Raw genomic sequence first — 288358 nt, 5'->3', positions numbered from 1 at the left:
ACAGTTCAGAAGACCCGTGGGCACCAGTCACTGAATCTGAACATTTTAGGGTAAATCCTTAGAGAGAGAGGGGCTCAAGTATGGTGCAGGAATGATTTTAAAAGATGGTTTTCAGTAACTACACCGCTTTTTAGATGACACAGAATCCAGGGATATCATCAAAAGACGTATGCACAGGAAAAGGCAAGAACTTGATCTGAGGACAGTTTTTACTAGTAATTCAAATCGAGGTGAACTGAAAACTGGAAAAACCTCAACCTTTTATTTGCCCGACACACAGGGAGATGAAAGACAATCCCGACACTTTCTGGAGAGGAATGTGAACTGGATTCTTCTTGAGGTCTGCTTTAACTTCTTGGAGATCACAATATATAGTTGTATTTGGTGGAGTTTTTGTAATGTAAGGACTAAAGCTGGCTTAATAAGATGTTCAGTGATACATGAATGAGGAACGGCTCTAACCACGGACAGACAAGGTTCATAAAATAAAATACTGTGTGTCACTCTTCCCTAGTCTACAGTGATGGCCCAGTGCCTGGAGTTCACTTTGCGTCCCACGTTTCAGAGTGGGCAGTTGTCTTCATATCCAGTTTTACGCCTGCAGTTGATGATAATTTTTTTTTTTTTTTTTTTTTTTTTTTTTTGCTGGGTATTCAAGCCTGTGCATCTATCTTAGGTAGGGGGTAGACGGTGTTAATGAACACAAGATTGCCTTCCACGTCCTCTGTGGCACAGAGCTAGAGACCATGCAGGGACATAACAGGGCGGGGTTCGGCCCCTGAGCAAAGGCACAACACACAGAGTTTTGTGTGTTTGCCCCATCTATGTCCATCCTGGTTCCACTTGTTCTCATATTTATTTGTCTATAATTTGTTTCTTTTTTCTCAAATCAATACAGCTTTAAGATACCACAGAGAATTCTGAAAAATCATCCGGCATCTTGTGGTTTTTGTAGCTGGACAACTTAGATCTTATTCATCAGCGTGCCGGATTAGTCCTTTTCAGAAACACTGACCCCATCCCCAGATTTTCTGTCATGCTTGTTTTTAACTGTGGCGGCTTACTGAATCAAAGCAGCAGAGTGTGACACCAGCTCAGTGTCATTTTCTTCAAGAATTAACTCATCTTTCCTGAGTTACTGAATAAGCAACACCTGGTCTCATCCAAGACCCTGGGGATGTATTTTTCACCCAAGAAATTTTGGATTTTGACAAGAGAACTGTTCTCCTAAATAACAATGTTGGTGGGGAAGTGGGCATTCACAGACCTAATCTTGGAATCGAAACCCAGACTACACCCTTGACCATGTTCTGTGCATGATTACAGATAGTGTGGACAGTAGCCAGTTCTTTGCTGTTTCCTATCACTTGTCAACTCAGAGCCTCTTCTATTTCTTTCCAAGGAGACTGAATTCTACATCGATGTGATTGAAGTCCCTTTTGGGGGTACCTCTGGGACCCTTCACAATAAAGTGTCCCTTCAGAGTGATGTTGACACTTTCTGGAATGTCAACACTCTGTTGAGAATGGTTTTCATTCTCACAGTAGATGTGGCAAAACTGTTTATAATTTGTACTCTACTTGCTTCCAAAATAGTTTGAAGCAGCTTATAATAGAAATGTAAATGCATATGGTCAAAGCATTCAAACGTAGATGAAAGAGGGATTTGAGAACACCTACACAAAGAAGTAAATGTACAAGAAATCAAGGACTGTAATAAATTGTAATTGTAATTAATCACTTACGAAGAGTAAGTGATTGCTCACTTGTGCTTCCTGAAAGTGAAATGTAAAGACACATGAGTTAGGTAACATTTAGGTAAAAGTCAGTCACATCTAAAAAATACCTTCAGGGTTAGACAGAATTTATGACTCTTTTTCAGGGTCAATAACCACCACCACCACCATCACTTTATTTTTTAAATTTTTTTAAAGATTTAATTATTTATTTGGGAGGGGGGTGATTTGAGGGGAAGGGGCAAGGGAAGAGGGAAAGAAAGAAACTCAAGCAGACTCCCCACTGAGCATAGATCTGGACATGGGGGTTGATCTCGTGACCCTGAGATCATAACCTGAGCTCAAATCAAAGGTCAGATGCTTAATCAACAGTCACACAGGCACCTCTACAATTTAATTTAAGTTTTTAACAGTAGATCCTGGAAGGATAATGTTATGTTAACTTTTTATTTAGCAAAGATTAAAAATAATGGACAATTGGTTCTTGGTTATTGGTCAATACATTTTACTTAATATGGAATATAGATCTGAGTGTCGCTACGAGGCATCTAGTACATAGCTGCCCAACTTTTTATTATTTTATCATTTGGATATGATTTGATATAAGTAATTCTAGCTTGTGGATCAGTCAGTGTTCTCCAAAGAAACAGAACCCAAGACCAATAAATAGTCTCTCTTTCTGTCCCTACATATTACATAATACATGTATAATATAAATGTACATAATCCATGTACAATATTTATATATGCAAAGAGAGACAGACAGACAGAAAGGGAGAGAATTATTTTAAGAAATCTATGTGATTGTTCATATGATTGTGAGGACTGGCAAGTCTATCTATAGGACTAAGGCTTGTGGGGTGGAGATTCAGGTGAAGTTTGAGTGAAATTCAGGCAAGCACTGATAGGCAGTCCTGAGAGTGAATTTCACAGGGCAGTAGACTGGAAGTGCAGTATAATTTCTATGTTGTAGTGTTGAGGAGAATCACTTCTTTGGGAAACCTGCATTTTCTCTCTTGCTTTCAACTGATTGGATGAGACCCACCCACATTATGTGTAGAGTGATTTGCTTTGCTTAAAGTGTATGAATGTAAATGTCCGTCACATCTAAAAAATACCTTCACAGTAGCATCTAGACTGATGTTTGACCAAACAACTAGTTACTGCAGCCCAACTAAGTTGACACATCAAGTTAACCATCACCTGTTGTATTTAGTAATAACTAATTAATTCATAGTAATACCTTATGGAGTGTTGAGGCCCATGGATTTGACATACTAAATGCGTTCTCCATAATCACCACTTTAATTCTGTTCCAACTCAGTCTCAAGTGAACACAAGCTCCTGCCTGGAATTGTTGGATTGCTTTTGTCCACATCCACTCTTCCTTTGTTTTAACCTATTGTCCACATGGCATCTTGCTCATCCCTCACTGAAGCCCTCTTATTGTTGCCTGTTGCTTTCAGGGTAAACACCAGCCTACTGTCTTTATTCATCTCAGGTCCACTGCACTTGCTCACTGTGCTCTGGCCACATTGAACTCACTTTTGTTCCTTAGATGCATGGAGCTCTTTCTGGACACTGAACCCTCACAGGTGCTGGGACAGCCACCTTACTGGTCACTGTACTCTCTTCTGAGCTTACATCTCAATTCTCCACTCCCTTGACTAATCAAAGTGAAGTTTCCCTGTCTATCTTATCAAATTCATCATGATGACCACTCACTATTTATTAGTGAGTTTACCTGTGGAAAAAATGTGTTTCTCTCCTTTAAACCATCTGTTGAACACAAAGAGGGAAGAAAGTCTACTTACTTTGCTCGCTAATGAATTTTTAAGGCTTAGCACAGTGATTGGCACAGAGTAAATGTTGACTTGAGATGTCCTTGTTGAGTGAATGCATAAATGAAGAAATGAATGGAAAGTGCTAAGCATAATATCCCAAACATGGCGAGGTTTCTGTATACATGTGTTATTATTACTTCCTGAGTGCTCATGGTGTCTTAAGCTGGACATAGCCACTCTGGCCAGACAATGCAAAGCCATCTAAAGGAGCTGTCATTATTTCTATTTTTAAGATGAAGAAACATACTGAGAAAGATTTAGTAGTTTTTCTTAAGGTCACAGACATCTGGCAAGCATGGAATGGAGATCAGATCCCCATCTTTGGCACTATCTGTTCTCTTTCCCCTCAGGAGTTGCCTTGGTCCTGCTGGCTTTTCCCACTTTTCCCTTTGAGGAAAACATCTAAGGGGAAAGTACCTGGATTGATTCAAATTGTTGAATTTGAGTTTGAAGGGGATGGTCTCTTACCTTCAGTTTCTGTCTTATGTAACCCATTTGACTCTCCAGGTTCCTCTTGGAGCACCACTGAAGGGGTTTCTCAGCAGGTCTGCCTACCAAAAAAAACTAGAACCTCTTGCTCAGATTCCCTTCATAGGACACCCCAGAAGCTGTCTATAATTCATTACTTCATAATGAAAACAAAAATACTAGTTCAGAATGACAGAACCTAAACTATTGAAAAATTCTGTTATGAAAAATTATGAAGTAGTTAACAAACAAGGAAATGGGAGTGGCTGCCCTTTGCTGAATCCCCACTATATGCCAGGCATGAAGCAATGTGCTGTATATGTGTTATCTTCTTAACCCTCACTTCTGTCCCGTTTTTGGGGCCAGGAGATTAAAGCTCAAAGACTCTAAGAAGTTTCCCCAAGATTACGGAGCTGGTAAGTGGTGGAGCTAGGATTTAGATGTAGGTTTGCCTCTTTTTAAGGATGGTGTCTCTGTACTAATCCCATTTACCTTTTGTCTATCTGTTGGCTTTGACATGCAAAATGCATGTTCATTTATTCTTTTCTGTGACTCTCATTGGTCTGTCAAGATTGCATAGTCCTGGGGCACCTGGGTGGCTCAGTGGTTTAAAGCCTCTGCCTTCGGCTCAGGTCGTGATCCCAGTGTCTTGGGATCGAGCCCCGCATCAGGCTCTCTGCTCAGCAGGGAGCCTGCTTCCTCCTCTCTCTGTCTGCCTCTCTGCCTCCTTGTGATCTCTGTCTCTCAAATAAATAAATAAAAAAAAAAAAAAAAAAAAGATTGCATAGTCCTTATAGGGAGGTTTTTATTATGTCTGCAGAAATTTCCCCATCTAGGCATCTGCTATTGTTTTTTGTTAACTTCCAAAGAAGATTCTTTTATGTGCCATAGATCAGTCAAGTTCCAGGCAATGCTTCCCTAAAGTGCAACCTGTAAAATGTCTTCTGGGGATGGTTCCCTTCCTTCCCCCCAGATGTTGGGGTGGTAGGAAGTTTGTGCAGGCCCTTGGCAGGAAAAGAACATTTGTAGGTCAACCAGTCCTTGAGAAAATCATCTGCAGGTTTCTGTGAGCAGAAGCTGACTTCAAAGACCTTTTTATGTTACACTTTCAGACATTCTATCTGGCTCCAGCAGCCTGGGCTTTACTGAATAGTCATCCCAAGTCTGTGAGCACAGGCTACAGTGAACTTCTTTCCAACACTGATGTTCCAAAGATCATAGGGATGGACGGAAAGGGAAGACCTAGAATTTTCAGGAAGTTCTCACTTGGACAGTGAAAACCCTTCAAGGCTCTTCTAGAACACTTGCTGCTGGAGTTTCAGATGTGAATTGCAGAATTAACTACCATCCTCAGAGTTGGCTCACCCACGGAGTCCAAAGTACGAAGTAGGAGAAATATGTTGGCTTTTTTTAAAACTACCTCTGTAAGAGTACAACACAGTTTAGCTAGTTCACTTGCCTCTTAGAGGAAGGGGAGCCATGTTTGATGTATATATGTATATTCTAAGACTGGGGTGGTCATCCAAATTTGCATAATTTATGTTTGGTTCTATCCAGTGGCAGATCTACCTAGAAAGATTCTTTAAACCCTTTTCCAGAACTGTGTTTTTTTTGATCACGTGTTTTTTGTTTATATGTTTGGTTGTTTGGCTGGTTTCCAATTTTTAATGACATAACCTTGTTACTTTAAATTCACAAAAGAACTTAGTAGCATGTATATTTGCTCTTACATTGCAATAACGTATATAAAAGAATTTAAGACCACCTAATGCCACTTAAGTTTGTTGTTTCTTACATGTATGCAGTAAAAAATAGGAGATGCAGAGAGTAGGTAGTGGAAGATACTCATTCATTTTGCATAAATATTCTGTTGTATGATTTGACAAATCATAATGGCTTGTTCTGAAATGATTTTTGTGTAGTGTATGTCATAATCCACTGAATATTAGATCATTTTTTTTGAGAAGAAGTATTCTATTATGAATACATTGCAACTTACATTTGAAAGTCATTTTTCCAGTTATCATTGATTTAGAAAAGGTTTGTTTTTTTTTTTTTAAATTTCAGAGGAAGGCAGCATGTTGAATAGAATTTGTCTATGACCTATAGAATAACTAAAGAGCTACAATCACTAATAATTTATTTTTGTAATTCAATTTGCATATTTATGAATTAACTGATGAGTAAGTCATCATAAATATGTTCTTTCAGCACCTCTACAAGTTGATAATAGAATTCTCTGTGATCGATTAATGAGGCTGTTTGACAAGAGTGAACAAGGAGAAGCCCAAGGTAGGAGACTAATTATTCTCTATCTTTTGTATTAACATTAGTTGTAAATTCATCAAGATGTGTTCTTGCAAATGTTGATCTGTGTTTTCTAAATATAACCACTCACTGAGGACCTACGTGTGTCTTTGATGGTTGCAAATACTTAAATATAGCTAAAGCTGGGGGGAAAGGTAACTATGGCCCAGTTTTCTAGAATTCAATAGAACTTATAACCCTAGATAGTGAAAGTGATTTACCTGCTTTGCAGGATCTTGCAATGGGATATGACATATTTGGATTCTCTAATATGGTGCTATATGCCACTCTTTTTAAAGAGTATGTTTTAGCTCTTAGAGAAATGCTTTGGGTGGTAGAAGACAAGCACTAAATTGTTTTCAATCTTAACATGGGAATTCATACTTGTGAATGTTAATCTTTAAGTAAGTAATTCTCATGTGTATTAATCTAGGAATTTAAAGATAATCCTTTAAAAACTAAAATCTAAATTCTTAGATTAATGCATATAAATTCATGCCAGAACCACACTTGAGATTTTATCAAAGCATTAAGAGTAAATTGTTGTATCCACGTGTATTTAAATTCATTGTTTTTTTTTTTTTTTTTTTCTTCTCAGTGTGTGCTTAGTTCTTCTCAAGGGATCTTTGTCTCTTTCTTATTTAAATAACTCCTTAAAATACTTGTGAGGAGACAGGGGTCATGGTTAAGTCCTCTATATTTTTAGTTATTTTTCCATTGAATTTATGCTTAGTCTTCTCCGTTTGGTAACCGTCACCTTGGACCAATTTCTTAATCTTTCTTTGTCATCATTTCTGCCAAATGGACATACAATCCCTCCCACAATGGAGTAGTTATGGGGATTAAATTATTCGCTAATACATGGGCAGACATCATAAGCACACACACACAGAGAATAATGAAGATAATTGATAATGATAAAAACATTAATACCAGCTAAATAGTTGGTGAGTACTGACCAGGTGTCTGGCATCATCCTAACCACTGTTGAATTCTAAACAGGGTAAGTAATATCTTACTTAAACCTCCTAACAATCCTGAAAGATAGGCCGCCTTTTTTGATCCCCATTTATAGAATGGCATCCCCTAAAATTTTTATTCCTGCCTAGATACAGTTCCCCTTAGCTTTTTTTTTTTTTTTTACTACCAGTTTGTGTAACTTTTTTTTTTTTTTTTTTTTTTTTTTTGTCTTTGTAAACCAAACAGACTCATTTTTCAGGCCAGCTTGATCCCTCATTTTGAGGGATCCTCACTTGAATGAAGAATTAGTCAGGATTCCCCCAGAGAAGCAGAATCCAATAGAACCAATAGAAAGAAAGAGAGAGAGATTTATGGCAGCTGGCAAGTCTGAAACCCTTAGGACACACTGGTAGGGTGGAGATTCAGGTAAGAGTTGATATAAAATTCAGGCAGGAGTTGAAGTCTTGAGTCACAATTCCGCAGGGCAGAAGGCTGGAAGTTCAAGTAAGAGATAATGTCGCAGTCTTGAAGCTCAATTCCTTCTTTTTGGAGGAAACCTTAATCTTTACTCTTAAGGTTTTCAAATGACTTGATGAGGCCCTTTCACTTCATGAAGGGGGATCTGCTTTGTTCAAAGTCTACTGATATAAATGTTAATCACATCTAAAAATTACTTTTGATGGCAACATCTACACTGGTGTTTGAACAAATATCTGGGCGCCGTAGTCTAGCCATGCAGACACATAAAATTAAGCATAAAAAATGGCTATGTTTAAATTAAAGAGATCTCTATATTTTCAGTCTAGCATGTGAGTCAGCAAATACGTATTGAATATCTTTTTGTGTGTGTGTGCGTGCTAGGCATTGGGCAATGCACTTTTATACTTATTATGTCTTTTCCATTCTGACAAGTCTTTGCAGCCTGGATCCTGGAAACCGCCCAGGTACACCTGATAGGCTTTCGAAATCATTTGTGAGCTTTCCAAAGCCTATGGAATTTACAGAATGAATAGTCAGGCACTGTTCGTCGGTACTATACAGTCAGCTATATTGTACAGGAGGATATAATGGAGACTTAGAAAGTTTAAGAATTTATGCAAGGGAATATGGTGAACCAGTGAGCAAAGAAAGCAGTCTTTTGGTAGCAGCAGCCCAGTTCGCCTCTCCAGTAACCTACCTCATGTTCTGTTGGACACTGGGCTCTCTTCCTTTGGTTAAAAAGTATCTAGGTTTTTGTTAAAATCCTAACTTTGGAAGCATGCAAAAATTCCATATTTTATCTTCCAGGATTTTCGCCCAAGCCTGGAAGAGAAAGGATTATTGTATATTTACAGTGTACATCTAGCTAGATGAATAGATGCATTTTGTAGATGATGTTGTTTTCAGAAGATAGAGAGAGAAAGAAAACACACATACCATTTATATAAATGCAGGCATTTCTATGCAAATAAACAAGGCAGCCCAGATGAAGTCCTTCTGTGTTTGCAAAGCTCAGGAACTGTTCTCAGGGATCCTAACTTGAAAAATGAACCCAAGGACTCCAGCTTCTCCTACACCTATTCATCTCCTAAGTTGATTTCAGCAAAGCAGTGAGTAGGGGTGAGAGGGTAAGGTAAACAACATGTGATATTAACACACAGAGAAGCGGCGTATCTACTCTTCAGGAGGTAATTTGGTAAGTGGGAAAAAGGCTTTCATTTAGAGCCTGTACTTGACTCACTTTGGGAACATGACAGGAAGAACAAAAGTTGTTGGCATCGGGCTTGTTTTTTAATCTTAAAACTTGTTCTGGCCTTTAGCAATTTCCCAGGACATTAAACAGAAAATAACTTGCTAAACTGTAGATTATCGAAAACCAGGCTCTATCCCCAATAAGAAAAAACGTGGTTAGATGACTGTGTGGCAAGCCACTGTTAAAGTGACAAAGAGCCAAGTCAAATCTTGTTTGATTATCTTGGGGTAAATAGATGAGAGCTTCAAGGAGATTGTGGATTCTGAAGAGCCAGAGAGTTCCAGAAAAAGACCTGAGCTCCAAGCCACCTCTGCCTATGGTGAGGCCTCTGAGGGACATGTTCAGAAAAGTATAATTCTGCTTGAAAGTTCTTCCTTGGAACAGGTGAGTCTCAAATGTATATCGAGAAATGTAAGATAATGTCTCTTTTTAAAATAGCAAGTTGAAATGTCTGTCCTATATATCGTCCACTGATTTTACTTGCCAACACACCCCTGTGCAGAACACGTGATTCATGATTTGCCTAAATCTTTCCCCTTATTTTTTATACATTTTTTAGCAACCAGAACTCATGCTATTTATCAGTATCAATCCCAGTCCTCACACAACTTAATTTTACTTCAACTAGTTTTATTTCATTTATCTCAAGAAAAAAGATAGGTTAATTCAAGCTAAATAGGAAAAAAAAAAATCACTGGGGAGTGGTACTTACTTCAGACCATTGTTAGGAGGAGGAAGAGGAGCCTTTCATAAAGAATCCAGCACAGAGAAAGTGCTCTTTAAATGGCAGGGGCAGGGGGAGAGAAAAAATGGTCATCCATGTTCTCATCTTCATGGTGTCAGGAAGTTCTGTGAACATTGTGTGTAGGAAAGTACTTCAGACTTGTTTTTAGAGTTCATGGCTTTCAACCTTGGTTCTGATATTTATATGAATTTGAATCTCTGTATGAAGTAGGATGAAATAATTTAAACGTTTCATGGGGGTCGTGGGGATTAATATGTGTCCAAATGCCCAGTGGTTGATGTTTCTCTTTTCTTATGACTTATGTTACGTATTTGTTGAGACTGTGACCTATGCTTACTTTTTTTTTTTTTTAAAGATTTTTATGTATTTATTTTGAGTGAAGGGGAGAGACAGAGATGGTAAGAGTGGAGGGAAGAGCTGAGGGTGAGGGAGAGAGAAAATCTCAAGCAGATTCAGCACTAAGCATGGAATTGGATGTGGGGCCCAATCTCACAACCATGAGATCACCACCTGGGCCAAAATCAAGAATCGGCCACTTAACTAACAGAGCGACCTAGGCATCCTACCTCTAATTTTTATGGCTGTTGTAAGGGTGAACTGATACTTAAAAAAGTCAAGGTGTTTTTTTTTTTTTTTATTTAAAGATTATTTATCAGAGAGAGAGAAGGCACAAACAGGGAGGAGAGGCAGAGGGAGAAGCAGGAGCCCAACATGGGGCTCGATCGCATGACCTTGGGATCATAACCTGAGCTGAAGGCAGACGCTTAACCAACTGAGTCACTCAAGTGTTCCAAAGTCAAGGTGTTTAAATGGGGATAGGAGAAGTTCCAGTAGAGCTGAGAGCTGTTTGGTGAGTCCATTCTCAAACTATTTATCTATACTTATTAATGGATGTGGAAACTGGGTGGATGTCTTATAATCTCAACACTGGATGGCCTCTAGGGGTGGATGTGGGGTGACAAAAGAATCGAGACCATAAAAAAAGAGATGAAAACGACCTTAACTAAAACATCATGGGACTGGGCTCGGAATTGTCTGGTACAGAGATTACGGTGGGAAAACTCAACAGACAGAGATCCTGACAATTAATGTGTTTCCTGGAGAAAAAAAATAATACTGAATACTACAAAACCAAAAGAGCAATGGGTGTCCGTTTGAGAGTCAACTGAGTCTTGGAGTCAATTGAGAGGTCCCATTTCAAGGGTTATGCAAATGATGACCTGTTACTTTAATTGTTAATTGTTAATTGTTTAGTTACCTGAGTATATAAAACTTTTCAGAAATATTTGCACTGACTTTATATATCTTATAAACATTCGAAAGCTTATAAGAAAGACCTGATATGACTTAGGTCTGAGGATTATCCAGTAAGAAATAAATCTCAGCCATTAAGGGCATAATGTTAATAATGTTAATGAATTTATTCACAGAAGAAATCCAGGGAAGCGATAATGCATTGTTTTTTGAATAAGTATTGAATTAAAAATAAAATTATTTTATTTTATTTTTTAGCTACCAGAGGGAAGTGTTTTCCTGGGCATTTTCTCATATTTACTTTATGTGATGTATCTGCTCTTAATCAGTTGCAGATAACTAGGTTTTCCTCTGAATTTTAATAATAATTCATATATTTAGTTTATTTCATTAGGAAGCCATGCTTATGGGAGGTTTTAATATACTACAGTAAGGAAAATTATTTTAAGTTTTTGTCTTGATTTTATTCTTAATTTAAAAAAATATTTACTTATTTGACAGAGAGAGAGAGAGAATGCAGGAGGGGGGGCAGCAGAGGGAGAGGGGAAAGCAAGCTTGCTTCTGAACAAGGAGCCTAATGTGGGTCTTGATCCCAGGACCCTGGAATCCTGACCTGAGCGAAAGACAGATGCTTAACTGACTGAGCCACCCAGGCACCCCAAGTTTTTGTCTTGATTTTAAAAATGAGATACAGCATCTAGGATAGTGTTGAAATATTATATTAGCTTGAACCAAGCGTCTTTCATGGAGACAGTATGAAAAGCTCATCAGTGTGTATTGGCAGCTAGCCCTACTTTTCTAAATTTTTTCATAACTGCCTGACATTTGGCAATGGGCAATTTTGAAACAAATCTAGCATGTGTGAATGAGAGTCAAGTATGATCCCTCACTCTTGAATATGAGAGAAAATGTAGATATGTAAAATCCATAATAAGATCTACACAAATAAAAGATGGATGTCATAAGACACTTTAACAGGTTAATCAGCATATTTTCCATAAGCCAGAGCATATTCTCTGCTGTGGTTAGCATAGAAAACTTTTTGAGATTAGTGGAGTTTTAAAATCACTAAAGACATTTATATGAGCTAAACTTCTATTTTGTTATTTAACCAATACGGTAGCTTATCTATCACTTCTTAAATATTACATTAGACGTAAATATAAATGAAGATATAATGAATAAAATTATAGAGATAAACAGAACAAGAGTGCTAACATTATTTCATAGAGAGAGAAAAAAAAAGCAGTAGTGCTTTTCCACATGTTAATTCAAGGGAAACCATAATGACCCTGTCATGGTCCATAGTTGGCAAGCATCAGCTAATTCAGTGCCTTTTCTGACATAGGCAGGGAAAATGCCACATTATTATAAATGTGAAAGATGGCTCTCCAAAGCAGAAATACAAATTTCCAAATTAAAACCTCATGGAATCCCTTTCAGTTTTAATATGTGGTTAAATCTATATTAAAAAAAAAAAAGTGCTGTCCAATTTATGGCACTCCAATTTTTCCTTACTTAGCTCCCATTTTATGTATTTATTTTCTAATTCCTCATTAATTACCTGGCATACATTCTGAACATCCCAGAATGTTCGGATGGAGGCATTTTTGCCAAAGCAGACTGGCATTGAAGGAGCAGCAGGTTACCATTTAGAATGAGTAAACATATTTCAGTGATGTTATCTTTGCTCTGAAAATCTTTACCTAATGCAGCCACAATCAATTATTTATTTACTTACTGTCAGTTCACATTTTTTCAGCACCTCTAAGAAAAAAAAGATTTGCAAAACAAAAAATATTATGAGTTGTTACTTTTTTCATTGAAATTTATTTTATATCTTATCTTTTTTTTTTGCTGTGATTCACAAGATTTTTTTTATTAATTTATTTTCAGCATAACAGTATTCATTATTTTTTCACTACATCCAGTGCTCCATGCAATCCGTGCCCTCTATAATACCCACCATCTGGTACCCCAACATCCCACCCCCCCGCCATTTCAGAACATAAATTTTTCTCCATCTTTTCTTTCTTCCTTTCCGGTAATAGGCATTATTAAATCTGATAATTAAGCATTGAGGTCACTGAAGAAATTTCTATCATGAAAAAATGTGTGGGAATATAGCATAACAGAATGACTAAGGCAACTAATTTTATAGGCATCTATCTCTGGTGTACAAACATGGTCCAGGGATAACATTTTGTATATCTAGAGACTGGATGAGCTGATCATTCTTTAAAAATCTCCATTGGCATAATTTCTTAGAACTGAAAATTCAGTATCTCTAAACTGTCAGAGAATTTGAGGTTGTATTATTGGATACAAATCTAAAGAACAAAAACTCTTTATTTTTGAACGGTAAATGCCTTTCTTTTAGTAGTCACGTAAGCCATAGAGTATGACTCATGTACTCCCAGGAGCCTACTGGACATGTTCCAGAACATGAAGCCACGTTACTGCTGCTTGGAATTGGGTCAAGGAAGGAGAAAGTGTCATGTTTTGGAGTATAGGTTTATATGTGTTAAACCATGTGTCAGAAAAAACAAAGTAGGGGAGCTGAATAATCTTCAGTAGATTGTCATATTCTATTAAACTTCTAGATCCTGTTCTAAACTTCTGAATTTCAAATTGTAGTAAAGTGGTTCCTGACATGTCTAGCCATTCCCCTTTGTCTTTTATCAGTAGGTAGTCCACCACCAACCAACACTCAGCCTTGCTCATAGTTCAAGGCAAGCTCAAATGGCTGTCAGTTAACATTTTGACCAGATATCCTCTCACTTTCAGGAAGACAGAGGGACATTTCTGAAGCACAGATATTGATGAAAGGGTTTCTTGTTTGCTGTTTGAGGGCAAACCATGCTACTTTTTATGTAACTTTTTTTTTTGCAACTTCATCATGCTGAGAATGCCACACAAAATGTGATTTTATTACATATATTTGTAAAACAAAACAGCGTCAGTTTGACAAATTATTTAATAATTCTTCTCTCCTTTGCCCAGTTCCTCCCACTCTCTTATAAGTTCCTTGTATAACCAAATTTCCTTCAGAAACTCAGCCCTCAGTTATATGTCAGCAGAAGAAAACTTGTGCTAAATAGGACAGAAATGAGAATGCTACATTGTGTTCAAGAGAAGGGAACCCCCACACATGATATTTAACACTTACAGTAGTACCTCAGGAAATAAGTAAAGATACTTATGCTTTATTCCATGAGCTTCTTTACATGAAAATCCTGTTTTTGTTGTTGTTGTTGGGTTTGTTTGTTTATGTTCAACACCAAGTGCAGAGCCTGGCAGAAAACATGAAGTATACCCTCACTTTTAAATGAATGAATAAATAAATGGGTGAATTCTGTGGATAACTGGTAGGGTAAAATTCTCATGGCTATCTTTAGCATATAAATGTTCTCTGATACCAATTTTCTCTACTACAGTCTAATGTCACTATGTGGTGTTTGAATTTGATACTTTCATACATATCTCAATTATAGTTAAAAATATTTGTGTCATAGATTAGAGAAAAAGGCTCTTTTATCTCTTACAGATTTATTGAGGTATAATTGAAAAATAAAACTATAATATATTTAAAGTATATAATGTGATGACTTGGTATTCTTTTTTTGTTTGTTTTGGGAGATTGCCTAAGATCTACTATCTTAGCAAAACTAACAAAAACTAGTACAGTCCAGTATTATTAACTAAAATCCTGATGTTATACCTTAGATTTTTCAAACTTATTCAACCTATAACTGAAAGTTTGTACCTTTGATCAACATCTCTCCATTTCTCATATTCCCCACTGAGACAACTACCATTCTATTCTGTTTCTATGAATTTGACTTTGTGATTTTTTTTTTAAGATACCATATAGTATTTGTCTTTTTCTATCTAGCTTATTTCACTTGTATAAAAATCTCAACAAATTAGGTATAAATAAATGTACATCAACATAATAAAAACCATCTATGACAAGCCCACAGCTAACATCATAGTGGTGAAAAGAATAAAGATTTCCTGAATGATCTGGAATAAGACAGGAATGCCCACTTTTGCCACTTTTATTAAATATAATACTAGAAGTCCTAGCCAGAGCAATTAGATAAGAAAAGGAAATGACATCCAAATCAGAAAAAGTTTCTTAAATAATTTAGTAGTGAACATTCATTGCATGCTTACCGATTCTATTTTACACACTTCACATAAGTTAACCTCACAATGGCCTTAAGAACAAATTATTATTTTCATGTTATAGAAGAGCAACATGAAGCATAGCAAGGCTAATTGAAGGTTTGTAGCTAAGTTGCTGAGCAAGGATTCAAACAGAGGGTCTTAACCATTATAATATATTGTTAGGGGCAGTTCATAGTATTCATAGTATAAGCCAATTAAGTGCTTTTGACATCTTTTAAATTATTTTATAAGAAATATGGACCAATATATCTTATGAAATGAGTGATGACACTATTTCAACTTGTATTTGATAATACAAAACAAAAAACTCAACTGCCCCCAAAAAACCAAAGCTGAAACATTTCTATCATAGCTTAAAGGCTCAGTGACATTCCTTGGAGTTAAGCTGATAAAATAATGTCCAAGAAGAATGAATTACAAAATAATCATTCTGTTATTTTTGAAAATACAGAGCATTAAAAAGAAGTGGCTAGCATTTTACACTACCTACTATTGAATTCATACCTTATATAGCTTGTTTCACCTTAAAAAAGGACTGTCATTCCCCAAATACAAACCATATTAAAAATAAAATTCTTCTCCACAATCTGTAGTTAATCACGTTCTACTCTTTTTTCTTTCTTTCTTTTTTTTTTTTTTTTGGAAGCTTAATCAGCTCTCCTCTTGTCAAATCTAATCTTGCATTCTCTGAGTGACATATCTCTGTCATGTTCCGCTCACCTTGAAGTTAGGAGCTTGTCCTGTTTGTACGTCTTTCTACCCAACACCCATCCTAGAGTTCAATATTTGCTAATTAGCTATTTATTGAACGGGCATTTGATACCTAACATATTGGATAAAGGAATACTGGCAAAACATCTGAACCATTCGCCTCCTAACATATCTTCCTAAGGTCAATGAATCCAGTTAGAATTTTTATATGTTAAGACGAAACAAAGTCATGACAGCCTGTGGCTACTGTTCTTTGTATTCTTTAACTCTAGCTGTCATAACAAAATACCACAGCCTGGGTGGCTTAAACAACGGATATTTGTTTCCCAGTCTTCTGGAGGCTGGAAGTCTGAGATCAGGGTGCCCATGTGGGTGGTTTCTGGAGAGATTCCTCTCCCCGTCTTGTAGGTGGTTGCCTTTCCCCATACCTTCACAGGGTAGGGAAAGAGAGAGACCATAAACTCTCTGGCTCTCCTTATAAGGGTGGTAATCCCATAATGAAGGTTCTACCCTCAACAACCTCATCGACATCTAATTATTTCCAAAAGGCCCCATCTCCACTACAGTCACCTTGGAGATTAAGGTTTAAACATATGAATTCTGCTGGAACACAATTCAGTCTGTAGAACTCTTCCTTAAAAAATACTAGGTTTTCATGAAAACTTCTCTGCATAGATCTTAGCTCATGAAAAATTCATTTGCCCTGAGTCCTGAAGAATGTACTTGTTTCACAAACGTTTCAGCTGAAGTGCTTCTAGTGGCTGAGTGCTTTGTTTATTTTAGGATAGAGCTTTGCATGGCAGAGAGCCCTCGGGCTGAGAAAGAAGGCTGTTCAGAGACAGGTGGACTGCCAAGGCTCTGAGAAGTTGCACTCCTTCTTCCCTATCAGGGACCCAAAGTGCTTCTAAATATTCCTGGAAGAAGATTTTTGACATGCACTTTTAGGAGAGACAAAATAAAATAAAATTGCCTACTTTATGGTTAATGTTTAGAAACTTTTCTTCAATCATATGAAATCTGGTTTGTACCACCACGATTCTGTGCCATCTATCAATTTGGAAAGGATGAAATCTTTTCAAACATGGCTGAATGTGTACCATTTTTGCCAGTTCAGTTGCTCACTCTGAGCATTTAATGCGTTAGAATATAGAATGTATGGTACAGTGGAGCATGGTTTGAGAAAAAGCAGAAAACACATGTATAATCCTGGGGTTGAAAATTTCCAGAAAAACCCAACTATTTGACTCTTAGCTTCTTGAAGTGAAAATTTGAATGACTTCATTTCCAAAAAAAAGTGAGATGCAAAAAAAGTGTGTGTGTGTGTGTGTGTGTGTGTGTGTATGTGTGGAGAGAGAAAAAGATAATTATCAGTGAAATTGCTTAAGGATCATTAAAATGAAAAAAAAAAGGATATATAAGAAAATCATCTCAATGAGAATTTTTGATGTTGAGTCCTATGTACCAAGTCGGTTGAAACATGAGTTCTCTGTAGAATTTGCACACATCCAAGAAAAAGTCCCAGTATGCACAATCCTCTAACCCCACAATGTTGGGTAAGTATATTTACAAAGACTTCCAAACAGGAACTGTTAGACTACAGGAAGCCCATTTTCAATATGTCTGCATAACACCAATTAATATTAACAAGAATTATATCTGAATATGGAGAGAAACAGCCTTTTTAACTTTCACCTCTCTTTCCCCCCTAATAAGTTATTGCTGACCACAATGCTCATTAGTGGCACACTAAAAAGGGGTTACTGGTAAATAATAACAATTCTTTGTAGTTATACGCAGCACCTTTGATCAGAGCAGCTCAAAGCCTTTGTGACTCATTAATTTTTGAAATACCTCAGTGAAGCACGAGGGTGTCAAGAATTACTACTCTCATTTCGTAAACAGAGAAACCAAGTTTTGCAAGAAACTATCCCAAGATCATTCAATGATTTGGTGACAGTATCAGGGATATGATCTATAAGTCAGAGACAATGAGAACAAATAGTGCTCAACCGAAGCCAGCAGCTTCTCAGAGATTGCTAAGAAACTTTCCATAATGCTCAGAAATAATATGGCATATTTTTCATTTTGCTTTTACTTGAATCATTTCTTCTATTAGTAATGAGGAACCCTCCACAGTTTCCCATTTAGATCACTTAATATTGGGGCATTTCCTTGAGTCTTCTCTATGTTTCTATTTCTTCTATATGGAGAAATAGTGTATGTATGTTTTCTATGAAATCACGCAAATTAATTACTGATAGAAAAAAAAAGGAAGAAAACAATTATGTACATAAATCTCCATCTCCATATCTACATATGTTTAGTCCATAGAATATTAATCTATTTCATTCATTGATTTTAAAAAACATGAAAAGATATATGGTATTCTGCTTCATTGCAATACTCATCTGAATGAAGTTCAAGGGTATAGACCTTGCATCATCATCATCATCATCATTATTAACATTATTATTTTTCCAAAGGTGACTTCTCAGTTACAATTGGAAACGACATTCAAAAGATGGCAAATCAGGGGCACCTGGGTGGCTCAGTGGGTTAAGCCTCTGCCTTGGGCTCAGGTCATGATCCCAGGGTCCTGGGATCGAACTCTGCATTGGGCTCTCTGCTCCACAAGAAGCCTGCTTCCCCCTTTCTCTCTGCCTGCCTCTCTGCCTACTTGTGATCTCTGTCAAATAAATAAATAAAATCTTTAAATAAAAAAAAAGATGGCAAATCAGATTTTCTTTAAAATTTGTCTTAAAAATCCCTTCTCTGTGTGGTTTATGGGGAGAAAGAACATTTCTCTTCTCCATGATTATTTTTACATTGCCCCTTTGCTCTGTTGCAGTTACGTGAATTTTCAAAAGCTTGTGTCTTGGAACACTTGTGGGGTGAGTGGTAGAGTCTCTAAGAACAGACATTGCTTTATTTGCACGCGTGCGCGCGCACACACACACACACACACACGAGTTTGTATTTTATGTCTTTGTCCCCATGCCCCATTTTCTATTACAGTTTTATACATAGTAGACCTTGTAGATTGTCCGTTGATTTTCTTGTTATTTTGCTGAGTCTTTCCTTTTCTCATGCTATTCACTTTATTTTTATGACATACCAATTCTCTCTCATCCTTATGTCTTGTGTTTTTCAGCTAAAACTCAATAATACTGTTTTTAAAATGCAGTCTATTGCCCTCTCTCAGGATATCTGAGGTACTAATTAGAATGCACGTTCCTGGGAATGAACATGTAATTATCGTCTCAAAATCTCTGTGATACTAGAGTATATTATAACACAGACCTTCTAGAAGATTCATATACACTTTAAGCTAAAGATTTTATTCTATCATATAATCATTGATAATACTTTTGTGGCACTTACTATGTGACAGGCATTGGTCATAATGTATATGAACTCATTTCATTCCTGCAGAAACCCTTGAAATGTTATTATTTGAAAAAAAGCATGTTGCTAAGAACATAAATTCCTACTCTACATATGAATTTGTAATGTACTAGTCATAAAGAAATGAGCTTTAAGCTATGAGGTAGAGTTTCAGATTTAATTCATGATAAGTTGCAAAATTAGTAGAGAAAAATCTTGGCTACCCTTCATTCAGATTGAATTGCTTTTCGAAATAATTATCTCTGGAGTGGCAATTATCTCTTTATGTCTCAGTTATAGAAAAGGATGTATTTTCCAGAAAGTTTTGGACTTTACGGACATTCTTCCATTGTCTGTTTTTGTTCTTAGATTCCTAAAATTTTCTCACAAAAGAACTATCGCCAAAAAAGCATTGTGTCCCCCCCCCCCCCGGGATGTTTCTGGGATAATCAAGGAAATTGGGATATAGACAGGATGTTAGAAGATATGAAAAAAGTTAACTGTTGGAGTAATCAAGAGAGTGTGGAATTGGTATAAGAAAGATCAATGTAACATAATAAGGAAACCAGAAATAGACTAACACAGATAATAGTCAACTGAGTTTTGATAGAAGAGTAAAAAATGCAATGGAGAAAAGAAAGTCTTTTCTAAAAATGGTGCTGGAACAACTGGACATCTATATGCCAAAAACAAACAAAATCCCAAAACAAAAGAGAACCTGGACACAAACTTCACACTTTTCACAAAAGTTGACTCAAAATTGATCATAGACATAAATGTAAAATACAAAACCACAAAATTTCTAGAAGATAATATTAGCGGCATTTTAGATGATGTTAGGAATGGTGATAACTTTTTAGATACAACACCAAAGGCATGATCCAGGAAAGAAATAATTTAAAAGCTGAACTTGATTAAAAACTTCTAGTCTGTGAAAGACAGTGTTAAGAAACTGAAGAGACAAGCCACAGAATGGGAGAAAATATTTCCAAAGATATATCTGGGAAAGGACTGTTATTTGATAAATGTAAAGAACTCTTAAAACTCAACAATAAGAAAGTGAATGACATGATAGGCATATTAAAAGATGCTAAATGTCCATGTGTCAATAGGGGCATGAAAATTTAAAAAAAAACGAGATACCATTAGCTGCCTATTTGAATGGCCAAAATTCAAAACAGTGACGACATGAAACACTGGTGAGGATATGGAGGAACGGGAACTCTTCATTCATTGCTAGTGGGAGTGCAAAAATGGTATAACCAATTTGGAAGACAGTTTAGCAGTTTCTTAAAAAACTAAGCATACTCTCACTGCATGATCTAATAATAGCTCTTTTCAATATTTACCCAAATGAGTTGAAAATGTGTATTTTCACAAAAACTTATATACAGATATTTGTAGCAGCTTTATTCATAATTACCTAAACTTGGAAACAACCAAGATGTCCTTTAATAGGTAAATGGATAATTAAACCATGGTACATCCTGACAACAAGATATTATTTAGTACTGGAAAGAAATGAGCTTCATACCCTGAAAAAACATGAAGAAAACTTAAATACATGTTACTAAGTGAAAGAAGCCAGTCTGAAGAGGCTGCTTAATGATTCAACTGTATGATATTCTGGAAAAGGTAAAATTGGGAGGCAATAATAAGATCAGATATTAGGTGGGAGGGAAGGACAAATAGGCAGAGCACAGAGAATTTTTAGAGAGTGAAACCATTCTGTAATGGTAAATACATATGACTTCACAGTTTGTCAAAATCCACAGAATGTGTAACACCAAGGATCTTAATGTAAACTATAGACATTGTGTGATAATGGTATGGCAATGTAGATTCGTTGCTTTTATTTATTTATTTATTTATTTTTAATTTAATTTTTTTCAGTGTTCCAAAATTCATTGTTTATGCACCACACCCAATGCTCTGTGCAATACTAGCCCTCCACAATACCCATCACCAGCCTCACCCAATCCCCCACCCCCTCCCTCCAAAACCCTCTGTTTCTTTCTCAGAGTCCACAGTCTCTCATGGTTTGTCTCCCCCTCTGATTTCCCCCAAATCACTTCTCTCCATCTTCCAATGTCCTCCGTGTTATTCCTTAAGCTCCACAAGTATGTGAAACCATATGATAATTGACTCTATCTGTTTGACTTATGGACAGAAGACACGAACAGACACTTCTCCAAAGAAGACATACAAGTGGCTAGCATACACATGAAAAAATGTTCATTATCATTAGCCATCAGGGAGATTCAAATCAAAACCACATTGAGATACCACCTTATACCAGTTAGAATGATCAAAAGTAACAAGACAGTAAACAACAAGTGTTGGAGAGGATGTAGAGAAAGGGGAACCCTCTTACACTATTGGTGGGAATGCAAGTTGGTGTAGCAACTTTGGAAAACAGTGTGGAGATTTCTTAAGACATTAAAAATAGCACTACCTTATGACCCTGCAACTGCACTATTGGGTATTTACCCCCCAAATACAGATGTAGTCAAAAGAAGGGCCATCCGTACCCCAATGTTCATAGCAGCAATGGCCACAGTTATTTAATTGTGTAAAGAACCCAGATGCCCTTCGACAGAAGAATGGATAAAGACGTTATGGTCGTAATATATGCAATGGAGTATTATGCCTTCATCAGAAAGGATGAATACGCAACTTTTGTATCAACATGGACAGGACTAGAAGAGATTATGCTGAGTGAAGTAAGTCAAGCCCATTTGTTGATTTTAACAAATACAGCCCTCTGGTGTGAGATGTTGGTGGGGAAGGCTGTGAATATGTGGGACCAGGCAATGTGGGAACTTTCCCTATTTTTGGCTCATTTGTACTGGAAACCTAAAACTGCTCTTAAAAAAAGTTTATTATAAAAAAAAATCAGTGCTAGTTTTATAATGTGTCATAATGGCAGGGTTATGAAGAAAATGCACACTTTTTAGGAGATGGATGCTGAAATATTTAATGAAGAAATGTTTAAATGTTTTTCATTTACTCTAAAAAATTTTCAGTGTTCTTGTGTGTGTGTGTATAAATATGTGTGTGTGTGTGTGTAAGAATGTAACAAATATGGCAAAAATTAATCATTGGTAAATCTAGGTAATAGGGATATGATGAATTCACTATATAATTAATTCTACAAAATACTTATTTTGATATTGTTCATAATTAAAAGTAAAAATAAACTTTATCCAGTTACCATATGTTAATTATTTTTTTTAAAAGATTTTATTTATTTATTTGACAGAGAGAAATCACAAGTAGATGGAGAGGCAGGCAGAGAGAGAGAGAGGGAAGCAGGCTCCCTGCTGAGCAGAGGGCCTGATGCGGGACTCGATCCCAGGACCCCGAGATCATGACCTGAGCCGAAGGCAGCGGCTTAACCCACTGAGCCACCCAGGCGCCCACCATATGTTAATTTTTAAACAAAATTTATTTATTTGAAAGAGAGAGAGAGAGCACACATAAGAATGGGGAGGGGCATATGGAGAGGAAAAGACAGACTCCCAAGCAGATTCCATGCCTCCAGTGCGGGGCTCATCTCACAAACCCAAGATCATGAACTGAGCTGAAACCAGGAGTCAGACACTTAACAGACTGAGGCACCCAGGTGCCTCCATATGTAAATTTTAAAAAATGTTAGATTGGCTCATGTTGATTTATTAGCTTAAGGTGCCATGCTTTGGGGCAGGAATTTTCGTGCCCTAATTTGTTTTTTATTTTGTTTTCTTTTGTTTCATTTTGTACAAAACCATGGGAAGCAGGTGTGATGATCTCGATGTTTCAGGTGAAGAAACTGAAGTTGAGATCTTGCTATTCTCTCCTCATTCTTTTTTACCTAAAATTTCCAGATATCCCTTTACTCTTGACTTCTCAGAATTTCTTTCATTTTATTCTTTGAGGTGGATACTGTAGCACTTCGGTATAGGAAGGTGCTCATGAATATTCTTTCCAATCTTTGTATCTGTGCATTCTTTCATTCCTCATGGCTTTCCCTTAGAGTTGTTAACATCAAGCCTCAAGTTTGATAGATTGGCTAAAATATATTTGAGCAGAATGCCCTTCAAATTATTTTTAAGAAACAATTTTCTACTATTGATTTAGAGACTAAGAGATCCATTGTAGCCAGCATAATTTCTGCTTAACTAATTTAACTTGTACAAAATCACATAAGCAAACCTGAAACAAGCCTTCATCATTTTTTTTTTTTTGCCTTTGGATGTAACAATATTGTAAAAAATGAATCAAATAGAGTAAATAGCCCCCAGGTAGAGCAAATGACTCTAATGGTAATGTCCTATACATTCCTTTGGTAGAAAGACTGAAGATGAAGATAAAAATATGGTGAGCAGCCCAAGGGTTAAAGTCCTCCATGTGCTCTATTAGGTAACAGTTGGAATGTGAATACATAGAAGTTCATGCCTTTTCAGAAGGCATGAACTTTAAGCTTTAAACTTTAAGCTGTCCAAATATCTCTTCTGATGGACCATGTGATTTCCAGCAGTGCTTGATGGTCTATAATTGCATGAAGAGACTATTTTTCAGTCCTTTCATTCATTAAGTTTCCATTTGGTTTCAAGTCCATTATTTGTGGCAGCCCAAGATTACAAATAAAATATTATAATTGTAGTTGATGGGAATTAACCTTCTGTGGGTAGGAGATGTGAGTTCTGGGTCTTGAAGCTCAGCCTAGCTTTGTATTACTTGGATAAAGCAGTCAAACCATCTGGGTCTTGGTTTTCGTGTTTATACAATTCCAGGAAATATGATTGTAAGTTTCTCTTTGGTTCTAAAATGCTAGTGATACTACCTTACATTTAAGTACAGTCATCATAGAAAAGATAGCAGGTAACCCCAAATTCATGTAAGGTTGGGATTTTCTTCTTTCTGGTTTAATTATACTCGACATTGATATTTCTAAAATTTTTGTGAGTGGGAAGGCAACCTGGGCCACATGTTGAGGTGTGGGCTCTTTGTTGGGTTTTGGGTCTGACCAGGAATCCACATTTTAAGCAGATCCTCAGGATGAATCTGCTGCACATGGTCCTCAGGTGGTGCTCTGAGGAGCTCAGCCCTGTAATTCCTGCTAGGAAACGGTGCTCAAACTTTTCCGTGGAACAATCATAAAGCAACTGATTTTCTGGCGCTGCTGACAGACACTTACCCTTTGCACTAATACTTACCCAGGGAGAGGGCCTCGTCAATGTAGGACGTGGCAGAGTAACAAATAAAAATTAGTAGGAAAGCACAGTTTGAAAAGCCTTCCAGGCAATTCTCAAAGGTTGCGTTGACAGTGGTTGGCGGTGATGGCAGGGAGCTCAACTCCCTCCACGCCTTCCATAGTTAAAAACATTGATTAAAATAACAGGATTAGGTATACAAAGCACTGTGTGACTTGCTTAAAATTATTTTGACTCAATGTGTATATTATATTGTAAGGCATTCATAGAGAAAATGGCAAGTCAGAGAAGCTTCCTCAGTGAAAGAAGCATCCCTGATCATAAGACCACTTCATTTTTCTTTGCTCTGGGTCAAAGCTCTCCACTACTTTTCAGATTCTCCATTTTCCTCATATACCATTCTTTTTTTTTTTTTTAATTAAGATATTATTTATTTATTTGACAGAGAGATCACAAGTAGGCAGAGAGGCAGGCAGAGAGAAAGAGGGGGGGGAAGCAGGCTCCCTGCTGAGCAGAGAGCCCGGTGCGGGACTCAATCTCAGGACCCTGAGATCATGACCTGAGCCGAAGGCAGCAGCTTAACCCACTGAGCCACCCAGGTGCCCCTCCTCATATACCATTCTAACCCAGTAGTTGTTCTATTTCATAATCTTCATAATCTATTTCTCATCTTCATAATCTTCTCAAGAACTAATTCATAATCTATTATGAATTAATTCATAATAATTATGAATGTAATTCTATTTCATAATCTTCATAATCTATTTCTCATCTTCATAATCTTCTCAAGAACTAATTTTGTAGGGTGCCTGGGTGGCTCAGTGGGTTAAGTGTCTGTCTTCAGCTCGGGTCATGATCCTGGGGGTCTTGGGATCAAGCCCTGCATTGGGCTCCATGCTCAGTGGGGAGCCTGCTTCTCCCTCTCCTCCCCACTCCTGTTCTCTTTCACTATCTGGCTCTTTCTCTCTTTCTCTCAAATAAAGTCTTAAAAAAAAATAAAAGAACTAATTTTGTTTATCTTTTGGGTCTTGGCTATTAGTTTGTCTTCTATTTCATTGATTTCTTCCTTTGTCTCCATTATTCCCTATTGTATTACCCCACAGGTGTGCAATGGACCCCCCTCACTCCCCCCCAGATTTACATCAGATGTTGAGATTGATAGTTTCACATATACACACTGAGAGGGTATGAAAAGGTTTATTACTCATATAATGAGGTTTTCTGGGAAGAAAAAGACAGGGTCACAAGTGGACTTAAGAATGGCTTGAGGGGGCAGGGAGAGGAGATCCTGGCTTTTACTGTGGTTAGGTGTGGGGGGGCAGGGTGAACATGACCCTGGACGCAATATGAAGTAACATGGTGTGAACTTGCCACCAACACCAAGGGAGAGAATACCTAGGCTTTATTAATAATTTGTCTTCCAGTGCGGTAGGGTAGGAGTAGAGAGACTGGAAAGTGCAACAGTCAAACATCAAAAAAAAAGAATGAGACACTTTATTACACCACCATTTGCTTTCTTTGGGGTTAATTCAATTTTAAACTTTTTTAAAAGGCTTAAGATGAAAGCATACATCATTGATTTTATACTTCAGACCTCTCTCTCACAATGTAGAATGTAAAAGCTATAAATTTTCTTTGATGTACTTTTTTGCTACTTTCCACTGATTTGGGCATATTATACGTATATATATTTTGAAATTTATTTTATTCTACAATTTTAACATATTTTGCAGCTTCCCATTTAACCTTTGGGTACTTTAGAAGCATGCTATTTAATTTCCAAGTATTTGAGAAATTTTTCTAGGTATTGTGGTTGATTGCTAATTTAATATAGTTGTGATCAGAGAAAAAATTCTGTATTATGTTCATCCTTTGAAATTTATTGCAACTTATTTTGAGGCCCATCATCCAGTCTATCTTACTGAATGCTCCACCTGCACTTGGGAAGACTATACGTTACGCTGTTCTGTGTACTGTTCTATAAATGTCAATTAGGTAACTTGTTCAGTAGCACTTAAAATTTTCTGCATTTTTACTGGTTTGTGTGTGTGTGTCTTCTTCCATAAGTTATTGAAAAGTATTAAATTCTCCAAGTAAGATTATGGATTTGTCTATCTCTCTCTTTAGTTATATATTTAGAAGCTTTATGATCACATACCTGCATCTTTAAGATTATTATTTTTTCCTTTTAATCATTGAAAAATACCCCTCTTTGGCTCTGGTCATACTCTTCATCTGGAGGTGCTTTGCCTGATGGTAATATAGCCACATCTGCTTGTATTATATATTATACCTTGGACTCTTTTTTATAATATATTATATATCTGATTCTTTCCATAGCATTTGCAGGGTTAATTTTTTCATTCCTTAAAAAATTTTCAGATGTTGGGACGCCTGGGTGGCTCAGTTGGTTAAGCAGCTGCCTTCGGCTCAGGTCATGATCCCAGCGTCCTGGGATCGAGTCCCACATCGGGCTCCTTGCTCCGCAGGGAGCCTGCTTCTCCCTCTGACTCTGCCTGCCTCTTTGCCTGTGCTCGCTCTTGCTCTCTCTCTCTCTCTCTCTCTCTCTGACAAATAAATAAAATCTTTAAAAAAAAAAAAAACAAAACAGCATCCATTTTAAAAAAAAAAAAAAAAAAAATTTTCAGATGTATGTTTCATGTTAACAACATATACTTTGGTCTTGGTATTTTATTTAGTATAACCAGCTCTACCTTTGTATAAGGATATTTAGACTACTTACATTTAATGAAATCACTAATATATATGAGTTTAAACACATTATCTTGTTATTTGATTTCTTCTTATCTTGTTTGCTCTTTGTTTTTCTGTTTCTCTTTGTTCTTCTGTTCTTGCCTTTTTGGAGGTTTGTTTGTTTGTTTGTGATGGATCTGTTTTATCTATTCTGTTGTTTTACACAAGCCTTCTTAGTTGTTTTTTTTTTTCCTCTAATGATGTTCTAGAGATTACAGAATGCATCTCTAACTTATCACAGTCTGTCTTTAAAAATATTTCACTGTTTCACAGAACATTTAGGAATTTCAATAGTATATCTCCAATTGTGAACCTCCCACGCTTTATGCTCCTGGTCTTACATATTTTATTTCTATAAAGGCTATAACCTCCAAAGCATTGTTATAATTATAATTTTGTTTCAAAAAGTTAATAGGCTCCTTAAGAAATGGAAAGACACATATATCTTTAAAACTATAAATGGTAATATAAAGATCTTTTATATTTACCACCATATTATTATTTCTGGTGTCTTTGTATTCTCTCCTGCAAAACTGGATTTCCATCTGGTATTTCTAGCCATATAAGGAACTTCTTTTAATAACTTTCATGGTGCAGGGCTGCTGTAAGTGATTTTTTTTAATTTTCATCTGGTTGAAAATATCTCTATTTTGCTTTCACTTTGAAGGATATTTTCATTGAAGATAGACTTCTAGACTGATGGCTTTTCTTATAACACTTCAAATATGCTATTCTTCCATTGTCTCATTTGTGAAATTGGCCTTCTTTCTTACTGCTGTTTCCATATATGAAATCCAGGTAATTGTCATTATTCACAGATTCCTGATTTGCAAATTCACTTACTTGGTAAAATTTATTTGTAACTTACAAATCAATCATTTTGACACTTTTGTTGTAACTCATGAACATGGGCAGAGTGATGAAAAATTTGAGTTGCCTGCTGTGCAAGTTTTTAGCTATGGTTGGACAAGGTGACACCCTACTTTCTTCTTTCAGCTCTCACATTTAAACAAGGGTACTTTCTATGGACAATTTAAGGCCACATTTTTTGTATTTCTTTCCCCTTTTTTTTGTGATTTCAAATGGTCCCCACCTGTAGTTAAATCTCTAGTCTTCTTAAGCACAAGAAGGCTGTGATGTGCCTTATGGAGAAATTTTATGTTTTTGATAAGTTTCATTCACAAGTGAGTTGTAGTGCTATTGACTGTAAGTTGAATATGAAAGAGTCCAAAATACAGTACATTCAGAAAAAGGAAGAGGAAATTCACCTACTCTGCCTGAGGCTGCTCCAGGGAGTGCTAAAGTGACTTCTATACTGGGTAATGAAGCTATGGAAAAGATGGAAAAGTGACTAAATTTGTGGATTCATGAGATGACAAAGAACGTTAAAGCATAATGGGCAGTACTTTTCCAAGATGAGAAAACCAGATAAATTTGCTGTCATGTTTCCTAGGTTCAAGGAATGTGTAAAACCTACCTCAGTTAGTGCTGACCTACTTTGATGTCTTGAACAGTGATGCAATGTGAAAAATGTTCAACTTGCCATGAAGTCAGGTTCTGGAGATCAGGCGGCTGTGGAAGAATTCTAGAAATACTAGCTAAGTTTTATATGAGGAAAGGTTATGTGGTAAAGGAAGTTTGTGTAATGAGACAGGCTTGTTTTACGTGGGTGTCGGCAATGACTCTATGTAATAGGTAGTGTTTCTTCGATGAAATGTGACCAGAGGCTCACAGACACCTAACCCCATATATTCCCTGGAAACAATGGTTCAGTATTCGCTAATTCAGTGTGTGCAGTGACTTTGCTGAGCATAACTACTACAAATGATAAGAATCAACCATATGTCATTTCATCTGGGGACTTCCAAGATTTTTCTCTTCATTTGGTTTTCACTGTTTTGATTCTGATGATCCTTAGGCTTGATTTTCTTTGTATGTTTACTGGGTAAAGTTTGCTGGGTTTCTTGGGTCTGTGGTTTTGGTTATTCATTAATTATTAAAAGCTTTAGCCATTACCTCTTCAAATATTTCTTCAGTGCCCTGTTCTTTCTCCCTTGTTTTTCTGGGATTCTTTGTATGTTAGATTACAAGATAACATTTCATAGAACTTGGATGTTGACTTTATGTATGTGAAAATTTTTTTTCTCCTTGAATTTACATTTATATTAACCTGTCTTTAGTCTTACTCATTTTTCCCCTCAGCACCATTCAGTCTGCTGAGTTCACTGAAAGAGTTTTTGATCCTTGATATCTCATTTATTTATTTTTAGAGAGGAGGGAAGGGCTAAAGGGAGAGACAGAGAGAGAATTTTTTTTTTTAAGATTTTATTTATTTATTTGACAGAGATCACAAGTAGGCAGAGAGGGAGGCAGAGAGAGAGGAAAGGAAGCAGGTTTCCTGCTGAGCAGAGAGCCCGACGCAGGGCTCAATCCCAGGACCCTGAGATCATGAACTGAGCCGAAGGCAGAGGTTTTAACCCACTGAGCCACCCAGGCACGGCCAAGAGAGAGAGAATCTTAAGCAGGTTTCATGCCCAGCACAGAGCCCCACACGGGGCTTGATCTCATGACCCTGAGATTATGATCTGAGCCAAAATCAAGAGTTGGAAGCTTAATTGACTGAGCTACCCAGGAGCCCCTTTTACTTATTTTTTAAATGTCCTCTTGACTTTTTGTAGTCTTCATCACCTGCTCATAAAACTTTTCATCTTTTTTAACAGGACTCTTTAACCTATTTTTTAACTTTCTCATACAGGTTCCCACCTAATAATTTCAGCATCTCATCCATCTCTGGTATGGTTCCACTGATTGCTTCTTGTCTTGGTAATAGATCATGTTCTCCTGCTTCTTTATGTCTTTTTTTTTTTTTTTTTAATTGAATGCTGGAATTCTGTTAAAAAAAAAAAGAGAGAGAGATACTAAAATAAATAATATTTCTGCCAAGATAAAGCATGTTCCTTCTGTCATGTTATGAGTGTTGGAGCTGATTCAGTCTGCAAGCACTCAGTCAGGAGGTCTGGGTTGTGTACTTGTATTGGGTAGATTAGCTCACTACAGTGCTCAAATTATATGATGATAAAATCGAGCCTTCCTTTAAGTGGGACTTTTGATCTGAGTGCTAGAGTTTTTGTCTTGATTTCCCTGTCCCCAACTACCTGTCAACAATCTCTGTGTACTTGCAATGTGGGGGAAGTAGTCTTTTAGCATTTCTGTCCCTCCTCTGATGACTCCATGAAGGGGCTGGAATAGTTGTTGACTTCTCTCAGTCCCGTGCTCTGCCTTCAGTGTTCTGTAGCTTTTGTGTCTTGTGTTTTGGGCACAGGGAGTTTCTGTCTGTTCTCTTGTCCTGCTGCTAATCTTTCTTAGTGCTCAGAGAGGAACCATGGAAAAGAATCGGTGGGAGGAAGTACAATTTGTTTGTTTTTTTGAAACTCCAAGGGCTTCTAAAACTTCATGCTGCCCCCCGTCCTGGCTTGATAAAATTAGGAAAATAGTTGTGTTCCCTCCCCCCCGCCATGTCTGTGGCAACTTCTACCTCATACCACTGCTCTGTGAGGATAAAGCAGCTCCGGGATTCTTCATCTTGGAGAGAATAATAATTTTCTAGGTTTCATTTGAGCATGTTTCTTTGTGACCTCACCTCCAAATAAGCTTTAAAAAAAAAACAACAAACTATTGTTTTGTAGATTATGCTACTTTTTTCTTCAGGAAGAGACATTCTCTTAAGACTTTTTATGTCTTAAAGTGGAAGCAAAAGTCTCTCTTGTACCTTTAAACACTTCCTTTGATTTTTCTCTTTATCAAATTATTATTTAAAATCATCCTCAGTTTAAAAACAAACAAGAAAGCCCCAGTAGGCTAATGGATAAGGCTTTGGCCTCTTAAAAACAAATAAACAGAATGACAACTCTTCCTTGAGCATTCATCCTTTTTTCCTCTGTGGCCCTCAATATTTATTCTCCTCACCCCCAAACTAGAAAGAAAAACTTCCCCTTGTCTTTTCTGCTTCTTTTCCTTCTTCGTGTTCTCTCAACTTGCTGATATTTGGTTTCTACCGATGGACACTCTTCCTGTTTCTGTGACTTCCAATTCAACCACTGTTTCATTTGTGTTTTATTTTGACTTATTGCATTCAAAATGTTAGAAACATTTCACCTTTTTGAAACTCTGTTGTTGCTTGATTTTTACACCTCTGAAAAGTCCTCCTTTTTTTTCAGTGTATTTTTTTTAAAAGATTCATTTATTTATTTGACAGAGAGAGAGATCACAGGTAGGCAGAGAGGCAAGCAGAGAGAGAGGGGGAAGTAGGTTCCCCGCTGAGCAGAGAGCCTGACTCGGGGCCCAATCACAGGATCCCAGGATCACGACCAGAGCCGAAGGCAGAGGCTTTAACCCGCTGAGCCACCCAGATGCCCCTTCAGTGTATTTTTAACATGTTGTTTTTCTAGAACTCTAGAACTCTTCTAACCAATTCTTCGCATGCTCTGCACATTTCTTGTGGGTCATCCTACCCATGCCCATCATCTTTAACTTTTCACTGAGGACTCAATTTATATCTCCAACCCACTTCTCCACCCTGCTTTCCAGAACTGTATTTTAAACTTCAAGGCCAATCACCAGGGGTGCCTAGGTGATTCAGTCCCTGAAGCAACTGACTCTTGATTTCACCTCGGGTCATGATCTCAAGTCATGAGATCAAGTCCCGCCTCTGGCTTCTTGCTCAGCATAGTGTCTGCTTGAGATTCTCTCTCTCTCTTTCTCTCCCTTTGCCCCTCCCTCTTCCTTTTTTTTTTTTTTTTTAAGATTTTATTTATTTATTTGACAAAGAGATCAAAAGTAGGCAGAGAGGCAGGCAGAGAGAGAGGGGGAAGCAAGCTCCTTGCTGAGCAGAGAGACCGATATGGGGCTTGATCCCAGGACCCCGAGATCATGACCTGAAACAAAAGCAGAGGCTTTCACCCACTGAGCCACCCAGGCACCCTGCCCCTCCGTCTTCTTACGTGTACATACGCTCTCTCTCAAAAACCAAAACCCCAAAACCAAAATGATCATTGAATGCCCCACTTCTATTTCCCTTCCCACCTCAAACCTCCTCTTCTTGAATTCTCTATATTATTGAAAATTAAAGCATCGTCTATGTGGTTTTCCCAACTAGGAATCTGGGAGTCATACTCCTCCTTTTTAATCGAATCAACCTCTGGAATCATTCATTCACCTCCCGTACATTTCTCTAATCTTGTTCCTCCTTTCCCGCCGTGTTGCCACATCTCGAAAGCTACCGACCTTGGCCCTCCCTGTGGCTATACCTTCTTTACCCGTCTCTGTGTTGGGATCAGCCCTCCACACCGCTGCCAGAGAGTCTTTCTAAAATGACAAGCTGATTTGATTTTCCCTCGTTTGAAACCAGCAATTATTTCCCTTCCATCTAGAATGCCTAGCACATCAGAGACACTCAATAGTTTTGAAAGAATGAAAGGTAAAACGCAAAATTACATTGAAATGTACTCAACATCTTTTGTTCTCAGATCCTTGTCAAATCTTCCAGCTTGACCTTCTACTTGTCTGTCCTTAGTCTTTCATACTCTGGCAATGATCGAATCTTTTATAGTTTCGCAAGTACACTTCTTTGTCACTGACATGTTGTTCCTTTTTTTTTTTTTTTCTGAGATATTTACCTTGCTGACTTTTCACAAGAAACTAGGTGGTTCTAATGAGCTTTGGTGAAATCTCCATCCTAGCAACTCATTATTGGTTTACTTATAGATTAGATTCCTATGAATGGTACACTTCTAAAAGGGGAACTTTGCCTTTTCTACTTAATAGCTCAGCATCTGGTAAATTTTCTGGTAGACCATAAAAGCTCAAAAAAGTAGAAAGAAAAGGGTTTTAATTCAACCCCAGGTTATGACATACTAACCCAGAAACCGGTTATGACATACTGAAGCCTCGGGGTTGGCTTATTCATTATTTATTAAAGCTGTTTTTCTTTGATTGGAAGGAAATCATTTAAGATGGGAAGAACATTTAGAAGAGCAGTGATGAGGGGCAGAAGATGATAGAACATAATAATTTTTCCATCTTTGTTTTCCGTTCCCTTTGCAGAAGAGGTAGTGAATAAAGAAAGTATTGGAGAAAAATAGTTTTGAGACTTTTTTCTTTAAGAACAGTTATATGGTGAGGGTTGAGCACAGACAGGAGGAAATCTCATAAGAACATCATTAATGTAGTTCAGGCAGCAGGAGAAGGTTTTGCTGATTTTAGAACTTGCCAGAAGGGTTTGGACCGTCCAGGTCAGATCAACACCTGGAGGCAATGTATGTAAGGAAAGTGAAGGGAATTATAAGAGTAGAGAGAAAAGTCAAGGCTATGTCAGCAATAACACAGTAGCAGCTGACTTGATTTGTATGGCTCTTTAAATTTTGCAATTTGATGTATTTGTGAAACAGAGTAATCAGAACACATTTGTGATTGGCCTTGTGATTTTTGTAATGAGTTTTGTTTTTTGTTTTTTGTTTTTGTTTTTGTTTTTTTGTGAGACACACATACAGGTGAATTGTGAGCCTTAGTTCTTATGTGGTCTCTTTTCTTGGGTGATATTGTTGCTCCATCTTTATCCATCTGCAGTGTTCTACCTGAGGCCATGGTAGTGAAGTAATCATGGGCTTGGTTCCTGGGAGGGGAGGGTTCATCTCTGGGAGGCTGCCCTAGTATTTTTAGATTAAAGAAAAATGTGGATTAATCAGGAAAATAAAAAAGTATGTAGGAATCAGTCATAATATCTTTAGGTAAAATGATTGAAGACATTTAGCCTATTGTTTTCAAGCTAGAAGCCAGCCAAATGGGTTCTCTGTGATATGATAAAAACATGAGAAAAAAAATGATCATGTTACATAATAACATACTTGCCTGGGAATCCTGCTACACTGTGTTCCACTTACGTGATCTTAAGCAAGTCGTCTGACCTCTTCATAGCTCAGCGTTCTTATCTGCAGAACAATAGGAATGACACTTGTCCTTCTTATTTCATTATGTTGTAAAAGACCAATTTGACACAGTATCTAAAATGTTTTTTGAACAATTTAAAGTGCTATATAATGGTAAATTATTATTATTGTGCTATTTATTACTATTATTGTTATTATTATTATTATTTTATGGTCTAGATTCTGGACTCACCGGACTTTCCCTTGGGTGGAGCTCTTTGGTTGTACGACATGGAATGGGAAACTGGAGACATGGCATGTGGATGAGATTACAGGCACAGGGGCTCGGGGGAGAGGGGAATAGAATGGATTCAGATTCCAGCTATTCAACTTGACCTTGGGCAAGTTGACCTCTCTTTGCTTCATTTTTTTGGTTTTGTTCCGTAAAATAGAAATAATAATAGTATCCCCTTCATAATTTGGTGTGAAGCTTATATTAGAACATCAAATAATGAATGAGATAATTTAGATAAACAATTAGTAGAGTGCCTGGGCCATTATAGGCATGGGATAAAGATTAGCTTTGGGAAGGAAGCTATACTAATTACTCTGGATAAATGGCTGGGACCTTGGCAGTGAGCTCTGGGAAGAATTGTTGCTTGGTGAATATTAATTTCATAAATTTTATAGAGCCGGGCAAATGCTCCATCAAAAGTCTTCATTAAAATCTGTGCCCCCAACATTTTGTTATTTTCTGATTTGAAGACCAGCCAAACTCTGAACAGAATTGTTCCTTAGTCAGAACTAGCATAGAAAGCAGAAGTGGACCAGTGTGATGACATGTTCACTGGGCATTGTGATTAGTGATTATTGATATTATATGACATTTTATATTATATAGATATTATATATAGATATTATATGACATGTTCAGTGGGCATTGTGATTAGATAATTTATAGCTTTCTGCTCATCTTACTACATGAGAACAAGGAAAATAAATAGCAGAGTAACAAAAACAAAAAAGCCCGCATATATAGCTTATACATATACATAGTATTTTTATATGTGTAAATATATGTTTTCAGAGAACTCAATATTACCCAGTGTTACGGCTGATAAAATAGTAATGATGTATAATTAAATTAGAAATATATTCCTACTCACAGTTTACAGATGAGGAAACAAAGACTCAGAGATATTTAGTTATTTGTCTGAAGTCACAAAACTAGCAACAACCAACTGGAATTTGAACCAAATTGGACTAGGTATGGTGCCCATACTATGAAGCAATAGAACCGATCTCTGCCAGTTGCTGGAGAAAAATAAGTGATGAAACAAACTCATATTGAGACACAGCAGAATAGTAGAACATCTGCTCAGCCCAAATCTCTATCAAGTGACATTTCCGGCAGTTTGACAAACCAAGATTCATGGGGTGAGGGAATGTGAATAATTGTTTTAAATGTTAATGTACTCAGTGTCCTCAATGGATGATGAATAAAATTGAATTAACTATTCCTGGGGAAAAAAAAAAAAAAACAAATATAGACATTCCAGTTATTATTATTCTATGGTTCTAGATCAAGTGGGATTATCACATAGAGAACTAGAATCAAAGGAAAGCACTGCAGTGCATTTTGCATGTTCATTTTGTTTTAATGCCTCAGTTTAGATTATTTAAATACACATGCCCATGTATGCACAGTTTAAAGAAATGTGGGGATTGACAAGAAAACAGAAAACTCTACGAACACTTTATGGGATGGGGGGCACCCGCAGTTTCACCAACTAGAGGGAGGCCTCATTCAATGGCCTGGAGAGATATATTAATTAAGGATTGGAAACTAAAGGTAGTTTGTCAAATTTGTTTTGGAATCCAAAAAGTGTAGCAAATTTTACAAGATATTTTCTTATTATGAAATGAATGGTGAAAGCTGAAAGTAGATATATGGAAACTACGGTGAAATAAAAAAGAAAGGAGATTTGAGATATGGCTGGAGCTGTTGAATTGGGACATATAATTGTGCAGAATTTGAGTTTATTTCCTTATTGGGTGGATGCCTTCTCTAATAATTGCCTCACTGTAGTTAAGTCAGGAGAGAAATCAGAATATTAGAGCCATTTAATGGTTCTAATTATAATTATAAAAATTATAATTATATATTATCTATAATATCTATAATCATAAAAGACAATTCTTATAATGTTTAATAATTTTTATAATTAATTTTTATGTTTTTTATAATTTTATAATTTTTTATAGTTATAAAAGACATTTTATAATTCTCAGGGCCTGTTTTAATATGTTTATTTTGCCTCAAGGTCATATGCCAACCTTGTTTAGCACTTATTGTCAAACAACAGACAGACACCGTCATTGTTAATTGAATGAATAAATAAATTGAATGAATAAATAAAATAATGAATTTGATAAAATTCATATGGGAGGTTTTTTTCTCTCTCAGTGTTTCATCTGATTGGACTTCACAGGCCATGTACTAGATTCCTGAATCCTCCTCATTGGGCTCCAATCTGATATCATGTTGGCGCAGCTTGGATCACGTGTCACAGACTTGTGATGGGCAGGGCTAGCCTCAGCCTACTGGGCATGAGGGCTCTTGTGGGTGCCCGGCAAATACTCATATTCTAGGAATATTAATACACATCCTGTCATTTTTTTGTAAAGGTGAAAGATGTGTATTTCCAGTCTGTAATTAAAAACAAAAATCGGGGTGCCTGGGTGGCTCAGTGGGTTAAGCTGCTGCCTTCCGCTCGGGTCATGATCTCAGGGTCCTGGGATCGAGTCCCGCATCGGTCTCTCTGCTCAGCAGGGAACCTGCTTCCCTTTATCTCTCTCTCTGCCTGCCTCTCTGTCTACTGTGATCTCTCTCTGTCAAATAAATAAATAAAATCTAAAAAAAAAAAAAAGCTATCATTTTCCAGCTCTCCTTGCGGGTCGGGGGGGGGGGGGGAGGGTTATTCCTTACCTTCTTTTTCGCCCTTCTCTTTGAAAAGGTCATTTTCTTCTTTTAGCATGTATAGTGATCATAGGTACTTGTAAAACCTTGGAATGATTCGCAATGTCATAATTTTTGCATGAATATATAACTTTTTAGGACCGATTTGTGAATGAAGGGAATTAGAAATGCAGAAGCAGGAATGTTAGGAATGAGAAAGGGTGGGGCAGGCTGTGGAGGAAGAAAGAGTGTGAATTCTCTTCTAGAACTTGTTTTGTGCCATTTGGAATCGCCTGAGAAATTACTTCAGAAGATACTATTTTTCTAAAAATCTTAACAAAAATAGAAATAAATAATTTTTTTCAGTCCACCCTCCCCAAGTGACTAAAGGAAAAAATCACAATGTGGCTTAAATACATTCTTTTAAATATAAAAATTCCTTCCCTTGATGAACAGCTGTGCAATTAACAAAATGCTTCTTATTAAGGTAGTTCACCGCCTATGAGGTAACAAGTGTCAAGCATATGGCACTTTAACAAAATCTTAGCTGTTTTCCTGGTTTCCTTCTCCCTTCGTTCTAATCCATTCTCGGATTAATGCTTAAGGTATAACTGATTATTTTACTTCCTTGGTCAAAAGTGTTAAATAACTTCTAAAGCTAGGTGTTACCTGCCTTGTTAGTTACTTTTGAAGAACATATCATGTGATGGCGGACGGACTTGGATTTCGGAGTGAGAGAGTAACGGGTTTAAATAACCTCGAAATCTTAGGCATATGTGGTCTTAGACAACTCAATTAAACTCTCAGGATATTAGCTTCAATAAGATAGAGATACTAATTCATATTATACAATGTTGTCACAATGTTGTGTATAATTAAAGAGCTGATCCAATAAGTGCTATTAAAATAATAAAAATATTAACTACCTAATCATATATTACTAATCCAATATCTTTACTAATCAGGAATTTCCCATCTTACCTGTTTTTGAGCCTATAGTACATTGCATTATTATTCAAATATATTTTGTTGCAAACAATCATAATTTTCTTATAGATAAGGACTTTTTCTTATATATTGTAAATAACAGGAGCCTAGAAATATATGTAAACTTAATGTTCAAAAAGAATACTCATTGGGCCCCTTGGTAGCTCAGTTGGTTAAGTGTCTGCCTTCAGCTCAGGTGATTTGATTCCAGGGTTCTGGGATCAAGCCCCGCATCGGGCTCCCTGCACAGCAGGGAGCCTGCTTCTCCCTCTGCCTGCCGCTTTCCTTGCTTGTGCGCGCGCGCGCTCTCTCTCTCTCTCTCTCTCTCTCTCTCTCGTGTTAAATAAATAAATAAAATCTTAAAAAAAAGAATGCTTGTTAAGCTCCTAAAATGCAAAAGTCATTTTATGTGGAATGAAGACATTGAAAGACCAGAACATACATATGTGATTGTGTGTGTGTGTGTATGTGTGTGTTCATGTAAAATTTCTCACCATTATTTAAAGCGGTTCTTGTTTAAGGTCCTGTTAAGATTTTACCTGGTTCTATAAAATAATGTATAAATTATCTCTGTCTATGATTTTGAGGAATCTGTTTTTATTCCTCTGTTCATCTTGCTCCATGTTTTAGTTCTATTACTCCACTAAAAAGCTCTCCATACTTGAAACTTCTCAATGAAGCTTCTCCTTGTTCTGTGACAAAACCCTCCACAGAGGGGTGCCTGGGTGGCTCAGTTGGTTGAGGAGCCCACTCTTGGTTTTGGCTCAGGCTGTGATCTCAGGGTCCTGGGTTCGAGCCCTGAGACCAGCTTGATGCTTGAGAGTGGAGCCTGCTTAAGATTCTCTCTCCCTCTCTCTCTATCTCAAGTGGGCAAATAAATATTAAAAAAAAAATAAAATAAAAGAACCAAAAAACCCTCAACAGGCATGCCACCCAAGTTGGACTGTCAGCCTGCTCATTCCCTATGAATATCAAGCTCCTTTTTAAAATAACTGTTAATGAAAGTAATATAAAATATTAAGGAAACCTTAAGATGAATGACATCAGTATAAAAGGGGAAACAGATATAATGCCAAAAAAATAATCCATATGTTTGGAAAGCCCCCGCATACATTTAATACTAGAGGCAAAACTTTATAAGTATTAAAGAAAGTTCCTCAAAACACTTTATTTTTTGTCATTTGTATTGAGTAGCTTCCTTTCAGAAAATATAATTTTTTATAGAGGATTTTTTTTGGTAATTTTTCCCCTATTGCTGTTACTCTGCAACGCCCAGGTAATTAGTGTGTGCTGGAATTTACGTCATCAGCTTTGAAATTTTGTGAATATGAAGGAATAGGGCTGTGTGGTGACAGATAGAAGCTACACTTGTGCTGAGCACAGCATAATGGAGAAACTTCTTGTATCACTATTTATGAGCTCCTGAAACTACTGTAACCTGGTGTGCCAAGTATATGCAAATAAAAACAGATGATTTTAATGATTAAAGATGTGGTTCTTTTATGACAAGTTTTTACTGGATCCCAGTTCTTGTCACAGTCCCACAATTTCCACAAAATTTTGGAGATTTATGCAGATCATGGATTATCCTTGGAATGATGCTTTAGAATGAGGTGCTTAGTAGGAAAGGACATGGGGGTTTTGTAACCTCTTCTCCCTGGGGCAGGCACCCTGAATAGGATCTTGATGGTCCTTACCTTCTGAGATTTGGGCCCTGCATCACCTCTCCTGAAGTATTGGTTGGAATCATGTACAAGTTCTAATGAATACTGGAGAAGCGATGCATGCCTTTGCTGACAGGGGTTTCTGTGTGGGTCCTCTCTTGGATCACTTACTTTAGGGGAAGTCAGCTGCTGTGTGAGCAAGCAGTCATGCAGGGGCATGTGTGAGGTCAAGAGAGCTTCCTCACAGCTGCCTGAGCTGACTCAGTCCCTGCTAACTCACTCACTGTAGTCTGTGAGTAGCCCTGAGACAGAACCATCCTGCTAGGCCAATCCCAGCTTTCTGATCCTCACAAAGCAGGATGATCAAAGTTTGCCCTTTCCAGATGCTAAGGATTTTGTTACAAAGCAAGAGAGAACAGGGGTGCCTAGGTCGCCTGGTCGGTTAAGCATCTGACTCTTGGTTTTGGTTAGGGTTATGGTCTCAGGGTGCTGAGATCAAGTCCTACCTGGGTTTCCACACACAGCCTGGAGTCTGTTTAGGACTGTCTCTCCCTCTGCCCCTCCCCACTTATTTCTCTATCTGTCTATCTGTCTCTCTCTCTCTCTTGCTTTTAATTTTGCTCTCAAATAATTAAATAAATAAATCTTTGAAAAGACCCCAAAGCAATAGATAACTGATAGCATACCTCAAGTTTTTAATGCATTTATTATAATAAAGGGTAAAATTATTAGCAAGATTCCAGGAGCAGAGAGCACAGCTATCTTCGTGTGCCAGAGGAAATGAAGTTGACGGCAGAGCATACAGGAAAGAAATCCCACTCCTCACGAAGTTTCCCCTAGGTCATTTTGCAATGTTTTTACAGGAGTTGTTAAGTTGGTATAAAATTTCATTTATACAAAAGGAATTAGTTCTAGAAAACTGATATATACCATAGTACGTACAGTCAATAAGATTGAATGTTTACTTAAAATTTGTCAAGAATGTGCATCTTGTACTAAACATTTTTACAACACATTAAAAAAGATGCAGGGAAACTTTTGGAAATGATGGCTGTGTCTATCATTCTGATTATAGTGATAGTTTCCATACTCATCCAATTGTACTCATGAAATGTGCAGGCTTTTAAATATTACTTACATCACAATAAACTTGTTTTAAAATGTTGTTGAAAAAAAGAAAAATATTTTCACACGGCAGTGAATAAATCACATTTTAAAACCATTTCCAAATTAAAAAAAATATATATATATATAGTGTAAAAGATGTTTTACAGGTTCATAGAAATTTTCCAAAAAGAACCTGAAATATTAAAGTTTTTATTTTTTTTAAATTTTTTTGGTTTAGGAAAAAATTATTAGCTATGATTATCAATCATAAATTATTAGCTATTTTTTAAAAGGTTTTATTTATTTGACAGAGAGAGAGATCACAAGTAGGCAGAGAGGCAGGCAGAGAGAGAGAGGGGGAAGCAGGCTCCCTGCTGAGCAGAGAGCCCGACAAGGGGCTCAATCTCAGGACCTTGAGATCATGACCTGAGCCAACGGCAGAGGTTTAACCCACTGAGCCACTAGGTGCCCTAGCTCTTCTTATTCACTCTATTTTACTGCCCAATAAAGCTTCACAGAGACAACTTTGCTCAGGTAATGAAAAGCTTTCAAAATATTACTTTGACCACTATAACAATGAATTTACATCTGCTAAATTTTCCACCTCTCTCACAAGAAAATAACATCTATGAAGAAATGTCAATTGGAAACCAAATATACATCGCATGTATAGGAAACTTTGGTGTCTAATCCTTTTATCTTAAAATTCACATTAAAAAAATATTCTCAAGTGCACTAATTGGTTCTCTAGTGAAATTACTCCTCTCTTGGGTCAACTTAATAAAGAGAACTACTGTTGCAGAGTATAACTTCAGAGAAATATGAAAAAGAGGAATTAAGCCTTTAAGGGATTAGGGTAAAAGTAAAGATACTGATTTTTAGGGTAATCATCATGAAGTGATTTGTTTGGGACTCTTTGACCCAATATTCCACTCTGGTGACCTAAAACTCATTGTTTAATATTTTAAAAGGTTAAGTCAGAAATATGTAACCTTTCTCTCATGGGTCCAGTTCTCCTGGCTAATTTTAGCAGTGACCACTGAGGGTGGTCATTCTGGTGGCCAGTCCCTTACTAAAGGCCATTATCCGATGGCAGTTTTATGATAAGAAACCATTGGACATCTCCATTGACAGGTCTTAGAAGAAGGGTCAGCCGTATAATGAATAATTATGTTCATTTTGTAAGAGGCATGTGGAGCCAGCACCCCCCCCCAAACAAAGTAACTTCCTTATGCCATCAAAAAATAAGATCAATTCCAAGCTATCAGCATAGTTAATCAAATTCAAAATAATTTCTTAATTTTATTTAATATCCAATGTATACTCAAATACAACAACTATCCCCAAAATACCCTTTACTTTATTTTTGTCCAAACCAGGAACTAATAAGGACCATGCAGTACATCTTGTCTTGTGTCTTGTAAGTCAAGCCTGACAGGTTGATTGGCTCAGATATACTGTAAACATTCTGTAGACAGATGTGTGACATTGCTTCCATCTGATGATGTTAGCCTGTTGTCTTATTCCTTGTACTTCTAATAATATGGAAGTTGATGTAAAGCTGCTGACTGAATTCAAGATGAATATCTTTGATTGGAAGACATTAGAAACAATATTGGGAAGTCCATATTTTGACACATCTAGAGATGAGTAATATCTGGTTATTGTATCATTTATGTGCTAAAATTAGTCATGGATAGCTTGACTCATCTATTATTTTCCCTTTGAAACAAAAAAAATCTGTGTGATACTACTTTGTAGCAAACAATATCCACTTCCTTATCTACCACTCACTTTTGAGTGTTTTTATAGCATATCAATTGGTAATTCTTGCTTGAAATAATAATTTCATAAAGAATTGCAAAATTATGGATTTATATATTACCACTTTGTGTAAATTTATTAGCTGTAATTCTTCCATAAAGTAGAAGTTTCTCTGTCCAACTGCCATTATTTTGTCACCCTAGAAGTCTTCTTCTAAAAAGACAAGGTGGCTCAGGTGGCTAAGCATCTGAGTCTTGGTTTCTGCTCAGGTCATGATCTCAGGGTCCTGAGATCAAGCCCTGTGTCAGGCTCTCTGCTGGACATAGAGCCTGCTTAAGATTCTCTCCTTCTCTCCCTACCTCTCTTCCCTGCTTGTGCTCTCTATTTCTCTAAAAATAAATAAATAAAAACAGTACATGAAGAAAGAGTTTTCATGGTATTAGGTCTTGGTAGACACTTTATTTGAAAGGCAAAAGATATGATTTATTTTATTTTATTATTTTATTTTCATTTAAAGGCATGATTTTATATTTAATGTAAGAAACATTTCTTTACTTCATGACTCAGTAAAGCAGTTATTAAAAAGATAAACTCAAAGTTCATGAAAGACCTAAATGTGAGACAGGAATCCATCAAAATCCTAGAGGAGAACACAGACAGTAACCTCTTCAACTTTGACCACAGGGACCTCTTTCAATACATGTTTATAAAGACAAGGGAAAAAAGAGTAAAAATGAACTTTTGGGACTTCATCAAGATAAAAACCTTTTGCACAGCAAAGGGAACAGTCAACAAAGCTAGGAAGTAACCCACAGAATGGGAGACGATATCTGTAAATGACATTACGGATGAAGGGTTAGTATCCAAAATGTATAAAGAACTTCTCAAACTTAACATCCAAAAAACCAAATAATCTAGTCAAGAAATGGACAGAAGGCATGAACAGACACTTCTCCAAAGAAGACATGCAACTGGCTAAAAGACATATGAAAAAATGTTCAGTGCCACTAGCCATCAGGGAAATACAAATCAAAACCACAAATAAGATATCAACTTACACCGTTAGAATGGCAAAAATTAACAAGACAGGAAACAATAAGTGTTGGCAAGGATGTGGAGAAAGGGGGACCTTCTTACAATGTTGGTTGGAATGCAAGTTGATATAGCCACTCTGGAAAACAGTATGGAGGTTTCTCGAGACGTTCAAAATAGAGCTAACCTGTAACCCCGTATTTGCACTATTTACTCCAAAGATACAGACTTAGTGAAAGAAAAGGACACATGCACCCTAATGTTCATAGCAGCAATGTCCACAATAACCAAACTATGGAAGGAACAGAGATGTCCTTCAACAGATGAATGGATAAAGAAGATGTGGTTCATTGATACTATGGAATATTACTCAGCCCGTCAGAAAAGCCATCCATGCACCCCTCAAAAACCCATTCTTATATGGATCTGGGATCTGGCTCCCCTGAGATCCATATAAAAGATGGTGTAGAATGGAAAAACAACTTTCATTGTTTTTTGGCATATATTTGAAGAAATACTTTTGGAAGTTTTTTTGTTTTGTTTTGCTTTTGTTGTTGTTGTTGTTTTGTTTTGTTTTGTTTTAACCATGGTGTATCCTCACTTCTCACTCTGATATTTAAAAAAACATTAATCCAGAGTTTAAAGTGCCTAGACATTTTTTTGGGTTTCATCCATAAATTTAAACTATTTAAGTTTTCCAAGGCAGTTTTGCCTATTATTTTTTAGCTTGATGCCTATTGGGTTAATCGTTCAGTTTAAGTAATTTTACAAATGGCTCTATTTAAAGTGAATTATTTTAATAAGGTTGTGCCCTTAAAAGGATAATTTCACTCTCACCTATGATTTGACTTAGCATTTTTATTTTTATGACATATTTACATTTTCAATCATCATAGAAGTATTCATTATATCATATATACAGATCCTATGTATACATTTAGTGATATATACATATTTAAGATTGACATATCTTAAAGTTGCTTGTACCTATGTACTTAAATGTGAATTTTTTTGAAAACTGAGAGAAAATTAAAATAGTTAAAACACCAGGGATGGCATTTCTACATAGATGTGTAGATCATGCATTTCCATGCAAGATTTCACTATATATATTGCATGCATTGCTTGGCATGCTCATCAAATTTTAAGTTTTTAGAAAAAAAAATTGAAGGACTGACATTGAGTTCAAAGGCAGTTTTAATACTACTGTTTTATAAATTTGATATATGGAATTCCAGTATAGAGATGATTTTCCATATAAATTTAGGTTTTTGTTATTTCTAAATACGTAATTGTAGTGTGGCAATACTTTCTCATATGGTGTGTTTGCCTACCAAGCATTGCTTTTGAATAAAGAGAGTTGGTTCGAATCACCTAATATATGGTTAAACAATATTAAACTCATGGGTGCCTGTGTGGCTCAGTCGATTAAGTGTCTGTCTTCAGCTTAGGTCATTATCCCAGAGTCCTCGGATTGAGTTCCACATTGGGTTCCCTGCTTCGTGGGGAGCCTGCTTCTCCCTCTCCCTCTGCCTGACTCTCCCTTTTGTGCTCTCTTGCTCTCTCTTAAATAAATAAATAAATATTTAAAAACAACAACAAAAAAATCAAACTCAGAACTCCATAATATAAGGATTAGGAACATGTGTTCTAGAGGCCAACACTCCAGGCTTGATCTAATCTTGCTTTACTCAGTTTCCTCACTTCAAAAGCAAGCATAATAATAGTGTTTATCTGAAAGAGTTAATGTGAGGACTCAGAAGCTGTTATATAAAATCCCCATAGTTCAGTGCCTATTATATTTCAGGTACTCAACAAATATTAGCTAAAATTGAATTATGTCCTTCATTTCTTTCTTTTTCCCTGTGCTAGCCATTATCACAGGCAAAAAGAGTCTGAATAATAACATCCAAGTAAAGAATTCACTGTTAGATAAAATGAAAAATAGACATCAACTGGTTCTTTGGTGACTTAACATTACTTGTAAAAAAAAAGAGAGAGAGAGAGACAAGGAAATAGAAATAGTTTTTGAGGGTCTTTGGATATTTATGAAAAAACTAGCAACTTTTAGAGTCATTATCTTATGTTGGTTTTTTTTTTTTTTTTGAATATAGAAGCATCTAGAACAATCTTGTCGTCCTTGTAATTTTTTCTTACTTTTGTTAGAAAACGTGGTTCAGACCAGGAAAATATGAAGACATATTTTTGGGAAGTCAATATTTAAATTTTTAGTGATATCTAATTAGATGTTGGATGAATATGCAGAACATAGCTATCTTAATTTCTGGTTTAGCAACAGTATTTACTGATAATTTTTGCCAAACTGTTCTCTGGGTAATCCCCAATTATAACAAACTATCACTTGTTCAGATGAAGAGGATATGGTAGAAAGTCTGTGTTGCAAAATATTTTGGAATAAACTCTATACAAAAAAGAGTTATTTTATATGGAAGAAGAAATACGACCAAAGCTGCATGAAATAATTGTTACATCATAAAGTTTGTGATAAAATCTTCCTTAATGAGGTGATAAATTTTAATTAGTTCACTGTTAATAAATAATCGATGTTTCTCATGTACTTGAGAGGATTTGAAAATAGTTAGCTCGATGAGGGCATTCATTCTCTTTGCAAACCATGCTGGCTCTGTTTGATCTCTTTTGGAAAATGGTTGGTGCAAAGGAAAATTTCCTGTTTTAATAAAGTTTTACTATTTGGCCCTTTTTATTCATTTCCAAAGGATTATATACAGCCATTGATCCTAATCTTAATTGTTTTTACAAGGATGTGGGTGAAGGGCTAATAATAGAAACTATATGAGGTCAAGTGAGTGAAGAAAACGGTCACCCTATGCATGTAGCCTCTAAAAAGCAAGGCGACTACGAGAAAGGCCAATTCCATGGATTAAGAACTGAGCTCTGGAACCCCAGAGAGCTGGCTCCAGACTTCACCATGTGCTACAACCTTGGGCAAGAGCCTGAAGTTTACCCATCTGCAGAATCAGTCTGTCGCTCAGAGCATAGCCATCCTAGGGCTGTTGTAAGAATCAAATGATAGACTCCAGAGGTGCTTAGAAGTGTCTCAAGGTGGCTTCTCTCATTCCCATCACCTAAATTCCATTATCTTGCTGGGGACAGCCAGAAGCTCTGATTTCTCCTCTTACTGTCAGACTCCCTATCTCACTCCTGCTTACCACTGCCATGTGGGTATCACAAAAACACTGCAGATTTAACATGTCCCACCTGGAAGCTGATATTTTTTTCCTCAAAACCTTGTTTGCAGGCACCTGGGTGGCTATGTTGGTTAAGCATCTGCCTTTGGCTCAGGTCACGATCCCAGAGTGCAGGGATCCACATTGGTCCACGGGGAGTCTGCTTCTTCCTCTGTCCCTCCTCCTGCTCATGCTCTCTCTCAGTCTCTCAAATAAATAAAATAAAATAAAATAAAATCAATAACAATAACTGTTGTTTGCATTATCTATCCCATATCTCCTATCCCAGTAAATGGCACTAGAGAACATTGACTTAGGCCAGAAATTTGAAATTCATTTTTGGTTTTTTATTTCCCCTCATCTTCCTCACTCAATTCATCGGCAAAACTTCCTAGTTTAGTGAAGTGGTTTACCCTACAGCTTATTCTAGGTACACCATTAGCTCCTTGGTAAAGTTGCCAGGCTTAATCTATAGTGTTTTCTGTCGTACAAGACTAAACTGTGAGGGCACATCCATAGGGTTACTGTTCCCTGTGGCTTCTGGTTGCTTCCCATTAATAGGGAATGTTGTTAAGGGTTAGGAAGGAGAGAAGAGAGGTCATGTGATAGTTCTGCCCTCCCTGCATTGAGCTGCCTCAATCCCTCCTCCCAGGGTCATTGTTCTAATCAAGACAGATGACTTTATATGACTCTCCTTCCAGGGTCTGGTGACTACTCCGTCTCCTCAACCCTCCAAGCCTAACAGTGAAAAAAGCCTGATCCTAAATCCACAGCTTTGCAATGACACATTTATAAATAAATCTTCCTCCTCCAGTCATCTAATTTTGAGAATGCATATGTTTCTGCTGGGACCCTCACCAATATAGATCCTAAACTTGGCCCTTCTTGGTGATAAACCACAACAAAGCTCCATTTTGCTCTAATGCGGTTAACTAATGTCACACCCACCGTGTTGGTAGATGGGGTTACCATGGGATGTGTCTCTTCTCAGAATTTGAATTGAAAGCCTGGCATGACCCTTCTATTCTTTGATTTCTCCTCAAACTGTCTCACACTTCTTCTGTAATTCCGAAGGATTTCTGCCTTGGAGAGGAAGGGTTGGGGTGAGAAAAAGCCACTCCTCATGCACATTTAGCTGCTTGGTTCCCTTATTTTTACCTCCTTCTCCGGTTCATAATCCACTAGGAGCAAAAGTGGAAAGGTTTCCCTCTGCCTTATGCATTTTAGTTGTGATTTTTTTTTTTTAGATTTATTTATTTATTTGGGGGGTGCAGAGAGAGAGGGAGAGTCTTTAGCAGACTCTGCACTGAGCACAGAGCCTGACTGGGGGACTTGATCTCATGACCCTGAGATGATGACCTGAGCTGAAATCAAGAGGCAGAGTCTCACCTGACTGTGCCACCTAGGCTTCCCAGTTGTGATTCCTTTTTAGTGTCCTCCATATTGGGAAGACATTTCCCCTCTCCAATTATCTGGAGCTATAGTAGCTGAGTTTTGCTGAGAAACATAATTTATAGGAAAGAAGAATAAATAAACATGCATTTAATATTTTTAAGTTTTCATCACTGGTGATATATAGGACAGATAATTACTACTCATTTACTTAAAACTTTTACTGGCTTCCCAGTTGCACATAATATGTAGGTCAGTTAACATCAACATCACCTGCAAGTCATGCAAGAACCTATTTATGTTTCTAGCCCAGTTTTCCTATTTTCTCCTTCGGGGCTGTACTTAGGCCACACTGATTTTCTTTTTAAAATATATAAAACTATGTCCTACCTCAGGACTTTTGTACATGCTGTTCTTTCTGCCCGGAGCACTAATTTCTTTTGCTTTTTGCATGGATAAACTATTCTTCAACTCAGGTCTCATTTTAAAAAAGTCATTCTTTTCTAACCTTTCTCCCACAACCTTGTCCCTTAAAAGTCTTCTCCAGACTCTTCTTTGGATTGTTCCTACCATCCTTGTCATTGTTTTGTTTATTTTTCTAATTAATTTTATTTATTATGTCCATTAGAAAGATGAATTTATAATTTCAGATATAATATAGATCTTTATATACCACTGTATTCCTGGCTTCTAGCACTGTGTCTGGCATAAAATGAAACCGTAATAGATATCTACAGAATAAGAAACTGAATGAAGTACAGTGCCCAGTAGGGTATCAGTGGTCAGTAAACATAGATGAACATTGTCATTATGAAATCTCACTGCTAATTAATATGCCATTAAACTTAAGAATATTTGTTTAGTCGAATCTGATGTTTTATTAGATCTCACATACGTATTCTAGAGCTTCTTTTGGCAGAGCTGTATCAAGAAACTTATTTATCAAAACCAAGCACAATACATCACATGGCATCCTTTCAGTGGAAGCCTGTGGTAGGGAAGGCCTTCTCTTCAAGAGATTTCTAGATTTGGTTTTTGTCTTATGAAGTGAACTCTTCTAAGATTCACAGAAGATTCACAGAGTTGTAAATGGAATTAGATAAGCAGAAAAGCCAACTGCTTGAACTAAAAGAGACAGAGAGAAACCAAAATAAGGGTGACCTTGGACTCCCAAATCTACTGGCTGGAAACCAGCTGAGGAAATGACTTTACTGCCAACATGGGCTAGCAAAGAAGATCTATGAAGTGGACCCGACCCAGGTGTCCAGAGGACAGAGCTAGGAGCCATGGAACATCATTCCAACCTTGAGACTTATTAAGGAACTGCCAACATTTGCTTGTCTGGCCTTCATGATTGCTGTGGAGTCAGGGTCCTGGCCTCCTATTAGCACATTTTGTAGTTCCCTCTTACACTCTACCAGGGTTGATCTGTGTGACCCATAGCATAAGGCAGAAGTACTGCTTGTAAAGGATTGAAGATTTCATCTTGAGTTCTCTCTCTCTTCTCCTCCTTTTTTGATGTTCTTTGTTATTCTCTCCACCTTCCTGGCCAAAAGTAACTAAGCAGAGTGAGGAAAGTCATATTCTACAAAAGGGGGCTGTTAAAGGTATAACCCCCATGTTTTTATTTGTCTTCTGGAACCTTAACCTTTAGGGCAAGCATATCCAGGTCTTAGAAAAACCCACTTTGCATGGAGTGTTTCAAGTGAATTTTTAATCAATTTTATTTTATTTCTGCTTTCTTTTGATACAGGATTTGAAATTTGAAGGGGAAGGCCTCCATCAGTACATCCCTATGTCCCATTTAAAGACCGACAAAACCTGCAAGAAGTATGTTCCTTCCTGGTGGACTCAATGCATTTTCTTTTCTTTTGTATGCTTCACTCTAGATTAAATGTGGATCAATTGTAGGTAACAGGCACCCCAGTTTGATTGACCTTGAGGATCAGGCTTGTGGAAACTGTAACCTCCTTTCCTCCTGAAATTTATCTGTGCCCTATCATTCATATTCAGCTGTTGGCAATGGGGCATTCTGGTGATGGCGCAGAGCTGGGAGCCATGTCTTGTTTCCCACTACCTCCTTGAGCCAGTGTAGGAACTTCCAAGATCTGGGGATGCCACTTGCTGCTTCTCCATGCCAGGAGAGGAGAGACAGAAGTAGTGGGTGTAGGTTCAGAGGGGGCTTCAAGTTAGATGTTCCCACTTTGAATCTTGGGCTTTACCTCTTAGGGCTATGCAACCTCAGATAAGATATTCAACATTTTCTGGCATCGGTTCATCAGTGTAGCAGAAATAAGAATACCTTGTTGGACTATAGTCAGGTTTAAACAAAATAATAGATACAACTTATTTAAAAGAGTGTCTTGAACACGCTAAGCAGTCAGCAATAACTATTCATGCTACATATCAGTGATGTTCAACAGGGATCAATTTTGCCTGCAGGGGACGTTTGGCAATGTCTGGAGACATTTTCTGTTGTCACTACTGGGACTAGGAGAGGGTCTCTTAATGGCATCTAGTGTGCAGGGGCCAGGGATCTTGCCGAACATTCTACAGTGTGGGCCAGCCTAAACAAAGGGTTATGTGGTTCAAAATGTCAATAGGGCAGAGGTTGAGAAATCTTGTTGTAGACACCAATGTTGTTTATTCATTGTCATTTTGCTTAATTTATGATCCAAATAGCAGGGAAAATAAGGTATCAATAGGAGTGGGACCTATCTCTCTGTGAAGGGTCTTCAGCGCCCCCAAGAACAGGCCGCGGGGACAGGAGGTGTCAGTCAACACTCAGGGCGGTAGCCGTGATCTCTGCCAGGGAGGTAAACAAGATGTTATATGCAAGAGACTTAATTATGGATGAAAATAGTGAGAATTGGAACTAAAGTATCCAACAATAAGATTATGTTGTAGGAAAAAACCTTGATCTCATAGAAAATGCCTTTAATGTACGAAGTGGTAAATATGGGTGACAAAATACTATTTACATCTTTGGCCTTATTTTGTAAAGAAAAAAAGAAAGGTGTGTTTAGTTACCTAGCTATGATGAATAGACCTCAGTATTTTATCAGGGTTTATCTCTGAGTGGTGGACTAATGGACGACTTTTTGGGGGGCTTTTTATATAATCAGATTTTATATAATGTGCAAATGTAAACATATATTTATATAATCACAAAATTAATAAGAGCTGTACATGAGGTTAAAAAAAAAAAAAAAGAGTAATAATATGCCACAGGACCTAATTCAAAATGAGCTCATGTCTGGTCTGGCTCCTGGACCAGGGTGTGACTGCTCCAAGGGGACACAAATCTGTAGACTTAAATCAAGGTACCTGATATAATATTAAAACTGTGTATTAACCTTTTGATGTGCATGTTCCTGTTTAACTAAGGAAGGTATTTTTAGAATACCTTTAATTATAAAGAACTGGGATTGCAACTAAGGATCTTTTTTTTTCCCCCTTTAGGATTATAATCATGAATTCAGCATCTAATTATTTAGATTAAGTTTTTAAGATATTTCATGAGTGCCATGCTATGCTTGCCAAGAGAACAAAGAAAGAAACTGAGGAAACCATTTCACTCCGGTTAACATAACATGTTTGATGTTTACTAATGAAATCTGTTTACCTTCATAACTGTATAATAGGGCCATTAAAGACAATAGATACAGTAGTTTAAAAGTAATAAAATTTACAACAAAGTGTATTTAATTTGAAATTGAATTGCCAGCAAATGGGTGTCCTAATGAACCCTTGTGTCAGTGTAGCTCTAACCAAATTAAGGGAAATAATTTCTATCACAAGAAACTAAATCAGCTGTGAGATCCAGAAAGGCCATTCCTCTGGTGGGGGTACAGTCATTGTCACAGATGGCCCTGCTGATGGAATTAAGCTTAAGTCAGGAGAAGTGAAATACAAGATCCTTCTTAATTCAAATGAATATGGGAAAGCAGGCGCATGTTGTTAGGATGCGTGAAGCTTTAAATAAATAAATAAATAAATAGTAACAAAGAAGCTCAAATAAAGACAATAAATGTTAATTGGAGAAAAAATAAAAAAGCCTACGGAACATTTTGAAGGTAGAAATAGATCTTCATCTCTGATCATTGCGTCAAAAAAATAAAAGAAAAAGTTTGTATCATATTAGCTATTCATCTATTTAAATGCTTTTCCCATTCCAGCGATTCTTTACCAATTTATAGGCTAGAAGGGGTGGGGGTAGAAAATAAGGTGGCTAAACATCTTACCAAATATGTAACCTTCTGGTAATTTCTGAAACAAGCCGCATTTTAATTGCTGATAGATCAGTACGGAATATAGTGAGTCTTGTATTTTGTTGGATCCCATTTCAAAAGCTACTCATCTCCCCAACTTTAATCAATGGTGGTAATGTAGTGTTTATCTAGTTCTCAGTTAATCTGACACGATGTTTAAGGAAAACATCAAATTGTGTTGTGTTTCCAAGGGCAAACCTTTTCATTATGCCCACTGTCGATTTCTGTTCCTTTTATCTCCCTTCTTCTTGTAACTGCTAGCAGAGCACCAAGTCAACCATTAATTGCAGAGCTAAATGTCTGTAAAGAAGACAGCTCAGCCAAGCTCTGCACCCTCCCAGAAGTCACTCGCGAATCAAAGGGAGCAGCAGGACCTTGCTGGAAGGTGAGGCTCTCACCAGGAACTTTTCCTCTGCCACAAAATGTTAAAGTGATGAGATCAGTTGTTATCGACTTCTTTTCCTGTGGTGCTTTTCCTCTTGGGGGACCCTTTAGAGAAACAGAGTTTCAGCAGGGCTTGGTAAATATTTTTGATGAGAATTCTTTGCTAAGATAGAACAGCTAAAATTCTCAGTTGTAAAGGCATTGGAATTCCTCAAAAAAGGTGTCCCTGGCACCGCGCTGGGTTGTCACTAGACAATGAGGCAGAGCTGCCACCATGCAAATGAGACAAGGTTTGAGATTTGATGAATCTTCTGTCTTCTTTCCCTACTCATCTGACATACGCTTTGAGGAAGGTTGTAAATGCAAGAGAGATTGTGGTATAATTCCTCAGACTGGCATTTCTGCCCCCTAGTCACCATTCGATTATCTTCCAAATTGCTGTGTTTCAGAGAGATAAAGATTTTTTATGGCTTGCTGACTTGAAACAACCACAAGAACCAGCGAAGAGATGCCTAAGCAACCATGCATAGTAATTCCATTGGTAAATGACAAAATCTTTGTTTGTATGACATTTCCAAAATTACTACAGAAGATGAATCTAAAATGTGACAAAATGTCACATTTGGCATGCAAAACTATCACAATATATTTCAGTATAAAACTCATAGAGGCGTTTAATTTAGAATGTGTTTAATAACTCAGTCTGCCTGCATTGGTAATCCTGCCTTGAGGTTTAAAGAGATTGTCTTATTTATTCACATGGTGTTAATTTTTTAAATATTTTTGGAAACCAAAATATGAAGGTTAAGTCCTTATTGTTAATTAAGATTTTCTAATTAAACCAAAAATAATTGTTATTCTGATAGGCTTTTAAGTATGACTCATATGAAAAAAACCCAAAAAACAAAAACAGAAGTTTAGCAACTTTCATTGTTTATTTAACTGTGATTTGATTCCAGAAGCATACTATCTATATGGAAATATATATTATCACTAACAAATATAGTCAAGGCGGGATTCCTAAGTACTTACTGTTGGTTGCAGATTAATGGGTATGCTACTAACTCCAGTAGCCAAGAGAGTAACCTGTTTCCAAAAACGACATTATTTTTTTGCTTAAAGCACAATGTAATAGAGAATTCTTTGAGGTCAAATTATTCTGAAGACTATTTGGGACTTATTAGTATAGAAAACATGACTTAATGACATTGGAGTTATTAATAATCCCAGTTTAATTTTTGTTTAATCTGAAACAAGTCCATTAAAAATCTTATCAATTCGTATAAACTTTCTGGCACTTACTAAAAATGAAAATGGCCTATTTCTGTCAGCTGAAGGTAAGCAATGAAATTCCAATGTCCCATAAAATATGCCCGAATCGTGTTCTTTAGTTACCTACAATTTATGCTGACTTGTAGGTTAAAGCGTATACAAATGCTACCCTTCCTTTATTCATTTATTCGCATGTGAAACTGATGGGGCTAGTTGACCTCATGTTGAAATTGTATTAAACTATCTATCGGTGTTTGTCTGACCTACTTTGGACTTCCCTCTTCAGTGTGGTCTAGGGGCCAATGGTAGGTTTCCAGAATGTACCAGAGTGGCACAGGGATTATTTTGAAGTGAAGTTGCTTGAGAAGCAACCAGTGCAAGACCCCTCAGACCCTCCTCTGTCCCCCTGAACTCAGGAATACTATCTCCCATACGGAAGGTACCCTTCCTGTATTGAGAAGTGAAAAAATATCCTTATCGCCAGTGATTGGAACTCTTAAAAGGAGAAAGCTGTAGAAACTTTGCTATTTATTTTTACCAATCTACTACTTCAGGCCAAACTTAGCTTAGAATTCCTTCCTCACTAAAACCCTCTAACACCTGTTTTCTTTATTCTGTCAGCCTCTCGCCAGTGTACTGTCTGTCCTCCTAAAATGCCTCTCTACCTCCTGCCACAGCAAAGGAAAGTTTACTCTCTAACAGCCTGACAAAATGTCACAGAATTACATGCATCCCTTGGTGTCACCTAACAAAATCCTGGATCCCCAAAGAAATGTGCTATTGTCTCTCTTCCTATAAATGCCTCTCTTGGTCATTTCTGTAGGTCTCCATGTCATTCCTGGGCCTTGCTGTGCAATAATAAAACTTCGGCTTCTTTCTCTTGTTAACCCTTTTCATGTAAATTTAAGTTGGAGTCCAGCGAAGATCGTGAAGGGTCGGCAAAAATGGTTTCCTCTCCTACAGTGTCATATGGTCTGTGATTAGTGTCAGAGGGAAGGACTGTCGCCTTTCGAACTCTGAGTTGGAGCTCACGGCCCATGTTCTCCCATCCCAGATAACCTTGAAGAGGCATGATGTGTGGTTTTTAGAAGTGTTGGTTTCCTGTTAATTCTATCTTATTATAATAGATGAATGGTTTCTGATGTCACAGATCATTAACATACCATGCTTAAAAATTGGCTAAACTTTCCCTGGCATAATTGGCAGGTTTGGCTTTTGACCTCCTAATTATATATCTTGTGTCCTCCCCTGTTATCATTACTAATACCTAACAATTACAGGTTGAGCGAAAATAATTGTCTATTTCCCCCCACCCCCGAGAATCGCATTGTGGCTAATTGCGTGGTTTTACCCAGTTCCTGCATATTTCAAAGACCTGTCTTGTCTTTAGGTTGTGCAGGGTCAGGAGCCTCAGCATCTTCAAATGCAGATGAAATGCCTAAGGGGCCTCAAGAACAAGGCTCCCCGAGGCTCTTACCTCCTCAGAGTGTCCTTGCTCCCTCGACCAGGTGGCTGTCCCATGCAGTGGAGGCATACAGAGCAGCTGAAGACCAGAACACACCCAGTGAGGCATGATGGAAACTTTTATGATGTGGGGCTCTATTTCCATGAAAGCCTTCATGTGGTAAGCAGGTCTTTTTGCCCACATAGCGCTTTTTCTGTAGTTTCTCCATGCTTCCTACCCGTCCATCTTTTTATCCCAATTGATGTAGATTTAGATATTCAACTCTGTGTAGTGAACAGGAAGGATTTCATTCATTCTTGCATGCATCCATTCAGCAAATACCTAGTGGGCACCCACTACGCACCAAACATGGGTTGTGCACCATAAAGGGACCTCCCTCCCCCCACCATGTCCAGTGTAAAATGGAAATGCTATCTTCATTTATCAAGAACATATAACGTGGATACTTGGTCTAGTTCTTCATCCTTTTTGGATTTATGTGCTGGGAGATTAATGATGAGTGTTTTTGGATGTCTTGTACATGTATACATGTGTAAATAGCCAGAGATGCTGAATTTAGGTGAGAACCAAGCTTTGGACCGGAAGAGAAGTTGGAGGGATTGTTCAGAAAATATATTATGGATATAAGGGGATGTGTTTACCATGCAAAGAGATTACAGAGGAGATGGTGCTGAGTAAGGCAGGAAGAGATAAGTGAGATTAAAGAGGGACTGACCCTGGTGGCAGGGATGAGAAGTAGAGCCTGGAGATCATCAAGTTACCTTTGGAAACAGAGAGGGGAGTCTCAGCTTCCTCTGGCCCTAAGAAAAAGAAGGGAGGTTGGGTTAGTCCTGGTACATTGGATGTTGGGCATGAGCACAGACTGTTCACAAATACAGAATTGCCTTTTACACTATTAATTTGAATGCATAAAACAAACATCTTGAGAGTCAATATAGGTATTGCAGAGTGATATTAAAAAAAAAACTAATTTCTCTCTAAAATAGAAGTGTGCTCTCTTTCCCCATTTCCCTTTAGGTTTTGTGCTAAAAGGTATCCTTTTAATTAATTTTAGCATGTGGTATTTCATTAAGGGTTGCAATGTATTATTCACATGAATATACTCTGCAGATAATATATTGCATTTATTCTGACCAACTGACAAAATTAAAACGGAATGTGAAGCCGTAAAAACAAATGAGCCTTTCTGTACAGTAGATCTATAAACTACAAACCCAGGAGGCCATCATTTACTTATAGGGTCCAAGAAGAAAATTACCAACCTCCATGTTTTTGCCGCCTTTACTTGTTAGATATCTACACCCCTTGAGGACAGACAGTATTTTTCTTATTGCTGTTGCTTGTTTGGTTGGTTTTTCTTTTTGATTTTTTAATGAGCAACAACTCTGTAGTGGGTTTTAAGAAATAGAAAAGATCTGGCATTCATAAAAACCACACCATTGAATAATAAGTATAGAGTATCAGATGACCTCTCTGTTTGGAAGTTGACAGTTGTTAAAACCAAAAAAACAAAGTCTGCCTACTGTTGGGAGCCATGTACTAATCAGACATTCAGCGAAGTTTCACAGCGTAATCCTAAGATGTAGCCGTGGTTGACTTCTGTGAGGGTTTGGAGAGTTGGTAGTGTTGATGGGGATGGTAACACCAGGAGTCTCTTTAAGACAGAGACCTCAATTTTTCCCTGGATAGCATCCTCCCTAAGCAGAAAGGAATCCTGGCTGAAAATGTTCACTGGGGAACCAAACCTCAGTTGGCTCATCTGTGAAATGGGCATAATATCTGCCTATCAGATACATCATGAGAAATGACTAAGAGAATAGCTGTGGAAATCCACAGTGCCGGTGTGTAGTAAGAGTCCAGAGGCTTCTTTTTTTTTTTTTTTTTTAAATATTTATTTATTAATTTATTTGACAGAGAGAGAGATCACAAGGAGGCAGAGAGGCAGGCAGAGAGAGAAGGGGAAGCAGGCTCCCTGCCGAGCAGAGAGCCCGACGCGGGGCTCGATCCCAGGACCCCGGGATCATGACCTGAGCCAAAGGCAGAGGCTCCAACCCACTGAGCCACCCAGGTGCCCCCCAGAGGCTTCTTTTAATCATTGTTATAATTGTTCTGTTTCTTTGATAAAGAAACTGTCCATAAATTTTTACCCAGTGGACTTTCATTTTATTATATATAACAGATGAGTAACTTTATATGGTGAGTAACTTTCAAACTGACCTTTGCTTGAGAGCAATGTCAGTTAACGTTTTCTTTCTTTCTTTCTTTCTTTTTACTAATTCTTTTCTTTTTTTCCTTCATTTTTTTTTTTTTTAATTCCTTTTAGTGATGGATCCCAAAGGCCTTCTTAAGGGGGGTATGCCAGTGAGAGGAGTTAGTTTCAGGTTGGAAGGAGAGGACATTTTCCCTGGGGGAACCCACTGCCTCTATGGGACCAGAATTTGAGGACATGTTCTAAGAAGACAGCGGGCATAATTCAGCTCCTGTGCTGAGGTCTTGGTTCTCACCCTTTACCTCAGAAATGTGGTGTGACCTAAAATCTTAGTTATTTAAAAAAAAAAAAATTGTACCTAATGGGCTGTTACATTTATTTGCTACATTTTAATTAAGTACCAGAAATTTTAACACATAGAGTTAGGCTATAGAGTATGTAGTTTCAAAAGCTTGAGTTCTAGAGCCATCTGCATCAATACCTGTTTGATGCTAAAAGGTGGTAAAAAGTGTTGTTATTATTATTTTTTATTTTATTTTTATTTTTTATAAACATATATTTTTATCCCCAGGGGTACAGGTCTGTGAATCACCAGGTTTACACACTTCACAGCACTCACCAAAGCACATACCCTCCCCAATGTCCATAATCCCACCCCCTTCTCCCAAACCCCCTCCCCCCAGCAACCCTCAGTTTGTTTTGTGAGATTAAGAGTCACTTATGGTTTGTCTCCCTCCCAATCCCATCTTGTTTCATTTATTCTTCTCCTACCCACTTAAGCCCCCATGTTATTATTATTTTTATGGGTTTAGAGGCCCATCCCTGGATCCCACTATCAGAATGTGAACTCTGAGGGCAGATGCCACATATATTGCTATGTTTGTTTTGAGAATATTCCACACCTGTTTTGGGAGAACTAACAGAGTGTGCTAAAGATCTAATGCCAAGAGGACTGAAGAAGGGTACTAGGAACGGCTTCAGGGAGAGGTCCAGAGCCACTACGTGACTGAGGTTGCGAAAACGTTAGTGTTAAAAAGTGCATCTTGTCTGTAGGGGAAAGCAGAGGCGGCCCTTCTTTCAATAGTAAAATGCATTTTTCCCTTCCTGCCAAAAAGAACAAAAAGTGTCTTGGAATAGTTGAAATAACAACCCCAAATTTTCTTCCCCTGTGTCAGAAGCAAACAAACAAAAATAATTACCTCCTGCCACAGCCAAGGAAAATTTACTCTTTAACAGCCTGACAAAATGTCACCGAATTACATGCGTCCCTTGGTGTCACCTAACAAAATCCCGGATCCCCAAAGAAATGCGCTAGGCTATTTCACATTCAGTGTATATAAGAAAAGTACAAAATTCAGGACAAAAACAAAAACAAGAAAAGCACCCAAACCTCCAGAACTTGACAGGAAAGAGAAGTCATCTGAGGCTGTTTCATTTCAGAATAAAAATGCTGTTGCTCAAAGTCCTGTTCATTCCATTGGGTTCTACCCAATAACAGCAAATATTTCACTAACCACACAATTCTGCCTGCCAGTCACTCTGCCGGCAGTTTGTGGGAGACTGACAGTTCAAACAGCAAGTTTTCCAGAAATACAACTTTTTAACAATAGGAATACACATGCACAAACACCTAAATGTGCATTGGGTATGTAATTGATATAGGGACATATAAGATATTTGTGTCATTATTTTTAAAATGTGAGTCTAAGAGGGGATCTTCTCTATTGTAACTCCACAAACAGGAGAAATTGGCTTCATAGGGTCTTTAGAGAGCACAAGGCATCTTACAAGTGCTAATGGGGTGGGGGAGATGGTCATCTACTCTCATGCAGAAAGGACAGACTGAGAAAACATTTCCCTCCAAAGAAGGGCAAATCCTAATTACAGAAGCACCCAGAATGCTGCAGAAAGTCTTGCTTTATCCACATGTAAGTCTACCTTTTAATGGATATTGGAATGAGGATACAATGATACAACATTAAAGGTGGCTTCGCTTTGGCATCAGGCTATGCCAGGAGGTAAATACTTGAAGGTTAAGGTGAAAAGGGTTTGGGAAGTCTCCAAAGGAGGCGGCAGATATATGGGTAAGCCCAACGTAATATCACCCCAAACACCCACAAGACTACTTCCAGATACTGTCACTTGGATTTTGTCTAAATAGTTCCACATCTTAGCATTGGTTTTCCTGTATTGCGAGATGGAGGTGATCAAAAACAATGAGTTGACTGAAAAGTCTGAGCTTCGGTCTTCTCATGTAAAATGGGTAATAACAGCTCCATCCCTCTTATGAATACTGTAAGAATTGTATTAAATTGAATTATAGATTTGAGATTTGGGCTTGTTTTGCCTGAAGATTTTGAAGTTTCTTGGTAGAGACACTTGGAACCTACTTGTCTTTTGACATTTATCCTGGAGATCTTTCAACTAGAAAACATTGCCTTCTTTGTTGATCATGTTCATTAACAAGACATAGGCTAGGATCTTTGAGAGGATGTCTGTCCCCCACCCTGCCAACTATGCCTTTTGTCTTTCAATTTTGGCAAGCTGTTAAACTAAGTTAAATATTCAGATTGTCTTAGTCTACCATTCTGCCAAAGCAGGAGCCAAAGGCATATTTTATTTTCAGATTAGGTTCTATAAACACCTGGAAATTCTAGATGAGATATGAGCCAGTGGGTTTTAGATGCATTGGTAAACACTCAAGAGAGGAAAGGATATCCTTGATTATCAGAAATGAAGAGGAAATTGAAAACCAGACAGGGCAGTGAGTTAACTGGGGAGATGATCGATCTTGGGTATCTAAAGTTTTGGATTTCAATGACCATTCGGGAAGTGAGGCCTTGGACCCATTTGGTATGGAGTTTTGAAGGAAAGTCTCCTGCATCAAATGAGGATATTCAAGACTAGCCCCAAAAGAATAGACTGGACAAAAAAAATCTACCCACTAATAGACGGAAATAATAGGAAATTTCTCTTTTTTTTAGGCTTTGTTTAAAATTTTATCTCTCCTATTAACCTAGCAATGTAAATCTTATAATGGAAAATATAAAGTAGTTGAAATTAAAAACTCAAAAGATACATTATATAGATTAAACCTTCTAAGTAGAGAGCTAATGGGCTGGAACCAGATTTGAAGACCTTGCCTGGACTGCACGAAAAGATAAAGAGATGAAAAAAGTGAATTGATTTGGAAAGAATTAGAAGAAAAGGTCTAACATGCAGCTTATAATTGTTCCAGAAACAGAGAATAGAGAAAAAGAGAGAATACATATACAAAGACATAATAGCTATCAATTTCCCAGACTTGCTGGAAAACCCAAACTCTCAGATTAAGGGAGCAAAATTTGTGAGCAGGACAAAGTAAAATCAATCCGTAGGTGGACACGTAGTGATGAAGCAGCAGATTGAAGTAGTGAGGACTGAAGAAAACTGAACAATACATTCAGGAGCCTGAGAGAAAATTTAAGAAGATAGTTACTTAACTCTATCATTCAAGAGTTGGCATAGTTTTGACTAAGAATATTAAATTAACTTCCTAAAGCTGCTATAAGGACCATAAACTTAGTGGCTCAAAACAAAGAATTTTATTGTCTTACAATTCTGGAGGCCAGAAGTTTGAAGCCAAGATGTCAGTAGGACCTTTGCTCTCTCTGACGGTGCTGGGGAAGAACTGTCCTGTGCCTCTCTCCTAGCTTCAGCTGTTCCATGGCAGTGGATACATCCCTCTGATCATTTGTCTTCATGTGGCCCTCTCCCTGTGTGTCTTTTTTTCTTTTCTTTTTCTCTTTTCTTTCTTTTTTTTTTTTTTTTCAAGATTTATTTATTTATTTGACAGAGAGAGACACAGTGAGGGAGGGAACACAGGCAGGGGGAGTGGGAGAGGGAGAAGCAGGCTTCCCACCCAGCAGGGAGCCCGATGCACAGGCCCCCATCCCAGGGTCCTGGGATCATGACCTGAGCTGAAGGCAGACGCTTAATGACTGAGTCACATAGGATCCCACTCTCCCTGTGTGTCTTCGCATCCTTTTCCCTCTGTGTGTATTTGTCTTTGTGTCTAGATTTCCCCTTTTTGTAAGGACACTGGTCATAATAGGTTAGGACCCAACCTAATGACCTCATCTTGGTTAAATCAACAAAGATCTTATTTCCAAATCCTGTCACATTCTGAGATTCTGGGAGTTAGGATTTTAATATCTCTTCTTTCAGGGGACACAATTCAACCCATAGCATTATAGCCTTCTTAAGAACTTGCTAAAAGAACTAAAAAGAAATATCTTCTAAGAGCAAGGAAGAATGAAAGGACTAATGCCATCTTGAATTATTCTTTTGAATCTTCTATATTTGAAATATTTTATAATTTTCCAAGGGAATATTAAATAAACACTATGGCTTTTCTATTCAATTTAATAAAATATTAGGCAATGAAGAGCTTTTGAATAGCAGAAGAAAGAACAAATGATTGTATAATTTGTACAATTAAATGATTATTTCTCCAACTAATGAACTCAAAATTAAATCAAGGGTTGGGACTAAGACATCTCTATTTTCACAAGATATGTACACCGCAGTTGGAAAACACTGATTGAAACCAGTCATATATGTGTGGCTTTTTGTTTATAATTACAAAGATGAAAACTACAGAAAACCATGACATAAGGAAAATCTTATTATAAGAAAATTGGAATGATCCTTTGAAAATTTGATGAAAATTACACTTTCTTCAGTTGTACTTGGTTTCTAATATTCTAATTTTCTAATCTATGCAGATAAGTAGATATGGAATCTTTAGTGCTGTATAGAAAATTGAAATAGAAAATATACTAAACTACTTTTTAAAAGTTAAAGTCACATATTAAGAATTATGATGGTTATGATAACTGTTTTCACATTATCATTTAAATATGTCATTATTTAAAGATGATATTTAAATATGAAAATTAAAAATATTATCGTACTTTGGCAATAGTACTTGAGCCGAAAGAACAGTTTGTTAATTATTACATAAAAGTGCTATGCTTATAATTCTTTTTCATTGGGTACAGGGATTGACCAACTTAAAAAAAGAGGATACAAATAATAGGTTCAAGAAGCAAAACCAGCAAAATTCAGGCAAAGAACATTGATTAATGAATTAAACAAAGAGTTCTAAAAGGTCATGTGCTGAAGTTGGGCTAGGTCTCAGGCAGCTCTAACAAACATGACCAGGCAGTCTGTGTGCAGCAGGTAACCCATGCTGACTCTGAATCTGCTGACATTATAGGGTTATTATTTCTGGAAGGATGTAGCATTCTGGAACAATTTCTCTAATGATTCCATTAAGACCATGGTTTCCTTCAATTTGTACTTACATATTTCATTGTTCACATTCCCCTACACCACAAAGCAAAGAAAACCATGTCTTGGATTGAGGGACTGTGTCACCAAGGGGGGGGGGAAATCACTCAGTTTTGATGGCCCTTAACCCCATTTGATTCGATAAGCACATCTGTTTTTTGAATCACATGCCAGTGTGAATGATGAAATTCTGTAAGTACTTGTTTAACGGCAAAAAATAAATATAGGGGACCAAGACCTGGTAGAATGGTGGTTAAGTGTGTGCTCTTTCTTGAACTGAATTTTGGTTCCAAAACCTACTTAGCAAAGTGACTTAGAGCAGTCACCCAATCTCCCTGTGCCTCTGTGATCTCCACATACAGTAATCATCACAAGAAGCCCAAACTTGTTGATTTTACATTGTTATTTACCACCAATAGGGTCGTGGTCTAGGGTGAATGTTATGTAGTGCAGCTCAAGGCCAACATACTTCAAGGACTAAAGTATTTTAAAGTTAGGAGCAAATCAGCTCTAAAAAGAACAAAAACAAACAAACACCAAATATATGCCTAAAACAAAGTTTTGGTTGATTAAAATATATCAGTATTTCTCTTCCTAACATGTCTATGACTCTATTGTTTGAAAGGATAAATGAGCGATTGTGAACAACATTTATACATTAAGTCCACCTTTTCTAAAACCAGTGAAGTGTTTTAGACCAAAGTAGAGTTTACGGTTTTCAATAATATTATGGCATTTAACCTCAAAAGCAATAAGTGAGATAGACATTAATATTTCTATTTCACAGATGAGAGACTGCAATATGGAGAAATAATTCTAGTTACCTAAGATCTTAGCAGGGCAATGTTGGCAATGAAACCCTTGCTCTGTAACTCTGGATACCCAACTCTTTTCCACCTCCAAAAAGGGCTTTCCACTCACCCCAGGGGCATCACCAATGTTCTCTTGGTCATCATTAGTGAAAATGGTCTTTTCATCACATCACTCTAAGACTTCCCTTTTGAAACATTTGTTGACTTTCCATTGCTCTTAAGATAAATCACAAACTCCTTGCCATGGATTCAAAGACCTAGCAATGTGGTTTCAGCCCCTGTCCACAGTCTTTACCCCTATTAAATAGAGCAAACTTCCCATTATGTACCCAAGCACATTCTTAGCTCAAGCTATACCTGAATTCCAGATACCCTACAAGTTTTGTGAGCCATCAGCCATTTGTTCCCAAAGTCAACTCCTACTTATTCTTCAAATCTCAACCTCAATCACTTTTGCTATTGTTTATACACATGGATACACATGGATGAGCTCCAACAAGATTTCATGTGTTTGAGGACAGAGGCCATACGATATTTATTGAGTGTCTTTCAGAGCATATAGTACTTGTACATAGGAGGCATTCAATAGACATTTCTAAAAAAGAAGGAAATGAAATGTGAAACTTTAGGTATAAAGATGCAATAAGTTTAAAGTAAATCTAGTTTTTCAAAACTGAGTACACGGAAATGTCAAGATAATCTTAAGAGTCAAATCTTGGTAACAGTAGCTTCTAAAATGGAAATAGATCTGTTGGAGAAGAAACAAATTAATTTGGAGGAAGAGAGATGATTTTCACATTACTTATAAATGGGGGGCCCATCACTGGTAATGACTAAGAACATAAATATCAATGTTTTAAGGTTTTACAATTTCATGTTTATTTTTTGTTGTCTCCCTTCCTTAGTATATACAAGCCATATTTTAGGTAGACATTTTCTAGAGAGAGAAGTGAGCTCATAAAGTCACATCCTTGAAGCATGATCATATTCAACAAAGCTCCTTTTCCAGTGGAATGCCTTCTGAGAATTTCCAGAGTACTTAGACATGCATGAGGACCTCCCTGAATGCACCTGTTCAATGTTATATTAACTTTGAACTTGATTATTTTAAAGACCAACCAGACATTTCTCCAGATTATATTTTGATATTTCTAAGTGAAAATAGTTCTATTGGCCTTTCTAATTATAGAATGCAATTACAAGCTCTTTGTTAAGAAAATCATAGAATTTAAAAGGTATATGTACAAATCTAGCTTTCAGCAAGCATGCACTCCTGTTATGGAGCTATATTAACTGCATACACAGTTACCTTCCTTTTATTAGTCATTGTCTAACCAAAGTATTCTTTCACTGTGCAAATGAAAAGTAGGTTTAGTAAGTAAATAAATAAGCACTTCAACCTTAGGAAGAATTACAAGTAATAAAAGAGTTTTAAAAAAATATGAAAACCAGGTAAGTAGTTTCCTGAATTCACATTAGCTTGCTTGAATTATTGGAAATCTTTCATGTTTGGTGTTAATTCAGATGGAAGTTGCAAAGGTCACTGCAATGTACATGGCCAAATAGATTAATTTTATTGTATTGTACAACATATTTTGCATATTGTTGTTCATCCATTCAGTTACCAATAACATGTTGGGGTAGATTAAAGATGGCCATAACTTCTTTGCTATTCCTTCTACTGAAAAACAAAATCTATGTTTCCTCCCCTTCACTCTGAGGGGGGGAACAGTTTGTGACTGCTTAAACAATGGAATACAATAAAAGTGATGCTGTCAGTTTCTAGGTGTCAGTTCTGGGTTTGAAAGTCTTTAAAAGATTGGCAGCTTCACTTCCTGTCTTATTGGAAGCCATAGTCTTAGGTGCTTGAGATGCTATGTAAAATAATTCATAAAAATGTACTTTGCTAGACCAGAAGTTGAGGCCCTGTGACTATAAGAGAGAGAGCTCCTGGGCAAGGCCTAGCTTTCTTTCTGTCTTTGCCAGTGTGCTTGGCATGTGAGAGAAGTCATCTTGGACACTCCAGTTCAGTCTAGCCACCAGTTAAACAGCATCAGGTGACTCCACCTGATGCTGTGATGCTGTATGGAGTAGGTGAGTCACTGTGCTCAATCATGCCTCTTTTTTTGACCCATAGAATTGGCACTAATTTTTGCAACAAAAAGTAACTGAAGAGTTTATTTATGTAATTCCTCATATGACCAAATACTATTTCAAGGGCTGGAGGAGTAAAGTCAGCACCCTCTCCTTAAATTGCATGGGTAGCTGTTACAAACTGAACCTTGTGTGCTTAAAGGGGGGGGGGGTCATTTTATTTCCAAATTCAGCTTAGAATTACCAAGAAGGCATTTGGACCTTGTACAAAACGGGTCATCCTTTAGTTATGCCATGTACATCTAGGAAGGTAGAAATGGTAGGTGAGGGTAAATAGAGAGGGCCCTGTTATGGACTGAAGTTTGCAGACTGCCCCCCCGCCATTCATATGCTGAGGTCATAAATCCCAGTACCTCATAAGGTGACTGTATTTGCAGATAAGGTCTTTAAAGAGGTTAATTATGTTGAAGTGAGGTCATGAGGGAGAGTCTTGATCCAATATGGGGCTGTCTTTATAAAAAGGGGAGATTAAGAAACAGACATACACCAATGGAAGACTGATATGAGGGAGACAAGCCAAGGAGAGAAGCCTCAGAAAAACTAACCTTGCCAGCACCTTGACCTTGGACTTCCAGCCTCCAGAGCTGTGAAAAAATCAATTTCTGGTTTTTAAGCCCACCCCATGGTGCTTTGCTTTGGCCATCCTAGAATATGAATCCAGGGGCCCATGAATAAGTGGTGACAGTGAATAGCCCCCCCCCCCTTTTTTTTCTTTTTTTCTAGTGGGAAAGAAGAAACAATGATAGATTTGAACCTTTTAGAATTCAGTATGTCAATCTGGCATCATTGAAACAAGTTCTGGCTCTCCTATTCCTCTGATGTAGCCACACTGTGTGTAGGAGGGTTTGGGCTAATTGTGGGGCACACATAAGTACCTCAGAAGCTTCAGGGAAAACCTGACTTAGACTCCCCGTACTATCAGGCTCTTTCATGTATCTATAGAATTTTAAGGTCTATCAACCAGTTAATATTTATACATCAGTGGGGCAAGGTATCATTATTATAGTAGTAGATGGGCACCATTTTTGTTTTACTGGAGGGAAATCCAATATGAATAAAATAGCAACTTTTCAAACATGACATTTAATCCATGCATGTAAATCAAACCGAGAATCTATTATTCATTATTAAAAGGGGTGGCATATTTTTATTACACTGAGAATGAAACACAAATACTGTGAAAAATTTAGTGCCTCTTCTTGAAATTTTAAGACACTTATCATGCAGTCAGCTGGCTGGTACTGGCACTCATTTTAAAATATAGCCATGAAATTAATAAGTTTGAAGTTTTATGCCTGAAAAGAGGATGCTCAATTTCAGTGAAATAGGCAAATTTATTTTTTATTTAAGGCTTCCTAAATACTTAAGATGGTAAAGTACTCCAGTAATGTTCTGATTCCAATATGTATATGAAGAATATAGTTCATATTCTTGTCATTATTAGTCATGGCCACAGTGTTCTTCCCTGAAGTGCTTTCTGAAAACTGCATATATCAGAAACTGATTAAAATGACCTAAAGTATTAATTCTTAAAATATGATGAACCCAACATTTTGCAAGAGGTTATTTTCTATGTGACATTTAATATCAAAAAATTGAAAAGATTTTAATAACTCATAGGAAGGAGCAGTTTTAGGAAAACTAGAACCTGAACATGATTACTTTTATTGGTTATTGATTATTACCATTAATAACAAATAATCTGGGAGTATATTATATTATACAGTTTTAGAAAGCTTTTCTTTATATTAGTTGGAGGAAGGTTTTTGTTTGTTTGTTTTTTGTCAGTGCTGGGAACGGTCAACTTCTGTTGGTCAAGAGGTCCCCCAGAGAACCTAGATTGCAAACAGCTTTACCTGAATGGCATTGATGGCCACTGACCATGCATCTTACTCTCAGCAGTGATTGGTTCTGCTGAAGTCCAACACTTCAGGAAAACACAGTCTCACTGGCCTCAGTGTTCTCATCTGTACAATGGGAATATGATCCCTAATTCATAGGGATTTTGTGAGGATTAATTAATACGGTGTATAAATTACTGAGCATAGTGGTTTGCATGTAGGAAATAATTCTTTGCTATAACTCTTTTTATCACTATAGTAATAATCTACTATATAGAATCTTCTCTGTTTTCCTCTGCGTTAGATTTCTCCAGCTCTTCAAAACATTCCTTCAAGAAATATTAGCTAATCCAGCCTTGATTTATTTCCCTGAAGATAGCTCAGTTTCCATTAAATTTATTTGATACTGTTTTGCCTGTACTCATTGCTATTGAATGATGTGAGGGGTTTTAAGGCCTTCAGTGTGGAAATTCACTTGTATTACTGTACACCATAGTCTCTGGAAGAATGGAAGAGTAAAATACAATTAACTGCCAGCAGTGTGTCAAGTTCTTCACTATATTCTTAATACTCACAATCAATGCAAACTTCTCACAACCCAATGTATTATTAAACCCATTTTACAGATAAGAGAAACGGAGGTTTTAGAGATGAGGACTTACCCAGATGTCAGAAGCTGAAATTGCATGAATGTCATTGTGTGAATGACCCCACAGTCCAAACACTGAAGTTCACAATCCAGACTAAAGGAAGCAGCAAGAACTGATATATATATATATATATTTTTCATATCTCTAAAATATTCATCAATTCATATTCTATTTCTTTGTATTTTTACCAAACTTATTTCTATTTCTGAAGCCATGTTCCTCTCTCTTTTAGGGTTCCTCTTTGTCCTTTTGGAGGAAAGATTTTTTATCATATAGTAAACTAACATTTGGGAATGAGGCTCTTACATTACATGACTTCGACAGTTGGTTATTTAATCTTAAGACTGTTTGGTAGCGCTAGAATATGAATTTCTTGGGAGTAGGAACATGGGACTATTTTGTTCACTGTTGTATCTCTAGCACCTAGAAGTGTGGCTGTCTCAAATATCTCTAACATGAACAAATCTAAAAAATTCAGTCTCATTGCAGGCTTTAAATGGTCAACTATTGCCTGCCTCCTAGTTGAATTTTTTTTTTTTTAACTTTAAAAACATTCTGGTGTTTTATGCAGATTGACATTCTTTATTTTATTGCAAATGCTTTTGTAATGCCACAAATCTATCCTTGCCCTCTGTGTCTGCTCTCTACATCTGTTCACATCTGATGTATTCAGAGTTAAGAATGCCCTAGTTACCAAATAGTAGTTCTTGTTCACTTTGCATGCAATTCAACAATCAAATCATTTTGAATTCTCTAAAGAGGAGAAACTTGCTTCTATATTTGAACTCGCTCACATTCAGAGGAAATATGTTTTAGTATTTCAACATCTATACAAAATGCTTCACAATTACTTCTAAGACCCTAATTCTCGAATGAACACTGAGTGAAGTCACAAAGGGCTGAGTAGGGTCACAAGGTCACATGGCCTGTTCATTGCCAAGAAGAGAGCCAGTTATCTTTTCACATTTATCGGCCTCATACATATACCAGGCTGTAGTCAGTGACTTTTCAACCGATGGAGCTCTCAAAGCTCATGGTGAAGGCAGGGAAATGATTTCTGTTCAAACAAAAGCATCATGAGCTCAAGGACCATTGAAAGTCAGTCTAGTAAACTGCAAATCGGATCACAGCAAGCCTCTGCTTATGATTTTCCAGTGGCTCTCCATGGCATTGAAAATAAAATCTAAATTCCTTACCTGGGCCTTCAGACTGCATGTGATCTCATCTCTATCCCCTTCTCTCATTTTATTTAATACTCCTTCCCTGCTCATGTGTTTCACTCCACTCCTTTCCAGTCTCTGAATACAACCAGCTCATTCTTGTTGCAGGGCCGTGGGATTGCTTGTGGCTTCCTGCCTAGGAGGGCTCCTCCCTTCACTGTGATGTGGCTGGTCTCAGGTTAACTCTCCCTTTCTTCAACTAGATGTTCTTAACAGAATAGCTCCTCTGGTCCTTTTCCAGTACACCACTATTTTATCTTGATTATTTCCAACATCAGTTGTGATAAGTCAGAGCGTTTGTTACTATCAAAATTGTCTTATTTGGCTATTCACCATCCCTTCCTGCTCTAGAGAGTAGCTCAAAGAGAAAAGGAAGTTTCTTTGTCTTCATTCCATTTTTTTATCCTTAGTGCCAAAAATGGTACAATATGGGCATTTAATAAAATGTCTGTGAATGAATGATTGAATGAATCGAAGGAAGTGGTAAAGTGGGATATCATTTTTGATATAGTCAAATCAACAATTTAGTAGTTGGGAAAATGTGAGTGAACCATTACTTTCCTAATTGTTTTTCCATCACCTGTAAAATGGGCTAATATTGATGCTGTAATAGGACTGACATGTAGATCAAATGTGATCATGTGTACGTAAGAGTTTTGTAAAATAGGAAATGCTGCCCAGGTATTACTGTTATGAGTAGATATCTTTGGTGTGAAGTGGGTGGCCCAAAGGAAAAACGTTGATTAGCAATCATTGCCAAAAGTTTCTCCTTTCCAAATGATATATTTGCCTGTTCCTTGTAAAACCATTTGTGGTTAATTTGTTGGTCTTTGATCTAATCATGCTGCAGATGTTCAGGAATGCCATCTTTTTGTGCATTGAGGCTCAGTCACAGGGGCTTGGAAAAGTAATGGGCTGTGCCCAATTTTTCCCCAATGTGTTCAACTCTCAGGGACAATGAAGGGAAAATTTATCTTTTGCCTAACAAGGAGAAACTGAAAAGAAAATTCAACTTTTTGTTTTCACAGTAAAAAAAAAAGGGGGGGGTATAGAAATCCCAGAACTGAATTTTCTAAATTAAAATATTCAATTAGATTTTGCCATCTCCCTAGAGTGAAATATTCTTAGTTGAACATTTGAGGAGCATGTGAAGAGATGAGTTATGACATATTGAGGTTGAGGTCAGGTAATGGAATTTCAATATAATGAGATGACATGCCATATATTTCCTCTTGATTTCAGTCATGTTTGATAGAAAAGGGGGGAAAGGTCATATTTTTTAGCCCGTAATTATTCAGGTATGAATCAGTTTGATTTTAGACAGAAATGTGGTTGCCCTAAGCTGTGTAAGTCATATGATTAAGGACACACAAACCTGTCTTATCTTTGTGTCCATATTGGATGGTGATACTCGAAGTATGGCCTGATGAACCACTTGAATTACCTTTACCTTGGCATACTTGTTAAAATTCATATTCTCAAGCCTCACCCCATGTTACTGATTCAAGGATGAGAATGAGCCTGGAAATCTGCATTTTTGATAAGCACCCTTGGATAACTCTTACACAAATTAATCTTGGGGGACTAGGAGTCTAGATCCTTGAGGATGCCATTGTATGTTTATCGATGTTCCTCAAATAGTTATGTTAGTTGTTGAGAAATCCAAAAATTAGATTCAGGGTCTGTAGGTTTTGAGAGATCATGGAATTGAACACCCTTTTCAGGAAGATTGCTCTGAATGACTAATCTGCAAGCTATCTGGTGAATCTAGCCCTTCAGGAAGACCCGCTCATTAAGGATTCTGGAGAATGGAGTTTTATTGTAGTAAAACTGTTTTTTCTTGGTAAGCCCATGTCTACTTTCAATGGCTGAACTCAGAGTAAGCAATTTAAGAGAGAACAGGCTGAAGTACATGGAGGAAGAGCCATAGATTCTCAGTGTGTAGGGATCAAGAAGAGAAGTAAATAGGGTAGAGAAGAAAGACCATGGGCTTCTTCTCCATGAAGCCAAGGTAGGCTTTCTGATGCTGCACCTCCTTCATTCAGGAAGCATAAGAGCATGAATGGTGCTTCAGTAGATTGCCAGGTCAGAAACCAGCTCCACTCTCTGCATCTCTTTTCAGTGTGACTTGATGCTCGGTCTTTTTGTCTGATTTGTGTCATTCATAAAAATGGAGTTAATAACAAAATCTACTTCATAGAATTACGGTGGTGATTGAGTTGACAAGGATAAAGTGATTTAAAAGGTACCTTGTTTTTTGTAAACTTTCAACAAATGTTCACTTTTGATAGACTACTTTCTAGGATTAAGGAAAACAAACAAAAAACCAATTTTCTTTAGAAAAAACAGGGACCTGGAATGACTACATTTGCACAGGAGAGAGGACGGTATTCCAATGGTGTAGAAAGTAAGATTTTTCTCTCAGAAGCTATGACAGTAATAGCTGTCACCACCCTCTGTCCTTGATCCTTAGTCCAAGATAAGTTTCCAAGAATAATTACTTTCTTTTATCCCACAACAGAAAGACTGGGGATTAGAGCTCATTTGTCTATTTATTTATCTTGGCTGAGGGAATGGAGAGGCAAATAATGGTACTATAAAACTCTCACTGGATAACCTAGATTACTCTGTGCTGTGGCATCAATTCCCACTCATCTGTCCAGAGCTGTCTGTCTCAGAAAGAACATTTTGTGATTTCTACTGCAAATTAAGTGTATTTATTTACTTCCTGGACTCCCCTTATTCCTTAGAATGATAGTCCTGGAAGACACCGTTTAGTTTATCACCCTTCTGTATACCTGCCACCTTCCCTTTGTCACCGCTGTCATCCCCTTTCCTCCAAACCCCAAGTACTACCAGCAGCATTTAATAAATGGTGAAATGAAATCCGGAGATGATAGGATTCCTACTTAAGTGAGAAACTGGGATTTGACCTCATGTTTGTTTAATGTCAAAGCCCATGCTTTTTTTTTTTTTTTTTTTAATATTTTTTATTTATTTGACAGAGATCACAAGTAGGCGGAGAGGCAGGCAGAGAGAGAAGGGGAAGCAGGGTCTCCACTGAGCAGAGAGCCCAATGTGGGGCTCGATCTCAGGACCCTGAGACCATGACCTGAGCCGAAGGCAGACACTGAGCCACCCAGGCACCCCAAAGCTCTTGCTTTTAACCACTAAGATATATAGTTTCTCTTTTAAAGCAGGGTAGTAATTAAAGAAAATGGGAATGAACAATTAGGATTCAAGTAATCTATACATAAAGTCAAGAGAACCATTTAAGATGCATTTAGAAAAATCAGAATTGAAGCCATGTGTGAGCAGCACCATGGTAGACTTACCGGCAACAATTTAAGCATTATGGAATATTCTGCTTTATCTATGGAAGGACTGACTATATGAGTATTTGCATGTTCCTCTAATATTGGCTTTGTCATGAACCTGACAAAAACCTCTATACCCTTGACTTAATCTCCAATGACTTAGACCTGTGGCTCTGAGCTCTTTTGGCACAATAATCATCTTTATATAACAGTTAAGACTAGATTTGAGTAAATACAAGGAAGGGCCAGCAAAGGAGTCTACACTAGCTTGGTTATTCTATAGTAACAAAAAATCCTCATGGCATCTCAGAGGCTTAATACAGTAGAAGCTTATTTTTCACTTAAGCTCTATGTCCACTCCAGGAAAGCAGAGGTTCCGTTGAACCCATTCTCACTCTGAGTCAAAGACTGTTTGAAAGAGCACCATCTGGAATGTCATTTGTCACTGTGGCAAAAGAGAACTCTCAAAGGTCTAGAACCAAGAATAAATGCTCCAGCCCGGAAGTGATACTTATTATGTTCACTTAAGGATCATTGGACAGAACCAGTCAAAGGTCTCACCCAACCACCATGGAGCTTGGAAGTACAATCCTGCCATACGCTTAGAAGGTAAAGAGCTAGAAATATTTAACCAACAGCATTAATGATATCATGACTTCTTAGGAGTGACTGGGAGCTTCCTAAAATTAGAACTGTTCTCACATGGTTTAACTTACCATATAAACTGGCAAACCTTCCTATCAATGCAGGGTTCAGGTAGAGAATGAACAACTGTCTTTCATATTCTAGAACCAATTTCTAACTGAGCAAGGGATTGAATATAACACCTTTTCTCCATGTTTGTGTTGTATATATTATCAGAAATTTTGTTAGATGATCTGTATTTCTCAACAAATTTCTAAAGATGCCCTTTTCTGATGTCATTGTGTATTTATAACTCTTTTCTTCCTATAATAATTATTTACTTTATGTTTAAGTGCTTTAAAATTCTTAGAAAAACTAAGTAATTGTTATGAAAACACATTAAGTCTCCTAGCCCATATCTGGGCCCCACCTGCCTGTACTTCTGCTTGAGGACCTGTAGATTAGAAATTATTATCTCAAAGTATTGTTTAAACTGAACAATATTCAAATATCAAACAATATTCAAATATCAAAATTCCTTGGTTATAATGAGCAGAATTTGGGAAGAAGGATTTCCTGATAAAGAGGTTCTTATGAGCCTCTGTGTGTGTGTGTGATGGGCAGATGTTCAAGACAATAATTTTGACAGTACTTAATATGTATGTATATGCATTATATATTTTAATCTGTGCAAGTTTAATAGGAAATAATACAAGAAACTTAGATTGTGGTGAAGCTGCATTAGGGTTTTAAAGTGATGCTAAGGAATTACAAATTATATGGTAAATATAAAATGATAAGATATCAGTTATGCAAGAAACAGCCTACCAAGAAGCAAAAAGTGGAGGGTTTTCTTAACCAAAGTTTCTGGAAACCTTTTGTTCAGTGCCAGAGAGAAGAGCAACTATATGACCAGAATAATACAGTACAAAAAGAAAGAAAGGAAGAAAGAAAAAAAGAAAGAAGAAAGAAAAAGTTTTCCATATGATATAAATATTTTTATATAATACTCAGGACTTCACAATAAAAAAATATGGATACTTGACCAAGTATGACCCTTTCTTTGACAGCCAATAATAAACTTTCATGTTACATATTATAGATGGTGCTGTATTTTTAAGATTTTTTATCTTTGATATTTAACAGACTATGATAAGCCTGGGTGTTATTTGCATATTATTTTGTTTTGTTAGGATTTTCTTAGCTTCCTTGGTTTTGTGGGTTGATGTCTTTGATCAATATTGGTAAATTCTCAGTGATCATCTTTTCAGAATTTTTTCTCTGTAACCATTGCCTCTCCCTTTTTCCTTCAAGACTCCAATTACGTGTATTCATTATTGTCCCAAAGGTTCTTACATGCTTGGATCTTGTTTTTTCTTTTTTCTGTTTTTATTTATTTTATCTTTGTGTATATTTTTATTGATTTCTCATTGAGTTCATCTATTCTTTTCCTGGTATGTCCATTTCTACTGTCCACTCAATAAACTTTTCATTTCAAGTATTTTATGACTTTTTTTTGTTGTTCTAAACTTTTTACAAGTTCTCTCCTGGAGTTTCCTCCTTTCAATTATTTATTTCTATCTTTTCCTCTATTTTTTAAAATCCTAATTATGATTGTTTAATCTCTTTGTTAATTCTAACATCTGAGTCAGTTGTGGGTCAGTTTTCATTGGTTGCTATCTTTTGTCTAGACATCATATATTCCTGCTTCTGTGGGGGCAGACACAGTATATAAAGGACTTTTAAAGACTGAAGTAGAAAATATTTATCCCCCACTAAAAATCTGTCTCTGTCAGGCAGCTGGGGTGAGGGAATGATCTCTCTGATTAGAATTAAGCTAAGTGGGGGTTAAGTTATAGCTTTAGTTAGTTTTAATTCATCACTGTTTTTCAAAAGTCTTGAGAGATAAAATATTTCTCCTTCCAGTCTGGCTTGGTGTTCAAACACCATGTAACTAGGACTCTGCTGTGCTCCCCAGCCCTGCCTCAGGACTTTTGTGACACTGGAGATCTTTCTTGGACTCTCACCCTGGATCTAATTACTCATATGCTGCTGAGTTCTGGATACAAGTCCTAAGGTTGAGAGTTGGTATATAGTGAGGACTCACTGTGCATCTGGGGGCTCCTATGTATTCAATATTCCACATTAGTCCAAGATTGCTCTATTTTTAACCAGTTTCTCCTTCTATCTGTAAAGGCTCTCACCCAATGATAGGTCTGCTCCCTCACCTGTTTCCTAAGATTAAAGCCCCCATTGAGTCTTAGTTCATATATGAAAGACTTATTCCTCTCTGAGATTTAGTTTCCCCTAAGTTTCTTTGTGTCCTCAGTTCCCCTGAGGGTTCAATAATATACATAAATGTGTAACTTAACTGGTGTTTTTCTTTATTATAATGGGAATTATGATAATTTATGATCATCTCCCTCACTAGCAGAAGCAGAAAGTCTTCTGGTTTTTAAAGTTAAATTTAATTTTTTTAAGATTATATTTATTCACTTGAAAAAGAATGAGAGAGGGAAAGAGCACAAGTAGGGAAAGCATCAGAGGGAGGAGAAAAAGCAGGCTCTCAACTGAACAGGGAGCCTGATGATGTGGGACTCAATCCCAGGAGCCTATGATCATGACTTGAGTCTAAGGCAGATGTTTAACTGATTGAACCATGCAGATGCCCCATGGGCCTTCTGTTTTTGAAATCACTTTGTTAATTTTTTTCTGATTATAAAAATAATAATCCTTTTCAAAATTCCAGAAAGTCAAGAAGATTGAAGAATACTTTATCAATATGCATTTTTGTCATTTTGAAAGACTATCCTAATCGTCTCTGTTTTGCTTCACTTTCATACTATTTGGTACCCAAGTGGAAAGAACTTTACTTTCTTTTCCAATTTTCCATGCAACCTTCAGCCTTCAGAATTATTGTTTGCTTCCTGGATTTTGCTTGTTCATTACTCTCCTTTCCCGTGCACATTCTCTTTCATCCTATGTCACCCACTGAACTTAAGCTCTATAGTGTCTCTGCCTTCAAAAAGTAGGCTCTTCTTGATACTAAGAAAATTAGGGACATTGTGACCCCCCAGCCACCAAGACTCTCATGATGAGATGGCAGTGGTGGTTGGCAGAGACCAGTACATTTATTTCCCTCATTATATAGCATTCAATTACATTATATAGCATTCAATCCCTCATTATATAGCATTCAATTCAATTATGCTCATGGAAATATTACATCATAAGACAGCTGTGGAAGTATTCAGGTTTATGGAAAGGATCCTCTGAGAGACACAATGAAACTTAGTGATCCTTTGTTGCCAAAGAGGAAAAGAATGAGTCCCCAGCTACACATTACAGAGCAACCGATCTTTCCTATGATACACGGTGAGGGAAAAACACTGAAAGATTAAATAAGATAAGACAACTATTGTCACATAAAGTAAATTCTTTTATTTGATAACATATAGCTCTTATCTTGCTTTTCAATCAATACCACTGACTATATTTTGTCATGTTCATATACTATGTTTTTTTTTTTTTTTTTTTTTTTTTTTTTTCCCAGCAGTCAGGGTAGTTGCATGTGACTCTTCTATATTGTGAAATAGGTTGCAGTGGAGCTTCCTTTTGTGCATGAGAATTGGCTTCTTATTTACATGGTTACAGCAGTCATGAGCTAAGCTGGTGGTTATAGGTTATGTCTGGTAGCCTTGAACAGTTGTTCCTCATATGCAAAACAATACTGGTATTTTACATTTTTACAGATGAATTTTTACTTTGATATGTTCTTTTCTTCTTTATTAAATAAACTGTAATCTAACTCATCTTGGAAATAATTTGGATAGAGTCTTCAGATAATAATAATAATGATATTAATAATTATGTGCATTTCATGTTTTTATGAACATTTTTATACTTATTGTCCAGCCTGATATTTGTATCAATTTTGTGAAGAATTGCTTATCCCCTGGTCTTTTATTTGTTTTATTTTGTAAACTTCATTTACTTATTCTAGACAGCACAGATGGGAGGGTGATGGGGAGAGGGAGAGAGAATTTCAAGCAGACTCCGAGCTGAGTGGGGAACCCAATGTGTGGTATGATCTCACCACCCTGAGATTATGATTTGAGCTGAAAACGAGAGTCTGACACTTAACCGTCTGTGCCACCCAGGTGTCCCTCCTGGTCATTTATCAGTGAAGAGACTTGAGTACATCAAAACCTTGATACAAAAACCAGAAGTCATAGCCTGTGACCACAGAAACTTAATAGAATTGGGTCAGTATGGCTCAAATTCTTATTTTATCTACTTTGAACATATCACTGAGTCAGATCAGGTTAGTACAAGGTGGGTGCTTCTAAAGTCAGGGATGAGAATAGATAAAATTATTGTAATGACCTCAGTTCAGCTTTATTTTTAAATGATGATCCAAACCAGGTTTCTGACTCAATTTTTCCTCTTCCTCTTTCTCATTTAGGTTTTATTTTCCTATCACAAAGGTTACTCACAGCCAAATAGCCAAATGAAAAGTATGGCTTGATTAAGAATCTCTTTTGTCAGTAATTTGTGTCTAATGTTTTTAGCTTTCCCATGGGCTGTTGTAGAAAATGGTAAATCTGGTTTAAATGAAACCTGATCCTGTTAATGGTTTAATAGCAGCTGCCACAGGGTTATGGTATTTTTCAACAGATGCTTCTGTTTCATTTTAAACATAAACTAAGTCTTAAAATATTTACATAAATCATATAAAATATGCCTATGGACTTTTGGATAAATTTATAAAATAATATTAAGCAAGTATTTATCTTTGCCCATTTATAATTAGTCACATAGAATTTTAAAATGAAACTCAAGCTTATACTCTATTAAAAAAAAAGGAGTTTTCATGTCTTGCACTTCCTTAAATTTTTTTTTTTTTTAAGATTTTATTTATTCATTTTGAGAGCAAGAGAGTGAGAGCAAGGGGAGGGGTAGAAGGAGAGGGAGAAGAAGATTCTCCTCTGAGCAGGGAGCCTGATGCAGGTCTTGATTCCAGGACTCTGGGCTCATGACCTGAGTAGAAGGCAGATGCTTAAATGACTGAATCACTCAGGTGTCCCCTAAATTTCTTTTTTAAAAGGCCAAAGCACAGGCTCCATCTCTACAACAGGGGACCTGAAAAGATGGTTTGGTCAATCTGATCATTTCATTCATCCTTATGCCTAAAACTGTTTATTGAACATTGACAGGTTACTTATACAGTGACGTGCATTATAATGTCAACTGAAATAAACAGGATAGTCACAGAATTAAATGGGACACTATTTTTCTTTCAAGAGGTAGACCTTTCAATAGTAATGCAAGCTATCAATATGACTAGGAATAGTTTCTCTGGAGTGCAGTAGTTTGTTTAACCACCTTTTGAAAAAGCATCTCTTTGATGTCAAGCACTTGTGCTGGGTACATGAGCACTACAAAGATGAGTGACAGGCAAGTAGAACCATGATGGTGACAATTGATAGAAACTGTTATACAATAGAAGGGCCAGCTCAAGTAAAAAGGACTCAAATACAGTCTCTGGTGTTAGGTAACAGATTACAAGTTTGATTCCCAAAGACCATAGTGCCGAATCTGGAACGGGCAGGGTCAAATTTGTCTTGTTGCTTGGGTCCCATTTTCATAGCAGTGTGTTTGCTCAATTACTTTGAACTGGAAAGGTTATTCATATAAATGCATCCAAGAGTGAATTTTTCTTTAATTTTTTTTTTTTGTGTGTGTGTAGTTGACACACATGTTCCATCAGTTTCAGGTGTATATAACAGTGAACTAAGTGTAAACATTGTGCTGTGCTCACTATAGGTATAGCTACTATCTGCCACAATACAACACTATTACAATATCATTGTTTTTATTCCTTATGCTGTACCTTTTCTTCCTGTGACTTACTCAGTCCGTGACTGGAAGCCTGTATCTCCCACTCCCCTTCACCCATCTTATCCAGCCTCCCATCCCTTCCCCTCTGACAACCATCACTTTCTTCTCTGTGCTTATTGGTTTGATTCTGCTTTTTGTTTATTCATTTGGTTTTTGTTTGTTTGTTTTTATTCTTGTTGTTTGTTTTAGGTTCCACATATGTGAACTCATATAGTCTTTGTCTTTCTCAGTCTGACTTACTCTCTAGATCCTTTCATGTTGTTGCAAATGGCATGATCTCATCCTTTTTAATGGTTGTGTAATATTCCATTATATATAGATATTCTACACACACCACATCCTCCTTCTCTATTTGTCTCTCAGGAGGGAGCTTTTAGGTTGCTTCCATATCTTGACTATTATAAATAATACTTCTGTAGAAAGCAGTATGACGTTTCCTCAAAGAAAACATAGAAATACCATGTGATCTAATAATTCCATTATTGGGTGTTTACCCAAAGAAGATGAAAACACTAATTTGGAAGGGTATATGTACGCCTAAGGTTTATTGCATCATTATTGACAATGGTTAATTTTTAAGGGAAAAAATAGAAGTAAGACTCACTCTTTACTTAATTATAAATTGGACATAGGCTTCAGTGAATATAGTGTGTTTCCATGTACAAGTATCCTAATCTTCCCTTGTCTTGGTATCTTTTCCTAGGTACTCCCTCCTAAGAAAGATGTGAAACCTGGCATGGCTTTCTTGTTTGAACTCTGTCTCCTTCGTGGGAAATACACTTGTTTTGACTGGGTGGTGGGCTGGGCAGCCTTTCCTTTGTGTGATAACAACTTTGATGTAGTAGAGGGAAAATTCAAGTGTCCCCTTCTCCGAGGACATTATGATCAGAGACTCGACAACTTCAGGAAAACGGAAGATTTGATTTGTTTGGACTTGGACCACTGGCTGTGCAATCTCTACTTTCAGGTTTGTAATATGATTTTGGAGTGGAAAAAAGAATTTAAAATTTTTCTAAAGCTGCTTATTTTTAGCCTTTACCTTACATTTTGTGCTTTGAAAATTTCAACAAGGATCATAAACCTATTAAAGCTATCACATTCTGGGCACCTGGGTGGCTCGGTTGGTTAAGCCACTGCCTTTGGCTCAGGTCATGATCCCAGAGTCCCAGGATCAAGTCCCACATCCAGCTCCTAGCTCTGCAGGGAATCTGCTTCTCCCTCTGACCTTCTTCCCTCTCATGCTCTCTCTCTCTCTCTCACTTTCTCTCTCTCTAAAATAAATAAATAAAATCTTTAAAAATAAAAAAAAATAAAATAAAAGTAATCACATCCTAATGCTTTCTTGATGCCAATTAAATTGATTTCTACAAAGAAAGAATACCATCCTAGAATTGGCAGAAATCTTAAAGAAAATTTAACCCAAACTTGTAAGTCATGAGTGGCCCAGGGAAGTCACCCAAATCTTTCAATTTTCATTTTATAATTTGTTGCTGCTGGAGATGATCTGTCCCAGCAACTTGGGTGTAAGGCTATGATGTTTCCTTATCAGAAGTACTAACTGAGCTACTATTATGTATTGGGCACTGCTTACTCTCTCTATATATATGAGATCAGATAGAGTCTGTGCCTTCTGGATGGTTGCCATTTATTTTGTGAGATAGGCATGTATTCATATAAAAAAAAAACAATTAATGACCCACATTTCCACAGGATAAAAATGACCATTACAAAGCTCCTTTTACCACTCATAAATACTACTTAAAAACATGCTATATGATTTACCTCAGAAATTAAAAAAAAAAAAAATCACTCCAAAAAACCTGTGAGGATATATCATTTACTTGTATATGTTTGGAAATGTATTTTCTAACCAAGCCTTTTAGCAGAATTGTCATTGCATAAATTCATTCTAAGCAAATACCATGGGGGATTCAAAAATAAATAAATAAAATGGCAGCATACAGAAAGTATAAAGCATTCCAACACAACTTTAGTCAACTTCTATCCTGTATGTCCAAATTTGTTCCTCCTGATTATGATGTCTTGCCACAGTGCCTGTATCATAAAATGTCTTTTTTTTTTTTTCCCTTACCTACATGTTTGACTTTTCCCAATCTGTTTGTTTATCGAGCTAACTGGCTAGGTAGCTCTCAGTCAATTTAATCTAATCTATTTATGTATGTATCTATCTGTCTGTTTATGTATGTATCTATCTGCCTACCTATTACCATCATCTATCTACCAAAGTAATGGGGCTATTAAATATAAACACTTCCAGGAAACACACGCAGTGTTGGGTTAAAAATCAGCAGCTCTAGGAGCGCCTGGGTGGCTCAGTCAGTTAAAGCCTCTGCCTTTGGCTCAGGTCATGATCCCAGAGTCCTGGGATCGAGCCCCGCATCAGGCTCTCTGCTCAGCTGGGAGCCTGCTTCCTCCTTTTTCTTTGTCTGCCTCTCTGCCTACTTGTGATCTCTCTCTGTCAAATAAATAAATAAAATCTTAAAAAAAAAAATAAGCAGCTCTATATCCTTCTTCTGTGATGGTCTTCCTATTTCTTACTTATTTGAAGTTGAATCAGCTGGCTTTTTTTTTTCCCCTTTTAGCTAAATCCATTAAAATGTTTTGTTGAAATATCATTTTGAGATATTATAGTTGCTGTTAAGAAAATAAATCTGAATCTAAATCCAAATATTTGCCTTTCTACTTATTCTGAAAATAGTGCCATTCTGAGTCAAATCTGACTGTACACTGAAATCATGTAGGAAGCATTTATAATACCATGGTTAGGTCTTGTTCCCAGAGATTTTGATTCAGTTGTTTGGAGGTGGGTGTCAGGATCAGAAGTTTATAAAAGTTTCTAACATGTAGAAACATAACGTAAATGCATTTGAAAATGAATTCAAAGGAGTTATTGAAAAATCATCCAAATTTTGAAGAAAACGGTAGATAACCCATAACAAAATGTTTAATTAATTGGTGACTTGAATATTGTACCAAAAAATCAAAATGGAATAAAAATAAAAATAGAGTTGTAATAAAAAATAAATATGGATATAAGTTTGCTAGCTAATGTGAAAGGCATCTATAATTTTTACCAACTGTTACCTAAAATTCAGAGGTTTCAATTACAGCAAGGAAAGTCAGCAACAATTTTATTTCATGAAAGGTCATCTGGGTAGTACCAGTATTGATTGTAAAGATATAAGCATTTTATATTTGAGATAAATCAGGAAGGGATGTTTAAAATTTACAAGATCAAGAGAAGTAGTTATTCGGTAAACAGCTTAGAAAGCTTGATTTCACTAAAATCTACTTGATTTGGACACATTACTAAACTTTTCTTCCTTTTTTTTTTCCTGATTCCTTTTTTTAAAAATTGGTGAAAAATAATATTATGATTTATTTGTAGAGCCCTCTGGCCATTAGTCATCACAGATGCTTGTAATTGTCTACTAGCTTTCTTATTTGGTAGCAGATCTTCTCTCTATAGTTCATGGAACGGGAGCTGCAAGGTGAGTCTTATTGATGAGCATAATGCCATTAGTCAAGAGAGGATTTTCTGAGCATAAGGCAGAATAAATAGGAATGCATTTGCTTCTCTTTCATGAGGATAAAAATGAAATTTTCTTATCTTAAAAACTGATTTTCCTCTTATGTGAAATTCTAAAATATTAGGATTTTTCCAACGTGAGTTTTCTTAAATGCAATTTTTGAACAAGTCAATGTAATTTTTGAGTACTCTTTCTGGAGTCGCTCAGGAAAAAAAAAATAATAACTTGGAACAGAGAAGAGAAAAGATGGGTGAACCACTAGAACAGAAAAGTGGTTTCTGTAATGCAGCTTTAGAAGAGAGGAAAGGAAATAATTCAGATAAATTATGATCATTTCCCTCCCATGTCTGTTAGTGGAAAGAAAGCGGCAGGGCATGTGGCTTAGCTGTGACCTCACATGTTCTACCACGTTGTGATTAGGGATAGAACTCAGGCTAACACCGGGAGCGTGGAGACAGGAGAACAGATCTGATTGGGCCTCCATAGGGTATGTGAAAGAATCCAAGAGGTGCAGCTCTGCAAGCAGGATAGCCTTTAATTATTTCCCAAACTCCCGCACTTTTCTAAATATTTCATTTCCTGTGTCATTGATTCTTTCCACCAAGCACTTTATTATTCAAATTGTAAACATAGAAAAGTGCTTGGGTGACTCAGTCATTAGTGTCTGCCTTTGGATCAGGTCATGATCCCAGGGTCCTGGGATGGAGCCCCACATCAGGCTCCCTGCTCAGTGGGAAGTCTGCTTTCCCTCTCCCACTCCCGCTACTTGTATTCCTGCTCTCATTGTCTCTCTGTCAAATAAATAAATAAAATCTTTAAAAACTAAAAATAAAATAAAAATTAATTAACTAATTAATTAAATGAAAATAAATAAAATAAATAAAATAAAAATAAAATTATAAACATAGAGAAAAGTTGAAAAAAAAATGGCACAATGAACACCCATAGTTTCGCCACTAGATTCTACAATCTTATCTTTTTTATTTGAATTAGAATTATTGTTTCTTGGAGACAGTGAATACTGAGTGAATATTTGCTAACTTGATCCCAGTATCAGACAGTGTTATTTGTGAGAAGAAATTAAAGAAAATTATAAGGCAAGACAAAGAAAAAACTCAGGACTATATAAAACAGTGGTAATATCTGAAACAATTATGTAAATCTGCTTATACAAAAAAATGCATTTTTTGTAAGGCAGCCAAACACAAACAAATATAAGGTTTGGAAAATAAAATTCATCGTGGACATTTTTGAGTCTGCATATTGTATCATTGTTCTAGGGTGAAATTAACTGTGTGTGCACTATTTTCAACAGTTTAGATAAGACATTTCTCTCTGAATAGGTTATTAAACTTCCTCTGTGTTTGGATGATCAACAAACCTATGAAAGGCAAACTCCGCTTCCCCGTGAATTTCCAATTTCTTTAACGGCTGAAGTACAGGAAGCAGAATCAGGCGTGGAGAATCCCCTGGGCCTTTCAGAGAAACAAACGGAGGAAAACATTCGTGAATCACTGAATGGTAAGGCTAAACCCTCCCTACACTCTTCTCAGGGTTCGTAGAACGTTTTGAGCTTTCTTTTCCTAATATGTCTAGTTGTGTTATATTGCAGAAAACTGAGAAAGACATTAATTAGTGTATTTCTTACTATGCCATGCTGCTTAAAGAGAATGTATTCATAGACAAGAATATCAGTTTCCCTATAGCATAATTATTAATTAATTACAATCAAATATAAAATTACTTCATTGAAACACAAGTCTTTCTCCATGGCGTTATGGCTGTTTTTGGGGGGACAAGTTGACTTTTTTTTGGTCCTTAGTTCTAGACCCAAGCCTTCTTGGTTGCTTACAAGAGTGTTAACCAACAGAAGGCTATGAAAGAGAAAATATTCTCAGAAAGAAGTTCTCAAATAATATAGTTATTTTATAAACCTCAGTTTTCAATGACTGACTTAATCAAGCGCTAAATAAGCAAATAACATTCTTTGTTCGATTTAATGTATAGAAGTTTCAGCCTACAGAAGGGATATACTAGAGATGACTATTATTTTTTGCAAGATAATTATTTCCTTTACTAAAACATTCAGAACAGGTTGGATCTCCTAACGGTAATAATAATGGTAGAAGCAAGAGTAAGGGATGGATGGTTGTAGTAATTATATTATTACTTGTAGTAAAGATAGTAACTCTTACAGTATTACCAGAGAAATACTAATGTTAGAAGGATTACCACTAATAATAATTACATGTGATGTAGGTTTTTCACGTGCCAGTACTGTAGTAGGGACTATATTTTTCAGTTTGGAGGTTGTCAAATATTTTAAACATACTGTACAGAAAATAACATAACATAAACCAGAAATCAGTACCCAGCTGTATCCATTCTTGCTATTTTGATATATCTTGAATCTTTTCTCCACAACTTTTGTTTTAAAAAGTAATATTTTACATGTGATTAAAGCCTTCTGTGAACTGCTTGCTCATTCTGTTCCCAAACCTCTGAGACTTATTGATCATTCCCATGTATGTTTCATTCACATTTCCTACATATGTATGTAATTATAAACAATGTATCTTCTCTATGTTTCTAAGATTTATGTTGAGTAACCATGTTTTCTATTTATTTCTGCAAATTCATTTTCTCTCAGTATTATCCTTGACATTTGCACAAGTCCTACACACACACCAACATGGATTTTTGGTTTATTGATTTTACTGCATATAATTGTATACGTGGTGATATGCATGATTGTAACAAACTTTATTTTTATTTTATTCGTTGTTTCAAGTTTTACTCAGTTGCAAACAAAATTACAGTGATTACTCTTGGACATGTCATTCTTGTGCACGTAGGTGCAAGTTTCAATAGAGTAAAAGATACTTCCTATCCTGGAGAGGAACCACTGAATGACAGGGCACACACTTCTAAAATTTCTAGCATAGTGACATGACACTTTGCTATCAAAGTGGTTGTATTGATTTACCCTTCTAACAGCTGGATAGGAGTTGGTTTGGTTCACATCCTATCAATCTTCGTTATAATTAGTTTTGCCAATTCAGTTGCAATGCAGTATCTCTTTGTTTTCATGAAAATATCCCTGAATATGACTAAGTTGGAGCCTTTTTTTTTTTTTTCATACCTTTCTGTTAATCAAGTGTGTTTTATTTTCTGTGAATTGCCTATACCTAAATTTTACTCACTTTTCCTTTGGGTCATTTAAAAAACTTTCTCTTATTGAACTGTAAGAGTTCTGGACCCTTTTTTTTTTTTTAATGTGGGATGACTCATGGGAAGCATTTGATTTCTAATTCAATCTTTGATTTCTATTGATTATTCAATCATTCTATTTAATTCATTTGAAAAACTACTCGAATTAAATTAGTCATAGTATTACATATTATTTACATATTATATATAGATGTATATAATGCAATTATACTGTTATATATACACATATATTAAATATATAATGTAATATATTATGTATTATTCACATAATATATGTATATATATGTTGGTATACATAGTATATTATCTTTAAAGTTTATTTCCTTTTGTTACAGTTTTATTGAACAGAGAATACACTCAGATTGTTCAAAACAAAATCTGCCTTCCACTGCAGACTAGTTCTTCTCCTTGGAAGAAACTAATGTTTTTTATGTAGTGTTCAATAGATGTTTTATGTCTCTAAAAGAAAATATGTAAAAATGCTATTATAATTTTGAAATACCACTAAATTTATAATTATGTTCTTTTCATTATTAACATTGGTTAATATATGCCTACTTTGTTTTTCTTTACCATCTTGGTTGAATTTTATCTTTTTATTCATTTTTTTAAAAGTATACAACTGCTCTTCTACCTCCATTAAGACTTACTCTCCATTGATCTTTTGTTTTTTGTGTTTATACTTGGCTTTATTATTTCTTTGCTCTTATTTTCTTCTGTTTTTTTTTTGGGGGGGGGGGAGTTACCTTTTAATCTTCTCGATTGGAAAGCTTAAGTCTTTATCTTCAGTTTTTATTTACCTGTGTGTGAAATCATCACTTCTGACTAGATCTGTCCATTTATCACTGTAGTTCTGTCAAATATTGCTTTGTATATTTTAAATGTGTTGTTAAATGCCTGTAATTTTATGATTATTAACTTTTGTGTTATTATTTCTTTATATAGATGTAGTCTCCCCCTATGTTTATGAATGCTTCAATTTATTTTATTTATTTAATTTTTTAAAAATTTAATTTCTTCTCAGTGTAACAGAGTTGATTGTTTATGCACCACACCCAGTGCTCCACGCAATACATGCCCTTCATAATACCCACCACCAGGGTCCCCCAACTCCCACCCCACCACCCCTTCAAAACCCTCATATTGTTTTTCAGAGTCCATAGTTTTTCATGGTTCATCTCTCCCTCCAATTTCCCTCAACTCCCTTCTCCTCTCCATCTCCCCATAATGCTTCAATTTATAATCTATTCCTTCTGATATTAATACTACCACCTGATTTTTTAAATAAGTATTGTTATGGCATATACTATTTTTCTAATATTTATTTTAAGAATTTAAAACTCATCTGTGGTGTTCTTTTGAGTATGGCTTAACAACATAAATCTAGATTTTATTTTTGCACTCAAGACAAGTAGTTAATATGTCTTTTAACAGGTGAGTTTAATTTTTTGTAAATACTATTATTACTGTTATATTGGTACTTGCTGACAACATTAACATTTTTTGCAATTTATTTTTGCCATCCTATTTCTTTGCTTTTTAAAAATACTTACTGAATTTTTCTTTAACCAAAAATAATTTTCTTTATTTTGTTTATCCTCTGCTGTTTATAATCTATAGATTTTATTGTTAATTATTTAAGATGTTATCCTGAATTTTCTCATCTACATATTTAATTAAAAATTGTTTTAAAAAGTCTAATTTCATCTGATTTTTCTCTTCTCTTCCTGAGCATGATAAGGACTTTTATTATGTTTGACCTCCCCATCAAACATCTCCATGTACTCTCAAGTTATTGCTGGCCATGTTTCCAGGTCACTCTTTTATTAAACAGAAAACTTAGTGGTTTTTTTTTTTTTTTGTCTCAATAGAAAATTAATTTACTGACATATCTGGTAAATACTTCTGCTTCATAGTATTTTTATGTAGCTTGTCTCCACTTTCATTTTTCTTCTTGTTGAAAAAAATTGTTAGTAATTCATTTAGAATTCGAGTCTGTAATATGGTAAACTGTCTTAGCCCTTTTATGCCTGAAAAGTCTTTATTCTTTTCCCACTTTACTTACTTTTCCTCATTGCCATCATTTATTTATCCATGTATACATTCTAGGGTAGTAATAACTCCCTCACTATTTTCTTGTGTGTCTATTGCGGCTGATGAGAAGTTGATATAAAGTGGGTAGCCATCAAATGATCTTAAGAAGGAGAGTGACTTGGGGTGCCTGTGTGGCTCGGTTGGTTAAGTAGTTGACTTTTGATTTTGGGTAAGGTCATGATCTCAGAGTCCTGGGTCCAAGCTTGAGTGAGGCTCCTCACTCAGTGGGGAGTCTGCTTGAAATTCTCTTCCCCTTTCCCACTCTCCTCCCCCTGCTCATATGCTCTCTCTGTCTCGCTCTAAAATTAAAAAAAAAAAAAAAAAGTACATCTTAAAAAAAAGAAGGGGGGGATGTATTTTAATTTCTATTTTAAGGGGCGCCTGGGTGGCTCAGTGGGTTAAGCCGCTGCCTTCGGCTCAGGTCATGATCTCAGGGTCCTGGGATCGAGTCCCGCATCGGGCTCTCTGCTCCGCAGGGAGCCTGCTTCCCTCTCTCTCTCTCTGCCTGCCTCTCCATCTACTTGTAATTTCTCTGTCAAATAAATAAAAAATAAAAAAAATAATTTCTATTTTAAGTGGTTCCCTCTGGTAATTTTTAGGAAGGTTTATTTGAGGAGGAAAAGTCTAAAACCAGATCAGTTTGGAAAATATTAGAGCAGTGTTGGCCACAGAAGAGGGCCTGAATTAGGGCAGTGACAGTAAAGTTGGAGAAGAGAGTTTAAATATATAGAGTATTAAAGATGTGTAAAAGAATGACTATAGGACAAAGAATAAAAATGTCCCTGTTGCTTGGTTGGATACTGATGGTAAGGGATCATTAAGGAAGATTCCTAATTTTTTAGCATGGCTAGACATAGGTATTAACCAGCAGATAATATGAAATAAAGGAAGAGGGACAAGATTAGAGGGAAAAAAACAAACGAACAAACATGAGCTTGATTTTGGACCTATTGAGTTTGAGATCCTTAAGTTGTATCCAAGTTAAAATGTTTAGGAGACCGTTGGGAAAGTGGGAGAGATATGGAAAGTAGGGAGGAAGAATGTGTCCCTTACAGAAACATAAACACATAGACTACAGAAATTGCTAAGTGGTTGAGCTCCACTATGAAGAGTATGTAGAGTGAGGGAACTTTTGGGTCGAGAGTATAGGTCAGGGAAAAAGCAGAGATTTTTGGGAAGAGATATGGGATCCCTGCCATAATGGCCAGACCTAAAGCTTGCTGTATTTGATTTCCTAATGAAATCTGCCTTCTTGTCTTATTCTGCCTATCAGCTGGGCAACACAGAGCTTCATAGTCAACTTCTTGTGGTAAATGTTTCTTGTGCCTAGAGTTGCCCAAGTGCATTGGAGATTATGCCTTGCTGAGCTGAGTAAAGCTCCACTGAAGGCCATACTCCATTTTTAGAAACCCTGCTTCCTTCCCTAAGAGCTGGGCCCAATATAAGCCCTGAGCTTCCTTAGTTACACTTGACCTGTTTCCTTATGAGCAAACTATTATCATCAGCTAATGATAACTAAGATACCATCACTTCCAGACAATTAAATGTCACTTTATAATTATATACACCTGGGAACATTATATTGAAATTTTATATACAAAATTCATAAATATTGAATTATGTCATCTGGTTTTAAACAAATATTTGGTAAAATAAATTGGATATAAGATATAGTAGTTAAATGAAACCTAATTGTAGAGCAATAAAAAAAAAAAAAAAAAAAAAAAAAAAAAAAGATATAGTAGTCCTCCCTTATCTGGTGGCGAGGATGCATCCCAAGACCTCTAGTGGATGCCTAAAACCCCAGATAGTATTGAACTCTGTTATATTACGTTTTAGTTACCAATTAGGTACAGGGAGAGATTAACAATAACTAATAATAAACTAGGACAATTATAACAAAGTATTTTAACTAAAGTTCTATGAATGTGCTGTCTCTTTTTCTCTCTGAAAATATCTTATTGTATTGTGCTTACCCTTCCTGAGAAGATTTGAGATCATAAAATGTTTATGTGATGAGGTGAAATGAGATGAATGACTTCAGCTCGGTGACGTTGCCTTTGGCTACTACAGACCTTCTGACGAAATGTGCATCTGTACCATGGAGCCCCTTTCTTCCTCCCTCTTTCCCTTCCTCTCTCTCTCTTTCTACTTCCTTCCTTCCCTCTTTCTTTCCTTTTTTCCTTCCTTCCTCCCTCCCTGCCTCCTTCTTTCTCTTTCTTTCTTTCTTTCTTTTTTTCTTTCTTTCTTTCTTTCTTTCTTTTCTCTTCCTTGTTATTTTTTATTTTTTATTTTTTTTTCCTCCCAATGCTTTAGTCTTAAGCATGGAACTCAAAATCTTATTTTAGAATTTCTAACTTTTGAGAAAGTAGCTTCTGACTTAACAGTAATAATATTTCAGTGATACTGACATTTTAACCTAGTTTTAGGATACTGAGCTGAAGACTAGAAGCAATTACTCTTAGACCATTTTTCATCCGACCATTTTTGCTTTCTAGTTTTTCCTCAGGGTACTGTGGCTTTATTTTCCACACCTACTGCACTGTGCTCTGAACTTGGCTTTTCAAATGCTGTCTGCCCTCAGTTCCCCTAACAGGAGGACAGGTGACACTCCAAGCAACATGAATACTGACACAATCAGTATGAGAATGCTATGTACTGGGAGAGAAGGAATCTTTCTGCTTTAAGACAAGTCTTGGAAAAGGCTGATTTGCATTTGCTCTGCTCTGAGCTCAGAAACTGATTCCAGCTTCACATTCAAAGACTGCACAGGGACATTTTGCTCCTATTCAGAATAGATTTATACAAAAAGAAAACATACAAATCTCTTCAAATACATGTCTCTGCTACATTGCTTATATTTATTTATTTTTCTTAGCGGCTTCCTAAACATATTATTAACAGTTAATATCCCCCATGGGTTTGTTTTCTAATATATCAGGGCTGTGCTACAGTACGCTGTTTCTGCCACTGATATGTTGCTAAGAGATTTAATAATGGGTAAACAAACACAACATGTGGTAATTCATTTCAAATTAAAAGTTTATTAAACTCTGGCTTGATGGCTTTCTGGCTATTTACAATTAAAGGAACAAACCTTAGGGAAGGGGTGACCACGTGATGTGTTCAGGGCTGCAACGTTCCTCTCTGAAAAATATGTTTATGATCTTCCACAAGCTGTCCCACATTGATAGGCTCCATACGTAATCTGCCAAATCTACCCTAGCCCCCAAATCATGAAAAAGTGACTAATGTTCCCTGCAAGTGCACACATGCTTACACACACACACACACACACACACACACACACACTTGAGAGGATTCTGAATTTAATCCCAAGGTTGATATTTTAAGTGATGATGAGCCTTGCAAATAGGTAGATGCCTGAGGCCAGAAAGTTATTTCTGAAAGGCTGGAAGAAGAGAGCCACCATATAACTTTTGGGCTATTACCATCTTTTAAGACTGTTTTACTTTTTTAGGGGGCAGTCTAGGGAAATATTTGTTATGCTTGATAATTTTGTTTTGTATGTGCCTACATGGCATAAACAATGGTCTCTGGCAACATCTATATATGTTTCGTGATGCAGAATTCAATTCGGGAGAGTTTTATTGTGTAGCCACTATCAACAAAGCACGCTGCTAAATGCTCTGAGAATACAAACCAAAATAACATGCAATCCTTGACCTGTGGGGGCTTACTTGAGCCTAAGCTTACTCTTCCACTGAGAAATACACACACACACACACACACACACACACACACACACAAATACACATACACGTTGAATAAGTGGTGGGGAGGTCTACCAACACTCTATTTACATACAGGACCAACAAACCTTCTGGGACAAACTTCAGGCTTGGAGAAATGAAGCAGATGCAATTAGCTAGTTAGCTAAGAAAGAATAAAAAGAAAGATAGGTGAAAGTGGAAATGTATGCTGTCTGTCAATCAGACTTGTTCTCTAGCTCGGTTATCTTACAGTGGAATTCCCAGGGAGAGGGGGACTGTGTGGAAACACTCACAAGCCTGCTGAAAGAGAGAAACTTCTCTATGAAATTATGTAAGACATGGAAGTATACAATATAGTATAGTACATACTATCCTGTGACACATTGAGTTATGTTATCTAAATATGCTATGTTCTCTATACTATAATTCAGTAATTCAAGTTGTTCCAGAGCCCACCGTGGGACAAGCTAAGAGGGCAGATAGTGAGCTCATGCAAAGTGATCTGACAAACTCTCAGAAACAAATGAGTGAGCTTTTGGAGGCGGGTGAATTGCATGAACACTTATTATTTTTTTTTAATGCAGTATATTTTAAATTCTATATTGTGGTGATCTGGAAAATATGTGTTAATTTCACTATTTTGACCTGGGGTGAGAAAGGTAGTTTGGAGTTCAAAAGTCAAGCATTGATGGAAATGCTTTTGGATAAAAGAATAGCCATAAAAAAAGTTAAGAAGTCAGAATGGTATAAAGTATATTTGAAGAATGATAAGGAACGATAGGATTCCAGCATACATATGGCGGTACACTTGGGCAAAACGTAACTGAAGGCAAGAAATCCAGTAAAAAGGCCATTGTATCAGCCCGAAGAAGAGGTGGTAAGAGCTAGAGGTAGGTAGTGGTCATGGAATGTAATCAAGAGGGTTCATTTAAGAGAAGTGTTAAACCTGAGCCAAAAGGATTTGGTAGACAAATAGCTGCACCATAAAAACAAACAAACAAACAAACAAAAAACATTAAAATTATAGTCAGGAGATTTCTATCTCAGGTATCTCGGAAAATAGTGTTTTCTTTATCAGAGATAAAGATAAGAGGTGCCCAGAGCAGCAGGTTTCAGATAAAAGTTGGCCAGTTGGTTTTGATCAAATTAAGTTTAAAGTGTTGGGGAAATTACGAAGACCGTGCCTAGTTTGGGGTTGAAAAAAGTGGATTTAAACTCAGGAGGAACCTAGGGGTGCCATCCTAATAGGGATGGGGCCCAAACCACAGAACAAAGAGTGGAAAAGCTACAGGAAAACCTTAATTTAAGGGATGGATGAGAGAATAGGGTGAAGCAAATTTCAAAGGAGCACTCTGAAGAAGTAGAAGGACCAGGAGGTGTGGGATCATGGGCGCTATGGAATTTTAAGAATCTCACGAAGGGGAGAGGGTGGTCACATCAGTAAAATACTCTGTTAGCATTACTCAAACTTTAAATGCACACACATCACCCAAAGATCTAGTTAAAATGCGAGTTCTGATTCAGTAGGTCTAAGATGGCCATTAGACTCCTCAGCTCCCATATGATCCATATGCTGTTGGTACAGCCAAGAACCTCACTTCGCCGTAGGAAGGCTCTGGGAAGACTGACTCAGGCAAAGATGAAAAGACAGCTTGCTTTGAAAACAAAGTTCATTTTGATGCCTTTTGAGGGAACACATAAGAAACGTGGGCACAAACCAAACTGCAATGACCAGAGGAGGGAACAAGAAGGAATTAAGGCAGTGCATATAGAAGATACTCTTAAAAATGAGAAAGAAAGAGTTTCAACAGCAGCTTAATGGAGTCAAGGGTTGAGGGAAGATTGTATTTTTTTTCTGATATTTTCTACGTAAGAAAAAATTTAAAAATACATAAGCAATAATAGCATGCTTTAAAGAAAAAAAATTCTTTGTGAAATTTAGGAAATGTAATAAATCACTGAGAAACAATTATGTTATTTGAAATTCTAAATTCAAGTATCTTAATCTTGTTAAACACTTTCCCTTCTGGGCCCTTTCAAGATAAGCTGTAGTTTTCAAAGTTGCTGGAGGTTTTGGCCTCAGGACAAAATAAGGATAAAAATGGCTCTGATACCTTCTGGAAGGGCTGAGCCACCCGAGTGTAGAGAGCACCTACTTTGAGAGAATACGGGTTAACTGTGGCACTCATTTTTTATACAGTGTTATTAAGAAATAATGGGACCATGTTTTACTGCTTCCAGATGGGTCAGTGATATAGGGGTCAGATAGATGTTCTCTGGGACCCTCATTAGAATGGTACCATGCATCCAGAAAGACCAATCCAAAGAAACTTTGAAATAATAGATTTCCACTCTGATATCTAATTATTTTTTGCTTCAACCTGTGATCCTGTAAGAGTACTCCATACTCCTTGTCAATGGGCCACTCATCCATCTTGGGAAGTGTATTTCTTTGGGAGTATAGATAATTGGATGAGTCCATTGTCTCTTGCTTCCTAAAGCTTCCTTATCAATGATTATAACATAAGTATTATCATATGTAAGAGGAAACAAAGAACCACTAATTATTCTTGCATCATGTGCCATATGTATTGAAATCAATTAATACTGTCGTGAGCCTTTTCATTATAAAACCAGATCACTCGAAACTGACTTTAAAAAAAAAAAAAAGTTAAGTCCCACTTGAAATTAACCAAAATGTTGATAAATCCTGAAGGAAGTCTATTCATACTAAAATATTAATTTGCCTGTATCTGTGGTTCAAGAAACCTAATAAGAACAAGGCTTCTTACATCTGCCTGTACCTAGACTCTTCTATGGAGCTTTAAACAAATTCTCTTGTCTAGGCTCTGCCCTGGAACAAATGGATCAAATTCTCGGGGGAGGGGCAGGACCCAGACATTGTTATTCTTATAAAAACTCTGTCTGGTAATTCTAATGTGCAGCCAGAGTTGAGAAGGTATAGCTATTGATTGTTCTGGTTTTCTTCAGTTCCTACAAATGGAGCAAGGTGATTTACACCTTAGGGCACACATTGGCGCTATTTCCTCCAACCCGAAGAGTCTTTTCCTGCCTAGTTTTTCTTCCTTGATAATCTAGCTTTCCAAAGAAGGAAGGCCCTGTGCAGGGCCTCCACTGAATTCCCCAGAGTTCTTTCCCTTCGTAGCAATTATGACAGACTCTTGTCTAGTCCACGCATTCTGCCACTGTCCCTGGCAGACAATAATTGGTCAGCCAAGATTTGTTAAATGAATGGGTGAATCAGTAACAATTGATTTAAGGGGAGAGGGAGTAGAGGGATGGGTAAGCCTGGTGGTGGCTATTAAGGAGGGCACATATTACATGGAACGCTGGGTGTGCTGCATAAACAATGAATCTTGGAACACTGAAAAAATAAAATTAAATTTAAAAAAAATGACAATTGTGGATTTGCAAAGCCAAGAAATGCAAAGGAATGGTTTTCACTTGGCTATCACACTGTGTTACAGGGAAATATAATATGGACTCAAGGTCTGAAAACCAGTTTGAATCACAAGTTTACTATTCAGTAAACGAGTATTTGTGAAAATTCGTGAGGTAGTTTCCTTATGTATATGAAATAAGACTAGTAATGGTTGAATTTTCTACTTGCAAGTTTGTGGGGAGAGTCAAATAACGTACTAAATGTTCTAGTAATTCATTAATCTTTTAATTTGAAACTGTTCTCTGTTACGCAACAGAAATTTTAGAGTCCTCTCCAGCTTTGGTTCCTAAAGATGAGAATGAGGGCAGGAGGTGGCCTAACTATGGTGTGCACTGCAGCCTTACTTTGAATGAGACACCCTGAGAGGGACTTTGAAACAGACGTGCTCTTAGATATATATAGGGCCTCCCTTCATCGCTAGAGACGAAGCTTTGAGCTTCTTCTCAAAGCATGACTTCTGTGTCACCTTCATGCCCCTATTGACTTGACTAAGTCTTAGAAAATGCATTGGTGGGTGTTAAGGAGGGCACGTATTGCATGGAGCACTGGGTATAGTGCATAAACAATGAATCTTGGAACACTGAAAAAATAAAATAAAATAAAATAAAACAAAATAGAATAAAATTTTAAAAAGAGGATTCATTGTAAAGAGGTGTAGCCAGACTCCAAACTCCAAGAGGATAGGAATCTTTGTTTTGCTTCTTTGTGTACCAATGACTGACAGCAATATTGCTAAATATCATTGATACTTAAACATCATAGATTCTCAGTGACTATTTGTTAAATGAGTAAGTGAATATGGTCAAGGGCCATCTGGGCTTCTAACTCCTGTCTATGGAAATAAGTCAAGCGAACAGTTTATTTTATTTTATTTTTTTTGTGTGGTTTTAAATTTTTTATTTTTTATAAACATATATTTTTATCCCCAGGGGTATAGGTCTGTGAATCACCAGGTTTACACACTTCACAGCACTCATCAAAGCACATACCCTCCCCAATGTCCATAATCCCACCCCCTTCTCCCAAACCCCCTCCCCCCAGCAACCCTCAGTTTGTTTTGTGAGATTAAGAGTCACTCACTTATGGTTTGTCTCCCTCCCAATCCCATCTTGTTTCATTGATTCTTCTCCTACCCACTTAAGCCCTCATGTTGCATCAGTTTATTTTTTTAAACTAAAACAGTAAAACTGACTTTCTTAGAGTACCAATGTAATTTAGATTTGTGTGATTTGCACCACAATAGGGACAAAGAACCATTCTATTACCTGAACACCTTCCTTGTCCTTTCTACTATATGCCCGGAGCCAGGTCCTTACTCCCCTCAATCCACCCCACCCCTAATCCCTGCTCCTCCCTGATCTCTTTACAATCCCTAAAGTTTTGTATTTTCCAAAATTTTCCTAGGGTATGTATTTTTTTTTTTTTTATCTCCCACATTTCCTTCCTTCCTTCCTTCCTTCCTTCCTTCCTTCCTTCCTTCCTTCCTTCCTTCTTTCTTTCTTTTCTTCCTTCCTTCCCTTTTCAAATTCAGTTAGCCAACTGATAGTACATCATTAGTTTCTGGTGTAGTATTCAATAAATTATCAGTTGCGTATAACACCCAGTGTCCTCCTTAATGCCCATCACCCAGTTACCCCATCCCCGACCCTCCTCTGCTCCAGCAGTAGGCTATGTCATCTTTTGTTGACACGGCTGTTTTTTTTTTTTTAGTCAGCATAGTGCCTTTGAGACTCATCTGATTTGTATGCATCAATTCCTACTCATGGCTGTATGACATGCCACTAAATGGATGGACAAAAGTTTTATCTTTTTGCTTATGAAAGGTCATAGCAATTATTTCCATTTTTGGCAATTATGGATAGAGTTGCTATAAATATTCATATACGAGTTTTCATGTGAACATAGTGTTTACTTCTCTAAGAGATATACAAGTAGGTATACAAGTAGAATTGCTGGGTTGGATGATATATGTATTTTCTTTTCTTTCTTTCTCTTTTTTTTTTGAGAGAGAGAGACAGTGAGCAAGGACAGGAGAATCTCAAGCAGGCTCCATGCTCAGCGTAGAGTCTGTGGCAGGGCATGATCTCATGACCCTGAGATCATAACCTGAGCCAAAACCAAGAGTCAGACACTTAACTGACTGAGCACGTAGGGGCTCCACTGGTATTCTATTTTTAACTTTATAAGAAGCTGACTCTTTTACAGAGTGGCTAAATAATTTTGCATTTCCATGAGGACCATATGAGAGTTTCAATCGCTCTGCACCCTCATCCAAACTTAGTATTGTTCTTTTCTTTTTTTTTTTAAAGATTTTATTTATTTTATTTGACAGAGCTCACAAGTAGGCAGAGAGGTAGGCAGAGAGAGAGGGGGAAGCAGGCTCCCTGCTGAGCAGAGAGCCCAATGCGGGGCTCCATCCCAGGACCCTGGGATCATGACCTGAGCTGAAGGCATTTCCCCACTGAGCCACCCAGGCACCCCTTGTCATTCTTTTTTTAAAAAGTCATTCTAATATGCATTCAAATTAAATTTGAAGTCATAATTTCAATTTGTATTCTTTTAGTGGCTAATTTTATTAACCATCTTTATATGTGCTTAGCGGTCATCCACATTAATCTTTGGTCAAGTCTTTTGCCTATTCTGAATTGGATTGTTTGGAGTTTTTGTTGTTGTTGAATTTTGAGAGTTCTTTCTACATTCTGGATATAAATCGTTTGTGGGAAAGGTGGTTTGCAAAGGAAAGGGGGTTTGTCTGTAGCGTATCTTTTTATTTATATAAATCTTTATATAAATTATTATATATAATATAATAATAACATACAAATATATAATATATAAATAAATATAATTTATATAAATTTTTTTAAAAGATTTTATTTATTATTTGTTTAAGAGCGAGATAGACCAAGATAGTGAGAAAGAGCATGAGCAGGGAGAAGGAGAGGCAGACCCCCCCACTGAGCGCGGAGCCTGATGCAGGGCTCAGTTCCATCCTAGGATCATGACCTGAGCCAAAGGCAGACAGTTAACCAACTGAGCCACGCAGGTGCTCCCGTCTTTTTATTTTCTTAACAGTGTCATTCTCAGAACAAAGGTTTTGAATTTTGATTAAGTCCAATTTTACCAATTTTTTCAACGGATTGTATTTTTGAAATCATATCTGAACTCTTTAGCTAATCCAAGTCACAATATATTCTTTTATGTTTTTCTTCTGAAACTTTTATTGTTTACATTTTATGCTTAGATCCATGATCTAATTTGGAGTTAGCTTTTGAATAAAGTGTGAGGTTAAGGTTGAAGTTGTTTTTTTTCCCCCTTTTTACATATGAGTATCCAGTTGCTTCAACACCACTGCTGAAAAGACTGTCCTTTCATCACTGAGTCACCTTTACCCCATTATCAAAAATCAGTTGGGGGGCGTCTGGGTGGCTCACTGGGTTAAGCCTCTGCCTTCAGCTCAGGTCATGATCTCAGGGTCCTGGGATCAAGCCCCACATTGGGATCTCTCCTCAGCAGGGAGCCTGCTTCCTCCTCTCTCTCTGCCTGCCTCTCTGCCTACTTGTGATCTCTGTCTGTTCAAATAAATAAATAAAATCTTTAAAAAAAAATGCTATAAAATATTTTAAAATAATATAATTTTTTTAAGTGGCAGATGGTCAAGATAAATCAATCCTTCCTTCCATTTCTCCTTCCTTCCTCCCTTCTTTCTTTCCTACCAATGTAGCCATCATTTTGTAGCCTTATTTACAAATTAAATAAGATTTCCAATAGCTGCAACACTAAATCCCCCCAATTGGGGGTCAGCTGGGAAAATTCCACAGATATGCTAATTGTTAATTGGAGGTGTAGTATATATATACACACACATATATATGAATATATAATAATATATGCAATATATAATTTATAATATAATACATTAATATATAATATTAGAAATAAAATAAATATATACTACATTAATATATAAATATATAGTAACATATAATATAAATATACAATATTATAAATGTTATATATTATTTATTTATATTATATAAATATAACATAAATATATTTATATAAATACATTTATTTGTATATATGTATTTATGTACTTATGCAAATATATGCATTTATAGAAATATATTTATATTATATAAATATAATATTTATAAACAAATTTTGTGTTTATAATATATTATATTATATATATTATATATATATTGTTTTCAGCTTTGTCTTATTTTGTTGAGCCTCTTTCCCTTCCACTGCAGTTAATTATAACAACAGTTTCTGGTCTGATCCACTTCAATCTCAAAGTCATTTCAGAAAACTGCTGGAATTGAAAAAGCTTTAAACAGTCATGCAGGTCTTTAATTGTAAATTAGTTTTGACAGAACTACGACGCGCAGTCCTGCCTGATTCCAGAGTGATGCTAGCTGACAAGCCCTCACCGCTCCAGGAGCAAAGGAACATGTGGAAGGAATTGTTGTTTTACGTTTCACAGCTTGTCATTTCCTCTGCAGGGCAGCCCCTGCCCCCTCCGAGAGATCCTGACACCCATAAGGGAAGTGTTCCCACTGTTGTAAAGGAAGTAGGGAAGCAGTTTAACGCCAAGGAAGGAGGGAGGAGGGTGTGTCAAAAGGATCTGGGGGACGCAGAGATGAGATGGGCCTAAAACGTTTCCAGCAGGTTACAATCTTTGCTGTGTTGCCTCCTTTTGTGAGAAAATAAAAATGAAAAATTATTTGGAAGCATCCGAAAAATTCTAGGGGACGGTTGGAAGCGAACTTTTAAAAATTCTTTTTTTTTTTTTTTTTAAAGGAAGCAGCAATAAAAATGAACGCGTCACATGTGAATGATCAAAATAAAGGTTTGAGGGAAAAGTACAAATACGTGCCTGCTGCCCTAATGCCAATATGTTTCTAATTATAGAGTGTGTGTGGATTAGATTGACAACAGCAGATTACAACTTGTGTTTTCAGGACATTTTACACCCTGGCCGTTTTATTTGGTCTCATATAGTCATCACACTCCTTTTTCCCTCTGTACCTGTGCTATTAAGTAGCACAGTGAGGAAACGTAAAAGGGCAACTGGGCTGCATTATCTTTGGAACTGGCTTGTTGTTCTTCCCACTCCATCGACGTATGCCATTTCATAAAGTTATAGATATTTGAGGAGTTGCTAATAAAGTTATTTTTGAAAATAGTTTTTATACTTCTTGAAATAATTAAAAGCATTTTTCAGGGTACATATTTTTCTGACTGTGGTCTTTAATACTTACTCCTCTCTCTACACACACACACACACACACACACCCTCTGTGTGTGTGTGTAGAGAGAGGAGTAAGTATGTGTGTGTGTGTGTGTGTGTGTGTGTGTGTGTGAGTGTGTGTTCCTTTGTCTGTTATGGGAAGCTGGTTGACCAATGCAGGCATACCCTATATATTCAACCATCACTCAAACAAACGTACAATCCACAAAAATAATCTAGGTTTTCCTTGACCAATCTCTTATTTAATCTGTGGGTACTCTGTGCCTCAGGATTAGATGAATATCCTTACAAAGTGATATTGCGGAGGTAGATATCGATGATGAATAATATCGTAGTTCTCCACTTAATACGAGACGATACAACTGACCAGGCTGGGAGTATTTGACCCTTCCTAGAAAGCCTTGGGAGTGGTGGTTTAGGAAGTTCAGAACAGGTCACTGTAGACATGCTCACCTTTGGCCGCACTCTTTGATAAGAGCATTCCCAGAAGTACCCAAAGCTAAATGTATACTCTAGACAACTGGGAACTAAGGAACTGTGGGGATAATATGTACTAAATGGATTGTGATGAGAGAAACCATGGCTGAGAAGAATTTGCTCCCTAGACATGACAAAGCAGCAGCCTCTCCAACATGGCTTTACAGTTGTTCTACTTTTTAGTACTGATTTTAACTACCAGCTCTTGCATGCCTTAAATATTATTTTGTTGTGGCAAAAACATGAGATCTATCCTCTTAACAAATGTTTAAGTGTATAATATAGTGTTGTTAATCATATGGCTGATCATGTACAGCAAATCTCTAGAATATTCTCCTCTTGTGAAATGGAGATTATGCCCATTGATAAAAACCACCTATTTCCCCTTCACTCCATGATGCTATTCTCTAATTCCCTGAGGTTTACCACTGTAGATGCTGCCTGTAAGTGGCACTGCGAATAGACATTGCTCCTTAGAAGACACACTATGGGCTCTTTGTGCAAGTCCTTAGCAGAGAGCATTTCCTTTGGTCCAGTACTGTCCTTGTCAACCTGGTGAAAATAAAAGTTGAAATGAAAAGTAAAAGGTATTGTGAGTCATCACATGAATAAATGGGTTCATTAACTCTCTCTAAACATGAGTCTGGCTTTGAACACTTTAATGGTCTGACTCATTTAGTTCACCTTCTTCCAGGGTCTAACTTCCTATGAACAGATGATTGACTTTGTTCAAAGTGGAAATAATTAGAATCAAAAGGGATAGTAATTTTATTCAGAATGATCCGCTCAGTTTAATTAGATGGTCCACGTGGAATAAGGAATAGGAAATGTAAATAGAAAATAGGATTTTGAGTCAAACAATATTTCTTTTAGCATGAAGTAGGAGAAAGTCAATCTCTTTGAATTATACTCATTTCTCAGAAAAATCAGTCAGGTCTTGAATGCTGACACCTTGGCAATGAATGATGTAACAACTTGGTATTACATAACAGATGGTCTTTGACGAGGGCCACTGAATTCAAACCACCTTTATTTGCAAAACCACAACTATTTTTTGGTTAAGATTATTTACTGTAACTTGTCAAATGAACACTGAACCTTAACTATTTCACTAGGATCTCAAGCATTTAGAAATCTGTAGGTTGTAAGTTTTAGTGAAAAAAATCCTTCAATGGTTTTGACATGTGTAGTGTAAACATATAGAAGGCATAATGTTAGTTTTAAAGGCACTGATGGGTCCTGTAGGGTAGTGAAGAGACATAGATTGTGAAAACATTATTTGGTGAAAAACAGTCATACAAAACTCTAAACTGCAAATATTTCTCCTTTCATTCTACCTATCTTCTGTTTTCAAATAAATTCTCATTAGTTAGTTTCTCTATGGTTAGTCTGGTGTCTTGCTTTTATTAGTGTTAAGATGATGTCAATTACACATGCACACCCATATTCATGCATAAATGCACATAGAACTTCCTGAGGCCAAGTATGAAAAATTACCATGAAAGAAAGTTTTAACTGAGTGTAGTGAACTCATTGTTGAAGACACCACCAGAAGTTCATCATTTTGATATTTTCCCCATAACACATGTCCTGCTGAATAAAACCAATAGTTGTTGAATACGTGGTTGGCAAACAATTTCTCTCAGTCTGCAGCTTGCTTTTTCGTCCTCTCAATGGGGTCTTTCATAGAGTAGAGACGTTGAATTTTAATGAAGTTCAATTTATCAATCTCCTTTAAGGGTTTAGGTTTTTAGTGTCAAGTCTAAAAACTCTGTGTCTAGCCCTAGATCCTGAATATTTTCTCCTTTCTTTTCCCCCCAAAAGATTATACATTTCAAGTTATTTTTAATATAAGGGATGAGGTTTAGGTCAATTTTTATTTTATTTTATTATTATTATTGTTCTTGGTCAAGAGATGTTTAATTTCTCCATACTATTTGTTGAAAAGGATATCTTTTCTCTGTTGACTTGCTTTTGCACCTTTCTGAAAAATCAGCCATTGGGCAGATTTCTTGAACTTTTTTTCCTGCCTTCTCTGTTCTATTCCATTGATTTATGTGTCTGTCCCAACGCTACACAGTATTAATTACCGTAACTATATAGTGAGGCTGTGTAATTCTTTTCACACACTGTTGGATTCAATTTGCTAATATTTTGTTGAGGGCTTTTTATGGTGGAGAGGGGCAGAAAGAGAGGGAGAGAATCTTAAGCAGACTCTATGCCCAGAAAGAAGCCCAAAGCAGGGCTCAATTTCACAACCCTGAGATCATGACCTCAGCTGGAGCCATGAGTCAGACGCTTAACCGACTGAGCCGGCCAGGCTCCCCTTGTTGAGGATTTTTTTATGTTTCTGAGATAATGGTCTGTACTATTGTTGTTGATGTACTTTGCCTTGTGTTGAGGGTGTCAGGGTTATAAAGGCCTCATTAAATTATTAGAAAGTGTTCATTTCTTTATTTTATAGAAGTGATTAAGTAAAATTTGTGTTAATGCTCCTGTATATTTTGGTAGGATTGTCTACGGAAACCATCTGGGCCTGGGAGTTCAAAATGTCAGTTTAATTTATTTAACAGATGCAGGACTATTCATGTGATCTATTTCATCTTGGATGAGTTTCTGTTATTCTTAGTATTTGAGGAATTGGTCCATAAAGTTATTTAAGATAATTTAAGATATTCCTTTATTTTTCTTTTTAATGGCTTCAATATCTGTAATAATATTCCACTTAATTCCTGGTATTGATGAGTTGTGTCTCTTCTCTTTTTGTCTTTGTCAGTCTTGCTAGAGGTTTACTAATTTAGTCAATTGTTTGGAAATTCAATTCAATTTCACTGGCTTCTATTCTAATCACTATTATTTTCTTCCATTTACTTGATTTGGTTTTATTTTGCTCTTTTTCTAGTTCCTTTAAGATAAGATCTTAGATTATTGATTTTTTTCTTTTTCTGATGTAAGCATTTAGTGCTATAGATTTCCTCTCAGCATTACTGTGTCTGAATCTCACAAATGTTGATCTTTATTTTTATTCGGTTCTATTTTTTATTGCCTCTGAGATTTCTTCTTTGACCCATGGATAATTCAGAAGTGTGTTTAATTTCCAAGGGCTTAAAGTTTCCCCTTGACATTCTGTTATTGATTGCTGGTCAGATTTCATTTTGATCAGAGAAAATATTTTATTCAATTATTTTCAGTTTGATGAAGTTTCTTTTATGGCCCAGGATACATTTGAATGATCCACAGGCACTTGGAAAAAAAATCTGTATTGAGCTGTTGTTGAATAGAGTGTGTGTGTTTGTTTAAATTGGTATTGTTTGTTGATTATGTTGTTCAAATTTTCTATGTCCTTGATGACTTTCTGTCTAGTAGTGCTATCATTTGATGAGAGGGGAGTGTTGAAGTCCTACATTATAACTGGGAATTTTTCCATTTCTTTTTTGAGCCCTATCAGTTTTTACGTCATGTATTTTGAATCTCTGCTTTAGATGCATATGTATTTAAGACAGTTATGTTTTACAAGAGGATTTATAATGTAATTATTATGAAATATTTCTCTCTGTCTATAATTGTTTTTGCCTTGAACTCTATTTTATCTGGTGTTTTATCTGATGTTAATTACCTATTTTATTTGGAACTAATATAGTCAGTCTTGCTTTTTAAAGATTAACGTCTGCCTGATACATCTTTTTTCATTTTTCTTTTTCCTCTTAATCTGTGTCATTGAGTTTGAAGTATGCTTTTTAATAAATAGTATATAATGGGTCATGTCTTTAAATTCAATATCTGTCTTTTTATTGATAAAGTTAGACCATTTACATTTAAGTAATTATTGATAGGGCTTAAGTTTGCCATTTTAAAATTTGTTTTCTCATTATGTCTTTTTAAAAAAATTTTTCTGCTCCTCTTTACTTCCTTCCTGGGTATTGCTTGAACACTTTTCGGGATTCCATCTTGATTTATTTTTGGTTTTTTTACATATCTCTTTGCATGGTTTTCATAGTAGTTGCTCTGTGTCGTATACACTATGTAACGTTTCAGTTTCCTGGTGTCAGTATTTTACCTACTTGAGTCAAGTGCAGACAGCTTACCTCCATTTAAGTCTTTTTACTTTCACCATTTTAAAATATAATTGTCTTGAATAACATGGTGTTATAATTATTGTTTCAATTATCAAACATGATTTATAACACCCATAAGGAAAACAAGAGTACATATGCACATTTGATGATTTCTCCATTTTTCTCTTTCCAGATGCTTCAAGATTCTTTCTTTTGTCATTTCCTTTATCATTTCATGTTTGAAGAGCTTTCTTTAGCCATTCTTTAAGGATAGGTCTTCTAGTGATACATTCTTTTAGTTTTCCTGCATCTGAGACTATTCTGCTTTTATTCCTGAAGGGTAGTCAGTGGATATAAGATTTGTGGGTGGTGATATTTGTCTTTCAACATTTGAAAAATGTGCTATTTTGGTCTGCAGTATTCAGCTTGTGCATCTGGGACTCCCACCAGGCCCTGCTGGAAACCCCTGAGAGGAAAGGAGCTTCTCCAGGACTGACGACCCTGTGCTCTAGGATGTTAAGAGGCATCCTAGTGTAGTCACTAGTATCAGCAGGATACACCCACTAGTGCCACTCAACCACCTGTTGTGTCATGGTGGGGGAGGGCTGTCTCAAGCAGGAGGGAAGGAGAACATATCTCTGGCTTCCGGGTTATCCTCCTCTCCAGTGCTACTGGAATCACTTGGTGGTATTGGTGGGACTTCTTTTTGAAAAGTAGGTGAATGAACCTGGAGCACTATCTGGTAATAAGATGGGTTTGAAGACGTTAGGCCTGGGTCTTCTGTTGGGTAGTTGCAGGGTGGGATTAAGTTGCCTTACCCTATATTGTTGCTCCAGTCCTGGGCTCTATAATCACATCTCCTTCCTCATTATACCTTTCAGAGTTCTCCCTTTGGTGTCCTTTATATTATTTCTGGATTTTTATAGTTATACTTAGAAGGGAGAAATGAGTCTAAGCCATCTGGTCCTAACCAGAAGCCCTTTGTTGTCATATAGGGTCTCACAGCGTTTTAAATACTTCTTAACATTTCATTTAGGGCTTGAAAAATGTGAAAGTAGAAAAATGTTTTTAATTGTGGTAAAATATAGACAACATGAAATTTATCATTTTAACCACTTAGAAGGTATATACCTCAGTGACATTCAGTACCGTCACACTGTTCTGCAATCACCACAATCCTACTTCATCTCCAGAACTTTGTCATCTTCCAAAACTAAAACTGTGTATCCATTAAACACTAACTTCCCATTTCCCCCTTCTCCCAGCCTTGGGAAACCACCAGACTGCTTTCTATCCCTATGAATTTGACTACTGTAGGTCCCACATATAAGTAGAATTATACAGTATCTGTTCTTTTGTGACTGGTTAAATTCATCTAGCATGATGTCTTCATGGAAAGGGGTAAAATTTGAATTGGCAAAATTTATTACACATTGAAATGTTTTAAAACATTGGGGGGAAGGGTTTTAAATTAGTAGCTAACTTGGGACTTTGAAACTGTAAAGCCTGATATATAGTATGAACTCAACAATGTAGCTATCAAAATTATTTTCTTCATATTTTGTTATTCCTTTCCTCCCTGGCATGAGCAACTGTAAGTCATAGAGGCTTGAGTCAGAGTTCTGCTTTTGTTTCTTTTTGTGACAACTAGCCATAATCTCTGTTTACTACTAGAAATGCACTATAAAGAATCAATAGAGGTAATCCAATCAATGCAACTTCAGTGGGGGAAATAGAGCCTCAATATGAGAGTCGGAGAGGCTTAAATTCAGACATTAATTCTTATCATTTAATGTCTTTTGACAAGTTCCTTAAACTCTGAATCCTGTTACTTCATCTATAAAGGGGAGGTAAACAGGCCTATTTGAGGGTTAGTGATAATTTAACCCTTTATATATATAAGGATATAGATATAGATATAGATATAGATATAGGTATAGATATAAGCATGCCTGGGTAGCTCAGTGGTTAAACGTCTGACTCTGATTTCAGCTCAGGTCATTATCTCAGGGTCCTGAGATGGAGCGCCTTGTGTGACTCTGCATTGGCCATACAGCCTACTTAAGAGTTTCTCTCTCTTCCTCTCCTTCTTCACTTCTCACTCTGTGTGCACTTGAGCTTCTCTCTCTCTCTCAAAAAAAAAGATACATATACTAGGTGCTCACTAAATCACTCCTGTGTTATTGATTACCATATTAGATACATCCTTGTGTATGTTTATATCATGCTTAATTGTGATATTGGGCAATGACTCTCTATCCTTACTATAATTTTCTTTTAACACTACGGACTTATTAGTGGGCAAAATAATTTATTATTCTAAATAGCTTTGGATGTTCTAAGTTCAGTGGAAGTGTTAATGGATGATAACTAAGGAAAGCTCATGAGAAACATATTAAAATTTCTGAATTCTTTTATTGTGGTGAAGATAGAGAGTTTAATATATTTAAGAATAAGGAAAATAGATGTTTTCATGAAAAAGACTTTCATAAAAAGGTAAAGTCTTCTTAAGAATGGCAGAAATGGGTGATGCTTAAAAATTATTTTTAGAATAACCAAATAAATTCCTGTTCTTACATTACAGTAATATTTTATTAGGCAAGCATGCATGCATGAATTTATTTTTATCCTGCAAATGCAAAAATCCAGAGATTCCTGCTGGGTTTGGTATCATGACAGAAATATTTGCCATTCTGTGCCAGCAATAAGGTTAATCAAATAGTTTGAATTAAATAAATAGCATATGCAAATGTTTTTATAAATGGAAAAATACTGTATGCAGCGTAATGTATTATTACCAGCTCACTAACTGCTGAGATTCATGAGTAGTACTTAAGTGTGACATGGGTTGAACTTCCATGTGGACAGATTGTGGTTTAATGGTTTGAATAGAAGTGAAAGTAAGGATGGTTTTGCTGCATTTCTGCTGCCAATAATATTAAAACATCTCCAAATATGAAAACATTAAACTTCTTAACATTTCCAAGAAACTGATTCATAAAATATGCCTTTTACCTATTACCCAGTACTTTGGACTTTGGAGGAAATAATCCTGGCCAAACCTAAGCTCCAATTTTATGATACTTGCCCTTTGTCAACAGTTAAATTTAAAGATCAGTTGGTGCATTTGTTCTTCCTGTGAAGGAAAGATAAGAGAATTTCTTGTTTCTTGAGGTTATGGCAAACCTTTATCTGTTTATGTTTGCAGCATCTGAGAAGTTAGTGTTTATAGGTTGAAACCACGCTGCTAGCAAGAACGTTGTCAACTTATTACCTGAATTTATGTAATTTCTAGTTTGTTCATTGTATCCTCAAATAGAGACTGGGCCATCTCTTTAAAAGTGGTTAAAGCAGTTTTTTTCTTAACTAGAAACTAGATACTAAAAAAATCACGTTCCAAAAATTTGAAGCTTCTATTCCTAACCTAGACAAGCAATGCTAAGATTTTGGTCTGTGACTGCAACCAGGGTCACTGCAATATGTCACTGAGAATTCATACTTTGGTGCTTATTTTGGCCTTTAAACTGTTCATTTGTACTGTGAACTAGATTATGTACTTTTAACTGTCAGTTAGCTGAATGCGTTTCAAGTCAATTTACTAAAATAGTCACTGTTAAGCGGTGTATTTGGACAGAGTTGACACCTTTGACATTTTCTAAAATGGCAAAAATAACTGTATTTAAGGGTATGATTTATGAATGTCGCATGCCTACAGAACTTCCATATGATTACGGTTTTCACGGAAACTGCTGGGACTCTCTACAAACTGTTGAAAGAGCAACTAATTAGTGCCATGTGATCATCTGTTTAACACAGACAGACACACGTACAGAAACATGTAGAAACACCATATCAACCCAAAACCTATGATCTTGTTACTTCTTAGAATCGCCTTTTGTCTAACAAGAGAATGGGTGAGGCCACAGCAGAGGCAGCGGAAGTGAGGGAGAAAGGGTAAGATTGATAGTACAGAATTGCCTTTATGAAACACATATGCTTTGGTATAAATAAGGCAAGCAACTTGCCATGATTAAAAAGTATTTTGAACCCTTAGTTGTCTTCTAGATTGCTGGCCTCTATTAAAAACTTCTTAAAATAATAGATAGCTTTAATTCTTCAAGCTAAAGAAAAATTATATCATCTTAAAGATTTTCTATATTTATTGCATAGATGTGACTTGAGTACGGGGAAAAAAGAGCAAAATCTCTTGTATTGCAAGTTTTAAATGTACCAGGCCAAGGTTTACTTAATTAGAACCTCGAGGCAATAAAGGAGCCCTTTTTAAAATTCTGTGATTCTTAATATGCTAAATAATGCAAAGCTTCGACTCTTCAAGCATGAGACACACATCTGGCAGCTTAACATTTAAATTACTGGGGGAAAAAAATTCCTCACTTCAGTAGTAATTTTCTCAAAGAAAAGAATAGAAAATGTATTACAACTAAATTTAATTTCTTTTTAGATTTCCAGCCTAATTGCAGACATTTTTCTAGGTTTTTTGTATTTATATTTTTTTACACATATTTTCTGTACATTTTATTAATGTTTAATTTGGGATGCCTCTCACTGTTAGAGTTCTTGAAAAATTGTGGTGTATTTTCTTAGTAAATTGTTTTGAGAAATCTATCTGATCTCAAGTAATAAAGACAATGGTCTAGAAAATAAAGGGAAAATGGAATTTCAGAGACACCTAAAAATATTGCTGACAAAAAGACAGCATTTTTCAGTTAGTTCCACTTTAATTTTATTTCTCTGTTTTGTCATTTTCTGGCTCTTTTCTTGCAAATGTTATTATAAACTGCATTCTTTCTTGTATTTCTCCAAAGGATAGTGTCAAATCCTTAATTAATTTTACAAAGGTCATTTGGAAAAACCATTAAAAATATGCCAAGTAAAAAAGATTAGCACAACACAGGGAGAACACACTTTTATAAACATACACATTTATATATAGATAGGGTACTGTAACATATAGTTTTGACAAGTGTTTTCCTTGTGCACCTCATACATTATTAAAAATATGACTGTTTCATTTGTTTTTTCTAGGTGATCCCAGCTGACACATTCTAAAGACATCAGCAGGTTACTCTTATTTGTAAACATTTTGTCCTTTTCTCAATATAAGAAGATCTGAGAATTAATTGAGTAATAGTTCCATAAAATAAAGTGAACTTTTGAAATAATTAACCTATATTTGTATTACTAACACATAAACATGGGTGTTAATTAGCCCATGATAAATGAATGTATCCATTTATACTTTTTAATTAAAAACTTAAACAGAAATGCAATATCCAGTTTTAGCTATAACAGAGTAACTCTTCTGTATAATCAACTATTATACTGGAGAGAACGTATGAAGCAGTGTTCTGGGGATTGGCCCTCAGGAAGCACCAGACTTCCTGATCCTTGAGAGAAGAGAAGTTTTGAGGCAAGCCTTGGCTTTCTAACCTGGATGCAATATTCTGTCTGTAGAGCAGGGATGTGGAATCCTAGCAGGGAATCTCACTGACTGAGCTTGACATTCAGGGGAGCAGAAGCAGCTGGGGTCTGCAGAGTAGAACACAGAACAGAGATATGCAGAAGGAAAACCAGAAGTCTGTATTGCTAGGTGAGCCTGAAAATAGAACAGAGATACTAGAACTGAAACTGAGATGACATTCAAACCAGGAAAGGCATTTAATACCTCGTTATCAAATTGACAGCAAATTAAGATGCCCAAAGTCTATATATTAAGCATAAAGAACATTTACAACTGCTCCCAAAAGAGTAAAATAACCAGAAATAAACTTAACCAAAGAGGAGAAAGATCTATACTCTGAAAACTAGAAAACATTGGGGACGCCTGGGTGGCTCAGTTGGTTAAGCGGCTGCCTTCGGCTCAGGTCATGATCCCAGCGTCCTGGGATCGAGTCCCACATCAGGCTCCTTGCTTGGCAGGGAGCCTGCTTCTCCCTCTCCCTCTGCCTGCCACTCTGTCTGCCTGTGCTTGCTCTCGCTTCTCTCTCTATGACAAATAAATAAAATAAAAAATCTTAAAAAAAAAAACTAGAAAACATTGATGACAGAAATTGAAGATAACACAAACAAATGAAAAGATATTCCATGCTCATGGATTGGAAGAATTAATATTGCTGAAATGTCCACATTACCCAAAGCAATCTACAGATTCAATGCAATCAATTTCAAAATACCAGCAACATTTTTTGCAAAACTAATTTTTTTTTCATTTTAAAATTTATAAAATTTATATGGAACCACAGAAGATCCTGAATAGCCGAAGCATTCCTAAGAAAAACAAGTCTGTAGGTATCATAGTCCAGCAAGATACACCACAAAGCTGTAATGATCAAAACAATATGGTATTGGTGCAAAGATAGATACATAGATAATGGAACAGGATAGAGTCCCCCAAAATAAACTCACATAAGGTCAATTAATCTATGACAGAAGAGGGAAGAATCTACAAAGACAAACATTATATGCAATGGAACAATGATATGAGAAATGGCCAACATTGTCATCAGAAACAATGGAGACTAGAAGTCAATGTAATGACATGGTTAAATAGCTGAGGAAAGAAATGTCAATCAAGAATTCTGTACCTAACAAAAGTATCCTTCAAAAATTAAGGTTGCAGGGGAGGAGTCAAGATGGCGGAGAAGTAGCAGGCTGAGACTACTTCAGCTAGGCGGAGATCAGCTAGATAGCTTATCTAAAGATTGCAAACACGTGAAAATCCATCGGCAGATCGAAGAGAAGAAGAACAGCAATTCTGGAAACAGAAAAACAACCACTTTCTGAAAGGTAGGACAGGTGGAGACGTGAATCCAAAGTGACGGGAAGATAGAGCCCGGGGGGAGGGGCCGGCTCCCAGCAAGCAGCGGAGCAACTGCGCACAAAATCAGGACTTTTAAAAGTCTGTTCCGCTGAGGGATATCGCTCCAGAGGCTAAACCGGGGCGAAGCCCACGCGGGGTCAGCGTGGCCTCAGGTCCCGCAGGGTCACAGAAGGATCGGGGGTGTCTGAGTGTCGCAGAGCTTGCGGGTATTGGAACGGGAAAGCCGGCTACAGAGACAGAGGCGACAGTAAGCTCACAGCTCGGTGTTACCTTGAACCGGTCGCAGGCTCAGTGAGCTCGGAGAGCGGCCGGAGGTCAGGCAGACGGGAGTAACTGGGCGCTGTTCTCTGAGGGCGCACTGAGGAGTGGGACCCTGGGCTCTCGGCTCCTCCGGGCCGGAGACCAGGAGGCCGCCATTAGTATTCCCCATTCTCCGGAACTCTACACAAAGCGCTCAGGGAACAAAAGCTCCTGAAAGCAAACCCGAGCGGATTACTCACCCAGGCTCCTGATAAGGGCGGTGCAATTCCACTTGAGAATCACTACAACAGGCCACTCCCCTAGAAGATCAACAAGAAATCCAGCGGAGACCAAGTTCACCTACCAAGGAGTGCGGTTTCAATACCAAGGAGAGCAGCAGAATTCCAGAGGAGGACAAAGCAAAGCACGGAACTCATTGGCTTTTTCCCTGTGATTTTTTTTTAGTCTTGCAGTTAATTTAATTTTTTTTCTTTTTCATTTTTTGTTTTTTTTTTCTCGCCTTCTGGTTAAATTTTTTTTTAACTTTTACCTTTTTCTTTTTTAACGTTTTTTAACTAGTTTATCTAATATATATATTTTTTCTTTTTTATATTTTTCTTATTTGTTTTCTTTTTTTAATTCTTTTCTTTTTTTTTCCTTTCTTCCTTTTTGAACCTCTTTTTATCCCCTTTCTCCCCCCTCACGATTTTGGATCTCTTCTAATTTGGTTAAAGCATATTTTCCTGGGGTTGTTGCCACCCTTTTAGTATTTTACTTGCTCCTTCATATACTCTTATCTGGACAAAATGACAAGACGGAAAAATTCAACACACAAAAAAGAGCAAGAGGCAGTACCGAAGGCTAGGGACCTAATCAATACAGACATTGGTAATATGTCAGATCTAGAGTTCAGAATGACAATTCTCAAGGTTCTAGCCGGGCTCGAAAAAGGCATGGAAGATATTAGAGAAACCCTCTCGAGAGATATAAAAGCCCTTTCTGGAGAAATAAAAGAACTAAAATCTAACCAAGTTGAAATCAAAAAAGCTATTAATGAGGTGCAATCAAAAATAGAGGCTCTCACTGCTAGGATAAATGAGGCAGAAGAAAGAATTAGTGATATAGAAGACAAATGACAGAGAATAAAGAAGCTGAGCAAAAGAGGGACAAACAGCTACTGGACCACGAGGGGAGAATTCGAGAGATAAGTGACACCATAAGACGAAACAACATTAGAATAATTGGGATTCCAGAAGAAGAAGAAAGAGAGAGGGGAGCAGAAGGTATACTGGAGAGAATTATTGGGGAGAATTTCCCCAATATGGCAAAGGGAATGAGCATCAAAATTCAGGAGGTTCAGAGAATGCCCCTCAAAATCAATAAGAATAGGCCCACACCCTGTCACCTCATAGTAAAATTTACAAGTCTCAGTGACAAAGAGAAAATCCTGAAAGCAGCCCGGGAAAAGGAAAAGAAGTCTGTAACATACAATGGTAAAACTATTAGATTGGCAGCTGACTTATCCACAGAGACCTGGCAGGCCAGAAAGAGCTGGCATGATATTTTCAGAGCACTAAACGAGAAAAACATGCAGCCAAGAATACTATATCCAGCTAGGCTATCATTGAAAATAGAAGGAGAGATTAAAAGCTTCCAGGACAAACAAAAACTGAAAGAATTTGCAAACACCAAACCAGCGCTACAGGAAATCTTGAAAGGGGTCCTCTAAGCAAAGAGAGAGCCTACAAGTGGTAGATCAGAAAGGAACAGAGATCATATACAGTAATAGTCACCTTACAGGCAATACAATGGCACTAAATTCATATCTCTCAATAGTTACCCTGAATGTTAATGGGCTAAATGCCCCTGTCAAAAGACACAGGGTAACAGAATGGATAAAAAAACAAGACCCATCTATATGTTGCCTCCAAGAAACTCATTTTAAGCCCGAAGACACCTCCAGATTTAAAGTGAGGGGGTGGAAAAGAATTTACCATGCTAATGGACATCAGAAGAAAGCAGGAGTGGCAATCCTTATATCAGATCAATTAGATTTTAAGCCAAAGACTATAATAAGAGATGAGGAAGGACACTATATCATACTCAAAGGGTCTGCCCAACAAGAAGATTTAACAATTTTAAATATCTATGCCCCCAACGTGGGAGCAGCCAACTATATAAACCAATGAATAACAAAATCAAAGAAACACATCAACAATAATACAATAATAGTAGGTGACTTTAACACTCCCCTCACTGAAATGGACAGGTCATCCAAGCAAAAGATCAGCAAGGAAATAAAGGCCTTAAACGACACACTGGACCAGATGGACATCACAGATATATTCAGAACATTTCATCCCAAAGCAACAGAATACACATTCTTCTCTAGTGCACATGGAACATTCTCCAGAATAGATCACATCCTCGGTCCTAAATCAGGACTCAACCGGTATCAAAAGATTGGGATCATTCCCTGCATATTTTCAGACCACAATGCTCTAAAGCTAGAACTCAACCACAAAAGGAAGTTTGGAAAGAACCCAAATACATGGAGACTAAACAGCATCCTTCTAAAGAATGAATGGGTCAACCGGGAAATTAAAGAAGAATTGAAAAAAATCATGGAAACAAATGATAATGAAAATACAACGGTTCAAAATCTGTGGGATACAACAAAGGCAGTCCTGGGAGGAAAATATATAGCGGTACAAGCCTTTCTCAAGAAACAAGAAAGGTCTCAGGTACACAACCTAACCGTACACCTAAAGGAGCTGGAGAAAGAACAAGAAAGAAATCCTAAGCCCAGCAGGAGAAGAGAAATCATAAAGATCAGAGCAGAAATCAATGAAATAGAAACCAAAAAAACAATAGAACAAATCAACAAAACTAGGAGCTGGTTCTTTGAAAGAATTAATAAAATTGATAAACCCCTGGCCCGACTTATCAAAAAGAAAAGAGAAAGGACCCAAATAAATAAAATCATGAATGAAAGAGGAGAGATCACAACTAACACCAAAGAAATACAAACTATTATAAGAACATACTATGAGCAAATCTACGGCAATAAATTTGACAATCTGGAAGAAATGGATGCATTCCTAGAAACATATAAACTACCACAACTGAACCAGGAAGAAATAGAAAGCCTGAACAGACCCATAACCAGTAAGGAGATTGAAACAGTCATTAAAAATCTCCAAACAAACAAAAGCCCAGGGTCAGACGGCTTCCCGGGGGAATTCTACCAAACATTTAAAGAAGAACTAATTCCTATTCTCCTGAAACTGTTCCAAAAAATAGAAATGGAAGGAAAACTTCCAAACTCATTTTATGAGGCCAGCATCACCTTGATCCCAAAACCAGACAAGGATCCCACCAAAAAAGAGAGCTATAGACCAATATCCTTGATGAACACAGATGCGAAAATACTCAACAAAATACTAGCCAATAGGATTCAACAGTACATCAAAAGGATTATTCACCACGACCAAGTGGGATTTATTCCAGGGCTGCAAGGTTGGTTCAACATCCGCAAATCAGTCAATGTGATACAACACATCAATAAAAGAAAGAAGAAGAACCATATGATACTCTCAATAGATGCTGAAAAAGCATTTGACAAAGTACAGCATCCCTTCCTGATCAAAACTCTTCAAAGTGTAGGGATAGACGGCACATACCTCAATATCATCAAATCCATCTATGAAAAACCCACTGCAAATATCATTCTCAATGGAGAAAAACTGAAAGCTTTTCCGCTAAGGTCAGGAACACGGCAGGGATGTCCATGATCACCACTGCTATTCAACATAGTGCTAGAGGTCCTAGCCTCAGCAATCAGACAACAAAGGGAAATTAAAGGCATCCAAATCGGCAAAGAAGAAGTCAAATTATCACTCTTCGCAGATGATATGATACTATATGTGGAAAACCCAAAAGACTCCACTCCAAAACTGCTAGAACTTATACAGGAATTCAGTAAAGTGTCAGGATATAAAATCAATGCACAGAAATCAGTTGCATTTCTCTACACCAACAGCAAGACAGAAGAGAGAGAAATTAAGGAGTCAGTCCCATTTACAATTGCACCCCAAACCATAAGATACCTAGGAATAAACCTAACCAAAGAGGCACAGAATCTATACTCAGAAAACTATAAAGTACTCATGAAAGAAATTGAGGAAGACACAAAGAAATGGAAAAATGTTCCATGCTTCTGGATTGGAAGAATAAATATTGTGAAAATGTCTATGCTACCTAAAGCAATCTACACATTTAATGCAATTCTTATCAAAGTACCATCCATCTTTTTCAAAGAAATGGAACAAATAATTCTAAAATTTATATGGAACCAGAAAAGACCTCGAATAGCCAAAGGGATATTGAAAAAGAAAGCCAATGTTGGTGGCATCACAATTCCAGACTTCAAGCTCTATTACAAAGCTGTCATCATCAAGACAGCATGGTACTGGCACAAAAACAGACACATAGATCAATGGAACAGAATAGAGAGCCTAGAAATAGACCCTCAACTCTACAGTCAACTAATCTTCGACAAAGCAGGAAAGAATGTCCAATGGAAAAAGGACAGCCTCTTCAATAAATGGTGCTGGGAAAATTGGACAGCCACATGCAGAAAAATGAAATTGGACCATTTCCTTACACCACACAAAAATAGACTCAAAACGGATGAAGGACCTCAATGTGAGAAAGGAATCCATCAAAATCCTTGAGGAGAACACAGGCAGCAACCTCTTTGACCTCAGCCACAGCATCATCTTCCTAGGAACAATGCCAAAGGCAAGGGAAGTAAGGGCAAAAATGAACTATTGGGATTTCATCAAGATCAAATGCTTTTGCACAGCAAAGGAAACAGTTAACAAAATCAAAAGACAACTGACAGAATGGGAGAAGATATTTGCAAACGACATATCAGATAAAGGACTAGTGTCCAGAATCTATAAAGAACATAGCAAACTCAACACCCAAAGAACAAATAATCCAATCAAGAAATGGGCAGAGGACATGAACAGACATTTCTGCAAAGAAGACATCCAGATGGCCAACAGACACATGAAAAAGTGCTCCATATCACTCAGCATCAGGGAAATACAAATCAAAACCACAATGAGATATCACCTCACACCAGTCAGATTGGCTAAAATAAACAAGTCAGGAAATGACAGATGCTGGCGAGGATGCGGAGAAAGGGGAACCCTCCTCCACTGTTGGTGGGAATGCAAGCTGGTGCAGCCACTCTGGAAAACAGCATGGAGGTTCCTCAAAATGTTGAAAATAGAACTGCCCTATGACCCAGCAATTGCACTACTGGGTATTTACCCTAAAGATACAAACGTATTGATCCAAAGGGGCACGTGCACCCGAATGTTTATAGCAGCACTATCCACAATAGCCAAACTATGGATAGAACCTAGATGTCCATCAACAGATGAATGGATCAAGAAGATGTGGTATATATACACAATGGAATACTATGCAGCCATCAAAAGAAATGAAATCTTGCCATTTGCGACAACATGGATGGAACTAGAGCGTATCATGCTTAGCGAAATAAGTCAAGCAGAGAAAGACAACTATCATATGATCTCCCTGATATGAGGAAGTGGTGATGCAACATGGGGGCTTAAGTGGGTAGGAGAAGAATAAATGAAACAAGATGGGATTGGGAGGGAGACAAACCATAAGTGACTCTTAATCTCACATAACAAACTGAGGGTTGCTGGGGGGAGGGGGTTTGGGAGAAGGGGGTGGGATTATGGACATTGGGGAGGGTATGTGCTTTGGTGAGTGCTGTGAAGTGTGTAAACCTGGTGATTCACAGACCTGTACCCCTGGGGATAAAAATATATGTATATAAAAAATAAAAAATTCAAAAAAAATTAAGGTTGGTATGAAGACATTTTCAGATGAAGCAAAGCTGAAAAAATATTTCTCCAGCACACCAGCACTATAAACAAACAAAGCTAAAGAATATTCTTCAGGATGGAGGAAAATGTTGTAAGATGACTTACACAGGAGAATGGTGATATTCCAGAAATTGCAAATATAGAGTTAAATACTAAAGACACATCCATCTAACAATATTCTTAAAATGTAACTATTTAAACAAAATAAAATGACATTGTGAGGGGAGGTTGTAAACCATGTACTGATAAAAGACATGATAACAATAGCTCAAAGGATGAGGGGTGGGAGCTAGAATCATACTGTTATGACTTTATTATTTATGAAGTGAGGTGTGAAGTGGATAATGGGAATGTCAGGTTTGAAGTATGGAATTCTATAATATTGACTATAAATAGACATGGATAATTTAAAAATCCATGCTATTAGTCCTAGATTAACTAATAAAACAACCTCAAAGATGCAGAAATAATAGAATGTGATGGAGAAAAGAAGGGGGAACATGGAGAAAAGAAGATATAGTGTTAAAAACATATGTATGTAACACAAAAGTAGGCAAGGGAGGCTCAACAGGAGAACAAAGAAGCAAAAGGCACAAAGCAAAAAGTGAATAACAAGATGGTAGACAAACTCAACCATATAAATAATTGCATAAAATGTTCAAGACTAAATAACTAAATTAAAAAGCAGGGATTGTCAACCTAAATCAAAATGCAAGACTCCACTGTATGCTGTCCACAAGAGATGCATGGTAAATCTGAATATGAAAGGACAGAAAAATATGTACCATGGAAATGCTATACATAAGGGAACTAGTGTGATCACATTAATATCTCATATTAGAAATCTGAGAGTAAACTTTGAGACAACAATGAAAGGGGCAATTTATTAGGAAGCTACAACAACCTTAAATATGCTCTTAATGACAGAGATTAAATATTCATGAAATGTCCTGAAACCATAAAACTAAAGATATACAGATGATGAGTTCTTTGACGTTGATCTTGATGATGCCTTTTGGATTTGGTACCAAAAGCCAAGGAAATAAAACCAAAGCAAACAAACAAAGAAAACAAAAACACACAAGTGGAATTACATTACATTAAAAACTTCTGCACAGCAAAGTAAACCACTAATGAAATGAAATGAAGACAATCTACCAAATGGGAAAAAATATTTACAAATGGTATATTTGATAGGAGATTATATCAAAAATATATAAATAACTTACAAAACTCAATATCTTCAAAAAAATCTGATTAAGAAATGGGCAGTGAATCTGAATAGACATCTCCCAAGGTAGATATATAGATGGCCAGCAGGTACATAAAAAGATGCGAAGATATTCAATATCACTAATCATCAAGAAAATGCAAAGAGATAAATCAAGAAGGATATATAAGGTCTGAATGACACTATGAACCAGCTTGATCCAATTGACATTTACAAAACTCTTCACTTAAAAACAGCAACATACACTTTCCTTTCAAGGAAACACAGACTATTTGCAAGATAGATCATATGATGGGTAATAAATTAGAATTTAGTCTATTTTAAAAGATTTAAATAATATAGCAGTGTTTCTCTGATTTAATGGAGAAAGATTAAAAGTTTCAAGGGTTTCTCATCTCATCATTTCATATCCTGGAGTTCCTAGCCAATGCAACAAAACTTCTAGAAGAAAACATAGGAGAAATCTTTATAATTTTGTCCTTATACAGGACACAGAAATTACCTACTTTAAGAAAAAAAACCAAACAAATACATTGGATTTCAACAAAATTAAGCTTTTCTTGTCATGTTGCCATTAGGAAAAAATAAAAGACAAGTTATAGAAAGAAGCCAACTGTAGTATCTATATCTGAAAAAGGGTGTGCATCCAGACTATATAGAGAACTTTTACAACTCACTAGTGAGAAGAAAACAGACTTAAAAAAAATTACAATACTTAGAAGTTTCATAAAAGGATATAGAATTGCCCAAGGAGTTCATAGAGAATCTTTAGTCGTCAAGAATTTCAAATTAAAACTACATGTTACCTTGGGAAGAGTATGTGCTGTGGTGAGAGCTATGAATTGTGTAAGATTGATGAATCACAGACCTGTACCCCTGAAACAAATAATATATTATATGTTAATTAAAAAAAAAAAGAAAAAAAAAAACTACATGTTACCACTTCATGATCATTAATATGCCAAAATTAAAAACAAAACGAAAACAAAAATACCACCAAGTGTTGATGATGACTTAGAGGAAACTTTCATACATTGCTAGTAGGAGTATAAAATGGCACAACTGCTTTGAAAAACTAGCAGTTTTTTGTTAAATGAAATAGACACTTATCAAAGACCCAGTGATTCTACTCCTATTATATAAAAATGAAAACATGTCCACAAAGAGACTACCACATGAGTGTTCATAGCAGCTCACTCACAACAGCCAAAAATTTGCATGCAAATATCCATCATTAGATGAAGTAATAAATAATTGCAGTATGGTCACACAATGGCTTATTACTCAGTAACAGAAAAAGTGATGAATATCAAAATACTGTTCTGGGTGGAAGAAGCCAGGCACAAAAGAATAAATACTGTATTATGCCATATGTATGAAATTTTATAACTGGATTCCAATCTGTAGCGGTAGAAGTCAGATTAGTGGTTGCCAGGAGTGAGTGAGTGAGTGTGTGTGTGTGTGTGTGTGCTGGGGACAGGGGATCAACTGCAAAGGATATGGGAGAATTTAAGGGGGTCATGCTAAGGGCTTTATATTTTACTTGTGGTGAGGCTTTATATTTTACATGGGTGCATATGTTTGTCAAAACTTATTAAATTAGAATATATACATTTTATCATATATAAATTATCCCTCAGCACTTTGATTTTTAAAAGTAATAATATTGGACTCAGATATTCTGGATTTAGCCAGGGAGAATACAGAGTGTGTGGCATTAAAGTGGCCAGTGACATCATTATCTGATTCAGGCATTAAAGTCTGCAAGGAGTATGGTGGTGTTTGCTCTTGCCTTTTATTTTTTTATTTTTTATTTTTTTCTTAAAAGCTTTTTTTTAAATTTTTATTTTAAAATTTTTTATTTAAATTCAATTTAGTTAACATATGATTAGTTTCAGGTGTAGAATTTAGTGATGCATCAGTCGCATAAAACACCCAGTACTCATTACATCATGTGTCCAGTTACCCCACCCCACCACCCACTACTCCCGCAACCCTCAGTTTGTTTCCTAGAGCTAAGAGTGTCTTCTGGTTTGCCTTCCTCTCTCTTTTTATCTTATTTTATACGTCTTTTATCTTAAACACAGCATGTGGAGTTAGAGCGATGAGATGAGTACTTCTATGAAGGGAGTCTGTGGTGAGACATCATTCCTCCCTTACTAGCACCCTTACGTCCAGTCTGAAATCCCTGGTTCATATCCTTATCTGGGCTAGTAATTTAAAAAAAAAAGAAATGGTTTTCAACCTCTCTTAAAGGCTTCATCCTGCTTGCTGCTTCCTTCATGCTGGTCCTAAATATTGAGAAGGGAAGGCAGAACTCGGCTATCTTCTTTTCTGAGTATTATGCTTCTACCCCTTCTCTCCATCTTCTGAATCATGGCTATTGACTCCTTCAGGATCTAATCAGGGGAAGGCCAAGGCTGGACAGCAGAGAAGAGCTTATTTCTCTGGTGTTGTCAAACAGTAGATGTTGTTAGGTTTTTAAAAGCTGATCTCCTCTTTCATGGGACACTTGTATGCTTTCTGTGGACATACACTTTCATATCCTTCCCTTTGCCATGGTTCTCTCACTCTGCTGGTCTTTTACCAGTCCTTCATTAGAACCAGACACTATGTGGTACCCTAATTTTGTATTAATAAATATAATATAATATAACATAACATAACATAATATAATATAATACAATATATGCCTGTATTACAGAGAAAGAAAGTAAGCATAATTGAATGGAGAACATACATTAAGGAAAGAAAGGCCAAAAGAAATGATCATTATCCCAAGAGAATCAGCAACACAAAGAAAAGGAAAGAGGGAAGTAGAAAAGTAAAGTAATATTTCTAAAAATATGACAATTCTCCCAGTAAAAGATACTGTCAAACTGAGTTAGAAAGAAAACCTACAGCTTACAATAAGCATGCTGGAAGAAATATTGAACAGCAATGAATGAACTGATTCCAGAAAACAAAACAAAAATAAAACTGTCTCAAGAAGCAATGTCCACATCAAGCAAGTTAACACTGAATTTTTAAACAGATCTAAAGAGTAAGGGAAGAACATTTTAAAATGAGAAAAAGGTATAATTTATGAAAAAGATGTAATATGACACAAAATGTATACATTTATACAATGTATAGTAGATGTTACATAAGGCATATAATTATAGGAAGTGTACATTAATAATTACCTCATGTGTATGTATTCACTATATACATTTTTATAAGTTAGAAAATAGGTTTTGGAGCAGAAGACATTTTATGTAAGAACAAAGAAAATGTTAAATACTTTGAGAAGACTATCTCTTTGGTCGGGACTTTATTACCTGGACACGCACAGCACTACCACATTTTAATATAAACCAATATAAATTCCATTACATCAGCGACTGTTCCTGTCGGCAGGATTTCTAACTTGGTTTCTCAAAGATGTGTAAGCACTCATCCCCAGAAGCTGTACACACCACGAGAGAGAGGATCTGGGTGCACGTAATCTAATCACATGAACCTTTAATGGATGGGATTTTCTCAGGCTGGTAAGCAGAAGAGAAGGCAGGAAGAAAAACTGGAAAGATTCAGAGCGTCAGGATGCATCCCATGGTTGTTGGCTTAAAGGAGAGTGCAAGGAAAGCATGAGAAGGAAATGAATTCTGCCAATAACCAGCAAGCTTGGAAGAGGATCCCAAGACCCAGATGAGACCCGCAGCCTTGACTGATATGTTGACTTTGGCCGGATAAGACCTGGAAGAAGTGGAACCAGCTGGGCCATGCTTGCCTAGACTTCTGACCTGCAAAATATTTAAATGAATATTAAGTCATTAAGTTGGTGGAAATGTGTTCCAGCAGCAATAAAAAAAGTGAATATATTGTTCAACATTTAAAAAATATGTATAAGTAGAAATGGGGTATGGTTCTCACCTAAGATGCAAAGGAAGGGTTAAATGTATGGACGTGGGGTCAAATAAAACTGGGCTTAAATTTCAGATTTTTAGCTATCTGATTTGTGTAGTTCTCTGATCTCTCCGAATCTCAATTTCCAAGTCTGTCGTATGAGGTAATGCTGGCTCTTCTAACTGTTTTGTATGAGTGTATGTGTAGTAAACAATATAATACATATGAAGCTGAGCAAAAACACTAAAAATTCATTCTATTATTATTTCATATTTGTTATTCCACCTACCAGCTATGTGCTGTAAATTTAAATTTTCACTCTTTTAAAAGAATGGTATATTTAAAATGTAACTTCACTTACTTCCCTTCTCCTCTCTTTCTTATCTTGATTTTGGCCATATCAACCTCACTATGAATGAATTCTGTTTTAGACCCAAGGAAGCTCTTTTAATAATTTATAGCACTCTCAACTCAATAGACTAAAGTGCCAGACTTCTCACACAAGGAGCACCTGACCCGTCAGACTCTACCTGAAGAAGGACATTTGTGGGTATTTGCCTTCAGTTTGGCACCATCAACCAGGAACAGAGTCAGAAAATACAATGAAACCATCAAAATGCATGAGCCACATAGACCTCGACTGGAGAGAAGAGGCTGGCTGGGTCATCTTTAGGGAGAAAAAGTTTTCTAAAGCATGTAGACATGGAGACCAGGTCCTAAAACTTTTACACTATGGTAATCTCATTTTAAAAATGTCCCCAAGTGCAATTCCTAAGGGCCAGGGGATGATAATGTTTCATCCTTGCAGGGGGAGAAGAGGACAAGCAGCAAGACTTTGGCTGCTTATGGTTAAAAAAAAAAAAAAAAAGATGTTGGGTCAACTTTATGAGATGGATTAATTGGCTGATTTATAATTTAAGAAACAGTATTGGGGCATCTGAGTGGCTCAGTCATTTAAGTGTCTGCCTTTGGCTCAGGTCATGTCCTGGGTCCGAGTTCAGCGTCACGTTCTTTGCTCAGAAGGGCATCTGCTTCTCCTTCTCCCTCTGTCTCTCCCCCTGCTTGTGCTCTCTAGCTCTCTCTCACTCTCTCTGTCTCTCAAATAATAATAGTAGTAATAATAATAATAATAATAATAATAAAACAGTATTGTAAGTACAGTATTTCAGGCCCTGTTAGACACTGCAGAAGAAGAAACAAAGATGAACAAGACACATTGCCTGAAATGAGGGGTTTTGGTTATTGTTGTTTTTCATTTTTTTAATTTTGTTTTATTTTGAAGAGAGTTTTTGATCTAGACAGTGGTTTTCAACTGGAGATGTCTTGTCCTCCAGGGGACATTTGGTAATGCCTGGAGACATTTTTGGTTGTGAAACATGTGGAGGGGCTGGAGAGGTGGAAGCTACTGCTGGCATCTAGTGGGTAGAGGCCAGAAATGCTGCTAAACATTTTACAAAACAGGGCAGCCCCCATAACAAAGAATTATCCAGTCCCAAATATCAATAGTGCTGGGACTGTGAAACTGTGGTATAAAATAAATCACGCACGATATGGGAAAGATAGCTCAGGCAGGAAATACTGGCTACTGAGACAGAGAACAGAATTTTTTATACCTTGAGACTAAAAAAGGTACAGAGGAGTCTCTTCGAAAACTTGGAAAAATAGCTGATAATGGAGAATGCCACCTGGATGTAGGTAGGAAAGCAGATCAGATACAATTGCTGCTTGTAAATTATAAACCCGTGGCATGGCCGTTGGTGGAGTTCTACTTGAAGTTCATACATTGAGTGAATTAAAATTGTGGACTATAGAACATCTTAGAGCTTTCTTCTTACAATTCTTTATTTTAGCCTCATTTGTCAGGCTTTATATAAACTCTTAGATTACAGTAGTATAAACTTACATATCCTCTGAAGTGAAAATATGTAATATATTTTTTTCCACCTTTTGTTTTTAACCCTAGGAAGCATTTCTAATAAAACTGGTCCCTGCCCTATGGACTGTGATCTCAATCTCTTAAAAGAAGACCATGAATTACACAAGAAGGTAAGATGAAAGCTGTAAATGTTGGCTTTGGAAAGACCATGAAAACAGCAGCCCCTGATTATTAACTATGATTTCTTAAAATATATTTACAGGTAGAAAGTAATTTGGTCTTCAAAGCAGGTTTTGAAGTGTGGGGCACGCTAAAGCAGCTGACGTTTGTGAAATCAGTAATGCCAATAAATTTTTATTACATCCGAATCAGACTTCTTTCAGCCATTGAAGACTTTAGTTAATTTAATCAGTGTACAAGACTCTTTCCAGCTTGGGGAGGGTGATTAGAAAATGTGCTGATCGTACTGTGCTTCATTTGGCGTGATCACGGCTGTCATGAAGTCTGTCCAGAAACTGTCTTGATAAACTTATATAAATGACATAGCCTGGCTTTTCAAATCTCGGTTAAATTAATTTTACCAGCATTACTGGACCCAGTTTTTAGATATTCAGCCTTTTGCAAAATCCATATCTATGTAGAGCAAGTGGCTTTGTGTTTTAAGTATTCAAAAATATTGGTCTGGCTGGAAGATCGAAGTGAAAGGATTGTCCTCCAATCCCTGCTTTTTCTCATACAAATTACTTGAATCATTAATTTTCCACTTTCCTGGCTAAATAGATATAGATTTATAGAACTAACTTTTTGAAAAGATTTTTTAAAGTTTATTTGAGAGAAAGAAGGAGAGACAGAGAGAGCCATAGCACGAGAAGAGGGGGTGGGCAGAGAGAGAAGCGGACTCCCTGATGAGCAGGGAGCCTATCATGGGGCTCAATCTCAGGACCCAGGGGCCAGGACCTGAGCCAAAGGCAGACACTTAACCAACTGAGCTACCCAGGCACCCCTAGAACCAATATTTTGCCTTACACTCAAGACAGACTTTCAAGTCAGTCTTGCTCTCGTCTCTAAATAGCGGACCACCATCTACTCAAATAAATGACTAAATGTTTAATGTCTTCATGGCCACTACAGCATTCACAATTACTATGTTCCTATCACAGTTCATATTAAAAAAGGAAACTTAGGAATCAAAAGTTTAGTGAAATTTATATTGAGGAAATTTGAGTTCAGTATTTACTGAGTGCTTGGATATGACTAGGTTCCGGGAAATGTTCTCCATCCTCTGCATTAAATAACTCATCTTGTTCTCACAGCCAGCTAATGGGACAGACACTACCATTATCATCATTTTCCCTATTTTATAGGTGAGGCAAATAAGGCATGGGAGACGGAGTGAGTTAGCCAAGATAACGTCACTAATAAGTGCATAGCTGGGCTTTGAATCCAGACTGTTTCTAGACTCCATATTTGTATTCATCATGAATTAATACTTCAAAATGTTTGGGAGTTATTTTCTCCTTTAAGCTAGGTATACATGGTGTTCTACTTTTTGGATCGTATACTTGAATTTAAGGGCTAGGATAAGGAAATGAACAACTTGCTAGGAAGGGGGAAAGCTCATGACCTTTTTATACATATTACATATTAAATACTATTATGTATTATGTACTTTTTTAAAGGTTTATTTATTTATATCAGAGAGAGGGAGAAGGCCTGAGCAGGAGGAGAGGCTGAGAGAGAGGGAGAAAATCCTCAAGCAGACTCCCACTGAGCACGAGTTCCTCGTGTGGCCCTCGATCTCACAACCCTGATATCATGACTTGAGCCAAAATTAAGGGTCAGAAGTTTAACTGACTGAGCCAGCCACCCCATGTATTACGTACTTTTATGTACACTCTTTGGAACACTGAAAAAAGGGTATGCACACAAGACTCCTGGGGTATTGTGGATCTAATATTAGTCTTCTAAGTCCTTTTCTGACTTTTCATACTAATTGTTGAATTTAAATTTGGGGATTAGAAGAAAAGCTTAAATAGATAATGGGAGAAAGAGTACAATTATCCAGAAAAGCTAATATTCTTCCCTATATTTTCTGGTTTTACATGTTCAATATAGGAATTCCTTTTCACTTTATTTTTAATATTATATTTAATTAGGACCAGGGCCAGGGATTAGAAGAAAAGCTTAAATAGATAATGGGAGAAAGAGTACAATTATCCAGAAAAGTTAATATTCTTCCCTATATTTTCTGGTTTTACATGTTCAATGAAGGAATTCCTTTTCGCTTTATTTTTAATATTATATTTCAAAAATTGTGAGTCAGTTGCTTGGGATATTATGCTCTTCCCTGCGGGTCAGCCTCTTTGGGACGGTGTCTTAACTGAATTGCTTCAGGAAGAAGTTTGTTCTTGTTGGGATTATGCCTTAGTGAAGCCATCCTGTGACAGGAGAGGCAGACGCACACCCATCACCCAGAATCAAGTGACTGAGTGATGTGGACAAGGGCAGTTATACCACCAACCAAACCTCAATCTAAGACCCCCGACTCCAACTTAAGTGTTTTCCCTTTTCCCTCATCTTGGCAAGCTTACTGGAGACTAATCTGGGTTTTCCATTGATAAGAAAGAGCTAACCTAGGCAATTTCTAGGGTGGCTGTGGGCAAATGAGGTTAACATTCAACTTCACAAGGGATGCATCAGCTTTCCAAATAATACAGGACCAGAGAACAATCGAAATTTGTGGTTCCAAAAGGCCAGCAATGCTAGTTCTCCTCCAGAGCGCAGAAACAGAAGCCTGGGTGGGGAGTTGGTTCCTCAATGTAGGTGAATTCTCTTTAGGTAAATTCTAGGCAACCAGGGATATCTTGTTTCTCCGTGGGCATTGCTAATGGAAAGCTTATCTTGAAAAATTCTCTGGTACACGTATCATATACGAATTCAAGAAAGAGGAGGAAGGATTCTTGCTGGATGGCCTCAGGATTAGACTGGTTAAATTTGGAGCTATGATTTTTTTTTTTTTTTTTTTTTTTTTGATGCTAATAACAGCATGGGTGGGATTGAACATGATGTCATGTTTGTTTGCTTTGATAATTCAGATGCACCTGGTGTTTGTTATTATCTCTGGCTTGTAGTTCTGTGATCTTATGAACGCAAGCCTCTTAGAGTGCATCCACCCCAAACCCTCCTTCTCTGCCTTCTTACAAAAAAAAAAAAAAAAAAAACCGGTGCACCTCGTGGGGCAGGCATTAAAGCGTCCACCACTGCTCCCTTCTGATCTTCCCAGGGCAGTTCAAACGCATTTGTAATCCTTGGGATTCAGCCTTTTATTCACCATTTCCTTTCTCTAAGCCTCTCTCTTTTGATGAAACAATCCCCTGGGTCTTCGTCTGGCCAGATGGGCAGATGAACAGTGCTTCTTGGAGCTGCGCACAAAGACCCTGTAAGGAGTTTGGGGAAAAAACACTGCTGCCAAGTGGAGACTCGTTGTTCTAATGCTTTTCCAATGCACCGGTGCCACTGGCCTGTGAACTTCAAACTCCCTTTCTCTGCACAAAGACTTACCTTCTCATTGGTCCCATCATAGACGCCCTTCCGCGCTATTTGATTGGGCCATCAAAGGAATTCAAGGTAAAGGGCAAAACCTCTGAACAAGGAGATAGGGACCCTGGGTTTTGTTTCCTATCCTATAATGCAATTTAATGAGCTTATCATGTCATGAGTTGGACAACTTTGAGATTTGATATATATCTTCCTATAATATTTTCTACTTAACTGCTTCATTCTAATGCTGTAATAAAAGCCAAAAAAAGGATGTGAAGTGTTCCGTTGATCACCTGGGCTACATAGTACACTGTGCCAGATACTAGTTATATCCTTAATATTCTAAAGCATTTTAAATGTTCTTCACCTCATGCCCAGAAGAATTTTATAGTTATTATCTCCATAGAGTCTTGTCTCCACAAGAATTTCCACAAGATCTATGTAGGACAAATACTATCTCCATTTTTCAGGTTAAAAAGCTTAAACTCATGAACTTTAAATAGTCTAAGTTTCCAAAGAAGTGGGAAGACTTGAATGTGTGTCTTCTGACCATCACTTGTCAACCCTTTTCACTACAACACTATGCATTTTAATTTTTCAAAATTCTTTAGAACACTCCTAGCTGTCATTTTGTGTTGTGTTTGAAAGAATGCTTACTCATTGTTTTCTAAACAGTGTTGCATTTTTTAAAGATTTATTTACTTGAGAAAGAGAGAGAAAGAAAACATAAGCTGGGGAGAGGGAAGAGGGAGAAGCAGATTTCACACTGAGCAGGAAACCAGTCTTGGGGTTTGATCCTAGAACCCTAAGATCATGAGCTGAGCCAAAGGCAGACAGTTAGCCTCCTGAGTGGCCCAGGTGCCTCATAAACACTGCTACATTTGAATGACAATTCCCACAAACCAAATTTTTAGTCCTTGAACTTGAAAATCATATTCTGAATTTTAGCAATTTATATTTCAACACTTGCTGTTGATTTCTGTGAGAGATTAGGGTATGAGTAGCCGTACATAAAATATATAAAATGTGATGTTCCAGAACAAATTTTGCACCACCAATTCTTAAAGTATAGATATTCATCTTTCTAAATACATTGCTTTTGGAATAATTTCTTTTTAGTGATGATGTTCTTTAGCTTCAGGGTACAGACAGGATCTATTTTCTGTCTTTCTAATCTTGATGATATCCCAGTTAAAGCATTATTTCTCAGGTAGAGATTCAGGATATAAATCTGTGGTTGGCAGATTGTTTCTATTCCTCTCTGTGAGGAGACACACACCTGGTGCTCACTTGGGAACGTCCCTGCACATACTTACCTTCTTTTTGGATTAAAACCTCTTATTTTTGTTCCTTTTGGGGGGGGGTGTCATTTCTTTAGACATAAACTAATTTTCACGACTTACTGTCTTCTAAAACATTGATTTGAAAAAAATTTTTTTAGCATATTAACATAGATATTCTTTAAAGGAAATCCAAAGGTTCAAAAAATACTTGTCATTTTTAGAATTCATGGGTGTTTTTCTTTGTGATTTAACAACCAGAGGTAAAGCTCACTGTTGTTATTGCAATAGAAGTACTTAATGAAATGACCTCTACTAGGTATTTCTTGGAATTTCAACTGTGTGGTTATCACCATGTTGGCTAGATACAGAAAAATATATCATCATCCACTTCTACCAAATTAGGTTGAACAACCAGGATACATATTCACAGATTAACCAAATAGAAAGCAATTTAATGGATTCTATCATGAAAAACCTATACTTCACCAAACAGGAACTTTGGTGGGTACACCAAATCTATGGTATGGTTTTTAGTGGTGCTTTCAGCTTTCTATCAAGAGAAAGTGAATAAAATGTCTAAGCAATTCATAATGACATTCCTTTAAATCTAAAATGTAAATAGTTACAAAACATCTTTTAAACAGTCTAGTAAGGTTTGCAAATCAAATATATTTAATTAGGACACTTCAAAACACTCATATTTTTTAAAGTCTGTTGTCATTCTTTAACTTACTCAAGGAATGGAGTAATAAAAAATACTAATACTAAATAATCTTATTAAAAATACCATTATTGGGCACCTGGGTGGCTCATTTGGTTAAGTGACTGCCTTTGGCTCATGATCTTGGAGTCCCGGGATTGAATCCCACATCAGGCTCCTTGCTTGGCAGAGAGTCAGCTTCTCCCACTGACCTCTCTCCTCTCATGCTCTTTCTCTCTCATTCTCTCTCTCTCTCAATTAAATAAATAAAATCTTAAAAACAAATATCATTTTGACACAGAAGTTATAGAGGCTAAGAAAGATAAAGAAGACCACAAGTATTTATTTTTTGTTTGTTTATTTGTTTGTTTATTTATTTATTTTAGAGGGATTGGTTTCTCCTTTTAAAAAAAATATTGAAGTATAATTGACATCGCATATTATAATTAAGTTCCAGTGACAACATAGTGATTTGACATTTGCTATGGTCACCATAGCAAGTCTAGTCACCACGCACCATATGAAGTTGATAAAACATTAGTAACTATATTCTGCATGCTCTACATTAATCCCTACGATTTAGTTATTTTATATCTGAAAGTTTATACTTTTTAATCCCTTCGTCTGTTTCACTCACCACCACCCCCACACTGGCTACCTACCATCTGTTCTCTGTATCTATGAGTCTGGGTTTTGTTTTGTTTTGTTGTTTGTTTTTTCTTTTTCTTTTTCTTTCTTTCTTTTTTTTTTTTTCAAATCAATGCAGTGTTTGTTTTTCTCTGTTTGATTTATTTCACTAAGCATAATACCATGAAGGTATTGTTGTTGCAAGTGGCAATGATTTCATTCATTTTAGTGGCTGAGTAATATTCTGTTATATTTATATATGTCATATATAACCTCTTTATTCATTCATCTTCTTTATTCATTGATCCATCAACAGATACTTAAGTTGTTTCCATATCTTTGCTATTGTAAATGGTGCTACAGTGAACATAGGGATGCAGATATCTTTTCAAATTTAATGTTTTTGTTTTCTTCAGATACATATACAGTAGATGAATTGCTAGATTATATGATATTTATTTATTTATTTATTTATAGTGAGGTAGAGAGAGTGAGCAAGAGGTGGGGGCAGGGGCAGAAGGAGAGGGAGAGAGAGAGAGAGACTCTTAAGCAGTTTTCGCACTCAGTGTGGAGCCAGACACAGGTTTTGTCTCATAACCCTGAGATCATGACTTGAGCCATATACAAGAGTCAGATACTTAACTGACCAAGCCACCCAGATTCCCCAAATAACTCTATTTTTAATTTTTTGAAGAAGCTTTATTTTATTTTATTTTATTTTATTTTATTTGTATAGTGACTGCAGCAGTTTACATTCCCAATAGTGCATGAGGATTTACCTTTCTTCACATACTGCCAATGCTTGTTTCTTGTTTTGTTTTGTTGTTTTGAAAATTATCATTCTGACAGGTATACGGCAAATCTCCTCGTGATGCATTTCCCTGTTGATGAATGATTTTGAGCATGTCTTCATGTCTGTCACCCATCTCTGTATATCTTCTTTGGAAAAATCTCTATTCAGATCTGCTGCCCATCTTTTCATTGAATTTGTGCTGTTGTTATTGATTTATATAGATTCTTTTTATATTTTGGATTTAATCCTTTATCAGATATATAATTTACAAATATCTTCTTCCATTTAGTAGGTTGATTTTTCATTTTGTTGATTGTTTCCTTCTCTGTGCAGAAACATTTTTAGGTTAAGGTCGTGTCATTTATTTATTTTTTCTCTGTTTCCCTTGTTTTTGGAGTCAGATCAAAAAAAGAAAAAAAATTGCTAAGAACACTGTCAAGACACTTATCGTCTATGTTTTTTCCAGGAGTTTTATGGTTTCAGATCTCCCTTTCAAGTCTTAAATCTACTTTGAGTTAATTTTTGCATGATGTAGGAAAGTGGTCATGTTTCCATCTTCTGCATGTAGTTATTCAATAATTTCATTATTAAAGAGATCATTCTGTCCTCATCATATATTCTTGTCTCCTTTGTTGTAATTTAACTGACTACATATGTGTGCATTTGCATCTGGGTTGTTTTGTTCTATTGATCCAAATGTCTGTTGTTATAGCAATACCATACTGTTTTACTTACTAAAGTTTTTAGTATACTTACTACAAGTATACTTACTACTTCACTTACTCAAGTTTGTAGTATACTTTAAAATCAGGGAGCATGATAACTTTGGCTTTGTTCTTTCTTCTCAAAATTGCTATAGATGTCTGGGGTCCTTTGTGGTTATATGCAAATTTTAGAATTATTTGTTCTAGTTGTGTGAAAATGTCATTAGAATTTTAATAAGGATTGCACTGAATCTATAAACTTTGGGTAGTATGGACATTTTAACAATATTTGTTCTTCCAATGTAGGACCATGAAATATCTTTCCATTTATTTGTGTCATTTTTAATTTCTTTCATCAGTGTGTTATAGTTCATACTGTATAGTCAGTATATAGAAGTGTCTCTCTCTCTCTCTTTTGATGTGTTCAGACATTCTGTTTTTTGATTGGAGAAGTTAGTCCATTTACATTCAAAGTAATTATTGATAGGTATGTATTTGGTCCCATTTTGTTCATTATTTTCTGGCTGTACTTGTAGTTCTTCTCTAGTCCTTTCTTCTCTTTCTCACTTCCTTTGTCATTTGATAACTTTCTGTAGTGTTAAGTTTAAATTCCTTTCTCATTTTCTTTTCTGTATTTATTGTAAGTTTTCACTTTGCTGTTATCAGGAAATTTACATATTTCACACTAAGTATATAATCCTCTATTTTGTTGATAGCAACCTAAATTTAAACATACTCCTGAACTCTACATTTTTATTGCTTCCCCCAACATTTTATGTTTTTCTTGTCACTTTTAATATAGTTTATGCAATTTCTTAATCAATTATTGTAATTTTAGTTCACTTTACTACTTCTGTCTTTTAATCTTCTTAGTTTTAGGAGTGATTAATCTCCTATCTTTACCATATATTTACCTTTTCTAGTGATATTTTTACTTCCACATATTTTCTTGTTGTTAATTAGTGCCATTTCTTTTCAGCTTAAAGGAGTCCCTTTGACATTCCCGACAAGGCCAATTTAGTAGTGATAAAGTACTTTAGCTTTTGCTTATCTGAAAAACTCTTCATCACTTCTTCAAAACTGAATGATAATCTTTCTAGGTAGAGTATTCTTGGTTGGAAGTTTTTTCCATTGAGCACTTTGAATAGTCATGCCCTCCCTTCTAGTTTTCAAGTTTTTACTGAAAAAATATCCTGATAGTTTTATGGAGTTCCCCTTGTAAATATCAATTTTGTTTTCTCTTGCCGCTTTTATGATTCTTTCTTTATCTTTAACTTTGGTATTTTAATTATAATGCGTCTTTGTGTGGTTCTCTTTGGGTCCATTTTATTTGGAAATTTTAGGATCCCTGGATCTGGGTGTTTGTTTCCATCCCTTGCTGAGGGAAGTTTTCAGTCATTATTTCTTTACATAAGTTTTCTTCCCCTTTCTTTCTCTCTTCCACTTCTGGGACTGCTATGTTGTGAATGTTATTGTGCTTGATGTTGTCCAAGAGGTTCCTTAATTATACCAATTGTTAAAAATTATGTCTTTCTTTTTGCTACACCATCTGTGTGAGTTCCATTGTTTCTTTTCCAGCTCCCTAACTCATTCTTCTAGTTCATCCAGTTTGCTATTCAGTCCCTCTAGTGTATTTTTCACTTCAGTTCAGCATTCTTTTTCTCTGTGAGTTTTGCTTGGTACTTTCCTGTTTCCTCTCATTGTTGAAGTTCTCACTGTGTTCATCCATTTTTCAGAGTTCAGTGAGCATCTTTAAGACTATTACTCTGAATTCTTTGTCAGATGGGTTACTTACATCTGCACCATTAAGGTCTTTCACTGTGGTTTTTGTCTTGTTCTTTTGTTTAGAACACATTTCTCTGTTTCATTTTTTTGCTTGACTCTCTTTTTGTCCCTATGTATTGGGTGAACAGCTACCCCTCTCAGTCTTGAAGGAATGGCCTTGTGTAGGTGATGATCCTTCTCACTCAACCTTGCCTAAGCTCTTGGTTATTTCCAGGATATGGTTACCTCCAATAAATTGCCTGATTTATTTTGATATGTCCCTACTGTTGAGGGTATGCCAGGACCTGTACGTGAGATAATCTCATTTAGTACTTCTTCTTGGGCTAATTGGAAGCCAGACCCTCAGGCAACAGCTTTAAAAATATGTAAGTATATATAGTACTGTGGGGCTTCAGTCATAATCTCTGCTGGCCTCCAGACCAGGAGATATGGAGGTGTTCCTTGGATAGCAGTTGCATAACATCAGGGCCCCAGACAACTGTAGAACTCTGTTTTGGAATTCTTATCAAGCTGTAGTGAGGCTAAGCTGGTGGGCAAGGGTGGTGTCTCCATGTTTGTTTTACCTGAAGGTGCCTCCTTATCCTCTATGTGTGGGAAAACTAAAGCTTATCCTCCAAGCTGAAACTCCAGGCTAACCAAATAGGCTTTTTCACAGGAAGACCTGGGTGGTGGTTCAGTCTGCTGTCTGTACAATGCCCTGGTGATGGTGGCCAGGCAAGAATAAATAGTAGTTTAAATTAATGGCTGTCATAATTGGATTTTGTTCTTAAGGTAATCAAATCAGTCAATTTTATATTAAAAGAAATAGCCTTGGGGAACCTGCTTGTCTCAGTCAGTCAAGTGTAGCATTCTTGGTTTTGGTTTAAGCCATGATCTTGGGACTGTGGGATTTGAGCCCTGCATCAGGCTCTGTACTTAGTGCAGAGTCTGCTTGTCCTTGTCCTTTTCTCTCTGCTCCTTCCCTGCTCTCTCTATTTTTCTCTCAATTAAGTAAGTAAGTAAGTAAATAAATAAGTAAGTAAGTAAAAAGGGGGAGGAAAAAAAAGAAGTCGCCTTGTTGACTTTACTAGAGATTTGATGACAGATCTTTTTCACTTAAGTTTCATTCTGTTTCTCCTGGTTACTGCAACCTCTGAATTCAAAGCAACATTTTGCAATTGCAAAATGGTAGACCCTGAAGTTGTGCTAAAACTTGTATGAGCTAGTATCAAAGAATGTCAGGTAACTCTCCTCTTACAAATGATAATTAAATACATTTTGAGAAGAGTATAAAGAAAAACAAAACAGGAAAAGTTTAAATGAAAGTGTTAGTTATTACTAATAAATGAAGCATATTTATGTTAGTTATGCCTACTTTCCTTTTTTCCATAAGCTACTGATTTTCAAACGAATTTTTACTGGCAACATTTTGCAATAAAATCTTACAAAAGACCCTAATATATAAATCAATGGAAGTTGAACTGCTTTGGTGAATAAGGAAGGAAGAGCCCAAATAGGTTAACTGCTCCTATTCCCTACTCATCATCATAATGGGGCTCCTAAGAATCCTTGGTTAAATGATAGGACTCAGTTTCTCCAATGAGACAATGTGTTTGCTAGATCCATCATCATGGGTCACATGATTCACTGAAGTTTACTAAATTAGCTCCCACAGACATTGTATGGTCCTGAGTTTAAATATGTTGTTGAAAGTCACAAGCTATGGAACTAAGAAACTGTTCATGGCAAGGCTAGAATGAAGTTGCCTGCTGAAGCAGAGAGCAGAGAAGGAGAAAGACTGAGTCCTAGTGGCCTTTGATTCCTCAGCTACTTCCCTCCTTCTCCATAGGCTGATTGTTCAAACTTTCTTTCAAATTCCTTTCTGCTGAAAGCATTTTCTTTACTTGCAACCAGTAGTTCTGTCAATACAAATACCATGACCTTGTTTTTCTTTTCTTTTTTTTTTTTAAATTCCAACATTTATAGAGGCTATTCCATGTGAAATAATGCAAAATTGGACATGACGGTCTGCCAGTAGAGACATGTTGATTCAATGAGAGAACGTGCAATGTAAAACGATCATTTCAATACAAAAACCATGGCTAGCTATGCTTTTAGATGATCAATGATTCTACAAGTCATTCTGGAGAAAATGTCACTGAAACCAGGTAAACCTTTTATCTGATATCTGCTAAAATACTTTATTTTTTTGTTTCCTTAATTTCTTGGATAAGGGAGAAAGTCTGATCGATCACTCAGTGAAGGGAAAATCAGCTGCTTGGAGAACTACAGAAATTGAGGATTATGCGGAGGATTTATCTTACTTGGAGGAACTGGAGAAGCACAGATTTTCAGTTTGGTAAGTAACTTAGCCTGTCTTTCTATCTTCACATTTAAATTCATGGGATTAAACAAATCCTTATTCATCATATTCTTTTATTATTCATTTACTCATCAACTATTGATTGCATGTCTATTACAGGCTTTATGATATGTACCCTGACTTGGGAAAGCTCATAGTCCAATAAAGTATATGGATGCTTAAAAACATCATTGTGATATGATAGTGATATTTTAAAAAATGCACAAAGTGCTACACACACAGATAAGTTGATGGCCAAGTTTCCTTGAGAATGGAGAAATGTTCTCATAAAAAGTTTGAGCCAAATCTTGGGGAGAGGAATGCTGTGGAAAAGTGGTGACAGTTTATTGTGGGCAGCATCTGGAGTTGGAATTGGGAGGGTGGCTGGGGTGGAAATGTGCTGTAAACCTTGGTTCTCTTAAGATTCAAGCAGATGATAGTTATTGCTCTCTTTACCTGCTGGTATATATATAGGTGTATCTGTCTCTGCAATTATATACATATAATAAATATTTTAAAAATGCATCAAAGAGTGAGAAATGGAGCCTCTTAGAAGTAATGATTATAAGATTGTGCCATGGTGGAATTCATCAAGGATGGGGAAATGAACACCAGTAAGTGACAGTGTGACACATGGAGTAGCCCAGGAAAGAAGAGACCAAGGGGCTATATTCAAAGTCATCCATTCCACACCTCTGCCTCCCTGCCTACTTTAAGATCCTTGCCCCGAATGGTTTCCCCAATGAGCAATTACCTACCTTGTAACTTCATCCCAAACATGTTCTCTTATTTATTCTTCCATACCGGAACCACCACTGGGAAGAGATAGTATCAGCTTAAATTTCATTTATCCAGTTACAGTTTTAATAAGTTCTACTGGCTTTAGTTAAATTTCAAAGTTTAAATATTTTTCACCAATGCTTTCCTGAAGCAACTGAAATGGGGCTCCAGGCTAACTAATGAGTTAGGCTCTGAATCAAGAGATGGAAGCCTGTGCTTCAGATACATCATGTAGGAATGGGAGCCAAGAAGCCCAGAAGATGAAAAATATGCATACTTCTTCTAGAAAGAAAAATAATATACAAAAAATGCTCTAAGTCTAGACTAGGGATTGGGAAGTACAGGTCTCAAGAAAATTCTGTTCTCCATCTGTTTTTTGTAAAAAAACAAACAAATAAACAAACAAAAACTGGAACTGAAGCTTAGCAGTTTGGTTACGTATTGTCTTTGACTGTTTTTCTGTACAATAACAGAATTGAGCAGTTGAACCATAAAGTCTAGAATATTTACTATCTAGCTCTTTACCAAAAAAGTTTTTCATTCTTGCTCTACACTGACATAGATATTTCTCTGTTGTTCACTCATGACATACACACAATTTTTAAGACATTTTTATGGTTGGGATGCCTGGGTGGCTCAGTTGGTTAAGCTCCTGATTCTGGCTTGAGTCATGATCTTGGGGTCTGGGGATCGAGCCCTGCATTGGGCTCAGCAGGAAGTTTACTTTCCCTCTCCCCTTATCCCTGGTCATACTCTCTTTCTCTGTCTCAAATGGGTAAATAAAATCTTTCTATAAAAAAAAAAAGGTATTTTGGGGTGCCTCGGTGGCTCAGTGGGTTAAGCCTCTGCCTTCGGCTCAGGTCATGATCTCAGGGTCCTGGGATCAAGCCCCACATCAGACTCTCTGCTTAGGAGGGAGCCTGCTTCCCCCTCTCTCTCTCTCTGACTGCCTCTCTGCCTACTTGTGATCTCTGTCTGTCAAATAAACAAACAAAATCTTTTTTAAAAAAAGGTATTTTTATGCTTACTGCTTTTATCAGGTTGGGGCTCCTTATGTGTTTTGTTTATCTATTACTGCATAATGAATCTCTGAAGACTGAATGTCTTGAAATACCAATCATTTGATTTGTTCACAGTTCTGTGGGTTGAGAACTCAGGCAAGGACACATCATGGAAGGTTGTCTCTGCTCCACCATGTTCTGGGGTTTTAGCAAGGTGGCTCCGGTGGTTAGGGTCTGGTTTGAATACTTCTGTTGGGACCATGTGTCTGGGATCTTGGTTCCTGCTCTCACTGCAGTCCTCATTTTCCACATGGGTCTCTCTCTGCTGATATTTGGGCTTCTTATCGGCACGGTGCCTGGGGTCCAAGTAGCATCTTTCCAAGCACAGAAGGTAGAAAGTACGGATATCTCAAGGTCAAGCCTTCAAAGTTATATGGCGACTCCCACTGTATTCTATTGGTCAAAGCAAGCCACAGGGTCAGGCAAAGGAGGAATAGATTCTGCTTCTTGATGTGAGAGCAGAAAGGCAGCATTACAAAACAGCATGTTGGGTTGGAAGATATCGTGTGGCCATCTTTGGAAGCATAACCTACCATGTTTTGCTTTATTCATTTCTGTGTACCAGCTCCTAGCATAGGGCTTAGCAAATATTTGTTGAACAAAACAAACAAATTAATAGAAATGAAAGGACGTAGGTGTTACAGATAAACCTGAGGATGGGTTCCAGTTTTGCCACTGCTTGTAACTATAAGCAATTTACTTACCCTTTTGGGAGCTATTTTATCCTGTATGAAACTGGGATAATAATACCTGTTCTTGGATACCGTGGTTCTTGTGGAAGTTGAAAGATTATATATAACAATCTAACATGTAGATTTTTCATAAAGACAATTAATATTATTAACATTAATAATAATAAAATGTGAAGAAAATGTCTTTTCCAAAGGTTAAGATTGAGGCCAAAGGTCACACTGGCAAGATTTCTCATTTCTCACATCTGTCTTTCTTTCTGGTCTTCATACACACCGAGCTTTTTATCACATCAGGGACCTCACAGTTGATGTTTCCTGTGTCTGGAATGTTCTCTTCATTCGTAGTAGTATAGTTAGTGGTGAACACTGCAAGCCTCAGCATCAACTTTTCCTCCTCAGAGAGGGCTTTCCTGACTACCCTACGGAAAGAGGTACCCACCCCTCCTCTAATGATTTACTTCCTTATCACTTTGTTTTCTTCTTTAAAGTACTCATACCAGGGGACCTGGGTGACCCAGTGGGTTAAGCCTCTGCCTTCAGCTCAGGTCATGATCTCAGGGTCCCGGAATCCAGTCCCTCGTCGGGCTCCCTGCTCAGCAGGAAGTCTGCTCCCCAATCCCCCCACCTGCCTTTCTGCCTACTTGTGATCTCTCTCTGTCAAATAAATAAATAGGATCTTTTAAAAAAATTTCAAAAGGACTCATCCCAGCTTAAATTAATCTTTTAGAGTTATTTCATTTATTTATGATTTATGATTAATGTCTTTTTCACTAAATGGAAGCTGTAGTCAGGGAAGAACCTCTCTTACCTGGTCACTCCTGGGTCTCTAGGCCCTGGTTCTAGAATGCCTGGCTTATAACAGGCAATCAGTAAATATTTACTGAATGAGGGAAGAAAAGGATAAATGAGTGATCTGTCAGCTTCTCCCTCTCTCCCACCACCCTTCGTTGTCATACCTATTTATTTACTTTCAGTCTCTCCCTTCTTTGAAATCACTACCATTAAAAAAGGAAGAAGTAATATGGGATAATTAACCAGTATGACCATTTCTTTTTAAACCAGGATTGAGGATATGGGGGCTGCCGAGACTTCTATAAACTTGTGTTTTAACCGGTCTGAGATACAATCTGAACAATTTCCTTGATGTTTTATTAGAGCTGGTAAATCATTTATTGGGGCAGCCTTTACCTAAATCCTCTCCAAATCCCCATAAAATGCATTTAACACAGAATACTGTATGACCCAGCTTCAAAGATATATGTGACATTGTGGGAGAAGTATTTGCTACAGTGTAGCAAGTTTGAATGTGTGCATTTTCTTTCTCTATTTCCTATATGACCTACCTAACTCACTGCATTTCTCTTTCCCCTGTGCCTCATTGTAACATGCCGATTTGGGTAAATTTGGTAGATTGCTAAGGCTTCAGTCAATCACAGCTTCCAATGTTTTAAAAAAATGTATAGGACCTTTAGCTAGTCAAATGTAAGTTTATTTTGTTTGAAACTGTCAATATATTTTTTTAAAGTTTCCAAAATGTTAAACTGTTAAATTTTCTTAACCAGATACATGCTGGTGTGATGGGATGACTGTCGTTTGCTTATATTTTGAGATAACATGATCTATCCAATGTATCCCTCCACACTTTTGTAATACAAGATTTATTTCCAGCATCAATCATTTGGATGCACAGTGGTTGGTTCTGTTCTATGCTCCCATAACACCTTGCACATTTTCTTTGTGCCCCTTGGCTCACGGTGAGGTCTTCCATAGTCCCTTTCTTTCATTAAACTGGACACTTAATAAATTTCACAGGGGTAGAAATTAAGTCTCATGTTCTTTCCGGTTTGACCACAATGATTGATAAATTATAAATACTTTAATAAAATTTATTGAATTAACACATGAAAAATAAGAGGAAATAAGAATATTGGCATCCCTGGGGCACCTGGGTGGCACAGCTGGTTAAGTGTCAGAATCTTGGTTTTGGCTCAGGCCATGATCTCAGGGTGGTGAGACTGAGTTGCAAGTCTGGCTCTATGCTCAGTTCAGGGAGTCTGCTTGAGATTCTCTCCTTCTCTCTCTGCCCCTACCCCTCTCCCTTGAGCATAAGAGCTCTCAAGTGTGCACTTTCTGTCTCTCTCCCTCTCTCTAAAATAAATAAATCAGTCTTTAAAAAAAGAAAGAAAGAAATGATGTTAGAAATTACAAGTACAATTGAGGCTGTGTTGGGATACAATTATATGCACCCATGAGAACATGCATTCCTGTTCAGTTCAAAAAATATATTGTCCACTAGGAGCTTTATTTTTCACTTCATTTCAATTAATTAATTTTTTAATTTATTGATTTATTTTGAGAGAGAGGGAGAGAGAGATAGCATGAATGGGGAAAAGAGGCAGAGGGAGAGAAAGAAACTTAAGCAGGTTCCACACCCAGTGCAGAGCCCAAGATGGGGCTCAATCTCAGGGCCCGGAGATCATGACCTGAGCCAACATCAAGAATCTCAAGGGGGCTTAAGTGACTGAGCGCCACAGGGACCCCTGGGAACTTTTTTTTGAAATTTATTTTCCTATGAGGGTAAAGATTTCAATGAGAAAGCTTACAATGTCCATTCAGTTAATTACATAAATGACCACTCATTTGCCTGTGTAGACAGAGCAGTGGAATCTCATTGCCTATGAGATTTGCCGAGTGAACCAGATTTCCCTGGGTCCTAATGTAGTACCTTAATCTCGGCATAGTGACTTCTTCACAGAAGTAAACCAGATTATGTGTTAAATTCCCCTGGAAGTTAGTGCTATCGACTGCTTCAAGGCAGTGGTTGAAAGAAGTTAACATAGTTTTCAGAGGTACCTGACTCCCAACTGGGGAGAAGGTTCTGTAACAAGACAATCTAAAAATGTTTCCATTACTATTCAAATACAACTAGGTGGGTAAGCGACCAGAGAATCACATACTTTTAGAGCAGGAAGGGGGCTTGGGGATTATTTAGTTCAGCCCTGTCTGTTTATACAAGTATAAAGCTGAGACCTAGAGACGTTAAGTGACTTGCCTTAGGTCATGCAGCTTGTAAGTAATGGAAATGGGACTAGAACCCACTTCCTTTCCACCTTAATCCAGTCCCAATTGTAAAAAGTAAATTCTCCCTAGGACTCTGCCAGTCGTTTTATAGTTTCCTGTTTTTATCAATGGCAAGGTGCTGTGATATTCATCAGTACTTTGAATAGAAAGTGCTAATTCCTGGGAAAATACATATAATGGATTAATGTCAGTTTTCTTCTGCCATGGGGGGTTGGGGAGAGGGCGGATACCTCCGTGTGTGTAAAAAGCACACGGGGCTCTGGCCACACAGGGTGTTCTCAGCCAGTTGTTTATGTGGCTGACCTGAGTTTGTGGCTTAGGGAAGGTATGAGTTAACGGTAAACATCACAACAGGAAAGTTATTCTTTAATAAAAGTGATACACTTCCCTTTTTTATAACACACATGTGATTTGACGTTGAAATAAAATGCAGATGCTACTTTGATTGGCGTATTCCCTATTGTGCTTTTCCAAAACACCTTCACATATGGTCTGCCTCATTCCTGAGAAATGACTTGTTGTTTATGTCATACAAACAGAACAGATTGATTTTACAGTGAGTAAGGAGGATGATGAATTGTACGTTGGAGAGAAATCCTTGTCTCGGCAATCTAAACACTTGAAAATAAATGTTGCCTTTTGGAAAAGGCTCTTATGATACACCCATGGTCCCTGCCTTTCCTGCCCCCTTTCTGGGGTTAAATGGATACACACATGTAGTGTCAGTAGATAGAAAAGGTAGTTACAATAACCTCAAGATATAATTGTTCTTTTCACCATTTAAACATACCTGGGAGACCTAACAAGTCAAGAAATGGCAGCGTTGTCCCAAAGAACCAGCTCCAAACATCTATTTTCAGTGTTGTATCTGTCCTATGACCAGAATAAAACATTTTGCATCTTGGTAAGAGAGTAGTTTATTTCTTTATCAGACAAGTCCATTGTAAATATGACATTTTTACCAGAAGCTTCCTTAGAGGTCTCCAACTTTTATCCCATCAGGATTATCCTGCACAAGACACTGAAAGTGATGCTATGTGCTCACTCCTCTGACAAGAGGTTAGCCACATCCATTTTTGCAGAATTTTACAGTTTATTAAGCCCTTAATCTTATTCCTGTATTTTTTAAAAATATAGTGCTCAAAACAGCCTTGTGAGATAATATTATGCACCCCACTCTACGAATTATATAAGGGCGAGTCCAAGAAGCTCAGGAGGTTTCCTTACTAACAATCGACCAGCTAGCTGGTCTGGATGCTTTCCTATCCTGTTCTCTTTCCACTATGGCCTCTTCTCTGGCATGTTTCTACTATAGTACTTCCTGACTAGCCTCCACGTCACATGCGGATTTTGCTCTGTGTATTTTGTAGCTTTTACTGTTTTAAGTTATACCTTACTGGTGTGTCCCCCGGAGGTGGGTAAATGGGAGGTGAAGATAAAATGCTGTGGAGAAGGGGGTTACTAAGTAAGTCAGTTCTAGAATGACCCAGCATAGCCAATCCCTGTGGAGGTACATTCCTGATAGTAATTTATCAACAATCCACATACAATTAGGTACTTTTTGACTGATGTCTTCATCTTACGAGGTATGGCTAAAGCATGACCATCTATTCCTACCCAGAAGGAACAAATCTTACTGGCTAAGAATAAAACAAACAAACAAACAAAAAAAGAATATAGATTCTGGAGCCATAACACCTAAACTCAAGGAAATCAGTCTTATAAATTAGGCTGAGCAAGATTGAGCAAACCTTGACATGTTTCTCAAACTTTTTGTACCTCGGTTTCTGTGAAAATAGTCACATTTTCCCTGCTATCTCAAAGTAGCTCTTTCTATGAAAGCTTTTGTAAGTTGAAATGGAGCAAATTGAAAATGCAAATGCCATTAGTTTATATGAACACATCTTTAAGCATTCCCAAAAGCCAAAAGTTACCTCTTTTAGGCTTGTCTGATACCTTCAGACACATCTTGCTAACGGATGCACAAAATAAGTTGAGATGAAGCACAGATGCTCACCGCCCCAGTTCAAAGCTATGGTGGCTTGAGGATGAGATGCTGAGTGTAGTTCCTGGGGAAAGAGCTTGGTGGTACCATCCTTGCTGCTCTGGGAAGGCCTTGCCTCCACTAATGGCTCCCTGCAAAACAAATGCTGAATGCTATTTTCAATTTTCCCTTTTTTCATGAAAGTAAAAATGCTCTTAGGATTTCTTTTGGTTTGCAAAAACAGGACCTAACGTAGGTCTTTAGTAAATGCAAAGTAGCATAACTTGAACTTTCAAATAGCAGGTGATACCTGAGTCTGTAAGATAGAGGATTTGCTTTATTTTAGTGACTTCAAATACATATGTAAAACAAACAAATGACCAAAAAAAAAAAAATGGGACAGTGTAAATGCTCGGAGAACATAGTAAATGCTCAATAAATGTTAGCTGCTATTACTGAGGTTCCCTTCTCTCTTCTACCCTTATGCTTTCCAACCTGTATTTAAACTATTCAAATAATGACCTGTGTAGGGAAATGAAATATTTGCTAGCAACTATAAGACCTGCAATGGGAAAACAAAATGTTCAGGGTAGAAAAAAGATACCAGAGGAGTAAACATAATGTTTGTTTTCCATTGCTGCATCACAAATGACTCAAACTGCTATTAGCAGCTTAAAATAATACTTTTCTTTCTTTCTTCTTCTTTTTCTTCTTCTTTTTTTTAACCCCACAGATTCTGTGAATCAGGAATTTAGGCATAGCTTTGTCCTCAACCAAATATCTTATGAAGCCATACTGAAGATGTTAGCTGGGCTGCATTTTCATCTGGAGGCTTAAGAGGGGAAGAATTCCCTTCATGTTCATTCAGATTGTTGCAGAACTTATTTCTATGTGGCTGTATGAGGACAGCCTTGACTTTTTATGGACCACAGTTCCTAGAGGAGGCCTGTAGGCCCATGCAGTGGGGACTTCTAAACCCACAAGGGTAATCTTTCATTTCAAGAAAACTCTTAAGGCTTTTACCTGATTAAATCAAGACCTCCCAGGATAAATACGTTTGATTAACTCAAATCACCTACTTGAGATCTAATTACTTCTGCAAAATCCTCCACCTTTGTCATTTTCTATTGGCCAGAAGCAAGGATTTGGTGACTTCTGCACTTTAGGAGAGGACTGTACAGAGCATGAACACCAACAGGCCAGAATTGTGGTGGCCTGCTCATGATGTTCTCATCTGTCTGTGCATATTGGAAGATGATAGGATGGGCTGTGGCTCTTTGTAGTACTGGGCAACTGTTTCTCTACTAGCATTCCAATGAAGAACCACATATGGAAGATTCCAGTCCTGTTTGACTTTTAGCTGATAGCTGTGTCTACTTCTTTCCTAAGTATGGTCCTGATGCTGAGAAGACCCACACTCAGGTCCACGGGTGGTTCCCAGCAGCCCACTAGGCTGAATATGCTCCTTTCTTCCTTTAAGAAGACTTTTTGTTTCTTTATGCCTTGATACTGGGCACTGTCCCCCTCGGGCCCATCTTCTGCCTGTACCCATAATTTCATCTATAGATTGGTTTTAGTTGTATTTTTATGAATAGTGTTTTCTTTTGATTTTATGTTTCATGTCTACTTTTTATAGTGCTGTTGGTGCTCAATTAACTCATTGTAAAGGATAAAGACTGCTCACTAACAGAATTTCTCCTTGTTTCTTTAAAAATATATATACATAAGAAACTTCCATAAATTGTCTTATTTCCTGGACTCCATAGTTCACTAGATTCCTAGACTGATAAAAAATACCATATCACCTTTTTCTTTATCTACATCTACCTAAGTAGAATCACAAAACAAAATTTACTTACCATCAACATCTTCTAGAATACTTTAAGGCTTTGTCCTTTCTAACTTCCCTTCATATAAAAGCAGAGTTATGTGTTGTGGGGGGCACTGTTGGTTGCCACCAGCAGCCAGTCCTCTTGCCTGTCTTTCTAACTGGTAATCCTGCCTCCAAAGATTGAAATGGTGGACATTTACCCAATCTGTCATGCATTCTGGGTGGTGATGGACCCACTTCTAGCCACTGAGAGGTAAGAAGCTTGCAGTTTGGGCTTCCTTCCATTGGAGAGAGAAGCAAGTAAGAAAGGGAACCCCTCTTTACCACACTCTCATTTCTTCCCACTGGGGCTGTTGCTGTGTGGCTGTGATGCTAGAAGTCTCTGGAGACATTTCACAGCAGGAAGAAGAAAATGGGAAAGAAACCAACCTCGCACCCTGTTATTTTGAGCCATTGCTTATGACCTTCTTTTACCTGTCGCAAGGTTTTTTTTTGCATGAGGCAATTAAAGGCAGTTAATGCTCAATACTCTTGGATGAACATTCTGTTGTTCATAGCTGAAAGCAATCTTACTGAGACAATGACTCTGAATGTGGTTCTGATACACTGAGGAGCAGGTGTTCTTTCCTTCACTTACTATTTATCAGGTTTACATGGTGCCCTAAATTGTGGACACATAGTATTAGAATCCTTTCCTATTGCCTGAGATCCACCAAAGCATAGTGTGTAACTAGTTGCTTTTTAGCTTAGTACAATTTGGAAAATGGGCACAGCATGGTGCAGGAGAGTCTTCTCCATGGTTACCACATCGATTCAGTTGGGAAAGTGGAGAATGAGGTGAGTAGAATTAATTTACCCAACTATCTGGAAATCTAACATGACATCAGTGATAATATTTAAATATCTAGGAGTTCTGGATTATAAGTCAGTCCAAATTCAAGCTGCTTGATTTAAATGATGGAAGGACAAAGCTGGGCATGAAGCAATGCAGGCATTTATTTGATGCAAAAACTCAAATGACCAGTAAAATAGATAATGTTCTGTTGTAATCATTTGCAAGCAGCACCAAGAAAGCAATTGAGTAGGTGTATTTTGAGTTCAGGCATTGTAAATTCTCTCACTCTCATATACTTTATGTCTTCTTTAATAAACTGGAGAATTACGGGCCAGCTTCATTGGTGACGGTAGGTGGTCATTCATTTCACAATCCACTAATTTTCATGATTATTCAGTATTTTATGTTACCTAAACTGCTTTGGACTTTGTCTCACTCAAATTGTAATATGGCAATAGCTTATATGATTTCAGAATCATTAATTCAATTGGTGTTCTTAGTATACAGGAGTTATAACTCTTACCTCTCCCAAAATGAACAAGATCTCAAAGGTCCTAAATATGCTGATGGCATATAAAATGTTTGAAATATGTATCAGTAGTCTGTTGACCTAGTGTGTCTTGTTGAAAATATGCAGAGTCCAGGGAAAATTCCTAGGAAGGAAAAAATTGATACTGATTATGTCTAATTTTACCTTAAAGACAGAAATGTGTATCTACCTGAAACTTATTTCTACCTTAACAACTGAATTCTAACATAACATGGAACAAATAATAATAAACAGGTTATTTAATATTTTTAAGGTTTTTGTTTGTTTCTCTTTGTATGATGTTTTACAGGGATTTTGCAGGAATGTATTATAAGGACTCCTAATTCTATATTCTGTCTCTTTGCTTCATCTTTCTGTTGTAGCCCTCCCTACCTAAAATTTGATGCTTGTTGATAGCTTTCTGCTGAATTGTCGTAAAATATATGCTAATACTTACAGGGATGGATCACTTACTGTATTATAAGGCTATTCAATTAATTTTGGACATTTTGACATGTCCAAAATTACTAATATTGAGTAAATTCCATGTCCCTATATTTTAAATTATTAGTACCAGATTGATTCATTAAGACCCCAAGTGAAAACCCAATCTACTTATTGCTCTGTTTATTTATCTTCTATCATCTATCTATCATCCATCCATCTATTTATCTATCATCATCTATCTATTTCTCTTTGCATCTCTCTATCTCAGGATTTAAAGATTTGTTAGATATAATTTAGATCAATTATTTTTCAGGTTATCACATTTTGGTTCAATATCTCTCCCCATCTTCTTAGCTAGTCACTCCTGATAGTGATGAGAAACTTAACCACTAAGTGAATAAAGCTCTGCATAAGTGCTTTGGAACAGCTCAAGGATGGGTATAGATGTAGTTTATATCTCTTAGGAGTGCAAAGAACAAGCAGAGTATACACTTTTCATTCATGGACTAAACAATTATAATGGCTTAGTCTACTTGTGGATTTGGTAGACACTAGTCTGCTCTCTGATACTTAGCTCTCTTTTTCTAGGTACATGGAAGACTACATTCTCTGGTTTTCCTGTAGTTGATCAAGTTCCTTTGAATTATTCTGGCAAACAAGTTAGGAGCAGAAAGGGTGTAGATCCTTCTTGTGCAAAGCACTGAATTGTTAGTGTGCGTTCCGATCCCTCCTCTGTCCTGCATGGTGGTGGTAGAGGGGCCCTTGTGTGGAGATGACAGGATGAACAGATCAAAACAGCTTGGATCACAGAGTTTTCATATGGAAGAAAACCAGACTGAAGCATCCTCCTGTAGCAAAACTTTCATGAATGAGAAATAAACTTGGCTGTGTTAAGACATGGAGATATGGAAGCTGCTACCATAGTCTGAGGTAGTCTACGTGAATAATACAGTGGGCAACTCTAAAGGTCTGCATCCACTAGAAACATAAATATATATTTTTTTAATTAATTAAATTTAATTTTTTTCAGTGTTCCAAAATTCATTGTTTATGTGTCATATCCAGTGCTCCATGCAATATGTACCCTCCACAATACTCACTACCAGGCTCACCTCAACCCCCACCTCCCTCCCCTCTAAAACCCTCAATTTGTCTCTCAGAATCCACAGTCTCTCATTGTTTGTCTCCCCCTCCAATTTCCCCCAACTCCCTTCTCCTCTCCATCTCCCCATGTCCTCCCTGTTATTCCTTATGCTCCACAAGTAAGTGAAACCATATGATACTTGACTCTCTCTGCTTGACTTATTTCATCAGTGTAATCTCTTCCAGTCTCATCCATGTTGATATAAAAGATGGGTATTCATCATTTCTGATGGAGGCACAATACTCCATTGTATAAATGGACCATATCTTCTTTATCCATCTTCTTTATCCATATCTTCTTTACCCCAAGAGGGCATCTTGGTTCTTTCCACAGTTTGGTGGCTGTGGCCATTGCTGTTATGAACATAGGGGTAAAGGTGGCCCTTCGTTTCACTACATCCATATCTTTGGGGTAAATACCAAGTAGTGCAATTACAGGGTCATAGGATAGCTCTATTTTTAGTTTCTTAAGGAATCTCCACACTGTTTTCCAAAGTGGCTGCACCAACTTGCAATCCCACCAACAGTGTAAGAGGGTTCCCCTTTCTCCACATCCTCTCCAACACATGTTGTTTACTGTCTTGTTGATTTTGGCCATTCTAACTGGTGTAAAGTGGTGTGTCTCAATGTGGTTTTGATTTGAGCCTCCCTGATGGCTAATGATGATGAACATTTTTTTATGTGACTGTTAGCCATTTGTATGTCTTCTTCGGAGAAGTGTCTGTTCATGCCTTCTGCCCATTTTTTGATGTGATTATCTGTTTTGTGTGTGTTGAGTTTGAGGAGTTATTTATAGATCTTGGATATCAGCCCTTTGTCTGTACTGTCATTTGCAAATATCTTCTCCCATTGGGTGGGTTACCTTTTTGTTTTGTTGACTGTTTCCTTTGCTGTGAAGAAGCTTTTGGTCTTGATAAATCCCAAAAGTTCATTTTCGCCTTTGTTTCCTTTGCCTTTGGAGACATGTTTTGAAAGAAGTTGCTGTGGCCAATGTTGAAGAGGTTATGTTCTTCTCTAGGATTTTGATAGATTTCTGCCTCACATTGAGGCCTTTTATCCATTTTGAGTTTATCTTTGTGTTGGTATAAAAAAGTGGTCAAGTTTCATTTTTCCACACATAGCTGTCCAATTTTCCCAGCACCATTTATTGAAGAGACCATCTTTTCTTGAGAAATTGTTTGAATATTGCTTGTGATGGGACTGAAGTATAGAGGTCAGTCTCAGCTAGCGATGAGTGAGCCTATTCAAATTTTATTCAGGTCTTTACCTAAGATGGGATCTTATTTAATCCTCAAAATATCAGGATGAAGTTGCTAATATAATATTCACATTACCAGATGTGCCTGTCCAAATGTATGTTGCAGTAAGAAGGAAATACTGGAGATATATATATATATATATATATATATATATATATATATATATGTCATATTCTTACATTGATAAAGCATTAGTCTATTTTCTACCTATTATACTCAAAAGCCATTTTCCTCTGGTATATTTTGGAAAAACAGCAGTCATTTTACTTCTATCCCAGAGTTATCATCTATGGCAATACCTTTCCAAGAAAGTCATGCTCCTCTTAGAGCTTCCTAGTTTCCCATGGATCTCATTCATTCTGCTCAAGGTGATCATTACCTGGACCTTTGGGATCACTATCTTCCTGAGTTGAACTACTTCTGTGCTGGCTTCTGTGGATGAGTGATGTAGTTCAGGCCACATTTTTCTTCTCTTGATTGGTTTTTCATAAACTGCCCATAATGCAATCACAGCAGCTTATGAATTTAATTGAGTCACCATAAGGTTGGTCTAACTAAAGAGACTACAATATAGGAGAAGTAATTTTCTTACTTAATGTAATGCTTAATGTTAAATATAACTAGTCTCAGAGTTCAAGGTAAAAGAATCAACCTTTAAGTTAAACCATTTCCACAATATTCCTTAATGGATATTCCTTACTTTCTAATCTTGACCTTAGTCATAAGGGCTGCACTTCCTTCTTATTTCTGAGACAGTCTCCACTATCAACTTTTACTGTGTCTGTTTCCAGCCTCCTTTATGAAACTCTACTCTCTATATACAGCTCTTTTTTTTCAATTTAAGTTCAGGAGTTCTCAGTGGTCAAGAAATGTGGCCCATTAGAGGGCCAACCTCCCACCGATGTCTACTTTTTAGCCATATCAAAACCCAGATGGAACATTACAGCTTCTGTTTACCTTATACTCAAGAATACTCTCAGAGAGGCCATTTTTCTCACTTCTCTGCACAAACTTGGGTTAGGATTTGGAGAAGTTGGTCTTTCAAGGCCATTATAAATCTGACCTTATTTTAAAGCAATTATTGGCATACTTCTCTTGTGTCAATAGAAAATGATATGTGTGATTCTCCATATTTTCACATTATATGATGTTAGTCCATACAATTCTATAAATGCAGCAATGCACATGAATTTGGGGGGATTCACTTTTCTGTTTGTCTGACTACCATGAGAAGACATCCTGCCATCAACCCATTCACTAAATGAAAATAAAGTTCTTTTCCTTGTCCTCCTGACCACCATAATTCTGTCATTAAATTATCATTCTCCCTAGCAAAACGTTTTGAATTTGAATGCTAGAGATAGCAATGGACACCCCCAGCACACACTTCAAATCCGTTCCTAAATAGTCTATGTCCTTTCCTTAAACATCTGTAGCAAACATCCCTTCTTCATTTTCTTTTTTAAGGCTAAATTATTATGCTATTCTCTCTTCTAATCTTTTGACTTCCAGAAGCTCCATTTAATCCTGTATTCTAGGAACTATCTAAATGAAGGATTTTTTTTTTTTTAACATGAATTTCTTCATGCTTTCCCTTTGATGTCAGTAATAACTCTTAGTCAATGTTCCTTCTATGTGGGCACTATTCTAACTGCTTTGTATCATTTATTAGGATCTCAACAACCCTATGTGGTAGGTAATATTATCCCCATTTTACAGAGAAGGAAACTGAGGCACAGAAAGATTGGTCAATATTGTCACAGTTATATAGGTGGTAAGTGGTTGAGCTGGGATTCACACCCAGACAATATGAACTCCAAACTTGAATTTCCAGGCTGTGCTGTCTTCAACTAAAATGAAAATTTAAAAAAACAAACAAACAACTGCTTTAACAAAATCCTTCAATATAGCAGATAATATTTTAAAACTATTTAGCAGGCAGGGATTCCAAATGTCAGATAGGCACAGTTCTTTGACATGGCCAATGAGTCATGTGGCATAAACAAGCCTAGGAGAAAAGCCATGAATCACAATGAGGTTTTTAGAAAACCTCTACAAGAGCACAGGTGGAAGAGTTGCTTTTTTTCTTGTTCTTTTTTTTTTCCCCTTCTTTTTGCCACTTTGGGAGAAACATTTGTTGCACCCTGTGGATCTAGAGCAGGAGAATTGGGTTCAATAATAGTAAATCTTAAATTTATTCTTATCTTGGGTACCTTTTTGATTCTGGCTGATAGCAGATTAGAATCAAGGGAATAACTTAAGAACAGCAGTTCTCAGGATATCTTAAATTAAAGTTGTTTGGGGATTTATCAGTCCTCAGCAGTCTTCTCTAGATAATTTAGTTTATGGATTTGGGAATAGAGATTTTTATTCTTATTTTTAATTTGATTTCTGACCTTTATGCTCTCCTCTCCTTGCTCTCTCTTTCTCTCTTCCCCCAAATACATCCATTTTAGAGCAGTTCCTCAATAATTAATGCAATAATAGTACAAATGGTTTGAAATAAATAGCTTGGCTTATTTGGGGGTTTTGACCCAAATTGAGATTTAATGTAACCTCCCCAACCTCCAATACCTCACTTACTACCATATCCTTCTCATACCATCTCACTTCTCCCCTCCCTCCAGAGATACAGTTAAATAAGTCTTCCCTTTCTATTGATCCTTTCTCATTTCCTATCATCCACATTTCACCCTCCCCCATCTTGTACTGTTTTCATAATATGTCTGTGCTACTTGAATCCATTGCTCCTCTACCTTCTACTTTATTTCTCTTTTACTTGCAAAACTATCATCTACTAACCAGCGAGACCCAAATCTAAACACCTCCGAGATCTATATCTCCTATTACCTCATGAGCAGTACTTCAAAAGCCTAAAGTCACTATCTTGAAGTCACTGACCTTCTCCATCAACCAGGTCTGTTTCCTCATCTGAAAGCCAGATCATTTTTTTCAAATGATCTCTATTGGGTATACCCACTCAAGGGTATACCCAATATATATTCATATAATATATTCATTGGGTATACCCATTGGGTATACCTAATGAAGTGTCTCCTACTTCATTCTCTGCATTGAATTATTGATTTACTCAGAAAACATTTAATGGGCACCAAGTGTGGTGCTTAATTCTATAGATACAAAGATGACTAAGATGGTTATTTTATGATAGTTTAACCATCAGAACGTGTTTGATGTGTGTTTTGAATGTTGTGTATCATTATAAAGCATGTTATTCCATGTGGGTTACTTAAAAGATACTGGGTTATAGATATTCTATTACTCTTTTCTATTACTCAGCTCTATGTCTTTCATATATCTTCATGTTGATGTGTATAATATACAAATAGTTAAGATAATGCGTATATTATTCTAACAGAGTCTATTGTGCTCCATTTCATATGATGCATTCTTTTTTTTTTTTTATTTTGAGACCACTCTCTAATCCCACTTATCAGCAATGATTATTTTTTTTTAAAGATTTTGTTTATTTATTTGACAGAGAGAGATCACAAATAGGCAGAGAGAGAGAGAGAGGGAAGCAGGCTTCCTGTTGAACAGAGAGCCCGCCAATGCGGAACTCAATCCCAGGACCTTGAGATCATGACCTGAGCCGAAGGCAGCGGCCTAACCCACTGAGCCACCCCGGTGCCTCTCAGCAATGATATTCAAGTAAATGTGTGCCATTCTGTTCCCATGTGGCATTTTTTCTGAGAAATGTGCCTAGGGCCATATTTCTGGTTCATAGTGTACCCACTTGTACCCACAAGTTCTATATCCACTAAGAGAGTAAGAAGAGCCTGTTTATCTGTCATATCCTTTGGCATATGACATTATCCAATCTTCTCATTTTTGCCATTATAATTAATTTCAAGTTGTATGTCATTGTTTCAATTTTCTTTTTTTCTAATTACAAATGAGTTTGAATGTTTCTTTCATATACTTACTACTGTCTTGATTTCTACTTTAGTGAGTACCTTGATCACATACTTTGTCCATTTTCTACTGAGTTCTCTATATTTTTCTTATTAATTTGTGGAACATTCTAGGAAATTCTAGATATGTGTGCCTTCCTGGTGTTATGTTTTGTCAATACCTTTTCTCAATCAGTTTATCTGTCTGCTAGTTTTTTCCTGCCGCTCCTTGCTAAATTGAAATCCTTCATCATAATATCCTAACCCGTCATGTTTTTGCTTTATGGCTGTGGTTTTTTTTTTGCTGTTGTTGTTGTTTGTTTATTTGTCTTAGGTTATGCTTTAAAGAATGTTCTTCTTCACCCTAGATCATAAAGATATTTTACTTTCTTTTTCTAGCATTATAATTTACTATTTGCATTAATGTATCCATTCATTTAGAGTTCACTAAACCCCATTTATTTTAAATTCACATAGCAAAACGGTTTTCCCTTTTCTATCTACTGAAAAGTATGACTCTCGTTTATTACATAGATCAGGAAACTGAAGCTTGGCCATTTAAATAATTTGCCTTATGAAATAAACAATTAGGAGTCAGGCTGTGATTCTCACATAGGTTTCTTAACCTCAGAGATTGTAAATGCCCTTTCCTCTGTCCTTTCTATGGAAGTTCCCTTCTACACTGCAGTTTCCTCGAAGGCAGAGGCTATGAATTTTCATGTGTTTGTGCCCAGCATTGTGGAGAAAAACTGGCACATGCAATGGCTCAGTAAGTATTTGCTGGAGTTGAGGAATTTCATTCTAACACTCTCTGTCCTTTTACCCTCTGTAGATTATCATAAAAAGTTGTGGAATTGGCTCTTCATCCATTCTACGGACAAACTCTTTCCCCATAGTGCTGTCTTTTGATTAGATTGGCCTCAGTCTGTGAAGGCTGGACACACTCCAGGGCTTGCTGGTGGAGATTTGACACCACCATGTGACTTGAAGAGTGACACTTTGGTGGCATTAGTGGACTAAGTCCAGCAACTAATGGGGACATCAAAGATGGCTTTAAATCTGGGCCGCATTAAGGTAATTGTGCAGATCCCACAGCTCTGGAGACATGAATTTTCATCTTTATCTTGATGTTACATCGTTGCCACATCCTGAATGATGAGCTTCCCAATGACGCACTTGCAAGCTAAATGAGAACTGTTGTCTCCTTATCCAACTGTTCATTGCTGGAGAGGGCAGTATGGAGAAAATTCAGTTCCAGTCTTTGATTTTCTGCTGTGGATGACAGTATTTGGATGCCTGTGTGATTTTTCCAGGTGTTGGCCATGTCTGACCTAACTTTCTGCCAACTCATAATGATGTGGCTCTGCTAAGGAAAATCTCAGCCCATCTCTGAACCTGTTTGCTTGGGTAGTTCAGCACAACCATCAGTGCTTGTGTGGAGGATTGCCTTAGAGGTTTTAGTGGTGGTTGACTATCTAGTGGGGAAAAGAAGAAGTGTCCAGGAGAACAGAATTTAATTTTTATGTTGATATTTTTGAGCTTTGGTTGTAGTATTAGTTTGGGGTAGTGCAGGAAAACAAACAAGTAAGCAAACAGAAAATACCAGATTAAGTCTTCAGTATGCCATGCTAACCTTTAAGAGATGGAAGCCGAGCCTGCACTGATACTAATTTAGATTTCGAAGGCAGAGGCTAATTGGGAACTAGGGTCTAATGGGAGATGACAGCCTGGGGGAGACTGGAACCTTGTTTTAGAAGGGGCCAAAGAATCAAGAGAAGATCACTTATTCATTTTCTCAAGTATGGAAACCGTGCACACTTACTTACGAAAACTGAGCATGGACTGGGTGCTAGGGATACAGAAATGTATCAGACTCAGCCTATACCAGCAAGGCACATGAACAGCTTACTCAGGTAAGGACATCTTGTTAATGTAGTAACTAAAAGTTAGAGGAGTTAAGTAACTCATGAAAATACACTCAGCTAGTAACTATCCAATCTAGACATTAGATCCTGGTGTTCTTTTAAGTCAGGTGCTATTTGCACAATGATGCAGATACCCGTCATCAGGTAAAGAACTTCATGCACTGGGAGTGGAGCTTCAAGGGAGGATCCTGAGTCACTGAGGAACCAGAAGACAGAGAATTTTGTTTTATTGGAAACAGAGAAGTAGATACCATGGGCAGATGGAGCCTATAGCCACAATTCTGTACATCAAGCTAGGGGACATCTTTCATTAATCTTTTAATATAACTTCCTTCCTGGGGCCAGGGTAGATTTTGGAGTTGGGATTGAGGCTGGTGATGAGTCAGGCTATACAAGACTTAAGGATGCTTGGCTATAAATTTTGGAAGTCTAGGTTTAGAAAGCATGGAACAAACTAGATCATTTTATCTTTTATCTAATTTTTTTTCAATAAATACATTTTTAATGGCTTCTTCAAAGTATTTGGATGCAGATTTCACAAAATAAGTACTGTTATTAAAACAGCATGCCCTATTTCTCTTGAAGAACTAAAAGCATCATCAAACCTTAGAGTTGAAAAGGATACTTTACTAACTAAACATTTGCAACCACAAGTTGCACAAAACCTATTATGCTTCACATAGACTAACTGCAATTATGCAAAATAAAAGTTTAGCACACAACTGCCATTGGTTTGAAGTGGTTTTATTCTTCTGTACTTTTGTGGGATGTCTTTTGGAGATTCTTAATCTGGAAATATAGCTGAGTTAAGTGGTTAAGAGCACAAGTTATGCAATTTACTACTTGGCTTTATCAATTAATAATGTCCTAGTGTAATTTTAACCTCTCTGTGACTCAGTTTCTTGAGGCATAATGACAGTATCTATCTCACGGGGATATGGTAATGATTAAATGTGTTCCTACCAACAAAACACTTAGAATAGTGCCTGGCCTACAGTGAGTCTGTCATCATTAACATTGATTCTTACTGCTATAGGCTGATCCAAATTCTTTGTGATGCTTTATCCAGTTGTGAAAATAATGGCAAATTTAAGATGTAAAATTTTCTAACATTCTAATTATTTAGTTACCTATTGCCTTGTGCCAGAAGACAAGGAACATTTCCTTTTCCATACCCCAGTGAGCTCAGTAATACAAGGGAGCGTATCATTATCTCTTTTCTACAGTAAAGCTTAAAAATCTTGCCATCTATGGTGGGGTTATGTTTTTTATCTTTGCCAACTAATTCCACATCAAACACGGACACCCAGCATCTGAGGAGCTGGCTTGGAGTCAAGCGTCCAACTCCTGCTGAATTCTGCCCTGATGATTGCTGGTCCGGATTATCAGAGGTGAGAGAGGAAGTATCTCCCCATCTCTTGTGCCCTAATGCCAGTGCTGGAATCAGTCCTTCTGAAAGCTACATCAAAGAGAGCACATTGAAGAGGAGCATTCATTTCCGGGTGTCTGGGGCTCTCTCTGGTCAGTAATATAGGCAAAAACGTAAGCTGCACTGATGGATGTTAGGCTGGTCTTCATGGGATAAGGTTGCTGGGCTGTATGGGACAAGATGAAGTGACTTGCAGCTCTGCTGTGCATGATGTAACTAGTCTTCTCTACATCCTGAAAGATGAAAGGACGGATCCTGCATGTACATTACATACATCAATATAAATGAAATACTGTAAGAGGCATCAATGAATCACTTTGTTCCTTTGACCTATGCTAAGTAAAATACTCATGTGTCTATCAATTTTGCTCTCTGTAGACATGCATAATTTCTAGTTTCTCAGCTTATTTTCCAGTTGAGCCCAAGAACACATAGCAAAGGGCTATATAATTCCATTAACTTGTAGAAACCCCAGTGAATAGAGTAATTCAGGTATGGGGACACCATGGATAATACTAGGTGTTGCTCTTCAGATTTTGAGAAAGATCTATTCTCTCTTGCCTTTTTAAGTATCATAAAACCATATTACTACTTTATTCTTCCTGAGTAACCATTTTTGAAGTTTCTCCATATAACAGCTTTTGTGAATCTTCTTTGATACCTCATAATAATACTGTTCTCTGTGTTTTACTTTGCTCAATGTCTACATATTATTGAGAAATAATTACTTAACCCATTCATTTAACAAATATCTGCTAAATGGATACTATGAGTCAGGCATCATTGTTGGGAAACCAGGGGTAGAGAAGTAAAATATTTTTGAGTGCTGAAAACATTTGGGTGTTAATAGACTATTAATAACACCTTGTTGGTTGAATTACTCTGTGTAAAAGAAAAATCCATCTTTCTTCTCCATATGCTATTGTTGTGGTTGTCTTTTTTTTTCCTTTAGTAAGATGAACAGATTAATAGTAGTTTTAATCTGAGAAGTAACATAAGTGAGAAGTCATAGCTAATTCTATCACGTGTCCATCCTTGGTTTCCACTCTTCCTGCACTCACTCCAGCTGCAACCACCTAACATACATTTCTACATATCTAGCTACAAGTTATATTCCTAATGAGTTGGTGGAATCACATTGGTTCTTGTGTATCGAGTTACTAGCTGATGTTGTCTTCTCTTGACCAATAAGTAAATAAAAACAAATAAAGGGAATCAAGGAATTAATAATACTACTCTCCAGATGCTCAAGGATTTGGTCTTAAAGTACTTGGCATTGTTCGGTCCACTATACAATTTGCCCAGTGTATTCCCACACTAGTCAAGTTTCTCTTGTTCTTCCACTGTAAAATCTTACTTAATGTAAAAAGTAGCCGAAGCAAAAATTTACCAAATCTTTCAGTTTAACTTTCTCTTGAAAGACCAAGGATTTAACAATCTGTGCTTGATTTTTTTTTCCCTGAGACTAGGAACATGAAATTATTTGGGAAGGAATTCTTAAGTCAAACATTGTGAGCTTATTGTGGTCTTGAAGCTGTAACTTTCATTTGAGCTTATCCTGTCATATTTTTAACCTTTGAATCTAAACAAGAAGTTAATTTGGGCATGGGGGTACAGACAAGTTTATTTGGTTCTTTAAAAATTCTTTTCAAATTCATTTTGTGAATCAGCATTTTAATGTCTCAGAGATTCCTCACCAATCCTATCATTTAAAGATACAGCATAAATTATTTTTACAGGGCTTTTAACTAGCTACTGATGTAATTTGTTATGCATTGTTTACCAGTTAATCCCTATGTTATTCTTATCTTTGAAGTTTTGTTTCAATAAATGAAGACACTTCAACTTTACAATGTTAACATGCTTTTTTTTTTTTTTAAAGAAAGGAATGCCAAATCTGACTGACTATATTATTTCTCTGCTTAGCCTCATAGGTTCAATTCATATTTATCATAGTTTTACAAGAATTGAAAGCAAAATCTATAGGGCTCTCTGAAATAGATTCTTATTCTTGATAGCTTCTTCACTCCTACAAAGACATTTACATGTATTTATAAATGAGTTTAAAATTTCACTACACTCTGGGTGATGTACGGAATTGTTGAATCTCTATTATACACCTGAAACTAATAAAACACCGAATGTTTAAGAAATGAAAAACATAAATTAAGGTGTTTGAGGAAAAAAGATAAAAATAAAATTTTACTACAATTAAAAAAAAATTAAAGTCAAAATCCTGAGGCTCTGTGAAATAGATCCCTGTTTTTAGAAATCTCTCCATTTCCAAAAGGTCTTTTTCTTATTCTTGCAACTGAGTTTAGGATTAAACTAAATAGGAGTACCTGGGTGTCTCAGTGGATTAAGAGTCTTTAGCTCAGGTCATGATCCCGGGGTCCTGGGATTGAGCCCCTCACCAGGCCCCAATAGGGATCCTGCTTCTCCCTCACATGCTCCCCCTGCCTGTGCATGCTCTAGCTCTCTCTCTCTGTCAAATCAATCAATCAATCTTCAAAAAAAAAAAAAGATTATACTAAACAAATAAACTAAATAAATGAGGTTGAGGATGGTAATGGATGGTGCTAAGAAAGAGGAAGCTTTATGTCTTATCTCCACAATCACATATGAATGACTACTAACTACATCTTTCACTTTGCCTCCAGTGCTGCCAGACTACACAGCAAAGGAGACAAGCTTTTTTTCTTTTTTCAACTCACATAACCTGATGAGCAAGTAGGTGTCAATCCAAGGCTTGGAGGGAGTATTTTGAGTATGAGTCATTCTCAAGGAGACTTATTCTTTTTTTCTTATGGTCACCATTTTGGAAAGTTGTAATTCTGGTGAGAACATTCATTTTCTGCATTGACCAGCTTACAGACAATTGTGTCACTCCCCTTGTACTCCTTAAGAATCTCCCCAACGCACTGTTAAATTTCGGTACCAAAAAAAATTCTAAAATAAGAGAAGTTATATGGGAATGTGCCTTGATGACTAATGATTAGGTGTCTGAAGTAACACCATTAAAAGCCAGCTTTCAATAACCTTAGAAACAGGTGATTTTAAAACAATTTCCCAAGAAATATCAAGGGTAGTTGATTCTATGTAATCACTGTGTACTAGTACATTTAATAAAGATGAAGATGAGAGTGAGAATATCGACGTTTCTATTAATGGTGTGTAGTGTTTGTAGAGTGTTATACTATTAGGCTACTACATTCATATATACTGTCCAATCTTCTAAACAACTCATGGGGGAATGCATTTTAATTTTTCTTTAGCAAGTAAGAACATGTAGCTCAGAGATTATTGGTTATGTGCCTTGGTCAGACAGGACATTTTTGGTTTCCTTAGAGCTTCTATGTAGGGTTTATTACTCATGGGGTGCTTTACTCTTGGTTGTAGAAGACTATGGTAATTTAACCATATAAGTGCCTCCTGGACACTTGTTCTTCTTCATCCTTTAGCATGAGAGGTCCTAAATTACTTTGAAAAACTTGCTTAGTCTGGATTCTGTGACATTAGCTCCCTTTCATAAGATCCGTAAGGTGACTTAACAAATCACCTTCTGTTTTATCCAACCAACTCTCCTATTAATTTTAAGTATTGAATGAGCTTATTCATTCATAAGAGGCCCATGACACCCCTTATATCATCAGGCAGAGGCTATTTCTTGGAGGTGTCATCTGGCCCATTCATAGTAGAGTTCCCTAAATCTTCCAGTTATCATTAAAATAATGATGGGGGGTCACCTGGGTGGCTCAGTGGATTAAGCCTTTGCCTTCAGCTCAGGTCATGATCTCAGGGTCCTGGGATCAAGCCCCACGTCCAGCTCTCTGCTCAGCAGCAAGCTTGCTTCCTTCTCTCTCTCTCTGCCTGCCTCTTTGCCTACTTGTGATCTCTCTCTCTCTCTCAAATAAATAAATTAAAAATCTTAAAAAAATAATCATGAAACACCACATGATAATTACTTTTGCCAATAGATAAAATATCTGGGTCAGTTTCCAGTTTCTACTTGTTGAGGTTGAGTAGTTTAATTTTTTGAAATGGTATTATTAATACTCAATACATGTAGGCATTTTTCCTTGTGCATTTCAAAAATCGTGTATCTTCTTGGTTTTATAATCATGATCACTTGAATCCAATATGATATACACTATGGCAACAATTCCAGTGGTTCCAAGGGTCATATTTTGTCAAGGTGGTCCTTCCTTGTGTATAATCTCAACTTTCAGTCATTGAATTTAAGTCCTGCAATTTGGTATAAGTCTTTGCCTTCTGGGGGATTTTGATGACCTCGGACACAACCTGTGGATATTCTTCTTCATAGTTGGTAAGAGTTTCTTTCTCATCTTAATACACAGAACGCTGATTTCTGTACCATATTTCCATTTATTCTCATTGAGGAATAGTTTCTTGTGGGTTATTATAAACATATTTTAATCTCATCAGCAGTCAACAAGGGTCTTTTTACATGGACATCAATTTTTAAAATATATGCAATTTGTCCAAAATTCACAAACTAAAATATTAAAACAAATAATGCAGTTCTTCCTTATAAAAACAATTGAATGTTTATGAAATGTATTCCTCCGAATAATAATTAGAAGATATATCTTTCCAACTTATAAAATATCCTTTTTAGGGCACCTGGGTGGCTCAGTGGGTTAAGCCTCTGCCTTCAGCTCAGGTCATGATCTCAGGGTCCTGGCATCGTGTCCCGCATTGGGCTCTCTGCTTGGCAGGGGGTATTTCTTTCTTTTTTTTTTAATAATTTTAATTTTAATTAATCAATTAATAATTTATTTATTTAATTTCTTTTCAGCATAATAGTATTCATTGTTTTTGCACCACACCCAGTGCTCTATGCAATCCGTGCCCTTTCTAGTACCCACCACCTGGTTCCCCCAACCTCTTCTGAAAAACAATATGAGGGTATTTCTTAATTAGAGTTCAGTTACATTCCCTGCAAATAGTTCTCTATGCCATTGTTCTCATCTGCTCTTAGCTACTCCTCCAGGTTCTGGGCTACATACTCTGAAATATCTTGCGTTTTTGGTAAGATATTACTATGTTTGCAATTGAATAGCCTTCTGTCCCTGCTTCCTGCCCACTCAAGGTTGCCCACATTTATTTTGAAGTCTTTCTTTCCTGTTTTTACTGTGCTATTGAAAGTCTACTCCATTAGACTTTTATATGAAAACCACACCTATCATTCTTTTTTGAAATTATCCTGTTCTACTCTGGATGATACGTCAGGATGCTGTGGTACCACATTCTTAAGATTTTTAGAGACCTTTTGTCCTAAGGAAGGGGTATGGGCACTGCCTTTCATTAATTTCGGGTCTTGACAAGTTGTCTTACAGCTGTACCCTTGATTTATTCTTTAATCTGGAACCATTTCATACTGTTAGCTAAAGAAACAAAAGATGAGAAAGAGTTTTATTTATCAACCCAGAAAGTCTTGGCCCTCTCCATTTCCATATGAAAAAGTCCTTTTGTCAGCTCCTATCTCTCCTGAAGGACTTTGTTACACACAGGTAGAAGCACCAAACTGGTATCTTCAACATTCTAAGGTTTTCCTTAGTGAGAACTGTAACTTCTCAATACATATTTTCTACCATAGCTACTACGAGTGTTGGTTTTGCAAATTGTTCAACCTCCATATACTATGAGGGACCAGCATCCTTTGGCAGGTTTCTCATTGCTTTTCTCTTCTACTAACAGTTTTCTTGGTGTTTTTCCAGTCTTCACCTATTAGCCCACATCCTATCAAGGCCAGTGTCACAAGTTTTCAACTTTTGTTATAGGAGCACATTTTTGGTACCATCTTAAAACCAGTTATCTCTTTCTGAATTAAAAACAAAACAAAACAAAACACCACCATTTTATTTGCCCACAGTTCCTTGGGGCACCAATTTGAGCTAGGTTTATTGGGCAGTTCTGTTATTCTTGCCTGGGATCACTCATATGGTACCATTTGTCTGGTAGCTCACATGGGAATGGGAATGGATGGTCTACAATCTCTCTGCCAGGTCGTACTTGTCTCTTTCTCTGCATGTGCTATCTCATCCTCAAGGAGGCTAACAGAAAGTTCTTTATAGAATGGTCTTAGTGTTCATAAAAGGGAAAGAGCAGAATATGCAAAGCCTCTTTGGACCTCCACTCAGAAGTAATACAGTGTCCTTTCTGCCATAGTCTGTTTTCCAAAGCAAGCCACAGACCACTCCAGATTCAAGGGAGGGGAAACTGACACTGCGTCTTGTTGAGAAGAGCAAGAAATTCACATTGCAAAGGGATATGTGCACAGGGATGACAAGGACCCTTACAACTATCTAGGGTTTAGGATTCAGGGAAGCCAGGCACTGAGGATGCCATGGGATATGAAACTGATGACAGGAAGTGGGCTATGCAAAAATGTCTAAGAGCTGGGGAAGTAATGGTTTGAAACAGAAAGCCAGGGTGTCAGAGAAGTCATAAACAAGTAACCCTGGGCTTGGCTCAGTGGACAAGTCAGAACTTTAAGGAGAAATCTACTAAGCCAAGCATATCTAACTACTGAAGTGTGTAACTGCAAAGGGGAACTCATGGAAGCATCTGTGGGAAAGGTGGTCTCATGAGTTCCTCACTAAATATATGATGAACTTGGGGCCACTGTACATGGATAGTGTCAACTGTATAGAAGAAGAGCTATACTTAGTGCAAAGGAGTGTAAGGACTAATTGGATTCTGCTGAGCACGTTTGTGACTCACTATCACTGCCTCCAACCATGAGAAGACCTTTAAAAGGTAATGACTGTTGCTCTGATCAGCCTCTCTATCCTCACTGACCAGGGACAACTTCTGTCCTCCACCCCAGTGGTGGCTTGGGCACAGGGGCCAGGGTAACATCTTTGGGTGGATAAACTTCCCAGCCACCAGTCAGGCTTGAGTGTATCGGTCCAGCAGTTGGCAGGAAGGAGAATCTGGCAGTCAATGGACCTGTGTATGTGCACACTGAATCATGGGGCAGAGTCCCTGGGAGCCTGAATGAGTCTGCACTGGGCTAGAGAGTGTCTACATCCATAGAAGTTAGACATTAAACAACAAAGCAAAAAATTGCAAGTTGAGAGAGAAAGATGGCAAAAGAAAGGGAAACGTTATATTTTAGTGTCTGTAACAGCACTTTTTTCCTGCTACTTGTACAAGGGATCTTTTAGAGGTTGAGCTGTGTTCCCCAACATCCACAGATTGAAGCCTTAACCTCCATACGTCAGACTATGACTATATTTGGAGATGAAGTCTTTAAAAAGTGACTAACGGGACTCACGGGTGACTAAGTCCATTAAGTGTCCAACTGAGCCACCCACTCTTGATTTTAGCTCAGGTTATGATCTTAAGATTGGGAGATCCATCCCCACATTGAGCTCCACACTGAGTGTGGAACCTGCTTAAGGTTCTCTTTCCTTCATCCTTTGTCCCTTCCCTGCTCCCCAAACTTAGTTGTTCTCTCTCTCTCAAAGAAAATTTAGGTAAATTATTTTAAAAAAGTGATTAAGTTAAAATGAGATTTTTTAGGATGGGCACTAATTATGTGTTACTGGAGTCCTGATAAGAAGAGGACACTGGACACGCAAAGGCATCAGGGACGCACACACAGAAGAAAGAACATGAGAGGACGTAGAGCGAAGGCAGTCATTCGCAAACCATGGAGAGACAGGCTTCAGAAGAAACCAGCCCTGCCGACACCTCCATCCTGTACTTCCAATCTCCAGGACGTTGAGAATGTAAATTTCTGTTGTTTTAGACACTCAATCTGTAGCATTTTCTTATGGAAACCCTGGCAAACTCCTAGAGGCCCTCACATTTTCATTTTGCACTGGTCTCTGCAAATTATGTAACTGGTTCTGACTTTTTAAAGGATACATTGACCCTGCTTTTGGGTGATTCTAACCCAAGAGTACAAAGGGAAAGAGACTTTAGGAAACGTAGCTTCCAGCTTCTCTAAGTTAGCAACCCCATACAGGAAAGCTGAAGATTCCTTGAAAAGCAAATTTATGCTTTCCCATCCCACAGCAACAGAATGTGTGCATACTGATTGCATATTTAATACTTACCTGGACACAGAGGCATGGAGACCTAGGTAGACCTGGGTATTGTTGAAATGAATTTCTGTTTACTGGTACCTGTTCAGGGTATAAAATCTGACAAAGAACCCGAATATCATTATAAGCATCTTTAATTGAAATTGCATGTTGACATTTCCAGTTTGAGTTTTGCAGTAAAAAAAGGAAGACCATTTCCTTGTTCTAAAACCATGAACCTTCTGAAATTACATAGGATTTGATACATACTTTTTTAATTTTTTTGCAGTGTTCCAAGATTCATTGTTTATGCACCACGCCCAGTGCTCCATGCCCTTCTTAATATCCACCACCAGACACATATGGTTCTTGATGTCAGTGTGTATATAGGACACAACCGTGATATCCCAGCTACAAACCCATATTCATTCTTTTCTTTTATTGTTAACCTTTGCTTCAATGCACTCACAATGAGATTGTGTGTTCTATGGCTGTGTTTTAACAGCTTTTAAATTTCAGTTGTTGCTGGAAGCACTGTATCGGAAATTAGACGTTTTTAGCGATACATTTATTGTTGATTTATTCATCCCTCTAGTATAGAGATACGGTGTCACTGCAGTATGGTTTCCTAGTTTTGGATGCAAGTGCCAACGTTCAGAGCATGCTTCTTGGCAACTTACCGGCCTAGAACTGGCTACGCAAGCATGAGTGCCTGGTGGCATTTGGCTTCCTGCTTTTCATAAAATGGGAAAAGACAGAAGAGGACTGTAATATTCTGACTTCTTGACTAAAATGGTTTCTGAATATTTCAGAAAAAAAAATTAAATAGACTCAGGCCTCAACTTCCCATGGGAACAGCATTGTTTTGATATATATTTGTGACACTCTTGTCATCTTCCAGTAAATGCTAGAGCCTTGCTCTAAGTTGTGCAATTTCTAGGGAAAAAAAAAAATGCAGTTTGTTTCCTAAAATAGTTAAATATCCTCAAAACAACCAGAAAGGCATTATTTAAAACACCCTGGTTTTAAAAATGAACTTGTCATGGATCTTTTCCTAATGTCTAAGACAGTGCGAACCGCATAAATGTTTTTATGACATATATATTGAGTATGGAGCAGAAAAGAAGTATGATCCCAGGGTATCCTGATTTTCCAATCAATTCCACAGGCTTTACTTTACCATTACACAACAGCGTTTGAAAAGGCATTGGGTCTTAGTCTAAATAAATGCATTCGTAATTCTTTCAATATTAATATTTACAGAAGTTATAATAAAGCAATCTTGGTCGATGTTAAAATGTCCCTATTTTCTCTACTTAATAATTAAAATAGCATACTTATTTGTACGTGGCTCTGGAAAAGAAGTCTAAAGAATGTTTTATACTTAACTGGATTCTTAATACTGGTGCAACCACATTTAATGTTTTCCCCCTTTTCCTCGTTAATTGGGTAACGTTCTCCATGAACGTTTTCCCCTATCAGAAATTGGTTGAAAAATAGTGTAAAGGGGGCCATGAGAGGCACCTGGTAGGGAGGTCAGCCCCCTCACTTTTCCCACGGGCAGCGGCTCACAAGAGACTTGTCAGGGTCTCGCTTTGCCATTTGCAGAATCCCGTGCGCTTCCTTCTTTGCATTCTTCAGACACAGTGGATGCTCAGTCGCTGTTTATTAAATGGGTGACTAATAAGTGATTCTATTATTTTACTGTTATGGTAGCTTCGAGTCAGCATGTTTGTCTTCCAGGTTTTTCCTTACCAAAAACTCTTTCAAGTATGCATGTTGTTCCCATTTTCAAAGGGGAGGCAGTTGGGGTGGCTGGGGTGGGGGTTCAGTCCATGGGCCCCTCCAGCTCTTGATTTCCAATGAGGTCATGACCTCAGGGTCTCAAGATTGAACTCCCATATTGGGTTCTCCCTCCCACCCCATCTCAAATAAATAAATAAAATCTTAAAAATAAATAAATAAATAGATAGATAGATAAATAAATAAAGGAGGCAGTTGCTCCTCAGGTGAAGTGATCTGCTCACTACTGCTAAATGGTGAGCTGCTTTGACCTGGGTCCTGATGGGAGCTAAAAATCTGTGGTCTTTACAGTAGAGAAGCAGAAAAAAATGGAAAGCCTCTGAAAAGACAGCCCTATCATGTGCCTTTTCTTACTGCTTTCAAATCCAGCCCAGGGCGATTGTGGACACATGAAGTGACACCCATGCCACTAAGGGTGTGACGTTTATTTACACTGAACCACAATTTGGGGATCACTATTTCCAATTAGCTCCCTGGTAAGCATTGCTGTGGGAAGTGGTTTTGCACTTGGTTTCTTCATGGCCCGAGTGATGATTAAATGCAGATACTGCCCTCTGGGTCCAGCATTTAGTATAATCGAACCGCTGAACTTGTTTATGTGTTCATTTACTAAATCAAACTTTGTGAAGAAAATCTTATCTTTAAAGGAGGATAGATTTTTCGTTCAAGGTCCTTTCCATATTTTGCTTCAAGCAAATATGGAAGCTCCGGACAATTAGTTCTTCTGGGCATATAAATTCTGAAAGAAAAATCATAATAATGTGGCATACTGTAAAACCACAATTTTTTTTTAAGCATAAAGAATAGATTGGCTTGTCCCTCTTTATTTTCTTTTGAAGAAATATGTGAATCAGGATACTAACAACACAGAGCAAACTTTCTTTGTAAAAAAAAAATTTACTTAATACTCAAGACATTTAGGGGGATAGATATTTCCTCCCTCTATGACGAAAAATGAGAGGCAACTAGGTTTGTCTTGTCCATTTTGGCACTGCCCCTTTCTCAGATTCTGTTTTTATATTGTTAAAATTCTCAATCTCTTACCCGTTGGTAAATGCAAATTCTGCCACTCCTTCAAAGTCCTTCTCAAGAACCATTTTCTCTAGCGATGGCTGCCGAACTTTCCAGTGACATTGGCTTCTTAACCTCTCCAGACTTAGTGAGCTTTCCAATCAGAAAAGCAACAATTAGTATGTGGCACATCTTCTCTCCCCAGGGAAAGGAGAGGAAGAAACAGAGACCATGATATTTCTGCCCGTTGCTCTCAGAGCCTAAACGAGTGTTGATTGAACTATAGGTGATGAACAGAAGGATAGCCAACATATCCAAGTAGACTTCCAATGGCAAGGGAAGAACTATCCCTTCCCATAGTTTGAAGGTTCGACATAACTTCCTGCTTCCTGCTTTGATTCATAGCTGAATCACCGAGGGCTTTATGCTTGCTTGGGGGCCTAGTGGCTTCAAAAGGAAGTGAGAACCTCTGCAGGAGACAAGGGGAGACATTACTGACAGTGGCAGTGTGAGTAAATGGCAGTTGTTGTATGTTAATCCTGTACAATTAACAGTGACATGGGGAAAATCTGGTTTGCAGGGCTGCAATGTAATCACAACATATCCCAGGAAATCATGTAGGATTTAACCGGGCAGGTGTGAAATTAACCAATGCTATTTTCATAAATGCTATAATTAACCCAGATTTCCAGGAAGAGGTCTTTAAGATTCTGTAGAATTCTCTGTAGTCTCCTCTCCTTGTGCCTTTGCTTCTGAAATGGTAGGTTAACCCCTAAACAAGTTTTCTTCATGAGTTTTTGACCTGCTCCTAATTCTAAGCAAAGTGGTAAATGTCACAACGGTGCTTATCTACAGCTATTCCCCTTTCCTTCCCGATGTTTTAAAATGTGTGTTGCAGGTCTTGGTTAATGTTTAATTTTGCTTCCAGTAAAAACAATCTCTATATTCAGCTTTGTTGTATTTGCCACTTAAGAATGCAGAATTTATTATTATGTGCTTAAAGCAATCATTTAACACTGACATTTTAAGTATGACAATAATCCAAGTAATTGTCACCCATTCACTTAACTGAAAATATCTCTACTTCCTGAGACAACTAATTATCATGCAGTATTACTATCTTTTAATTGTAGGCATGTTTGTTTTTGTGTTTATTTTGGTTTGGGCTGTCTTCAAGGACATCCTTAGTCTCAAACTTGGCAATCTGCCCTTAATCTCTTTTTTGCTGCTTTCTGAAAATAAACAAAAACACTATAGCAACAATCTTGAAGGAAAACAAGAGGATTTTTCTGTTTCACAAACTCTCCTCATGACTTCAGGATGTGGGATTATGAGTTGTTTTTAAAACAATCTGATCAACAGCTCCATAAATGGGGATTACTTTCCAAACAGACTCAAAGATTCTAGACTCGGAGTTAAGAGAGCTCCTCACCATTGGAGAAAAGTGGAGTTGCCCTTTTGGCTTCCTAAGATTTGGGTTCAGGTTTCCCGTCTGGCTTTTACCTTGCATGGGAGTTCTATTATGATTTATCTTACACACGGATTATTGCCTTGTCCCCTCATTTTGAAAATCCCCTAAATTCAGGAATTTATAATTTCCCAAGTTAGTACTAGATGTTTCCATTCCAAGCAGTTAAGCAGTTCATTGACTTTTATCACATTAGGCGATACCCTTCTTTTTTTTTTTAAGTTTTATTTATTTATTTGACAGAGATCACAAGTAGGAAGAGAGGTAGGCAGAGAGAGAGAAGAGGAAGCATGACTCCCCTGGGGTTATGACCTGGGCCAAAGGCAGGAGGCTTAACCCACTGAGCCATCCAGGTGCCCCGATATCCTTCTTTTTATTTAATACATTGTACTTCTGAATTACCTATTGAAAGTTTTTTTTCCCCCTACCAAGTTGGACCTAATAATGTCAAAGTTGTGAGGAATAATACAGGAAATGTAACATTTCACATAATATATTTTCACCAGGTTTCTATTTCTAAACTTATTCTGTGCACATGTAGATGCAATCTCAGGGCTGTGAATTACTTCTGAACACACACACACACACACACACACACACACACACGATGCTCAGCTTGGAAAATGTTCTGTGAGGAAATATCACAAAAACCTCTCTAAATGATACTTAGTGCTCATGATAGGACAGTGGGGACATTTGATAATCATCCTGCCCCCCTACAAAGTATACATGCATGTAGAAGCAATCACAGCTCCAACCACAACAACTAAATCAATACGTTTTTCAATTTTTTTTTTTTTTTACCACTATCATGCATTTGATGTATTTATGGAAGATTTAAAACAAACCAGCAAAGGCTCAGGTTCTTTGGTTTTCAGGCTTTTATTGACTTAAGTGACATCATCAAGGCAAACATAATGACGTGTTCTACCTTGTTAGTTTTTTTTTTTTTTTAATTCCCTTTCATTTTGTTTGCTTGGTCCATGTTTATTTCATGCCAATGCCTATTCTAGGTCTTGCAAGATTTTAGAAATTACGTGAACTGTGTGGTCAGTATGGGTAAAGAATGATTTAAAATTGGAAATAAAGGAAACACCAGATAACAAAGGCTCATACAATGAGTTTATTTATTTATTTATTTTTTGCATAATGAGAAGGAGGTAAGAAGAAACTTGCTGGTATTGTTTCCACAGCTTATCTAAGGAAGGATTCTGGCTCAACTTCTTGGTCATTTTTTTTTTCCACCCCCCACAATTTCAAGTTCTCTAAATATCAAGGTCACATTCAAAGGCAGAAAGAAGGGCCAGTGGAGAGTGACGTTTCTCCCCCATTCTTTCTCTCCTATGAGAGAGATTATGAGCAACGCTTCCCTTGCATCTCATTGCCCAGAACTGGGTCAGATAGCCATTCGGTTGCAAAGGGGAGTTAAGAGAAGGGAACATGTAAATTTTTCTTACCTTTACAGTTGGAGGTGGAAAAGGGACATTTTTGGATTGGGAAGCACTTCTGGGTAGCCAACTAATCATTGCTATATGATCCACCAAAACCTTACAATTACTTTAACTAACTGTTTTTTATTGATTCACAGAAAAGTGGTTTCCCCTCACCTCTCCACTCCACCTCCAGCTCCTGAACACTGTATTTGAAAGAAAACTAGGTGTGATTAGAAGTAGAAGATAAAGAGTAGATCTGGCCTACTGGCCTCAGGGATGGCTTGACCCAAGGACACAATTGCTCTATCTAGAATACTTTTCCCCCATGGTCATCATCTGATAGGGAAACAGTTGGTTCACTCTCAGTCAGATCTCATCAGTGCCACCTCCACAGATAGTCACGTTCTATCTCATTATCCTCATTTGTCCTTTTGTAGCACTTCCCAGTTTCTGATATGATCTTAATTTTTCAAGTAAGCTCCATCACCAGATGACTTAGAGCTTTGCGATTCTTACCGTTGGTGCATTCCAGGCCCTGGTTTCCAAAAGGTGGACATTTCCATCTGGGAACACAGACCTTCTAGCTGTAGGCACCACCAGGTCACATCAGGCTTCTCGTGCCAGGGGACCAGGAAACAAAGAAAGGAGTCATCATACCTACAACGTTAATCATCCCCTATCAGTACTGGAAGGAAGAGCGACTAGTGTACAACAGGAGTAGGAAAGAATAGGTTTGTTTTTCGGGTGATTCGTTTGAGGCCCCTCCTAATCTTCTCATGCCCAGCCTTAACTGAGAACAGCTAACACCTAAAAGGAGCATACTGCTAAAAGGTTGGAAACTTTAGTAATCTCCATTCACACTATACCACCAGGCAAGCCATCCAGACCTACAGAGTGCTGGTCAGGAAGAGGGGAACCTGGGATGATGGTGGAGGAGGGTGTTGAAATGTTTCATTAACACCTTGAGCTTTGTCGCACAGCTTACCCCCAGGTTGTCCCCACCAACCTTCTCCACTAAGTTTCTCAGGAAACAAGACTGGCCACAGCCTAGTGGAACTGTTCTAGATGGTGTGAGTTTACTGTAGAAGCAAAGGGGTGTGAGTAGCAGAAGGGATGGACTGTGATGGATACTCTCATGTTTCACCCATGTCTCTTCAGACTAAACTCACACCCCTCAGTTGCTGGGAATATTGCCTGCATATGGCTCAGACCAGAGTCCCTCTTTGGGAAGTTTCCTTGGCCAGAGAAAACATCTTCATCCAGGTTGTGCCCCTCCCATAGGACAATTTGTAGTCACTATCTGACTGATGTGGAAACACAGAGGCCTTCTCCCTATCCCTCATTTTGGAACAGCTCTCAAGGACCAACTCCAGATCATCAGCTAAATCCTCAGTTACAACCCGTGTGTGGGTCAGGATTTTCTGGTGGTCAGTTATACTTCCTTCACTTCAACATAGGGATAGCTGTCAAAATGTCTTCTCAGTGGGGCTTCTGCATACACTTCTGCATCAGAAGGAAAGGCAACTACTCAGTAGTAGATAACATTTCTGTGACTTACATTGACCTTGCTATATTCTAATCAGCCTTATGTTTGCAGATGTCCACATTGAAAAAGTGTGCTTGATGAGTGTGAAGATTAAGAAACTATCGTTTTTATATGCCAGAGCTCTAACTGAAAAAACTTGTGCATTCCTGGAAATACAGGAGTATATAGACAGCATTCAATCAGCAAAGTATTTTGGGAATTGTGTTCATATTTTTGTTTCAGGATGACATCCTGGAATGATGACACCAGACGTGGCATTCTAGTAGGGCTTTTATAAATATGTTTAAAAGCTATTTTTTTAAAAATAGTCAGGAAAACTATTTATGAAAGTGTCTTTGAAATATAAGTTTGAGAATGCGAAACCATCTATAAAAGTGAGGCTATTATTGAGAAGTTTTAAGGTTACTTATTATTTTTTGACTGAGGTTAATAAAAACTTCCTCATGATCCTCCACAAATAGTAAGTTCACAACAAGTAGGTCAGTTTCTCATTACTTCTCGTCCCTTTCTTGATCATAATTTCTGACATTCTAGTTTTGCCCTACCAGGTGCATAATCTATGATTCCTTTGGAAATACTGCTTAAAGGTTAGATGTGTTTGCCCAGAGGAAATGGTTAGTCAAAATAGATATCATGGAAGGTCAATTTCCAGAAACATTTAGCAGTATTTGTCCATTCATAGATGTTTAAACATCATCAAGACAGTATGGTACTGGCACAAAAACAGACAGATAGATCAATGGAACACACACACACACACACACACACACACGTGCACACAGTTAAATATATATATTGATACAGAGACTCAGAAATTACTCAGAAAAAATTTAGTTAGCTCTTTAATTTCTAAATTTCCTCAGAACTATCAACACAAATTACTTTTTATAATAGGTGGCTAAATAAAACAACTCAGAATTAAACTGGAAAGAAAAGCTACTATATTATATTATGTATTTTCTTGTACTAAATTATGAGATATACATCTTTCCATTTTTAGGTATTTATTTAGAAGTTTTGAAAGAAGTTATAGCTCTCAATAGATGCTGAAAAAGCATTTGACACCAGCATCTTTTTCTTCATCAAAACTCTTCAAAGCGTAGGGATAGAGAGTACATACCTCAGTATCATCAAAGCCATCTATGAAAAACCCACAGTGAATATCATTCTCAATGGGGAAAAACTGAGAGCTTTTCTCCTAAGGTCAGGAACACGCAGGGATGTCCAATATCACCACTGCTATTCAACATAGTACTAGAAGTCCCAGCCTCAGCAATCAGACAACAAAAAGAAACTAAAGGCAGATGATATGATACTTTATGTGGAAAACCCAAAAGACTCCACTCCAAAACTACTAGAACTCATGCAGGGATTCAGTAAAGTGTCAGGATATAAAAATCAATGCACAGAAATCAGTTGGATTTCTATACACTAACAGCAAGACAGAAGAAAGAAAAATTAAGAAGTCGATTCCATTTACAATTGCACCCAAAACCATAAGATACCTAGGAATAAACCTAACCAAAGAGGCAAAGAATCTGTACTCAGAAAACTATAAAGTACTCATAAAAGAAATTGAGGAAGACACAAAGAAATGGAAAACGTTCCATTCTCATGGATTGGAAGAACAAATATTATGAAAATGTCTATGATACCTAAAGCAATCTAAGCATTTAATGCAATCCCTATCAAAATACCATCGTTTTTTTTTTTTTTTTCAAAGAAATGGAACAAACAATCCTAAAATTTATATGGAACCAGAAAAGACCCCGAATAGCTGGAGGAATGTTGAAAAGGAAAGCCAAAGTTGGTGGCATCACAATTCCAGACGTTAAACTCTATTACAAAGCTGTAATCATCAAGACAGTATGGTACTGGCACAAAAACAGACAGATAGATCAATGGAACAGAATAGAGAGCCCAGAAATAGACCCTCAACTTTATGGTCAGTTAATCTTTGACAAAGCAGGAAAGAAGTCCAATGGAAAAAAGACAGTCTCTTCAACAAATGGTGCTGGGAAAATTGGACGGCCACATGTAGGAGAATGAAACTGGACCATTTCTTTATACCACACATAAAAACAGACTCAAGATGGATGAAAGACCTCAATGTGAGACAGGAATCCATCAAAATCCTTGAGGAGAACACAGGCAGCAACCTTTTCAAACTCAGCCACAGCAACTTCTTTTCAGAAACATCACCAAAGGCAAGGGAAGCAAGGGCAAAAATGAACTACTGGGACTTTGTCAAGATCAAAAGCTTTGCATAACAAAGAAAACAGTCAACAAAATCAAAAGAGAACCAACAGAATGGGAGAAGATATTTGCAAATGATATATCAGATAACAGGCTAGTATCCAAAATCTATAAAGAATTTATCAAACTCAACATCCAAAGAACAAATAATCCAATCAGGAAATGGGCAGAGGACATGAACAGACATTTCTGCAAAGAAGACAGCCAGATGGCCAACAGACACATGAAAAAGTGCTCCACATCACTTGGCATCAGGAAAACACAAATCAAAACCACAATAAGATACCATCTCACACCAGTTAGAATGGCTAAAATTAATAAGTCAGGAAACAACAGATGTTGGTGAGGATGCAGAGAAAGAGAACCCCTCCTATGCTGTTGGTGGGAATGCAAGCCACTCTGGAAAACATCATGAAGGTTCCTCAAAAAGTTGAAAACAGAGCTACCCTATGACCCAGCAATTGCACTACTAAATATTTACCCTAAAGATACAAATATAGTGATTCAAAGAGGCATGAACACCCGAATGTTTATAGCAGCCATATCCACAATAGCCAAACTATGGAAAGGACCTAGATGTCCATCAACAGATGAATGAATAAAGAAGATGTGGTATATATATACAATGGAATACTATGCAGCCATCAAAAGAAACAAAATCTTGCTATTTGCAATGATGTGGATGGAATTAGAGGGTATTATGCTGAACAAAATAAGTCATTCAGAGAAAAACAATTATCGTATGGTCTCTCTGATATGAGGATTTTGAGAGGCAGGGTGGGGGATTGTAGGAGGTAGGGAAGAAAATGAAACAAAAAGGGATCAGGAGGGAGAAAAACCTTAAGAGACTCTTAATCTCAGGAAACAAACTGAGGGTTGCTGGGGGGGTAGGGAAGGATAGGGTGGCTGGGTGGTGGATATTGGATAGGGCATGTGCTGTGAAATGTATAAGCCTGATGATTCATGGACCTGTACCCCTGAGGCAAATAAAACATTATATGTTAACTTAAAAAAATAAATAAATAAAAGAAGGTATGGCTTAATAATTGCTAAAACTTCTCTTGACATAATTGGAAGGATTACAATTTTATTTCTACAACAAGAATACTTCCTTGTAGGCAATCAAGGAGAAGAGAGTGAAATTCAGGTTATTTTCATTATTATTTATTTAGAAAATACTATTATTTATGATGATAAAATAAATAATTGTGTTGATTAATATTAATTGGGCACTATGATGAAACAAATATTACATACTCTCTTTAGATTTCTTTACTAACCTTTGGAATAAGTATTATAAATATGGGTATCTTATAGGCATTATTTTAGAGAGATTGAGTACTTAGGTTCACACAGATATGTTGTGAAAGAGTGGATTCTCACTCCCTGTTCCATCTGATTATAAAAATTCATAGTTTTAAAACTATGCCATAAATTTCCTTTTGACATTATATATCAAATATCTATGTTATGATATACTGTTAAATAAAGCTCATTTAATATGCTATGTGCTTTTTTCAATTCAATTCAATTCAATTCAATTCAATTCAATTCAACACAATCTTGAACACTTGTAAGAGCTACCAATTGCTCCAGACATCAGACAAAAGGGTAGTGATGCACCCTCAGACTTCTTGTCAACATCTGGTCATTACTTTTTCCTAATTTGTCTTCATCTTTGTCTTCATTCAACTACTTGATTTTTATCTGAATTAGACCATCATGTTGGGGTGAGATGATATGAGACTCACAGTGTATTTGCCGTGTGCTCACATTTTGCTAAAAATGGCAAAATTAAACTCAATCCCACAACAAAATCTGAGTGTGTTTTAGTGCTCTTACACGTGATAGTAATTTATCAAGGTTTTGTTTAACCTCTTCTATACACTGAGAGAATATTCTTTCTTTCCTATTTTCAGTCTACCTAGTATTGTCAATAAGTTAGTTTGCATTTCTATTTATGGACTTCTTACTGCAAAACAAAACAAAACAAAACAAAACAAAAAACAACCAAACAACAACAAAAAAACACCAAACCCCTATTTATCTAGCACACACTCTCCAAACTACGGTTTTAGGAAAGACGTAAAGAAGAGGATCCAAAGCTGTATCTTTTGCTTTTCAATTTAAGTGTCTGAGTCACCTACACATGCCGTTGGTAGAATCATAGTGGAATTCCTTCCTTTGGAATATGTTTTTCCATAGCCTCCTATAGTGGAGTTGAAATTAGAAGCCAATTTTGTGATTTAAAATGTCTTTCTTGGTCTTGAGTGATTTTCTGTCTTTGTATCATATAACAATCCTTTAAAAGTGGCAAGCATCAGTGGTGGGGTGCATAGGTGGCTCAGTCAGTTAAGTGTCTGTCTTTGGCTCAGGTCAGGATCTCAGCATCCTGGGCTCTAGTCCCCAGGAGGTTTCCCAGCTCAGCGTGAGTCTGCTTCTCCCATTCCTCCCTGACCTGCTCTCTCTCTCACTCTCTCTCAAATAAATAAGTAAAATCTTTAAGAGATTTTATTTAAAGAGGGAGAGAAGGAGAGAGAGAGAGGGAGAGACCATGAGTGGGGCAGAGGGAGAGGGAGAAGCAGACTCTGTGCTGAGTGCAGAGCCCGCTGTGGGACTCAATTTTGGGATACCGGGATCACGACCTGAACTGAAGGCAGACGCTTAACCGACTGAGACACCCGGATGCCCCTAAATAAATAAAATCTTACTTTTAAAAAGTGGCAAGCACCTTGCTGGGAATCTGACATTTTTTCGCATTTAATCCTCATAACTCAAAGATGTAGACATGACAAACTCCTATTTTTATTTATTTATTTATTTTTTTAAATATTATTATTATTTTTTAAGATTTTATTTATTTGAGAGAGAGACAGAGAGAGCATGAGCGAGGAGAAGGTCAGAGAGTAAAGCAGACTCCCCATGGAGCTGGGAGCCTGATGCGGGACTCGATCCCAGGACACCGGGATCATGACCTGAGCCGAAGGCAGTTGTCCAACCAACTGAGCCACCCAGGCGTCCCGACAAACTCCTATTTTTAGAGGAAGCATCTGAGACCCAGAGATTAGATAATTCACAAAATACAAGACTTGTAAATAGAAGAGCTAAGATTTAAACGGAGCTCTGTGCTCCCAGCCTGTATGCGGATCTGCTTCTGTCCATCCCACACTGACAGGTAGCCTGACGAGTCCTGAAGCCTCCTTATGGTTATGGTTAAGCTGTGATTTTTTTTTTTTTCTTATGGCACTTGTTTGTGCGTTATCATGCAGCTCGTTAATGGGATTGTTTTCAAAGCTAACTGATTTTACATTGTCATTGCAGTTATTAATAAGACTTCCATATGCATAAAGCATTTAGCTATTTTCAGTTAGAAATTTAAACATTTTAGGGGCACCTGGGTGTCTCAGTGGGTTAAACCTCTGCCTTGGGCTCAGGTCATGATCTCAGGGTCCTGGGATCAAACCCCACATCAGTTTCCCTGCTCAGCAGGGAGCCTGTTTCTCTATCTCTCTCTGTCTCTCTGCCTGCCTCTTTGCCTACTTCTGTCTACTTGTGATTTCTCTCTCTGTGAAATAAATAAAAATTAAAAAAAAAAAGAAATGTAAACATTTAACTAATTAGACCAGGTAAACCCCAGCAAGGTGATGTCCTCCTTCTTAACTAACATATTAGCTGCAAAGGTAAGTGACTTCCTAAAGCCAGAAGGAACCGGGCAATAAAACCTTTAGTTGAATTCCTATGTGTCTGCTCCCTGCTGTGGTGGGGGTGTTTGGCCAGGCACGCTAGGCTAGCTCTCCTTAGCTTTCCCATAGCCTTATTACCGTATTTACTCATTCCTGGCTCTAAGTGTTTTTCTCTTGGAAAAATATCACATCCGGTATTTATTAGCACAGACTATTAAGGAAAATGTTATTTGTAAATGGCAAAAGTGGACATAAAACAGAAACACACACATATTGAATAAGAGATAGTATTTTAGACAAACAGTCCTTCTTCACCTTTGCTCCAAGTGGTGACTTTGTTTTTGAAATTTGCTTTCATTGTCGTCTTATGCTCTGGGCTGCCTGTTGTCTGTGCCTGCCCTCCTCCCGGCCCCTCTCTCATTCCGAGACCATCACTGGAAATAACAGCCTCAAGAGTTTGCGAGTCTCTTTGGACTTCTTCAACATACTTCAATCCCTGTTTTCTCATTAGAACATTCATTCTTTTGTGCCTCAGTGGGAATGATCAATTATTTCAATGTCAGTAGTGGTAATATCACCCCTAAGATTTAGCAATTTTCAAAGATCTTTTAACTTAATTAGAGGCATTTGTTATAAATTGAATTAAATGTGTTAAAAGTGCCATGTATTATATTAAAAGTCTAATACCCACATTGGCCAAAGAGACACAATTTTAGGGGGGAAAATCTAGTTTAAACATGCTAACATCGAGATAAACGCGTGAAGTTCTCCTTTTCATAAAATTTTGTAAAAGTTGAAAGAATGGAGAACAATTTTAACCAGAACATTTTGGTGAAATCTGTAGAATACAGATACTTTTGTGAAAGCATTTTTCTAAATGCTTGAAACAATGGCAAACCAATAGCAGATTTGAACATTTTAATAACTTTGCTTAAAAAAAATTACACTGATACTGGTATCATTTGTCAGCTATATGTATCAATCCAATAATCGGCATATGATAATAGTATTGTAGAAACTCATATTTTAATTGAGGTATAATTGACACATAACATTATATTAGTTTTAGGTATACAACATGATGCTTTGATATTCGTGTATATTGTAAAGCGATCAGCACAGTAAGTCTTGTTCTACTGCCATACAAAGTTATCTTTTTTTTTCTCTTGTGATAGACACTTTTAATATTGACTCTCTTGACAACTTTCAAATATGCATTACGATATTTTAACTGTGGTCACCATGCTATTCGTTACATCCCCACGACTTATTTATTTTATAGCTGTAAGTTTATATGTCTGGATGCCTTTCACTCATTTCATATATCTCCCCAGCTCCCCTCTCTTTCCAAATAACTGTTCCCATATCTTGGCTTATTTGACTTCATTTTCTTTTAAACGTGGTATCATAGTGAACTTGCCCAAGAGTCCCTATCAGCCAAATCATTTAATAATATACTCCTACGAATTTGTAAGCTTTTGCTCAGCTGCCATGTAGAAAGTTTTAATGCTGGTTTTCTAATTTTTTTTTAAGTTTTTATTTATTCATCTGACAGAGAGAGAGAGAGAGAGAACACAGCAGCGGGAGTGGCAGGCAGAGGGAGAAGCAGGCTCTACACTGAGCAAGGAGCCCAATGCCAGACTCGATTCCAGGACCCTGGGATCATGACTTGAGCCAAAGACAGACACTTTGACATAGTAGGCAGGAGAAACCAGGATGGACACCTATCTCAGACTGGGCTACAGAAGACTTCGCTCCTGAGACTTGTGATCTAAAGAGAAATTAGACAAATGAGAGGAGGGGAACACGGGAAAGCATGGAGAGCATGCCATCACATATGCCATTTTCCAAAGAATAGAGTTCCATTTCTAAAACAGAAAATAAGTTGAATTGGGTGACTATTATCCTTTTGATGGTCATACTCTTTGTACATAACCAAGAAAGATTACAGAGGAAGGAAAGAACAGTTGAAATGTGGATCAAGAGAGGGTACAATGGCACTGGTTTTTTATAATGTGCCTTACATGTAGACAGGAATAAAAGAGATGCTTGCTTTCAAGAAAATTTCGAAACATGGATGCAGAATTTTCTTTTGAATGAAATATATTTCAAGAACAATATATGGAGGCATAATTGTGGCTGTAATTCTCTATCTGTACCCATCTGGAGTTCAGGTACAAATTCAAAATGATTAAAAGAAAAGGACTATCCCCGTCGCATGTACTCTTTGACAAGTTCTCTTCACCCAACAAGCTTATTGATACTTTGTTTTTCATGACTGACTCAACTAGACACCCTGATTTTCTGATTTCTTAAGCACCTAACAATTAGGTTGCAGTGGATTGTATAAAATGTTAAATTAAGGGTACAGGCCAACTGACTGAAGCAGATCATGGTTTTTACCTAAACCATTTAGAAAACTCCATGTTTAAAAAATGTATTCATTTTACAAATACTTGTTTCTTTTTTTTTCTTTTCTTTTTTAGAGATTTCTATTTATTTATTTGACGGAGAGAGACAGAGATCACAAGTAGGCAGAAAGGCCGACAGAGAGGGAGGGGAAAGCAGGCCCCCTGCTGTGCAGAGATCTCCCCTCAGCCCCATGCGGAGCTTGATCCCCAGACCCTGAGATAATGACCTGAGCTGAAGGCAGAGGCTAAACGCACTGAGCTACCCAGTCACCCCACAAATACTTATTTCTAAGCACTTACTATACACAGTGTGTAGTTCTAGGGTATAGGGAGATAGCAATGAGTAAGACAAGACAGTTCCTGGAACACCTGGGTGACTCAGTTTGTTAAGCAGCTGCCTTTGGCTCAGGTTGTGATCCCAGAGTCCTGGAATCGAATCCCACATCTGGCTCCTGGCTCAGCAGAGAGCTTGCTTCTCCCTCCCACTCTGCATCTGGCTCCTGGCTCAGCAGAGAGCTTGCTTCTCCCTCCCACTCTGCGGGCTGTCTTCCTGCTTGTACTCTCCCTCTCTGTTAAACGAATAAATAAAACCTTAAAAAAATTCTTTAAAAGTCAAGGCAGTTCCTGCCTCTATGGAGTTAAGAGTCTCACCAACACATTAATATTAGTATCAGATTGCAGCTTCACTGAGTTGCACTTTAACTTCTGGGCACATGTAAGTGGGTTGTGAATCTCTTTCCTACCAACCCTATCAGCCGACATGTACTCACCCACATGAATCGTGGAAATACACAGGTTTTGGTATCAGACTAACATTAGCTTCAAATCTAGATGCTTGTCTTGTTCTGTTTCTTAATAGCTGTATGATCTGAAGCAAAGATTATGAACTTTCTCGTGTCTTATTTCCTCATCTGTACATAAAAACACCTGCCCTCCAAAGTGGACCTGTAAATTAAATATAATATACACATATTACATAGTGTGTTCAGTACAGAAGAGCTGCTATTATTACCTTAGTTATTACTGTCTGTGCCAAAAATTCTCACTTACTTAACCACTCTTTTCCATTAACTACTTTTCAGGGAAGTGAATGAAGGAGGAAGGCTTTGTCTACACTAAGTGGGTTTGCAGCTGTAAACCAGCATATGGGAAAAGAATCTCTTCAACGAGTGCTTGAGTTTATGATGTTCAAGGTCATGATAGGTGATTCCATTCAAAGAGAATGTTTATATTAATCCTAGGGACTAGCATTTGTATAATTTTTTTTTTCAGTTTTCACATCATTTCCACATGCTGCATATTGACAATAGGTTTCAACTATTCGAATGACTTCTGATTACCATGTTGGTGACTTCAAACTGTTTTCCAGTTCTGATATGTCTTGAACCCCATTTCCGTCAGGACAACAGATTATTGGTCAAATTCTCTTAGATTTACCTTGAACATTTCCATATGCAGGTCAATATGAGCTTATTGTTGTCCTTAATTTTCCCTCTTCCTCAACAAATGCTTTTTTCCTAATATGTTCATTCACTCTTTGGATGAGCTACCTGAGCCAGAAACCTTGGAACCATTTTTTATTCTTTTCTTGGAGACCCCATATTGAAGCAGTCTGCAAGTCCTATTCACTTTGGCTAAATACCTCTCAGATACTCCTGTTTATCCCGCCGCCTCTCCCAATTCTCTTTTCCCCTATAAGGATGCTGTTGGCATTTGGGGGTGTTAATGGTAGAATAGTATTCCCTCACACAATATGTTGAAGTTGTAGGCCTCAGTACCTCAAAACGTGGTCTTATCTAGAAACAGGGTCATTGCAAATGTAAGCTAAGTTGAGGTCATATTGGAGTAGAGTGGGCCCTTAATCCAATATGGCTGGTGTCTCTATTTGTAAAGACACAGACAAATGAAGAGAAGAGAGCCATGGAAAAGTTGAGGTAAAGATTGGATTATTGCTGTCACTAGTCAAGGAATGCTTAAGGCCGCCAGAAGCTGGAAGAGGCAAGGAGAATCTTTCCTCCTCCACCCAATCTTTCCTCCTCCACCCACCGACCCCTGACCATCGCTGGAAACTACAGAGAAAGCATGGCCCTGCCAACACTATGATTTAAAACTTTCAGTCCAGAACTATGAGAGAATACATTTCTGTAATTTAAAAAAAAAAAAAATTTTAAGGATTTTTATTACTTGTCAGAGAGAGAGAGAGCGAGAGCACAAGTAGAGGGAGCAGCAGGCAGAGGGAGAAGTAGACTCTCCACTGAGCAAGAAGCCAGACGTTGGACTCGATTCCGGGATCCCGGGATCATGACCTGAGCTGAAGGCAGAGGAGTAACCGACTGAGCCACCTAGGCATCCCCATTTCTGTCATTATTTAATCACCCATTTTGTAGTTATAGCAGCCCTAGGGAACTCATATAGGGGGTGATAGGGATCTTCATCATTTGAGACTCTCAAGCACATTTCAGGAAGCTTGGTGTCTTTGCCACCCTTCCTGTTATCATGACAACAAAGAACAGCCATGCCATCCTTCTTAAAGCTCTACACTTCTACTCATAGTTGAGCAATACTAGTTGGTCATCATCTAAGCAGTAACTCATTCTCAGAACCCTTTGGACTGGACCCTATTATTTCCCCCCTACAGTCAGAGCAGTATTTCTAAAACATGGAAACCCCCCACCTGCCATACCCTTCCCTCTGAAATACTCCAGGGGCTACTGAGAGTGGCAGGATGGGGACCAGACACCTCAGTATGGCACCCACTGGCTAGGCCTCCCACAAGCTGACTCCTTCTCCTGCTGTAACTTTCTTCACCTATTTGGTCGTTCTCCACCCAATTCAACTTATTTTCCGTTTTAGAAATGGAACTCTATTCTTTGGAAAATGGCGTATGTGATGGCATGCTCTCCATGCTTTCCCGTGTTCCCTCTCCTCTCATTTGTCTAATTTCTCTTTAGATCACAAGTCTCAGGAGGGAAGTCTTCTGTAACCCAGTCTGAGATAGGTGTCCATCCTGGTTTCTCCCATAGCATTCTGGATGTCACTGTAACACTTCCCACTCTGGATTTTATCCCCAGATTTTATTTGTCTTTTCACTCATCTGTCTCTACCAACAGAATGGCATTTCTGTGGGTGAGTGACAATGTTGCTCATCTGTGAAAATCCAGAGCCCATGTATATTAGCATTCTATTGCTGCTTTCCCACACTACCACAAGCTTGTGGCTTAAGCAACACAAGTTTACTATTTTGCAGTTCTGGAGGTCAGAAGTCTGCAGTGGGTCTCACTGGGCTAAAATTAGGTAACAGCAGAACTACATTTTATTCCAGGGAGAATGTTTCCTTGCTTGTTCCGGCTCCTAGTCGCTGGCCTTCTCCCTTGCCTCCTGGATCCTTTCTTCCATCTGTAAAGCCAATGAATTTGGGCCAAGTCTTTCTCACACTGCCATTCTTCTGGTTCTCCTTCTGGTTGTCGCCTTGTGTCTTCTGCTTCTCAATTTCACTTTTTAAGAACCCTTATGAATTTCTTGGGCCCATCCAAATTATCCTTAATATTCTCTTTATTTAAACTCAACTGATTAGTAAACTTAATTCCATTCTGCTACCTTAATTCCCCTTTGCCATATAATTTCACATAATCACCTGTTACAGGGATTAGGTATGGACATATTGGGGATTGGAGGGGGGGTGGTTATCCTGCCTACTATGTCATCACAGGGCCTGACATATACGTTCATAGAATAATGATCTGGTGAACGAGTGAGTTGTGTCCCGTTAAACCAACTTCCACGAAGGAAGAACCCTTTCTTTCTTTCAGGTTTCAAATAAAGGGGCTCACTTTCAGACAGTCTAGAGTTTCTTCTATTGCTAAAGTGATGGAGAGTTCCTCATGGCAAGTCAGCAGACAGGAGTTAGAAAACTCTTTCCAGTCGTGTCAACTTGGGCAAATCGCTTAACTTCCTGATGCTTTAGTTTGCTTAGCTTCTGAAAAAGTCTGAGGGACTATGATGAGGCTTTCTCCACCATTAACACGGTATGACCTATCCATGTATTAGAATGACTCCCTGAAATGCTGACCACTAAGCCTTAGGAAAAGACTCACAGTCACTGAGGATTCCATGTTCCAAAACTTGATAAATGGAACATGAGGAAAAGAGAAATGAGAAATACTCAAATAAAAGAACTACATGAAAATAAAAAAATAAAAAATAAAAAAAAATAACTTGCTTTAAAAAATGCTACATTTAGACTAAGGCTAGGTATAGCAGAAGAAGGGAATATGGAAAATTTTAGTGCCATTTATCCATAGTGTCTTTTAAAAGGATTATTATGCACAGCTGATGAGTGATGGGTTTTGGCTGTCTACAAATCCCTAAGGACTTCTGTTCACAGTCGAAGAGAGTTTAAGAATGCATTCCATGCTTTTTTTTTTTTTTTTTCCCCAAAGCAATTTCCGTCTTTTTTTTTTTTTTTTTTTTTTTTTTTTATTACCCTGATGGATCATAGAAATCTTGTTTGATATCGGGTCTCTATAAGGACTGGGCATGGAAGGGGGATATATGTGTGTCATATGAAATGTGGCTGAAGTTCAGAGAAATAGGTTTCATTTAATAGCTGAATACTGGATGACCTGACCATTCTTCTCAGCCTCTGGCAGCTCACCCCGTGAGCGATAGAGGAGTCGCCTGCATGAACTGAGGAGTAGCTGCTGGCCTCAATGTGATTTTGCAGTGATCTGTGTGCTCTATGGCTTCCTTCATAACCAACAAATCAATTCCCACTATACGTATTACACACCCCAGTGGCAGAGGCCATTTATTATCCTTTTGATGGTCATACTCTTTGTACATAACCAAGAAAGATTACAGAGGAAGGAAAGAACAGTTGAAATGTGGATCAAGAGAGTGTACAATGGCACTGGTTTTTTATAATGTGCCTTACATGTAGACAGGAATAAAAGAGATGCTTGCTTTCAAGAAAATTTCGAAACATGGATGCAGAATTTTCTTTTGAATGAAATATATTTCAAGAACAATATATGGAGGCATAATTGTGGCTGTAATTCTCTATCTGTACCCATCTGGAGTTCAGGTACAAATTCAAAATGATTAAAAGAAAAGGACTATCCCCGTCGCATGTACTCTTTGACAAGTTCTCTTCACCCAACAAGCTTATTGATACTTACTTTTATTTGCCATCATCTAACATCAGCTAAGTCCTGTATTAATTTCTAACTTCGCAGTATATAATTTTTCAGACTCTAAATGATTGATTCCAGGTCTTTTCTAATTATCGGGATCCAGATACTATAGGTATCACTGTTAAACAAACAAATAAGAACAAATACTGATTTGTTTCACTAGGTACAAAGTAATTATTTTGAATTCGATGTAAGTGATTCATGGTGACATTTTAGTGTTCTTTGCCCTAACGCAAGCGCCCCACCAACAAATATGTGTATCTGAATGTGGGTGGGAAATATTTATCAGTGAAACTAATGAAAAAATTATGACTTTATAGTGGGCTCTGTGCATAAACATTTAAATTGCTTAGTCATTTATATCAATGAAAAGAACAGTGGAAATTTCCAAAGGTCAAATAAGCTACTGTCTCTTCTGTTTTGCATCATCTGAGATTTTCTGGGTTTTTGCAAACCACACAATGCCAAATCTGTATTTGATTTTCTCTTCTCTTTGAAGAGGCACAATAGCAACAGAATAATTAACTGAAGAGCAGCATGCACAGAATATTTGCTTTAGCAGTGTAGAAAATTCTGGGTTTCATTTCCCATGATGATAAATGTAGTAAGGTATTCTGGAATCCTTCTATGAGGACCCTATTACCATTGGGAAACCAAAACCTCTCAGGGGTTTGTTTCCTGTTTAGTTGTTCCTTGTTTGTATAATTGAAAAGCAGGCTCAGTACAGACTGCACGTCGATGGCTTGGATGATGCTCCACACCTTCATGGGAAAATACACACAAGAACAACAAAAGGGAATTGTCAGCGTCAAGTTCAGTGCCTCATGAGTCCTGCACAGACCAAAAGGCTAAAGTCATGGATTGGAATTCTAAGGGAAATATGGGTTTTCTTTTACTTTCTGTTGTTATCAGCATTTTTTTTTAAGATTTTATTTATTTATTTGACAGAGAACACAAGTAGGCAGAGAGGCAGGCAGAGGGAGAGGGAGAAGCAGACTCCCCACTGAGCAGGGATCCTGATGTGGGACTCGATCCCGGGACCCTGAGATCATCACCTGAGCAGATGCTTAACGGACTGAGCCTCCCAGGCTCCTCTTAGTTGTTATTGTTTTTTAATTTTATTTCTGCAAAGACTCTTGTTTCTATTATTTATCTTCTCCTTTTCACAGATCAATTATCATTATATTTAGTCTTCAGAGAGAGATAAGCTTTTGTATATACAATCTTTTGAATCTATGAATTTCATTTCTGTTATGTTCTCACACTGCCTCAACTGCTGCTGAGATACCTCCTATCATACTAGCTTCTCCTTTGGAAAGATGCTTTTAATCAGGACCATTTCTGGTTGAGAAATTTACTGAATTACTCTAGAATATTTTTCTAGAATAGAATCAGACACGCTAGCACAGGACTTGGAGCCTAGTTATTATAAAGATTGATCAGTGATGTAACAAAACTGACATTTTGTTAAGCTGGTGATGGTATACACTGATGATATTTACTATTTCAGTGAAGCAACATATGCATATCCTGTTTATATCTCTTTAAAAATAAAAGGAATCACATCGTCTCCTACATTTCTTGGGCTTGATGGAAGGCCAGCCTATTTCAAAGTAGTTCAGGTAAATATGGGAAGAGGGTAAAGCAGTGGATTGAGTATTTGTTATTTTGTGATGGAGGTGCAGGTTTTGCAGTGTTCAGAGTCTTTCATGCCTCTTAGTCATCATACTGACCCTGGGGTGTGGGTACTGTTAGCATACCCCCTTTCCAATATGAGCAAACGAAGACATTGAAAGGACTTCTATGTAGACAGAGTCCAGAGCTTATACTTGTAGTCACTAAGCTATGGAAACTCTATTGTATATTCCCTGCAGGGGAAAGGCCGAGGGAGAGGGAGAGGCAGACTCCCCACTGAGCTGAGAGCCCAATGTGGGGCTTGATCACAGGACCTAGAGATTATGACCTAAGCAAAAGGCAGACACTTAACCATTTGAGCCACACTGGCTCCCCATGCCTCTACCTTATTTTCAGATACTTCTTCATCTTCTTTCCTGCAAAAACTCTAATTTTAGAAACTTTGAAAACATCTCTTGATCCCAATACCAAACAGAGAGAGGAAACCTGATTGAAATCAGAATACCCTGGATGTAATTATTTTATGTTTAGTTTCAACAGAATGTCAGTATTATATTAAGGAATAAGAGAACGTCAAAGTTTCAAATTCTCATTTGCATACGTCCAATGGCATATTAATAACTCATTATTAATTAATAGTTCATTAATAATTAATGACATTAATAACTCCTATATTAATAACTCATTTTTAAAAATAGTTAACTTTTAACAAGGCATATACAAATAACAAAATCTAATTTTAATAAAGGTCGTTGTGGGTAGGTGAGATAAACAGGAATATATAATGGATTTTAAAGATTTTTTAAAATAAGTTTATTACTTATAATAATTCATTTCCATATTTCTCTTACAATGTCTTATTGTAAACTACACATAACATAAAATTTATCATCTTAACCACTTTTAAAAATACAGCTCAGCAATGTTAATTACATGTACATCATCATGCAACCAATCTCCACAACTTTTTCACCTTGCACAATGGAAACCTTATACCATTAAGACCCTCCCCACTCTGACCCTGGTAAAATTCATTCTACCTTCTATCTTCGTGAATCTGACTACTCCAGCTACTATATATACGTGGAATCATAAAGGATTTGTCTCTATCTCACTGGTTTAATTCATTTAGCATAATGTCCTCTAGGTTCATGTACGTCATGGCAGGTGTCAGCAGTTCCTGCCTTTTTAAGGCTGAATGACATTTCATTTGATGGACAGTTAGGTGGCTTCTACCTCTTGGTTCTTGTGAATGATGCTGTTATGAACAGAGGTGTACAAATATCTGTTTGAGATTCTGCTTTGAATTCTTTTGAATCTATACCCAGAAAGAGTATTGCTGGATCATATGGTAGTTCTACTTTTATTTTATTATTTAATTTTATTATTTTTAGAGAGAGGGAGAACATAAATGGGAGGGAGGGTACAGGGAGAGGAAGAGTGAGAATCTCAAGCAGCTCCATGACCAACACTGAGCCTAACATGGTGCTAGATCCAACGACCCTGAGATTATGACCTGAGCTGAGATCAAGAGTTGGACGTTCAACCAACCGAACCATGCAGGCACCCCACAGTAGCTCTATTTTTAATTTCTTGAGAACCAGCCATATGGTGTCCCGAAACAATCACACCAATTTACATTCCTACCAGGAATGTACAAGAGTTCCTATTTTTCCATACCCTCCTCAACACTTGTTATCTTCTGACTTTCTTTTATTTCTTTTTTCTTTTTTCTCTTTTGGACAGTCACCTTCCTGACTGATGTGAGGAGATACCTCATTTTGATTTTGTTTTCCATTTCTGTTTACATGCTTCTTTCCATGGTTCCACTTTTATTTAATTTATTTTTTTATTACGATATGTTAGTCACCATACAGTACATCATTAGTTTTTGATGCAGTGTTCCACGGTTCATTGTTTGTGTGTAACACCCAGTGCTCCACGCAATCTGTGCCCTCTTGATACCCATCTCCACGGCCCCTCTTAGTCTTCCATTATAGCAAACAGAAGCTCAAGTAATCTGAGTCCAAGTATTTAAGAAATAATTTCATTCCATTTCACTTTCACAATGTCTTTATTATGGTTTCACACTATTTTACTGCTGGGCATGTACCTTAAGCTCCAAATTCATTATCGCTGTGTTTGTAGCTGTTCTTCCGCTGCCCGTGGTACTGGACCTGGGGGACTCCTCAAGCATCTGCATTTCGTGCTGGTGTCTGTATTTTCGGAGCTTCAGCTAGCTCAGTGGAGAAGCCAGGGCTTCTGGTACATCATTCTGCTGATGGCTTCCCTCTGGTTCCTGAGGCTCTACCTGCATTATCTTAGCCAGTGGCTGTTCCTCCGGGCCATTTCCACTCCTGTTACAAAGTGAGTGCTTTCCCCTACAAGTCAAAGGGATGCGTTTTCATCTTGATCGGCCAAATGAAAGTGCAAAACTCCTCTCAGTCCATTTACCCAAAGACCTAAAATGTGGGTATGATTTGAAGAGACAAAAATGTCTTTACCTAAGAGCAAGAAGGTCGATTACAGTCATAGTCTCATCTTATGGGCCTGTATAGACAACACGTATCAGGCACATCAATATTTCTCTAAAATTTAGCAGATTCAAGTATGTTCTACCCTCTGAGCAGAACCCAAAAAGGAATTTAGCAACTGTATTTTATTCTGTTTTGATTTTATCAGAGTGACTCGGGCTGAAGGTATTTTAGAAGTAATGTAAGTGTGATTTATCACCTATGCTGAGGGAGGCAAAGATTGCTTCTTCTGCAAAATGATTGAATTCAAACAATTACTAAACTCAAGCCCAGACAGCTTTCTGGGCCATTATACTCTGGAAAAAGACAACACTTTGCAGGTTATCTCTCCACAAACCTGATTCCATAGACACTGTACATAGACAAACAGATAGAAATCAGTAGAAGTAAAATTCATTTTCTCAAATGTAGATGTTGCAGATAAAAATAAAGATGTGTGTGTATTTTCAATTAAGAAGATCACAAACAACTTTAAGCCACTGTGAAAAAGAGTATGTGTGTATTTTATACATACACACATAGAGTTTTTGACTATGCTTTGAAATTAAATCACAAATATATAAATGACCTGGAATATGCACATTTACATATACTAAATTACCATATCTCCTAGAGAGAATTTTTAAATGGATATATTTCTTCCTTTCTACACCCCCCCTTTTTTTTCTTGCTCTCTCTCTTTTTTCTTTCTTCTGGTGAGGGATTCCAAAGCAGAAAGGACAAATGTCATATGCTTGAGCTAGTTGTTTTTGGTAATGCTCTTTTACTTCTACAATTAAAAAAAAAAAAGGAAAGCTCTATTTTTATTGGTTGTTAATAAAATGGGACTGCAAGAAAAATGTCTTGGCAGCCCAGTTTATCTGATTTCTTAAGCATCAGAAGACCTAAGATAAGATAGGGTATTTTGTTGGCTATTGTCTAGATCTGCAGGCTCGAATCCTACATTAGCTTCATGTCACACTGGAGTTATGAGACATGACAGTAACCACAGTGACTAGGAGCATTTCTTCTCCTACTGTTCTGTGTTGGGTCCTCTGCTGTGAAACGTACACACATTACTTCATTTGACATTCAAAAGCATAAGAACAACGCATAAAACTTCCTCCAAAGCATAGGTCAAGGAGTGGATAAAATGAAGAACTCTTTTTTAGTAGAGAGCCGGGAAAGAGGGTGTGTGAGCAGAATGACTGTGGCTGAAATAGAGGGGAGGGAAATCTTAGAGCAGAATGAGATCTCACTTGGCCATAGAAAAAGGGTAGCAACACCTGGGTCAAGGCTGCCTGAATGAGTGGGCTCACCTTGGATTTGACCCTTCAGTTATTAGGTTGTGTCAAGTTGTCCCTTTTCAAACAGCTAAGGGATAGGATATTTTTACTCATAGCAGAGCATTGTTGTTCTGTATTTGAGGATCTATCTAGGGGAATCACTCAAAATTCATCAGGTATATTAAGACTCGAAAGAATGATTAAACTGGTTTACATTTCTGGTTTCAGATAGAGGTTGACTCATTACTATGTCCACTGGTATATTTTGCATTCCACACTGCCTACCTGTGAGTGTGTATTATCTGCAGGGCAGTTCTTAGAGAATGCTCTGCTCAGTGGGTAGAATTATTTTTCTTTCTATGGTTGCCTATGACATAAGAACAATGGCCAAGATAGAATTTGCCTTCTACTGGAAGGGGAGCTCTTGTGGTGGTCCTATGGGGTTGGGAAAAGATGAAACCTTCTAACACCCAATTTGGGGGTAATATTAAGTGTCAATTTTTCTATATGAAAAAAAGAAAGCATATAAACTAAAAATTATTTTGTATACCTGGCGTCTTGTGTAGTTTCTCTTGTTTACACAGACGTGGTTGCTTTGTTTTCCCACAGATTCCATTTTTCCCCTTTCACGGTGGAGCTTTGCTACCCAACTTCCTCACTTCAAATCAGAGAAGAGTTGCTCATGGTTGTGGTGGGACCTTTAGTGCTGAATACAGTGGTACTTCCTTTGGTTCTGATCAGATGGGGCTGTCAGCTACTGTTTGCCTCCTGCCCTGACATCTTGTCAAAGTTAATCATTACCATGGGACTATGGACAGTTCTAGACCCACTGGCAGTGTTTATAGTGGATACTGCCCTGGGGGTAAGTCAAGTAAAATAATCGGGATATGAGTTCTTGACATAAAATTTAGCTTTAGTGCATGAATCGGTTGATGTCGGAAGTTCCAGTAATCATGAAAATGTCAATATTTATCTTAAATTGAAGTTATTAAGTTTTTCCTCATCATAAAAATGATGGATGTCTATTATAATCAACTGAACTGTTTTTAACAGTCTTAAATGAACATTTGCAGAATAAGCAGGAAATAATGTTGGCAATCACATTCAAACTAATTTGTGCATTTTCACAATTATTACAGAGAAGTTTTATTTGGTAACTTTTTGTTGGTGACTCTTTTTAGTAATAAAGATTTTCATAGCCAAACTTTATTTAAAAAGGAATCATACAGTAGTTCCTTCAATTGGTTAGGTTACTTATTTTCTTTGATTTAATACTGTTCTGTAATAAATAGACTCAAAAAAAGTAGAGATTTAAACAATTCTAAGTAATAAATGAAATTTAAAAACTTACTCCATAGGCACTTATTTTGACTTTCATCATGCTCACGAAATGAAAGGAAATCTGAATTTTAACTACATTTTTATACCGTAGAGCTGGCTATGAAACATAGCTCTAAGCAAGAGAGCAGATGGATACTATAAATACATCAATGTGATCAAACAGTCATTTATAAAATTACCTTAATTGATCAAATACTATTCCATAACTGGTGTATTTGTCCTTTCTAGAAGAAAAAGAAAAGTTCTGCAATTGGTTTATATGTGTCGAGACTGTATCCATTGTGCCAAATAGATCACAGAGGTGAGGCCTTCTGATGGACTCTCCTCATTAACAGTGTTTGAAATGCACTTGTAGAACTGAAGACGAATCGCTGTTCAGAGTGATTGGTGAGATCAGGCCCCCCCGGTGCTGTGGTCGCAGTGAGGAGGGGCAAACCCAGTCATTGTTTCATTTCTACTTCTCAGGCTGCACTCTGCCACAGTGGGGCTTCTCCCACTTTTCTGGGTTTATTCCTCCCCTGGGGATCTTATTAAAATACAAATTCTGAGTCAGCAGCTGAGGGGGCTGAGATTCTGCGTAGGTATCTGTAACAGATACCTACGTGATGCCAGAGATGTTGGTTCGTGTACCAGATCGCACTGCCACAAGGTTCTAGGCTCCTTACTCTCCCTTTCCTTTTGTTTGCTCAGGGTTCCTGGGGGTGTTCTCAACAAGACTGGGGGCCCAGATGCACTGAGTCCATTAATGACCTGTTAGGCTTTGAGTGAGGATTCTGTTTATTTCTAGTAGCATTACCTCTGCTAGAAATGCTCAGAACCTACAGACAAATGTGATAGTTGAGTCTGGAACCATGCAGACCATTCAGCGTTATTAAAAGGACTTAAAGCAGTGCTCATGGAGCCTGCCAGTATATCCAGTTTCTAGTCCTGCTGTTGAGGGTTGAAGGAAGAGCCGAGCACCAAGGAAAGTTTGTCAATGTTTGGAAGGCTGACGTGTTTCCAATTCCAGCCAGCAACGACTGTCTGAAGTCTCAGTACCATTGCACACCTTGATGACAGGTCAGAATAGGTGTGTTTTCAACCCCATCTCTAAGTCACCCCTACCCCCATCATAGGCTGCATTCTGGTTCTAGGCAGATTGTGCTGGAGCCAACTGGGTTTTGTCCAGATTCTGACTTCCCTCAGACTTCTGGTTAGCGAGGGAAGGACCGAGTGATCAAGGTTGGTTGAGCAGGAAGTGTAAAGGGGAACGCTGTTTGCTTTCCCCTGGGATCATATTCCATGGCATCTCCCAGTTCCTCCCAGATGCCTGATAGGCCTATTGAGCACATGGGGTGCCAGTCCAATCTCGGTGCAACCCCACAGGTGAAGCCATTTGGGGAGGATGAGCAGCTCTATCATCTTCTGAGATCTCATCATAGGAGTGACTGCAGTCCTCCTGGAATGGCTTTCCTTATTCCAGTCAGGTCCTCTAGAGAGATTAATAGCTGAGTGGGCCACTGTATCAAAGACAGCTGACAAAATGAGCAGTATAAATTTACTCTGGGGCCTCTGATGTAATCTATAGGAAAGTCGCCTCCAGCAGGGCCATCTCAGCACCAGTTCAGAGGTCTGTAACCTGATGGAAGCTGACTTGGATTCTAAAAGATGAGTAGAGCACCTATATCTTTCTCCACTTGGAAAGAAAAGCTGAAGTCTCGTTCCTAATCTGCACGATTATAGACTCTCCGGTTAGAATCCATTAGGCTTCTTGCAGATGACATCTACTTTTGCTGTCATTAAAAAAAAAACCTTCAAAGGTGCAGGTCACCCACAGAGCAGCAGCCTTGGAGTCCACACATGGACATGCCCATTAATTAAATCAAAATTCACATTTTAACATGAGCTCACCAAGTTTGAGAAGTACTGCTCTAAAGCGGTGGTTCTCAAAGTGAGGTCCCTGGGTAAATAGCATCAGTTTCACCAGGGAACTTAATTGCAGTGCAAATTGAAATGCAAAATCTCAGACCCTGTACCAAATCTATAGGGTCAAAACTCTGGGAAGGAGCCCAGCCTCTGAGAAGGGGCTACTGTGTTTTAACAGCCCTTCCAGTTGATTTGTATGCTCATTAAATTCAGTGAACTACCACTCCACATGCGGTCATAGTTATCATAGATTGAAAGTCACTCATGAGATTCAACTTGCCTGGGTTCATACCTACAGTTCTTTCAGCACTTCCTTTTAGCAGAGAAAGTCAGGGATCACTTGTACTTAGTTGATCCTCATCAGCTAGCCAAGAAAGAGGCTACCTTATTTTACTGATACATTTTGTTCTGGATTCTTTTTCTTTCTTTCTTTTTTTTTTTTTTTTAATGGCAATCCAGAAGGAGATGTGGCAGATGGAATGGTTTGAGGCTGACGCATGGGTGGCTGTTGATGTTGCTAATAACATTTTGTTAGTCTCTCAGTTTGCTGGCTCAGAGGTTGGCAATGCATTCCTGGACCCCTGTTGATGAAACAACAATTCCACCAAGTTCATAAATTCTTTCTCTGCCTGAGCCTCAATCTAGATAAAAAGTAGAGGAAGAATTTGCTATTGAATGTTTTAATTGATCAGCATGTATTTATTGACTATACTCTCTGCACAGGATTTTAAAAGAAAGAGAGTAAGTATGGCATGATTTCTGTCCTCAATGTAGACAGATAAGGATAACACATAAGAACAAAGATCAAACAAGGGTAGAATAAAAGTGTCTTCGTTCAGCAAATCATTCTTGAAAATCCATTAGACATTATAATGGATTAATGGAAACAGCATTGACTTGGAGTGAGGGAAAGTGGGTTCTGGTCTCAGCTCTGCCATTTCTCAGCTATATGATGCTGGGTAAGTTGGTCTTCAACTTCTTCATATGTACCACCAAAAAGTAATAATACCTACAAATAATAACACATACCTTACTCATTTCACAATATTGTTGGGACAACCAATTGGAAATATTGAAATATCTAAAGAAATACTGAAATATTATTGAAATATTGAAAAATATTAAATATTATTGAATAATGAATATTGAAAAATTATTGAAAAATTGAAAAATCTAAGGCATCATACATATAAACTGTACAATATAGGATGTAAGAGTCATTGCCCATGATCCAGGCAGGAACTTCCAGTCTAGTTAGAGAATCACACACACAAGACTAAGCATGGGCAGTATGTGATGAATGCCATGTGGTAGGCATATCACCTGTTCCCTCATATCTTTCAAGTCTTTGTTCAAATGATACATTTTCTGATTACGGTATATAGTAATACACCTCTATCCCTCCTGTACTTTTTTCTGCTTCATGTTTTTCTTCAAAATGCCATCTTCTAACCTACCATCCTAATAACTTAATCTTGCTTACATGTTTATCCACCACCTCCACCCCAACTTAAATGTAAACTCAAGAACATAGGGTTTTTGTCTAATTTTATTCACTCTTCTATCTTCAGAGCTTAATGACACATGGTGGACATTCCCAAAATGTGTGTGGACCAAGTGAATGATTAGCATCTGCTGATTAGATTACATTATGGGCAATATGTATGTATCAATTTTAGTATGTGTTGTCAGTGAATACCACATCTGTTTCTTTACCTTTAAGAAATAGCAGAAGGGGAAGATCTAGAATAGGAGAAACGTATGACAACACTTACAGATGTTCACATTCTGCAAGGTTGACCCATTAACAAATACAGAATATAAAAATCGAAATTTTTGTGTGGCGGTGAAAGAAACATCAGTTGAGAGTCAGAATATCTGACTTTGAGTCATTGTCCAAGTGTTAAAGGATATTCTGATGTAAGGAAAATATGGATTAAACTGAGTTTCTGTTTTTATTTGTACATATGTGATATGGATTAGTTCTGAATATGTCCATTTAAGCTATACTTATTTATTTGTCAGTTTAAAAACTAAAGAAATTCTTCCTTCTTTCTTACACTGAAGAAAATACACTTTATTTACATTTATATTACATACTACTTTCACCTAATACCATAAGAGTCATAATTACAGAGCATTTATGTTTTATAAAAATCAGAGGTCAAAGATATCAAGTGTCAATGTTCTAGGTCCTTAACATTAAACATTAGTTTTTAAAGACCTCATTGCCTTATATTTATTTCTAACTCAGTATAGAATGTATTGTCCCTTGTCTAAAAGAAGGACTTATTGTTAAATTGACGTAATGTAAACTTTGGTTTTCAAGCTCACATTAAATAGACTGATAACTTTTTTTATAATTTTCTAAAATAAGCTACCTATTTTATGCATAGTACAAATTAAATTCCTCTCAAATCTGCTTTAGAGAGAAAAAGATCTTTCCACCATCATATTTAATTTCTTTATATCTTGTGCTCATTAAATTCAGAAGTTAATAATACATAAATAATACATGGCTTTTACTTTATGAATTACATGTAGAGTATACACATTTAAAAGCTTATAGGGAAAATGAGAACACACACACACACACACACAACAACAACAACAACAACCTGGTAAACCAGCTATGGAAACCCAATCTGTTTCTTTTCCTTTATATAGCTGAAGATCTAGTGATCTTTAGTACCTTGAGAATTTAATTTAAAAACAAATATGGTATCATATGGTTTTTATGTATTTAAATTCGTCTAACTCGATGAATGGTATTTCCATCCTATTTCTTACATTTGTATTTTCTTTCCTCAGCGGCTTACACATAATGACGAGACTCCTGTAGCTGATGCAGCAAAGCTGTACTGGGTATTTGTGAGAACCCAGCATTCGGGAATTCTTGGTGTAATGCTCACGGTGCTCATTTACATCCTGCTGTTCATTATTTCTTCTTTAATTTTCTATTTGTGTTGTCTCAGGTAAGGTGTTTCAATCCTCTTGGTTCTTAAGTGTGTTCAGCCTCCAGTCTTATTGTGCAGTGAGGTTGTGAGAATATGGTTAAAGAAGAGAAGTTAGAACCACGTCTACATGTCTAAGATAGAAATGTCCCTGGTTGGGGCATCTGGGTGGCTCAGTTGGTTACGTGTCTGCTTTCATCTCAGGTCATGATCCCAGGGTCCTGGGATTGCTCAGGCCCTGGGCTCCTCCTTGCTCAGCAGGGAGCCGGCTTTTCCCTCTCCCTCTGCCCCTCCCTGTCCCATTCTTGCTGTCTCATGTGTTCTCTCCCTTTCTCTCTCTCAAATACATAAATAGAATCCTAAAATAAATATATATATATATATATATATATATATATATAATTTAAAAAAAAAGAAAGAGAAAGAAATGCCATTGGTTATATATAACATCTATCATGAAGACTGGCTGAGAAATGAATCAACTTTTGGGGAAACATTTTCTCCGTAATAGAGAAATTTTTCTGTAAAGCATTATACTGGTTTCTTCAAACTAGCGGCCAACAAGAAACAAGGAGTTGTTAATCCCTTGATATCCAATAATATCCTGACAAATTTCCCAGGAAGCTTATGTAAAATTCTTTTTCTCTCTTCCTTCTAATCTTCCTTCCCATTCTTCCCACCCCTGCCAAATCACTAAAAGAATCATCCTTCAGCTTTGATCCTTAATATTGTAGGGTTTTGTTTTCCAGGTCACTCACTTAGCAAGCAAGGTGTGTGTGTGTGAGGAAAAATGAGAAAAGTAACAAATTCTAGGCAGTTTAAAAAGTGCTAGGAAGACTTTTTACTCTGTTGATAGTTCCCTTTGCTTTGCAGAAGCTTTTGATTTTGAAATAGTCCCGCTTGTTCAGTTTTGCTTTTGTTGCCGGTATTTCTAAAAGCCATGGATAGGAGTATCCATGAAATCATTGGCAAAACCAATGTCCTGAAATAGTCTCCTTGTGTTTTTTAATAGAATTTTTAGTTTCAGGTCTTATATTTAAGTCTTTAATCCACTTTGAGTTGATTTTTGTGTGTGTTATAAGGGTTTATTTTCATTCCTTTGCATGTGGATATCCAGTTTTCTCAGCACCATTTGTTGAAAAGACCATCCTTTTTTCCATTTTATATTTTTGGCACCCTTGCTGAAGATCGATTGACTGTATATGCATGGATTTCTTTCTGGGCTCTCTAGTCTACTCTGTTGGTCTATTTGTCTGTATTTATTGCTAATAACATACTGTTTTAAGTAGATCTGTAATATAATCCAACAACTCCACTTCTAGAAATTTACTTAATCAGGATTTCAAAGAGACATGAGCATTCCCATGTTCATTACAGCATTATTCACAATAGCCAAGATGTAGAAACAACCTAAATGTTCATCAACAGATGAATGGATAAAAAAAACGTGGTAGATACACATGATGGAATATTATTCAGGTTTGAAAAAGAAGGACATCTTGCAATATGTGGCAACATAAACATTGGGGACATTATGCTAAATGAATTAAACCAGTTACAGAAGGACAAACACTCCATGTTTCAACTTACATGAAGTATCTCAAATAGCCAAAGTCAGAGAAGCATAGTGTGGAATGGTGTTTGTCAGGGTCTAAGGGAAGGGGGAAATAGACAATAGCTTTTCAACAGACATAGTTTCAATTACGCCAGATGATTGAGTTCTGAGATCTGCTGTACAACACTGTGCCTGTAATTGACAGTACTGTATTATTTACTTAAAGAATTGTTAAAAGAATAAATTTTAAATGCTCTTACCATAATTAAAAAAAGAAGTGCTAGGAAGAGGTCAACACAAAAGTCTCTAAGAGCATAGAGAAAAGGAATCAATTCAGGTCTGGAGGAGGATTGGGGTAGCATCCAAACACATTGGTTGAAATACAACCCTTGAGTAATTTTCAAAGTTTTAATATAATCTCAGTGGAAGATAAATAGAGGGAAGAAAGTTCCTGGGCAAAGGGAAGGTGTATGAAACCATATGATCCTGAGAAATTATGACATATTTGGCCACTCAAAAATATTTTAATATGGCTGGAGTATAGGATATGGGGCAATGGCAGTTGACTAAGATATGATTAGAAGTGTAGTCAAGGAATAGATGATAAATGTCTTGATATCATGTTGTGGAGCTTGAATTTGTTGGTAAAGTGAAAAAACTGAAAGATTTTCAATAACTTTAATTTTACGAAGATCACTCTACTAATAGAAAGGAAAGTGTATTTAATAGTGGTCAGGTTGAAAGCAGGAAAATCTAGTTACAAAGCCATTTCAATAGTCTAGGCAGCACGTCAAGTGCCTTCACTAAAAAGAAGGACACAGGAAATGGATATGGCATATCGAAGAGATAGTTGACATACATAGAACTTTTGACTTGTTGGAAATTGAAGGTGAAGGAAGGAATGACATTTAGTATAACCTTAAGTTTTGGAATTGGGCATCCATGGGAGGATGGTAGTAGCATTATCATAGACAGAGATTACATGGAGAACAAATATTTTTTTTTTCAATACAATCAAGAAAGATTTATTAACTTCTAATATAGCATTAGGTTTGCTTTAACATTTTGAAAAATACTGCAAAATCATTTCTTATAAACAACATTTCTGTTGTTATCTACTTCTTTAAAGAAGAATAATATTAACATTGTAACTTGTATGAATTTAAAATTTTGAGTTCCTGTAAAGGAATGGCAAAAAGGGAAATACATTGATTACATGTAACAGAGAAGAAAGTTACATTTTTACAAAAGTCATATTTTTGGGCAGTAAATTATAAGAGAAGTTTCTTATATAAGACCTTTTAAGATGGCATTGACAATGATTTATAACAAATGTAGAAACAATTTTTATCTGGTTCTTTCTTTTTTTATACTTTTTTATTTTTTATTAACATCTTATGTATTATTAGCCCCAGGGGTACAGGTCTGTGAATTGCAAGGTTTATACACTTCACAGCACTCACCATAGCACATACCCTGCCCAATGTCCATAACCCAACCACCCTCCCCTACCCCTCTGTTGCCAGCAACCCTCATTTGTTTTGTGAGATTGAGAGTCTCTTATGGTTTGTCTCCCTCCCGTTTCATTTTTTCCTTCCCTACCCTCAAATCCCCAAGTTGACTCTCAAAGTCTTCATATCAGAGAGATCATATGATAATTGTCTTTCTCTGATTGACTTATTTCACTCAGCATAATACCCTCTAGTTCCATCCACGTCATTGCAAATGGCAAGATTTCATTTCTTTTGGTGGCTACATAGTGAGAATAAATATTTAGAAGAGATAGTTAGTGAGTTAAATTTTCATTCCTATTGACCGTAAGATATCTTTGATATTGTCAAGGGAAAAGACACCATAAGAAAGTGGATAGGTGAGTCTAGAGCTCAGGCAAAACACAGAGACAGTTAATTCATGTGGAAGAAGTCTTGAGTTTCATTGATTTGTTGAGTAAGAGGTTCAATTGCAAGGGACTGGTGAAGGACAAGGACATAGAGTTAGGATTTACTGACTTTTTTATACACAAAGCTATGCTATACATGGAAAATGCCTATAAAAAGTATCTTTTAAAAAAGAGTGTTTAAGAGTGCCTGGGTGCCTCAGACTGTTAGGTGTCTGACTCTTGGATTCAGCTCAGGTCATGATCTCACCATCTGGGATAGAGCCCCACCGGGGGCTCCATGGCAAGTATGCAGTCCCCTTCAGGTTCTCTCTCCCTCTGACTCTGCTCTTGTCCCCACTACACGAGGATGCTCTCTCTCTCTTTCTCTCTCTTTCTAAATTAAGTAAATAAAATCGTTTTAAGAATAGTGTTTTTTAAGCATGGGTTTGTTTTGAATATATTTATATGCCTATGAAAATTCTAAAATGGAGAAAAACACTGTAAATGGTTAACCAAGTGAGGATAAATGCACAAGGAGGTCTCTGAAGACATGAGGTAGAGAACATATGGAGACAAACCCAGGATTTAGGGGAAAAAATCCTGTCCCTTGAGGTGATAAGGAAAGAGATAAGGTTGAGGCAAAAGCATGGAGGTTTGTGGCAGGGCACTGAGGGAGTTTGCATATGATAGCCAATATAATTTTCTGTGAAATGGGAGGTGAGCACATTCCTCGATTCTTCCTTCTTTAGACCAATAACACAGTTGCAGTGATGTTACAATTGCTTTCTTGGGGAAGGAAAGAAAGACTTTCCTGATCATTCAGTTTTCATTTGACCACTAAGTTGTCCTGTGGCCCTCTAGGCAAAGATGTTCATTTGCTAGATTTCAGACAGGTTCTTGTGGAACATGGTAAGGATGATGCATATGGGTAGATCTTATAAGAGGCTTTACATGAAGCATGACTCAATTATTTAAAATGACTAGAGTTCCTTGGGAATTTAAAGAAATAAAATAGTACATTATGTATGATTTTGGAAGCTTAGACTTCCAAAGGATTAAAAAATTATCAGATAATGTTATATACCATTTATTACAACATCAGTACATCTCTTCTCACTTAAAATAAGGTGAGTGTTTGCAACCATGCATTTCTTTGTCCAAGGTTCACATTTTTATTATCAAGATTACTTGTAAAATATGAAAAAGGAAGCATAGAATTTATGCACCAAGTAACTAGGATTTAATATTTTGCTACCTAAAACAAATGATGGTTTGCTTTAAAATACAACAGAAGGATTATCTCACAAGAAAGCATGGACAGGAGGAGTGAGAAGCTCTGTCATGGATGGAAAAATGATTAGGGAAAAGCAAAGACAGATGAAGTGTCCATACATCATAAAGAATGAGCCTGAAAAAGTCCAGGAGGGATAAACAAGTTTTGTGCAGTTTCTCAGCATAGCCCTTCACTGTCTTCCATGCTTATCCTGTCCAATCAGAGCTAGATATGCTCAGTAACCCAGGTTTTGCTAGTGCTTTAGAAGCAGATGCTCTTCAAATGTCTTTAGGTTATGATAGAGATAAAGTAATCTCCCACAGGGAAAATACCTGTATTTTTTGTATGCATAAAGTCATTCTAATATGTCAGCTGAAAGATCTCTTTACTGATGTTTGCACAACATTACTCTCTAAAATGGTGAGCTGAGTGGCTCTGTTCTCTACAAAGCACTACCACAAACAGAGGCATCTGGACAGTGATGTGGGGTTTGCTCTGGCATAAAAGTAGGCAAAGAGTACAGAAATCCTAAGAACTCATCTTTGTGAAAGATGCCAGTATGGATTTGTGTGTGTTGACTGATTTAGGTTAGCATTCTTAGTCCAAATATTAAGACAACAATCCGAAGTCTCCTGGGCTTTTGGATCAGTCCTGTCAAAACATGTGATAACATGGCTAGTATTATAGGAACACAAAGGAGATCAAGTCTGCTCTGCAGGCTGTTAACAGAGAATTTTGTCTAGCCCTGGGCCTCGGAAGCTCTACATTGACTGATTGGATCTTATTCCTCCAAGAGCCTGAGTAATTTATTGCTGAAGGGTTTCTACTAGAAAAATTATCACTCCCCATAGTTCTAGTAGGAACGTTGACCTGTGTGAGGAAGTTCTTGACCTGAGTGTAATTATCTGAACTGAATTTTATAGCTTAAAAAAAAAATTACTCTTTTAAATGTTTTTTCCTTAATATAGGAAGAATATGTTATTTAGGAAAAAAAGGGAAACTACAGAAGAGAGTCAAAAAATCAATTTAAAAACACAAATAACGTCATCATCTAGAAAAAGCATTGTTAATCATTTGGTAAATTTATTCCGATTTTTTCCCATGTGTATTTATTTTTACAAAATTGTAATTATTCTGTAAGAATAATTTCATATGTTGATTTTAAACAATAATATTGTATGATAAATACTTTCATATTCTTTACTTACTTCAGGAAAATTTAATGCCCTCACACTATTTTATACCAGAGAAGCAGTATAAAATATTTCAATATTTCTTTATTCCTGGATAATAGGTTGTTTCTCTTTTTTGTGCATTTCATAAATAATTCTGATGAACGTCTTAAGACTCAGGGTCTTGTTCATGTTTTAGATTATTTTTGAGGAGTATCCTAGAGACCCAGAAATACTGTTTCAGACAATATGATGTCTCGAAGACATTAGATAAATATTGCAAAATTGTGTTTTAGAGAAGCTGAATTTATGCTTCTATAGAAGTGAAAGGAGGATCTGACCAACTCGTGTTCACATCATGTGATAACTTCTCTTTTAAATCTTATAGAAGACATGGGATCTCATCCTTTTCTAAAGGTTCATTCCTTTGTTTCTAGTTACTAGATATTCTTAGGATGCTTATCATTCACTCATTTGTATTTCCTCTTTGTGAATTGCCTTCTAAATGTCCCTTTGGTTTTCTTTCTATGAGTATTTAAATGTGTTTCTTACTGAATTATAGGGGTTTTATATGTATTTTAGTAGTAACCCTTCTGTCATGTTTTAATGGATGTTTTCTCCATTTGACAATTAACTTTTAAGTGTATTTTTGATTTTTTAGGAAAACAGATACTATAGGGGTGCCTGGATGGTTCAGCTGGTAGAGCATGTAACTCTTATCTTGGGGTTGTGAGCTTGAGCCCCACATTGGATGTAAAGATTACTTAGAAAAATAGGCATTATAATTCATATACAGTAAAGCCTTTTGATAATTAGACTTATTTAAAGAGATCTTAAATTAAAAAAAAATCCTTCCTCATTCAGAAATGTTTTAACTATTTACTTCTAATTTCTGAATTTGGAATTGATTCCACTCCCACCTTTACTTCAGCGAATAGAGGGATCTCTTTCTGCGCTCCCCGCCCCCAGACCCCATCTGTAGCTGCAAGAAGCTGGGTCAAAGATTTTCTGAACATTTCCTGATACGATATTCTCTAGTAATATCATACAGATATTACAGTAAGTCTAAGTCATTAACTTGCTGTAAGTAAGTCTAAGTCATTAACCAGTCATTTGACAAATTGGCTTTTTCTGATATCTCTAAGATAGAAGATAGTGAAATGGTCTACCACAACTTCTATTTTCATTTGGAACTGGTAGGAAAGGAGGCATGTGAGCTTTGACCAATGGCAGGCTGGTGTCAAGAAGGTAAATGTACTTGGATGAAGTGTCAGGTACATATTGTCTTATTGATACAGTCCAAATCCCTGACATGGGCTTCTTTTAGGCCACCAGAATGAGAAATTGCCTTTCCCACTTCTGTGTAAATATCCACATTTGATAGGGTAGATAATGTGAAGGAACCAGTACTTCTCTCTGTCAGGATCCTGCATAGTCGATAAAATTCTCACACTTGCTAGTAAAATAATTGAACAAAAAACCAAATACTTAAACACAAAGAACAACTATTTTGCTTTGCTTCCACAAAACAATGAGGATTACACGTGGAAAAAATGGTACCTCAAACTCTCCAACCACGTATTTAAAATGTTACATAACATGAAACTCTGGACTGTGGAGAGCAAAGTCGCCAACTCTAGAATTCACCATTGTCTTTTCTGTACCCAGAAAAGCGTCCAGAACACAATAGACATGGAACAAATGTTTGTTCAATTAAAACCATGAATAAATAGAGGAAAATATTTTCTTAATGATGAAGACAGACCCCTTTCAAATAAAATATGGCTCACAGGCTGTCTGTCCAAATGACTCTACGCATCCCTTTTATTTTGAATGCTCCATTGGAATATAATGAAGAATTGTGAGAAAAAAAAAATACATGAAGTTCCTATATATGTTAATCTAATGCATCCAAGTGATTAGAATAGATTTTAAATTTGAACTCCTTGGCAACACCCAGTGCAATGCAGTGCAATTACAGTGCAATGCAGAAGGAGGAGTCTAAGAGAGTCACAGTGATGTGCAAAACATTTAAGCACTGTATGCAAAAAATAATCCAGAGGGCCCAGGGAAGTGCTAAACATAGATACACAATACTTTGTCACTCCTGTTTTGCCAGTTCTCTGCTCTGACTTGGTGTTTCTAAAGCTCAATTCCACTTGCCCCAAACTTTGTTCTCTACCACCCTCTCCAAGTAGTCTTTTCTTTTTAACCATCTGATGGTAGAAGTGCCTCAGCCCTTCATCTGGCTTAAGTGCTGAAGCAACACATTTTTTGGGGGGCTGAGGGGGCCATTCACATGGATCATGAGACCAGGACCTCTTATCAGCCCGGTGCTTTTCCAGTGGCCAAGACACCTCACAGCTAAATTTGATTTGAGAAAATGCGGCCATAGTTTTTCTGGTTCACCTTACTTTTTCTAGTTTGGGTTTTCCTGTAAAACTAATCTGCGTACATAACCCGAGTCAATACCCTCATGGATATAAAAAACTAGGAACTGGAAAAGCTGACCCTTGTGGCCATTAGAATGAACAAATGAACAACAAAGCGGAGAATTTTAACTCTGATTTATGATTGGATCTCACAGTCGTCTCAGAATGTCCAAGGTCAGGGTTCAGAAAAACTTCCATCATATGCCATATAAATTAGAATACTGGAGGTTCTACGGAGGTGTTTAATATTTTCCTTTCAGTTCCTAAATGGTAATTTCTGCTGTTTCCTGAGAATTTCTTGCATGTTAAGCCCTTATTTGAATATAGTATGAGATTACTTCACTTAATCCTGATAATTCAGGACTCCTTAACATGGGTCTCCTTTTCATACATGAAGAACCAACCCTTAGTGACTTTTGGTAATTTGCCTAAGATTTCACGGTAGGCCCAGGGCACAGCTGATACCCATATGCAGGCTTCATAACTTCAGAAACTGCAATCAGTATTGCTTGTACATAATATTCTTTATTGTTTTTTAAAGATTTTACTTATTTTTTTGTTTATTTGAGAGAAAAAGAGAGCATGAGCTGGGGTAAGAGCAGAGGGAGAGGAACAAGCAAATTCTGCACTGAGCATGGAGCTGATGCAGGGCTCAATCCCACAACTGTGAGATCATGACCTGAGCCGAAATCAAGAGCCAGAGGTTAGCCAGCTCAGCCACCCAGGTGTCCCCATATTTCTTCTTCTTCTTCTTCTTTTTTTTTTTTTTTTTTGAACAATGAAATTACTCAAAGTTCATATTTGTGGTTGATTTTCACCTAATGAATGGATGTGATGTCGTGGCGTGATACCTGGATTGAAGACTGGCCTGGCTTGAATTTTGGCTCTGTCACTTACTAGTTGGGTGTCATTTGGCAATAGCTGTACCATTATGATTCTTTCCTTATTTTTAAAATGTATATAGTAGTGGCGCCTGGGTGGCTCAGTGGGTTAAAGCCTCTGCCTTCAGCTCAGGTCATGATCTCAGGGTCCTGGGATTGAGCCCCGAATCGGGCTCTCTGCTCAGCAGGGAGCCTGCTTCCTCCTCTCTCTCTCTGCCTCCCTCTCTGCCTACTTGTGATCTCTGTCTGTCAAATAAATAAATAAAATCTTTAAAAAAATAAACAAATAAATGTATATAGTAAATAGAGTAAAACTTTGTTTTTTAAATTCCACATATGAGTGAAATCATATGGAAATTGTCTTTCTCAGTCTAACTTATTTCCCTTAACAATATACACTCTAGATCCATCCATGTTGTTGCAAATGACATGATTTTATCCTTCTCTATAGCTGCGTAATATATGTATGTGTGTACACACACACACACACACACAGTTTTTGTCTTCCCATTCATCTATGAATGGACACTTGAGTTGCTTCCACATTTTGGCTATTGTAAATAATGCCGCAGTAAATATGGGGGTCACATATCTCTTCAAATTAGTGTTTTCATTTTCTTTGGGTAAATACCCAGTAGTTGAATTATTGCATCAAGAAAACAAAGGAATAAACAAACAGACAAAAAGCAGAATCAGACCCGTTAAATACAGAGAACTCGCGGATGGTTGTCCAAAGGAAGGGGTTGTGGTGAACGTGGGCAAAATAGGTGAAGGGGAGTGAGAGACACAGACTTCCCATTATGGAATGAATAAGTCATGGGAATAAAGGGCACAGCACAGGGAATACAGTGGATGATACTGCAATAGCGATGTATGGTGACAGATGGTGGTGACAGTTGCGGTGAGCATAGAATAAAATATAAAACAGTCACATCACGATCGTGTACACCTAAAACTAATGTAACATTGTGTGTCAATAACAATCAAAAATATTTTTAGAAAAAAAAAAGAATAAAATTTCAATCTGCTCCTTGGGAATGAATGAGTTGATTTAAATTGTATATTTCTAACAGGTTCATATTTTAGGCAGCTCAGTTTAGTACTTTTTAATTTTTCCCCCCCCTAAGATTTTATTTATTTATTTAACTAGAAAGAGAGAGAGAGGGACTGGGGGGAGGAGCAAAAGGAGATAATCACCAGCAGACAACACAGGGCTCAGTAACAGGACCCTGAGACCATGACCTGAGCCAAAAAGAGAGTTGGATGTTCAACCGACTGAGCCACCCAGGCATCCCAGCTCAGTTTAGTTCTAGAATTCGGTTCTTTCAAGGCAAACATGAATTTAATTAAACAATTTAGAACTTTCAGTTAACTTTGACAACTCCATGTATATATATATAAATGTCAATGCAACTTCAAAAATTGACATTCTGAAAAGAAATTCATGGTCTTCTTCTCCAAATCACTTCAGTTAGGGTTCCTGGGCTCAGAAAATGCCAAGATCACCCATCCAGTGCTGAGAGAGAAAGAAGGAAAGAAGGAAGGAAGGAAGGAAGGAAGGAAGGAAAGATGGATCAAGAAAGAAAGAATGAATCAAGAAAGGAAGGGAGGAAGGAAGGAAGGAAAGAAGGGGGGACAGAGGAAGGAGGGACAGAGGAAGGAGGGAAGAAAGAGGGAGGAGGGAAGGGGGAGAGGGAGAAAGAAACCTGGCATCTGTCCTCAAATCCATCCTCTCCATCACCCTCCACACTCCCTTGCTTTCCAGGTTCTGGCAATGGCTTAGCTCTTGAATTTGTCCATCTTGTTTTATCCATAGGATCTTTTCTCTGTCCAATGTGCCCTGATCTCTCCTGTGACTCACTGTAGCATTAGCCTTTCAACCAACCTCTATCTATGCTCTTCTGTTCCTTTTAATCTATTTCCTCACTATAACCAGAAAGATTTTTAATTAAAAAGTATCAATCACTTCTTGCCTTAAATCCATACAATGGCTTCCGATTGCTCTCACATTAAAAGCTCTTTCGACCTGGGTGGGACCCACGTTCCTCACATTATGCTCCTGTAACACTCTGCTTTCCTTGTCATGTCATTCTGTCCTCTTCCTGCCAGGGGCAGGTCCCCATGAAGGCTCCTCGGTACCCCCTTCCTGTCCCCTTCCCTACTGCTTGCACTTACTAAGTATGTGGCATTTGGTACGCAAGGGTGAATATTTGTTGACTGAGATAAGGAATTAATGAGGAGTGAGTGAAGAGGATAATTGTCCCCTTACAAACATGAGACCAAACGTATTTTGAAGGCTATATACTTCATTAAACCTACAGTAGAGCTATCTCTGGAAATGGAGGTGGAGGCGTTCTTAACTACTACCCATTACGTGCACATTTTTATTTCTGAATTTCTTTTTCCTTTTCTTAAAATTACTTTCTCTCTCCATTTTATTACTTTTTTATTTTAGTTTGTATTTCTCTTTTCCTCTATTTAGTATAATTTCAAACCAAAGCCACTTGAATTTCAGTTAGAATTAAACAGAATGGTGAGTATTCAAGTGTTTCTAGAAAACCCACAAAAGCTTTTTTCATACATACAAGAACTTCAGTGTCATACATCTCACCTAAAATGTTCCACAAGTCTGCTAATTTCACATGAGTTTTGGCAAGTGTAAGCTGTTTCAGACCTTTACCTGGAGCATTGTAATGTACTTAGACCAGTAGTAAGTAACTTTATCAATAAGCATTGACTATGATCTCTGTAAAGCCAAACTGCTAAAGTCATTTTGTTATTTTTAGATTTAGAAAGAAGCAATCATAATTTATATGTATATATATATATTTTTTTTTCTTTTGGAGCTAGTTTAAGTTATAGACTCCATCCTTTTCATGACCCTTAAAATACTGTATTAACTAAATGTTCACACTTGTCCTTTTTAGCTTTAAAAGAAATGTCACATCCTAGGTTTCTGTAAATGACCCACATTCAGATGTGAACCAAACATAATAGCTTCTGCCATTCACCAAGCAATGAATTGCTTCAAATGTAGGACACAGGGCAGAGGACTTTGTAAATTACTTTGTTTCATTGGTCATCATCAGAACCTGTGGCATAATATGTGACCTATTTCTACAAACAATAATGCCTATGGCTTTGCAGATAGGTGCAATACAGTTTCTCTTTTAATTACATTTTGAAGAAATAATTTAAAAATGTAAAATTTTCAGACACTTTGAATAATTGTATTTTTAAAAGAAATCCAAATTTGTAACCATCATCATGTAATGATATAGAATATCATAAAATATTAGCTTTTTATTAACTAGGAACTCAAAACCTATAAAATGCAAAAATAGCATAATGAACTTGGATATTTTTCTCCTAATGTCACTAATTGTTGAAATGTTTCCATGTTTGGTTTTCTTTCTCTTCTCATCTAATACGTTTAGTATCTTTAATTTTATACAAATCAATCTGATCTTTATACACACACACACCCAAAATAGCAAAAAAAGGCATGGGAATACATGTACGTCTAACTGTGTGTTATTTCTTATCTATTTGAGAATAACAAACTTTCATAACTAAATATGATCATAGGAAGTTTAAATTTAATTTTTATTAATTGGCTCCAATGTTGTTTCCACGTAGAAAAGAGTCTATTGCTTTCATCAATGTCTATCAATTCCAGTTTGTTTATGAAATAATTATTTAAATTTTTTATAAATAAATACATTTGATATGAATAATAAAATTTATAAATAAATTAAATTTAATTACAAATTTATTGAAAATATTTTGACATTGTATGTCTTTATAGAAATTTTCTTAACATTTAATTGGACCTCACTTTCTAAAGAGAGCCAGAAAAATAAAGTTCAATAGATTTGCACCATCTTTGATCAGTATGGTCTCCCTCACATTCCAAAATGATAAAATAACTCACTTTTGGGTAAATGTTATATTGCTTGACTTGAATTACATAATTATGAACACTTAATTTATTTTTAAAATTTTGCTCATATAACCATAGACTATTTTCTCTTTTTTTTTTAATAAAATTTTTTATTTTTTATAAACATATATTTTTATCCCCAGGGGTACAGGTCTGTGAATCACCAGGTTTACACACTTCACAGCACTCACCAAAGCACATACCCTCCCCAATGTCCATAATCCCACCCCTTTCTCCCAAACCCCCTCCCCCAGCAACCCTCAGTTTGTTTTGTGAGATTAAGAGTCACTTATGGTTTGTCTCCCTCCCAATCCCATCTTGTTTCATTTATTCTTCTCCTACCCACTTAAGCCCCCATGTTGCATCACCACTTCCTCATATCAGGGAGATCATATGATAGTTGTCTTTCTCTGCTTGACTTATTTCGCTAAGCATGATACACTCTAGTTCCATCCATGTTGTCGCAAATGGCAAGATTTTATTTCTTTTGATGGCTGCATAGTATTCCATTGTGTATATATACCACATCTTCTTGATCCATTCATCTGTTGATGGACATCTAGGTTCTTTCCATAGTTTGGCTATTGTGGACATTGCTGCTATAAACATTTGGGTGCACGTGCCCCTTTGGATCACTACGTTTGTATCTTTAGGGTAAATACCCAATAGTGCAATTGCTGGGTCATAGGGCAGTTCTATTTTCAACATTTTGAGGAACCTCCATGCTGTTTTCCAGAGTAGCTGCACCAGCTTGCATTCCCACCAACAGTGTAGGAGGGTTCCCCTTTCTCCGCATCCTCGCCAGCATCTGTCATTTCCTGACTTGTTTATTTTAGCCATTCTGACTCTTGTGAGGTGATATCGCATTGTGGTTTTGATTTGTATTTCCCTGATGCCAAGTGATATGGAGCACTTTTTCATGTGTCTGTTGGCCATCTGGATGTCTTCTTTGCAGAAATGTCTGTTCATGTCCTCTGCCCATTTCTTGATTGGATTATTTGTTCTTTGGGTGTTGAGTTTGCTAAGTTCTTTTATTTTCTCCTTTTTAATGTAAATTGGCTTTATAGGGCTGGAAAATATGCTAAAAACCAGTAACGGTTGGTAAGTTGATTCATTTACAACCCATCATAAAGCTTTTCATTGGAACATGCCATTCAATGTGGCAGAAAAAAAAATGTAAAAGTAAGACTAAAATGCAGTTGATCTTTGTACAGCTTTCCATATTCCGTTTGTGTCATTATGTTCTCTGTTCAAACATTTGTGTACCATACTGTAGATCTGGGCTTGGATGTTTACATAATTATTCTTTCATACAAAATGAAGGAGATATAAAGAGGAGACAGACATTTTCTGGGCAAAAGGAACAGAAGCTAGCAGAAACAGGACTGTGATTCCTAATTAATTCAAAGTTAATTGCATTGTTGATAATCCTGCTCTTAAAATCTTCATATAGAAAATGTTTATAGCAGCAAATTGACAGTAATTTAACTACATTAAATCTTACTACCATTAAAAGAAAAAGATGGATGTTACATTAAACAAGCTTAAGAGAGTGGTAAAGACTAGTTCTTGTTTAACAAGACAACTAGCAAATCATTCAAATGGCCAACCTAGAATCTCAAAGCACAGTAAGAGTAGTAGTTGAATTTCAAGATGGTACCAAGCCATATGGCCTGTCTTGGGCCATCAGTGACACTGGCTGGCAGTTTTGCTTTTATTTACACTCTGTGATGAGCATAAAACAGAAGGAAGCAGAAACCCACAGATCTTAACTGGCAGGTAGGGTCAAAAAACTCTATTCTACCTTTCGAAAGGAAGAAGTGAAATAAAGGTCCTTAAATGAAGATCAGTGTTGTACAGATCATTTTCACTGAAGAGTCAGATGGTGAAATGAAATGAACTTTGGTGTTAGTTCTCAGTTTAAATTCTGTCTCCACTACATATAAACAGCAAGACTTCCCCCCCCCTCCGGTTTAGTGTATTCATATGTAAAAGACAGGATTAAAGAAAGACTAGATAACATAATGGATGTGAAAGACCACCTTTATAATGGGAACTCAGTGTTAGTTTACTCTATTTAAAGCAAAATATAATTTTCCTGATCATTGAAATTAAATACTTACAATCCACCATTTTGTATAGAAAGGCATTTCATGTAATGCTCAACTATCTTGGTACTCCAATTCATAAGTTGAGTGTTTGGTAATAATTTTTAAAATGGTTAGTTTATTGATACTGTGATACACTAAGGTTCTTAACTATAAGTTTCCTTTAATAAATCTCTCACATTTGAATTATAATGTGGTATTTATAATACAAACTAATGACTAAATACTTCCTAGTTTTCTGCTGTCTACTGCTTAGTCATCAAAAATCAGAAATAGTAGGCTTATAGGAGAAGATTGCAAAAAAAAAAACAACAGATTATTCTTTGATTATGATATTTAATGGAGGATAATACAAAACTATTTCTGGAATGTAAGTCAAATAATTTCTGAAAGATAAATGGGAACAATGAACTAGAATAGAATAAATAGAAATTGACAAAAGAAACAAATTATTTAACATTTTTGGAGGGCAAAAAGTAAATAATATTTGGGGAACAAAAATAACATGGTTTTGTTCTTAGATTGCACAATGATTCTTGGATATTAGATGCATTTCAGCGCATCTATAGTGAAGAAACCAAGTTTTTCATACCATATGATTTGGAGATTTCCAATCAGGAGCTCAGCTACATAGTGAAAAGGTCTGTGCAATGGAGAGGAATCCATGGTGAAAGGAAGAAGGTGAGTTGTTCTGAAGTGGATGTGTTTTTTGACTACACAAGAGAAACTCATTTTGTTAGCATATCAGTTAAGTCGGTACATTTTCTCACATTGTTCTTGAAGTAATTTATTATTGTATCTGACTGCCATCACTATAAAAATCTTGCAGCTTGGCTATATATTGATTATTTTTTATTAGCTGCAATGAGAAGACATGGCCAGGTGGTTCTTAGAGTGAAACACTGTTATTTTCTTATGGGAATATTTTTGATACCTGTTGTATATATCTGTATATATATTGGGTAAAATCACACAAAGGTTGTGAAGAATATAAAAGAAGCTAGTGGAGAACCTGGGTGGCTTAGTCAGTTAAGCATCCGACTCTTGATTTGGCTCAGGTCATGAACTCTATGGGTCATGAAATGGAGCCCTGCACCAGGCTGCATGCTCCACAGAGATTCTGCTTAAATTTTTCTCCCTTTCCTGCTGCCCTTCCCCTATGAGCTCTCCCTCTCTCAAATAAATAAGTAAATCTTTAAGAAAAGAAGAAAATAAAAGAAGCTAGTGACTTAAGTCCCACATAGAACATGATTGCTGGCTTCCATGTCTTCTAGGGAGGATGAGAGGAAAATAATATTATTTCTGTTTTTCTCCTTTGATGCTTTCATTAGTCAGTCCCCTTGCTTCTCTTCCTCTTTCAGGAATTTACTTTCCAGACTTTTCCATTGGCTCTATCAGCCTCTTCTGTGTTAGTGTCTTTCAGGGCCCTGTATTTGGTTTCTTTCTCTTCTTACTCTACACACTTTTTTTAGTTAACCTCCTTGCGAACCATATCTTCCACCGTGCTGAAGATTCTCAAATGTGTATCCCAAGGCTACACTTCTGTTCTAAATCCTAAAGTATTATAATCCAGCAGCCTACTTGATATCTTCAGGTGTATGCCCCAAAGAGACCTAGACTCAGAGTGTTCCAAACAAAATAGACTTGACACACATTGTTAACTAACAAATGCATTTCTCCTGTGTCACAAAACCACAGGATTCACACATCCACACCCTCTGTACATGGCATTTCCATCTACTCTGAATCACAAAGATTCAAAACTCAGAGTTTTTCTAGATTTTGTCTCCTAGATTTTTTTTTCCAGTTTGATCATCCAGTTACTTCTACTGACTTTACTTTCTTAATATCTGCTCTTCTCTATTCCACTTGCTCCTGGACGTCTATGACCTCAATGCCCACCTTCTGAAGAACAGCAACACTCTGCTAACTGATCTGTTTACCTGCAGGCTCACGCTGCAGTCATCATGTCACACACCATCCATGAATTCATTCTTTAGAATATTTTTACAATGCAGATCTGACCCTCCATTTCCCTGACATAAACCCTTTGCCTGAAGAGTAGAAGCCAAAATTCAGACTAATACGTTTTTACCATTTAATGGGATTCTTGTTGACCTCTCTGGTGATGTCTCTTGTATCAGCATCTCACTCCTCCCTTCTCTGCCTTCCTCTTGCCAAATGCTTGTCACTGAAATGTAATTATGCCATAGAAAAAGAAGGGTAATTTGCTAAATGTGATGTATTGTTTCACATTGCCATCCATTCCTCCCTGTCTGGAGGAGCATCCTTTCAGCTTCTCAGGTACTACCTGCCAAACCAATTCTCCATCCAGGTTGACCTGGACTGCTGGTTTGATGGGGCCTGCCCAGAGAGGACCATCTTCTTTGTGTCAAAGCTGCTTGTTTTATCTGACCGTTCAAACACACAATCTGAGAATTATCTGTGTTTCCCTCTTCCTTTCTAGACTAAGATTGTGTGCAACAAATGAGTGGTTTCTCCATATTTTTCTTCTCAATCTTAATAGTGTCTGCAGAACATAGTACATTTTTGCAATTTGTTCAGTACATAAATGAATGCAAGCTTGAATGATTGAATAATTGAACATATTTAATTTGCCAATATAATGAACATACAATCTACCTCATTCCATTCTCTACCTGATAGGAACCTAAACATTAGCTTTCAAAAAAAAAAAAATCTGTTAATATATGTAATATGTCTTGAATTCTGTTAATTTTATTGGTAAACATAACAACACCCCACCAGACATTTCCATAATCACTGTCCCTGACTTGAAGTAAAACACATTTCACTTCATGATATATTCATCCTGGTTTCTTCTTCAAAAATCCTTGACAACAGCATCATTTTTAAAAGGCCAAATTGTCTAAATCATCCTACAAATTAAGCAAAGAGTGCTTTCTCTGCAGGATAATGTCAAAGTACTGGGGTACATAGAGTATATTTATTTCATTATTAAGCTTCACAACATGGAAGTTGAGGAATTTGGGACCAATCCAAAGTTGAGTACCAAAATGATCGGAGTTGAACAAAGGTACCTGGCAAAGAATACAGAGGAAAATAGAGAATTATTTTATTGTTTATGATCGTTTGTTTTGTCTAGGAGAGTCTGAGATAGTGAGAAATCGGAGAAAGTGGAATGGGGAGAGGGCTGGGATATAAAGGGGAAGAGGAAAATGAATGTTTAGGTGCTAGAGGGAAAATTAAAGGAGATCATGAAATTCTTTAGTTCCTTAAAATTAATATTTATTCTGTCCTTTATACAATGGTTTAGCTGACCCATGATGAGCAAGAGTAGAACTCAGGAAAAGACCTTAAACCTTGTGTGTTCATAATTCTGACGGTGAATGCACATTTAAAGGGATCAATGAAAAGACAGTTGGATTAGATGTAATTAAAGTAAATAATTTAATCAAAGGCACTTGTGTCCTAAGTAAAATATTTTGGCTTAGATTCTTTGGGGCCATTAACAGACATTAATATATCTAGATAAATTGCTGCTGTCTCTTCCCCAACATGTATAGACTCAGAATCTATCAGTAAGGAGATTCACAGAGATGTTTATGCACATCATTTGAAAATCTGGAGAGCACCTGTTTTTTCTATTTGTTGGGTTATGTTTATTAAGCATACAGAAACATTCTTAAACTTAAATGGATAGACATACATATTTTATTTGTTATGTCTCTTCATGACCTGGCATTTATACCATGAAAACTTCCTCTTACTTATGATTAATTTTTTAATGTTCTTTTTAACCTGTTTCACATTTCCTTTTTTAGTTTATTTTAATAGGAAATCAAGATAGTCCTGGTGAATAACTAAAATACTAATTTCAAGGTACAATGCCAGTTTAATTTTGACCATTTATCTATAATCTAAAATGCTAAATTAAGAATGCAACAGACATTTTAATATAAAAGTATTTCAAGTAAGTAGTCTAGAATTTTTGTACTTTAAAAATTTTATCTAGATCTTTGCCATAGTATTAGCTATTAAAAACATGCTTCTCGTTTTTATGCTCTGGATTAAAAATTGGCACATAAATGGATACTTTATAATATGCTTAATTTCCTTTTATTAAATTGATAAATGCAAAAGCACAGAGCACATTTATAGTATGATGAGAATTTAGAATTATTGCATTTTGTAATTTTTTATTGTTCATACATATAATTTGTCATTTGTGCAAAGACAGTCAGATGATAATTTCAAAGTATTTTAACCACTTTTTTGAAAAGGAGAAGGTCACTTTCAGTAGTCAGAAAAGATATCATTCTATTAAACTAATTTGCCTACATGCAAATTTTGTCATTTTTACCTCATTAACTATTTATCATGAGTAAAAATATATATATTCATGAAGGGGCAGCTCACAGGCTGATGGAACTGGAACTAATATTTTGCAACTCTAATGATTTTTTGCATCCTTAATTAGATAGCATAAGGTTGATATGATTAGGTCAGGATGTAGTGTTTTTCATTAAAATACATTTTAGAAGCTGTATTCATAATCTGCCCTTGCAATTAAATAATGAGCCTATGAATTTAATATTATCGACCCAATTATTATCCCATGCAAACGTATACCTTTAATAAATTTGTGCCGTAGGACCTTCATTAGCAAGGGAAGAAATGATATTTCTAGGTACATAGATTGAATGGCTATGGTTAAACTTATATAATGGTTTTAAACATACCAGGAAGCAAAGCTTCAATACTTAGGAATTTAATTCCATAATGTGCCTTACTATTTGTTGAAGACTAATTTACACGGTAATTATTTTCTTAAAGAAACTACCACTTTAAAAGGGGCTACTGAAGCTCATAAAAATAGCAGGATGTTAGGCAGAAAGGAAGGGTTGGAGAAAGTTGTGCCTTGTAGGACAGTGGACGGTGAAGTTAAGAAATCCATTCAAGCAGCATAACTGGAAGACATAAAAACTAAAATGTCTATTTCTTGAGCATCTGGGAACTACAGGATGCAGTTAATAAAGATTATCATTTTTGTTGCTGTATGTTAGAATAGTTTTTATTAAGAGACGGTTATACAGTGGAATTATGTAAGGGACTCTGAGAAGGAGCTACCCAACTCCTGTCAAGAATGTGTTCAGGGAAATACAACCACATGCAGAAACATACCCTGTTTTCTTTGTATAGGAGTTGCTGTTTATCTTCTACTCTTGTGCCCTCGGATGGTGACTGTAACAATTCCCTGAGTTCTGTAGTTGTTGAAATTCTGATCTGAAGGTTCTATACGATCTATAATTCTTAATAAAATAAGATGATTAAGAAAAACTGAATTTCCATTTAATTCACCATCCCAGGTGAACCCTACGCATTGTTATTGAGGTAGCCAACTGCAGGCCGCAAGCCATGGAGTGACTACACTGTTTTCCTAGAAACACTTCTCACTTTTACTGTGGAAATATGGTCAGGGAGGAGGAAAAGCTTCATTGAGGATCTTGAGGGGCAAAGTGGTAGCAACTAGATGCATGGGAACATGCTGATAGGGATTTGGGACAAAGACACTGATAGAATTTTCCATGCCGGAAGAGGCAGAGTAGAGGTACAATGACAGGAAATGCCAAGGCAAGTTTGAAAACTGAAAGCAATTTGTTTGGTCTAGAACAAAGGGCAGAGGGTAGAAGAGAGTGAAAGATCAGCCTGGAGAAGGAGTTTAGAAACTGGAAATGTGCACAGTACTGGGAACCATATATTTATCATAAGCAATAGGAAACCATCGAAAGCTTTACTAAAAAGACGTAGCTCATTCCAATAAGGATTTGGGTTGCCTTTGCACTGAATTTTATAAATGTTTTATTTTATTTTTATAAGATTTTATTTAATAATTTGAGAGAGAGAAAAGGAACATGAGCAGAGGGTAGGGGCAGAAGCAGACTCTCCATTGAGCAGGGAGCCCATTGTCATTGTGGGGCTCGATCCCAGGACTCCAGGATCATGATCCAAGCCAAAGGCAGACACTTAACTGACTGAGCCACCCAGGCACCCCTAAATTGCTTATTTTAAAGTTCTAATGTTTTGGGGGAACCTGAGTGGCTCAGTGGGTTAAGCCTCTGCCTTCGGCTCAGGTCATGATCTCAGGGTCCTGGGATGGAGCCCTGCATGGGGCTTTCTGTTCGGTGGGGAGCCTACTTCCCCCTCTCTCTCTGCCTGACTCTCTGCCTACTTGTGATCTCTGTCTGTCAAATAAATAAATAAAATCTTTTAAAGTTCTAATGTTTTTAATACACTCTGTCTAATACATAGCTCAGTTTTCCATCAATTTTTCAATTCAATTCCACTCCACAATCTCTTAGAGATTGTGCTTTATGGGTCATCAAGTATTTATCATCTTGATCTATACTGGGGGGATAGGTTTTGCAAGCTCGATGGGGACTTGAAAGTAGGTGAAGATAAATGACAAGCTAAATTGGACCTAGTCATATTTGAAATTAAGAATGGAAGGTAGAAGCAAGTGGAAATGGAAACTGTAAGGGCCTATTTTGCCAGAGCGGCCCCACCTCGGTTGAACCGCCATTTTGTTGTTTATGCAGTGGACTTAGATTGACCCTGCCTCCCCCAGGGGAACTTACTTAGGAGCAAGTCCGGGAAACCAGTTCCAGATAAAGGCCCAAATACAAGGGTGGGTCTGGTTGGGTGGAGAAATTCAATCAGTGGGGGCACATACTGTCTCCTAGCTACCAAGGTGATAGGCTAGTTTCCATAGCTACTATGGGGTGAATTGTAATTCAATTAGTCACCTATGTGTGGTCAGGCCCAACCACATGGCCTTTGCTCTATAAAAGTTAGTCTGGAAAGCAGTGAGGGGTCGTCCTCTCTGTAAGGGGCGGCCCTGACCGATATGTTTGAAGGTTGGTTTGGTTCTTGATGCTTGGCACGAAATAAAGCTTTGCTTGACCTTCGCTTTGTATCAGTCTCACTCTTTTAATCACGGACCCATTATTGGGGGACCCAACAAAACCAGTAGTTGAACTGAATTCAAAATGGCGGGTGGCAGAACAGCGACTACAACAGGAAGAACTCTTGAATCCTGTCCATTCTAAGGGTAAGCAGACTGCTTTGATTATAGAAGGTGGGAAGCAGGGACCTAATTCAGGGAGAGCCAAGGCCTATTTTAACTACCAACATCAAGAGAACAAAAGGTTAGCACTCAGACCATCTACGTGTAACACTTCTTGTCCCCCAGTATGATTCCAGTGAATTTCATACTTAACAGGATTTACCTGGGGAGGCTCCACTTCCAAAATGACTAATAAGGTTTTTACACTGAGTGTCAGGCACAAGAATAAGTACCCACAATAACAAATGAGCATCAGGGACATCAGAACAGAATCCTTAGTGAAAGAGACATTAGCATCAGTATAGGAATGTAAACTGACCAGGGTTAATAGACTAGGTGCTAAAAATTTACTTTGTTACATTGAAAAGAGCACTACATATATATATATATATATATATATATATATATATATATATATATATTTTTTTTTTTTTTTTTTTTTTTAAATCTAGTAAAGAACATTCTTTAGGGACCTGGGTGAACACATCTTAAGTGTGCCTGAATTATCTTAAAGGTAGGGATTTCTGCTCAGTAATCAAAATACATATTGTGAACTCTATATTCAGTGTTATTTTCTTCTTGCATTGAACAAATTACCAATTCTTCAGAAGCATAAAGACACTTATCTTTTAAAGACTTTTACATAAATGTGGAGTGTATTTAAAGCTACTAACTTTATAGAAATTCTGATTTTTTCACAATGAAAGATTGGTATTGATCCAACTAATTTGAAAATGCGAATCTTAGCTACAATTTAAAAAATACATATAAAAGAGGATGATTTAAAAAGGTATATGACCACTGGCATTTGTCCTTTGTCTTTCAAATCATGATGAGCAAGGAATGGAGGAAAATGTTCTATGTTGGCATGGTGGTTTTAGTTAATTGATACATATTTCTCCCTTGATCTTTTTTATCTCTGAACTTCTGGGATGTCCTTATATAACTGACTCAATACATTGTTAAACGTTTGAAAGGTCATTTGGCCTTGGAGAGACTGATCTTTTCTATAAAATGAAAATGATAGGTAACCACTAAGGAAAGGAATAACTAGGAGCTTTATGAAGATACCGTAAATGTTTGGGTTTTAAAGATTGACAAAGACTTACTTACATCTTGCTAAGTACTTTACCCCTTGATTCTAAAATCATTTCTATTTGAAGTGAAGTGTAATCCATATGTTTTTGATTCATTAACACTTAATTTGTCAGCATCTCTTAACTGGAGTGCTATATACCAGCCTTTTCATCTTTTTTATAAGCTTATTTTCCTCAGACACAGGAAATCAAGTTTTTGTAAGAGTAAACAAACTTAAACTCAAAGAGACATGAGAGAGTTTTGTTTATAACAAAGCACCTCTTAGCTTTGAACTACTTCTGGACTTGGTATGCAAATTTCTTCCTTAGCATTCTAAGAATCAGATATTTATAATTAACTGAAGAACAATACACAGCTTTCTGTTTTATTATTTATTGAATTTTCCTACTATCTCACTCTAATTTCTCTTCATGATAAAACAGCCGACTACTAACATATTAATGAACAAGTCATTAATGATACTTATTTAATTGCCATCTTATTATTTATTCTTATTAATAATGCAGAAGCTACTTATCTTTTAATAATTATATGGTGGGAAATGGAATTTCATGTAAAGCATTAAATAAAGCTCTTTTTTCTTCGCCTTTGGAAGTACAATGTTCTTACTAGGAAGAATGAAAGTCAAACTCCTTTCCGTATCTGACTGTTGAGAAATGCCAGTTCCCCAACATCACTTGCATTTGTATAGGCTTCAATGAGACAAAAATACAGTTCTATTGAAATACTAGCTCCCCCATTACCCTTTGTCCCTTTTAGCTTACCTAATTTCTACAGGGTGTTCTTTGGGCTTTTAACAGTCACAGAACTTGAATAAATTAGAATTGCAAAAATGTCACCATAGTATTATTACCTGCTCATAGAAACCTTTTGCTTGACTCTTACCACTCACATTTTTGGTAGATAGGTCAAAGAGAATTTTTTTTTTTTAAAGGGCTTAGTATTAAAGTAATATTTTCTTAGGAACAAAGGAAGAAAATAAATAGCTCTTACTGTGGGTCAGTCACTATGTCAAGTAGTTAATATGCTGGCTCATTTAATTCTCAAAGCAAATATATGTGGTGGGTATTATTTCCATTTTACAGATGAGGAAGTGGCTCAGAGAGATGAAGTAACTTCCCTCATCCATCTATTCATTTATGCGACACTTTATTATGGATCATCGAATATGAAGCAGACCCTTTCAAACAGTATCTCTTCCTTTATAGAACCGTGAGGAAGTTAAACACTCGGAGCTGTAATGCCAATACAGTAGATGGTGAAATAATGGAGCTGTGTGTCGGGCAGTACGGTGGAAGCTTGCAGGAAGATAGTATTGTTGAAAAACAAAATTCCACCAACTAAATTTTTGGCTTTATTAAGTAATACAAGCATTGGGCAGCATTCTACCTAGCAAGTAGAGGGAGCCCCGGGAGTTATACCAAAGGGAAGGTTTTTCTAGGAAGGAAGTGGGGCAAAAAGTTAGCAAAAGAAAAGAAAGGATTGTTTCAGGCAAAGTCACCCTTCTTTAGGGAAAAAGCTGAGGGTTTTATCATGCAGATTACCTCCTCTTCCTTTGGGACTGGGGGAGACAGATGGAGAGAGTCCAACTGACAAATTACCTTCACTGGTATTGCTGGAAAATTCTTGACTCACCGGTAAATGCTACATTTCAAGGGGAGTTCGGAACTGCAGTTAGGTTGGGTAAGGAGCCCCAGTTTAGTGACCTGGCCCAATGAACTTCATCTGGGGCCTGTGGTTTTCTTGTTGACAGTTTTAACCCATTTGAATGGGCCACTGAAAATCTTACCGCAGAGAGTACTGAGGTAAATATTTAAGATGAAGAGCAGTTCAAGGACAAATTGGGCACCAAAAGAATAGGCCCTCCAAGCAGAGGATAAAATATCTTGGAGGCAAATCATAAGAGACTTAACTCTAGGAACAAAGTGAGAGTTGCTGGAGGGGAGGTGGAGAGGGGGTATGGGGTAACACGGTGATAGGCATTAGGGAAAGTACTTGATGTAACTAGCACTGGGTGTTATATGCAACTGATGAATCACTAAATTCTACCCCTGAAACTAATAATACATTATATCTTAACTTGGTTAAACTTAAATAACAAATTTTTAAAAATCTCATGGTGTTTACGAGAACAACAACAACATCAAAAAATTAAGTATGGCTGGAACATAAGCATTATGGGACACTAAGTTTGGATAAACAGGCAAGAAACGATATGTATTCGTATGCCATTTTCCCTGTGCGTTGCAAAGCCACAGTTTCCAGTAATTCAATATGAATCAGTACAAAAATGACCCATGGAGGACTAAAATGAAGTCAAAAGTTACAAAGACGTACATAAAATTTCCAAATGATTTTATCTTCCTTTGATGTAGGACTATGGAAAATTAATCTTGTTTCCTTTGTGCTTTTCTAAATTCCCTCATTTTTATGATGAATGCATATTATTTTCATAAGTTGGGAAAAGACCTATAAAAGTGTTCTTTGTAAAGAAAAAGTACCAAGCGCGATATGAAATCCTTTGCAAGCCACTGCCCCACGCCATTAGGAAGCAATCCACGTTTGAGCCATAGGACAATCTGTCTGCTACGTAATGGCCCTATGATCTGTCTTTAGACAGGGAAGAAAGAAAATCACAGAGATCGTTAATGTCGTAAGAATGTACTGGCCAACACTGCCCTGGTGTTTGTCCTCCTCCGTTCTGATCACCTTTCAGATTTGCTGCAACATGCACCTTTCTTAACTTGGCAGCAGAGCCCAGTCCCATTTCGTGTCTCCTGATGAGATTTGGTTGGTTGTTTCTCTTTGTTCATATTTCCTCCTCTCCAATTAGAAAGGCAGTTTGGTTGCCGTTGTCTCCAGCAACAGCAGCACTTGCGCTTTATGCCTCGATTAGGTCCTAAAACACAACTGCTGTATGTTTGGCAGGAACAGAATCACCACGCAGCGCTCCAAGTCACACACGCCGCCATCTACATTTAGCTCCTGGTTTCCAGGCTGGTCCCTTGGCTTCTTCTCAGGCAAGCTGTTGGAAAAGCTCTCATTCTCACTCCACAGCCTGTCACCAGGTCAGGGGATGACTCATTTGTCCTCCTGCTTGAGACACTTGCTCTTTAAAAATTTGTTGATATAAAAAGTTTGCTTAAGGATTTTGGGGGTACATTTTTATCAAATAAATCTTGCCCTAGCCAAAGGTTTGATCCCGTGACTGTTTTCAAACCCTTGTTTTTTTTTTTTTTTTTTTGTTTTTAACAATTGGAGGATAATCATTTCCTGGGTCTTTCCTAATTGTCTTAGTCACATATAAAACTTAAAAATCATAAGTAATAAGCCTAGTTTTGTCATTAGGATGGAATGAGCCATATCAATAATTTTCTTTTTTTAAAGAGCACAGTTTTTTAAACTAAACTTTCAGTTTCTTTTAAAATACATTTGATGTTTTAGATATTGCAAAATCTAAAGGATATGTCAAGAGAATCTTAAGTAGAGGGAATTTACTGCCCTTGACTTCAAACACTAGGCCCTCTCCATGGGAAAACAGTCACAGCCTAATGAAAGATAGAGATACTTAATATCATATGCATTGGTTCAAATCATGCCATTTCTCTGTCGTGTATTACTAAAGGATTTTTAATTTGTAAAACAAATTGTCCCTATTGCCAATTGTTCTTAATGTCTATATTGTACTTTTAAAATCTATAATTTCCCTTTCTTAATTTCTACTTTTGCCTATACATCCTAGAAGTAAACTAAAACTCCTTTTAAAGGAATCCTTGAGCATCCCTTCAAATATAGTTAAGAACCTCAGTCAGCAAACCCTACTGAGACAAACATTGAATTAGTAATAAAGGTCTTATTTTATTATTTTAAAATATACTTGCCTCTCTAAAATGGGTCAAATACTTTAACAACTTCATTAAGATAAAATTTACAACTATAGGGTTGTCTGGGTGGCCCATGGGTTAAGCATCTGCCTTCAGCCCAGGTCATGATCTCAGGGTCCTGGGATGGAGCACCGCATCGGACTCTCTGCTCCGCAATGAGCCTGCTTTTCTTCCTCTCTCTCTGCCCACTTGTAATCTCTGTCTGTCAAATAAATAAGAAATAAAATCTTTAAAATAAATAAATTAATTAATAAATTAAATATAAACTTCAAGCCTGAAGGATCCAAGCAGTCTTTTTTTTCCTCCAAGATTTTTAAAAGGGATTTTAGAACAATAGAGCTCAGAGAATGTTGACCCAATGTTCAATAATAAATGCCAAGTAAAAAAGTTATTAATAGTGTGAGGGTTTTGTTTTTTTTTCTCTTGAGCCTCATGATAGCTCTTATGATGTCCTGTTGCTGCATACCGTACAATTACATAAGAGGAAATGGTACCAAAGATCATCAGGATCAAAAGAGAATTGGTTCTGTTATGATAATAGTACTTTTCTGAGGTTCTCATTTTATTTGCCAGAACTTCAGCATCATTGAAAATACCTACTACAGTTTTTACTGAAAACACCAAAATTTTATATTGGTATTTTTTTTATTCTCTCCCAAAAAGAATATAGAACAATTTCAATCCTGTAACAGACATATTAATTATGTATAAGCAGTGGTGGTGGAAACTGACCCAATTAATACTCTGGAGAAGTGAATTATTATTTTCTACAGTCCTTAAACAGACAAATAAACTGTTTCCCCTGAGCCCAGGAAGTGTAACATAGGAACCCCTCACTTTACTAAAATTTACTTCAGCTCAAGAAGAACTTCATTGTCACAAATGAAGGTATTGATGGTCCTCAAGATTTTACAACAGTGCTCAGCAAAATTGCATCTCTATTTTCCTTCCATTTTCTCAATTTCTTCAAGTCCATTCGTGTTCATCAAACTATTAAAAATTCATTGAAGAAAAATCTGTCATCAGGGGCTGGCATAAATAGGAGTTTCTGTCCTATTTGCAGGGTTTCTGTCCTATTTACAGGGCCAAATACTTCTGATGCTTTCTGGCAGGACATGCTGCATATGCTATCTTGTGTAACACGAAATTCGATTCACTTTTTTGCTTAATACATTTGCATGCTATTCACCAAGAATAATTAATATCAAATCTCAGCTTTACAAATGAAATGGGACATTCAATTATCCCAGAGAATGACATATCTACACCATGAATGTCTTGAGTTTGATTTATTTTGTTTGGGGTGGGGATCTCACATCCAGGATAATTTTTGTTGTTGTTTGTTTATTTGTTTGTTTTTGATGTTTTGGACTCACCGAGAAGGCAAATCACCTCTCTGTAATGAAACAATATTAGAGAAAAGTTTAGTTTTTAACACTAATTGGTAATTTTATGGCTGACCTAAGTTACCTAGTAGTTAGGTTGCAGTATCTTTCCTTCTTTCCTCTCTCCTTCCTCCTTTCCTTCCTTCCTTCCTTTTTTTCTTGCTTCCTTACTTTCTCTCTTCCTTTTTTTTTTTTTAAGATTTGTTTATTTATTTGGAAAAGAGACAGACATGCATGCGCACACAAAAGCATGAGTAGGAGGGTACAGAGGGAGGGGGAAAGAGAGAGAGAGAGAGAATCCGAAGCAGACTCCAGAGCCTGACTCAGGGGCTCCATCTCATGACCCTGGGATCATGAACTGAGCTGAAATCAAGAGTCGGTTGCTCAACCGAGCCACCCAGGGGTCCCCTTTCCTTCATTCTTTGATAAATTCTGTGCATAACTTTACTGTTGTTGGGCTCAAATCAAAGATGTCATATATAATCCTCATGCTCAAGGACTGTGTAAGCCATTCTACCATGATGATATTAGCAATCACTACCCATACTTGAAATGATGCTGTCAGCCACTGGTATTTCCCATTTTAGGTAACTGGAAAAGTTGCCACTAGTGAAAAATTTTAAGAGGAATAGAATGAAGAAACACGATGGCAGTTAGCTAAACAATTGAATTGAAGCATTTTTTTTTTAATTAGTTGTGTGTTTCAATGTCCAGATTCAGCTAATCTTGACATGCTGAATATCAATATAATGGTAGAAGAGGTTTCTGTGTTTAGATTTTTCCACTAAGTTTAATTATTATAAATTTATTGTTTTGACAAATGGTATTCTGTGTATTACAAATAGACAAAAGGGTTTTCACTAATAGATATGTCAAAGGGGGTACAAATATGATTTTCATATGTTACTATAAAACAGGAACACTCATCAAGTATTTCTTTATGTAATTGTCCTATACTGCATCTGATAAAAACTTCCCCAGCCCAACTCAGTTTGTAAATTGCTTCCCAAAGAGTGATGAAATACAGAAAGTTATACTGTTAGGTAATTGGAGTGGAAGGAAATGCTTATTCCTGTCTTGATGTTTGTTGAAGAATCACCTTATATTTGCAAGAGTGTTACATAAACATAAAGATGTGAACATTGCATAACAAGTCCGAGTGCTGAAAGATAAGAAGTAGAACCTCTTTAGAGAAGGGCAGGTCTTTTCCTCATTGTCTTTTAAAATATTGTGGGCGGGGGGGTGGGGGAAGTTGGGGTACCAGGTGATGGGTATTATAGAGGGCACGGATTGCATGGAGCACTGGGTGTGGTGAAAAAATAATGAATACTGTTATGCTGAAAATAAATAAATTAATTAAAAAAATAAAATAAAATATTGAAACTAAGAGATTTTGCTTTTAGCATCTAACAAAGTTATTTGAATATTTCATGAAAATGTAATATGTTTGTAGACTTTAACTTAAAACACTGAAAGGGATAACAGTATCTTACATTAATATCACACATTAGAGTCTTCAACATGTTGTCAACATAATTCTATTTGTTTCCTAGAGAAACCTTGAGGTAATCAGGTCAGGAATTTCACAGGTGAGGGAAATTAGTGAGATTCAGAAAGATGACTTGCCCATCATAATAAATGTCACAGCCAGGACTAAGATCTAGGACGTTTTGCCAGGCATGATCTTTGCACATGTCAGAATATTTCAAGAAAAGGATTAAAAACCTCCCAAGTAAGAATATTTTTGCCTTGTAATTTTGTAGGTTTGAGTAAATGATGTGCAAGTAGGTTATATGGCATTTTGCCCTCAATTTGAAACCTTGAAATGATGAATGGTGAAATGGCTTCTGTTAGATGTTCAACCCAGGAATCTCAGCTTTCTGCCAAAATATCAAAAGTCAAACATGACAGAGGGGGTTTTCCAGTTTCTTATTCGAGATCAACTTGGAATTTTATTACTGCTCCCAAAACTCTGATCAGGAGCTGAGCCTGTTCCTGTGGTACGATCCGGTAAGGGAATACCTGGAAGACCTTGATGAGGGTCCTATGGGTAGGGATACTTTTCCAGATCTTGGAAGGCCACTTAAAAGACCAGAATACCATTTTTACCTGAATCCTATCACTTTAATGGAGGGAGACTTCAAAGTCATGTTAATGCTTTATGTGTCTCAACATGGTTAGGTAAATAATAATAACATTAGTAATAATAATAATAGTAGTAGTAGTGGTGGTGGTGGTAGTAGCAGCAGTAGTAGTAGTAGTAGTAAGTTTTCCCCCGGAAACAAAAAGACCATAGAAAGTAGACTAACAACCATGTTATTTTATTCTCTCTCTCTCTCACACACACACAATGATTAGAAGACTGAAACTCAATATTAAAAGAATAGCCAATTTTGTGCAAAGAAAATAAACCAGCCAACAGTCCTTTGCCTTTACTGCTGTCATTCAGACAGTGTCACTGTGTAATTGGAAGTCAAGATAGCTCATAAAATGGACTTGGGAATCTGGATAGTAGAACTTTATGGGCTTTCTCTCCTGGTCTCTGCTTTCAGCAATCTTATATCCTTGTGTCAATGAAGAAAACATGTAGTGTAAAAAGACACTGTGTTGGCTTCGATGTCCAAAAAAAAAAAAAATATCTATTAAAATGTGTGAAATCAGCTGGTACATCTGTCTTCAGTTTGTTTACCTTGAAATACAGAAGACGATCCTTTAATGCAGTGGTAATGTCACCTCTTCTTCATAATCTCCATTAGCCTCTCACCGCCAAACACCCCCCAAAATATGTACCGAACAAAACTGCTTAAAGATTCAAAATATATACTTTAGCCCACTTCCAAGCTTGAGATGGCACTAATTCCCTCTTATGCATTATAGAAAATTTGCAGTTGTCACTCCCTAAGTGCTTTCTCTCGCCCCATACTGCTCTTGGGGTTTTAGCATATTTACAGATACCACAGGATTTTTTTTTTTTCCCCATAAGTCAAGTGGTTTCCTGGCCAAATTTCTCCAAGCTTCCTTCTTCTGAATCTCCTGATTCTTCTATGTATCTCCTTTCTGTGATAACACAACATACACATACATACACATACATGGCCCCCCACTTTTTAAAAATTATTTATTTATTTGACAGAGATCACAAGTAGGCAGAGAGGCAGGCAGAGACAGAGAGAGGGAGGAGCCTGTGCAGAGAGCCCGATGCGGGGCTCAATCCCAGGACCCCGGGATCATGACCTGAGCTGAAGGCAGAGGCTTTAACCCACTGAGCCACCCAGGAGCTCCCACACATGCGCTTTTGAGTGTTCCCTCCTTTTCTCCTCCACTTGATACTGTTTACATAATTCCACTAGATATAAGTCACTGCATACACTGCAGATCTGAGGCCCTGGGAGCTCAAAACTCCTACCGTTTCGCACAGGTTTATAGACTTGTTCTTTTCATCATGGCTTTATAAATGACCCTGTGTGAAGCAGTGCGTAGGTTAAGTAAAAGAACACGGAGGATTTCAATTCCTTGGATGTTCGGAAGCTTTGGTCTTGAAGAAATAGGCTTGTACTTTTGTATGTGGAACAGTCAGAACTGAAATATCCCCACTGTCCTCATGGTTCAGTTTTAGTTTAAGCCAGGAAGCTTCTTTGCAAGTATAGATCGCTCTTTTTAAGAACTGAACCTCACTGAGTTTTGAACACAGGCTGGGTATCTAACATAGGATGTGGGATGGTGTCGACCCACCGGAGGAGCAAAGATAGTTCCAGCTTTAGTCTGAGATTTTTTTTTTTCACATTTATCCTTAGCTTTCTCTTGCTCATTTATCACTGACTAAATGACTGATATATTTTCTTTTACTAAATGGTAAGGAAGAAGGAAAGTACTTGATTTTTTTAATTTGTAGTTTGTAGAGACCCCCATTTGCACATTCTTTTTAAGATCTTCGATATGATTAAATGTGACTATAAATATTCTGATTCATATTATAAGGTGCATCTAGGGTGTATTATGTTACTTCCTTTTAAAAAGTTTAGTATTTGACCTGCAATGCTTTTATAGCCTCCTATTAAAGAACATCTTCTCCTGCTAGCCCTATAAAAGTGCTTTTCTAGATCCTGTTGCAATTATTAATGCAAAGCTGCTGCTACTGTGTCTACTACTACCATAAATAATTTCATAAAGCACTTTCACACATCTAATTTCACTAAAATGTCATACTTTTAAGGGAAAGATTTTATTTTTTCTATTTAGCATTAGATAAGGACGTCAGAGCAGCTCCCAGGTATGAACAAAGTTTGTAGTAAGAGGCAAAGCCTGGACTGAAAGCTTGGGATTTTTGACTCCCCTACATGTGTTCTTTCTCCTTCCTCCACAGCTGTTGGAATTTATAAGTAATATAGCATGAAGGTCTATTTCACAAAAGAATTGAGAATAAAGGTCCCTAGTTTGTTGAATATGATGCAATTTGAACTATTACATTTAAGCTATCAAATAGTACAAGTTTTAAAAATCTAAGTTGCAACCTATTTTTTTAAAAATGTTAAATATGTATATCACACACCAGTGTATGAGAAAATAGTATATTTTAAGTCACATTCCTAACTTCAAAGAGTGTGCCATTCTTTTCGAGTAGATAGAAACTATAAGTACTTTAAGAAATGGAAAACAATTCGAGGAAGTTATTAATGTGATGATGAGTCAGTTTTACAGGCGTTGAAGCGTTAGGGACCACATCAGAGAGGGGTGGTAAAAGATAAATTGTTTCCTTCTTAAAAGTCAAGCAGAAAACACAGACTATTTTACCACAGAAACAGTAATCCCACATAGGAATGGTGGCTGAATCATGTTGACTCCAGAAACGACCTCCTTGGTGTCATTTCCCCTTTGGGGCCTCACTGCTGCCCCTGCTGGTTGAAACATGGAGCTGTCCTACCATTCCTGAACTCCAACAGAAGCATGGATAAGCTTCCCTCTCCTTGGATCTTTCCACATAACCCAGGGGCCCTCAACTTACAAAAGAATGGGCTAAATACTTGGAACAACTGGGAAACAAGAAGAAATGTAAAAAGTTTCCAGCCTGCAATCTAGTTTATGACCCCCAACCCCCAAAGCTAATTTACTCAGTGGGAAGAACTTGCCCTATTAAATATCACTTCGGAAACACAGTATCACACCTTTACTCTGAAGAGCCTGTATAAAATTTTAGGAACTTCCTATTTCCTTGTTTTTTTTAAACTCCCAGTTTGCTGCTAAACAAAGGAAACTCTTTACAACCAATAAGATTGGAAATGATCTCCTAGGGCCCTTCATGGTGGCAGACTAGGATCATTATTGAGTTCTGTTTTCTGGTCTGAGGACACATGTTTCCCTCACACCCTCACCCCAGGGTGATTTGTAAAGTTGTGGTGACTGACAGGGTGAATAATCTGAATTAAGGAAGAAATGTAGCTTTCTTTTTCTTTCCGGGAACAAAATTATCCCATGACAAAATCAGTGAAATAGCAGTATCATCCAAATAATTATGACATTCCTACAATAGAAATTATATAGATAGATAGATAGATAGATAGATAGATAGATATCAGGAAACAGGGGGAGTGGAGTTACCATACTGCTGGATCCTAGTGAGGGAACAACTTGAGGAAACAAAAACGAAAGGTTTCAATATGCTACCCAAAGGTCCAAACACAGAGAAGGAGGTATTCATGTTTAATATGACATGTTGAGCCTATTAGTTTCTCAAAATAACCTAATTTTCCCAAGAATAGGAAACGTGCCTGCTAATGAACCTTTCATCAGCAGGCTTCTTAATTAAAAGAATGTGAAGAGAGGAAGGGAGGCAGTAAGGTGCTTTTAGTCAGGTCATCCCTCCTCTCAAGAGGCATTGTGTTGCTTACGACATCAATAAACTTTCTTCTTTAAAAGAATTATTTAGTCTGCAAGCAGCAAATAAAATTTTATTTGTTCCTCACACATAAACTTTATTCCAGACAGACCACCAGCCTGTAGTTAAAAAAAATTAAATAAGTAAATAAATAACCCCTCCCCTCCAAACCTCAGGTTTTTTTTGATGTTAGAGATCAGAATATTAAAAGTCCCATGTGGGAATCAGGTTATAAGTGTGTCAACTTCCTTACATAAAAGTCACTCCAGAAATGGGAGGCCCATATATTCCCATTATTTGTATTTCTTATTTGGAAATTCTAAGAAGTATGTAATGTTTATCAAGGAATCTTTGCAGATATGAAAGGTTTGATAAAATCTCTCAAAGGATCAAGCACACATAAAGTTATCCCAAAGCAAAGGCCATATTATTAAGAAATGGAAGGGGAAATTTGAATCATTGTTGTACAGAATTTAGATATCAGAAGCCTTATATACAATGGAGATTAGCCAGTAAAACCATCTTTAAACTATTGGTCAATTAGTAAATATTTATTAAATGCATTGGGTTCTCAGAATGAATATTAATCATAGCTAACAGTGACTGTTTACTCTATTTGAGGCAACGTAAATGTGCTTTGCATGGATTGTTTATTTAGTTCTTGAGAGGTACTGTTAGGTAAATGCCATTGTAGACAAGGAACCAGAAGCACAGAGAGCTTTGATGATGTGCTCAAGGTCACACAGTTGGTTAAGAATAGAGCTAGGTTATGAGTACAAAGATCTCTGGACTTACCTTTGCTAAGATATGTCTCTCTTTAAATTTATTATGCAACCCAGAAGTTCCACTTCCATATATCTATCTAAAATAACAACAAACAAACTAAAAAAAAAAAAAATCTTTGTACCTGAATCTTTATAGCTCTACTATGCTGTTCATCATAGCCAACAATAGAAATCATTCAATTTTCTGGTGGGTAAGCAAAATTCAGTACATTCACACAATGAGATACTCTTCACCAATTAAAGACGTGAACTATGAATACCTACTGTAACACAGATGAACCTCAAAGCACTATGTCAAGTAAAAGAAGTCCTTTGCAAATATCCCATAGTCAGAATTCTAAATGGCTCTCCAGATTCTAACCCCTGTGTGAGCCCCTACCATTGAATGCAGGACAGACTTGTGAATATACTGAGACAGTCACTCCTGTGAATAGGTTAATTACATGGCAAAGGTAAAGGGTTTGTGCAGATATAACTAAGTTCCAAATAACAAGACTCTGAATTAATCAAAAGAGAGATTATTCTGGGTGGGCCTGACCTCATCAGATGAGTGCTTTAAAATTGAGTCCAGACCTTCATGAAAGGAGAGATTCAAAGTGACAGAGTTCCTTTTATCAGCCTTAAAGAAACGTATTGTGAACTACCTATGGAGGGGGCCACGTGTCAAGGACCTGAGTTGCTGAAAGCAGTCCCTCATTGACAGCCAGCTAGAACACATGAGCTTCAATCTTAAAACCATGAGTAACTAAATTCTGCCCTAAACGCAAATAGCTTGAAAATGGACTCTTCCTGTTCAAGCCCCTGATGAGGCCACAGCCTGGCTGATATCTTAATGGCAGGCTGGTGTGACCTTGACCAAGGTTCCCCAACTGGTCTACACTTCTGACCTACTGAAACTGTGAAATCAAAGTGGATAATGTTTTAAGATACTAAGTTTGTGGTAATTTGTAACAGCAATAAAAAAAAAAATTAACATGCCATATATCATTATATTTATATGAAATATCCAGAAGAGGCACCTACAACCTTGATGTGTGATCTCAGCAACACGAGATGTTTGAAATGATAACTAATCAGGCCTCCTCAGTGAATAAGCTGATTTATCCCTCCCAAATACAATCCAGATAATCCATTTTGAGATCAGAACTGAGATGGAGGGAGATACTACTGCGATCATATAAAACCTGGGAAGTTGTCTCTTCTTGTTCCTCGGGAGCTGGTAGGTGGGAGTAAAGGTTAAGTGAGAGGTATAGCAACAGGAGCAACAGACAGATTCTAAGATAGGTAGTTTTCATGCTTATGTTCTGGTCTTTGGTCCAAAAAGGAGGGGGTGGGGTGTAAAATAGCCGATGAAAACTTGGAAGTAGAGCCTCTCTAACACCCAAACTGAAGCTAATACTGAAAAGTTATGACACAAACCATATGGTGGGAGGGAGATTCCCTATTTCTGGGAGCACGGTGACCGACCTGGAAAGATGGAAAAAGCTGGAAGGGCAGAATAATAGCAAGGCATGAAATACTGCCATGACGCCTTTATGGGGACCCACCATGGCCATGGCAAAGCACCAGTGGCAGGGGAAAGCAGCAAGGCCAGGGATTGGATGGAAGAAACACAGAGGATGTCACAGCAGCATCGCCAAGAACTGAGGGCTGGCTGAATCATGCAGGGACCACCACCAGCCCCTGACCAGGCAAAGAGCCTTATCATGCGTTACATCAGTTGCTGACCTCAGTAGAGCGAGCAGTGACCAGGCCATAAGGAAGATTGCCTCGATGACCACAGGGCATGGAAAAATGCCAAGAAGAACCAACAGCCCTTTGTTCTCATCCCACCACACCACCTAAAACCTGTTGTATTCCCGCAACTCTTCGAAGTGCCTCTTCTGACTCTTCAAAGAGAAGCAGAGGAACAGGAGCGAAAATAATAAGTGAATGAACTATGAAAAAAGGTTTCTATGAGGTCGTTTTGATGAATTGGATGGATTTGGAATGTGAAGAACAAGAAATGGAAGGTGACCCCTAGATGTTAAGTCAGAGCAGTTGGGGGATGAGGCAGTGCCGTTTTCTGTGGTGATGGCAAACACTAGAAAGACTCCCTTTTCAAAGGGGCAGGGTAGAATGGAAATCTGCCTTTGCTTTCAGCTATTTGAAATCTGAGATGCCCAATAGGTGTACACGTGCAGATGTCAGTCAGTTGGGTAAAAATTCTGCAACTCAGGAGAGATGTCCAGAAAAACAACATAAATCTGAGAGTCATCAACACATAGGTAATATTCAAAGTCCAGGAAGGGAGTGTCAAGAGAGGGTTGAGAGCTGGCCAGGAGAAGAGCATAGTCCTAAAGAGAGTATGTAGGGGTCTTGCGAAGGAAAAGGAATGAGTGAGGAAGACGACATGATGGTGTAGCCAAAATAAGTGTATCTTCCCTAGAAAGGACTTAAAATATTTGAGGCATTTATCATAGACTGGTGGCAAAGCACACACTAAATGAAGAAGAAATTCCAGAGCATCAAGAAAATTGAGAACACTTTTGAGTTCAGTGGTATTTTGGCATAATAGAGGAGAAATGAAGAAAGTGTGCTCAGACCAACTGTGAGAATCAGAGACCCACGTTTCGTTTATTTCCACTAGAACTTGATGAATCTGGGACAATAGCTTCCAAATTGAACAGCTGGAATATGATATCCATCACACACTCTGTGGAAGCTGGAGCTCCCATAGCTTTTTATCCCGTGTATTAATAAGTCTTGGGGATGCAAAAGGAGAAAATTTAGTTAGGATAATGTTGTGTTCTTCTATGTGGGATTATGAATCCTTAATGTTATTGTCTCTACTGATGTTTGTTGGACTAGGAAAAGGCAGCTGGCTCTCTGTAGTTTTCACAGGAAGATATCTACCTCACCAGGCTCTCACAGTGAGAAAAATTTTAAATGCATAAATGAAGATGGATCATTTTCCCAGTCCCATTGCTTCTCTTTGTGGTGCTTTTTGCCCCGAGATTATACAAATGGATGGTTTTATGGCCATCGAACATAGCACAGCTGTAGCTACAATATATAATACAACAAGAAATTGTTCAGAAATGGGGGGCGGATTATGGAAACACTCTCTGTGTAATGCTGTCAAGTTCAAAAGCTGCATGTGTCACCTTACCCCATATAGCACATACTGGTCATGGAAGTTAGAAATAACCTAGAGCTACTTTTAAATTGTAGGCATGATGTCTTAGAATATTCTTGGCATTATGCTTTCTTTTTTTCTTTTTAATTTAGTTTGTACCAAATGCAGGAAGGAAGGAAGAAAGAAAGTAAGTTATCTTTCATGTCTGTCATTCTCTGCAGATCATTTCCCTGAAACTAGGGCCAACTTAGTGTGCCCTGCTGTGAGGTGAGGCCACTAGAATACTGGACCCACCAAAGGTGCTATACTCCTTGCAATCCACTCATTTTCAGAACAATAGAGTTTTACAGTCATTCATAAGGAAGCCCCAGGAGCACAAAACAATATTGAAATTAAGCTTAGTGTGTGAAAACATTATGTACTTTTCTTCCCACTCCTCTGCCTTTATATCTCCGTTCTCTGAGTGATAACATCGCCATAAAACCTCCCAGCTACACTGGAGTGTGTCACTTTGCTTATACCTAGGGGTGTCAGGCCCTTGTAAATCTTGGCTCTTCCACGACTCGAAGCTGATTAAAATGTGCTGGCTTGCTCTAGAGCTCCGTTCCTTCCTGGCTTCCTCCATCATTGCCAGATACCCGCAGTCACCAACAGGGCTCCCTGGTCCGCCTCTGCCAAGTGAAATGTTTTGAAATTAAAAATCTGAAGAAATGGTGCGCTGAGTGCTTGATCAGGTGGTTTCTCCTTAGGAAACTGCTTAATGAGGGAAATTCAGCACAACCTCCCAGTGGCGGCCCAACACAGAACTTGAATTTAAAGGAACAGGATTTCTTTCTCCAATTAGATGAATTTGCTTAAGTGCCTCAACATGAAGACCTTTGTTTCTTGAGAGAAATGTTTATTTTTGAACGATGCTTGTTGAATTTCTGGTTATCAGTGTAATGCCTGCTCATTCCACGAAAAATTGGAGAGCAGACAAAAAATATCAGGAGAAAATAAAAACGACTCATAATTTCCAAAACTCATCAAAATTTAGGTCATACTGTATATACATCTCAATATGCTTTACAGCATTTTCCAATGTCATTAGAGGTTCCACGGGAATATGATGTCAGTATTTATATAGTAGAGCATTGCATGGAAGTAAAGGCATTGATATAATTTGTTTTCTATTATTTAACATTTAAGTACCTTCTCCCCTAATGTTACACTATTAGGAATAATAATGGACACCTAGGTCTTGGTCCGTGTATGTGATAATTGTCTTAGGTTCATTCTTTAGCAGCATAAATTCTAAGTCAAAATATATAAAATTTTCAAGATTTATTTACTTACTATTTAAGAGAGATAAAGAGAAAGAGAGAGAGCATGAACAGGAGGGGCAGAGAGGAAGAAAGAATCTCAATCAGACTCCATGCTGGTCGAGGGGCTGGATCTCACCACTGAGATCATGACCTGAGTCAAAACCAAGAGTCAGATGCTTGCTTACCTGACTGTGACACCTAGGCACCCCTAAGAGATATAAGATTTTATAAAAGCTATAAAAATATACCTTAGATATAAGGTTAAAAGCCTTTTTTTAAAAAATCAAATAACTCTTTAGAAATGTATAATTTACACTATCACCAGTGGTATGTAGGGCAGTGTCCATTGTAACCCATCAATCCCCATCACCAAGTGTTATTTTTTAAAACAAAACAAAACAATAAAAGCTTTTCCAGTCTGAAATAGAATTCCATAATCTTAATTTTAATTTCTTTGCTAAAAACCCTGAAGTCTTCCACAGGTTTAATACCTATTTATATTTCTTCTGTGAATTATTCAGTTAGCAAAATTGCTATTTTTCTGTTGGAGCGTTAGCGATTTCCTTTTTAATTTGTCAGAACTCATTGGTGATTACAGTTACAGTGTTTTTTGGCTATCATTATTGTCATTCCAAACACAGTTTTAGTTTGTCACTGGCCTTTTAATAATGACTGATTTTTTTTTAAGGACTTTAATCCTTAGTGACTTAATTTTTTCTTTCTGAGTATGTGCATTGCTTTTATGTTTTCTGGTTCTTTCTCTCTACCTCCAGATTAGTTAGTATGAAGTGTAAGGTCATTGCTTGTTTTTTAAGCTCAATTTTACTTTAAACATTTGAAACTGTGATGCACCTGGGAATGTGTTTTTGTGTGTGGGTAGCATGATGAGAATGCGATTTAAAAATTTTATCACTTTCCTAACAAACGATCAAGTTTCTCTTAACTATTAAACACATAGAAGTGGTAAAATATTCAATAACATTCACTATTAATTCTCACAGACCTTAGTATTTTAATTGTTCCTTATTAATTCTCATATCTAATCACACGATTTTGTTATTATTCTGCCATTCCAAACTTGTTACCAATGCTTGCATATTTATTCTTCTAGATGAATTTTGGAATCCTTGTCAAAGTTAGAAAGAAAAATGTCATCAGGATTGTAACTAATTGCTTTGAAACTACAGATAGTCCTCCCTAGGCATTGAAAATTCACTGGAATTCATACCACGTGAGTGTGCAAAGCACGGTCCCTGTCCAAGATACACAAGTTTTTGTTAACACAATCTGGGGCAAAGTGAGAACAGCCTGAATAAATTAGTTTGTGAAAATATTTTATCAATAGTTTTCTTTTTTTTTTTAATTTTATTTATTTGACAGAGAGATACACAGTGAAAGAGGGAACACAAGCAGAGGGAATGAGAGAAGGAGAATCAGGCTTCCCACTGAACAGGGAGCCCAATGCGAGGCTCAATCACAAAAGTCTGGGATCATGACCTGAGCCGAAAGCAGATGCTTAACAATTGAGCCATCCAGGCGACCTACCAATAGTTTTCTAGTACAGGAGTATCATTAATCCCCAGAATAATTATAACTTGGAATCTATTTTCCAGGTATATAAATTAATTCATTAATTATATTTTCATTCTATATCTCTACACCCAGCATGGGCCTTGAACTCATGACCTTGAGATCAAGAGCTGCAAACACTTCCAACTGAGCCAGTCAGGCACCCCTGGGCTGAAAGTATTTAAATAGCATTAGAATAATTCCATTTCTGAAAAATTTATAGTGCTATGTTCACAAATAATTTTCTCTGGCATAAAGCCCCCCCCCCCCTTTTTAAAAGATCTTATTTATTTATTTGACAGATAGAGATCACAAGTAAGCAGAGAGGCAGGCAGAGAGAGAGGAGGAAGCAGGCTCCCCGCTGAGCAGAGAGACCGATGCGGGGCTCGATCCCAGGACCCTGGGATCATAAGCTAAGCTGAAGGCAGAGGCTTAACCCACTGAGCCACCCAGGTGACCCTTGAGTACTATTTCTATACATTCTCAGGCATCCTCTTGGTGTTCAAGTACAGGCCCTGTCAACTCAGGCACCTCCCTTCCTTCCTTGGTTTTCTGGAGCTGACAGATGTGTTGACAGCTGTTCCTGTCTATTGAGTACCATTTCTGCAAAACCCAGGATCTCCCCTTAGGCAGTAGTCCCTGATGCTTCTACTAACCACCATCTTTTCTCCTGGGTGCCATGGCTAACTCCCTCTCCTTAATATTGATTTATAAGTTGTGGTCTCTTCAAGGCACAAAGCCACTAATGGAACTCTGGTTTCATTCAGAGGTAATTTTCCATGCTCTATTACTATACTACCCCACAAAGATACTTGCGTACCAGAGATGTCCAGGATGGGATCCTGAAGGTTCTTCTTGCTTTTCATGCCTTCAAAATATACCTGAAGTACTTTACAAATGTTTAGTTAGAATTGATGGAAGGCTGGACTTGAAGACAAGTCTGGTGAGAAAGACCATTCTGCTGCCTGAAGCAGTTCTCTCTGTTGCCCAAGGCTTTGTTGACAGGCAAGGCCTGTCTTCCTTGGTCATGAGTACTTCCTTAAAGAGACTTCTCCACTCTTTCTATAAATAGATCACAATCATGCAAGCACACCTATTTGCTATTATCGCTCTAGAGGAAAACATGGAACTCTGTGTAGCACTTGGCTTCTTCCACTGTTTATTCTTGTTTTTTTATAATGCATTTTATTTGGTTAAAAGGCTACTACTAGCTTTTAACTAAAGGCTGTTAGGTTGAAAGAAGCTTACAAGAACAATAATAAATTTATAACAATAATAAATTTATAACAATAATAACAAGAAAATAAATTTAGGATGACCAAAATGATTTTAGAAGTTTAATATTACAAAATAGCTATCTTATGCACATATATCTAAATATAAGAATGGATAAACCAACACTCATGAAAAGGAGAGGGAAAAATCTGTCATGCATCATAAGATGTAAATAAATACATCTTCTCAATCCTTGTTATATCTCTGTTTTGATTGTTATGGTTTGAGAACCCAAATTGTTTATTCATATCTATTTTTCTACCTTACCTACATTAGATAAAGATTATTATCTGCTTTGCTTTGTCCCGTTCAAATGTGTAGCTTAATAGGTTTATGTATCAATATAGTTTAATTTCTTTAATTTCTACTTTTGTATTTATTTACATCTTATTGAAATGCGTTTTTTCCCAACTTTTTAGTTGGATTTTTATTAGGCATTTAAAACCTTTGTCCATGAATCTGTCCCTAAGTGTTAACAGATTTGATTGCATTATCTTGTATTTCATTGCATGTTATCCCACTTTTGTTGTCTAAAATGTAATTAATTGTAGCTTTGATTTCTTTTCTCACCTAGTATGCATTTAGAAGATGCTATATGTTGTCATGTTGCTATGTTTTTAATTTCCAAATGGGTTGATTTAAGTTTGCATGATTTCAGGGGAGCCTAGGTGGCTTAGTCTGTTGAATGTCTGACTCTAGGTTTCAGCTCAGAATGATCTAAGGGTTGTGAGATTGAAATCTGAGTTGGGCTCTGTGTTCATCATGGGGTCTGATTCAAGGGGTCTGCTTGAGATTCTCTCCCTCTCCCTCTGCCCCTCCCCGCCGCTCACGTGCTCTCTCTTCCTCTCAAATAAATAAATAAATAAACAAATCTTTGAAAAAAATAAATTTACACAATTCCATTTAAATTTACACAATTAGGGCATCTGGGAGGCCATTTAGTTAAGCATCTGCCTTTGGCTCAGGTCATGATCCCAGAGTCCTGGGACTGGGTCTTGCATCTGGCACTTGCTCAGTGGGAAGTCTGCTTTTCCCTCTCCCCCATGCTGCTCCCCATGCTTGTGCTTGCTCTCTCTCTTTCTCTCTCAAGTAAATAAGTAATATTAAAAGGTAAATAAATTTACACAGATTGTTCCTAGCTTATAGTAATATATTTTGAGAATGTGTATGGCTTATATATTTTTTTGCTGAAAATTTTATTCAGGTTTTCCTTTATAATTAGCACATGAAGATTTGTATCAATATATGATGTACAATTGAAAAAAAATTCTCCTTTTGTATTTTCAATCTGATATGTCTTTTTCTAGAGTGTCCAATCAATTAATTCAAATCTTTATTAGTGTGCTAAGGTATTTTATGTCTTTATTTTCACACTCAATATAATAAAAACTCAAATGAATGCTTATGAGTTCTACAGTAATGACATTGCAGTTCTCTTATACTTCTGAGAATTTTGGATTTATATTTCTACAACTAATTGATTATGGCCATGATTTGACCTTTCGGGGTTTTAAACATTTCTTTTTTCTTTACCTCGAATGCTTATCTGATATGAAGTTCGTAATTTCTACACATACTATTTCACACTTTTGTAAATCTTTCTTAGTATGGTATATATGAGCTGTAAGTGCAGATTTGGAAAGACTAGTAGAGTTTAAATTCTAATTCTGCTTACTTAGTACCCTTTCCATTTCCTCACTAATTAAATGTCAGTTAGGATCATCTATGTACTCCAATTCAAATTAGTTTTGCATCATCCTTCTTTATTTCTTTGAAACTTCCTCTGCTGTTGTGAGAGTTTCACTCTCAGTCTGGCCTTACACACGGTTGTAAGAGAATTGTAACAGCTTAAAGTTTCCCATCCACTGACCGCGATGTTTTATGTCCAAAAACATGGAAACTTTGTTCATCAGCTCCCCATTATATCTCATTGGTCTTGTAGAGACCAGTGGAAGCTGGAGGTCTGGTCAGTTTTTCCTTAGCAAGGCTGCAAGGCGAGGGCTGACCACTTAATAAAAATTGTGTCTATTAGGATGGAAAGAGCAGAAATCCACAATGAATGACAATAATCGCATTACCTCACATTGGATGAGGGCATTTCACTAAGCAATTAGAAGTGTCTGGCACATTGCAAATGCTTAATAAATAAAAATGCTATTATTATTAACCTTTTCATATTGCTTTTTATTTCCTTGTGAGCAGTTTGCACTTGAATTTTTAAAATGTAGTTTAGATCCTGCTCCTCGATGAGGGGATTTATACCATTTTTTACAATCCCAGAATTTCCATTTGCTAATTGGTTCTGTCATCTTGTTTTATAAACTGTTGGATATTCCATCTTCCTTTAAATTGCCTTGACTCTGTGTTGTTGGCTATCTGAAATGTATATATTTTCTCCTTCCTCAGTGATTTGTACAGTATAACTATTATTTTTTTTAAAACATCTTATTTATTTATGTATTTGAGAGAGAAAGAGAGAGAGTGTGTGTGTGTGTAAAGTGGAGGAGGGACAGCGGAAGACGAAGGGAGAAAATCTCAAGCAAACTCCATACTGAGCACAGAGCCTAATGCAGGGCTCGATCTCATGACCCTGAGATCATGACCTGACCTGAAATCAAGTGTCAGATGCCTAACCAAATGAACCACCCAGGCACCACATAAATATTATTTTTTTTATTTCATAACTGGTTAAACTTAAGATTAAAAATTATTTGAGCCTATGTGCTTTTTCTAAGTTCTTAAGACCAATGTAGGAATAGTACAGAGACTTCAATCTCTCTGTGACATGAAGACAAAACGTATTTTTATTTCCCTTCACTAATTCTGTGGTATTTTTTCAAGTGGTTCTAGCTAACAGGAACAAATTATTAGTGTTTGTTTGCTTGTTTTTTAATGTAGCTTCGCTTCTTCTTCAAGTATTCACAAAACCAGGGCATCTTCATGAATCCCTTTGGCCATGTCTTTCAGGTGTCTTGTCCGCACTCGTGTTCTTTCCCCATCCGGAGTGTCCAGGGCAAATCTCTGTGATACTCTACAGTCTAGTATCTCACTGCCATGAAACTCAAGAAAAGAAAATATGACAACAGTTTTCCAGAGAGATACATTCTGGAAAACATAAGTCTACACAATGGAGACAATACTTCATATTATTATGCTTAGAAGTTTTCTCAGATTTTTCCAGAGTTCTCCTTGCCAAACAGAATCATTCTGTCGCTTTCAATAAACAAGCAGTCGAGGTAAAGGAACTCGTAAAGGACAGAGGAGCAGTCTTATCCTTAATTTGAATTTAAACCCATACATTCAGAGAAACACAAACATGAGAATTAGCCTTTAAATGTAGTGTCCCTTCTCACTGTTTCCACTTAAAAGTGTGGGGTGTGCAGTCTCAAAGTGAATACCCTGTTAAAGGGGCAGGGGGCTGAGTTTCAAGAAAGCTTCAAAGGTGGGTACATCATTTATCACTTCATCTGATACCTGCCAAAGTCCCAAAACCTAGCAAATGTGATGAGTCCTCAAGAAGCCCACCTCATGGTAGGTGAGACAAAAGATTTGAACAAGTGTTTTCTGTGTCTACATCCCTTTGGAATGACAGAAGTGGGATAAGAAATCAAAGAAATATAAGAGGTCATATATATATATATATTTGTGTGTGTGTGTGTGTAAACCTGGTGATTCACAGACCTGTACCTCTGGGGATAAAAATATATGTTTATAAAAAATAAAAAATTATATTAAAAAAAAAGAGGTCATATATTTTTGAAGTGACCACCTTGGTGATCATTTAGCAGAATTTTAAAAATATAGCAGCTTATTTAAAACTGAGTCTGCATTAGCCACCCTGCTTTCTGGAGGAGGCTGGGGTTAGTCGGGTGACATAAAACAAGCAACACCACTGCAAAGCCTCTACACTCTTTCATGCCACTAAAGGAAGAGCTGCTGAGAGTAAGTAGCTCTTGGTTTTAGAGAAGCACATCAGTGAACCTTGTTGATTAAGTAAGTGTGGACCCCGAGACCAACAGCCTCCAACGAAAGAAAGCCAGAGTTCAGCAGGCAACCAAAAATAGAAACTGAACTTATAAGAAACATTTGAACCTTTCTTTTTTTAAAGATTTTTTTTTTTTTAAATTTATGAGAAAGAGCACACATGAATGGGGGAAGGGTCAGAGGCAGGAGAAGCAGACTCCCCGCTGAGTGGGGAGCTCAATGTGGGGCTCGATCCTAGGACCCTGAGATCATGGCCTGGGCTGGGCTGAAGTTGGATGTTTAACTGACCAAGCTCCCCAAGACCAAAAATTTGGTCTTGAGATATATATTTAGAGTAAATGTACATAGAAGTAATAATTGCCTTAAGGGTCATAAATTCAAGATGCTTTATAAAGAGATCATATGTCAACACCAGTGAAGTAATGATTCTCAGATTGTTTTGGGGAGACTACTTAGAAAAAAAAATCAGGTTATAAACAGCACTTTGTTATACTTACTTTAAGTTATTTTGCAAACTAAATTGCAACTGAAATGTATTACACTGAATGTTTTCATGTTGGGAAATGTTATTAATTAGTTAATTTATTAATAATGTTAATTTTAGGGGCATCTGGGTGGCTCAGTGGGTTAAAGCCTCTGCCTTTGGCTCAGGTCATGATCCCAGGGTCCTAGGATCGAGTCCCACATCGAGTTCTCTGCTCAGTAGGGAGCCTGCTTCTCTTCCTCTCTCTCTGCCTACTTGTGATCTCTGTCTGTCAAATAAATAAATACAATCTTTAAAAAAATGTTAATTTTGGACGCCTGGGTGGCTCAGTTGGTTAAGCAGCTGCCTTCGGCTCAGGTCATGATCCCAGGGTCCTGGGATCGAGTCCCACATCGGGCTCCTTGCTCGGCAGGGAGCCTGCTTCTCCCTCTGCCTCTGCCTGCCTCTCTGTCTGCCTGTGCTCGCTCTCTCTCCCTCTGTCTCTGACAAATAAATAAAATATTAAAAAAAATGTTAATTTTACTAGTTAACCTTATTTATTAACTTTATTAATAAAGTTTATTTATTAATAATAACATTAATAACATGTTCACTTTCTAAATTACTTAACTATGATCTAGTTCCTAACAAATATGGATGCTCATTTAAAAATAATAATAATAATAATAAAATATAGACTTAATTTTCCTTTGTCATATTTCATATTAGCAATACAACCTTGAAAAGTAAGTTGTAAGTCTTATTTTCCTAATGGGGAAATTAAAGCTCTGATAGCTTAAAGCAAGTGACTGAAGTAACATTCAAATTTTGACCATCCTGGTCGGAGTCCAATAAGTATTCTTTTTTACTATCTTATACTCAATGTTGTCAAAATAGTTCAATGAAAATGATTTGCTTTTCTTGGGAACACATACTCTCCATACCCATTAGAATGAAACACAGCAGCTACTCGATACTGACCATTCATGTGACAGAAAAAACAGGGATGAAAATTATTTAGAAAATCCAAGGTAAGCTCTCTTATGATATAGCAGTGTTTGAATAGGACTCAATTAAGAAGATGGAAAAATGGATGCAAATCCAAGTCTGATCTATTGTGAACTGAACTAGTCCTACATTTGCCCCCATGCCCTTTCCCGATGTGGTTACACTGACCATGAATCCTTCAAGGTCACCCTGACTGCTCAGTTGATGTTGCCAGAAGTAGTGTTTTGAATGTGCAATTTTGTCTCCTTCATGAAGGAGCTTCTGCAGGTCATTGCAAGGGAGAAATGACACTAAAATACTATTAATAGGACATCACAGAAATACGAACCTGCTTGAATCTTTAAAAATCATCGAGAGTGCCAAATATCCTTGACAGTGAATGTGGCATTTATGGAGCCCCTGCTTTGTCCAACACTGCAGTAAATACCTTGGAGGATATAAAGACATATAAAGTATGTAGTAAAGGAGCTTACTAGCCAGAAGTGCAAGACAAAAATTAAATGCATAAAACAATCATAGAGCAGAGAGTAGCCGTTATAATTAATTGCTCAGTTGCTTTGTATGGTTTTGAAGTGTATAAACAACCTTCAAGGAAATCTGCATGCCTGTATGATCAGAGACATATCTACATATCAAAAAGTTTCAGAAGTAACATCACTTCTTGGAGAGTTTGTTTATATCAGAGAATTTATTTGCCTCCAAATGAGTCAGTTTTACTATCACCTGAGGAACTGTTGAAAGCAAATAGTTCCTTAGAATTGAGGCCAATAACAGGAGGGCACTGATAAATTTTTCCTGGCCCTTTGGCACAGCTGTTCTGCCCGTGTGATGTGTGATCTGCAAGACTCCAGACCATACACCAAATCACTCCTGTGCATGGACAGGCAAACCCAGGGCGTGGGGTGGGTCTGTGCTCGGAAAGATGCGAGGTTTTTTCAACTCCAAAGCAAACATCATGGAAATGAAACACACATTTTAAAGAAGACTTTTCTTGGACTTTGACCTTATTCACAAAATGTGGCTTTGTGACTGAAATATAATAGAATGATCAGTAAATATTATAGAATTGAGACCATGCATACTCATAAATAGTATCAGATTACTCCTGGTAATGTCTGCAGATATGTAGATATGATTAAAAGAAATTGATATGATTAAAAGAAATAAGGCAACTTTGTTTTTAGAAGTTATTAGAAAGTCACTGAAGTAAGGGAGGTTGCTGATGAGGACATATGGTGAGCTGATAATTTGTAGAATTCCAGATATTAAATCAGAAGGACATGTAAAATTATTACTTCAAAATGGAAATAACAGTTCATCACATAACTAGGACAGCATCCAGGGACAGTCCTTAGATCTCTTATTGGTCAGGGTTATGGGCAGTGGAAAGCACAGAACAACCCTGGCTTGTTTAAGAAAGAATGAATGTATAAAGGGGACTTGGAGCTGAAAGGGGATGATAAATATTGTCTTCGGTTTTCGCTGCCTATAAAGGGTCTGGAGTGTAAGTCAAGTGAGCCAATCTGCAGGATCTGGTACAGAGCTCCAAGCAATATACTCAATTGACCTAAATTTAGGTTAATTAAAATCTTGATGTCTAAGAATCATTTGTGTTTTTTTAAATCCTTTTTCTGTAATGTTTAGCTTTTACTTACATATCCAATAGCAAAAATAAATTTATGAATTTTTGCTCTGTAGGACACTCATTGATCTAGCAAATATTAGGCCAATGTGTAACTTCGGTGATTTGGAAGGAGACAAAGAAGAATCAAATAAACTTTCTGCCTTTAAAATTCCTCCCGAGGGAAGGTGTTGAAGTTTGCATATTTTGAATAATTAGTCTCATCTAGCTTTACAGTTGATAGTTGTGAATTCTATGACATTCTTTTCATGTATACTTACTTTGGTTTGTTGTAGAATTCTTCCCATTGAACGTATGATTTTGGATTTTAAACCTGGTAGAGATGTTTTGGAGGAAAAACAAGGGTCATTTTTCTGGAAAATAGGTGGTCAGACAATATGTGTTTTATTATACAGGTTGAGAAGTAAAGCACTGAGTCTGTCTTTCTTATGGGTTGCTTGACTGAATTATTATTTGCTACATTTCCAGTTATTATTCACTGCGTGAATGTTAAAGAGCAGATTAAATTCGTCAAGTGTGGATGTCAATGAATTCCTGTTCTTGGGTCTAAAACTAACTTCAGATGAAGTTCACCTTATAGTAACCAGACTCTGGGTGTGTGGCCAACCTGTGTTAGAACCTAGAACACATACTAGACCAACTGGGCCATTGTGGATGGCAGAATGTGGTCGAATCAAATCCTAAGCAATGGGGCCTGCCACACAGCATGCTAAACTACCAGGTTTCTTTTTTTTTTTTTTTTTCCTTTTTTTTTTTTCTTTTTCTTTTTTCAGATTCTGTGGCTCAGGCACCCGCCAAGCAGGAGATTTGTGATGAATAGTGCCCCTATTGATTTTTCCATAATGGAGTGTAAAAGAAAAATGGACAGGTTTTGTTGCAGGTATTTTCATGGGGTACTAAATTGGAGGATTAGTTGCAAACAGCAGTACTGATAAAGTCTGCTGTCCATCTTGATGGTTGGGTCTTTCTATTAAAATGACACATAAATAACCTATTATATCCCCCACCCATGGAAATTCAAATGTACCTGTCAACTTGATAAAGCACTTGCCTGGAGGGAGGCATTGTTTACATTTTTACTCTATTCTTCAGAAAAAGTGAGATTCTAATTATTTCTCCCACTGTAAATTAATGCTGACTACGATGGTTAGCATATCTCTGTATTGTTACATCTTTTGGAAAGTTAAATAATAGACCTGATCCATCATGGATGACGCAGTGTGTACTTTATGACAGCCTTCCCTCAGCTCTTCCATCTCCTCTCTCTAAATGCTCATTGCTTCTCTAACTTGTGTGCTTTCTGCGTCTGTCTTTTTTCTATCCCATGAGAAATCTTTCTTGATACCCAGTTAATTCCAAAACTCTGAACTTCCACCCTCTGTAGCCTGCCTTCTTTCTATCCCTTATGGAAAAACACATACAATTTCGAACCCACAACTACTTGTTTTTAATCATCCAGTGTCATTTTTAGCCTCCTCCTGGGATGTTTTTTTACCATTTTTTATGTCATGTTTGAAGACATTTCCTTTGGTTATATTCAGCATTTCCACCTCATAAGTAATTGGGCTGATTTTTCTTCAGAGTAACTTCACCTTTTCCTTGTTCTTCTTGTTATCTTCTGGTGGATACTTGTGCTAATAATTATGTTAAATAATGCCTATATAATCATAGGCTCTTACCACTTTCCCCAACTTATTCCATCTAGTTTTCCCACAATCATTTCTTCCTTATCCTCCCCAAACCCTAATCTCTACTAAAAAAAAAAAAAAAAAAAAAAAAAAAAATTGTTTCTTCATGGGCAGAAAATGCATGAAAACACATGGTGTCTATGAATTCCTATAACAACCCAGTAACAGTTACCTAAAGTAACTTTAGGGATAAGGATATAAAGTATCTTATAATCCGAATCTAGTGTTTTTGACTGTTTCTCATACATGGACAGTCACTGATAAAATCATCTGTTGAGTGCTGTGTTTATTAAACTCTGTGCATCCACGAGGTGACATTGGAATTAAAAACATCTGAAAGATAAAGATTCCAAAGAGGAAGTGCCTTTGCCTGTTTGAAGATCTCTGCACAGCCATCGCTAGAAGTGTGGCCGAGATAGAAGGCCATGCCTCACGCACTCTGCGCCCACCCTTCCCAGCTCTTCTCTTAGAGGATCTTCAGGGGTAAACTGATTTCCTAGCTGATTTTTCCTCCCAGTTTGTAAATCTCAAGACAATCTTTAGCATAATCTTCTCCAATACCTGTTTCTTCCACAAATCAATTCCTGCCTGAATTCAAGATAGTATACCACAAAATCACTGACAAATTACATTTGGGCATTTGCAGCATAAACAGTTAAAAAATCTGTAAATATTCTTTCATTGAGCTAATTTGACATAAGCTAAATTAATGACAATGAATTTTAGCTAAAATAGTAAAGCGATTTAATAACTGCATTAATTTTAACTTACTTGTTTCACAGTTTTTAATAATCAGCTTATATGTCCTCAGAAAATCCAATTTTCCCATTGCTCAAGAGATATTATATTCTTATGGCTTCTAAGTAATTATAACAAATGTTTTGTGATATGTCCCTCAATGATAGGTCTGAGATCAAAGGAGCGAGTGATACAAAGCGAAGGTCAAGCAAAGCTTTATTTCGCGCCAAGCATCCAGAATCTAACCGACCAGTCAGGGCTGCCTCTGACAGAGAGGGCTACCCCTCCTAGCCTCACAGACTAATTTTTATAGAGCAAAGACCGTGTTGTTGAGCCTGGCCAGACGCAGGTGGCCAAAGAGATTGTAACACACAGAGAAAGCTGCATTCATGCTAGGTCACACACGGGTGGCCAACTGAGTTACAATTCACCCCATAGTAGCTATTCGAACTAGCCTATCACCTTGGTCAGAATTGGCACCCAAAAGGCAGGGCCCACACTCCTTGGTAGCTAGGGGACAGTATGCGCGTTCCACTGATTGAATGTCTCCACCTGGCCCAACTCATCCCTGCATTCAGGCTCTGTTATCTCCACCTGACCTGACCCACCCTTGTATTTGGGCTCTGTTATCAGGGACTGGTTGACCATATTTTGCTGGTTTCCCAGACTTGCTTTTAAGTAAGTTCCCCTGGCCAGGGTGGGGAGTGGGGAGGTGGGGGATGTTCAGTTTAAGTTTTACTGCATAAACCGCATAATCACTGTTTAACTAGATGGAATCACACCGGCTAAATAAGCCCTGACATTTTGGAAAAAATATGGCAATATATTGTCTGTCAGTCAGTTATAATTTTATTTATATTTTTTTATTTATAATTCTCTTACATTACTTTGAAAATTATGTGTTGTAGTGAGAATTAGGACATGAATTTTATTTCCTCTATGCCTCCTTTTTTATAAAGGAAATGGGTAGACTAATTGTCATATTTGATTAATTCTCTTAGCAGACTTAAGAGAAAGATAAAAGATGTTAAGAGAATAGATAGATAATCTGAAAGCTGGACACTCCAGCTGCTGATCAGCTGTTGATAAAAAATAAAGCTGTAGTTTTGACATGGTAGTTTTAAACTATTGTTAAAAGATAACTAAATCAATCTTATTAAAAAAAAAAAACAACAACAAAAAACAGTGTTGCTTGGGTGGCTCAGTTGGTTAAGGATCCAACTCTTTCTACTCAGTTCATCATCTCAGGGTTGTGAGATGGAGCTGTGTGGGACTCTGCACTCAGTGGGAAGTCTGCTTAAGATCTCTTTCCCTCTCCCTCTGCCTCCCCACCCATGCACACTCTTCTCTCTCTCAAATAAATAAATAATTTTTTTTTTTTTTTTTTTTTTTTTTTTTTTTAAAGATTTTATTTATTTATCAGAGAGAGAGAGGGGGAAAGAGCGAGCACAGGCAGACAGAATGGCAGGCAGAGGCAGAGGGAGAAGCAGGCTCCCTGCTGAGCAAGGAGCCCGATGTGGGACTCGATCCCAGGACGCTGGGATCATGACCTGAGCCGAAGGCAGCCGCTCAACCAACTGAGCCACCCAGGCGTCCCAATAAATAAATTTTTAAAATGAAAGATTATAAAAAGGAGTTTGCTAAAAAATTATTTCAATCTGACTTTGCTTAATAGCTACATTTTAGCATTTTTAAGTACCCAGAAAATAGAGGCACTCTGTTGCATTTGCATATGTGTGTGTATTTTTATAAGAGAGAAACAGAAAGACATACACAGAGACAGAGAGAGAGTATGAGTACACACTGATGTCTCTCATCTATCCACTCAACCATTTAGCAGTCTAACTGAAAAATGAAAGAAACTAAATTGTGCTGCATGTCAACATATGTCACTTGAAATAAACAATTTAAGAGTCTGGTGGTCCATTCTCTTTGTATACAGAGAGATGCTGACTCTGTCTAGTGTGTATTCAGGAGAATTTTAGGAAAGATGAGTTTCATGCTAAATTTTAGCTAAAATTTTGGAAGCATTTATTTCCTCTAGACTCTACTTGAGAAATGGATGGTAATCATGGTCCTGTCCCTTGAATCTTGAATTTCTGGCCCCTAAGATGGACACATTGATGGGTCAGTGTTTACATATTTGGGCAACATACTCTTTCAGATAATAACAAAGTTGAAGAAAAAAGTTCTGTTAAAAAATAACTTTATTGTGATTTTCTGACCTCCAGAAACTTGAAAGGGTAAAAATACTGACTTACAGAAAGTCCTATCCCTCAGTCTTGGATTTTTTATGTATTCCCATTCTAATGCATATTTATTACTCTAATATTTTACTGTATTTCAGATACTGAAATTCTCTTGAAATCCCTAAATTAAATAACCCCATTTTACCACTGAGGAAAACGAGAAATCAAGAATTTGCCCAAATGATAAGAATACAAATCTAGAATTTTGTTCTCATGATTGTTGTAGAAGACTACTTTCCAGAGATAAAAAAGGATGATAATTCAGAAACATAGGCAAAAGCCAATGGTTTGTTAGTATTAATATTAAAATAAATTTTGGAATAATATTATCTATGTTTCTAGATTTTATGATCACACAGTGTATAATCAAATAATCCAAAATTTGTATTTCTGAGATGTTTTGGGTTTGGCTTTGGTGTAAGAAAAGAACTGGAGGGAAACATTTGTTCAATATTTCCTATTTGCTCTCTAAAATTTTTAATATAAACTCAAAATAAGGAAACCCAATAAGAGTAAATGACAAACATGTATACAATTTTGCATTACTATGGGGTCAATCTCTTAGAAACCAGGAGATACCACATGACCAGTTTCTATTAACCACATTAATAAGTCTAAGCATTCTGCTTTATAGAAAACGCAGTTGCAACATAGAAGCCCTGATAGGCTGGGTTTCTGTAATACAGTGACTCTTCCATACTCTGTCAACATTGTCTTCAACAGGATGTCTTTTTCACCTTAAAAAAAAAAAAAAAAAAAAAAAGATGTGGAATTAACAGAATAAAAAAAAATAGGGAAAAAAAATATGACTTGTAGACCCAGACTATGCCTTGGAAATTCTTTCATCCATTTTCCTTATTTTATGAATAAAGAAACTGCTACCCAGAGTTCATTGGTGACTGAGGCAGGCACCTCTGGTGCTCAACTTCCCAGGGCATTGTTCTTAATCAATGTAAACAGGGAGGGGTGCCTGGGTGGCTCATTCAGTTAAGCATCTGCCTTGGGCTTGGGTCCTGATCTTGGTGTCCTGGCATGGAGCTCCACATTGGACTCCCTGTTCAGGTGGGAGCCTGCTTCTCCCTCTCCCTCTGGCCTGCCCCAACTTGTGTTCTTTCTCATTCACTCTGCTCTCTCTCTCTCTCTCTCAAACAAATAAATAATTCTTCAAAAAAAATAAAAATAAACAAGGAGATGGGCTTTTCTTTACAGCCAAGCACTCTCCAAATGTTTGTTCCCCATCGCTCAGCTTCAATAATAAAAAACACAGATATAGCTATTTAATTTATACATTTATGCCTTATAATGAATATAATCTCCTAGCTTCATTGAAATGGTGGGCAACAATATTTTCCTCCCACTTCAGAGTTTTAAAATATGCCCTCAGAGAAGCAATAGAGACAGAGTTTAAAAGCCTGGGTTTTGGGGTCAGATGTCCTTACAGCCATACTTTGGCCCTACAATTTACTAATTCATCCTAAGTAAGTTGGTTGACCCCTCTCCCTGCTATACTTCATTTTCTTCACCTGAGATTTGGAATAATAACCATCTAGGTTTATAATAAAGATTAAATGTAGTAATTCATGTAAAGTGGATCATTGCCTGTGTTAGTTTCTGGGGCTGCAATTTCAAAGTGCCACACAGTACACAGATTAAACAATAGGAATGTATTGTCTTCACAGTCCTGGGTTAGAATCCAAGGTTAAGGTGTTGGCTGTGTTGATCCTTCTGACAGTTCCATGTCTCTCTCCTGGCTTCTGGCAGTTTGAGGGCCATCTTTAGCATTCCTTGGCTTGTAGATGAATCCACCCAATGTCCGCCATTGTGTTTATGGGGCATTCTCCCTGCATATGCATGTCTGTCTCTGTGTCCAGATTCCCCATTTTTAAATACTTGTTTGCTTGCTTGTTTATTTATTTATTTGAGAGAGAGAGAGAGAGAGAGAGCATGCATGAGTTGCGAGCGGGGCAGAGAGAGAAGAGAGAAACTTAAGCAGACTCCACGCTCAGCATGAAGCCCATCGCATGGCTTGATAACACAACCCTGAGATCACGACCTGAACAAAATCAAGAGTTGGACATGTTTAACTGACTGAGCCACCCAGAAACCCACAGATTCCCCATTTTAACAAAGACAGAATTCTACTGGATTAGGACCCACCCTACTGATTTCATTTTGATGGACTGTGAAGGCTCTAAACCCTTATATAAATAAGTTCACATTCCTAGGTACTGGGGTTTAAGACATAAATATCATTCAGGGGAACACTATTTGATCCACAGTGTGGTCCCCATCTCAGTTTATCCCTCAAGGTCAGCCAGAGTGATTCTTTCTATGACGTCATAGATGTTACTCTGTTCACAAATATGCAATGGTTTTTCAGTCTAATCAGCATAAAAGCCATCATTCTTTTCTTTTTAAAATTTTATTTATTTATTTGACAGAGAGAGACACAGTGAGAGAGGGAACATAAGCAAGGGTTTGGGAGAGGGAGAAACAGGCTTCCCACTGAGCAGGGAGCCTGATGTGGGGCTCGGTCTCAGGACCCTGGCATCGTGATATGAGCTGAAGGCAGATGCTTAATGACTGAGCCACCCAAGCGCCCCAAAAGTCATCTTCAGTGGTCTTCATATCCCCGAATGCTTGACTTCTTGCCCCAGACTTCTATCACTCTGATCTTTTCAGATCTTCTTTTTCTCCCCTTGCTCACTTTGCTTCAATTCTTTTGGCTTCTTTGCTTCTGTTTGATCATAAGGCTAGTGTATGCCCCTCACAGCCGTTGTACTTGCATTTCCTTCTTCTGACATTATTCTCCCACTTATGTACATGACTGATACCCTTCACTTCATTCGGACTGATTCTGCGGTCTCCTTCTCAGAGATTTTTTTTTCCCTGAATAAAATAAAAAATAGCAACAATATAGCCTTTTATCATTCCCACTCCACCCAGTGCCTCATCCTTTACACTGTTTCCTTTTTCACCATAGCACTTATGATATATTCAGTTACATATCTTATGTTTTCCTCCCTTGGAATGTCATCTGAGTTAGATCAAGGATTTTGTGTTATTGGTTCAGTTATGTGTCTCCACATTCCCCTGGTACAAGTCAGGGTTTCAGTGAATGGTTGAAATGCGCGAATGTGCTTTGACCAGAGCCTTTTACATAATGAGTCCTAAATAAGTATTATTTATAATTCTTATTCTTAATTAATCTTTCCCCAAATAGCTACTGCTGTGATCATTCTTCTATATGCTGTTTTCCTTCTTTTTTTATTCTGCCCCGGAAATTTTATGCTCAAAGAGAGAACTATACTCAGAACAAAAGGATAAGTCTGATGATGAAATCAGGAAACTGACAAAATCTTGTGAAATATCAAAAGGTGTTAACATTCTGGAAATTTAGACTCACTGAAAGTCACTAAACTAGAAGTTTGGTTGAAAGATGAATGTGAATTTCCCCTATCCTTATATTTTTCAAGATGATATCCTATATCTTTCTAGGTAGAACTTTTGTTAGTTCCAACTCTCAGCTGAGGGGAAATGTCCAGCATGGGCCCCTATGGTCATTATTTGCACACATGATTTAGCCCTCCTCAAATCTTTTAGAATTTTTAGTCTCTTGTAGGGCATTTAAAACGTCTTCGTCGAAAATGAGAGTTACCTACATTTGGGTCTCACTTCCCATGCTATATTGTGAGTTTCATGGAGCCCCAGGTAATAGGGTTTAACCTGGATATCTCATGACATCTGGCTTGAATACGTGACTCAAACATATCTTTGAATAATGAAAAAGGATTTAGGTGTTGTTTTTTTTTTTTTTTTTAAATATAAATGATTTATTTATTTATTTCAAAGAGAAAAAGAGCGTGCTCGAGCAGGGATAGGAGGAGAGACAGGGACACAAGCAGACTCTCCGCTGTGCAAGGAGTCCAAGATGGGGCTCCACCCCAGGACCCTGAGATCACAACCTGAACAGAAACCAAGAGTGGGAAGCTCAACTGACAGCCACTCAGGTGCCCTGACAAAAGACCTAGTTTTAAAGCACAAACAACACCTTCTGATTTCTTTCATAGTTGTGAAAAACAACTGGAAAATATTCCCTGGTCCTGTAAGAGGAAGGTATTAGATTAAATACACTCCTTTCCACCCCTGACTCCCATTAAATCACTACCATTCCAATCAAAATAATATTTCTTTATTTGTTGGGCTGTTAATAAGGCAATTAATTATCATATAATGCATCATCGCTTTGGAGCAAAGGTTTATATGCGTGCAAAGGGGTGTTATTCCAGGAGAGTTATGACACAGGCAGTCTTAGGCGTGTGGGTGGAGTAGGAGGATGGTGTGATAAGATAGCAGCTGAACAAACTTCACTAAATTAGGAAATAAGGAGTTACAACTTGCATTGTGGGAAGTTGGTGGAGAGTTCATCTCACTGATGCTTCTGAAGGCATGGTCTTAGTATTTTTTTTTTTTTTAATGATATAAAAGAGGGGTTGTTTTGCATATCCATTTTGGAGTTGGAAAAAATGAATCCATTTCAGCAGCTTCAAAGATAAGCATGCAAAACAAAACAAAACAAAACAAAAATCAGAACAAAAACAGGCTGCCTTCAATACTGAATTGATTCAAATCACTTAATTCATTTACATATCCCTTCAGCAAATCGAAATTTGGTGTCCCTTATGAGCCAAGCTCTCTTCCTTTTTCTCACGAAGCTTACATTTGTGTGTGGGAAGAGTGTGAATCTATAGTATGGTTGCTAGTAACACTTTTAGCAAATGGTATGATGAAAATAAGGCATAGGGTTTGGCCGAGGGTTGGAAGGGTTATTTCATATGGGGGGCGGTCAGAAGAGATGCACTGATAAGGTGACATTTGAGTAGCATTTTTAAAGGAAGAGAGTGAGTTGGTAGGTGTCTGGGGAAGATTCATGCAATAGTCATTACAAAAGCTCATGTAGGAGCATGCTCAGTGTTTGGTAAATTTACTCTTACTGCTGCCAGCTCTCTCTCCCAGATTTTCAGCCGATTTATACTACCTAAGGTTTGGGGGGGGGGGGGAATGGCTAGGGTATAAAGAAATTATAATTTATATAGATTTGTTTATTATAGCTGATGCAAAAATATTTGGGCAACTACCTTTTGGGAGTAATTTTTCCTAAATAGAAAATAAAACACTCACACATACACACTTATACATAGAGACAACACCTCCCTCCATCTTTTGCTTGTCTTAGACTTCGGTATTTTTCTGCCATTAGAGAAAATTAAACTAAACGTGTGGGATAAGAATCAAGAGATCAGCCACTAGTATGGTGGTGGGTCCTCATTTGGATGAATAATTTCCTGATAGAGAGCTCACGGCACATCAAAGCAAAGATAGAGGTTTTGGTTGAATAAATATTTTTAAAAGAACAAGTAATCTTCATACTTGCAGATACCTGAAGCTCATTTTATCAATGATTTAGTGGCTTAGTTGGATGGATGGGTTTAAGTAAATTCTAGCCGGGTCTATGGATCATACTGCCAGGCGGCTATCCAGAAAGGAAAAAAAAAAAAAAGTACAGTTTAATTTCTTTATTTCTGGTAATTGGACTAAAACTGGCTGTCTTAACTAAGTCAGTCCAATTATTTGCCTTCAGTTCTTTTGGACCAGAAACTAAAATATTAGATCACAGAGAATTTCATTTTTTTTTTCTTTCTTCCTGGAATTCAGGGGAAGAAAAAGTCTCCTTTTAAATTTGATGATTTGAGTATATGGTGCAATTCTTTGGCCATGGTTTATATGTAATCAGGCCATAAAATTAAACATTTTTTTATCTGTGTGTCCATAGAGAGTGGAATAAATGAATGGAAAATACCGCTAACCACATCATCATGACCGCTTGTCATTTAAACAAATGCATTTGCCACCTGTGGGATTTATCTTCAAAGACCGTGGGTGGCTGGAGCAAAGGTTTTTTTGTTTGTTTGTTTGTTTTGTTTTGTTTTGTTTTTCATTACCTTTCTTCCTTCTGTCATCTTTTGAATCTCCTCTCTGCTTCTGAGCTCATGTTTTCCCTTTAGAGTCTTCTCTTCCCAGGGCTTCCCATACACCGCAGTGGGGCGGTGGGGTTGCTCTATGCTTGTGCTTTCTTGGAAACGAATCTGTAGTTGCTCACCTATAGCTGAATGTTTGCATACATATGTACAAGCAAAAGCCTTGGGAATAGCGCTAAGACCTGTGACTTTCTACTTGTGTGAAATAACCTGTAACTTTTTCTTTCATTTACTTCTATTCCCAAGAGCTTCGAAAAATATCATAACCAGAAGTCAAGTTCTTTGTGGTTTCCTAGTGTGTTTCTTAAGAATTTTGCAGAAGTGCTATGAAAAAAAGCATACATTTCTGCTAACAGATGCAAGATGTAAAATTTGGGGGTTCTTAAAATTAGAGATATTCACAATAGCAAAACTCACTATATAGTGTGTACACACCCACATACAGAGATATATTATCTTTCCCAAACTGCATAATTTTTACCTAAATTAAGCACAGGTGATTTTGTTTAGAAGTATGGCTTTCTGACAATGCAACATAGTTTATTACCTTTCTCTAAATTGATTCAAATTTACTTAAGTGCTTGTTCTATACTCCTAATGGTTATGTTAAAGAAAGAAAAAACGAAGGCATAATCATCTTAGTTACCTAATTTATTTGTAGGTAATCTTCTATTAATTTTTTGGTGTTCTATTTCAAAGCAACACACAAAATGAAGAAATGTTCCAAATTGCATCTGCATGGAAATAAAAATGTCTCGGTAAAAATCGAAAACATTATCAAATATGTAGTCTGTGTTTCCCAAACTTCTGATCTTGTCTTAGGTTTTAGTGTTCAGGCCAAGGTCATAGGTTACGTTCTTGTGTGAGCCAAGTATATCTTCATCCAAAAAGTGGAAACTATGGATAAGTCAAGGAACAATATCCATTTTATATTTGGAAAACCAAATCCACTCTTGCTATGTCTTTTCCATTCTGTGAACAGGAGTCGCCATCTTTTACTAGACCCAGCTCTTTGAAATGTTGACCTTTTTTATTTTTTATTTATTTTTAATTTCTAAGGATTTTATTTATTTATTTGACAAAGAGAGACACGCCGAGAGAGGGAACACAAGCAGGGGGAGTGGGAGAGGGAGAAGCAGGCTTCCTGAGGAGCAGGTAGCCTGATGCAGGGCTCGCTCGATCCTAGAACCCTGAGATCATGACCAGAGCTGAAGGCAGATGCTTAATGACTGAGCCAGCCAGGTGCCCCAACATTTGTTTTATTTATACCCGGATATATGATATTGGGGAACTACAGACACACGATTAACCATAGATTTGCTTTCAGTGATTTTAAGGGAAGGCATTGCTTTCTAAGCCAAAACAAGCACTTTTGGGTAAGACACCTATTTTCCTGAGACCCAGTTGTTTGTAATGACACATGTTCTCCCAAAGAAATGGTGAATAAAATCACCATCATCGAGGCACAACTTATTTGGAGTTCTAAGCTTTAAATACACGAGACCGAGTGGATCCTCCAGTATGACCTAGTTTCCTGACCCTGGTTCCCTCTTGCCGACTTTCCACACTTGTAAATAGAGTGCAAATTCCAGTGAGAAAAAAAAAAAAAAGAAATCCACCCAAGAGCTAGCCTTTTAAAAATGTATCTATGCAACAAATCTATGTACCACTGTGTAATTATAATAACATAAACAAATCCACTATAAGGACATTCACATCAGACCTAATTTCATGCTGAACTATTATAATGCAATTAACAGCCTCATAGTCCTGTTTTAATTAAGCTCTGTTGTGAAATATGCAGCATTTGAACCTGTTCCGGCCTGTTTTGTCTACCATTGAATTACTGCCCTTAACTTGTTTTTCTGCTGAACCATGAACTTCATTTAAGGATTATTGTTTGTGGGTTGAGCATTTTGTGGGTTGTTCTCAGCTTTTGTGCCTCCAGATTAAGCTCCTCAAGTGTGTCCTATATGTGTAGTCTCTACTCACTTCTCTTACTAGATCTATTAATTCGCTCTGGGCTCACTCGGATACGAAGGGACAGGGTTTAATGAAAGAGGAAAGAGGAAAGAGATTTCCGATGGCAGGAGAGTTCACTTGTGGAGTTACCTTCGGATTCCAAAGGGCATGGTAGCTGTCTTCTGGCCTATCATTTTGCAGAAATACCGAGTGAACTCCAATTTTCCATGGATATTATCCCAACTACCAAATAGTTTAACCACTCCTCACTAGGAAATGGAAAACAAAGGCATCTAGAGAAAATGTAGTTTATAGAAAAAAATCATATCCTGTTTCCTTCTTTTTTATCCTTCACCGACCCTATGCAAGAATGTCCAAGGTTGTCTGGTATTTGCCTTAACAAATCTTTCCCTTCCTCTATTTGAATTGCCTTCGTGGCCTGAAATAAAATTAAGTGAGAAATATTACATGGGAACAGTTACTAACGATCACAGGTCAGTTTGCCAGGAAGCCTGTTGCTCAACAGCTAGCTTTAAAGAAATAGAGCTAAATGTCAAGAGGGCACTGTTGCCGAGGATCACGTTCACCCACATGGATTACTCAGACGTGAGCTAAAGGACCTCAGAAAAATCGAATGGTGATTTCCTCATCACTCCTCACCTCTGTGTCCACCCTCTGATCTGCCTTTCTCGGATTTAGTTCCTGTTATAAAAATCCATGTTCTTCTTCTTCTTCTTTTTTTTTTTTTTTTTTTTTTACCTTGCCCTACTTTCTTAACCCTAGGGAGGATTTTAAGAAGGTTTCAAAGCTAAGCATCCCCAATTGCTTCAGGCTGTCTTCGGTTGTAAGTCAGAATATAAAGCAATTACCCGTAGGGTAGGATGTGTTCATGGCCAATGGGAGAATGTTCAATATATCAGCAGGTAACTGAAAATATTCTCTTCTGCGTGAACATCTGGTTCAGATTCTTAACCATTTCTAGTGAGGTTTTATGGGTCTCTCTTCCTCCCTTCTGCTCTGCTCTGCCTTCTTTTCTATGAGGAGGTGCGTACCCCAAATAATAGGGGTTTCACTTGATCCGCACGCTTGATTGTTGATAGATATTCGATGATGCTATCTTAAGAACTGCTAGCTAGAAGTCCTGAAAATGACCCCAATTGCTTTTTTTTTTACAACCTTAGGGTCCAAACGAGGGGAGGAAAACACACTCCAGTACTTTTTCCAGTTCATCTTCAATTCAAAGAACCTTGAAAAACTTCCATGAGCTATTGTAGTCTTAATGGCGGCAGAACTTGGGACGCTGCCTCTCCTCCTGTTTGTTTCATGACATACTCAACACCCCTTTTGAGTCAAGAAGGGTGTTTACAAAGTTCCCACCCTGACCAAGGATGGAAAACAATCTTCCCTCAGCTTCTTCCATAGGAGCACTTAACTGAAAGGGAAATTCAGCTTCCAGAATCATGTTTAGACACATCCCCGTTCTGCAGACATACACTAACTCACCAAGATAATAGTGTCCTATGTGATCAAATGTTTTACCCCTACAGTGAAATCCGAAGTGCCTGGGCTTTAGAGTCAGTCCAACCTGGGTTCAAATATCAGAGCTGTCTGATTATTGTTGGGGACTCAGGGGGCTACTATGTAATATACCATCTGAGCTATTTGAGAAAATTAAGGAAACACAGGAACCAGACCAAAGGCAATAAAAATGTCAACCTCATTACTGATAAAGCTGTTTGGAAGATATGGCTCTAGATCAGCTGCCAAGTGGGCTTGTTAATTCATCACCCCATAAGGAAGGAGAGTCGGCACAGACAGAGCTGGAATGCAAGGTCTTGCTCAGAAGAGGCTGGTCTTGTGAACACTAGACTATGGACAGGCAAAGAATATGGGGACTTCCTAGAAGCAGCTTGGATGGAACAGAACAAGAGGGCAGAGCAAGGAGGCTTCTCGGATTTCTTGTTCTGCATTCATCAGAGAGGACAATGCGTAAAGTTGTGGAGAGAGGCCAGGAGTGTAGGGCTCTCTGAGGCGAGGGAATAAGAATTATCTCTTAGTAAATATGACCACATAACTGTTGTCTGGACAAGTTGTTTCACATTTCTGAGCTTCAGTTTCCTAATCTATAAAATGAGAATAATATACCAACCTGGCAGACTGGCAACATTAAATTAAAATATACATATACTCTGTGTGTGTGTGTGTGTGTGTGTGTGTGTGTGTGTGTGTGTGTGTGAATTGCCCATATTAAGACCTGCCACTAAATACTGCTGACTTCCTTTCAAGTCTACCTCTCCCTTTCTTCCTAGACACTTAGATGAAAGATGTCTCTGGGCAGAAGGCAAGTTATGCTCTCTTCCCTAGGGCTAGAGATGGTTAAAAAGGAGAGGAAGAAGGAAGTGCATATCTAACTGGGTAAAAACTATTTTAAAAAATCTACTCTGCACGTTTTACTGCCCACAATGTCAAGGTCACTTACCTTTCGAAATGTGTTAACTTCTGAAGGCTGAGTTGCTGCTTTTCAGACGAATGTGCACATCTTCACAGACATTTCAACAGACCCACGGTGTCTAGGGGAGCAACACAGGGGGGGTTTCACTGCATTTCTCAGACGGAGAAGCTCTGATCTATCAGGGCTCCAATCTAACTCCCTTTTCACCAGTACTTGGTACAATGAGCAGAGACAGGTGGGTCTCTGGGACATGGCAAGCTTGTTCCCATCCCATTTATTTTATTCTGCTTTTCCTGAAGCTTAATCTTCTACATCCAGAGGTTGGGAAACATCGGTGAATGGGCTGCCTTTAACGAAGAGAAGGAGAGACATGTAATATCTGGCCTGGAGCTGTGTGCACGGGGTGGAGAGCTACGAGGCCTCGGTTTTGATCCCACACAGACTTCTGGAGGGGCCTGAAGAGCAGCCTGTCATCACTCATCCCCTGATATTACCTGGCGATGTGTGGTGTTGCTTCACATCCTTACCAGGCTACCACGCAGATGAAGCATTAGTTATATACATTGATTTATAGTTGCACAGTTGCTGCCACAGTTATGCCATAGTTTAATGAATTTCTTCTTCATGTATGTTCAATGAATGATTGTCCCTCCTCAAATATGCTCCCTCTCCGTAGCACATTTCTGTGGACTCACAGAATTCTGGGTCTGTGGGGTCTCGTGCTTGTTGTGACCTTTGAGGTGTTTCTTTTGGTCACAGTTCATAACGACCTGGTGACCAAACTCTGATGAATCTACCTCAGGAAAAGAAATCATGCACTCTGTCTCCAATCTAACTGCCACAGCCCAAGCACCAGGCCTCCTCATCTGTCTTGGGCAGAATGAGCTCCAAGCTCTCATCCTTCTGGTCTACCCTCCAACTTGCTTCCAGCTCTCTTATTCTAAAATACAAATCAGTCCTCTCCTCTGCTCAAACCACATCACTCCCCCTTTGCAAATTATGCTCAAAATAGCCTAGCCCAGAAGGTGACAGTTTTGCAGTCCCAAATGATGTTTCCAGCCTTGCATCCGGGTCTTCAGGTCCCTGCTACAATCCAGTCCGCTGGACCATTCCTGGGCCCCGGAATCCCAGCTGCATTTGCGTATCAGCGCTGTTAGGATTCCTGCTCCTTTGCCAGAAACATCTTTGGCATTTTTCATCTCCACTGCAATCCTGTGAAGGCCTTGAGACCCAACTCAAAGCTCATCTCCTTACGAAGATCCCTTCTGTGGACTCACTCACCAAAGAGGAGTTTTCCATGAACTGTATGCTTACTGTGAATTCCTGCAAGCGTGTTTCAATTTCCTCAGAAACCTAAAATAGAATGGATCCTCAGGAAACTTCTGTTTTTAATTATAATAGACCTTGATCTTTCCTCTCATGAAAGCCATTTCAAGACGTTTACCTCTTCTTTACCTGTTCATCCAGATTTCAATCTTGTCAAAGAAAAAAAAAATTGCTAGCTGGAATCTTGGGAGTTTATTGTCAATTACGGACTTGAAGTAAACAGCAATTGGCCAGAACTTTCTTTCATATTTTTAAAATCTTTCTGTCTTTCTGAGGGTTTAAAATATTTGTAAATCTTCTTAGGAGGAGTTAACTTTGGAGCCCATGTTTGGTCTGGACTGTCTGCAACAACAGATAAACATTTTCTGCCTCAGAAAAAGCCAGTGAGGAAAGAAATCCATTGACTCCTTTCCTCTCTCTGATCCTGAAACTACTGGCATCTGCAGATATGGAAATTGGAAATTATAGAAAGCATCTATGTAACTCAGTGGTTGTAGGCAACGTGAACAAAGATATCAGGAGACCAGAAGCTTTATTGGCCACAAACAAATTTTAGAGTGTTATAGTGTAATCTTCATCACTAGTATTTTACTTTTTGAAGATTTTATTTATTTATTTGAGAGAGTGAGTGAGAGAGAGAAAGGATGAGTGAGGGGCAGCAGGAGAAAAGGGAGAGAGAGAAGCAGACTCCCTGCTGAGCAAGGACCTTCCCCCCCCCCCCCGCCCCACCCCTTTGTGGGGCTTAATCCCAGGGCTCTGAAGTTAGGACCTGAGCCCAAAGGCAGAGACTTAACCGACTGAGTCACCCGGGCTCCCGTGCCCTACTACTAAATTAAACAAGCAATAAAACAGTGTCTTTTCCACTCATTCATAATTCAGTTAATATTAATGAAGACCCCACAGGTATGTTGTCTCAGAAAATGGAATTGTTACCTGAGAAATCCTACTAGAAATAAAGTCCTGTAGGTATAAGAGTCGGGGACATCACGAAGGAAGACTAGAAGGTAAATATATAAAGTATGCAAAAATCCTGCCCTGTGCACGTCAGCAAAATGCATCTTTAATTTATCTCGTTACTGTCTCGATGATGCTGGAGACTTAGCACTTAGCACAGTGAGAACAAGGAAAAAATGAGCAGGGATGTCTTTTGGATGAGAAAACACAAACACCCGTTCATAACACCATTCGTAAGCATTTTTTTTTTTTTAATCAACATTGTCATTGTCACATCCTGCTTGATCTTCCTACTTTGGGTTAATATGGGAGCCAATTACAGCTTCATCTGTGTAGAATTAACTTTATGGAGCACACACGGGGGATTTGTCTATCTTCACCACTTAGATATATGTCATAAAAATATGCGTGGAATGGAGTGCAGGCATTGCAGATAGCAGCGACTTCCAGATTTATTGTAAAATCATTTAAAACTGGTTATGCTCTTACCAGAAGTTAATTAATTTTTTTTTTCTCTTCTTTTCTGGGGCTGGGGGGCTTGTGGCGGGGGTGGGGGGGCTTATGTCTCACTAGGTGGCAGTGTATGATTATATCTGGAAAAACCATGGCGTCAAGTCCAGAATCTCCAGCTGTGACCTCCAACAGCAAAATGAAATTTCTGTGTCTGCACTTGGTCCAGGGGATATTACTTCTCGTGTATCTATATACACCGTTTATCCCAGTGGGTTCCAAGAGCTATACCGCCATTTTCTCCGACTCCCTAATGGCGCCATTGTTGAGGTACGTTCATATGAAAAGATTTTAATGCAAGTTCTGTGTATGTTGTAGTGCATGAATGTATATGTTTGTGTGTGTGTGTGTTTATACTTGATTTCAAAGGCTTCAAAATTCCTTTGCAAGCATATAGTTAATGTTTCGAATACTATAATAGCCTTGAAGATATGTTTTAGTGTTTTCTAAAGAAATAAAAGTATTATGTAAGAAGTAATTTTCTGCAGATATATTTGAGGAAGAGAGACAGGAAACAAATCAAGGGAAATAATTCGGGATTCAGCCCATGAGAACTTTGATTCAGGTAGCATTTGTGATTACCCGTAGATTGCTGAAGAAGAGTCAGGGTCCATGGGCATACTTCAATGCCTCAGGAAAATATACAGTCCCTTGCTTAAATGATCTCACACAAAATGAGTGAGCTGGTGGCCATTTCATATTTTTTCTATGAGAAAAATCTTAAAAAAATAAAGTCCCCATCCCTAAATCTTTTAAAATATTAAAGGAGCCCTTAGCCACCGTCTTCAGGCCTTGATTTCCCTTAAAAAGTTAGAGTCCTCAGGTGAGTTGAGTTTAGTTTAAAAAGGAATCTCTCGGGGTGCCTGGGTGGCTCAGTGGGTTAAAGCCTCTGCCTTTGGCTCAGGTCATGATCCCAGGATTCTGGGATTGAGCCCCGCATCGGGCTCTCTGCTCGTTGGGGAGCCTGCTTCCTCCTCTCTCTCTGCCTGCTTCTTTGCCTACTTGTGATCTCCATCTCTCCGTCTGTCAAATAAATAAATAAAACCTTTAAAATTTAAAAAAAAAAAGGAATCTCTCACATTGCACTGTATTCTTAAAATCCACATTTCATGGCATGGTGAAACCCGAGGGTTGGTCCTATTTGCACCAGTGTTGTTGAATTCTGAAGTCTGAAAGAATGTTATTTCCCATTAGATGGTGGAAATAAAATGTAGAGGAGGAGGAAAGTTTAGATACATTTCATGTCGGCTTCCCTGGTCATGTTGGCATGAAATCACTTAACAGTGGCACAATATTAATTGGTAAGAATCTGCAGAATACTTCATGCTTTCCCTATGGACTCTTACCACTGTATTTTTGTTATAACATTCATAAAAGTCTGTCCTCTTACAATTGCCTTGAATAGAACCTTGAGGAAATTTCAAGTGGCTTAGAGATCAGGGTTGCATCTAGGGAGTTTCTCCTTAACTCTATAATCCCAGTCCCCTGACAGCATTTGAGTACTGGAGCCACTCACAGAGACACTCTACTGGGAAAAGCATAGAGGGGCCAGGCAAGATTCTCCATCACTTGACCTCCTCGCTCCCTTACTGAGGGGTGAAAGTGACAGAGCAGTGTATACTGCAGTAAAGCAACAGGTGGGGAGATTTTGACTGTATCTGATTGAATTCTTTGAGGGTTTGGGTCAAGGGCTGCTATATGTACTTTGGCACATGATCCTTTTTAGATTTCTGGAACCTTTGCTTTAGGAATCACCTTAAGGAACAAAACTGTCAGCTTAATTTTTTTTTTTTTTTGATTTTTTGTTGTTGTTGTTGTTTGGTTTTTATTTTTGTTTTTAATTTGCATAGGCATGTGCTTATATATGTGTACGCACCATGCAATGGAAGACCTGAAGAAGCCAGGACACTAAGGATGTCTCTGCTTCTGCTACAAAACATCTTACGGCAGTTTGCCGACCTTGACCTCTGAGCAGGAAGCCCTGGCATGAGGTGGCTCATTCCCAGGAGCAGAGCGATCCCCAGGGCCCTCGGATTCATTCACTTCTGCATTTGCTCAGAACCTTGCCTTACTCACTTCCCATGCTCTCTGCCGACATTCTTATCTGTAAAACTGGGTTATGGAGACTTAAACCGCCTGCCTCATAGAGATTTGGGGTAGATTAATGGGATCACATCTGCAAAGTACTTTTAGTTCTTTTTATAAAAAAAAAAAAAAAGGTGTAATAAAGATGACAAAGCATTATGGATTATGCAACATTAAATTCATTCAACTTGTAAGCATCTTTTTTTCCAAGTACTAATAGTAACATTAGGCTAAAAAATAAAATCACTTCTGGAAGGATTTAATGATGGAGGCAATCAGGCTCATGGGCCCCTCTGACCCTCTGTCTATGTTTTCACCACCTTAGGCTTAGTGATGGTAATAATACAGTAATGGAAATGGCCCTCAGCACTTCTGAACCTGTGCCCAATAGAGATTCTAGCAAATTCTAAACCAGCTTTCCCCCTTTTTGCAGACCCCAGCACATGCCTGCACGACATCCTGCTTACCCGTGGGTCTGCAGTCTACACATACTGACTGATTTCTTCATGCTTTACGTTACATGCTTTTTGCTCCATGAAATTTGTGTAACCCATTTCAAACAGACCTACCCCTTGCACCTTCTCTAACACTGATCTTCAGTATGACATTTTATCTAGCCTCTCTAAACATGTTCCTAGTACGAAGTTTTATCTCCTAGAGGACAGGTGTCCTAGGAACAAGTTCTAGAGCAACTTGAAGATTAGACACTTGTTCTTTCAGCCTCACGTCTGGTTACTCAACACTCATCCTGGTCTCCTCTCTATCTCTCCGAACCCTTACCAGGTACTTCCAGGTGTGTTACTGACCTTTTGAACTATAAAGCCTGAAACGGAAGGGTATTCGAGGCTGGTCTTGTCCTCTGCAACCTCAGTGAGAAGTGAAATTAGTGTATTTCTTCCTCAAAGATGCATGCATTGACAAGAAATTTCAAATATCAACAACTAGGTAGAATATACTTTCCAGATGAAAGATAAATCTATTTGACTTTTAAAAATTATGGTTTACAAATAGTCTCCTACTTGGATTAAAGTTAACTTCTACCCTGGAGCTTACTCTCTCTGTGCTAAGTACGTTATTGATGCTCTAGGAAATCTGTTAAATTGCATTGACTTTCTGGGTGCCAAATTGTTCTACATGGTTGGTAATCTGGCACTGTGATATCCTTTCGATTAAGGATGGAGACTTCTCACAATTAATATTGTGCTGCTGTTAAGTGATTTCATGCCACTCTGACCAAGGAAACAGACATGAAATGTATCACATTATGTGAATCGAGGGAACTTAAACTTAGGAAATCACTTAGACCCACTTAGAGACACCTGTGAGATCCAAGCCACATTTTGAATGGATATTCTGACATAGGAAGAAATAGGTTGCTGTGTCCAAGCTTAATTTATTCACAAATTAGATGTGGCAAAACCCATAAAATAAAAATGGATGAAATTTTGCTTCAGCCTTATAGCCTGAACACTGCTTTCAAAGGTTTTATGGTCGTTTTTAAATAGGATATCCAGTTATCTAAATTCCTTTTTCATTTAACACAGCTCTAACCTGTGACAAGAGTGATCTTGAAGTCTCTCCTTATCCTGGTATGAAATATAGGTCGTATATTAACCTTTTTTGGTCTCAATAAAACCCTACCGATTTGGGTATGAACAAATTATCTTCAAGGTTTTATTTTTATGGAAAGTCATGTTTTTAGAACAGAACGAGTTCTAGTCTGAAGAGGTCAGATTTTGTGAGTCTGATACAGAAGTCATAGTAAAAAGGATCTTTCCTATTGATTTGTGTTTGCTTTTTTTTTTTTTTTTTTTTTCCCATCCAGGGCTGTCACCCTTGATGACCTCACCCTTACTGTGTTCTGCATATTTTGCTTTAAAATGTAAGGTCCTGGGGCACTGGGTTGGCTCAGTTGATTAAGCATCTACCTTTGGCTCAGGTCATGATCCCAGAATCCTGGGATTGAGACCTGCTTTGGGTTCCCTGCTCAGGGGGAGCCTGCTCCTTCCTTCCACTTGTGCTTTCTCTTGCACACGCTCGCTGTCTCTCTCTCTCTGTTTGTCTAAATAAATAAATAAATAAATAAAATCGTAAAGGAAAAAAATGAGGTCCCCTCCATCCTTGTCGAGATCATCATTGGTCTGTCTGGCCATGAGCTCCTTTCTTTAATTCTATTTTTATCAGCCCCATCTGAGCTCAGTGTTGCCATGGACTCTCAGAGAGCAATGCTTCATCTCTGCTCCATAGGTAGGTAGGATATCGTGTGTGTGTGTGTGCGGGTGTGCGTGTGTGTGTGTTTTCTGAATAAAGTTACTTTAAAGTTTTTAGTGCTACAAAACCTAGAAACCCAGGCAAGACTAGAGCAGATTCATCAAGTCACAAATAAGTTTACCAATCCCAGGGTATCTGTCGCAATTAAGAAAGTCCTTGGAGCATTGGTTGGGGTGGAATGGGAAAAGGTTTTTTTTTGTCATTAGAGGCAGTGTCGCCCGGTGGTCTGAGCAGAGAAGTGGGAGTCAGGAACTCAGCGATCTCACAGAGGCTCTGTGAGACCCAGATGAGCGGCTCCAGGCAAGTCTCTGCGCCTCCAGAGGACGGGCTCACCTACTTTGAATCTCCCGTCTGAAGAGCTCCTTACCCAGGGCCAGGAGATACACAGCAGGAAGCCTCATTCCTTGTCTGCAAAATGAGAATATTAATACTTGCCTAAATAACACATTAACCAATTAGTGATTGTTAAGTGCTCTGCTGATAGAAAGCAGCGGGAGAAGAAAGGCAAAAAAGAAAAATGGAAACACAATTTTGTTATTAGGTGGGTTTTACTTGGCTCTGGGCTTTTCTTCCACTCACAGAATTGAGTGACCACACAGTGCAAAGAGCAGGTGCCAAGAGAGTGGACCTCACCTTTTTTGGTCTCAGTGAGAAGACAGCAGATGAAGCTGAAATGTCCCCTGCCAATCTACAAAATGCTTGGAATAATCCGAGTTGGGGGGAAACTACATTTGGTCCATGAGTCAGTGAGTTGCAGGGGGACATCAGAGAAATGACAGAGACTTTTCAGTTTTAACTCTTATATTTTCGTACCTTTCTGGAAGACTCTTCCGTGAATTTCGAAGTCCCACCCCCCATTCATCTACTACAATGACCAGTCGGCAGTGTGTGTGAGAGAGAGAAATGTATGCACTGATGTGGAAGAGAAATCAAGAGGACAGTAAAGGAAATTGGGGCTCTCTGGAGTATATTCATGAAATGTGTAAATTGCTGATGATAGCTTTCATTTTCATGGGAGAATTTCTTCCATCCAAGCTTTTCCTTTGTTGAAAGACATTGCATATGGGAAAGAAAAAAACATTCTTTTTTTTTTTTTCATTGTATGGATTTGCCTAAAGAAGATACTAAAATTAATGTACTCATGTGAATGGGAGAAAGTCACATTTTTATTCCTTAAATTTGGACCACTACATTTCTAGCACAACACCTATGTAAAAAGATGCAGTGAGTCCTTTGGACACATTTACTTATGTGACGATATTGGAAATATACATTAAAATGAATTATGGCTTTGCATAAAATATTGTTAAAAATTTCAAGTGCATTAATGTCTTTTATTTCTGGTGTTCAAATTCAAACTTAACAGTTACCACTTCTTTTAATTTTTTTAAAAAACAGGGTCTTGATACTATTTTGCCTTTTTCTTTTGCTACGAATGATTGGCTAATAAACTGTAGAGGGTCACCATTTGTCTATCTAAAACTTGGGCCCTATTATAAGAAATATTTAAAAAAAAATCAGAATACAAGAGCAAAGAGGAACTCAATGATCAGACTAGTATTAGAATATAATGTCACTTATAAGACATTTTCCTGTCCTACGACCACAGAAGTCTTACATAGGCACATTTACTGATCTTTTAAATATATATTTAAAATTCATATAATTGATATAAATTAAAAAATTCATATAAATTCATAAAATTCTATATATGAATTATGTTACTTGAAAAATTATGTGACAAAATTATTATTCCCATATGTATGTGTCAAAATAAATGATTTTATTTGTCCATAATAATTAGGTCAGTATAACTTGCTATGAGATGTTTTGCTTTTCACAAAACTAAGCTAGACAATTATTCCCTGAAGTTTAATTTATCATATAAAAATACCGATATGTACGTTATTATATCATATATAATGTATGTGTATATATATATAAATATATGTATACATACATATATATGCATATATATAAACTATAAGAGGGAAAATAACAATTTTTTCAAAATTAGCATCCTATAATTATTAGATAAATATACCAGGTTTCAGCTACATTTTCAGGAATATATAAGAAACTTATAAGAAACTATTTCAATGATAAGGTCGAATATTAACTTTTAGTGACTAAATTAATGTTAGTATAACTATGTTTGGTTTCTGTAGAAAATCATGAAGAATTATTTTGGTTCTATTTATTGTATATTGATTGTATATTGTATAGCATTTAGAGACATTTTAGAGAATCTATAGGTCTCTTCTGAAGCCACCACACTTGCCCTATCTTGTAAAATATTAAATTTACCTGTACCTTATTTATACTGATAAATAATTTGAGACAATCATGCACTAATAATCTCTGGTTTATATAGACCTCATGTTTTTTATTTGTGTATATAAGAAAAAGAGTGATCAGATACTATTTTTGAAAACACACATAAAATTATTTTCAGCATTTTAGATTTTCTTTGAGTCTTCAAACAATTAGACCTTATGAAAGCTGTAGAAAAGATTTATTATATTATTACATTCAAACATCTATAAGAAATAATACATACACGTCTGACATATCAGAGAAAACTACTTCCCAGGATTTTAAGTCATAGGAAATGTTTTAAAACATATATTAAGTATAAAAAAGCAGTGTTAAAAATAAGCTTTAACATAGTAACTAAATGTATTGCTTAAATGTCTAACACAAACATTATAGAAGGGAAGAATTAAATCTTTATTGCACAGTTGATAAAGATGGAATATTTTACCTTTAATAAAAATTTATTTACTTTTACTTCTGAATATTTTCCTCCCCTATTCCATTGGATTTTAGAAACCAGATCTTGAAGGGTGAAATGGAAAATGTAAAAAATGTGAAAAATCATGTTTTTCTGTATTTATTAGTCTTAAGTTACAGTAAATTTGGAAAATTTTGAATTTTTGTATAAAAAATGTTTTAAATCCATGTAAACAAAAAGTCAGTGTTTCAGAGAAGCATTTTCAGAATATGCCATGATACTACTAATCAGTGATTTTTATCTTGACTCCATTTGGTAAGGCTAATACTCATTTCCTAAAAGTTCCAAGATAATTTACTCATGAAAAAAGTCAACAAAATTATTTTTACTTATATCTATTTGCAGAAATATAATGAAAATATTTTGGTGCATTTTGTAACTGTATCCTTTAGCTTAAGAACTATCTTCAAATGTGCTGATTCTTTACCTCTTAGAATGCATGGATATAGAAGTATTATGGTTTCTTCTATATGGTTCATGGAACAAATTCTCCTGTAATTCCCTGAAGCAATTATTTAATGGTAATATGCTAAAACAGTGTAAAAAACCAGTTCATAGTGTCAGTTATTTTTACATATTTGTACCCAATAAATTATTTTTAATCCCACATTTTCCAAACACTGGTATCAAATCATATAAGCTTATTTATGTGCAAAATCACATATAGTATGCTGAATGACACTTAAAAGAAATGAAACAGTAACAGTAGCTTATTTTCTGAAGCAATTTTGACACTAATGCTAAATTACAACTTGGAAATATCTAGCATTTTTACCTTTATGAAAAAAGGCTTTTTACATATTTAACATAATTCCAGGGAAAATAAACTGGAATTATGTATAAAGGTATGTACACTGTAACCAAAGGGCATTTATATTCCCCTGTAGAATACTTACAATGATTTTATTGCCATTTTGTGTCATTTTCTAAAGGATATAAAATACAGCCAGTAAACAAACTAGACTTTAGATTTAAGCTGACACCTGCTCCTTCAGAAGCAATATTCAGATATTTAATCTAAGAACATCGACTATTTTACAACCAAGTAAAGGATACTTTTGCAAAAATAAAAGGACTGTTTGCTTTGGCTTGCAATTTTCACAGCTGTGATGACCCAGAGGGTCACCATGACCAGTGCCCCATCGTCACAAAGTCCCACAGATTAATCCCACTGTCAGCCCTTATTCAACTGCTTGGGGAAATTCACATCAACACTCTACTTCTTTAAAATGCAAAATACCCTTTCTCTAAAACAAGGTTGATTCAATCCATTACTTAGATAGAGTGTCATATTATTTCTGGTCCTATTATTGAAGTCTATGGTTGTAATAGAATTTTAATAGACTCTTTACCCCTAGTTCAGATTGCTGTACTTTAGGTATAGCAATCTGAATTCCACTGAGAAAAAAAAGAAAATTCTACTTCATCACAGAACCATAGCGGGTGTAACTAAGCCTCCCAATATTGTTGTGTAGCTGTGGTCAGTGAATTAGTGCTATGCCTACATGGGTTTTGTTGTAAGGGGATAAATTAAATCAAAATCTATCTGAAATGCCATATCTGATTTATCATTCTTCATCTTCCTTACCATATTTATGATAGGCTTTGTGGAATTCTTGTGAATGGAGATATACTACTGAGTAAGGAGAAGTCCCAATAATTCATCTCTTAGAAGACAAGTGATGATTGAGATTGTTTCTCTGAATCTAATTCTCAGCCACAAAGAAAATGTAAATTTTCTTTATAAATGACTGGAAACTTAAGGGAAAGTGACTTAGTTGTTCTGTTATTCCTAATTCTGGTAGAGGCTGAGTGCCACCCAATTTGATATTAAGAATGAACATTTTGGAAGTTCTGAGAAACAACAGGCATGATCCATAGTATGGAAGATCTAAAAGGGAACATATCTCAAGAGACATGGAAAAAGCTCTCACATAGTGATTCTGACTTACATATTTAGATAGTTTTGGAAAGAAAGAAAATATGGCATCTAAATAGGTGCTGTTATGTCATTTCTGGAAAAAGGGTTTCTGATTAGCTTACTATATGATTTCTAGCCCCATTAGGAGATGGAACTACTTTCTAGTAGTTCTAGAACGAAAAAGAAAAAAAGAAAAAAAAAAAAAGCTCCTGTAACCAAAGGAGGAACTTGTCAAATAAGCAGATGTCCTCTTTGCTATCCAGAGAAATGCATTCATTCAGCCAAAGTGGATCTAGATGTGCCTCCCTGCCTTTTTAACCAGGACAGCCTTCAGCTCAAGGGCCATAAGTTCTAGGGAAAACAGTCATTCAGCAGAATGCTTGGAAATGCTAGATACCTTCAAGATGTAGGAGAGACATATGAAGTCAGTGAAATTGATGAGTATTATAAACAACCCAGGAATAAACCCAAACTGTGTGTGACAAGTGAAACACAATGTTGGCATGCTTGCTAGTTGTGTTCAAAGATAATTAGCCTTGTATATACAGAAAGTTTCTCTAGGGACAATGAGTTCCTACTAAAAGGAATGCTGTCTTGTGTCTTCCCCCATATGAAAACAGTTTTGTTTTTGATCCATTTCATCACACAATAGTTATTAAAGGAAAAAAAAAAGAAAGAAAGAATGAAAGAAAGAAAGAAAAAGAGAAAGGCCAAAAAGAAAAAAAAAAAGAAAAGAAAAGAAAATCCCAGTCTTGTATTTGATTTTGACATTTTTGATTTCCATAGAATTAGGACAATTCACTTTCCAAATGTATTTTAATTGCTGATTATGACCCTGAGTTCTGTACTAGTAAATGCTATGCAGGTTTTAATTTATATTTTTGGTGTGTTATACAATGCCTGCTAAAGTCAGAAGTGAAACCGAACCATAAAACCTAAAAGGTAATCCTCTGATAAACTGTGGAGTTAGGTTAACAATATAGAATTTGGGGGGATTTCCAAGCTGTGATCTTGGGGGGAGGAGGTAAGGGAAAAGTCACAGCATTTGTTCATTCCACCTAAATATTTCTTTTAAATACGGTAGGTTAATATATACCATTTTATCACCACTTTTCAGGTGTTTGGTGATGTCCGTGGCCTAAGGTTTATCCCCACTGAAGTAGTCACAGCGATTCAGGAGCATATCAGTGAACTGGACGATATACCAGAAGACTCCTTTTGATATTAAATCAAGAGAAATGAAAAGAATCCACTAAAATAAAAAGGTAGTCTTTTTTACTGATTAAATATTTAACTGGGCTGTATGTGACTGTATCTTTCTTTCCTCTCTCCCTCCTACCCGCTTGTTTGCTTACTTACTTTCTTTCTTTCTTGATTTTTATTTGTTTTTTTGACAGACAAAATGAAAGGGAGAGCACAAGCAGTGGGTGTGGCAGGCAGAGGAAGAGGGAGAAGCGGGCTCCCTGCTGGGCAGGGAGCTGATATGGGACTCCATTGATCCCAGCAAGGGGAGATCGTGACCTGAGCAGAAGATAGGGGCTTAAAACCAACTGAGCCTCCCAGATGCTTCCATTTTTTTTTTTTTTCTTAAAGCTCCACAGTGGTGTGCAAGTCTTGTGAGAGTAGTGCAACTTTCTCTTTTTTCTGTAGTCTTATAATATGTACTTTATCAGAAGTTAATAGCCACTATTGGAAACAACTGTTGGAAGTCATGATCATCCCAATTACATTTTTCGGAGAGCACAGAATCCTGTCAGTCTTTGTTAGTCTAGAATGATACTTGGTTACTGTAGAATTTAGAGTGGTAGGATACCATTTTTCACTTTCCTTTATAAGTGATACTCTTTCATTTGGAGGGAATAAAGGGCATGGCCAGAGCACAATAGAACCAAATCTAAATAAATCTCTTTCCCTTTTTATTTAGCTGAAAACTTTCACATTTTTTTTTAAGATTTTATTTATTTATTTGACAGAGAGAGATCACAAGTAGATGGAGAGGCAGGCAGAGAAGGAGAGAGAGAGAGAGAGAGAGGAAAGCAGGCTCCCTGCTGAGCAGAGAGCCTGATGTGGGACTCGATCCCAGGACCCTGAGACCATGACCTGAGCCGAAGGCAGCGGCTTTAACCCACTGAGTCACCTAGGCGCCCTCACATTTTTTTTTTAAAGAAAAAAAATGGATTTTTTTTCCATTTTTAAGGAAAAAATAAATAATAAAAATGAAGATCCCATAAATGAGTTGGCTGGTGTTCTAAGGTGACAACAACCAGCCCTCAGATGCCTGGGTCAGATACATGCTCCCTGAGTATACCTCAACTCTTTCTAAATGGACCAAATTAGCATACGTCCCTTTTCAGTTCTTATGTTATCCCTTTTCTTTTTTACTCCCTTGCTTTTCTGTCTTTCATCAGAGGTTCGGAATATGATTTATGATCGCAAATGGACAATGAACCATTAGAGGGTAGATGGGTCCAAAAAAGTCCTGCATCATGAAGAATGCTTTGCCTCGTTACCAAACAACAAACACAGTGGATGGCTAGGACCTCTGACCTTTCTCTGCACCTTTTACAAAGGGTGTGCAGATATTTAAAATCCACTTCTCTCAAACAGAAAGCTCTAATACGGTAAAAATTGGTTCTTCTAATTAGGAAACATGAACTCATCTGATCCTGGTGATTTTCCATTCTGGGCTTTAATCATTGTCTGATTTATAATGGTATCTTCAGTCTCACATAAGATGATTGCACTGAGAATTACACTAGGTGTTTGCTCTATTGACCAAAATTAGCATATGCATATACTGTCTATATTTTTCATCCTGTATAACTATTATTGAAGGCAGATCAACACACAGTAATATCTCTGTCAACGGAACTCAACCTTACAGAAATGAATAAATATGTCAGACACCTTTTAATAGCTTAAATTAACATACATGCCCACTTCAGGTAGTTCAACTCTTCTTTCAAGATGAGATTTGTGAGGCACCTGGGTGGCTCAGGTGTTAAGCATCTGCCTTCCGCTCAGGTCATGATCCCAGGGTCCTGGGATGGAGCCCCATTCTGTAGGGCTCCCTGCTCAGTGAAGACTCTGCTTCTCTCTTTTCTCTCTGTTTCTGCTTTCTCTCTATCTCTGTCTCTCTCTCTCAAATAAATATGTGAAATCTTAAAAAAAAAAAAAAAAGATGGGACTTGAACATCATTATCATTGATTTTTTTTTCCGTTGTCACCTCCATTCTTGCAAGTATAATTGGTTACAGTTTCAATTACCAGGAATTTACTTCCGCTTTCCCTTAAGGGTTTTGTATTCTAATTATATACTTCTGCCTTCCGCATTTCAACATGGAGCATCTGTGGACAGAGAATTTCTCGAATGTATCTTCCTATTGACAGAACTTAGAAAAATGTTGGGTACATTCAGGGGCTAATAAACATTTCCTGTTGAAAAGATGATGTGAAAGAGAGTAGGTGTGGGGTGGTGATAAAGTCAGGTCTAGGGCACCTGGGTGGCTCAGTGGGTTAAGCCTCTGCCTTCGGCTCAGGTCATAATCTCAGGGTCCTGGGATCGAGTCCCTCATTGGGCTCTCCGGTTGGCAGGGAGACTGCTTCCTCCTCTCTCTCTGCCTACTTGTGATCTCTGTCAAATAAATAAAATCTTAAAAAAAAATAAAGTCAGGTCTTCATGGTGTCCTCATTTATAGTACAAAAAAGGCTAGAAAAAGAAGAGGGAGGGGCTATGCAGTAAAACCAATTCTATGAAAGACTTAAATCAGTGCAAAATACACAGAGGAGGAATAGATATATACAAATCAGATTTTTGTATCTTAAGCTACGTTTCATTAGATCCTTCCCTCAAGATGATAACTCAAGTAGTGTTGAACAAACAACATGGTCATTTTTTTTTTTTTTTTTTTTTTTTACTGAGTTGTCGTTCACTTAACTGAATTAGTAAAAATGCCTGCTGAGTTTTTAAATCTTCCACTTTTATTTATACTCCCTTCACTAAAACTTAAGCTTTATGAGGGCAGGAATCACCATTTCCTTTATTTAATAGTTTTGCTCTCCCCAGTCCTTAACACTGACTTTGAACTACTAAGTGCTCAGTTATTTTTTGTTACATGAAAGAGTAAAGTCATAGGTCAGGTCTCACTAACTTTATAGTTAATGTACAGCAAACTGAACAAAGAGTGCAGAGAATAGCAACAACACCACAAAACACTGTTCTTTGTTGTGTGTTTCCTTTAGGAATTGGTGGCCCCAGTGGCAGGACTAGTATAATAAGAAAAGCATTATTTTCTGGCTCCTGAAGGATGACCACGGCCACAGCATATTTCGTAATCCAAGGAGTCTCTTACTACATTATTGCATCACATGTTGTGCATCACATGTTCCATTTTAAAATGGAAGTCTGTAGTGCTTTGTTGCTCTTGTTGCTTTATATTTGTTTTCTTTGCCGTTGAACTTATCTTACTGAGCATTAAGCATTAAGTAATAGATTCAATACATGAGTCATTCTAACACCTTTATAACATGTTGTGTGTATGTGTGTGTGTGCTGGGTGGAGAGTGACAAACATGTTTTCTTAAGAGTTCTTTCTTCTCGTTGAATATGCATGGGCTCAGAGCTGTAATTCAGTCCAAGACTGAAAGAAGTATTTGGCACTATCTTACCTCTGAAGTTAATGTTGCATTTGCATTGTTATTAAGATAAGCTTTTTAATTTAGGATTTTTTTTTAAGATTTTATTTATTTATTTGACACACAGAGAGAGATCACAAGTAGGCAGAGAGGCAGGCAGAGAGAGAGGGAAGCAGGCTTCCCACTGGGCAGTGAGCCCAGTGGGGGACTCTATCCCAGGACCCTGAGATCATGACCTGAGCCGAAGGCAGAGGTTTAACCCACTAAGCCACCCAGGCGCCCCAGGGTTTTTTGTTTTTTGTTTTTTTGGATGTACATATATGGTTAGGTTCTTAATAGAAAAATTTAAAAAAATAAAAAAATAAACTTTTTATTCTTATAGTCAATTACTTTCATCGTCTTTGGCCCTTTATGAACTGCAGAAAAGAAGTCCATGGATAATGAGAGATAGAAAGGTCATTATAAATAGATGGTCTATAAAAACAGAGTTCTAACATGTGGGATCCTGGTATAATTTGCACCTTAACAGTGTACACATTTTTATATGCAGTTCAAAATATTATGTTAAAATTCAAGGGGACTGTGATATATAAACATAAATATATATCCCATATACATATGGGATATATTTAGCACAGATATATATCTCTCAGTGAATCTAGTCATCAGTTTTCCTTATATTGAGGATAATTTATAATGCTCATTATTATTTTTTAAAAATCTGTTAGTGAAACAAGCTTTGCATTATCTATAAACCCATGAATGTTTGTTTAATAATTCCATTGGTAACTTTATTTCTAGGATTATCACTACTAATTGATGTGTGTCATTCACACTGATATTTTCTTACATAGAGAAATAATATATAATACAACATTAGGCTATAATTGAAAACTGTAAGTTAAAAAAAGTCCTTCTAGTATATTGTTTTTGCTCTTACCTACTGTGTTCTTATTACCCAAATAGATTTTCCATTTGAAATTAAATTATTTTAAGGAATAAAAATATAAATAAGAAGGAATTAAAAATTTAAGTGGTTGCTGTAAATTTGAAAGTGAGATCTATTAAACGTTCTTTATATTAAGCTCAATGACAATAGATAGATTACACTAAGTGTCAGTTGAGCAAGTGGATAAAAAATGAGTGATTTTCATCCTTCAGTTAAATATGGTGCTAAGTGGTATGTGCTAGCATTAAAAGCAAATTACTTATCACTTCAACAATCACAGCATGAAAGCATTCTATTGGAAGCTATATTTCCAGTCTTTCGTGGTCTTCAGTTTTATTAAATAAATCAACTGATAATGCTTGGATAAGCAGAAGAAAAAAAAAAAACTTGATGACATTGTGGCATTTCCATTTTATAAGTGCTTATTCAAGCTGTCTCCAAAATGGTCTTTTCTATGTATTTTAGTCTGTAAGAATTCACACACACACACACACACACACACACAAATGTCATCTGGTCCAACCACCTACGTGAAACACAAATCCCTCTACTGTATCACTTCCAGTTGGTCATCTAACTGAATCTTAATCACGTAGAGGAATGGGAAAATCACCACTTTAAATGAGAATGCTTACTACTAGGAAAACCTTCCATGACCTTGAAAGTAGCTCTTACGGAGTCTGAGATCTTTGTGAAAAGCTGTTAAACACAACAGATCAGAGCTTTGACATATAGTTAGTCTTAACTAAGTAGTTATTGACTGAGGTAAAGTAAACCTTATTGCTTTATAAAATCCAAAATATTTTCTTTTAAATACAGTGTTTTTACACAGATTTTTATTTTTGTGACTGATAAGGAGTGGAGATGGGAATGGATAAGATATACTCAAAGGTGAAGGAGATAATCCTGGGTACTCCCTCCAGGGATCCAGGAAAATTTCAACTCTCTTCCTACCCCCACAAATTAACTTCTTACCTATTCCACTCATGCCTCCAATGTTTTAAATAGGGCCAAATGTTTGTATTATACAGTGAGACATTGGCCTTGTGGCATTGAACAGCAGAGCTCTGTGGGCAACACTGTCTGCTTGATTTTGGACAATGAGGACAGTTGCAGCACCAGGATAGATCAGAATTTGGAGGCCTTTCTCTTACTGCTTTTCTTCATCTGTTGAGACCCTGGAAGGAGTGGAAGTTCATTCCTAACATGGTATAAATTCTTCAAGAATAACCTCTCCAACATCTAGGTCATAATAGGAATTCAGTAATCATATTAATGGGTTGATGGATGATATAGTATAGAATAGTGGTTAGGAGCTGGGGCTCTGAGTTAGATCTGGGTCGAAATCCTCCCCTATAACTTACTGTCTATGCAACATTGAATGAGTGACCTGACCTTCTGAGACATGTCAAAATTACCTGCTAATCCAGTGACATAATCCATATATATGATTTTCAGGTTGCATGATTAGAGACAATTTCTGAATATCTGATGCACCCTGCCCACCTGAATCTTGGAGAAAGGCTACTTCAAAGTAGGGATCACCAAGTCCTAAGCTGACCACGTGGGATGTGAGAGCTTGGTCAGGAAGAGAGCTTCAGTGGGTATCAACTAAGGCTCTAAGAGACAGAGTATTAACTAATGTACCAAAGGTCTTTTTTTCTGAAGGTGAATGTATACTTTCAGTTCAGCTTCTCCTTGAATGGCCTTGGTTGTTCTCCTTCAGTTCAACTCATTCTATGTTCAATGTGAGGATGCAGCATAATTTTCTTGTTTTTGTTTGTTTTTTAGTTTTATTTATTTATTTATTTACTTATTCATTTAAAGTAATCTTTACACCCCTTGTGGGGCTCAGACTCACAACTCTGAGAGTAAGAGTTGCATGCTTTTCCAGCTGAGCTAGCCAGGTGCCTCACTATGATTTTCTTAACAGTTCTCTTCATGAAGGCACCAAAGTTGTTCCAACCAATCTTTCATGTGGGGCTTTGTCAGTGTCCACTTCACAGTGCTGTTGTGAGGAATTACAGAGATGGTGAAGGGAATGTATTAGTTATGATACTGGCTAAGCAAATTGATGAGAGAAAGAAGGGGAGGACAGAAAGAAAGAAACAAAAAGAAGAAAGGGGAGGGAAAAAAGAAATACTGGAAGGATTGAAAGAAAGAAAGAAGGGTGAAAAAAAGAAAAAAATAAACTTCAAGAAGTAAGATTTTTAAATCAAGGGTACCACATTTAAAATTTTAATATGTACTAATTTGATTTCAGAAATAATGTACCAATTTCCATTTCAAATACAAATGGTAGTTGAGATAACCTCTTTCTCCAGACTATTGCGAGTAGTGTACATTAACTGTAAAAATATTTTCTTACCTGAAAGAGTAAGAAATAGTTCATTAGAAATGCCATTTATTTTACATGATTAATGAAAAGCAACAGTTTTACCATTGGAACTCATTTATTCTTATTGATTTATAATAGCTCTTTATATGTTAAGTGCAGTAAAACTTTGCATGTAAGATATGTCACCAAAATATACCTTGGTTGTAAATTGTTTATTTCAGTTTAATACATATCTTGGCATATAGGAATTCTACATTTCTATGTAGTTTAATCTATAAATGTCTTTCTTTTTTAATGTAGTATATTAAATAGTTTATCATTTTCCTTGTGTTTTGAAATGTCACTTTTATTCTATAATAAGCACATACAAGTTATATATTTTTTATTTCCAAAGTGGTGTTTGACTGATTTATTGTCTATCTCATGCTAGTATCAGATTCCATTGACTAAGGTATCTCAGATGAATCAGGGGCATCCTGTAACTAATGTAATGCATAATGTAACATGATATATCCATTAAAGTACATTTTCATATAATAAAATAATATGAAGTGTGTAAACCTGGTGATTCACAGACCTGTACCCCTGGGGATAAAAATATATGTTTATAAAAAATTAAAAATTAAAAATTAAAAAAAAAGAGAATAAAGAATATGTTGCCTTGGCAAATAAATAAATAAATAAATAAATAAAATAAAATAATATGAAGAAATGTTCAAAGTATAATGGGGAGCATAAACAATACTATGATCCAGTTACAGAAAACACACATTGCATAGAAAACTCACACAAAGATATGTTGATAATGGCTACCTGTGGGTGATAATAAGTTTCATAATTTACTTTTTTCAAATATTACTCTATACTTACCACATTTTTTTCCTATGAACTCAGGTTGCTCTTACATTCAGTGCTGAAATAACAGACATAATTTTGACCACTAAAATCACTGAAGAAATTTTTTAAAAATGTGATATCTCCTATAAAACTGAAAGTTAACTCTATGAGCATTATATGCCCAAGAGAGATGCCCAAAAGTTGCATTCTGAGAACATTTTAGAAGATAAATTTCTATGAAAGAGGAAGAAAACCTGCAACATATTCTTCCTTAGTCTCACTCTCAACTGATACGTTGGTTTTCTACCTCACTAGGAAAATTGAAGGAATCAGAAGAGAACCACCATCACAAATTCTTGCCACCCTATCTACCGACCTACCAACACCTGCCCCCAGATATTCTTCCTTTCAGCCTTTACCAAAGAAGAAAGCACCATGTTCTTCTAAAGCTCATCTCCCTACTTAATGCACTAGAGATCACATCCTCTGTCAAGGATACCAATCCCAACAGCTTTTTCCTCCTTCCTAAAATACCATTTTTAACTCTCTACTTAATAATACAAATCTGCTATTGTTTCTCCATCTTGGAAAATAATTACTCCAGACTCCACTCTCCTTGTCATCTACAATCTCACATTTTTGCTACCCTTTATTACAAGACTCCTTGGAAGAAATTTCTCTTCTTGTTATTACTAATCCCTCCAGGACTTGCTGATACCCACTCTACATGTGATTTCATACCTGTACTCCATGGAAACTACTCTCAGTAATAAGCCAAAAATAACTCCACCTCCATATTCTTTTTTTTTTAATTAAAGATTTTATTTATTTATTTGACAGAGAGAGATCACAAGTAGTCAGAGAGGCAGGCAGAGAGAGAGAGAGAGAGGAGGAAGCAGGCTCCCTGCTGAACACAGAGCTGGATGCAGGGCTCGATCCCAGGACCCTGGGATCATGACCTGAGCTGAAGCAGAGGCTTAACCCACTGAGCCACCCAGAAACCCCTCCATCTCCATATTCTTAAATACAATGGTCCATTCTTAATCCTCATCTTACTTCATTCAATAGAAATTTTTTCATAATTAAGCACTCTCTCATTCATTCTTTGTACACTTTCTTTACTTGGTTGCCAGGACACTACTAGTTTTCTTTCTGTATCTATGCTGATAGTTCTCAGTTCCCTTTACTTTGGCCTCTTATTTTCTCTTACTTCTCAATAGTGAAGTGCTCTAGTACTCAGTCCTTATTTTCTTTTCTCTTCGTTTTCACCTTTTAGTATTGGTCTCAATTACAAGAGGAGATAATTCCCAAATTTGTAGCTCTAGTGCAAGTCTATCTTACAAACATCAGACATCCATATCCTCTTCACTTGAGGAAGCATCTACCTATGGTTTTCCCCTCCAAATCTGATTCTCCACATCTTAGTGCATTTCTGTTGATGGCAAATTCAACCTTCAATTTTCTCAAGCCAAATGTTTGAAGTTGTCTTTGAGTCTTACATTATTCAGATATTATAATGCCGTAACAAGCACTATTCAAATCACAGTGGATTATAACAACAAAGTTTCCCTGTTGTGCTACATTTCCATCTGAATAGCCAGAGTTGGGACCAGAAAGATTTGTTCTGCATCATTGTCATCCTCCTTATGGACCCAGGCTAATGGAGAAGACATTATATGGAAAAATTCCCAGTTATTAAGGCACAAGAGAAAGTATATATCGGCTTGCAAATCTATACCTGGATATTATACATATCAGGTATGTTTATATATTATTGACCAAAGCAGATTGCCAAATTACTCCCAATTGCAATTGGGTGGAACAGTACAATCCAACCACACCAAAAGGGAAAGAAGAATTGTGAGCACCTCTAATGACTACAGCTGCTGGGCATTTTAGTTAACTAAGCTAGTAAACCAAATGTTTGGGTCACTCATCATTCAGTATGTAAAATATACTTACCTCCCTCTCAGAGTCATACTCAAGACCTCTGGATGATGTATAGTGGTGTGTACAATAGGTATAGGTGATGCCAGGTAACCACTCTATCAGATGTGAATGTAGCTCTACTTGATTGAAAAACGTAGTAACACAAAGGTAAAGTTACTGACTCTCCCACAGACCCAATATATGATGGAGAAACAGAGATAGAAGCATAGGAGGTACTTCCATTCAAAAAGAGAAATGGCAACTGTTCCAAAACTCCTCAGGAAGTTGAAAAGGTCTATTCCTTCGGTTGTAGTGAATAATTACTGATTAGACTTTATTTCTGCTTCATAGGATAGGTTCCCCCTGTTCGTTGTTCTCCATGACTCTTGGCTCCACTTTCTGGGAGTTTCTTTCTGTGTCATTATCCTGTTTCGGTATAGCTGAAGTGAGCTTTAGAGAATATGCCCTCCTTGGAGACTGAGCAGCTTTGTTAAACTGTTTCTTGATCCTCGGGACTCCAGGGTTATTTTAGGTCTGAAATGATTAGAATCTTTTTTAGTTTAGGTTAGCAGCTCTTTTTGGCAATACAACTGTCTCAGAAACTTAGGCAGCTTTGTATTTATTTGATTCCAGTCAGTATATGTGCCAGTAACCATACTTACAGTTCTTTTTGAGACATGGCTTAATTGCAGGTGCCTTGAGCTCATTAAGCATTGGTAGGAAAGTGACATCTTTTTCCTAAGTCATTTTCTGCTACATTAACGGAGCATCACCATAATCTACCCAGAGGTAGTGACAATGGGAATGAGGGGCTTCCATCGATTTGATCCTTGCCAAAAGGGTGCAGCCACTCTGGAAAACAGCATGGAGGTTCCTCAAAATGTTGAAAATAGAACTGCCCTATGACCCAGCAATTGCACTATTGGGTATTTACCCTAAAGATACAAATGTAGTGATCCAAAGGGGCACATGCACCCGAATGTTTATAGCAGCAATGCCAAAAGGCTTTCTTTGCTTGAAGAGCATCTCAAGTTTATTTTGTGCTAGTAGAGGGTGAAAATTTTATCTATTTCAAACTTAAAAGTATCCATATTTTCCCACTCTCTTCATCCCCTTTCCTTTCTGCTTGCTGATCTTTCTTAAGCTCATCTCTTTTTTGTAGGACATTGTCACATGCAGCCAGTTACATCCAACACATCCCACTAACATTCTATTCTTTCTCATCTTTTCATATCCTAGGATACGCATTAGATATGTTATGCACTTCCCAAGTGATTGCTGGTTAAGAGTTGCTAGCTTAAAAGAGAAAGGTAATTTTTTGAGCCAGTTACACATTCATCACAAGTCCCCTAAGAAATCTACACAGTTTTTTTTTTTTATCATTCTCACTCTGTGCCCACAATGATCAAGTACCCGCTCTCCAGAACACTGTTGATTGTCAAAGCAGAGGGAAAAAGGAATATAAAGCAGCATAACAGGTTCTTGAGATCGCAGGAAGACATGAAATATGTCTACTCACAGAATCAAAACAAGTCATATGGTCACAGAAAGATGAGAGTGCCATTATGGTGGGCTGTTTCATCTGTAAAGAACTGCCTCTTAAAGCTACTATTGATTCCATATCAACCATTCAGAAACTCTACTGGAAATGCTTGAATCCAGAATCTGACTACTTATCACATAATTCTCTACCACGGTCCCAATCTAAGCCACTATTATTGCTCTCCTGGATTTCTCAGTGGTCTTCTTATTGATTTCCCTATCTTTAATCTAACTCCACTTTGATCCATTCCCAACACTAACATGATCCTTTTAAAAAAAAAGTAAGATCACATGACTGCTTTGCTCAAACTTTCCCTTAGGTTGGCATAAAAAGCAAAGTTCTCATGATAACCTCAAGTCAACCTTAATCAACTGAGTCCTTACCTCTCCTTATCCCGCACCTACACCTGCCTTTATTCACTGTGTTCTATCATCTTGACTTTTTCCTATATCCCAAATGTACTTGTTCTTTTGGCCTAGAAGATAATTCTGATTATCTCTTAATCTGATATCCACATTGCTAAATTCCTCTGGAGGTCCACATGGCTAACTCTTATACTCCTTTCTTTTTTCAATGCTCAATGCTT

The 288358-nt window shown here is 37.2% G+C and overlaps 1 protein-coding gene and 1 pseudogene across 1 annotated transcript; one reads left to right on the top strand and one right to left on the bottom strand.

The window, feature by feature from the left end:
* Window positions 1–58: 58 nt before the first annotated feature.
* On the bottom strand, window positions 59–4074 carry LOC131833288 (large ribosomal subunit protein uL6-like; annotated as a pseudogene).
* Window positions 4075–52743: 48669 nt separating this feature from the next.
* LOC131834722 (uncharacterized) lies at window positions 52744–276791 on the top strand. Its single transcript, XM_059179359.1, has 13 exons — window positions 52744–52766; window positions 52853–52976; window positions 55647–55871; window positions 80478–80741; window positions 84669–84879; window positions 125727–125809; window positions 137285–137409; window positions 190966–191184; window positions 193226–193478; window positions 198674–198837; window positions 214581–214740; window positions 266535–266741; window positions 276660–276791. Exons 1-13 carry the CDS (start codon window positions 52744–52746, stop codon window positions 276762–276764), a joined length of 2163 nt encoding a protein of 720 aa, XP_059035342.1. The 3' UTR covers window positions 276765–276791.
* Window positions 276792–288358: the final 11567 nt, after the last annotated feature.

The sequence above is a fragment of the Mustela lutreola genome, chromosome 6, assembly GCF_030435805.1.
Source record: "Mustela lutreola isolate mMusLut2 chromosome 6, mMusLut2.pri, whole genome shotgun sequence".
NCBI classification, from domain to species: Eukaryota; Metazoa; Chordata; class Mammalia; order Carnivora; family Mustelidae; genus Mustela; species Mustela lutreola.
Note: the sequence above shows the minus strand (reverse complement) of the source record. Positions and strands in the feature narration are given on the sequence as shown.

Excerpts from the sequence above, each read along its gene's own strand:
- LOC131834722 (XM_059179359.1), top strand. The coding sequence starts at position 52,744 with ATGTTTAAGGAAAACATCAAATT. Across the intron at positions 125,810-137,284 it reads ACCATGAATTACACAAGAAG|GGAGAAAGTCTGATCGATCA; the intron begins GTAAGATGAAAG and ends TTCTTGGATAAG. Across the intron at positions 137,410-190,965 it reads AAGCACAGATTTTCAGTTTG|CTGTTCTTCCGCTGCCCGTG; the intron begins GTAAGTAACTTA and ends CTGTGTTTGTAG.